The 235,177-nt window shown below is 50.5% G+C and overlaps 14 protein-coding genes and 1 pseudogene across 39 annotated transcripts; 8 read left to right on the top strand and 7 right to left on the bottom strand.

Annotated features, from left to right (window-relative positions):
- Positions 1–5,404: 5,404 nt before the first annotated feature.
- Positions 5,405–16,391, bottom strand: NYAP1 (neuronal tyrosine phosphorylated phosphoinositide-3-kinase adaptor 1). 2 transcript variants are annotated; one of them, XM_054560267.2, is made up of 7 exons: positions 16,250–16,391; positions 14,867–15,018; positions 13,062–13,423; positions 10,557–12,071; positions 9,490–9,705; positions 9,124–9,233; positions 5,405–6,572 (listed from the first exon to the last, which is right to left on the bottom strand). In XM_054560267.2, the coding sequence occupies exons 2-7, from the start codon at positions 14,932–14,934 to the stop codon at positions 6,315–6,317; spliced, it is 2,529 nt and encodes an 842-aa protein (XP_054416242.1). In that variant the 5' UTR covers positions 14,935–15,018; positions 16,250–16,391; the 3' UTR covers positions 5,405–6,314. The 2 variants fall into 2 exon arrangements, with proteins under 2 accessions (XP_054416242.1, XP_024105189.2); XM_024249421.3 differs by having other exon boundaries at positions 9,490–9,702; positions 16,250–16,388.
- Positions 16,392–20,613: 4,222 nt separating this feature from the next.
- On the top strand, positions 20,614–33,528 carry TSC22D4 (TSC22 domain family member 4). Its single transcript, XM_002817759.6, has 5 exons — positions 20,614–21,301; positions 21,746–22,776; positions 25,648–25,814; positions 32,458–32,506; positions 32,879–33,528. The coding sequence occupies exons 2-5, from the start codon at positions 22,015–22,017 to the stop codon at positions 33,086–33,088; spliced, it is 1,188 nt and encodes a 395-aa protein (XP_002817805.3). The 5' UTR covers positions 20,614–21,301; positions 21,746–22,014; the 3' UTR covers positions 33,089–33,528.
- Positions 33,529–35,803: 2,275 nt separating this feature from the next.
- On the top strand, positions 35,804–43,382 carry SPACDR (sperm acrosome developmental regulator). The gene is made up of 3 exons (XM_002817760.4): positions 35,804–36,085; positions 36,362–36,661; positions 43,017–43,382. The coding sequence occupies exons 1-3, from the start codon at positions 36,023–36,025 to the stop codon at positions 43,248–43,250; spliced, it is 597 nt and encodes a 198-aa protein (XP_002817806.2). The 5' UTR covers positions 35,804–36,022; the 3' UTR covers positions 43,251–43,382.
- Positions 43,383–63,568: 20,186 nt separating this feature from the next.
- PPP1R35 (protein phosphatase 1 regulatory subunit 35) lies at positions 63,569–64,810 on the top strand. Of its 2 annotated transcripts, XM_024249882.3 has the most exons (4): positions 63,581–63,950; positions 64,028–64,244; positions 64,325–64,461; positions 64,559–64,810. In XM_024249882.3, exons 1-4 carry the CDS (start codon positions 63,720–63,722, stop codon positions 64,730–64,732), a joined length of 759 nt encoding a protein of 252 aa, XP_024105650.1. In that variant the 5' UTR covers positions 63,581–63,719; the 3' UTR covers positions 64,733–64,810. The 2 variants fall into 2 exon arrangements, with proteins under 2 accessions (XP_024105651.1, XP_024105650.1); XM_024249883.3 differs by lacking the exon at positions 64,325–64,461 and having other exon boundaries at positions 63,569–63,950.
- A 1,160-nt stretch (positions 64,811–65,970) lies between these two features.
- MEPCE (methylphosphate capping enzyme) lies at positions 65,971–70,811 on the bottom strand. Its single transcript, XM_054560244.1, has 4 exons — positions 68,407–70,811; positions 66,960–67,178; positions 66,700–66,826; positions 65,971–66,587 (listed from the first exon to the last, which is right to left on the bottom strand). Exons 1-4 carry the CDS (start codon positions 70,072–70,074, stop codon positions 66,535–66,537), a joined length of 2,067 nt encoding a protein of 688 aa, XP_054416219.1. The 5' UTR covers positions 70,075–70,811; the 3' UTR covers positions 65,971–66,534.
- Positions 70,812–70,839: 28 nt separating this feature from the next.
- ZCWPW1 (zinc finger CW-type and PWWP domain containing 1) lies at positions 70,840–98,841 on the top strand. Of its 7 annotated transcripts, none has more exons than XM_054560251.1 (18): positions 70,840–72,125; positions 74,687–74,793; positions 79,152–79,208; positions 79,945–80,198; positions 80,645–80,723; positions 82,634–82,751; positions 83,369–83,520; positions 83,731–83,850; positions 90,201–90,317; positions 91,050–91,170; positions 92,405–92,480; positions 92,909–93,013; positions 94,609–94,689; positions 95,460–95,526; positions 95,919–96,010; positions 97,136–97,196; positions 97,692–97,826; positions 98,377–98,841. In XM_054560251.1, exons 3-18 carry the CDS (start codon positions 79,181–79,183, stop codon positions 98,697–98,699), a joined length of 1,929 nt encoding a protein of 642 aa, XP_054416226.1. In that variant the 5' UTR covers positions 70,840–72,125; positions 74,687–74,793; positions 79,152–79,180; the 3' UTR covers positions 98,700–98,841. The 7 variants fall into 7 exon arrangements, with proteins under 7 accessions (XP_054416226.1, XP_054416230.1, XP_054416222.1 ...); XM_054560247.2 differs by having other exon boundaries at positions 70,964–72,125; positions 83,728–83,850; positions 91,047–91,170; XM_054560250.2 differs by having other exon boundaries at positions 70,993–72,125; positions 83,728–83,850.
- On the bottom strand, positions 98,760–128,602 carry PILRA (paired immunoglobin like type 2 receptor alpha). 7 transcript variants are annotated; one of them, XM_054560265.2, is made up of 8 exons: positions 128,447–128,597; positions 127,330–127,468; positions 126,620–126,763; positions 109,946–110,164; positions 101,838–101,871; positions 100,392–100,441; positions 100,120–100,151; positions 98,760–98,960 (listed from the first exon to the last, which is right to left on the bottom strand). In XM_054560265.2, exons 1-8 carry the CDS (start codon positions 128,588–128,590, stop codon positions 98,832–98,834), a joined length of 891 nt encoding a protein of 296 aa, XP_054416240.1. In that variant the 5' UTR covers positions 128,591–128,597; the 3' UTR covers positions 98,760–98,831. The 7 variants fall into 7 exon arrangements, with proteins under 7 accessions (XP_054416240.1, XP_054416237.1, XP_054416238.1 ...); XM_054560262.2 differs by having other exon boundaries at positions 126,620–127,006; positions 128,447–128,590; XM_054560263.2 differs by having other exon boundaries at positions 126,620–127,006; positions 127,330–127,454; positions 128,447–128,563.
- A 4,729-nt stretch (positions 128,603–133,331) lies between these two features.
- On the bottom strand, positions 133,332–144,544 carry LOC100450352 (paired immunoglobulin-like type 2 receptor beta). Its single transcript, XM_054560242.2, has 6 exons — positions 144,243–144,544; positions 142,742–142,888; positions 142,021–142,410; positions 141,567–141,761; positions 133,942–133,975; positions 133,332–133,717 (listed from the first exon to the last, which is right to left on the bottom strand). The coding sequence occupies exons 1-6, from the start codon at positions 144,430–144,432 to the stop codon at positions 133,696–133,698; spliced, it is 978 nt and encodes a 325-aa protein (XP_054416217.2). The 5' UTR covers positions 144,433–144,544; the 3' UTR covers positions 133,332–133,695.
- A 4,905-nt stretch (positions 144,545–149,449) lies between these two features.
- PVRIG (PVR related immunoglobulin domain containing) lies at positions 149,450–157,439 on the bottom strand. The gene is given in 8 exon segments (XM_009242626.2): positions 149,450–150,188; positions 150,291–150,351; positions 150,438–150,564; positions 150,647–150,774; positions 150,776–150,827; positions 150,830–150,994; positions 151,080–151,256; positions 157,410–157,439. Coding segments are annotated over 7 exon segments (975 nt in total). The 5' UTR covers positions 151,198–151,256; positions 157,410–157,439; the 3' UTR covers positions 149,450–149,864.
- A 4,233-nt stretch (positions 157,440–161,672) lies between these two features.
- Positions 161,673–198,144, bottom strand: STAG3 (STAG3 cohesin complex component). Of its 6 annotated transcripts, none has more exons than XM_024249484.2 (34): positions 198,035–198,142; positions 195,358–195,537; positions 193,842–193,944; positions 193,192–193,308; positions 189,745–189,841; positions 187,467–187,543; positions 186,980–187,184; positions 186,400–186,551; positions 180,594–180,667; positions 178,675–178,798; positions 178,078–178,176; positions 177,788–177,867; positions 177,372–177,479; positions 176,996–177,110; positions 176,586–176,691; positions 176,309–176,412; positions 175,664–175,756; positions 175,450–175,539; positions 175,023–175,223; positions 174,832–174,902; positions 174,641–174,728; positions 174,128–174,208; positions 173,953–174,045; positions 173,654–173,822; positions 173,407–173,543; positions 171,913–172,014; positions 171,260–171,408; positions 170,915–171,043; positions 170,664–170,821; positions 164,863–165,037; positions 164,509–164,613; positions 164,184–164,265; positions 162,262–162,333; positions 161,673–162,058 (listed from the first exon to the last, which is right to left on the bottom strand). In XM_024249484.2, exons 2-34 carry the CDS (start codon positions 195,471–195,473, stop codon positions 162,050–162,052), a joined length of 3,681 nt encoding a protein of 1,226 aa, XP_024105252.2. In that variant the 5' UTR covers positions 195,474–195,537; positions 198,035–198,142; the 3' UTR covers positions 161,673–162,049. The 6 variants fall into 6 exon arrangements, with proteins under 6 accessions (XP_024105252.2, XP_024105253.2, XP_054416213.1 ...); XM_024249485.2 differs by having other exon boundaries at positions 164,509–164,610; XM_054560238.1 differs by having other exon boundaries at positions 197,979–198,088.
- On the top strand, positions 187,661–188,496 carry LOC100446701 (large ribosomal subunit protein eL29-like; annotated as a pseudogene).
- A 395-nt stretch (positions 198,145–198,539) lies between the features above and the next one.
- On the top strand, positions 198,540–206,048 carry GPC2 (glypican 2). The gene is made up of 10 exons (XM_024249483.3): positions 198,540–199,022; positions 199,692–199,850; positions 200,162–200,484; positions 201,252–201,332; positions 202,021–202,183; positions 203,377–203,507; positions 203,669–203,815; positions 203,917–204,056; positions 204,224–204,399; positions 205,172–206,048. The coding sequence occupies exons 1-10, from the start codon at positions 198,857–198,859 to the stop codon at positions 205,423–205,425; spliced, it is 1,740 nt and encodes a 579-aa protein (XP_024105251.2). The 5' UTR covers positions 198,540–198,856; the 3' UTR covers positions 205,426–206,048.
- Positions 206,049–206,359: 311 nt separating this feature from the next.
- GAL3ST4 (galactose-3-O-sulfotransferase 4) lies at positions 206,360–216,067 on the top strand. Of its 2 annotated transcripts, XM_002817748.6 has the most exons (4): positions 206,360–207,113; positions 208,349–208,661; positions 208,829–209,132; positions 214,355–216,067. In XM_002817748.6, exons 2-4 carry the CDS (start codon positions 208,537–208,539, stop codon positions 215,384–215,386), a joined length of 1,461 nt encoding a protein of 486 aa, XP_002817794.4. In that variant the 5' UTR covers positions 206,360–207,113; positions 208,349–208,536; the 3' UTR covers positions 215,387–216,067. The 2 variants fall into 2 exon arrangements, with proteins under 2 accessions (XP_002817794.4, XP_054416212.1); XM_054560237.2 differs by having other exon boundaries at positions 206,360–208,661.
- Positions 216,068–216,575: 508 nt separating this feature from the next.
- TRAPPC14 (trafficking protein particle complex subunit 14) lies at positions 216,576–220,882 on the top strand. Of its 2 annotated transcripts, none has more exons than XM_009242617.3 (11): positions 216,576–217,214; positions 217,365–217,460; positions 217,541–217,670; positions 217,844–217,930; positions 218,089–218,209; positions 218,311–218,458; positions 218,587–218,669; positions 218,754–218,917; positions 219,477–219,631; positions 219,847–220,040; positions 220,138–220,882. In XM_009242617.3, the coding sequence occupies exons 1-11, from the start codon at positions 216,801–216,803 to the stop codon at positions 220,289–220,291; spliced, it is 1,746 nt and encodes a 581-aa protein (XP_009240892.1). In that variant the 5' UTR covers positions 216,576–216,800; the 3' UTR covers positions 220,292–220,882. The 2 variants fall into 2 exon arrangements, with proteins under 2 accessions (XP_009240892.1, XP_054416211.1); XM_054560236.2 differs by having other exon boundaries at positions 216,579–216,765.
- Positions 220,883–221,094: 212 nt separating this feature from the next.
- Positions 221,095–234,810, bottom strand: LAMTOR4 (late endosomal/lysosomal adaptor, MAPK and MTOR activator 4). 5 transcript variants are annotated; one of them, XM_054559047.2, is made up of 7 exons: positions 234,665–234,810; positions 233,792–234,059; positions 226,617–226,727; positions 226,287–226,414; positions 225,679–225,759; positions 221,778–221,895; positions 221,096–221,429 (listed from the first exon to the last, which is right to left on the bottom strand). In XM_054559047.2, exons 4-7 carry the CDS (start codon positions 226,287–226,289, stop codon positions 221,332–221,334), a joined length of 300 nt encoding a protein of 99 aa, XP_054415022.1. In that variant the 5' UTR covers positions 226,290–226,414; positions 226,617–226,727; positions 233,792–234,059; positions 234,665–234,810; the 3' UTR covers positions 221,096–221,331.
- Between the last annotated feature and the right edge of the window lie 367 nt (positions 234,811–235,177).

The following is a 235,177-nucleotide window of genomic DNA, read 5'->3' as shown; positions in this document are numbered from 1 at the left end:
TCTACTAAAAATACAAAAAATTAGCTGGGCATGGTGGCACGTGCCTGTAGTCCCAGCTACTCGGGAGGCTGAGGCAGGAGAATTGCTGGAACCCAGGAGGCGGAGGTTGCAGTGATCTGAGATCACGCCACTGTACTCCAGCCTGGACAACAAAGTGAGACTCCATTTTTTTAAATTATCCTGGTGTGGTGGTGCATGCCTATGGTCCCACTCAGGAGGCTGAGATGGGAGGATCACTTGAGGCCAGGAGTTCGAGGCTGCAGTGAGCTATGGTCATGCCATTGCACTCCAGCGTGAGCAACAGAGTGAAACTCTGTCTGAAATAATAGTAATAAATAAAAATAAAATTTAGAAAGGAACAATTATTGAATAAGGAATCTTTTCCCAACCAATGTGCAATATCATCTTTATAAGTGCTAAATTCCCATGTGCATTTGGGGCTTTTTCTGGACACTTCATTCCGATGGATTATATGGATTATGCCAGTCCTGTGCCAGGACAAGTATGCTGTGATTTTTATTTCCTGTTTTAATATCTGATAGGGCAGGTCCCCCTATTACTCTTCTGTTTCAGAATGTTCTGGTTTTTCTCATTATCATTCTGCATAAACTTTCAAATTATTTTATCAAGTTTCGCAAATAAGCCTTTTGGGATTTAGAGACTGCATTGAATTTATGGATTTAGGGAAAACTGACATCTTCTATATCATCCAATCTTCTTATCTAAGAACAAGTTATTACTATTTGATTATTCAAGTCTTTTTTAATTAATTAAGTAATTTTTATTTTTATTTTTTTTTTGAGACAGAGTCTCACTCTGTCGCCCAGGCTGGAGTGCACTGGCGTGATCTCAGCTCACTGCAAGCTCTGCCTCCCGCGTTCAAGAGATTCTCCTGCCTCAGCCTCCCGGGTTCAAGAGATTCTCCTGCCTCAGCCTCCCGAGTAGCTGGGACTACAGGCGCCCGCCACCACGTCCGGCTAATTTTTTGTATTTTGTTTAGTAGAGACGGGGTTTCACTGTGTTAGCCAGGATGGTCTTGATCTCCTGACCTTGTGATCTGCCCGCCTCAGCCTCCCAAAGTACTGGGATTACAGGTGTGAGCCACCACGCCCGGCCCTTTTTTTTTTTTTTTTTTTTTAAGACAGGGTCTTGCTCTGTTGCCCAAGCTGGAGGGCAGTAGTGCAATCATAGCTCTCCACAGTGTTGACCTCCTTGGGCTTAAGTGATCCTTGCACCTCAGCCTCCTGAGTAGCTGGGCCTACAGGCACATGCCACTATGCCTAGCCTTTTTTTTTTTTTTCTTCTAACTTTTTGTAGAGACAAGGTCTTGCTATGTTGCCCAGGCTGATCTGGAACTCCTGGGCTCAAGTCATCCTCCTGCCTGGGCCTCCCAAAGTGCTGGGATTACAGGTGTGAGCCACTGTGCTTGACCCCACAAGCCTTCCTTCTCCCCCGCTCCACAACGATAGCTGTTTGTCCTGAAGGTTTTCCTTTTGTATTTTTGTATTTATTTTTACTTTTATTTTTTTGAGACGGAGTCTCACTCTGGCCCCCAGGCTGGAGTGCAGTAGCACGATCTTCGCACTGCAACCTCCGCCTCCTGGGTTCAAGTGATTCTCCTGCCTCAGACTTCCGAGTAGCTTGGACTACAGATACTCGCCACCATGCCTGGCTAATTTTTGTATTTTTAGTGGAGACGGAGTTTCACCATGTTGGCCAGGCTGCTCTCGAACTCCTGACCTCAGGTGATCCATGCGCTTCAGCCTCCCAAAGTGCTGGGATTACTGGCGTGAGCCACCGCGGCCAGCCAAGGTCTTCCCTTTTTAAGTGACTCAAAATACTTTAGTGTTATCAACTGATCCAATATAGGTTCTATAATTTCTTGTTAATGTTACTCCTATTTATTTTAAGGTTTTTATTGCTCTTATGAATGGGATATTTCCTTCCATTAATTTTCCTTTCCTTTTTTTTTTTAATTTTTTTGGAGACAGAGTTTTGCTCTGTTGCCCAGGCTGGAATGCAGCGACACGGTCTTGGCTCACTGCAACCTCCGTCTCCCAGATGCAAGTGATTCTCCTGCTTCAGCCTCCTCAATAGCTGGGACCTACAGGCACACGCTACCATGCCCGGCTAATTTTTTTCATTTTCAGTAGAGATAGGATTTTGCCATGTTGTCCAGGCTGGTCTCGAACTCCCGAGTTCAGGCAATCCACCCACCTCGGCTTCCCAAAGTGCTAGGATTACAAGCATGAGCCACTGCACCCAGTGCCTTCCATTAATTACCTTTATTTATTTATTTATTATTTATTATTTTTTTTTTTTGAGACAGAGTTTTGCTCTGTCACCCAGGCTGGAGTGCAGTGGTGCAGTCTCGGCTCACTGCAGCCTCTGCCTCCCGGGTTCAAGCAATTCTCCTGCCTTAGCCTTCTGAGTAGCTGGGATTACAGGTGCCTGCCACCACACCCGGCTAATTTTGTATTTTTAGTAGAGACAGGGTTTCACCATGCTGGCCAGGCTGGTCTCGAAATCCTGTTATCAAGTGATCCGCCCGCCTCGGCCTCCCAAAGTGCTGGGATTACAGGCATGAGCCACCTCACCCAGTCTAATTTTCTGGCTAGTTAAAAAGAGCTACTGCCTGTTTGTATCTTGGGTTTTGTTTTTTGTTTTGTTTTGTTTTTTTCAAGTTGGGGTCTCACTCTGTTGCCCAGGCTGGAATGCAGTGAAGGGATCATAGCTCACTGCAGCTTCCAATTCATGTGCTGAAGCGATCCACCCATCTCAGCCTCCTGAGTAGCTCCAGCTACAGGTGCTCACCACTACACCCAGCTAATTTTTATTAATTTTTTTTGTAGAGATGAAGTCTAGCTTTGTTGCCCAGGCTTGTCTCGAACTCCTGGCCTCAAGTGATCTTCTAACCTTGGCTTCCCTAAGTGCTGGGACTACAGGCATGAGCCACTGTGCCTGGCCTGTATTTCATCCCTAGCTCTTTTCTCTAGCCCTGCCCTCCTTGCAGAGGTCAGCTGTGTTGGGCTTGAGTGCCATTTCTATGTCAATTACTCCTAATGTCCATAGTCTTGTCCTGTCTCCTGAGCCATCATCATTTTACTTTTGTTTCCTAAATTTCAAATACTCACATACCACTGTCATAATTTTTCATATTCTGTACATTGCCTGTACTATTATTTATTGGCTTAACATTTTTTCTTTAAACCAGCTCATTAAAAATAACTGTAGACTTATCTTGTGTAATCACATTCATGAAATAACAAGTAGCCTTACGTATTGGTTATAACTTTTTTAATATAAATGAAAATCAATACAATTTAAGTTTTAAAAAAATGCTCTTCTTCATAAAGTGTAAAAACATCTCTTGTGGCATCTACCACATTTTTTTTTTTTTTTTGAGACGGGGTCTCACTCTGTTGCCCAGGCTAGAGTGCAGTGAAGCAATCATGGCTCACTGCAGCCTTGACCACCTGAGCTCAAGTGATCCTCCCACCTCAACCTCCTGAGTAACTGGGATTACAAACGTGTGCCACCAAGCCCAACTATTTTTTTATTATTGTTTGTAGAGACGGGGGGTTCTATGTTGCCCAGGCTGGTCTAGAACTCCTGGCCTCAAGTGATTCTCCTGCCTCGGGCCTCCCAAAGTGCTGGGATTACAGGTGTGAGCCACCACGCCTGGCTATTCACCACATTTTCCGAAACTTTGTTCTATTCAGTAACAAACCATTCAACCTAAATATTCATCATTGCTTCAAATTCAATGTTCTTCCTCCAAAGTCACTCTCAAGCCCACCTGTCTCATTCTGTCAGTTCCCCGATCACCAGACCTCCAAACTTGGACTTCTTGTATGACCAATTCTGCTCCTTCACTCCCATCCTCAGGAGGTTTCCTTTCAGTGGCCTCTTGCAACTGTCCCTAGCCCTCCATCCTCCCAGGCATCCTCCTTATCCTCCTCCCTGGCGACAGATCACCTCCCAGCAGGATTCCCCTGGCTTCCCTAGTGAGGACCTGAGTCTTGCCTTGCGGCCGGTCTTTCCGAACCAGCTTCACCATGGCTGGACCTCCTTTTTTTTTTGAGATGGAGTTTCGCTCTTGTTGCCCAGGCTGGAGTGCAATGGCGTGATCTCGGCTCACTGCTGCAACCTCTGCCTCCCGGGTTCTGGCGATTCTCCTGCCTCAGCCTCCCAAGTAGCTGGGATTACAGGCATGCGCCACCGTGCTCAGCTAATTTTTTTGTATTTTTTAGTAGAGACGGGATTTCTCCATGCTGGTCAGGCTGGTCTCGAACTCCCAACCTCAGGTGATCTGTCCCATGGCTGGACCTCTTAATGCCATCACCGTCATTTAAACATACTTCCTACCTCCCCCTGCCCCCATCTCCTACTGTTCCATAGACAATCAAAACCATGACTGTGACCTTGGGAGTTTGCCTCTTCCCCTCCCCAAACTTCACCTGTCCTTTTTTTTTTTTTTTTTTTTTTTTTTGAGACAGGATCTCGCTCTGTTGCCCAAGCTGGAGTGCAGTGGCATGATCTCTGCTCACTGCAGCCTCCGCCTCCGAGGTTCCAGCCATCCTCCCACCTCAGCCTCCTGAGTATCTGGGACTAAAGGCGCATGCCTCCACACCTGGCTAATTGTTGTATTTTTTGTAAAGACGGGGTTTCTCTATGTTGCCCAGACTAGCTTACCTGTCCTTTTAGGATAACTTTGCAGGAAGCCTTCTTAGATGATTCCAGCCCTGTAACCCCTCTTTTTTTTTTTTCATTGTTGTTGTTGTTGAGACAGCGTCTCGCTCCGTCGCCCAAGCTGGAGTGCAGTGGCATGATCTCAGCTCGCTGCAATCTCCACTTCCTGAGTTCAAGTGATTCTCCTGCCTCAGCCTCCCGAGTAGCTGGGATATAGCGCCACCACACCTGGCTAATTTTTGTATTTTTTTTTTAGTAGAGATGAGGTTTTACCATGTTGGTCAGGCTGGTCTTGAACTCCTAACCTCAGGTGATCCGCCCACCTTGACCTCCCAAAGTGCTGGAATTACAGGTGTGAGCCACCACGCTTGGCCCTGTCCCCCCCCCCTTACTCCTTCAACAGTTTATTGTCATCTCAGTAGATGTCATCTGAGTAGATCACAAGGTACTTGAAGGCAAGCTTCATGCCCAAATATTCCTTCTGCATCAGTGCAATGCCAAGAACACATTCTGTGCACAAAAAAAAATGCTAATGGAGTCATGGCCCGGTGCATTCCCAAAGACTTACCTGGAACTCCACCTCGCCCTGTGACTTGGCCACAGCTACTCACCCCTCCCCGCACAACCTTCAACTCCCACCAACCAGGGGCAAGATGGGAAAAGGAGCAAGTGTAAGAATAGCAGAGCACGCTGTGAAATAGAAGAAGCCAGCTTTAGGATCATGAGTCTTTTAATATATTATTCTGGAAAGAAAGGAATTAAAAAAAAGTTCCTGACATCTCTTCCGTTTTGTTTTTTAATTTAAATAAATACCCTGCCCACCCCCCGCACCCGCTAAAATTTCCCTCCTCCTCCCCCATCATCCCGCCCATCCCTGGCACTAGACCCTCACCCCAGAACTAAATAAGATGCCTGATTTAGAGCAGGCCACACTGACTACCAAATTCTGGCAAATTGCAAATACTGTAAATGGTCTTGGGCCCTCTGCTTCCCTGGGCCCCTTCTTCTCTCGGTCCACTCCCCATGCAGACCCCTCCTTGGCTGTGGGGTGGCATGGATGGCAGGGCCTTTAGGCATTGGCATTGGGGAGAGTGCAAACCTGGCCCTGATTCTCCACTCCCCGCTCAGGAGTGGGTCAGATGGGCCCAGAATCGCCCTCCAGACTGAAATAAATAACAAAATAAATACCCCCTCCCCAACTCCCGGCTCTCTAGAAAAGAGCTCCTCCATCTGGCACTCTAGTCCCTCTCTTTCAGCTCACCCACCCCCTTCTTCCTCCCATCCCTTCCTTCCTCCCTTCCCCATGCTGACCTCTGGCTTGCTTCAGGAAGAGGGGTGTACAGCGCCCAGCGGGAAGAACAGCCAGAGCGACTCTCGCCCCAACCTCAAGCAAACCCTCCTCCTCCTCCTCCAAGTTTCTCAGCAGCGCTGTTGGCATCCTAAGCCCAATGGGCCTGGCAGACTCTCCCCATCCTGGGGGGGTAGGGTGGAGGGCAGGGGTTCTCCCTGGCACTCTCCCACGTAGTCCTTCAATGTCTCTCAAGGCGAGGCTCCCGGGAGAGCCAGGCGTGCCCGCCCCCTCCCCAGTCCAGGCGCCCCGGTACCCCCCCCCCCCGCCCGCCTCAGATGGCGGTGTCCCAGAGGACCGTGTGCTGCCGGCGGCAGGGCGGGGTGCCGGACTTGCGGGGCTCGGGCCCCCGCCGCCAGCTGGGGAGGATGGGCATGCTCTCCTGCTTGCAGAGGCCTCGGTCCGGGCGGTGGCGCGCCTTGATCTCCTTGCACACGCAGCGCTTGCGCTCGATCACCTCCAGCAGCTTCCCGTCGCGCTCGCGGGCCGGCTGGGGCGGCAGGGGCAGAGGCAGCGGCAGCGCGGGGTGGGGCTGTGCCGCGGGCGGGGGAGAAAGGAAAACGCGGTAGGGTCGGGGACCTCAGCATGACCGGACGAGTCCGCACTGCCGAGACCCACGTCTTCCCCCAGAAGCAAGTCCTTGCTTGCCCCCCACGGCCTCTGCTGGCTCCCTCTGGCTGTGGGGCCCATGGGGGCCAAAATCCAACTCGCGCAGCTTTGGCCCAGCCACGCCCTAGTCTTCCTAAACAGATGCATTTTTTTAAGTTGGTCCCCCTAGAAGGGATCCCCCCTTTTTTTTCTTTCTTTCTTTTGTCTTTTTGAGACAGGGTCTGGCTCTGTCGCCCAGGCCAGAGTGCAGTGGTGCAATCATAGCTCACTGCAGCCTCGACCTCCTGGGCTCAAGCAATCCTCCAGTGTCAGCCTCCCTCCCAAGTAGCTGGGACTACAGGCATGTACCACTACACCAGCTAATTGTTAAAAAATTAAATTAAATTTTATTTTTGTATTGATGGGATCTTGCTTTGTTGCCAAGCCTGGTCTTGAACTCCTGGCCTCAAGGGATCCTCTCATCTTGGCCTCCGGAAGCACTGGGATCACAGGTATCAACTACCATGTCCAGCTGGGGCAAGGGTAGACAGGGTCCCTCCCTTCCTCCTTTCCTCCCTTCCTCCCTTCCTCCCTTCCTCCCTTCCTCCTTTTCTTTCTCTTCTTTCTTTCTTTTTTTCTCTCTTTCTCTCTTTCTTCCTTCTTTCTCTCACTCTCTCTCTTTTTCTTTCTTTTGACAGGTTCTCCCTCTGCCACCCAGGCTGGAGTGCAGTGGAACGACCATGGCTCACTGCAACCTCCACCTCCTAGGCTCAAGTGATTCTCCTGCCTCAGCCGTCAGAGTTGCTGGAACCACAGGCATGCACCACCATGTCTGGATAATTTTTAAATTTTTTGTAAAGACAGGGTCTCCCTATGTCGCCCAGGCTGGTACAGAATTCCTAGGCTCAACCACTTCTCTTGCCTCGGCCTCCCAAAGTACTAGGATTATAGGCATGAGCTACCATGCTTGACCTCTTTATTTTTATTTCTTTTCAGACACGGTCTTGCCCTTACACCCAGGATAGAGTGCTGTGGTGGGATCGTAGCTCATTGCAACCTCAGCCTCCTGGGTTCAAGCGATCCTCCCGTCTCTGCTTCCCACAGTTCTGGGATTACAGGCACAAGACATGGTGCCCAGTGGGGAGGTCTTTTTCCTAAATCGCGCAAAGGTGCGCTGTTGGCTAGTGGTGGCCCTGACTGATCTCCAAGCTGGGCCCTACCTTGCTGCCCATCTTAAGCAAACCCTCAAACCCTTCCCAGATCCTCTCCCAACCCCCTCACTCTCATTCCTGGGTTCCCGTTGTCTGTGCTGGCTCAGGCCCCAGCCTGCCTGGCCCTTTTTTTTTTTTTTGAGACAGAGTCTAACTCTGTCGCCCAGGCTGGAGTGCAGTGGCATGATCTCAGCTCGCTGCAGCCTCCGTCTCCCGGGTTCAAGCAATTCTCCTGCCTCAGCCTCCCGAGTAGCTGGGATTACGGGTGCCTGCCCCAACGTCCAGCTAATTTTTGTGGGGGTTTTTTTGTTTGTTTTTTGTTTTTTTGAGACAGAGTCTCTCTCTGTTGCCCAGGCCACTGGAGTGCAGTGGTGTGATCTTGGCTCACTGCAACCTCCGTCTCCCAGGTTCAAGCGATTCTTATGCCTCTGCCTCCTGAGTAGCTGGGACTACAGGCTCGCGCCACCACGCCCGGCTAATTTTTGTATTTTTAGTAGCGATGGGATTTCACTATGTTGGTCAGGCTGGTCTTGAACTCCTGACCTTGTGATCCACTCGCCTCAGCCTCCCAAACTGCTGGGATTACAGGCATGAGCTACCGCACCTGGCCCTAATTTTTGTATTTTTAGTAGAGACAGGGTTTCACCATGTTGGCCAGGCTGGTCTTGAACTCCTGACCTCAAGTGATCTGCCCGCCTCGGCCTCCCAAAGTGCTATGATTACAGGCGTAAGCCACCGCACCCTGCCTGGCCCCTTTCTTTCTTTCTTTCTTTTTTTTCTTCTAAGACAGGGTCTCACTCTGTGGCTCAGACTGGAATGCAGTAGCGTGATCATGGCTCAATGCAACCTCCACCTCCCAGGGTAAAGCCATCTTCCTACCTCAACCTCCAGAGTAGCTGGGAATTCAGGCTTGCGCCGGCACACCTGACTACATTTTGTATTTTTTATAGAGATGAGGTCTCGCTATGTGGCCCAGGCTGGTCTCTACCTCCTGGGCTCAAACAATCTACCTGCCTTGGCTTCTGAAAGCATTGGGATTACAGGTGTGAGCCACTGCAACTGGCCTTCTTTAAAAAAAAAGAAAAAATAGAGACAGGGTCTCACTATGTTGCTCAAGCTAATGAACTTCTGGCCTCAAGTGACCCTCCCACCTTGGCCTCCCAAAGTGCTGGGATTACAGGCATGAGCCACTGTGCCCAGCCCTGGCCCCTTTATTGCTTTTCTTTGCACATTCAAGCCTTCTCCACCTGCTCCTTCACAAATAAAAGAAAAACCAAGCCTCACCTGGCTCAGGGCATCCCTGGGCTGGCTGCAGGGCCGGGGTGTGTGGAGCGCGACCTGCCGGACTCCGGAGGTGGAGGCCGAGCGCCCCAGGCGGTAGCCTCCCGTGAAGTCTGAGGTGGAAGAAGGAGGAGTGAGGAGTGCAGGGGCCTCAGGTACCCCTCCTCTGGTTCCCAGTCCCCTGCCCTTGAATGGTCCAGGCTGCCCCTGCCTCATCAGAAGGGAAAAAGGGGTGGAGATGTGGTATGAAGATTTAGAGCCCTGGGCATGGACGTGAACAGGTGAGAGGAAGTCAGGACAGGTGTGGCTAGACCCCGGGAGATCCCCCAGCCAGCCCCGCTGTGCACAGGTGTGTGCAGGCTGCGTCACCTCCATTGCGGTGGCAGGCGGGGAAGGTCTGACAGGGAATGGGCAGCGCGGTGCGGCTCCCTCCTCGGTCTCCGTGGTGGATCCTGGCCAGCAGGCCCTCTGCCCCCTGGCTCCTCACTGGGATCCCCGATGTCACAGGGCCCCTGTCCTCATGCTCCACCTTGCCTGGACCCTCGGCACTGCCATTCCAGGCCCGGGCACCGTCCTCGACCTCTGCTGGGATGACAAGGAGAGCTGTGTGCCTGCACGTTGGAGGCGTCATTCTGTCCCTCCAGCCACACTTGCTGCAGTATGGGTGGACCAGGAGACACAACTGCCCCTTTTGCAAGTAACAGCTGGGATGGGGGTCCTTCACACTCCCCCAACATACATACATACACACACACACACCCCTTCCTTTCCACCCATTGGTACCATCTCCTGGGGCTGAGAATCATGTCTATGTGCTGCATCCAAACCCTTTTTCCCTGGTCAGAGGGGCCTCCCCAACCGCAGCTTTAGCTTCCAAGCCCCTCCATCTCCAGACAGGGCCAGAATGACCATCCCCCTGGGATCAAGACCTGTAGGGGGAGAATCCCAATTCCTGAGTCCAGAAGGGGGAGCGCTGGGGGGAAGGGCTGCCTGTGAACTAAGCTCATCTCTGAGAGGAGGCCTGGCAGAGCATTGCGTTGCCAGGCAACGGTAGGGGCCTCCCTCTCCTCTCCCTCCTGTCTGGATGGGTTGCCATGGTAACAGCTGGGAGGCAGCTGTGTTTAGTTCCTGGTGCGCACACTCACAAGCACACACCCCTGCAGCCCCAGGAAGGGAGGGGCAGGGAGCAGAGCAGGACAGGGCCAGATTTGACCCCCTTCTCCTCCCAGACCTTCCTGCCCCTCCAGCGCACACTGGGGGACCCCGGCCTTTCTGTCTATTGCCCACCCCCACCCCTCTGGTCTCCTAGAAAACATCCCAGACTCAAGGCTGCGACTTCCAAATAACCCCTCCAACACCTCCCCCAGACCATCGCAGGCATCCCCAGCTGCCCCCCACCCCCTGATGCCAGCCCCCACTCACCACCCCTCACTCACTGTCCAACTCCTTTGCTTTTCTCCCTCCATAGAGGACCTTCCTCTGCAGGGCCCAGCCTGCCCCAAATGTCGCGGCGCCCATCTCCTCCTCTTCCTCCTCTGGTGTCCCTGCGCTGGCGATGACGTGGGCACAGGAGATGCTGGCAAAAGCACCCCCATCGGTCCCTTGCTCCTGCAGCTGGATCTTGACCATGGGGGATGGGGCCCCCACACCACAGCCCTTATTCAGCACGCCCCCAGCCTTGAGGCTCTCATAGGCAGGGGGTCTCTTGAGCCCAGCTGCTGTGGCTGGGTAGGTCCACAGCGGGGTCAGGGGGCCTACAGTTGGGTCCGGAAGGCTGTGGGGGGAGGCCAGGCAGCCGCGGTGGTGGAGGACCCCAGCTGCTGCGCCCATGGCCCCACCGTGGGGGCTGGACTTCCCTGGCACAGGGGGCCTCGAGCTGGTACACAGCATCCCATGGAGGACTGAGATCTCCTTCTCCGTCTTTGGCTCCCCAGCACCCAGGGGTGGACCAGCTGGCAGGACAGAGTGTGTGGTCACCTTGACCGCCGAGTACACCATGGTGTAAGACACGGCCTTGTCCTTGGGGGGGCCGGGGAGCAAGGCGGCCGGGGCAGGGGGGGCTGCCGGCGCCCCCGCCGCCTTAGGGCAGATCATGCTGTGGGAGTTGGGGAGCTCCCGCTCCCCCCGGGGCTGGCCAGAGCCCTGGGGTGGCAACGGTGTCGAGTGGCTCCGGGCCCGGCCCGATGGTCCCAGCAGCAGCAGGTTGGCAGCAGGAGGTGGAAGCGGTGGGGGAGGCGTCTCCCGCTCCCGTGCAGGCACTTGGGGAGCTGGGGTGGAGCCGGCTGGCTCCTTGGAGTGGCAGAGGACAGGTAGCCTTGAGACCCCATCGCCAGGGGTTCGGGAAGCAGACTTGGCTTGGGGGAAAGCCAGGAGTGGAGGCCGGTGCTGAAGGAGGTTGGGGAAGGGAGGGGGGATTTCACAAGGAGTGGTCTTGGTGGGCGTCCCGTCCCTCCGGCTTGGGAGGGCTGAAGCTGGGCGGCGGTGGGCATGGGGCAGAAGGACGTGAGGCTGTTGTGGCGGGGATGTTGCCGTCAATGGTGGAGGGCCATTGGCCCGGCCTTCCCCAGCCTCTTCTGGCAGCGGGTACTTCATCTCCTCATAGATGGCCTCACTCTCTTCAGAGTCCGAGTCGGCGCCCGCTGGAGGGGTCGGGCCCCCACCCCCAAGAGGGGGCCCAGCCAGGCCTCCTCCACTTCGTCCTCCTCCCCTAAAGACGTCCCCCACCATCTCAATGTACACAGGCTCTTCCTGGGCACCCACATCAGAGTCCCCAGCTACTCGGGACCCCCTAGTGAGGCGCTGAAGAGGCAGGTTCCCCCCTCGAGGAGAGGGGCCTGGGGGGCAGGACTCATCGAAGGAGACAGAGAGCTGGGTGTTAGGGCTTCGCCTGGGCTTCTGCGGAGGAACCTTCCGGCTGGACTCTCGGCCCTCTGGGGTTGGCTTCTGTGAGCCTGGACAGGACAAGAAAGAGAAAAATAAACCAGGCTTTCAATGAGGGGAGCAAGTGGGAGGAGCCCATTCTGATCCCTTGACCCTTCTGCAAGGACATATCTGCCTCTTCCTTTTCCCCACATTCCTCAACTTACAGCCCCAGGAGGTTTCTTCATTTCTTTTTTATTTTTTAATAGAGATGGGTCTTGCCACGTTGCCCAGACTGGTCCCAAATTCCTGGGCTCAAGGGATCCTCCTGCCTCGGCCTCCTAAAGCACTAGGATTCCAGGCATGAGCCACCATGCCCAGCTGTAGGTTCCTTTTCTACTAGTCAGCCCTTGGTCTTTTTAAAACGTCAATTAATTGGCCAGGCACAGTGGCTCACACCTGTAATCCCAGCACTTTGGGAGGCCGAGGTGGGTGGATCACCTGAGGCCAGCAAGCCTGGCCTTGTCAGCCTGGACAACAAGACGAAACCCTGTCTCTACTAAAAATACAAAAAATTAGCCGGGCGTGGTGATGGACGCCTGTAATCCCAGCTACCTGGGAGGCTGAGGCAGGAGAACTGCTTGAACCTGGGAGGCGGAGGATGCAGTGAGCTGAGATCGTACCACCGCACTCCTGCCTGGGCAACAACAGAGCAAGACTCTATCTCAAAAAAAAAAAAAAAAAAAAAAAAAAAAGGGCTGAGATTACGGGCATGAGCCACGGTGCCTGTCCCACAGCCCTCAGTCTTTCTAATGTATTCTCCAGAATCCGCAGCTCCTACCTTCATTGTCCCTCTGAGGCCACCACCCCTTTCTCAAGAACTTTTCAGGGAGCGTCCCCTGCCCTTGAATAGTTCATCTCAGGCCCATCCAAAAGGACCCCCCCAATTCCTTTTGAGAATAGAATCTTCCACTTCCTTGGTTCTTCCCTGAATGAACCCTCCCAGCAAGCCTCCCCGGGCCTGGAATAGATCCTCCCAGCTCCCAGCTCCACCCCAGGGAGAGAGAGAGGGGGTATCTCACCTGCTTTCTTGCTGGGGGGCGTCTCTGCCCCCGACCCGGGCCCTACCATGCTGAGCTTGGTGCTAGGGTGTCTCCGGGGCTTGGCAGGGGGTCTTCGGGTGCTGCTGTCCTCTGTGAGGCCCCCACCGCCCCCGCCAGGGCCACCCCCGACACTGTCCATGCTGCCCACCGAGTGGCAGGAGAGGGAGCGTGGGGCCATGGCGCTGCGGCAGGGGTGCGGGGTGTGCTCCTGGGAGGCGGGCATCGTCATGAAACCCATCCTGAGGGAGCGCCGCAGCGAGGCGATGTCCCGCACGCGGACCCCAGGCCCCTGGCCGGCCGCGGGCCCAGCCGAGCCAGCGGGGGCCACCTCCTTACTGGAGCTGGGGAGAGAAGGCCACAATGGAGTGGAGGAAGGGCCTCGGACCTGGGCCTCCCCCTTCTCCACCCCAAGAGGTGTCAGCAACCCTGTGGCTTCCCAGGGAGGAGGACGGGAGCCTGGGTGGGGACAGGGTTGCCAGAAGGTCCAGGGCACCAATGAAGGGGCTTCAGGCAGAATCTTGGGCTTTAAAAATACAAGGCAGTTGGGGGCAGGGATGAGAAGAGGGGTGAGTATGCCTGCAGGGGGGCATCCCTGGGGCTGGCGGATCCCAGCCTGGGCACCTGTGTGGACAGCCTTGTGCAGAGGTAGAGATACAAACCCAGGTAACACAGACGGACACACCTGCCCCCCACAGCTCCCTGGCCCCTCTCACTCTCACAGTGTCCCACACTTGGCCTCTGGTTACTCCTCCTGCCCAGCCGCTGTGACCTCCGCCCCTACGGCACACCTCCTCTCCCAGATGCAGGATGTGCCCCTCCAGGACCAGAGCAGCCTCCCTCTCCTGGCCCATCCTTCTTCCTACCTCTTCCCTGATGCTGTTCTCTCTGTCAGCCTCCCTGGCTCACCCCTATTCCATTCCACTGCCCCTGAGCTTCTGTCTGAGTGGAGGGTGGTGGAGGGTTGGGGGGGCGGCTGGCAGGGAAGAGAGGAGAGCTGTGTGGGGTGGGCACTCATTAAGGCCCTGTCTACTAACCCTTCATTAGGAAGAGATCGCTGTAGCGATCACTCTGATTAATCTAATTAACAACAAGAATTAAACTCCACAGTTGCGAGGAAGGAAAAGGGAGGTGGCTGTGAGTCAGGCTCCAAGTGGCTGTGAAGTCAATGGGAGTGAAGAGGAGGAGAGAAGGATGGGAGAGGCCAGGCCCCAGGTCCCTGGAAGGGCAAGTGGGGAGGCAGACAGGGATTGCAGGGGTCTGGGGGTGGTCCCCTGCCCTGGCTCTTTGGCAAGGCCCAGCCTGCATGTCTGCCCACCACACACACAACCCCGTCACTTGACCACTCACCTCCCCCAGCAGGGAAAACTGGGAGGAGGCTAAGTGGATGTTCTCTGATGCCCCTGAAATGACCCCTTCCCTAGACCCTGGGAGGGAGGCGGGGCCTGCCCCTTCCAAGGTCAGGTGACAGAAGAGCCCGCAGCCAGCCCCAAATTTGCAGAAAGGAGAAGGGCTACAGGCCAGAGGTGAGTCAGGAAGGAGTGACTCGGGCCTCTGGGGATGGGGAACAACCAAAGGGGTGCTCCTAGACTGTAAACCCCCCCCCACAGAAGGGCAGGAGTTGGGCCAGGACAGTCTGTGTGCAATCCTGGCCGTTCCCGTACTGACTCTGAGATCAGAGAGCTCACTCATGACAAAGCTGCCAGGCCGCCGAGAAGGGCTGTGGCCCAGTGAGGGGGCAGGCAGAGGTGCGGAAGGGAAGGGAGCAGTCTGGGGCGCAGCCTTACCTCCTCTTGGCCTCCTCTTCCTTGTGCTGCCTCCACTCCAGCTTGGTTTTTCGGTAGAGGAGGTTCATCTCGTGGGGCAGGAGGTGGGGGCTGGGGGGCCCTGCTCAGCGCCACCAGGCCCGGGGGGCGGCCCTCCCTGGGTCCCGGATCCACTGGGGGGGCGGGGGTGAGAAGGGAAAAAAAAGAAAGGTGGGATGGGTGGGGGCCAGGGATGAATGAAAGAGAGAAAAAGGAGAAGAGACATGACTCGGGTCCTCAGAGAGGAAAACACAGACAGAAAACCCAACACAGCTTTGAGAACCCACAGACAGACAGACACAGACCCCGACAAAGGTGTTCAGAGCCCCAAATACACACTCTGGAGAGACCAGGTCAACACAGATTCCCTTATTGTGTGAAGACATCCCTATCCACCACCCATACAGGCCCCACAAACGGACTGCAACCCCTCAGCTACACAAGTACACATTCAGACACACAAACCACGGAGCCACCGACCCACATCTACAGAGGACCAGACACAGAGATTGGCATAGGTAAACAGAAACCTAGGGATAGACAGGCACACAGACATAAACACCCACAGACACACCCACAGACACACACACAGACCTCCAGACACACACAAATCTGCTACACGGAACCGGACACACCTACAGGCAGAGTTATGCCCAGGGCCTACTTGCGTACATTGCACCCCACTGGGAAAAGGGGAGATGGTCAGACTCTCCCCCCTATCTTGGGCTGTAGGGGGATCTCATGAGGGCAGGGTGGGGACGCTGAAGGAAGGATGGGAGACACCCTGGGTTGGGTATCTAAAATACCACCCATCCATCTATCTCCACTGCCTGCCTTCCCCCCCTTCCAGTCCTTCCCCGGGCCTGGGCCTTGGTCCACCCCGATTCCGGCTCCCTGGCCCTTTAGCAATGGTTTGGTCTCTGCCTCCCTCCCTCGCTGATGGCCCCAATCACCTTCTTCTTCCTCCGGGATTTGGGAGGCCCCTGGTTTTCCTCTTCCAGTCCCCGCCCCTCAATCCCACCCGGGGGGCTCCAGTCTGGCCCCATTGCTACCTTCTGGGCTGCGGCCTCCATACCTGCTCCGGTTTTCCTTCCCCCAAACCCACACTCTTCTTTTCGCCTTCAGCCTCACTTCTCCTCCCAGGCGCCCCTCCTTACAGCCGTCCTCCCCCTTCCCCTGTTCCAAACCTGGCCTGCTTCATCCCCCTTCTCCATCCAAGGGCCCCAGGTTCCTGGCACCCCTCCCCTTCCCCTTGTCCCGCTACCCTGGGCTTCTCCGCCTTTCGCTCCGCCAATCCTCCCTGTCCCTTTTCCCCCCACCCCAACCTTCCTGCACCAAGCCTCCCCAGTTTCTCCATCACCGTACCTGGCCTGCCGGGCGCCGGCCCCCCCATGCCGGGCTCCGCCCGGAGCAGGAGGAGGGAGGAGGAGAGACAGAGACAGACCGGGGGAAGCGAAGCTGGGCCCTGCCGCAGAGACAGCCCCGCCTCCGGGTCCGCCCCCAGACCCGCCCCCGGCCCCAAACCCACCCTTCCACACCCTCCAAGGACGGAACGGGAGCGGCCGTGGGGCGCTGGGCCGCGGGGCTGGGGCGCGGGGCGGGGGAGCCGCGGAGCCTGCGGGGACAGATTCGGAGGAAGGTCGTGGGGCGCTGGGGGCCTGGCGCCAGCCCGTCGCGGTCTTGGGGCGTCCGCTCCTCGCCGCCCCTCGCCCCCTGCCCGGCCGGGCGGTTTTGAGTTCGGTCTCCCCGGCCGCGGCGGAGCGGCGTGCAGCCGCGCCCCCCAGCGGCAGCCTGGGGCCCACGCCCCCGCCCCCGCCCCGTGCACCCAGTGCAACCCGTGCGCCCGGCGCGCCCCGGGCCCGCACCCAGCGTCGGTCCGGGGCAGAGGCTGCGGCTGCGGGGCCCGGGGTGCAGTGAGGCGCTGAGGCCGCCAGGGGGTGCCGCTTTCCGGGCGGAGGGGCTCGGAGGGTGGGGAACTGGACGGGCGGCGGCTCAGCCCAGCAGGGGGCGTGCTCCGGCGGCCGCGCCCCCTTTCCCCGCCGCCCCCAGGTGCCAGGAGAGCACCCGAGTTGGCTCGCGGGGGAATCGGTCGCCTCCCCCTGCAGCCTCCCGGGGGTGCCCGGATCTCGTTCCACCGTCTGGGCTCAAAGCTATCCGCCCCCGTGGCCCGAGTCCTCCTCTCGTGACCTTTGACTCCCCCGGCGCCGCTCGCAACGACCAGGGTCGACCTGAGTGTGGCCACCGCGGCCACCACTCTGGCACTGTCGGGGAGCCGCTGCGGGACGTGACCTCGACCTCCCCGCCCATCACTTTTCTCATCATCTCCCCTAGAAATAACTCCCTCTGAAATCCCTTGGGCGCACAGCTCTGTATCGGGGGTAAATCAGCTCGAGAAGACCTCAGTTGTACCTTCCACGGGCTGGAAAATGGGCACGGCAAAGATAGGCACGGCCTGATCCCTGGAGCCTGCGAATGCTACTTTCCGTGGCAGCGTCTTTGCAGACTTGCTGTGTGGCTTTAGGCAGATCGTGCAACCTCTCTGAGAGACGCTTTAGTCCGGGGATGTCCACTCTTTTGACTTCCCTGGGCCACATTGAAAGAAGAATTTGTCTTGGGCCACACATAAAATACTCTTAACACTGGCCGGGAGCGGTGGCTCACGCCTGTAATCCCAGCACTTTGTGAGGCCGAGGCTGGTGGATCCACCTGACATCAGAAGTTTGAGACCAGCCTGGCCAACGTGGCAAAACCCCGTGTCTACTAAAGATAGAAAAAATAAGCTGGGCATGGTGGCCTGCGCTTGTAATCCCGGCTACTCGGGAGGCTAAGGCAGGAGAATCGCTTGACCTGGAAGGCGGAGGTTGACGTGAGCCCAGATCGGGCCACGGCACTCCAGCCTGGGTGAGAGAGAGAGACTTTGTCTCAGAAAAAAAAAAAAAAAAAAAAAAAAAACTCCTAATGTTTTAAGAAAATTTACGAATTTGTCTTGGGCCACAAGCTGCCCGTGCAGTTGGACAAGCTGGCTTTACTCCATTCTTTGTTGGAAGGGTAGGGGTAGTAAAATAATACCAAAGTGCCTTGTAAATTGTAAAGGGTCCCACATATTAAAGGCTATTAAGAATGCTCCCAGAGGAGGGAAATATTAAAACACTTAAAACCCATTTCACATTTATACCTTTAGTATGATTAGTTTATACGTATAGGCCGGGAGCAGTGGCTCACAACTGTAATCCCAGCACTTTGGGAGTCTGAGGCATGCAGATCACTTGAGGTCAGGAGTTCGAGACCAGCCTGGCCAACATGATGAGACCCCCATCTCTACTAAAAATACAAAAATTAGCCAGGCGTCATGGCGGGTGCCTACAATCCTAGCTACTCAGGAGGCTGAGGCAGGAGAATCACAACCTGGGAGGCAGAGGTTGCAGTGAGCTGAAATCACGCCACTGCACTCCAGGTTGGGTGACAGAGCAAGACTTCATCTCAAATTAAGTTAAATTAAAATATAAAAATTTGTATGTATTTACTCAACAAACATTTCTACAGAGATCAACAATGTGTCAGGGCCTCTAGACTCAGATACCAGTGCCTGAGGCAGAGAAAGGGACTGCCCAAAGATAATTTTTGAATAGTTTGTAGCAAGTCAGCAAGAAGGAAGGAGGGCCTGGGGAAGGAGGGACCAAGGCTGTGTTCTGAATGTTGCTAGAGGAGAAAAGGTTCTGTAAGGGACAGAGGGATGCAGTCTGGAGGGGTAGGGAGCAGGTGGGAGGCTGCTTCCCAGACCTCACTACTTGGGAGGCCCACAGACCTGGGCTATGGCAGCCATTGTTACTATGGCTTAAGGGAGAGAAACAGAAGTGTGGATGCTTCTAACAAAGAGATAAAGAATAAATACATAAAGAGGGTAGGTATTGCATTGTTTTATTTTTACCTACCCCTAAAGAGGGGTTAGAAATTTCCCTGAGGCCAGGCACCATGGCTCACGCCTGTAATGTCAGCTCTTTGGGAGGCCCAGGTGGGAGAATCATTTGAGGCCAGGAATTCGAGACCAGCCTGGGCAACATAGTAATACCCTGTCTCTACGAAAACTAAAAAATTAGCCAGGTATGGTGGTATACACCTGTGGTCCCAGCTACTAGGGAGGCAGAAGCAGGAGGATCACTTGAGGCCGGGAGTTCAAGACCACCCTGGGCAACATTGCAAGACCCCCATCTCTACCAAAAAAAAATTTTTTTTTAAAGAAATTTAGCCAGGTGTAGTAGTGTGTGTCTGTGGTCCCAGCTACTTGGGAGGCTGAGGCAGGAGGATCAGTTGAAGCCAGGAGTTTGAGACCATACTGGGCAACATAGTGAGAGCCCCCATCTCTACAAAAATTTAAAAATTAGCTGGGTGTGGTGGTGTGCATCTAAAGTCCTAGCTACTTGGGAGGCTGAGGCAGGAGCATGGCTTGATCCCAGGAGTTCCAGGCTGTGGTGAGCTACGATCACACCACTGCACTCCATCCTGGGCAACAGAGAGAGGGGGAGAGAGAGAGAGAGAGAGGGAGACCCTGTCTCTAAAAAAAAAGGGGGGCGGCAGGTTGGGGGAAAGGGGAATAGTATAACATCCAGGATTTGATTTCAAATGGTCCAGCAAAATACAGCTGGCCTCCACACAACGTCATTTCATTGAATGTCATTTCATTATAACATTGATGATTTTTTAAAAATTGATTTTGGGCTGGGACCACCATCTGTGTGGAGTGTGCATGGTCTCCCCATGTCTGCGTGGCATGGTTGAAAATTTTCATAATAATCCACTTTTTTTTTTTTTTTGAGACATGGTCTCACTCTGTTGCCCAGGCTGGAGTGTAGTGGCACAATCTTGGCTCACTGCATCCTCAACCTCCTGGGCTCAAGAGATCCTCCTGCCTCACAGCCTCCTGAGTAGCTGGGACTACAGGTATACATCACCACACTCAGTTTTTTTTTTTTTAAGATGGAGTCTCACTCTGTGGCTAGGCTGGAGTGCAGTGGCGTGATTTTGACTCACTGCAACCTCCGCCTCCCAGGTTCAAGTGATTCTCCTGCCTCAGCCTCCTGAGTAGCTGGGACTACAGGGGCCCACCAGCACACCTGGCTAATTTTTGTATTTTAAGTAGAGACAGGGTTTCACCATGTTGGCCAGGATGGTCTCAATCTCTTGACCTTGTGATCCGCCTGCCTCGGCTTCCCAAAGTGCTAATTTTTAAAATTTTTTGTAGAGATGGGGATCTCGCTATATTGCCCAGGCTGGTCACAAACTCCTGGGCTCAAGCGATCCTCCCACCTTTGAGTAGCTGGAATTATAGGTGCACATCACCATGCCCAGCTATTTTTTTAATTTTTTGTAGAGATGGGGTCTTGCTATTATACTGTCCAAACTGGTCTCAAGCGATCCTCCTTCCTCGACCTCCCAAAGTGCGGGGATTACAGGCATGAGCCACCACCGGGGTCCGGCAATAATCCACTTTTAAAAATAAGGAATGGGGAGAATAGTGCAGTTGCTGTGAAAACCAAAGGAGAATGACAATAACAGCCACAGCCGCCCCACAGCAGGGACTGGGAACTTCTGGTTGGGCATCCAGCACACCTACCGGCCTGTGCCTTCCGTCTCTTCTGTGTGTCTCTAGGCCAATGGCAGCAACTGACTACAAGTAAGGGAATCCCTCGCCTCCCTGCAAGCTCCTCCCCTTTCTCCCCGAGCCCCGCCCTCTGCAGCCCCTCCTTGCAAGAATGGGGCTGGGGCCCGGCAGGTGTGGGGTTAAGGGAGTCTGTTTGGGGCCCCCAGGAGCAGCAGCCTGAGCAGTGGCTGCAGCAACTGCAACAGCAGCGGCTGTGGCAGGCCTGGCCCCGGGCCAGCTGGCGGGAAGCCCCAGGAGGGAGGGAGGGAGGAGGAAGGGGAGGAAGAGGGGAAGGAGGAGGAGGAGGAGGAGAGGAGCAGTCAGCAGGCCCGAGGAGGCAGGACTTCCTGGTGTGGGGGTTGTCAACAGCCCAGAAAGAGAAAGACGGAGAGGCAGAGACCCAGGGGAGCCGAGGAGCGGAGACACGGACCCAGCGGGGCCACGCGGGAGGAGACTCGGGACACCCATTCGCTGGCTGCCACCGGGAGCAGCGGGGGGCTCGGCCGCCCCCTCCCACATCAGTCTCCAGACCCTTGGGGCTTCAGAGGCCGCTCCTAGGCTCCTCGGAGGAGGCGCGGGTTCCTTCTTTTCCGGAGAGCAAACTTTCCTCGGAGATGCCTCGCAGGATAAGCTGCGGCCCCCGGAGAGGTCGGGGCAGCTTCTGATCGCCGCCTGCGTGCCCCGCCACTGCCCGTGGCCAGGAGGCCCCAGGGAACGGACAGCCCGACCTCTTAGGCGCCGGGACCCTCAGGCTCAGATCAGTGGCCGAGGCCCCAGAGGTAGGGTTCAGGGCTGGGTGGGGCGCTGGGGGGTAGCCGGACAGGGTATGCCCCAGAGATGTGGGAGCTGGGGTGATGGTGGGGGCTTGAGGGCCAGGAGAGGTCTCTCTGAGTGGCCGGGCCAGGCTGGGGAGCTGCTTCACCCTGGTTCTCCCAGGCCATGGAGTCCGAGCTGTTGGGACAATACGGGCCCCCTGAGTCAGAATCCCCGGTGAGAAATGCCCAACTCTGGGACTCATCTGCCTCTTTCTACTCTGAGCGCCTTCTTGGATCCAGTCCCCTCTGCCCTGGTCTCTGTCATCTCTTGCCTGTCTCTGGGTCTCTGACGGTTTCCCCTTCCCCCACTCTGCTCCTCGGAGAGGAAGCCCCGGAGGTGGCCTGCCCACTGGTTTCACACACACACAGAGACACACACACACTCTCTCTCTCTCCCTCTTTTTCCAGTTTGCAAACTCAGCTCTGGAGTTCAGCAGCAACAGCAGCAGGAAAAACCTGCCCCTGCTCCCCCCTCCCGCCACCTCCCCTCTCCTCTTCTCCCCTCACCCAGCAGGCACCCCCGGTTCCCGCCAGGACCTCCTGCCATGTCGGACCCAGACGTCCCCAGGGGCCCGGATGCCCCCGCCATGTGGCCCCCTTGTTCCAGGGGTGCCTGAGCCCCTTCAGGGAGCCCCAACCCACCCCCAACCTTGGCCCAGCCCTGAGCCCCAGGGACCATGAGCGGGGGCAAGAAGAAGAGTAGTTTCCAAATCACCAGCGTCACCACGGACTATGAGGGCCCCGGGAGCCCAGGGGCTTCGGATCCCCCTACCCCACAGCCCCCAACCGGGCCCCCGCCCCGCCTGCCCAATGGGGAGCCCAGCCCCGATCCAGGGGGCAAGGGCACCCCCCGGAATGGCTCCCCACCACCTGGGGCCCCTTCCTCCCGTTTCCGGGTGGTGAAGCTGCCCCATGGCCTGGGAGAGCCTTATCGCCGCGGTCGCTGGACGTGTGTGGATGTTTATGAGCGAGACCTGGAGCCCCACAGCTTCGGCCGACTCCTGGAGGGAATTCGAGGGGCCTCAGGGGGCGCCGGGGGCAGATCTTTGGATTCCAGGTTGGAGCTGGCCAGCCTTGGCCTGGGCGCCCCCACCCCACAGTCAGGCCTGTCTCAGGGCCCCACCTCCTGGCTCCGTCCACCCCCCACCTCTCCTGGACCTCAGGCCCGCTCCTTCACTGGGGGACTGGGCCAGCTGGTGGTGCCTGGCAAAGCCAAGGCAGAGACACCCCCACTGTCGGCCTCCCCACCCCAGCAGCGCCCCCCAGAGCCTGGGACCGGTGAGAGTGCGGGCACATCCCGGGCTGCCACGCCCCTGCCCTCTCTGAGGGTGGAAGCGGAGGCTGGGGGCTCAGGGGCCAGGACCCCTCCACTGTCGCGGAGGAAAGCTGTAGACATGCGGCTGCGGATGGATTTGGGTGCTCCAGAGGAGATGGGGCAGGTAAGACCTGGGTTCTAGGGCTCACCCATCAACCCTGGCCTAACCTCTATCTTGGGCCTCCCTCCTCCTCCTCCCCCCTCCTCCTCCCCCTCCGCCTCCTCCTCCCCCTCCTCCTCCTTCTCCTCCTTCTCCATCACTTGTTTATAAGATCAGACAGCCCTCTTCTCTGTGCCTGCCAGGTCACTCTGAAGCCCCTTCCTCCTTCGTTTTCTGTCTCAGCCTCCTTCCTGTTTTTCTGCACCCTCTCTCTTTCTGCCTGGCCTCTGATTCTCTGTCTTGGTCTTCATGTAGCCTGTAGCATATGTGGCTCCCTCACCAGGCCTTCTTCGGTCTTGGTCTCAGCCCCTCTGCCTCTAGGGGATGAGAGTGGAGGCCCCAGCTGGGTAGCTGGGTAGCTGGGTAGCTGGGTCCCTGGGGCAGAAGCTGCCAGGATTTGGGGAGGAAAGGTAAAAGGTAGGCCTTGTGCGCTACCAGTCTCTGCACTGCAGCCCCATCCTGAATGTGGGGGTCTTTCTTTTTCCCCAGCCACCCATCTCAGTCCTGCCTCCAGCTTTGCTGTAAGCCAAGTGTCACTGAGAAATTGGGTGGGGGGAACACCTCTCAGGGATCGGGAGGGGGCTTGCTGGTTGATCCATTTCACCCCGCAGTTGTCTGGCTCACCTCCGTCCATCTGAGCCTCTCTGTGATCGATAACTCGAGGGTGACCACGGTGGACTGGGAGAGAAGAGCCCCAGAAGGGAGTTCAGTCCCATACTCTTTCTCCTTCCTGTCTCCAAAAGAGGAACAAGTCCGGGCTGTGGGGGCAGGTTGCCTGGGTCCCCATGGTGGGGGTGAGCAGCCAGAGACAGAGGGTTGGATACTTCTGTCCTGTGGGAGAATATAACACCTCGGAGGTCTGGGGAAAGGCAGGGAGTGTGAGGATGCGAACTCTTTCCCCTTCCTGGCCTTGGGCACAAACCACAGTATAAAAATAACCTGGGACTGGATGTCTGGGTCCTGTCAGGACCGGTCAGGACTGGCTCCCCCCAACCCCCTCCTGGCCTCAAGCTCACGTCTCTCATGACGCCCCCTCCTACCCCCCCTCTCCCAACTCTTCTTGAACTCTTGCATTTAGCACCTACCCCAGGGGAGAAGATGCTGTTTCTCTTCCTGTCCTGTCCCCAGACTCTTCCAAAGCAAAGCCCCCTGGCCTCCAGCTTCCCTGCTCTCTGTCCTTAAGCCTGGCCTGAGCTTCTCTTGGGGCCACAGACCCTGCCTCTCTCCAGTGCCCCCTACTCCGCAGCCTTCCCCCACCTCCTGACGGTCTTCTGTTTGCACGCATCTGTTTTGTTATTTCCTTGCCCAAAAGTCTGTCTCCCTTCCACGTCCTCTCATGCCTCTTCTCCCTCTTAACAGAGGGGAGTGGTGGAGAAGGGCCAGGGGACACCACCTGGGCCCCCTTCCTCTGCTCTGTCCCTTAACCACTCTGGACTCTCTGTTCTTGGCTTTTCTGAGAAGCCGGGGCCTCCCAGGGCCTCACAGAGGCGTCTTGTCATGTTCCTGTCGCCCCCGCCCTTTTTGCTGCCGCCCCCAGCGCCTGTTGGGCTATGCAGGTCCACGCCCAGGCTCCGCCTCCCCCCAGCTCCACAACCAGCACCCCCTCAACCCCAGGGCAGAGCGCAGGAGCAGAATTCCACCTGAGTCCGAGAAGTTTGAGAGGGGAACCCAGAGTGGGGGGTGGGTGAGGGGATGGAGGAGCAGTTTCTGAGGATCCATTCATTCTACAAATAGCTACTGAGCAAACTGACCTTCTAGCAGGAGGGAGACACAATAAATACTTTAATTTCAGATAATGTTAGGTGCTATAAAAAAATGAAACAGTTCAGTGGACCAGTGAATGATGGGGAAATGCCTCTCTAAGAGGTGACATTGGAGTCATTTTAAGAAGGCAGCCTGGGTGCAGTGGCTTACACCTGTAATCCTAGCATTTTGGGAGGCCGAGGCAGGCAGATCACTTGAGGTCAGGAGTTCAAGACCAGCCTGGCCAACATGGTGAAACCCCGTCATCTCTACTAAAAATAAAAAAATTAGCCAGGTGTGATGGCAGCTGCCAGTAGTCCCGGCTACTCAGGAGGCTGAGGCAGGAGAATCAGTTTAACCTGGAAGGCAGAGGTTGCAGTGAGCCAAGATCACGTCACTGCACTCCAGCATGGGCGATGGAGCGAGACTCCGGTAAAGGCACAGGCTGGGAGCGGTGGCTCATTCTCCCAACACTTTGGGAGGCTGAGGCAGGAGGATCGCTTGAGCCCAGGAGTTTGAGACCAGCCAGGACAACATACTGAGACCCTGTGTTAACAAAAAATAAAAAATTAGCCAGTTATGGTGGTGCATGCCTGTAGTCCCAGCTACTCGGGTGGCTGAGGCTGGAGGATCGCTTAAGCCCAGGAATTCAAGGCTGCAGTGAGCCATGATTGTGCCCCTGCACTCCAGCCTGCTGACAGAGTGAGACTGTCAAAAAAATAAAAATAAAACATAAAAGAAGGCAGACACTGCGTAGCCTCTGATTAGGGGTCCCGGCCCAGTGGGAGCAGGGGCATTGGAGTCTATTCTAGGTTCCTCCGTCAGTCACCCCCTCCTCCCACTTGGGAGACTCTCTCTAATGTCCCATACACCACTCCTCCCATTCCTCAGGTTGACCCATTTCTTGCTTCTAGTACCTGCCTGATACCTTCTCCAGAGCTGGAAGAGGGAAGGACTGCGGGGACAGGACTCCTGGGTCCTTGAAAGAGAGTGGGGAGGTGGAGAGGGAGGAAGGCTAATAGGCAAGTTTTAAGGCGGCTGGTTCCTTTCTTTTCTCTTTTCATTTGATGGTTCCTACCTCTCCGCCTCCAGGTGCCCCCACTTGACTCTCGCCCCAGCTCCCCGGCCGTCTACTTCGCCCACGATGCCAGCCTGGTTCACAAATCTCCAGACCCCTTCGGAGCAGTAGCAGCTCAGAAATTCAGCCTGGCCCACTCCATGTTGGCCATCAGTGGTCACCTAGACAGCGACGATGATAGGTAGGTGGGCTTCGTGGGGTGGTGGGGCTTGGGGTTCAGGTTCCCTGCCCAGCACCTGGGGTAGCTGTAAGAAAGTGCCTGGTAGGCATCCTTCCCCCAGGTTGAACTTGGAGAGGACCTCTTAGACACAGAAACCTGGCGTGGGCATAGCCACTGCACACAGTTGATTTCGGACCCACTCCCTCTCTGTGGAGAAGGCTGGGTGGGACTCCCTGGCTCAGAACTGTCAGGTCACAGACTTTTTTAGAGTCTGAAGGGAGTCATTGTTGTCAGATTCCAGAGCTCTTGCAGATTTAGAGATCATCTGGCCAACCCCAGGAACCCACTGGCAAATGCGTGCTCTAGACAGAATAGCAAATCAGGCTGGGGTGCAGTGGCTCCCGCCTGTACTCATAGTGCTTTGAGGCCAGGAGTTCAAGACCAAGCCCTGGCAATGTAGTGAGACCTCATCTCTAAAAAGAAAAAGAAAGAAAAAAAAAGCATATATATATATATATATATATAAAAGAAGTAGGCTGGGCACGGTGGCTCATGCCTGTAATCCCAGCACTTTAGGAGGCTGAAGCGGGCAGATCACCTGAGGTCAGGAGTTCAAGGCCAGCCTTGCCAACACGGTGAAACCCTGTCTGTACTAAAAATACAAAAATTAGCCGGGCGTGGTGATACGTGCCTGTAATCCCAGCTACTCAGGAGGCTGAGGCAGGAGAATCGCTTGAACCCGGGAGGCAGAGGGTGCAGCGAGCCAAGATCGCACCACTGTACTCCAGCCTGGGTGACAGAGCGAGACTCCACCTCAACAACAACAACAACAAAAAAGAACTGAAAAAGAATGGAAATCAGTTTCCTCCCAGTTCCATCTCCCTCTTCCTCTCCTAACAAAGGACTGGGACTCCCTAACAGCACCTGTGGAGTGTGACATCCTGATAGCCCACAGGGTCTACTTTAGGATCCTAGGATTTCTAGAACCGAGAAAGCGAGTCCCTAAGATGGGCCAGCTAGGAACAGAGTCAGAGCTAGGAACGGCAAAGGGGCAGGGGTGGCACTGCAGAGAGCGACTTTCTGGGGTTCTCCCTTTAGGGGACAGTGCTCTGTTGGGTGGGTTTTCAGGGCCAGGTGTCACCGTTCCTAAGAAAGCCAGCAAGCTGAAAAGGGAGGCCCAGAATCGTGAGTCAGAGATAGCCAGGCTGCCTGCTTCTGGCCGGGGACTGATAGGAACCGAGCAGAAGGGCTGGGGAGTCACCGCTTTTCTTTTGGAGGGAGGAGTGGGACTTCCCGTGGGAGGTTTTCAAGGGGAGGGACTTCCTGCTTGGAAGGAAATTGGAGGTGGGGCTTCAAGAGTGGGTGAGTGGGTGCCTGAGGGACCTATTCCAGATGGGAGTCGCTCCTTCCTGTCCTCCCCAGATCAGGGACCGCTCGCTGGGATCAGGGACTCAAGCCCACCACTGACAGGGTCCTGCGGCCTCGGGGAGGATAGGGACCTGGCAAAGGGGGTGGCCAGGAGCTGGTGGGACACAGGGCAAGGGTGCCAGTGCTGGGCGGGGCTGGGCGGGGCTGGGCAGGACTGGGTGGCTTCTGCACGCCCCATTCCCACTCTCAGGAATGTGCGAGGTGTGAGGTCGGCCAGGGCTGGAGAGTCACCTGCCCCCATCACTGCTATTCTCAGCGTTTCCCGCCCTCTCCCTCTCCCACTTGGGAGGTTCCCTGGCAAGAGGACTCCCTGTCCCTCCCCCACCCCTGTTGAGTTCACAGCCCCGCCTCCTGCTGTCTCTGTCTTAGAGGATTCAACCTCCTGAGGCCTCCGTCTTTCCCCTGTTCCCTCCCTCCCTGCCTCCCTCCGTCCCACCCCCTCCCTGCACACCCCAATCTGACCGGTCCGGTTCCCAGCCACCACTTCACCCTGCTGTGCTCCAAGGCTCTTGGGGATCTGTCCCAGCCCAGCCCCTCAAGTCCCACCCTGCCAGACCAGCGGGTTTGGGTTGGGCCACCCCCTGCCCCCTAGGAATCAGACCTGTAGACCCCACCTCTCCTGTCTGGTGTGCACAGAGCTGGCAGGACAGGATGCCAGTGGCCTGGGACCTCCCTCTTAAGAGGGAAGGTGGGCTGAGATGTTCAGTGCCTGGATCACAGGGAGGGAGTTGGGGACGCCTGACCAGTCCCTGAATCTGGGGATGGGTGAACAGAGGGTGCAGGTGAATCTAGAATGCTCACGTGCCCCAGGGCTGGAAATCCTTGTCCCCTCCTGGCAGGCAGGAGGTAGTTAAGGTGTGAAGAAGTGGATGGAAGGAATGGGGGTGGGGGCAGTGACCGGCCTGGGTTATCCAGGCATTATACGGAATGGATCCCAGGGACTTGGGAAAGAAAAGGTACATTTATTTATCCAGTGCCTCCCTTGGGTCCTTTACTGCCTTATCCCTTCTAATCCTAAAAAGCAGTTCCGTTCTCCCACTTGCCAGATGAAGTATCTGAGACTCAGAGAAGGAGGTTTTTTTTTTTTTTTTTCTTTTTTGGCTGAAGTCTTGCTCTGTTTCCCAAGCTGGAATGCAGTGGCACGATCTTGGCTCACTGCAGCCTCCGCCTCCCGGGTTTAAGTGATTCTCCTGGCTCAGCCTCCTGAGTAGCTGGGACTACAAGTGCATGCCACCACGCCTGGCTAATTTTTGTATTTTTAGTAGAAACAGGGTTTCACCATGTTGGCCAGGCTGATCTCAAACTCCTGACCTCAGGTGATCCACCAACCTCGACCTCCCAAAGTGCTGGGATTACAAGCGTGAGCCACCTCGCCCGGCCAGGAGGGTTTTAGAAACTTGCCCAAGGGCCACTCAGCTAGTTTAAGTGGCTGGACTGCAGTTGGAGCCTGGGTCCAACTCCAAAGCCACACTTTCTCCACTGTCCTACTGGGATGCCTGTGTCCCAAGCAAAGAGGTGCCGGCAATGGTCTACGATGTCCTTTCTCTCTAGGACAGTCAGGGACAGCTCTCCCAAGCAGGGCGGGGAGCCAGCCCCCCTTCCCCCTCCCTGACCTCCCCAGCCCCGCCCCAAAGACACCACAGATCCGGGAGAGCGTAGAGACAGGGCAGCTGGATGACACTTTCTTGGCCCCAGGCCTAGGCCCTGGGGGATCCCCTGAACCCACTGGAGAGTGTGCAGGGCTGGCCCCTGTCCCCAAGATCCCAGGCTCCCCATTTCTCCCAGGTGTCCTGCTTTTTATCTCATCTTCATGTTGAGGCCGTTTTATTTGACCCTCAAAGAGGAAGACCAGTTTCTAGGGCTGTCCCCGCCCCAGGACCAAGAGTCCTGCAGGGCTAAGTCTGCCACTGTGCATGTCACACACTGCACAACTCCAGGGGGTGCCACTCATATTTGAAATCACAGTCAATGCTTGAAGTCACGACAGTTTTCTGGAAGATGGCATTAAGGATCTCGAAGAAGGGGGCATTTTCTAATCCATACAAACTTGCTTTTTGGCTTGTGGTGGAGGTCGATCCCATCTCAGCAGCCCCTACTTTCCTCCCCTGGACCCTGTCAAAGAATTCCAGCACAATGCCCACAACCCCTCGCTCTGGGGTCCTAAAGGGAAGGGCCTGCATTGCCAGAGCCCTGGTCCCTTGAAGTGTGTGTTAGAATGTTCCAATGGAGGTCGGGCACGGTGGCTCACACCTATAATCCCAGGACTTCGGGTGGCTGAGGTGGGTGGATCACGAGGTCAGGAGTTCGAGACCAGCCTGGCCAACATGGTGAAACCCCATCTCTACTAAAAATACAAAAATTAGCTGGGCATGGTGGCGCATGCCTGTAATCTCAGCTACTCTGGAGGCTGAGGCAGGAGAATCACTTGAACCTGGAGGTGGAGGTTCCAGTGAGCCAAAATCGCACCATTGCACTCCAGCCTGGGCAACAAGAGCAAAAACTCCTAGGTGCTAGACAAACAGAAGACAGTCACCTATCGGCTAACAAATGTTTATTGCTGTATTATTCCTTTATCTCTGGCAAGAACGAACACCTTGCTTGACATCTTTACCCCTGAGTCTCTGCCCAGCAGGGCCCATGTTCCTATCCCTGTGTATCCAACCCCTTTGGTCTCTGTGAGTCTGTTTAATGGGGTGGTGGTGGTATTGGGTTTTCTGTGGTGGCACCATCTCCACCCAGGTGTTGCTGATTGAAATAGCTCGAAAATTACTTTGATCCTCCTGCTGGCAGACCCACCCCCGCCCTTCAACTTCTCCTCTCCCACCACCCCAGGAATCCCAGATGCCCTTCCCCCACCCACTCCATCCTGCTCGCTCAGGCCTGGTCACCTCCTTAGTTGCTCCACCTGTCAGCGCCTTCTGCACCCAGAGCTGGGATGAGAAATGGAAAATTCCCAGCTCCCTTGTGCTCCCTTGCTGGCTGCAGGACCTTATCCAGGGGTCACCTTGAATTGAGTGCTGATACCCCTGCAGGGAAGCAAGTCTGAGCTGAGAGCCAGGAGGGAGGGCTTACAAGGGAGCCCAGGGATGTGGGCTGCAGCGCCTTGAGGCCCCTGCTCCGAGGGGGGCCCAGCTGGGGGCTGGAGGGCAGGACTGGGGATCCCGCCACAGCGCCAGAGTGCAGGGGTGCAAGAGTGGGTCAGGAGCCTCAGGGCAAGAGCCTGGGGCCTGAGGGGTGGGAGAGGGAGCCTTGGAGGATGAGGTCGGCACAAGGGCCTGCACAGGTCCTGGGCAGTGAGAGTGGGGCTTGAGGGAGAGCCAGGTTCTGGGACCAGGAGCCCAACCTCCTGGAGCCAGCCTGGAGCCCGGCCCTGGGGGCTGTTGAGCCTGGCCTGAGTCGCCCTCTGGTGGCCACTTCCCAGACTGCAGCCAGACCCTGTCACCCGGGACTCCCAGCTCTCTTCCAAGCCCTGTTGCTCCTCTTCCCAATGTCCCTTCTCCAAGCTCACTTCCCTTCCTCTCCTCAAACCCTCGCTTCCTCTGAGACCCCAGACCCAGGTCCCAGGCCCATAGGTGGTTTTTTTTTGGGTTTTTTTGTTTTTTTTTTTGAGACAGAGTTTTGCTCTTGTCCAGGCTGGAGTGTGCAGTGGTGCGATCTCAGCTCACTGCAACCTCCGCCTCCCAGGTTCAAGTGATTCTCCTGCCTCAACCTCCGGAGTAGCTAGGATTACAGGCACCCCCCACCACGCCCAGCTAATTTTTTGTACTTTTAGTAGAGCCAGAGTTTCACCATGTTGGCCAGGCTGGTCTCGAACTTCTGACTTCAGGTGACCCACTTGCCTCAGCCTCCCAAAGTGCTGGGACTACAGGCGTGAGCCACCACGCCTGGCTCTTTTCTGAGACAAGATCGCACTCTGTCGTCCAGGCTGGAGTGCAGTAGCACGATCTCGGCTCACTGCAACCTCCACCTCCCGGGTTCAAGCGATTCTCCTGCCTCAGCCTCCTGAGTAGCTGGGATTGCTGGCACCCTCCACCATGCCTGGCTAATTTTTGTATTTTCAGTAGAGATGGGGTTTCACCATGTTGGCCAGGCTGGTCTCGAACTCCTGACCTCAAGTGATACACCCACCTCGGCCTCCCAAAGTGCTGGGATTACAGGTGTGAGCCACCGTGCCTGGCCTTTATGCTGTATTTGTCTTCTAGGGCTTTGGGCTCAGTTTCTGTTGCCATGGTAACCTTTCCCATTTTTGGTCTTCTCTGGAAAGTCAGGGACCCTCTGGCCAGGTCCCAGGGGTCACCCATGATGTGAGCCTTGTGGGGATTTTTTGTGGGAGAGTGCTCATGATCTATGGAAGACCACGAGCACATCAGAACGCCCCCTATCCCAGCCACCTCCACCCTCCTTCCCAAGGCCTTGAGGGACGGAGGGGACAGGATGGGGTCGGAGGTGGCGAGGGGCCTCCGAGGGCCAGGCCCTTCCTCTCCCTTCACACCCTTCACTCCCCTCTCAGACCCAGGCTTCTGCCCCACGCCCCTCCCCTGGCCCAGCCACCAGCTGACTTCCTTGGCCGGCCCCCTCCCCTCCACTCTGGGATTGGTGCCAGGGTGAGAAGGGGACACTGGCACTGACCGTGTCTGGGAATTCCCGCCCACCAAGGAGCTGAAGGGAGGGGGGGGGTCCCCGTGTCCCCAAGGAGCCAATAGCAGCCAGGCCTTGCCCTTGGGGGGGGTGGTGTATATCTTTCAGGCCAGCACCCCCGAGGCACTGTCTCCTCTCTGCCCGCCTGGCACCAGCCAGACCCCGCTCTGCCCGGGGGGCTCTGAGCCCCCCAGGCATTCCCTTCACTGCATCCCTCTCCATTGGGGGGGCATCTAAGGACCCTTTCCCCTTGGGCATGGCCCAGCCAGGGGTCTCTGTCAAGTCCCTGGTGTCGTCTTATGAGACCCGAGTGGTGGGGACGGCTCCGGGGCCGCCCCGAAAAAGGGGCTGTGCCTCTTCCCCTTGCTCTCCCCGGGGTGCGTCCCCCATACGAGGGACATCTGGGCCCCCGCCCCACCGGGGCCTGGGAGGCCCTGGGCAGTGGCCCTCAACCCGAAGGGGGATGGACAAAACCCTCCTCTCCCTCATTCTCTACTGTCACAGGTACAGGGGGTTGTGGGCGGGAGGCTGTGGTCCAAGAAACCAGCACCTGGGAAGGCTCCTCCTCTCCTCCCCTCACCTTCCTGTGTCTCTGCAGTGGCTCCGGAAGCTTGGTTGGCATTGACAACAAAATCGAGCAAGCCATGGTAAGAGAAGCCATCTTGGTCCCAGGAGGTCCCGGCCCCCTTAAGCCATCCCTCCACCCCAGCCCTGTCCTCTTCCTTACCAGTGAACACCAACTCTAGCTCCTCCATCCCTCTCCCTGCTGGGCTGCTGGGCATCCTCTGCCACCACCTCCACCCTTGACTTTGCCCGGCCTGTAGTCTGGCTGCTGGTCCCCATCTCTGTCTTTGAGCCCTGACTCTGCCTCTGTCCCTCGTCCTTTTCCCCTGTCCCTTCCCTGCTTTGTCCCTCATCCTCTGGACACTGGGGACTCTCTCCCACCCCGGCCCTCAAGGCACTGGGCAGGCGATGAGGCACCCACCCCGTTGACGCTGTGCTTGTCCCGGGGCCCCCAGGACTTGGTGAAGTCCCACCTCATGTTTGCGGTCCGGGAGGAGGTGGAGGTGCTGAAAGAGCAGATCCGGGAACTGGCGGAGCGGAATGCTGTGCTGGAGCAAGAGAACGGGCTGCTGCGCGCCCTGGCCAGCCCGGAGCAGCTGGCTCAGCTGCCCTCCTCGGGGGTCCCACGGCTTGGGCCCCCCGCGCCCAATGGGCCCTCCGTCTGAGCCTCCCTTCCCTTACAATGTGCCTTTGGGGCTGCCCGGCCTTGCGTCAGCCGCCTGGCCCCTCTTCCTATGCAGCTTTAATGTCCCCGTGTCCCTGGGGTGGGAGTTCAAGGCTCAGTAACGGCCTGGTCCCCCGGCCCCTGCCCCATCTCCTCATCATCCCCAGCCTTGATGGAGGAGGGAGGGCTTCAGGATGGGGCGTCAGAGGGAGCCCCCCTCTGGGAGGGAACCAACCCCCACCCTCCCTCGTGGGACCCCCAGCAGTAGACAGCTTGGGGGAGTTGGAGGCTCCTTGGCAGACACCCCACCCCCACCTTGTTCCCTTGAGGTGCCTCCTCTCCTCTGCCCAGGGGAGGGAGTGTGGACAGTATCTGGAAGTTCTGGGATTCAGGTTGTTATTAAAATAATAATAATAATTAAAAACTCTGAAGAAACTTGAATTTGGAGGTTGACATCTCGTTCGTTGCCTGTGTTCAGACTCAGGGGTCGCGCCTGCCATTTGGGGCTCCCCTGAGATGTTTTGCAGACTGGGGAGGTTTAAAGCGTGGAAGACGGAGGAATTGAGACAGAGGCTGGAGAAGGGAGCCAGCGGTTCGGGTCCTGGGAAGGGGCAGGCGAGGATGGGGGGTGGGGGGGCGTCTGCCCACGTGCTGGGCCGGGGGACCGGGAAACAATGAGGTCTTTGGTGGTTGCCCAAGATCCACCCCCGGCTTCCCAGTGTGTCCCCTCTGCGGGCTGGATCTGGGTGGCTGCTTGGGGGCGGGGTAGGGGGCCCTGAATGGGCCCCTTGTCTCGGGGCTGGGTGTGGGCCAGGCTCCCCGGGCACACGGTGCCCTTGCCAGGCCTGGCCAGCCGCCGTGGCTCCCACCCCCGGCCGGCTGAGGACGGGCCCTGTGGGTGAGCTGGCCCCTCCCTGGCAGCCTGGGCTCCGGTCCCAGGCGGAAGAGTCAGCAGCGATGGAGAAGGACCCCATCTAGCGGGGAAGAGGCAAGAGCTGCAGCTGTAGCCCCAGGAGGCCCCTAGCCCCGGGAGCCCCTGGCCCCAGCAGCCTCCAAGGAGGCTGACCTGCCTTGGAGTGCTTGACTGTCTGCCTCCTTAGGTTTCCCTAGGTTTATAACCTTGGGCAACTTCTTTGGTTTTTCTCTTTTTTTTGTTTCTCCTTTCTTTTTTTGAGACAGGGTGTTGCTCTGATGCCCAGAGTGCAGCGGCACAATCACAACTCCCTGCAGCCTCCACGTCCCTGGCTCAAGGGATCCTCCCGCCTTGGCCTCCCTGAACTATAGGTGTGTGCCACCACGTTCAGCTAATTTTCTTTATTTTTGTAGAGATGGGGCCTTGCTATGTTGCACAGGCTGGAGTGCAGTGGTGTGATCATAGATCACTGCAGTCTTCAACTCCTGGGCTCAAGTGATCCTCCCACTTCAGCCTTTTAAGTAGCTGGGACTACAGGCATGTGGCACTATGCCCAGCTAGAGACAGAGTTTCGCTCTTGTCACCCAGGCTGGAGTGCAGTGGTGAGATCTCAGCTCACTGCAACCTCCACCTCCCAGCTTCAAGTGATTTCCATGCCCCAGCCTCCCAAGTAGCTGGAACTACATGTGTGCACCACCACACCCAGCTAATTTTTTTTTTTTCGTATTTTTAGTAGAGAAGGGGTTTCACCACGTTGGTCAAGGTGGTCTCAAACTCCTGAACTCAAGTAATCTGCCTGTCTCAGCCTCCCAAAGTGCTGAGATTACAGGCATGAGCCACCACGCCTGGCCTAAATTTTTTGGTAGAGACCATCTCGCTATATTGGCCAGGCTGATCTCAAACTGCTGGCTTCAAGTAATCATCCCACCTTGGTGTCCCAAAGTTTTGGGATTACAGGTGTGAGCTACCACACCTGGCCCCTTAAGTTTTTTCCTTCCTTCCTTCCTTCCTTCCTTCCCTCCTTCCCTCCTTCCCTCCTTCCTTCTTTTTTGTCTTTCTTTTTTGTTTTTTTCTTTCCTTCTTTTCTTTCTTTCATTCTTTTCTTTCTTTCTTCTTTCTTTCTCTCCTCTCTTTCTCTGTCTCTCTCTCTTCCTTCCTCCCTCCTTCTCTCCCTTCCTTCCTTCCTTTTTTTTTTTTTTTTTTTTTTTTTTGAGACAGGGTCTCATTCTGTTGCCCAGGCTGGAGTGCAGTGGCACAATCATGGCTCGCTGCAGCCTCCACCTCCTGGGCTCAAGCAGTCCTCCTGCCTCAGCCTCCTGAGTAGCTAGGACTGCAGGCACACACCACCACTCCTAACTGATTTTAAATTTTTTTTTGAAAATTTAAACATAGTGAGTTGGGGGGCGGTCTCACTATGTTGCCCAGGCTGGTCTTCAACTCCTGGCCTCAAGTGATCCTCCTGCCTCAGCCACCCAAAACACTGAGATTATAGGCATGAGTCAACATGCCCGGCCCTCTTCAGCTTTCCTGAATTTCAGATTCCTCTTTGGTGAAGTGGCACTAACAATAATACCTACCTTGAAGGGCTGCTGTGAAGGGACTGCATGATGTGATGCAGGGACAGTGCCTATTAGTTTGTTACATGTTAGTTTATTTTCCCTAGATCTGAGCGAAGAAGGGCCAGGGTGGAAGAGATGGACTCTGTGGGTCCGGGCAGGGCCTCGGGGGTTGGGGTCGGGGCCAGGCAGCCTCACAATGGTCTAGAACTCTCCCTCACTGTAGGTTCTCATCTACTTCGACTCCTCTCCCTGTCCCAGGGAGGGGAGAAAAGGTCTGGGATTTGTTGCCAGGAGGGGCTTCCCCCAGGATTTCCTACTTCTTTCTTTACTGCTGTGCTTGAAGCTCACGGGAGACCCCTCAAGAGGTCACTGGCCCACAGCCCACCCCGTCCCCCACCCGCCACCCCGCACCGTACCAAATGCTAGCTCTGCCCTTTCGTCTGTGTTTTTCCCATCAAGAGAGATGGTTGTGGTCATGAAGTTCTTCCGATGGGTTAGACGGGCTTGGCAAAGGATTATTTCCTGGGTGAGTTTCCGAGACCACTCTGTCCTCATGATGCACTGGGATGAGGGCATGGGTCACAGCAGCCCCTTACTGTGTGGGTTCCCCCCCTTCCTGGCCTGTGGCCAAACAAGATGGAGTGGGGAGGAAGGAAAGGACAGCTGGGGAGGGGCTGGAGGAGAAGGAAGAGAGGCCAGGAAACTCACTACTCCATCCCTTTTGTGCCTTCTTTTCTGTGGATGGTGTTGTCTCTGCCCTGCGCCTCTCTCCTGTCTCTCCTCCCTGTGTCTTGGTTCTCAGGTTTTCTTCTGGAGGCAGAAAATTAAACCAACCATCTCAGGACACCCTGACTCCAAGAAGACTCTCCAGGTGGCTGAGACTTTGAGGTTGGTCGAGCCCCCAAAAGAGGCTAAGCCCAAGTTGGGTGAGTCCCCTGAGCTGGCAGATCCCTGCTTGTTGGCCAAGACTACAGAGGAGACCGAGGTGGAGCTGGGCCAACAGGGCCGATCCCTGCTGCAGCTGCCGAGGACGGCCGTCAAGTCTGTCTCCACACTCATGGTCTCTGCCCTGCAGAGCGGCTGGCAGATGTGCAGCTGGAAGGTCAGCACCCCCTCCCTCTTTCCCCAGCCCCCACTGACTCACCCCTCCCTCCGATTACTTGTTCAACAATTGTTTCCTGGCCTGGTGCAGTGACTCACGCCTGTAATCCCAGCACTTTGGGAGGCTGAGATGGGAGGATCACTTGAGCTCAGGAATTCGAGACCAGCCTGGGCAACACAGCAAGACCCTGTCTCTTAAAATATCTTTTTCTTTTTTTCTTTTTTTTTTTTTTTTCCTGAGACAGAGTCTCCCTCTGTCGCCCAGGCTGGAGTGCAGTGGCGTGATCTCGGCTCACTGCAACCTCCACTTCCTGGGTTTAAGCGATTCTCCTGGCTCAGCCTCTCGAGTAGCTGGGACTACAGGCATGCACTCCCATACCTGGCTAATTTTTGCATTTTTAGTAGAGACAGGGTTTCACCACGAGGCCAAGCTGGTCTCGAACTCCTGGCCTCAAGTGACCCACCTGCCTCAGCCTCCCAAAGTGCTGGGATTACAGGCATGAGCCACCATGCCCGGCAAATGTTTTCTTTATTAGCCAGGCATGGTGGCTCATGCCTGTAGTCCCAGCACTTTGGGAGGCTGAGGCAGGAGGATCACTTGAGGCCAGGAGTTCAAGGCCAGCCTGGGCAACAAAGCGAGACCCCATTTCTATAAAAAAGTTAAAAATTAGCCAGGTTTAGTGGTGCCTGTAGTTCCAGCTACTTGGGAGGCTGAGGCAGGAGGATCACATGAGCCCAGGAGTTCAAGGCTGCAATGAGCTATGATTGTACCACTGCACTCCAGCCTGGGCAATAGAGCGAGACTCTGTCTCTTAAAAATATATACATGTATTTCCGGCCGGGCGCGGTGGTTTACGCCTTTAATCCCAGCACTTTGGGAGGCCGAGGCAGGTGGATCACGAGGTCAGGAGATCGAGACCATCCTGGCTAACATGGTGAAACCCTGTCTCTACTAAAAATACAAAAAAATTAGCCAGGCAAGGTGGCGGGCACCTGTAGTCCCAGCTACTCAGGAGGCTGAGGCAGGAGAATGGCGTGAACCTGGGAGGCAGAGCTTGCAGTGAACCGAGATCACGCCACTGCACTCCAGCCTGGGCAACAGAGCAAGACTCCATCTCAAAAAAATAAATAAATAAAAATAAAAAATATTTCCTATGTGTCCACCAAATGCCAGGTACTGAAGATACAACACTGAACAAGACTTGCAGACTTGCGGGGCTGCAGATGAGATAATAGGCATTGCTAGTTCAGTATCCACACACTGTTAAGTGTGACGTTGTCAAGAGGGCTGTAGGACCCCAGGAGAGAGGCATGTTATCCAGAACTAAGGAGTCAGGCGAGGCCTTCTTTTTTTTTTTTTTTTTGAGACGGAGTCTGTCGCCCAGGTTGGAGTGCAGTGGCAGGATCTCGGCTCACTGCAAGCTCTGCCTCCTGGGTTCACTCCATTTTCCTGCCTCAGCCTCCTGAGTAGCTGGGACTACAGGCACCTGCCACCATGCCCAGCTAAATTTTTTTTTGTATTTTTAGTAGAGGCGGGGTTTCACCGTGTTAACCAGGATGGTCTTGATCTGCTGACCTAGTGATCTGCCCGCCTCGGCCTCCCAAAGTGCTGGGATTATAGGTATGAGCCACCACGCCTGGCCAGGCAAGGCCTTCTTAACAGAAGTGAGGGTAAAGCTGAGGCCTGAAGGTGTTAGCTTGGCTTGAAAGGGTTGTTAGGGAAGGTGGAGGGAGTGGGAGGCGTGTCCAGGGAGTAAGAATGGCAAATGTGTGGCCAGGCACAGTGGATCATGCCTGTAATCCCAACACTTTGGGAGGCCAAGGCAGGAGGATCATTTGAGCTCAGGAGTTTGAGACCAGCCTGGGCAACATGGTGAAACCCTATCTCTACAAAAAATACAAAAATAAGCCAGGAATCGGTGGCTCACAGCTGTAGTCCCAGCTATTCGGGAGGCTGAAGTGGGAGGACTGCTGGAGTCTGGGAAGCAGAGGTTGCAGTGAGCCGAGATCATGCCACTGAGGCAGGTGGATCACCTGAAGTCAGGACCAGCCTGGCCGACATGGTGAAACCCTATCTCTACTAAAAATAAAAACAAAAATCAGCGGGGTGTGGTGGTGCACCCCTGTAATCCCAGATACTTGGGAGGCTGAGGCAGGAGAATCGCTTGATCCTGGGAAGCAGTGGTTGCAATGACCTGAGATTGTGCCACTGCACTCCAGCCTGGGCAATACAGTGAGAGTCTGTCTCAAACAAACAAAAAAGAATAGCAGATGTGTGCAGAGCTGGCCCAAGGTGTGTGGGTTGGAGTGGAATGATCCTGAAGCCTAAAGTCAGCTGGTAGAAGGCAGGGTTGCCAAGTTGTGAGCTTTGGATTGGACCCTTAGAGCAATGGGAGCCCTTGAAGACATTTGAGCAGAGGAGTAACATGATCAAATGTTGATTTTGAAAGCTCACCTGCACTCATATATGTGGGTAGGATTGTAAGCTTGTTCAGCCCAGCCTGGGCAACACAGGGAGACCCCATCTCTACAAAAGTAAAAAAATTAGCCAGGCATGATGCATGCCTGTAGTCCCAGCTACTTGGGAGGCTAAGGTGAGAGGACCGCTGGGAAGTCAGGGTCACAGTGAGCTATATTTGTGGCACTGCACTCCAACCTGGGTGACAGTGAGACACTCTCAAAAAAAAAAAAAAAAAAAGAGAAAAAAGATAGCACAGCAACTCTGGAAAACAGGATGGTCATTTCTCTCTCTCTCTTTTTTTTTTATGATGGAGTCTCACTCTGTCGCACAGGCTGGAGTGCAGTGGCATGATCTCATTCACTGCAACCTCTGCCTGCCAGGTTCAAGCAATTATCCTGCCTCAGCCTCCCGAGTAGCTGGGATTACAGGCACTCACCACCATGTCTGACTAACTTTTGTATTTTTAGTAGAGACAGAGTTTCACCATATTGGACCAGGCTAGTCTCGAACTCTTGACTTCAGGTGATCCTCCCGCCTCAGACTCCCAAAGTACTGGGATTACAGGCGTGAGCCACAGCGCCTGGCCAAGAGTGGTTATTTCTTATAAAACTAACCATGCAGTTATCATATGACCCAACAGTCGTACTCTTGGGCATTTATCCCAGATAAATAAAATTTTACGTTCACACAAAAATCTAAATGTGAGGCCAGGCGCAGTGGCTCACGCCTGTAATCCTAACATTTTGGGAGGCCGACGCAGGTGGATCACAAGGTAAGGAGATCAAGACCATCCTGGCTAACACAGTGAAACCCCGTCTGTACTAAAAGTACAAAAAATTAGTCGGGCATGGTGGCGGGCACCTGTAGTCCCAGGCTACTCGGGAGGCTGAGGCAGGAGAACGGCGTGAACCTGGGAGGCGGAGCTTGCAGTGAGCCGAGATAGCGCCACTGTACTCCAGCCTGGGTGACAGAGCGAGACTCCATCTAAAAAAAAAAAAATCTAAATGTGGATTTCATAGCAGCTTGATCTGTAATAGCCAAAATCAACCCATGTCCTTCAGTGGGTGAATGGTTAAACTGTGATACCTTCAAACCCCAGAATACTACTCAGCAATAAGAAGGGACAAACTGGCCAGGGGCAGCAACACACCTGTGATCCTAGCACTTTGAAACACCAGGCGGAAGCATCGCTTGAGCCCAGAGTTTCGAGGCCAGCCTAGACAACATAGTGAGACCCCATATCTGCAAACAAACAAAACAAACACACAAATAAATAAAATTCTAAAAAGATGGAAAGGACAGGGCCGGGCGTGGTGGCTCATGCCTGTAATCCCAGCACTTTGGGAGGCCGAGGCAGGCATATCACCTGAGATCAGGAGTTCAAGACCAGCCTGGCCAACGTGGTGAAACCCCGTATCTACTAAAAATACAAAAAAATTAGCTGGGCATGGTGGTGGGCTACTAGGGAGGCTGAGGCAGGAGAATCGCTTGAACCTGGGAGGCGGAGGTTGCAGTGAGCGGAGATCATGCCACTGCACTCCAGCCTGGGCAACAAAAGCGAAACTCTGCCTAAAAAAAAAAAAAAAAATAGGCTGGGCACGGTGGCTCACACCTGTAATCCCAGCACTTTGGGAGGCCAAGGCAGGCGGATCTCGAGGTCAGGAGATCAAGACCATCCTGACTAACAGGATGAAAGCCCGTCTCTACTAAAAAGAAAAAATACAAAAAAATTAGCCAGGCGTTGTGGCAGGCGCCTGTAGTCCCAGCTACTGGGGAGGCTGAGGCAGGAGAATGGCATGAACCCAGGAGGCGGAGCTTGCAGTGAGCTGAGATTGCACCACTGCACTCCAGCCTGGTTGACAGAGGGAGACTTCGTCTCAAAAAAAAAAAAAAAAAATGGTAAAAAGGACAAACTATTGATACACGCAGTAACATGGGTGTGAATCTCAAGGGAAATTTTTTGTTTTGTTTTGAGACGGAGTTTCACTCTTGTTGCCCAGGCTGGAATGCAGTGGTGCGACCTCGGCTCACTGCAACCTCCGCCTCCCAGCTTCAAGCTATTCTCCTGCCTCAGCCTCCTGATTAGATGGGACTACAGGTGCCCACCACCACGCCCAGCTAATTTTTTGTATTTTTAGTAGAGATGGGGTTTCACCATGTTAGCCAGGCTGATCTCAAACTCCTGACTTCAGGTGATCCACCTACCTTGGCCTCCCAAAGTGCTGGGATTATAGGCATGAGCCACTGGGCCCGGCCTCAAGGAAATTATACTGAGTGGAAACAACCAATCCTAAAAGGTTATATACTGAATGATTCCGTTTATATTATCTACCACTCTTGAAATAACAAAAGTCTAGAAATGGCGAACATATTAGTGGCTCAGTGGTTTCCAGGGGCCACAGAGATGGGGGAGAAGAGTGTAGTTATGAAAGGACAACATGAGGGACACTTGTGATGATGCAAATGTTCTGTATCTTTTTTTGTTTTGTTTTCGTTTTTTGCTTTCTCCTGTCTGATGGAAATGTTCTGTAGCTTTCTGTTTTGTTTTGTTTTTATGTTTTTGTTTTTTGTTTCTCCTGCCCGATGGAAATGTTCTGTACCTTAACTGTGGTAGTTGGATACATGAACCTGCACACTGGATAAAACTTGGTAAAATTATACACACACACACACACACACACACACGCACCAGTGAGTACAAGTACAACTGGGGAAATCTACATGAGATCAGTAGATTGGATCAATGTCAATATTCTGACTATGGTATAATAGTATAGATTTGCAAGATTTTCCTATGAGGGGAACTCAGTAAAGGGTGCACAGGATCTCTATGATTTCTTCCAATTGCAGGTCAGTCAGTCTACAATGATCTCAAAACAAAACAAAACAAAACAAAAAAACAGTTTAGGCCAAGCGTGGCGACTCACGCCTGTAATCTCAGTATTTTGGGAGGCTGAGGCAGGTGGATCACTTGAGCTCAGGAGTTCAAGACCAGCCTGGGCAAAACCCCATTTCTACAAAAAAAAAAAAAATATATATATATATATATATATATATATATATATAACTTTTATACATATATATAAAAGTTAGCCAGGCATGGTGGTGCACAACTGTAGTCCCAGCTACTCAGGAGGCTGAGGTGGGAGCATCACTTGAACTTGGGAGGTGGTGGTTGCAGTGAGCTGAGATTATGCCACTGCACTCCAGCCTGGGTGACAGAGTGAGACCTTGTCTCAAAAAAAAAAAAAAAAAAAAAGGCCAGGCATGGTGGCTCATGCCTGTAATCGCAGCACTTTGGGAGGCCGAGGCCAGCTGATCACTTGAGGTCAGGAGTTCGAGACCAGCCTGGCCAACATGGTGAAACCCTTTCTCTACTAAAACTACAAAAATTAGCTGGGAGTGATAGCAGGCACCTGTAATCCCAGCTACTCAGGACCCTGAGGCAGGAGAATCGCTTAAACCCAGGAGGTGGAGGATGCAGTGAGCTGAGATCATGCCACTGTTCTCCAGCCTGGGTGATAGAGCAAGACTCCATCTCAAAAAAAAAAAAAAAAGAAGAAGAATAGAAATGATGGGCCAGGTGTGATGCCTCACGCCTGTAATCCCCAACACTTTGGGAAGCCAAGGCAGGAAGATCGCTTGAGCCCGGAGTTCGAGACCAGCCTGGGCGACATAGCAAGACCTCGTCTCATTAAAAAAAAAAAAAAAAAGGATAGAGATGACAAACATTTAATGCAACCTGAGAAGACTTCCTGGAGGAGGTGATGTATGAGCTGGCCTGATGGGAGAGGTGGAATTAGGGAGCCCTTTGCTGTTCATCTATGAGTTGTTCTAGCGGCAGTTTCTCCCTAGACCCAGCTATTTACACGTGCACATCTTCTCTTTCTCTTAGTCATCAGTGAGTTCTGCCTCAGTCAGCTCCCAAGTGAGGACGCAGTCACCTTTGAAGACGCCGGAGGCTGAGATGCTGTGGGAGGTGTACCTGGTGCTGTGGGCCGTTCGGAAACACCTGCGCCAGCTGTACCGCAGGCAGGAGAGGCACAGACGGCACCACGTCCGATGCCATGCTGCCCCCCGACCCAACCCGGCTCAGTCCCTGAAACTGGATGCCCAAAGTCTCCTCTAGGGGGAACCCCAGACCCTTAGAGAGTCCCGACCTCACTCTTACCTAGGGTCCCATATCAGCCCCTTCATTCCATGTATTCCATTTGTAAAAAAAGTATCAAAATATTGGGAAATAAATATCAGATAGTTCTGAGTCAGTATGGAGTGTGTTTGTGGATGGCGGGAGGGGATGAGAGGAGTTTGGGTGGGTCAGGGAGAGACTCCTAAGGTGAGAGCCTAAATCCCAGTGGTGGTCACCTGTAGGTCTATTTGGGAGGAAGCATGGTCAGCACGTTTCTGCTCTGGGTCCCACCCCCTTCTTGGGGCCGAAATGCCTGTTTGTAACTCCACCCTTCCTTATAAGGATGGTAACAGCTGCCATTCACCAAGGACCCAGTCCCGACAGCTGCTGTCCTTAGCAATCCTACAAGAAAGGTATTTAGGGTGGATTACGGGGCTTGTCCAAGGCTCAGCGAAGGAGGCCTTGCTGGAAACTGCCAGCTCCCAGGGGTAGCCCACCACCCTGCCTCTCTGGCGCTGAAGGGCTTTGCCATGGGCTTGGCTGTGGAGAGTTGTGCGTCTGCAGACGCACATGGGGGCTGTGGGAGATGCATCCACCCGCTGTGAAGGAACTCCAGCCCCGCTGCCCGCTGCCTGCTGCCCGCGCCTCACCAAGAGCTGAAACTACACCTCCAGGGGGCTCTACAGGGACCATGCTCACGGCAGGGCCGGGTGAAGGCTGCAGCCTAGGAGCTGGCTGAGGATTTGGCCTGGCACCGTGGGAATAATGACCTAGAGGGAGACTGTGGCAATTTGGAGGGAGGTTAGAGGGCAAGGGAGACAACAAGAAGGGAGACCTGGCAGTTTCAGGTCCCCTCTCAGAGTAGCCAAGCCACATGAAGGTGCAGAGGTGGCTCTCCAGGAAAAAGCAGGGTTGTTTCACAAAAGCAACAGCAAGGCCGGGCGCGGTGACTCATGCCTATAATCCCAGCACTTTGGGAGACTGAGGCAGGAGGATCGCTTGAGCTCAGGAGTTTGAGACCAGCCTGGGCAACATAACAAGACCTTATCTCTTAAAACATCTTTTTCACATGGTGAAACCCTGTTTCTACTAAAAATACAAAAAAATAGCTTGGTGTGGTTGCATGTGCCTATAATCCCAGCTACTTGGGAGGCTGAGACAGGAGAATAATTTGAACCTGGGAGGCAGAGGTTGCAATGAGGTGAGATTGCACCACTGCACTCCAGCCTGGGCAACAGAGTGAGACTCCATCTCAGAAAAAAAAAAAAGAAGAAAGGTCATGTAGCTTTCATTCTGCACATGTTACATAGCAGGTGTTCAACACGAGTTAAATGACTTCACTGGGAATCAGTCCTGAGTGAAGCCTAAAGTCAAAGCCTACTTTCAGGTTTTCAGGCGGGGCCTCAAAACAGACTAATAAAGAGCAGCTCATGTCTGGAGCTTTCAATCACCAATTATTCATCACGTCTCTATTATCTGCCAGGAACCCTTCTGGGGGTGAATGGTGTTGGTGCGGGATCTGAGTCCCAGGAAGTCCTGAGATTTAATGGGTCCTGAGGTTTGGAGTAGTACCTAGCTGTCTAACATCCAGGATCAGCCGCTCCGAGTCTTTAGAGACGAGCTCCTCATCACTGGGGACCTGAGGTTTCAGTGAGAGGAGGGGAGGGGAGAGTAGGATGAAGCTGGGCCTCTGAGGGTCACTGGTAAAATAGCCTTGCAAGTAGCTACAGGCCCAGGAGCTCATCGAAGCTTGACGCTGTGGGCTTGTGGAAAGGAATATTGCTCTTGTTTGTCTTTGGCTTCTTCAGCTCTTGGGAGTGGAAGGGAAATTAAGGAAGGTGGGTTCATTCAGCAACCAAGGCACATCCCATCGCTCTCTCTTTCCCCAGATCTGGAGCCCTGTCTGGGCTTGGCTGAGCAGGCACAGGCAGACTTGTGGGAGAGGAAGGAAAGGGGTGGGCAGAAGGAAGCTGCCTCTTGATGACAGTTTTTTTGTGTGTTTTTTTGAGATGGAGTCTCACTCTATTGCCAAGGCTGGACTGCAGTGGTGTGATCTCGGCTCATTGCAACCTCCGCCCGTGGGGTCCAAGTGGTTCTCCTGCCTCAGCCTCTGGAGTAGCTGGGATTACAGGTGCTTGCCACCACACCCATGTAACCGTTTTTGTTTTTTGTTTTTTGTTTTTTTTGAGACAGAGTCTTGCTCTGTCACCCAGGCTGTAGTGCAGTGGCATGATCTCCGCTGACGGCAAGCTCCGCCTCCCAGGTTCACACCATTCTCCTGCCTCAGCCTCCTGAGTAGCTGGGATTACAGGTATATGCCACCACGCCCAGCTAAATTTTTTTTGTATTTTTAGTAGAGAACGGGGTTTCACCATGTTAGCCAGGATTGTCTTGATCTCCTGACCTCGTGATCCGCCTGCCTCAGTCTCCCAAAGTGCTGGGATTACAGGCATGAGCCACCGCGCCTGGCCACACTTGGCTAACTTTTGTATTTTTAGTAGAGACAGGGTCTCACCGTGTTGTCCAGGCTGGTCTTGCACTCCTGACCTCAGATGATGCACCTATCTCAGCTCCCCGAAGTGCTAGTATTACAGGCGTGAGCCACTGCACCCAGCCAGTGGTTTTTGTTTTTTAGAGACAGGGTCTGGCTCTGTTGCCCAGGCTGGAGGGCAGTGGCGCAATCATGGCTCACTGCAGCCTCCAACTACTGGACTCAAGCGATCATCCCACCACAGCCTCCCGAATAGCTGAAACTACAGGTGTATGCCACCATGCCCAGCTAATTCTTTTTTAATTTTTTGTGGAGATGGGTTCTAGCTATGTTGCCCAGTCTGGTCTCAAACTCCTGGCCTCAAGCAATCCTCCTGCCTCGGCCTCCCAAAGTGCTGGGATTATAGGTGGGAACCACTGCATCCGGCTAGGAATGTCATTTTGGAAGTGATAAAGAATACCATGTGCGGGAAGTAGTAGGAGGAGCACCTGACACGGAGTCAAGAGACGTTGGTCCTAGTCTCAATATTGCTACTACTTTGCTGTGCGACTCTTATTTTTATTTTTTATTTATTTTTGGGACAGAGTCTCGCTCAGTTGGCCAGACAGGAGGACAGTGGCACAATCATAGCTCACTGTAGCCTCCACCTCCTGGTCAATCCTCCGGCTTCTGCCTCCCAAAGGGCTGGGATTGCAGGCACTTGGTGACTTTTGAGAGTCACTTTCCTTCACTGAGCCTCAAGCTCCTTAAATAAAATGATGACTTGATGGCTGGGCACGGCGGCTTACACCTGTAATCCCAGCACTTTGGGAGGCTGAGGTGGGTGGATCACCTGACGTCAGGAGTTCGAGACCAGCCTGGCCAACATGACGAAACCCTCTATTAAAAATACAAAAATTGGCTTGGCGTGGTGGCTCACGCGTGTAATCCCAGCACTTTGGGAGGCCGAGGCTGGCGGATCATGAGGTCAGGAGATCGAGACCATACTGGCTAACACGGTGAAACCCCGTCTCTACTAAAAATATAAAAAAATTAGCTGGGTGTGGTGGTGGGCACCTGTAGTCCTAGCTACTTGGAAGGCTGAGGCAGGAGAATGGCATCAATCCGGGAGGCGGAGCTTGCAGTGAGCCGAGATTGTGCCACTGCACTCCGGTCTGGGCGACAGAGTGAGGCTCCATCTCAAAAAAAGAAAAAAAACATTAGCTGGGCATGGTGGTGCACACCTGTAATCCCAGCTACTCGGGAGGTTGAGACAGGAGAATTGCTTGAACCCGGGAGGCGGAGGTTGCAGTGAGCCGAGATCACGCCACTGAACTGCAGCCTGGGCGACAGAATCAGACTCTGTCTTCAAAAAATAAAAATAAAAATAACAAACTTCCTCAGGCTTCAGGGAGTATTGAGTTAACCTGCAGAAACAAGGTAAGTTCCTGGGAGGTAGGTGCTAACTAGCAGTTGCCGCAGACAGAACCAGCCCAGCCTTTGGGCTCACAAAGACCACATTCAAATTCTGCCTTTCCTGGCTGTGTCAACTTCAGCAAGTGAATTAACCTGTCTGAATCTCTGTCTCAAAAGCAAGGCTCTGTCTCAAGAAAAAAAAAAAAGGAAAATAAATGAAATAGTTACTAGAGTGTGGTCCTGGACCAGAGCATTGCATTCCCAAAGAGTAGTAGAAATTCAAACTCCAGGCCCTGCACTGCAGACCTACTGAATCAAAAACCCTGGGATGGGGGCCAGCAATCTGTTTGAACACGCCTGCTGAAGTTTGGGAATCACTGCTACATTGCATGGGAATGTAGATTGTTGGGATTCTGAAGCTTAGGACATATCACAATCTCCTGAGAGTTTGTTAAAAACACAGATTCCAGGCCGGGCATGGTGGCTCATACCTGTAATCCCAGCATTTTGGAAAGCTGAGGCAGGCAGATCACGAGGTCAGGAGATGGAGACCATTCTGGCTAACGCAGTGAAACCCCATCTCTACTAAAAATACGAAAAATTAGCCAGGTGTGGTGGCACTCACCTGTAGTCCCAGCTACTTGGGAGGCTGAGGCAGGAGAATCACTTGAACCCGGGAGGCAGAGGTTGTAGTGAGTGGAGATCGCACCACTGCACTCCAGCCTGGTGACAGGGTGAGACTCCGTCTCAAAAAAATAAAACAAAACAAAACAAAACAAAACAAAAATAAAACAAAAACAAAAAATAAAATAAGAAAAAAAAACACAGATTCCAGGCCATGCACGGTGGCTCACGCCTGTAATCTCAGCACTTTGGGAGGCCAAGGCGGGTGGATCACCTGAGGTCAGGAGTTCAAGACCAGCCTGGTCAACATGGTGAAACTCTGTCTCTACAAAAATACAAAAATTAGCTGGGCATGATGGCAGGTGCCTGTAGTCTCAGCTACCCGGGAGGCTGAGGCAGGAGAATCGCTTGAACCTGGGAGGCAGAGGTTGCAGTGAGCCAAGATCGAGCCACTGCACTCCAGCCTGGGCAGCAGAGCAAGACTCCGTCTGAAAAAAAAAAAAAAAAAAAAAAAAACAACCCACAGATTCCGACTGGGTGTGGTGGCTCATGCCTGTAATCCTAGCACTTTGGGCGTCCAAGGTGGCAGGATCCCTTGAGCCCAGGAGTTTGAGGCCAGCCTGGGCTACATAGCTAGACCCCATCTCTACAAAACAAACAAAAAAGAAAAGTAGCTGTTGGTGGTGGTGGTACGTGCCTGTGGTCCCAGCTGCTCGGGAGGCTGAGGTGGAGGATTGCTTGAGCCCGGGAGTTTGAGGCTGCAGTGAACCATGATGGTGCCACTGCACTTCAGCCTGGGCAACAGAGCGAGAGCCTGTCTCAAACCAGACAAGACAAAACAAAACAAAAACCAGATTTTTGGCCTCAAAGTCAGAAACAGAGGTAGGGGGCCTGGGAATCCTTTTTTTTTTTTTTTTTTTTTTTTTTTTGAGATGGAGTCTCACTCTGTTGCCCAAGCTGGAGTGCAGTGGCACAATCTCGGCTCACTGCAACTTCCGCCTCCCAGGTTCAAGCGATTCTCCTGCCTCAGCCTCCAGAGTAGCTGGGATTACAGGCATGCACCACCACGCCCGGCTAATTTTATATTTTTGGTAGAGAAGGGGTTTCACCATGTTGGCCAGGCTGGTCTCGAACTCTTGACCTCGGGTGATCTGACCGCTTCGGCCTCCCAAAGTGCTGGGATTACAGGCATGAGCCACCACGCCCGCTGGAATCGATATTTTAACCGGAGATGAGTTTTATTGGGGTGGGGGGGGTGCCCCGGAGGCCGCACTGCGGGGAGATCACAGAAGACACCTTGGGGTAGTGGAGACTCTGGCCTGGGGGACTGAGGACTCCCCTTGCGTGGAGGAGGGGAGATGCAGCTGGAGAGAGGACACCTGGACACCTGCCCAATCCAGTGACGTCAGCCTCGTCCGCTGACATAAGGGGGCGGGGCCTAGGGGGCGGAGTCTCTCCCGCCTCAGCCCTCGGTCTAGTCAGGTCACCTTCCCAGTCTGGTGGGTGCAGGTGGGGAGAAGCCTGGGTCTGGGGGAACCAAGCGCAGGTAAGACCTGTAGGGGGCCAGCTAGGGACGCCAGCGAGGGCCGGGTTGTCGGGCGTGGCGGCCGCGACGAAGCTGGGGGACTCGAACAGCCTGTCTCGTCTTGGTCCTGACCTCCAGGTGGCGCCGCCGTGCGCGGACCGGCGTTAAGGTCGCGTCGCCCTTGGCCTCTGGCTGGGGAAGCCCCTACGGCCTAATGGGGGTGGTGGAGGAACTGCTAGAGGGGCTCCAGGCCATAGCCGGGAACAGAGAGACCTCCCTATGTGAGCCCCCGGAGACCCTGACAGCGGGCTCTGCCGCTCGTCCCAGCACCCCTACGACATTAGCCGATGGGGGAGCCGACATTAGCGGATGGATTCTTAAACACTAAAGGGTCTCCAGAGCATAAAATGGGCACTGGTGACACTGCTTCCACGGGACGGTCAGTTTCTAGTGAAAACAACTTCTGCACTGCGCATGATGGCTCATGTCTGTAATCCTGACATTTCGGGAGGCCAAGGTAGGGAGAACTGCTTGAGCCCAGGAGTTCAAGACCAGCCTGGGCAATATAGTGAGACCCCATCTCTCGCTTTTTTTTTTTTTTTTTTTTTTTTGGAGACGGAGCCTTGCTCTGTCGCCCAGGATGGAAGGCGGTGGCGCGATCTCGGCTCACTGCAATCTCCACCTCCTAGGTTCAAGCGATTCTCGTGCCTCAGCCTCCCGAGTAGCCGAGATTACAGGCGTGTGCCACCACGCCCAGCTCATTTTTTTGTATTTTTAGTAGAGAGACAGGGTTTCACCATGTTGGCCAGGCTGGTCTGGAACTCCTGACCTTAAATAATCCACCTGCTTTGGCCTCCCAAAGTGCTGGGGTTACAGGCGTGAGCCACTGCGCCCAACCATGAGACCCTATCTCTAAAAAAAATTAATTTTAGGCTGGGTGCGGTAGCTCACGCCTGTAATCCCAGCACTTTGGGAGGCCGAGGAGGGTGGATCACCTGAGATCAGGAGTTCGTGACCAGCCTGGCCAACATGGTGAAACCCTGTCTCTACTAAAAATACAAAAATTAGCCAGGCATGGTGGTGGGCGCCTGTAATCGCAGCTACTAGGGAGGCTGAGGCAGGAGAATCGCTTGAACCCGGGAGGCAAAGGTTACAGTGAGCCGAGATTGCGCCACTGCACTCCAGCCTGGGCAACAGAAAGAGACTCCGTCTCAAAAAAAAAAAAAAAAGAAGAAGAATAAAAGAAAAGAAAAAATAAATAATAATTAAATTAACTGGCATAGTGCCATGCACCTATAAGTCCCAGCTACTTGGGAGGCTGAGGTGGAAGTATTGCTTGAGTCCAGGAGTTAGAGGCTGCAGTGAGCAGTGATTGCATCACTGCACTCCAGCCTGGTTAACAGAGCAAGACCTTGTCTCAAAACAAAACAAAATTCAGCAAAACAAATCCTGCCTCATCCAATTCTTGGCCAGAACACAGTGGTGTGGAAACCTTCCTTCCCCACCAAGTTCGCATCCTGCCCGGCCCCCCAGGTTCCACCTGCAGCCACTCTATCCCTCTAGCCCAGAACTAACCCAGCCTCCACCCCTTGTCATCCCTTTGTTTTCAGGATAACCTGAAATCCTAGCACTTTGGGAGTAATCCTGTAATCCTAGCACTTTGGGAGTCCAAGGTGGCAGGATCGCTTGAGCCCAGGAGTTTGAGGCCAGCCTGGGCTACATAGCCAGACCTCATCTCTACAAAACACTCCCCTTGTGCCCTGGCCTTTCCTCAGCCTGGGGGCCCGTAGAAAAAGTGTGGGGCATTTTGAGGTTTTTCTCAGGTTGAAGGACTGGCAAGGTGTGTCTGTGGTAGTAACTTGTGGGGAAGGGACTGGGCCCTGATTCTCAGGGCTCTGCTCTGAGCCTAGACTATATTTTATTTAATTTTAATATTTATTTATTTATTTGTTTGTTTTGTTTTGTTTTTAGTTTTTTGAGAAGGAGTTTCGCTCTTATTGCCCAGGCTGGAGTGCAGTGGCGTGATCTCGGCTCATTGCAACCTCTGCCTCCCAGGTTCAAGCGATTCTCCTGCCTCAGCCTCCCGAGTACCTGGGATTACAGGCATCTGCCACCACAGCCCGCTAATTTTTGTGTTTTTAGTGGAGACGGGGTTTCACCGTGTTGCCAAGGCTGGTCTCAAACTCCTGATCTCAGGTGATCCACCCACCTTAGCCTCCCAAAGTGCTGGGATTACAGGCATGAGCCACTGGGCCCGGCCTTATTTATTTTATTTATTTTCATTTATTTTTTTGAGACAGAGTCTCACTCTGTCGCCCAGGCTGGAGTGCAGTGGTGAAATCTTGACTCACTGCAACCTCCGCCTCCCAGGTTCAAGCGATTCTCCTGTCTCACCCTCCTGAGTAGCTGGGACTACAGGCGCACGCCACTACACCTGGCTAATTTTTGTATTTTTAGTAGAGATGGGATTTCACCATATTGGTTAGGCTGGTCTCGAACTCCTGACCTCAGGTGATCCACCAGCCTCTGCCTCCTAGAGTGCTGGGATTACAGGCGTGAGCCACCACGCCTGGCCATAATTTATTTTATTTTTGAGACAGCATCTTGCATGTCACCCAGGCTGGAGCGCAGTGGTGCAATCACGGCTCCCTGCAACTTCTGCTTCCTGGGCTCAAGCGATCCTCCCATCTCAGCCTCCCAGGTAGCTGGGACTACAGGCATGTGCCATCAAGCCTGGCTAATTTTCTGTATTTTTGGAAGAGATGGGGCTGGTCTCGAACTCCTGAGCTCAAGTGATCTGCCTGCCTCAGCCTCCCAAAGTGTTGGGATTAAAGGCGTGAGCCACCGCGCCTGGCCTTAAGCTTCTTTTCTTCTTCTTTTTTTTTTCCTTGAGACAGAATTTCACTCTTGTTGCCCAGGCTGGAGTGCAATGGTGCGTTCTCGGCTCACCACAACCTCCACCTCCCAGGTTCAAGTGATTCTCCTGCCTCAGCCTCTCTAGTAGCTGGGATTACAGGCATGCGTCACCACAATGGGCTAATTTTGTATTTTTAGTAGAGACGGGGTTTCTCCATGTTGGCCAGGCTGATCTTGAACTCCTGACCTCAGGTGATGTGCCCACCTTGGCCTTCCAAAGTGTTGGGATTACAGATGTGTAATCCTGTAATCCCAACCACGCCTGGCTCTTTTCTTCTTTTTTTGATACGGGGTCTCACTGTGTTGCCCAGGCTGGTCTTGAACTGCTGGCCTCAAGTGATCCTCCCAGGTCAGCCTCCCAAAGCACTGGGATAACAGGCATGAGCCACCGCACCGGCCTCAGCCAGTCTTCAGTCTCCTGAAGCTCAGTGTCAAAGGCCTCAGCTTTTTTTTTTTTTTTTTTTTTTTTTTGAGATGGAGTCTTACTCTGTTGCCAGGCTGGAGTACGGAGTGCAGTGGCACAATCTCGGATCACTGCAACCTCTGCCTCCTGGGTTCAAGCAATTCTCCTGCCTCAGCCTCCCAAGTAGCTGGGACTACAGGCGCCCACCACCACGCCCAGCTAATTTTTTTGTACTTTTAGTAGAGACGGGGTTTCACTGTGTTAGCCAGGATGGTCTCGATCTCCTGACCTCGTGATCCGCCCGCCTCAGCCTCCCAAAGTGCTGGGATTACAGGTGTGAGCCACCGCACCCGGCCCCAGCCTCAGCTTCTTTTTTTTTTTCTTCTTTTCTTTTTTTTTTTTTTTTTTTTGAGACGTAGTCTCGCTCTGTCACCCAGGCTGGGGTGCAGTGGTGCGATCTTGGCTCACTGGAAGCTCTGCCTCCCAGGTTCACGCCATTCTCCTGCCTCAGCCTCCTGGGTAGCTGGGACCACAGGTGCCTGTCACCACACCTAGCTAATTTTTTGGTATTTTGGTATTTTTTAGTAGAGATGGGGTTTCACCGTGTTAGCCAGGATGGTCTCGATCTCTTGACCTTGTGATCCGCCCGCCTCAGCCTCCCAAAGTGCTGGGATTATAGGCGTGAGCCACCATGCCAGGCCATCTGGGCCTCAGCTTCTTGAGCATGCATGCTTCCTGGCTGCCATGGCAACCCGACACTTGCGGATCATGATGGATGACCAACTGTGTGGCCACCCCCTGGACCTTATGAGGTCTGAGGCCACTGAATGGGCCTTGCTGGACATAGTCCCTCCACACCAGCTCCTTCACACAAGACCTCCCCTAACCATGGGTTCCCCATCTAGTTCCCCACACAGATGGACCCTGCTCCCATCCCAGGGCTTCTGACACTCCACCTGTCTCACACCACCTGACCTCTCTCCTCCTGCCTCTGCCCTTGTTTCCCTTGGCAACTCTCTGGGTCTGTAGAGGCTCTCTCAGGGGAAGATAGTCCTTCATGACCAAATCCTTGCCTCATGGGTCCCCAGACCCTCTGATTCCAGCCCCCCAGAGATGGGGATACTGCCAAGGTGAAGGTTTCGGGGGAGACCCTCAGGGAGGTTCAGCTGTGTTTGTTTCCTGTGACTGCTGAAATTGTACAGATTGCCACATACTACATCCTAGACCTCCTGAATTCTGATTTGGGGATCAGGAAGGAGGTTGCTGGGAAGCAGAGGTGAGTCATGACCCGGGCTGGGGCCCCATCTGTGAGGTTAAGTCTCTTTTTTAAAACTTAATTTAATTTATTTATTTTTGTAGAGACAGTCTCTCTATGTTGCCCAGGCTGGTTTCAAACTCCTGGCCTCAAGTGATCCTTCTTCCTTGGGCTCTCTAAGTGCTGGGATTACAGGTGTGGGGCTATGGTACCCATCGCCCTCTAGAGGAAGGCAGGCCCAGCCTGCAATACCAGCATTTTGGAAGGCCAGGTCAGAGGACTGCTTGAGCCCAGGAGTTTGAGACCAGCCCGGGTAACATGGCAAGACCCTGTCTCATAAAAAAAAAAAAAAAATTACCTGGGTGTGGTGGCATGTGCCTGTAGTCCCAAGCTACTCAGGAGGCTGAGGTGGGAGGATCACTTAATCCCCGGAGGTCAAGGCTGCAGTGAGCCATGATTGTGCCACTGCACTCCAGCCTGGGTGACAGAGCGAGACCCTGTCTCCAAGAAAAAAAAAAAAAAAAAAAAAAATCTAGAGGAAGGCAAAGGGTCTGGAGAGCAGCATGAGCAACACTCACCTGGTCAGTGAAGCTGAGCAAAACTTCCCTGCTCAGACCTGAACTGGCCTGAGACAGAGACAGAAAGGGGCAGGCAGGCTGGGCACGGTGGCTCACACCTGTAATCCCGGGATTTTGGGAGGCTGAGGCAGGCGGATCACCTGAGGTCAGGAGTTCGAGACCAGCCTAGCCAATTTGGTGAAACCTGTCTCTAATAAAAATACACAAATTAGCCAGGTGTGGTGGCGTACACCTATAGTCCCAGCTACTTGGGAGGCTGGGGCAGAAGAATCCCTTGAACTGGGAAGCAGAGGTTGCAGTGAGCTGAGATTGTGCCACTACACTCCAGCACTCTAGCCTGGGAGATGAGATTATGCCACTACACTCCAGCACTCTAGCCTGGGAGACACAGTGAGACTCTGTCTCAAAAAAAAAAAAAAAAAAAAAAAAAAGAAAGGGCAGTCTCAGACTCCCAGAGAGGAGAACAGCAAGTTTCTGTTCCACCTACTTCCTTCAAGGGCTTCCTCCAGGAAGCCTTCCCATCCTCCAGGCTGAGCTGACCCACCCTTCACAGAGCTGGAGCTGGTGTTTAATCTGCACAGGCTGCATGGAGTTTTGCATCCTCTTTCCTGGAGCCTGGCCTGGCCTGGATGTTAGAGCTCATGCTGCACCCTGGGAGGGTGAAAGCTGGTCCCACTCAGAGCTGTCCATGCCACTCCCAGGCCCCAGCAAATAGCAGGTATCAGTGAGCGGGTGAGAGGCATGTCTTCTGCCTCCTGGGACTCTGAGCTTCCTAGAACTGGGGCCACATTTCCTGACTTATCTGCTTTCTCCACTGAGCAGGGCTGGGGCTGGAGGGGGCACGTGTGGGGCCAGCCAGCAGGAGCCCGAGGCGAGAGGGTCTGAACCCCCTGCCTCGGAGCCTACCGGCAGAGAGACCACGGGCTTTTCATGTCCCAGCATCCCCGACATCCTGCTCATCTGCTGCAGAAACAATGAACACGGGAAAAGGGCAGGATGTCCCAGAGGTCGTCCAGAGGAGGAGAGGACAGGCTGAGAGTCAAAGGTGGGGAGGGAGGAAGGACAGAGGTCAATGGCACACGTGCCATGATCTCATCAGCTCCGAAAAACAATGACTCAACCTTCTGAGGGCCCCAACTGAGCTCTGGCAACCACATGAGGCCAGTCATTTCCTCAGTGTTCAGATGAGGAAGGGGGGGCTCTTAGAGGAAAGGGAATGATCCCCAAGTCACATGGTCAGTAGGCACTGGAGCTGGGACTGAAACCCAGGGAGACAGAGGAGAGACGGGCCAGGGCTGGGAGGAGGCAGAGAGGCAAGGGCTTCGGCCTCCCCATTTCCAAGCTTGGATTCCCAGGAGTCCATTCATATGTGAAAAAAATAGCTTTTTATTTATTTATTTGTTTAGAAACAGAGTCTCGCTTTTTGCCCAGGCTGGAGTGCCGTGGTGTGATCATAACTCACTGTAGCCTTGACCTGGGCTCAAGTGATCCTCCCACCTCAGCCTCCTGAATAGCTGGGACTGTAAGTGTGCACCATCACGCCCAGATAATTTTTTAAATTTTTGGTAGAGATGGGGTCTTTCTATGTTGCCCAGCCTGGTCTCCAACTCCTGGGCTCAAGTGATCCTCCCGCCTTGGCCTTCCAAAGTACTGAGATTACAAGCATGAGCCATTGTGCCTGGCTTATTTATTTATTTTTAGAGACAGGGTCTCACTCTGTCACCCAGACTGGAGTGAAGTGGTACAATCATAGCTCAGTGCAGCCTCAAATTCCTGGGCTCAAGGGATCCTCCTGCCTCAGCCAAAGAAGTAGCTGGAACTACAGGCATACACCACCATGTCTAGCTAACTTTAAATTTTTTTAGAAATGGGGTCTTGACCAGCCCAGGCTGGTCTTGAACTCCTGGGCTCAAGTGATCCTCCGGTCTCAGCCTCCTGAGTAACTGGGACTACAGGTGCACACCACCACACCTGGCTAATTTTTTTGTGTTTTTATTGTACAGACAGGGTTTCACCATCTTGCTCAGGCTGCTCTCGAATGCCTGTCCTCGTGTGATCCTCCTACCTGGGCCTCCCAAAGGGCTGAGATTACAGGTGTGAGCCACTGCACCTGGCCTGATAGCAGAACCTGCTTTTCTTCTACCAACCTCTCTTGGACTGTGGAAAAACCTCACACCAGCATCTCCCTGTCCAATCTAGAGGCTTCCATGGAATCACTCTCCACCCCAAGACCCCCCAACATCTCCTGTGTGTCCAACCTCATTGAGTAACAGACCATCTGCTGCTTCCCCCATCCCCATCCATCTCCCCAAGATCCCTGGGCATTGGTCCCCTGCTAAGGGGATCTTTCGGGACCTGCCTCCCAGAGTGAGGCTGGCGATTTCTGCATACATTTCCCCTATCTGTGGCTCCCTTTTCCTGGTTTATGGCCCCATCTTCCGTGCTTCCACACCCTTTCTTTCTACCTCCAGCTGTCCCTGGGCTCTTTGGGGCCCCAACCACTGGCATCAATCAGCCTTCTATGCCCAGTGTGGACATCAAGGACATCTCCCCAGCAAGCTCAGGCCCTCAGCCCAACATTCTCCTCCTTGCTGTGCTCAGCTCCATTGAATTCTCCATCCTCCACCCGACTCTGCAAATCTGTTTATCTTTGCTTTTCTGGTTTCTTTCATTTTCTCCTGCCTCACCCAGATTCCGGACAAATTCTTATTTATTTAATTATTTATTTATTTATTTATTTATTTGAGATACAGTTGCTGGCGGCTCACTGTAACCTCTGCCTCCCAGGTTCAAGCGATTCTCATGCCTCAGCCTCCCGAGTAGCTGGGATTTGCAAGCATGTGCCAGCACGCACAGCTAAAATCTTTTTTTTTTTTTTTTTGAAATGGAGTCTCGCTTTGTCGCCCAGGCTGGTGTGCAGTGGCACGATCTGGGCTCACTGCAACCTCCACCTCCTGGGTTCAAGCGATCCTCCCACCTCAGCTTCCCAAGTAGCTGGGATTACAGGCCTGGGCTACCACATACGGGTAATTTTTGTATTTTTAGTAGAGACGGGGTTTTAGCATGTTGGCCAGGCTGGTCTTGAACTCCTGACCTCAAGTGATCCACCTGCCTGGGCCTCCCAAAGTGCTGGGATTATAGGTGTGAGCCACAACACCTGGCTTGGATTATGGACAAATTCTCCTGAATGAGACTCTGTCCCCTGCCTCCAACTTTTCTGCATCCCAGTGGCTGGCATCATCCCATGTCCCAGAGACTTCACACACACCTAATGGGGCTCATCCCAACCCTCCTGTTCCTCAGCCTGATGCTAGGGAGGCCAGGCTCAGGGTCAGTGTGTTGGCCTGCAGCCTGATGTGTGCCCTCCTCCCTGGATCTCTTCCTTCTGGGTTGGGACGAAGGCGTGAAGGTGGTTTGGAATCATGAGTTCAGGCTGAGACACCTCAGAGCTACCTGACCTGCTGGGGGAGTTCACCCTGCCAGCCTCCGAGATGCAGTAGGATGAGAACACGCACTCTGGGGATAGGAGCCTGGATGTGTGTGCGTCTGGAGGGTTGGCCATTCCCATCTTCCAGCGTGTCTCGTGTGACAGGGACCAGTGTGGAAGTTTCTCTGGGTTGGCCCTTAGGCATAGGCCAGTTTGAGAACAGGAGACAGGAGGTGAGGGGTTGCCGTAGGTGGGTTTTGCAGAGGGTGGTATTAGAGCTTTGCTGTCTCTCTGATCTTTCTTGGCCCTATTTGGGGGTGACTTCCAGGATGACGCCCTTGCTCCTCCCCCGCCTCCAACCCTGGCAGGTCTTCCCATGTGTCCTCTGTAGCAGTCTCAGCCACACCGTGCAGTGGACCACTGCATTGGAGGCATCCTACCCCTTCTCAAGGACATGGTCCCTTGAAGGACCCTGGATGCTGACCTGTCTCCTGTCCCACCTAGCCCACCTATAGCACCTGGCTCAGCAGAAGCTCATGGATGACCTTGAATGACCCCTCCCAGCACTGAGACTAGCTTTCTTCAAACTAGCATCCAGGTCTAGGATTACCCCACTCAGCAGCCTCAGATAACTAAAGGAGCATCACTAACTGGTGAGGTCCAACCCAATCAAAAGTCTTTTTTTTTTTTTTTGAGACGGAGTCTCACTCCGTTGCCCAGGCTGGAGTGCAGTGGTGCGATCTAGGCTCACTGTAAGCTCCACCTCCCAGGTTCACGCCATTCTCCTGCCTCAGCCTCCCGAGTAGCTGGGACTACAGGCGCATGCCACCACGCCCGGCTAATTTTTTGTATTTTTAGTAGAGACGGAGTTTCACCGTGTTAGCCAGGATGGTCTCGATCTCCTGACCTCGTGATCCGCCTGCCTCGGCCTCCCAAAGTGCTGGGATTACAGGCGTGAGCCACCGCGCCTGGCCCCAAAAGTCTTATAATACATAATATTTAAGAGATGGGTGTTGCTCTGTCGCCGAGGCTGGAGTGCAGTGGCGTGATCATAGCTCACTGCAGCCTCGAAGTCCTAGGCTCAAGGGATCCTCCCACCTCAACCTCCCCAGTACTTGGGACTACAGGCATGCACCACCACGCCTGGCTAATTTTTAATTTTTTTATAGAGACTGGGTCTCACTATGTTGCCCAGGCTGGTCTTGAACTCCTGGCCTCAAAGGGATCCTCCTGCCTCTGCCTCCCAAAGTGCTGGAATTACAGGCATGAGTCACAGTGTCCCAGCCATTTTTTTTTTTTTTTTTTGGAGACAGAGTCTCACGCTGTTGCCCAGGCTGGAGTGGAGTGGCGCCATCTTGGGTCACTGCAACCTCTGCCTCTCAGGTTCAAGTGATTCTCGTGCCTCAGCCTCCCGAGTAGCTGGAATTACAGGCAGTTGCTGCCATGCCCAGGTAATTTTTTGTACTTTTAGTAGAGAAAGGGTTTCACTGTGTTGCCCAGGTTGGTCTCGAACTCCTGGCCTCAAGTGATCTGCCTGCCTTGGCCTCCCAAAGTGCTGGAATTACAGGCATGAACCATCATGCCCTGTCCTCCTCCCCACTTTTTTTTTTTTTTTTGAGACCGAGTCTCACTCTGTCACCCAGGCTGGAGTGCTGCAGCACAATCTCGGCTTACTGCAACCTCTGCCTCCCCGGTTCAAGCAATTCTTCTGCCTCAGCCTCCCGAGTAGCTGGGACTACAGATGCGTGCCACCACACCTGGCTAATTTTTTGTCCCCTTTTCTTTTGAAGAGGAAAAGCAATTCCTGGCCTCCCAGCCTGGGCCAGCCAAAATAGCTTAGGAAGAATGTGGGCAGGCCCAAGACCTCTCACCTCCACCTTCCAATCTTCACATTCGTACTGTTTTCTTTTTTAAAAATTATTATTATTATTATTATTTTTTGAGATGGAGTTTTGCTCTTGTTGCCCAGGCTGGAATGTAATGGCACGATCTCTGGCTCACCACAACCTCCGCCTCCCAGCTTCAAGCAATTCTGCCTCAGCCTCCTGAGCAGCTGGGATTACAAGCATGCACCACCACGCCCGGCTAATTTTGTATTTTTAGCAGAGACAGGGTTTCTCCATGTTGGTCAAGCTGATCTCGAACTCCCGACCTCAGGTGATCCGCCCGCCTCGGCCTCCCAAATAGCTGGGATTACAGGCGTGAGCCACCGCGCCAGGCCCTGTTTTCTTAAAATCATTGGTGAACATTCCACTTCTTGGAGACCCGCAATGTAAACTGGGCAAACAGAATGGCTTGTTTTCATCTGTGCTGGGGCCTGAAATGAGACAGTGACTAGATTTTAAGGCTGAGGAATTGCGTTTACTGGGTTCATGGACACGAACTCCTGTAGGGCCTCGATATTTATCAGCATGGCCAAGGCCTGGGGGACAGTTTCGAGTTTCAGCTCCAACACTTCCTGCATGCCGAAGCTGCGTCAGCCTCTTTTTTTAAATAAACAAAAAACGTTTAATCACAGAAATGTTCAAGAATATGCAACAGTAGAGAAAATATAGTAATAAAATCCTGCTTCAGCAGTCATCAACATTTGGCTAATGTTGTTTCACCCATGTACCCTCAAACACTGTTCCGAACCCCAACTTTTTTTTTTTCTTGTGACAGGGTCTCACTCTGTCATCCAGGCTGGAGTGCAGTGGCGAGATCCTGGCTCACTGCAACCGCCGCCTCCTGGTTTCAAGTGATTCTCATGCCTCAGCCTCCTGAGTAGCTGGGACTATGGGACTACAGGCACGTGCTACCATGCCTGGCTAATTTTTTGTACTTTTTAGTAGAGACGAGGTTTTGCCATGTTGCCCAGGCTGGTCTCGAACTCCTGAGCTCAGGCAACTTGCCCGCCTCAGCTTCCTAAAGTGCTGGGATTACAGGCTTGAGCAACTGTGCTCAGTCTTGATACTTTTCAATTTAAGGTAAAATACAGCATGATTTATTAGTGTTTTTTTTTTTTTTTTTTTTTTTGAGACAGAGAGTCTAGCTCTGTCACCCAGGCTGGAGTGCAGTGGCACAATCTTGGCTCACTGCAACCTCCACCTCCTGAGTTCAAGTGATTGTCCTGCCTCAGTCTCCCAAGTAGTTGGGACTACAGGCACCTGTCACCACACCCGGCTAATTTTTTTGTATTTGTATTTTATTTTACTATTATTTTTTGAGGCAGAGTCTCGCTCTGTTACAGAGGCTGGAGTCCAGTTGCACGATCTCAGCTCACTGCAACATACGCCTCCTGGGTTCAAGCGATTCTTGTGCCTCAACTTCCTAAGTAGCTGGGATTACAGGTGTGCACCACCACGCCTGGCTAATTTTTGTATTTTTAGTAGAGACGGGGTTTCACCATGTTGGCCAGGCTGGTCTTGAACTCCTGACCTCAAGTGATCCACCCACCCTGGCTTCCCAAAGTGCTGGGATTACAGGTGTAAGCCACCGTGCCTAGCCTGATTTTTTAAAACCTTTTAATATAATTATATAAAATGCATACATTTCCAAAGTCAAATATACAATACAAAGTATATTTGGAAGAATCTAGACTCTTTGTCTTTCATTCTATTCTCTCCCTCCTATGTCACCATGAAAAATTTTTAATTTATACTCCCAGTTTAAACATTTATATTTGTACCTCGCTATTGCTTTTCACAATTGTACAATGAGATAATAGACATACTTTCTTGTTCTTAACTTTAGCAGGAAAGCCTGTAGTGTTTAACCATTGAGATCTTCCTTTAAAATCCTTTTTGTAAAATTTGGGCTATGCTATCCATTCTATCTGATGTTCCACAGCACTTCCTGGAAAGATAAAATGAACAATGTGGAAACTCTCATAATGAAAAGTGGTACAAACATGCCTGTTAACTGAGCATCAAATCAATTCCAGGAAAGCCTCAAGATTCCTGAACCTTTTTGAAGCAGTTTGGAGAATTAAAAAAAAAAAAAAAAAAAAAAAAGAGTAAGAAAGGATTCCTGAACCCACTTCCACTTACATTCTACACAAAAATGAAAGGAGGCTTGCAGAATTGAGGGGACCTGCCCCAAGTAACCTAAGGAGCAGGTGGGAGCTCTCATTTCCTTTTCTTCAGTTCAGGGGTCTTCTGCTACGTGGAAAAGCTCAGGGCCCAGGATAAATCCACTAACATTAAAAATTTAAAAAACTGAACTCAAGGCTGGGTGCAGTGGCTACTGCCTTTAATCATAGCACTTTGGGAGGCCAAGGCAGGTGAACCACTTGAGGTCAGGAGTTCGAGGCCAACATGGTGAAACCCTGTCTCTACTAAAAATACCAAAAAAATTAGCCGGGCGTGGTGGTAGGCGCCTGTAATCCCACCTACTTGGGAGGCTAAGGTGGGAGAATTGCTTGAACACTGGAGGCAGAGGTTGCAGTGAGCTGAGATTGTGCCACAGCCTCCAGCCTGGGCAACAGAGCGAGACTCCGTCTCAAAAAACAAAACAAAACATTGAACCCACAATACAGAGTTTTTTGTTTGTTTCTGAGACAGGGTCTTGCTCTGTCGCCCAGGCTAGAGCGCAGTGGTATGATCAGAGCTCATTGCAGCCTGGAACTCCTGGACTCAAGTGATCCTCCCGCCTCAGCCTTCCCAGTAGCTGGGACTACAGGCGAGCACCACCACCACGCCTGGCTAAAATTAAATTTTTTTGGTAGAGATTGGGAATGGTGGTGTGGAGTCTCGGTATGTTGCCCATGCTTGTCTCCAGCTCAGGGTTTCAAGCCATCTTCCCGCCTTGGAGGCGGGCCTCCCAAAGAGTTGGAATTGCAGGTATGCGCTACCGCACCCGTTCCAGATATCTACTTTTTATACAAATTAATATTTCAGGGAACTCTCGAAGGTAAAAGTAGTCACAAAAAGCTGCAAAAGTTGCTGTGTCCCAGAAGGGAGTCCGGGATGGGGTCGGCGACCCTCGCCCGCACTCATACAGGGAAACTCCGGTCCGAGTTTGGAGGCAACGGAACACTGGAAATGCTGTGGAGGTCTGAGTGGGGAGGTCAGGGCACACTGGACCGTTACCTTAAAGCTGCCCCATTTATGGCCAGGTGCGGTGGCTCATGCCTGTAATCCCAGCACTTTGGGAGGCCGAGGTGGGCGGATCACGAGGTCAGGAGTTCGAGACCAGCCTGACCAACATGGTGAAACCCCGTCTCTACTAAAAATACAAAAATTAGCCGGGCGTGGTGGCGCGCGCCTGTAATCCCAGCTACTCAGGAGGATGAGGCAGGAGAGTCTCTTGAACCTAGGAGGCGGAGGTTGCAGTGAGCCGAAATCGCGCCCCTGCACTCCAGCCTGGGCTACAGAGAGAGGCTCAGTCTCAAAAAAAAAAAAATATTGCCCCATTTGGCGCCCCAGAATGAGGACTGACACACTGGGCACTGGGCATCGCAGCACTAGCAGGACTAAGATTCTTCTGGGCAACTCAGCCATAGCACAGTTTTCAAGAGGAGGAGTGGCCCTGATGAGGACCCGTAGGGCTTCAACCGACCCCACCTCAAAAACACTTCGGCTTGGGGGCGGTGCCAAGTCTGCGAGTGCTTCCAATACTTCGGCTTGGGGGCGGTGCGAAGGCTGTGAGTGCGGAAGCTCGCCGGGAACCTGGGGACTGGGCGAGGGAAATGACGCCTGGGAGCGTCAACAGGGTGGGTGGGGCTGCTGACTCCGCCCCCGAAGGAAAGGGTTAACGGTTTCCGGTAGCGGCGTCTAGGAGGGGCGGGGGAAAGGAGGAGGTGGCCAGGCTGTGTCCTCTGACCCTTGGACCGCCTGCGACCCCCGCATCCCCGCACCCTCAAGGCACTTCCAAAGATGATGGGTTGTGGGGAGTCAGAGCTGGAGTCGGCGGACGGGGAAGAAGCCGCGGCGGTCCCGGGGCCACCCCCGGAGCCCCAAGTCCCGGAACTCCGAGCCCCAGTGCCCGAGCCCGGCCTGGACTTGAGCCTGAGCCCGCGGCCCGACAGCCCTCAGCCGCGGCACGGCAGTCCCGGGCGGCGGAAGGGGCGGGCGGAGCGGCGGGGCGCGGCTCGGCAGCGGCGGCAGGTGAGCGGGGGAGGCTGGCCCCCGGCCCGCGACGGCCTTGCGCCCACCTGGTCACTGCCCTGCCCCTTTGCTCCCAGGTCCGCTTCCGCCTGACACCGCCCTCCCCGGTGCGGTCCGAGCCGCAGCCTGCGGTGCCGCAGGAGCTGGAGATGCCCGTGCTGCAGAGTAGCCTGGCCTTGGGCCTGGAGCTGCGGGCCGCAGCCGAGAGCCACTTTGATGCTGCGAAGGCCGTGGAGGAACAGCTGAGAAAGTCGTTCCAGATCCGCTGCGGCCTGGAGGAGAGCGTGTCCGAGGGTGAGGGGGGCGGGCGGGCGGCCGCGTGCGGGAGTCGGGGCGAGGGGCGCCGCTCACCTCCGCCCCCGCTGCGCTCTCAGGGCTGAACGTGCCGCGCTCCAAGCGGCTCTTCCGGGACCTGGTGAGCCTGCAGGTGCCGGAGGAACAGGTTCTGAACGCCGCGCTCAGGGAGAAATTGGCTCTCCTGCCGCCACAGGCTCGAGCCCCGCACCCAAAGGTGATGGGGTCTGGGCATGGGGCTTCCTCCATGTATCCCCTTACCCGGATCCTTCCTCCCAAAGTGTAACCTTGCTTTGGGCCCCACCTCCCAACAGGAGCCACCTGGGCCGGGGCCAGACATGACCATCTTGTGTGACCCAGAAACACTATTTTACGAATCTCCACACCTGACCCTGGACGGTCTGCCCCCTCTCCGACTTCAACTCCGGCCCCGCCCTTCAGAGGACACCTTCCTCATGCACCGGACACTGAGGCGATGGGAAGCGTAGACCCCAAAGATCCCTGGAGGGCTAGTTCGTATTTTTGTGTTAAACTATTTGTTAGAATAAAGTAATTTTGCTAATAAATGGGACTCTTCTTGGAGGCCTAAACTGGGGTTAAAAGCTCTCTAGGGGGTTATCCACTTAGCCTCAGGTTGGAAGCTGCCTGGAAGTCGAGTTTGGGGGCTTTTTTGGAACTTGGTAGAGTCATGGCAAGTGGAAAACACTGTCCACGTTAGAGGTTTACTTAGATACCCCTCCGTTCACAACCTTACCTGCCTCTCCCTGACTTCAGCCACAGCTACTGCCTGTTTTTGATCAGGCAGTGATTGTTCTCTGCATCACTTATTCTGATCTCTCAAAATGCAGAGCCCAGCTTATCACATTTCACGAAAACCTTCCATGATTACCTGTCTCAAGGAGCTTGCAAGCCAGCTGTCTACAGTGAGTTACTGAAATTATCTCCTTGCTTTTTACCTTTAAGAGCCTTGTCCATCCTGTTTACACCTGACCTGAATACTCAGTATGTTCGAAGTTCCAGTAACACCTAACAAGCCCCCGAAGAGCTTCATGTTAATTGCCTGTAAGTCTGATTCCACAGCACAAAAAAGGTGCTGGCCCGTCCCTGAGCATTTGATCCAAAGCACTTTTGCCTACCTCCACCGTCAACTCTTTCCAAGTTAGCCTTCTGGCCAGGTGCGGTGGCTCGCGCCTGTAATCCCAGCACTTTGGAAGGCCGAGGCGGGTGGATCACCTGAGGTCAGGAGTTCGAAACCAGCCTGGCCAACATGGTGAAACCCCCATGTCTACTAAAAATACAAAAAATTAGCTGGGCACGGTGGCGCGTGCCTGTAATCCCAGCTACTTGGGAGGGTGAGGCAGGAGAATCGCTTGAACCTGGGAGGCGGATGTTGTGGTAAGCCAAGATCACACCACTGCACTCCAGCCTGATGACAGAATGAATCTCCATCTCAGAAAAACAAAAACCAAAAAGTTAGCCTTCTAACCAAAGCCTCTACGGGATTTTTCCGGGGAGGGAAGGCAGACTCCAAGTTCCACACCAAAATTTGCATTACACACCTTTTCCTGACTAGGCTTCTGTATACTTGCGTGTGGACTTGACTAGTGTTCAACAATCAGCTCAACCACTGAAAAACTTGTCTTCCTTGAGACGGAAGAGAAACAGCACAGGTTCTGGTGGGAGGCACCACCCATCCCCCACCAGCTAGAAAATACCGACACAGGTGTGGGGGCCACTGCCCTAGACATCAAGTTTATTGTGCTGTTCTCACATTCAAAACCCAACCCCCTCTCCCACTGGGGGAGGGCAGAGGGAAGGATTTTCACAGTACCTGCGTGCCTCCCTGCCAGGCTTCCCCCTCTAACCCTCAGTCCATCTATCCATGGTCCACTGAAATGCAGCTAGGGACAAGAGCTAGGGACAACAGCCGAGGAGAAATGGGAATCTCTCTCCTTGGGAGAATAGGAGGAAAGGGCTAGAGAATTTGATATCCTCCCACCTCCCATGCCCTAAGAGAACAGAGGTCAGCAAACAGTCCATGCCATCCAGCCTGGGAGGCTGGGGGAGAGGAAGATGATGGTGACTCCAGCACAGCCAGCCTTGCTGTGCAGGTGCCAGAGGCGTAGGGAGGAGGCTGAGGCAGCGACGGAAGAAAAGCTTTCTTTGCAGATCCAAGAAAGGAAACTATTTTTGGAGTCAGAAAGGAAAGACCTTGGGACACTTTCCTCTTCCCCCAGGTCCTTATGAGCAGAGAGGACAGCCTCATCACACTTTCTGTTCAGGGGGCCACTTAGTGGCTGGGGGATCGAGCCTTGTGGAACAGGTACACAGGACGCTGGAAGCCTGAGGGGAGAGAGAATGATCAGAAGGGGTTGGCAGCACCTCAAGAATCCCCATGGGGGTCTGCACTCTTTCAGCCAGGACCAGCCTCCCTGACAAAATAAACCAGCCTTACCTTTAGAGGTGTTGTGGGGTGTGGCCACAAGCTCATAGCTGGAGAAGCCCACGTCTGGGGATGTCAGGTAGGAAGTGAACTGCTCTGGCTTCAGTTGGATTCGGTAGTAGTTCTTGTAGATTGTTTCCTAAGGAGAGAGGCAAGGGACCACTTCAGCATGCTGCCGCCTCCCCTGGCCAAGGGCGATGCCCTTGGCCCACCTCGGGGCCTTTTCTTGCCTCAACCAAAGGAATGACTATTCCCCCCAACACCCAACTCACCGTAAGAGTCTTTCTCTTGCCATATGATGACCAGGGTTGGGGCTCTAGGACCAGGATGCCCCCAGGGCGTAGGTGCCGGTAGATCCGGCGAAACATGCGCTTCAGGCCCTCGTCTCCCCAGTTCAGATGCACCCACTTGGTGAGGCTGAGGCAGAGCACCACATCATACTCAGGTGTTTGGGCCTCCACCAGGTCATCTCTATCCAGCACATAATTACCCTGAGGGCAAGAATCGGCAGTGAGGTCAACGGAGGGAATCAAAGAACCCCTGCTCCCAGGCAACCTGCTCTGAGGCCGATACAGTCCTGCGGCCTCACTTTAGCCCGTGGCCACGTTCTTCTCAGACTAACTCCCAAAAAGTGCCTGCCCTCTTTGAGTTTTGTTTTCTCCTCTACACCTTCCTGCCTCTGCTTCTTCCTACTGGTGGTAAGCCAAAAAAGGTCAAGGGAGCCTGAGTAATTTTAAATGGCGCAAATTATCCATGAAGTCTTCCAAAGCTAGGATCCCAGGACCGTATCCTGTGCTTATTCTCACCCACAGACATTAAGTGGAGTGACTGCAGGTGTTGCAAGGGTAACTAACCCAGGTTTCAAAGGCAGACCTGTGGTTCCTTCCCTGCAGTTGGGGCTGGCAAAGTTTCAGGCCTATTCTTTCCTTTCTCTGAGAGAAATGAAGAGCCACATCCTTTAGGAAGCCTTTTCTAGAAGATAAGCTCATCACAATCCTCTAAAAAGACCATTCTTCAGGCTTAACCCAACACAATGGCAACGATCCCAGCAGGCAGCCTAACTGGAGTGTTCTCTGGGGAGCTGTGTGCAGTCAGGGGACTCTGCAGGGCATGGGACTCTCTCCTCTCTGCAGAGGAGTTTCTGGTTCTTCCCTCTCCCACTATCTAGGGTCAATGTGGAGAGGATCTACAGCCAAGCCACTTGGGTTCCTGACACTCTTCAACAAACTGTCTAGGAAAACAAAAGCCGCTGATGGGAGCAACGTGGCTATGAAAGGGCAGAAATGCCAATAGAAGTCTGCCGCTACCCTAATCTCCTCCCTAGAAGACATTCCATGCCTGATTCCCATTCTCAGGCTCCTTCAGTAAATCTGAGGACCAAGTTCCACCTGGATCAAATTCCCTAGTGAGCAGCAGCCTTCAAAGGAAGGGAAGGTGGACCAGTGTGGATTATAGGCCAAGCCGGAAGCACAGCAAAAAAGAGTCCTCCTCTATCTTGGAGATCCTTGCAGTCATGCCAAAGGACTCCAGGGTCAATGCCCCAAGGTAGAGACCCCACCTTTCCAGGTTATAAGAGGGGAGAGAGGCCCAGCAGAGGCTCTCACTTGCCAACCCAGACCCCTCTTTTGAGGATCTGGGTCATAACCTTCCCTGCTACATTCCCATTTAATCTCATCTTCACACCTGGCCCCTATTCCAAGAGCCTCTGGACCCTCTTACCGTGACGAAGACAACATTGTTGGGGAAGACTGATGTGTCCGCTCCATCCAAGGGCACTTGGGGGGCAGCGATGGGACCCCGGCTGGCAGTCAGCGAGGCTGGGAAGCAGCTCCTCTTTCGAACGGTGGTGGTCCCTTCCTCACCCTCTGCCCCCGGGTCCCCTTCCAAAGTCTGGGGTGGGAGACGCAGCTCCTCGGAAAGGTAGTGTCGGATGTTTTGGCGGGCAGAATGGATGAGCCGGGAATCGATATCCAGGCCCACCATGCGGGACGGGCCCCACTTGCAGGCAATGCTCAGCGTCAGATGGCCCACATTGCAGCCCAGATCTAGGACGTCCCGGCCCCGAAACCACTCAGGCTTCAACACCCGAAGGCGCCCATCCTCACAGGAAGGATTGCGGTACCCATAGTATTTGCAATAATTCCCATACTGGAACTTGCGCTGTTGCTTTTTGAAGCCTGCTGCAGGCAGTGGATGGTGGTGGTGGTGGCGGCCTCCCCAGCTCCCTCGGCCCTTTTCCTTGGAACCCTGGCCTCCACCCCTAGCCCCTGCCTCCGACTTGCTGGAAGTCCTGCGACGTTTGCGATGTCGGGAGGAGGAAGATGGGGGTGCAGAGATAACTGAGGCAGCTGGAGGGGCTGATAGGGAGCCTGAGGGACCCTGCAGAGCAGATGGAAGGGGAGACACCACTTCATCCCTGCAGTTGATGGCTGTGTTGAGTTCATAGGGTTGGGGGGCATCCCGGTTCTGGCCCCTGTGCCGCGGCTGCTGTGAGGCGCCCTCCCCGTGGAGTGAGGGGGTGAGAGGGGCTGTGGCCGGTACGGGGTGGCTCTCACTCCCTCCGGCTGCCTGCTGCTGCTGGTGGTGCTGTCCCCGGTGTCTATGCCGCTTCCGACCAGTCTTGAGTGGCGAAGCAAGAACTACATGGCCCTCATCAGTGCAAGTATTGAGACTGAGCGGGTCAGTAATATCTTTGGGGATGAGAATCTCCACCGGATCGCGCCCTTTGGCCGGAAGGGGGGATGACTTAGGGGTCTCCGCGTTGAGGGCGCGGCTCACTTCCTCATCCAGGAGGCTATTCAGGTTCAGGGGATCAAAGATATTGCCCCCCAGCAGGAAGTTGGAGGGTAACACAGAGTCACAGTCCGAATTCACCCGCCTGCGCCTCTTGAAGGCCGGATGTTTGAAGCCTCCCCCACCTCCCCCTACATTACAGCTATTTCTCCTCTTGCCCCCGCCCCCCCCAGGTGGCCGGTGGGGCTGATAGCCATTGCGGGGTCGAGGAGGAGGAGGACCCAGCTCTGTCCCGCCCCCTCCCCGGCGCTCCTCCCCCACGTCCGGGGGAGCGGCTCGCCCCGGGGGATCCGACAGGCGGGCCTCCCCGTGCGACTGCGCCTGGGGGCCGCCCCCTCGGTGCTGCTGCGCCTGGGGACCACCGGGGGAGGTGGCCGCGGCCCCGGGGCTCTCCCGACCGACCCCAGCGGCCGGGGACCCCGCAGATGGCGCGCAAGGACCCGGACCACGCTCCGTCCCGCCGCGGAGCTCCCCAGAGGCGGCCTCTTGGTGCGGTGGCACCGTGGGGCCGCCCCCTCCGCCCGACTCATCTTTGAGCGGCGGCGGCGGGGCCGGCACCAGAAACGGCTCCTTCTCCGCCGCCATCTCGATCATTTCCTCCCCTTATTCCGTGCCAGTCGGGGTAACGAGGGGGATCAGGGGGCTTAACCCTCCCTGCCTGGACCCTGCTCCCTTCCCCCCCTTTCCCGAGTGCGCGCGCAGCTCTGCTCTTCTCGCCTAGTCTCGCGCCCAAGCGCCTCCCCGCGAAGTGCGCCCCACTCGCCCGCGAGACCAAAACAAGATGCCCGCGAGACCCGAACTACTAGAGGACTCAACCGCGCGTGCGCCGACCCCTTTCTCCTCCGCCACTACCACCCGGCCGCGAGCGCGCACGGCGAGCGCGCGTCCCCTTCGCCCCGGAACCACGCATGCGCACTCCGCCACCACCCTGGTTGCGCGCGCATCAGAGTACGAACCAACTTAACGGCTCTGGGAGTTTAAATATAACCCCCCCACAGCCCCCGCAAAAGCCCACCACCCCAAACTGACACCCTACTTCCCTGCGCAGCTATGTCCGGCCCTACTGATCTCCTTTGTCTCTGCCGCGCGATCCCACCCACCGTAGGCGGGGGACAGGAGCTGGTGTGAAAAGGTCTCCTTGACACCCGACCCTTGTTCCTGAGGAATGAGTCCCAGCGGTCTCCGCCCGGCTCTAAATCTAACAACCTCCCCACCCCGCCTCCTTCCTCCCCCTAGTGGGCAGCGCCTGCGCACACCCTTTTGGGCTTGCGCGGGTAGAGGCAGCACGTGCTGGAGGTGGCACCCCGCCCCCCGTCTTAGGGGTGGGGCCTGTGACGTCGCTTCCTTAAATTTGGTAAACGCAACGTGCGTCAGCGCGATCCGGAGGGGCGGGGCCTCCCGACGAAGGGCGGTGTCATGAATTATTCATGAGCTGTTGGTAGCACACCTCCCCCCTCTGCCCACCTTCTTAGAAGCGCTTGCGAGGGAGCGAAGGGGAGACCCTACAAAGCCAAGGAAGGGCAGGAGTGGAACTGGGCTCAGTAAAACGCGATAGGTCATTATAACTCACCCCCCTTGAAAATATTCTCTGCTGAATTAGGGAAAAAGAAAAAGCACTAAAACAGCCGATGTTGTCCAACTTCCTCTTCCCCCGAAACGGCTGAGTCGTTCTCTGGCTCCTCTACCTTCCCCCAATGGCAATCACCTGGAGACGCCGCACCACGCCTTCCTCTCCGCCTCCACACCCATGGCCCGAACCCCAACGCATCCGCCCACTCCCGACGCCTGCTCACTGGCCCGTCAGTTCGCGGGCCTCCCTGAACGCCCGCCGTGGCGCCGCGCCGACTTATATACCAACGAGTGTGGGCGGGGACGGGGGTTCGGTCCGCGCTGGGCCCCCCAGCTTCTGCCAATGAGAAAGAAGCGAGTCTACGCCGTTTTCCCGGGGAGATGCGCCGCCCGGTCTCCCTGCCAGCGGAGTGCTGGGCCGAGGACAGGGCGGCAGGGTTGACAGTGGGGGCCAGGAGAGTCTCAAATAAAATCCTAAGGTGAGGGCGTGAAGGAGACCAGCAGGAAGAGGAGAAATTAGAGAACGGAAAGAGGGAGAAAAAGGCAGTCTGAAACAGAGAAAAGTTAGTAAGACGTGCTTCAGGAACAATCAGGCGCCGCGGCCGCCGCCTAAAAATATGTGACACCAAGGAGGATTCTGGGATTTGTAGTTTTCCCGGGACGTTCGGGTAGAAGATGGCGGATTTACCTCAGCTGCGGAAACGCAGACGCTGTTTCCAGTTGCGCATGCGCTTCGGCCCCGCGAGCGCTCCTCCGGGGGGTGGAGCTAGTGCTCAGGGCGTCCTCGTGCCTTTTCTTGGTGGCGGGAAACCTGGGTTGAGGTGTGAGGGGCTTGCGGAGTCGCTGCGGCAGCTGGTTCCGCCCCTCGCCTTTAGGTCCTCCTTGCTCCTGAAGGTAGCCGGCTAGTTTCTGGTTGTAGGTGAAGGTGCTAGGCGCCGCCAGTCCTGGCACCCGTTGCCTGAGGAGAAACTTTCTCAGGGCGACAACCAGCTCTTGGCCCTTTTTCCTCAGAATCTGTCGCCCCCAAGAAACAGACAAAAAATAAACCGGTCTCCTGGCGGGCACCAACGATATGAGTGAGAATAAGGATCACGGGGCCTCGGCGGGAGTGGGGGTGGAGGGGAGATTCCCTCATGGTGGGAGGAAGGAAGGGAGGGGACGGGGAAGAGAGAGGGGAACCTGTGGCTCAGGGACACCGACTTGAACCGCTGTCCCTGAGAGAGAATAAGGGGTAAGGGAAGAGACGAAAAATGGGAGCGCCCCCCAAATGGGAAGAACTTCTCCCCAAAACTTCTTCCCTTTGGATTGCAAGGTGGATTTGGGATTGGGGCTTTTTTTTTTTTTTTTTTTTAAAGACAGTCTCGCTCTGTCGCCCAGGCTGGAGTGCAGTGGCACAGTCTCGGCTCACTGCAACCCCCACCTCCCAGGTTCAAGCGATTCTCCTGCCTCAGCCTCCCGAGGAGCTGGGACTACAGGCGCCCGCCACTATGCCCGGCTAATTTTGTATTTTTAGTAGAGACGGGGTTTCTCCATGTTGGCCATGCTGGTCTCAAACTCCTGACCTTAGGTGATCCTCCCACCTTAGCCTCCCAAAATGCTGGGATTACAGGCGCGCGCCACCGTGCCCGGCTGATTTTTTTGTATTTTTAGTAGAGACGGGGTTTCACCGAATTGGCCAGGCTGGTCCCAAACTCCTGACTTAAGGTGATCCACCCGCCTCTTCTTTCTTGTTAAAAGTTTTAAATCCGGCTTGCTGAGCTTGTGCACAAACACGAAGGAAGCAAGCAAGGGAGGGAAGGGGGAGGAAGGAAGGAGGGAGGGAAGGAGAAGAGAGGGGGGGGAGGGAGGAAAGGGGGGAGGGAGGAAGGGAGAAAGGGGAGGGAGAGGAAGGAAGAAGGAGGGGAAGCGGGGGAGGGGGGTAGAAAGGAGAGGGGGAGGAAAGGGAAGGAGGAGGGGGAGAAAGGAGAGGAGGAGGAAGAGAGGGAAGGAGGGAGGAGGAGGGAGGAAAGGAGGAGGAAGGGAGGGAGGAGGGAAGGAGCAAGGAGAGGAAGGAAGGAGGGGGAGGGAGGGATGGAGGGACAAAGGGAGACAGAAGGAGGTAAGAAGGAAGAGAGGGAGGTAAGAGGGAGGAAGGATTAAAGGAGGGAGAGAGGGAGGGAGGAAACTGCTATTAATTGAGGCATGAAAATAAGCAGGAGTCCACATACTGTTATTAATGCAAAAAGGAAGATCAGACTCTGGCTTAAGAAAGATTTGAAATATACTTTTTTTTTTTTTTTTTTGAGAAGGAGTCTCGCTCATTTTGCCCAGGCCGGAGTGCAATAGCACGATCTTGGCTCACTGCAACCTCCACCTCCTGGGTTCAAGTGATTCTCCTGCTTCAGCCTCCCAAGTAGCTGAGATTACAGGCGCCTGCCACCACGCCCGGCTAATTTTTGTATTTTAGTAGAGATGGGGCTTCACCATGTTGGTCAGGCTGGTCTTGAACTCATGACCTTAGGTGATCCACCTGCCTTGGCCTCCCAAAGTGCTGGAATTACAGGCGTGAGCCACTGCGCCCGGCTGAAATAAACTGTTTAAATACCGCTTTTTTGAGGCTCAGGGAGTCTGGGTTAGAGGACAATGCTAAAGGGTTTACTTCTCTTAGACCAAGGATTTGAGGAACAATATAAGGAAGGGAATGATTGGATGGTTAGAAAGAGGAAATTTGGGAACACATTCTGAATGGTGTGTGGGGAGAGAATTACTGTTTATTTAAAAAAATATTGGCAATACTGACAAGTTATTTCATTAGGTCAGTTCTCAAACTTTTTGGTCTGAGAACCCTTTTATACCCTTAAAATTTATGGAGGACTCCAAAGAGCTTTTATTTGGTTTGTATCTGTTGATACTAACATTTTAGAAATTAAAATTCAGAAACATTTAAAGTTTGATTAGAAATAACAATAATAAATATGTTAACCTAAACAGGTTTTTATGAAAAATAACATTCTCCTAAACAAAAGAAAATTTAGCATGAAGAATGGTGGTGTTTTACATTTTTGCAAATCTCTTTCATGTCTGGCTTAATAGAAAACAACTGGGTTCTCATCTGTTTCTGCATTCAGTCTGTTGGGATATCTTGTTTTTGTAAAAGTACATGAGAAAATCCAGCTTAATACAGATAGGTAGTTGGAAAAGGGAGAGGGCCCCCTAGGATTTTGGGACTACACCTAGAACTGCTGGGTTAGGTGATTTCATCTCAAAATTTATGTGATGATTTTTAATGTTCTAAGTGAAATAAAACTTTTTTGAGATCCTCATTCACTTTCCCTTGGTTCTCTTTATTATTTCTAAGTTCTTTTTCCCTCCTTATTTACCCTCATTTCATATGTTGAGTGATGGGAATATGGTTTCTGGAACTGTACTTGGTTCTTTTACATTCTTATTTAAAGCCTTTGCCCCTCTTATTAAAGCCTTCCCCCCAACCCCACACCCTGCCCCTCTTCATCTAAGGTAAGAAAAGAGAAATTAAAACCTCAAATTTTATTTCTGGGTCTACAGCCCCTAGTCATTTAGTAGCTGTACAGAAGAAAGTTAGTGGTATTTTATATATTTATTAACTGTCTATATTTTTTTCTATCTCTCTCTCAACCAGCTTTCAGTATTTGTTATTGTGGAAGAAGTTAATTCACCTGAAACAGAGGAGGGGCAACCTGAGTTATCAGAAAGTGACTTCCTGGCCTTCCCTTCTTTATTGATCAGGTTAGAGCTTTTGTTTGAAAGCAGTGTTCATCACATGCACAGACTATACATATTATGTGATACTATACATCACTGTTTATAGATTTATTACATCTTATTAACTCAACAACAGTGAACCACAATTCTATCTAGTTGGTTGGGGCTCCAGAAACATACTTTGGCCTAGGAAGATCTTTACAGGTTTAGATAAGGATTTGAACCTAAATACTGGAAATGTTTGCATTTTTAGGTTGGTCAAAATACTCTCTTTTAATTTTACTTAAAGAATTTAGGCCGGGCATGGTGCCTCATGCCTGTAATCCCAGCACTTTGGGAGGCTGAGGCAGGCGGATCACGAGGTCAGGAGATTGAGACTATCCTGGCCAACATGGTGAAACCCCGTCTGTACTAAAAATACGAAAATTAGCTGGGGGTGGTGGTGTGCTCCTGTAATCCCAGCTACTCGGGAGGCTGAGTAGAACCCGGGAGAATCGCTTGAACTCGGGAGGCAGAGGTTTCAGTGAGCCAAGATCGCGCCACTGCACTCCAGCCTGGCGACAGAGAAAGACTGTGTCTCAAAAAAAAATAATAATAATAATTTAAAATATTTTTTGAAGTGGTAACATTTATATGTTTTAAAATGCCAAAGATACATGAGGGAGTTCACCAAAAGCTTCCTTTCACTCTCATCTGCCCAGTTCTACTCCCCAGAGGCATTTTGATCCATTTTTTTCTCTTCCAGAGAAAATTTATGATTCACAAGCCTATTATACCAGACATATATTTTTAAAAACTAAATATTGTCATCTGAAACACACTAATTTTCACTCTGCTTTTCTCACTTAGCATAGCCCTTGTAATTTAGACAGCGACTTCCTATGATCTTTTTTGGAATTTTAAAGTCTAGGAAAAGATATACTTGTCATTTGTGGCCAAATTAATATTCTTTTTACAGCCTAATTTTACCCAGTCTTTTTTTTTTTTTTTTTTTTGAGACGGAGTTTTGCTCTTGTTGCCCAGGCTGGAGTGCAATGGTGCGATCTTGGCTCACTGCAACCTCCGCCTCCTGGGTGCAAGCGATTCTCCTGCCTCAGCCTCAGGAGTAGCTGGGATTACAGGCACCCGCCACCACATCCGACTAATTTTTTGTATTTTTAGTAGAGATGGGGTTTCGCCATGTTGACCAGGCTGGTCTCGAACTCCTGACCTCAGGTGGTCCACTCCCTTCAGCCTCCCAAAGTGCTGGGATTACAGGCGTGAGCCACCATGCCTGGCCAATTTTATCCGGTCATTACCTTCTATTTAGGATTATAATAAAGGAGATTAATTTGCTCGAGTGTTTCTCCCCAAAATTCCAACTTGCCTTTTTTTCTGGAGCAAATATGTTTTGGGATTGGTGATGATGAGTTAAAATGGAAACAGCAAGAAAATGTGCCTCTTAATATAAAGGAAACGTAGTTGCTTTAGAACAGCATATCTGAATTATTCACATTTATAGAAGTGAGAAAAGGAAGAGAAAAATGCTAAAGGGTATTCACATTTAGCCACGCTGTGGCCACACTGTCAAAACCTCAGTACCCTTTAAGTTTATCTTATGGTCTAGAGAGAGGAACCCTACACCTTGAACAAGTTTGGCCATTTAAGGTCTTAAAATTTTCTGATCCTTTAAAGGGAAGTATATATGAACCAAATGATCCATTTTACGCTGCTTTTGGATCTTTTTATAGTGGGGGATCGCAGATTTAGAACAATGAGTTTCAGTTGCAGGGCTTTCAAACTGCTCAAAACCAACAGCCAGAAACAAGATCACTGAGTAGAATAGATATGTTATTAGTAGAATTGAGAGGCAAAAGTTCTGGGTTCATCTAAGCTCAACGATATATTAACACTGAGTCTTTAGGCAAACCACTTAACCTCTGTTAGCATATTTTTTTCATCTGTAGAAAGGGGAGTTGGGGCTTTATTATCCCTAAAGGTCTTCCCAGAGCTATAATGCTTTTTATAATGGTTATAAAAGTAAGAATGGCATATATCCCCTAAGCCTAAAGAAAACTGGGTGAAGGGCTGTAAGAAATTAAGGTTAATAAAATAAAAGACAGTTTTCTTCAGAAAGCTGGGTGGACACAGAATACTATGCAGCCATATAAAAGAACAAGATCATGTCCTTTGCAGCAACATGGGTGGAGCTGGAGGCCGTTGTCCTAAGTGAATTAACGCAGGAACAGAAAACCAAGTACTGTATATTCTCACTTACGAAGTGGGAGCTCAACATTACATACACATGGACACAAAGAAGGGAACAATAGACACTGGGGCCTACTTGAGGGTGGAGAGTGGGAGGAGGGTGAGGACTGAAAAACTACCTATTGGGTACTATACTCACTACCTGTGAAACAAAATTATCTGTACACTAAATCCTATGACATGCAATTTACCCATGTAACAAACCTGCACATGTACCCCTTGAATGTAAAATAAAGGTTGGAAAGAAAAATAAAAATAAAGCTGTGTGGAAATAATATCAGTAGTGGGAAAGTATAAATTGGAAAATAAAAATATTGGAATGTCCGCAGATGAGTCTTGGCACACTGGTGGGTCACAAATAGCTTGTAGCTGTGTAGATACTAATTTCTTCTTCAGCCTTTGGTGTGACTCTTCAGTTGCCTATGGCTGTGAGCAGCCTGGTCCTTTTACCCCCAGAGTACCTGGAAATGTCATTTTCTATGTGTTCCAGTATACGCTATTAATGTGTGTTTTCTGTGTGTGCTGTGACAGCAAAATGGTGGTGAAGCACTGAATTAGACTGTTAGGATGTCGTGTAGCAGTTATTAGCACAAACTTTGAAATGAGACAGGTTCTAATCCTGATTTGACTACTTATCAATGACTTAATATCTTTAAATCCCTGTAAACCTGAATTTCCCCCAAGTGTAAAATGTTACCAATCTCATAGATCTGTTGTGAGAATTAAATGGAATGCTACATAAAAGGTAAAGAATATAGTCAGTGCTCAATAAGTGTTAGCCATTACCATTAGTCACAGTGTCAGTAGTAATCAAGAAACACATTGATGTCAGTCCGGGTGCAGTGGCTCACGCCTGTAATCCCAGCACTTTGGGAGGCTGAGGCGGGCAGATCACCTGAGGTGGGGAGTTCGAGACCAGCCTGACCAATATGGAGAAACTCCGTCTCTACTAAAAATAAAAAATTAGCCGGCGGTGGTGACGCATGCCTGTAATCCCAGCTACTCGGGAGGCTGAGGCAGGAGAATCGCTTGAACCCGGGAGGCGGAGGTTGCGGTGCACCGAGATCGCACCATTGCACTCCAGCCTGGGCAACAAAAGCAAAATTCCATCTCAAAAAAAAAAAAAAAAAAAAAAAACAACTCATTGATGTCGTGTAGAACATCTGTGAGTAGATTGCTGAAGATGAACTATGAATATCAAAGAAGGCACTAATTTAATTTCTCATTATTAGGTGCTAAGGTAGAATAAGGAAAAAGATACTAAATTCTCTGGGAACCTCTGCTGGTTATCAAATACTTCTGAGCTATGACTAGAGATTGGTAGAATCTAGTACATTTGAAAATTGACTGAGGATCTAAGAAAGGGAAAATAAACATAATGATGTTAAAAGTGGGGCTTCTCTATGCACAGAGACCTCTGAGGTCAGAGAATTACCAAATTATGTGTGTGTTCTAAGTGTTTAGGAGAGGCTTATGAAATGAGGCTATCCCTCTGAAGAAAACTCTTTATCTGCCAGGATTGTTCATACCCTACCATCACTGCTCTACTACTACCTATGCTTCTGGTACTACTACCATTTCTGCTGCCTGCCTTAGGTTGGACATGGTTCTAGGCACATAAAACACTAAGGATTGCTGCTAATATTTATTTGTTATTTAAATTTTTGAGTCAGGGTCTCACTCTGTCACCCAGGCTGGGGTGCAGGGGCACAATTTTGGCTCACTGCAGTCTCCGCCTCCTGGGCTCAAGTGATCCTCCCACCTCAGCCTCCAGAGTAGCTGGGACTACAGGCACGTGCCACCACGCTGGCTAATTTTTTTTATTTTTTGTAGAAACGGGGTTTTGCCGTGTTGCCCAGGCTGGTCTTGAACTCCTGGGCTGAAGTGATCTGCCTGCCATGACCTCCCAAAGTGCCAGGATTACAGGTGTGAGCCACCACACGCAGCCCTGATTGTTGCCAATCTTTAAAACAGTAACTCATTATTCCCTGGCGTGTAATTGGCACCATAGAGGAGGTCAAGAATGCAGAAACATAGTTCAGAGGTCTGATACAAAGAGTTTCTGAACCCAAGAAGACAGAAAGTTTAAAATCTTGTTTAATCAGTCATAGCAGTTAATTTCTTTTTTCTAACAGAGGCACACAAAGTGTAGTTTCTAAGCTGAATGATGACAACGTTGCAGAATAAAGAAGGTGAGTCAAGAGTGAGGGAGGTTCACTTTGTACATTTCTCTCATTTTTCTCCTTTTGGACGTCCTTTCTACCAAAGGATGGTTCAGGGTCCGTATATTCTGTGCCCACTCAGGTCAAATTACTGCTCTGCTAGATGCTTTGAGTGAAATAAATGTGACTTAAAAACAGTCCTGCTCGAGAAACATAAACTCAGGGAGAGAAAAGGCATTTAAATACCTATTATAAAGTTGAATGTGGTAAATGCCACCAGTTATGTGCAGAGTATTAAGGAAGCTCAGAAGAAAGATATACCTGGGAGGATCATTATAATTTTTATTGAGGAGGTGGCATAAGAGCTGTGAATAATTTATAGATTTTGACTAGTTTTTTAAAATTTGCTCTAATTTTCCATAACATTTTATCTAAAGTAAAAATGAGCAGATTATACAGTTTCATGTTTGGATAATTCAGCTTCCTGCATGCTTATATTTATCACCTTTGACTTAATGGTTCCCAAACCTGCCAGTATATCAGAATCAACTAGCCTTGTAAAATTACAGATTGCTAGGCCTCTCACTTCAAACTACCTCATCAGCATCTCAGGGCTGGGGAGTGGAGTAGGCTGAGAGACCAAGGAATCTGAATTTGTTAAAAGCTCTCTCCATATCATTCTGTTATGGCTAGTCAAAGGGTAATGTTTGGCAATCTCTGTTAGACTGTATGTTTCATAAATTCCACTTGATCACATTTCTTTCAGAATGTGGAAAGGGACCAAAGAGAATCTTTGCCCCACCTGCACAAAAATCTTACAGCCTGTTACCTTGTAGCCCTAACTCCCCCAAGGAGGAGACCCTGGGGATCAGTTTCCCAGAGACAGAGGCCAGGATAAGCCTGCCAAAGGCCAGTTTAAAGAAGAAAGAGGAAAAAGCAACCATGAAGAATGTTCCAAGCAGGGAACAGGAGAAAAAAAGAAAGGCACAAATCAACAAGCAAGCAGAGAAGAAAGAAAAGGTACCAGTCATACTGGTGGGCTCTGGTAGGACATTTCCTCATACCTTACCCCTGGCTCAGGCTAGGCAGAGTCTTTTCACATTGGGGAAATTCACTCTAGAGTTTCAGGTTTGTATTCCTTTTTGGGGGCTTCCTTTTTTTTTTTTTTTTTTTTCTCAAAGAGGTCAAAAATGTTTTGATGAAAGAATTGAGCAGGAAATAATGGGATGAGGTGGGTTAGAGGTGGGGGTAGAAGTGGACAGAGACATTATACACTTTTCTCTTTCCTTTGACTCCTTTATTTCCAGGAGATCTGGGATAGAGTTCATGGCCTCCTTAGGTACGCTGACTGCATGCCTTCCGTCTTATAAACTTACTGCCTCATCTGAAGGAGGCTTCCCTGACTGTTCAGAGGGGAAAACTATGGAAAGATAAGTGGTTTTCCTCCCCTACCCTTGTCTCTGCAGGAAAAATCAAGTCTTACCAATGCAGAATTTGAGGAGATTGTCCAGATTGTTCTGCAGAAGTCCCTTCAGGAGTGCTTGGGTATGGCATGTAGTAAGAGAAAAAGGGTTTCAGTTAGGCAGTGACTGTTACCTGAGACGGAGAGTTAAGTCTGACAGCTTCTCTCTTTCTCTCCCATCTTCTAAGTAAGGTAATATTAGATGAGACTTCAACATATTTTAAAAATACTTCATCATCTGTCAACAGGACTATAGCTAAACCACCTTAGATAAAGGGTACATATTTTTAGAAAAAGTAGATTACATTGACTTCAGAATTTATATATAGTCTTACCTAAATTTTCAAGCCATTATGGGATTTTTGTTGTTATTTATTTACTTATTTTTTATTATTTTTTTGAGATGGAATCTTGTTCTGTCACCCAGGCTGGAGGGCAGCGATGTGATCTCAGCTCACTGCAGCCTCTGCCTCCCAGGTTCAAGTGATTCCTCTGCCTCAGCCTCCCGAGTAGCTGGGATTACAGGCACCCACCACCATGCCTGGCTAATTTTTGTATTTTTAGTAGAGGCAAGGTTTCACCAGGCTGGCCAGGCTGGTCTTGAACTCCTGACCTCAAGTGATCCGCCTACCTCAGCCTCTCAGTGCTGGGATTACATGTGTAAGCCACTGCACCCAGCCTGTTGTTTTAATTTTTACTTTCTGTAGAGATGAGGTCTTGCTATGTTGCCCAGGCTGGTCTTGAACTCATGGCTGCAAGCGATTCTCCCATTTCAGCCTCCCAAAGTGTTGGGATTATAGACGTGAGCTACAGTGCCTGGCCCTAAATTTTTAAAATGCAGTTAAAATTTGTTTCTATGTATTTACAAACAACTTCAAATAAGATAAAATTGTTTTCCCTAGATTTGAAAAACTTAGGGTACATACCCTTGCAAATTTCAGTTTCTAATACCAATTTTGCATGGGGTTGGAGATGTAGTTTTTGGAATAAAGAATGCAGTGAGGGAGGCCAGGTGCAGTGGCTCATGCCTGTAATCCCAGCACTTTGGGAGGCCAAGGCCAGTGGATCACTTGAGGTCAGGAGTTCGAGACCAGCCTGCCCAACGTGGTGAAACCCTATCTCTACTAAAAATATAAAAATTAGCCAGGCATGGTGGTGTGCACCTCTAGTCCCAGCTATTCAGGAGTCTGAGGCACGAGAATCGCTTGAACCTGGGAGGCAGAAGTTGCAGTGAGCCGAGATTGCGCCACTTCACACCAGCCTGGGTGACAGAGCAAGACTGTGTCTCAAAAAACCCAAAAACCAAAAAACAAAAAACCTCTATGAAGGCTTCTCCATAAGTTCATGAGGCTGAAGAGAACAGTCTGACATTTCAGCCATTCTTAGGTATACTTCTATTCCTTGACGTTTGAGCAACAAATGATATAAAATACAGTACGTATAATTTTTTTTTTTTTTTTAGACAGAGTCTCACTCTGTTGCCCAGGCTGGAGTGCAGTGGTGTAATCTTGGCTCACTGCAACTTCCGCCTCCCAGGTTCAAGAAATTCTCCTGCCTCAGCCTCCCGAGAAGCTGGGACTACAGGTGCACGCCACCGTGCCCAGCAAATTTTTTGTATTTTAGTAGAGACAGGGTTTCACCATGTTGCCCAGGCTGGTCTTGAACTCCTGAGCTTTGGCATTCCACCCACCTCGGCCTCCCAAAGTGTTAGGATTACAGGCGTGAGCCACCGTGCCTGGCCTATAATTTTTTTATGTACACAAAATTATCATTACCTGGCCATCCTGGAATGAGGCAGATCAATCTGGAAAGGCTTGCGGAAAGATACATATTTGTAGTTTTTCCTGAAAATTTAAATATGTAAAGTTCTGTGATACGACAGGTAGGCTCTTTCAGTCTACAGGGAGAAGACACTTTAGAGAAAATGTTAGGGAATAATAGAGTGGCTTTTTCGTTTTTTTGCTTCTCTGCTTATAGTATTTTGTTTTGGGAGGGATGGGATCTGGCCTTGATTTTGCAGAGACTTCTTGTGCCCAGCGCATAGTATCTACCCAATCAGACAAGGAGCCAGGAATTACTGCTTCTGCTACTGATACTGATAATGCTAATGGGTAAGTTTATTTTGGTGAGGGAAGTTGAACACAGAATGGACTACACATTCATGGTCAGTCAGTCTATCTGTCTGTCTATCCGGTCATTTATCATATTTCTTTTTTTTTTTTTTTTTTTTTTTTTTTTGAGACGGAGTCTCTCTCTGTCGCCCAGGCTGGAGTACAGTTGCGCGATCTTAGCTCACTGCAACCTTTGCCTCCTGGGTTCAAGCGATTCTCCTGCCTCAGCCTCCCGAGTAGCTGGGATTACAGCCGCCCACCACCACACCCGGCTAATTTTTATACTTTTTAGTAGAGACGGGGTTTCACCATATCAGCCAGGTTGGTCTCGAACTCCTGACCTTGTGATCCACCCACCTTGGACTCCCAGAGTGCTGGGATTACAGGCGTGAGCCACCAGGCCCAGCCCATTTATCATATTTCTATAGATTTCTCTCAGCTCAGGAAAGATACCTGTTTGAGTTGGGAAAAATAGGCAAGTAGATGGATGAAATGGCCTCAGGAGGTCTTAGAGAGCTTAGGATTCATCTGTCTTCCTTTTACTTGGGTTTTTTCAAAAGAAGAGTTCTGCAATTTCTCTATTTTTACCTTTCATTAAAATAAAACCTCATTTTCAGAGAGGAGGTACCACATACTCAAGAGATTTCAATGTCTTGGGAAGGTGAAGCTGCCCCTGAGATAAGGACATCTAAGCTAGGCCAGCCAGATCCTGCACCCTCTAAGAAGAAATCCAATAGACTCACCTTAAGCAAAAGAAAGAATGAAGCTCGTAAGTACAGTCAGATATACTTTGAAGCCTGGCTCAAGTACTTGCTCCGGGAAATTAGGGAATGGGACCATGGGCAGGCTGAGAATTTTCAGCCCAAGACTTGAGACTATTAGGCTGTGATTCTTCTTCCTTCTTTCACTGACCTTTACTATCTACAAAGATTGTCTTCTTCATTTCCCCACCCCACGTTTTCTTTTTTCTTCCCAGAAGATGAGAAGGTGGAGAAAACTCAAGGTGGACATGAGCACAGACAGGAAGACCAACTAAAGAAAACAGTTCAGGATCATTCTCAGATCAGGGACCAGCAAAAAGGAGAGATAAGTGGGTTTGGTGAGTTCAGCTGGTTTGGCAAACCTACTTGGCCTGAAAATTTGAGATAGAGCAGAGAGGCAGGGTTAGGATGTTAGAGGAAACTCTGCAAAGAATATAGTTAATCTCTCACAGCTGCTTGTTGCAGAATATGCTGCTGAGAGAATGATTTCATTCATTCAGTCATTTATTCACATAATCCATAGTTGTTGGGTGCCTACTATGTACAAAGCATTTTAGATGTTTCCCAGGAAGAAAATGAAGATGTGGTAAGAAAAGTAATAGAAAAATCAGGAGTGGTATTATAGATCCCAGGGGAGGGGAGAATTTAAAGAAAGAGGGATGCTCAGCCATGTCAAATGCCATCATAAAGAAGTCAAAGAGGATAAACATAGGGTCAAGGACATCACAATTAGGAGGCCGTTAGGGGTTTGGTTATAGCTACTGAAAGGGTTGGTAAGCGGGAATGGCAGCTTATAGCTGGTTGAAGAGTAGACACTTTTTCAATTAGTTTAGATATGGAAAGTAAGAGGGAGAAAATGGTAGATAAAAAGGAATGGAGGCTGGGCATGGTGGCTCATGCTTGTAATCCCAGCTCTGTGGGATGCCGAGGTGGGTGGATCACAAGGTCAGGAGTTCAAGACCAGCCTGACCAATATGGTGAAACCCCATCTCTACTAAAAATACAAAAATTAGCCGGGCATGGTGGCGTGCGCCTGTAGTCTCAGCTACTTGGAGGCTGAGGCAGGAGAATCGCTTGAACCCGGGAGACGGAGGTTGCAGTGAGCCAAGATTGTGCCACTGCCCTCCAGCCTGGGCAACAAAGTGAGACTCTGTCTCAAAAAAAAAAAAAGGAATGGGTACAGAGTTGAGGGAGGGGTTTTTTGTTTTGTTTTGTTTTGAGGTGGAGTCTTGCTCTGTTGCCAGGCTGGAGTGTGGTGGCGCGATGTCCACTCACTGCAACCTTCGTCTCCTGGGTTCAAGCGATTCTCCTGCCTCAACCTCCCGAGTAGCTCGGACTACAGGCATGCGCCACCACGCCCAGCTAATTTTTGTATTTTTAGTAGAGACGGGGTTTCACCATGTTGGCCAGGATAGTCTCGATCTCTTGACCTTGTGATCTGCCCGCCTCGGCCTCCCAAAGTGTTGGGATTACAGGTGTAAGCCACCGTGCCCGGCCTGATAATGGTAAATTTTATGACAAGAAATAAAATAGATCATACAATATACTAGTGTGTTCAAAAATTCAAAAATACCAAGGCAGGAGGATCACTTGAGACCAGGAGTTTGAGACCAGCTTGGGCAACACAGTGAGACCCTCATCTCTACAAGAAAAAAAAAATTAGCTGGATGTGGTGGTAGTGCCTGTAGTCCTAGCTGTTCAAGAGGCTGAGGTGGGCGGATCTCTTGATCCCAAGAATTGGAGGCTGCAGTGAGCGATGATTGTGCCACTGCCCTCCAGCCTTGGTGACAGAGCAAGACTGTGTCTCTAAAAAACTAAATAAATAGACAACAATCTAAACAGGCTTGTACCAAACAAAAACAAAAACCCCAAAACAAAACATAATACAAAAAGACAGAACAAGTTCCAAGTTTAAGGAACAGTGGAATAAAAAGTTAACGTAGTGTCTAATCTGTATGTGTACATATATGTGGTTTTGGTTGTGGAAGCATAATATGATTTGCACATACTTGGAAGAAAACTCCAAGACTATGCAGGCACCAAACAAGGTAGTTCAGGTCAATAAACCATTCCTCTTGTTATAATGACATAGTAATATAAGGCACTGAGGTATAAGTCTAATTTGAACAACCAGGTGGTCTGGAGTTCAGACTACCCGAAGGGAGTTTCTAGGTAGAGTCAAAAAGGAAACTAAAAGGTTTTTTCTTTTGGTTTTATGTGACTATATAAACTCAGATGTGCTTATTGAGAACTTTTGGGATACTGCAGACCCCACTGACCTGATCTCTGGTTAGCTCAAATAAATTGGTGTCATTAGATTTGTGTTGCTCTGTCTCCTGTACTCAGAATTACTGCAAGGGGCCTGGCACAGTGGCTCACGCCTGTAATCTTAGCACTTTGGGAGGCTGAGGCAGGAAGCTTGCTTGAGTCCAGAATTCAAGACTAGCCTGGGTAACATAGTGAGACCCCCGTCTCTATAAAAAAGAAAAAAGTGAATTTATATTAAAAAAGAAATGGAAAAAAAAGAATTACTGCATGGACTAGATCTTAGGCTGGCAGATAAGGGTTCACCCTCTAGGTGATTGTGAGTTGAATTGTGATTGTAGTGGATTTATCAGCCTCCTGCTATAAATAAACCATTCTTCCCGTTTCTTACAGTTGCCAAGGAGAGGTGAGTGCTCCTGAAGTAGGAAGGAGTATTTAATGAATACAATTTGCATTAAGTACAGAGAAGGAAAAGAGCAGTGTGTCATGAGAGGAAGTAAGATTGGGCTGGTCAGGGAGTGCATTTCTAAGGAAACAGTATTTCAGCTGAAACCTGAAGGCAGAGTAGAAGTTATCCAAGTGAAGAAAGAGTTTTAGGTAGGGTAAAGTGTGGTATGTTCCAGATACTAAAAGAAAGCCAGTGTGATTGCGGAGCTCAGAGAGCAAGGGGAGGCAAGTTGGGAACATGGCTCTGGATGACTGGAAAGAGGGAGGCAGTGGCTAGGTCAAAGACCATGTACAGAGTGAACATTTTATCCTAAGTGCAGGGGGAATCCACTGGTGAGTTTTAACCAGGGAAGTGACATCTTCAAATTAGTGTTTTAAAAGGATCCTTTGGTGATTAATTGGAGATGGAGTATGGGGAGAAGACAAGAATAGACCAGTTAAGAAGTTGGTATTAGGATTAGGTATTAGGCTTCGATTAAGATGATGGCCGAGCACAGTGGTTTACACCTGTAATCCCAGCACTTTGGGAGGCAGAGGCAGGAAGATCACTTGAGCCCAGGAGTTTGAGGTTGCAGTGAGCTATGTTCATACCACATCACTCCAGCCTGGGTAACAGAGCAAGACCCTGTCTCAAAAATATATATATTTAAAAAATAAGGCCGGGTGCGGTGGCTCACGCCTGTAATGTAATTCCAGCACTTTAGGAGGCCGGGGCGGGTGGATCACGAGGTCAGGAGATCGAGACCATCCTGGCTAACATGGTGAAACCCCATCTCTACTAAAAATACAAAAAATTAGCTGGGTGTGGTAGCGGGTGCCTGTAGTCCCAGCTATTCGGGAGGCTGAGGCAGGAGAATGGCATGAACCCAGGAGGTGGAGCTTTCAGTGAGCGGAGATCGTGCCACTGCACTCCAGCCTGGGCGACAGAGCGAGACTCCGTCTCAAAAAAAAAAGATAAAAAATAAAATGGATTAGGATGATGAAAGTAGAGAAAGAGAAAAGTGGATGGTTTTAAGGTATGTTTTGGAGGTAAAATTGTTAGAAGTTGGTAATGAATTAGATATTGGAAGGTTGAAGCAGGAGAAGGTATGTCAAGGATGATTGGTTTCTGGCTTGAACAGTTATGTGAAGGGAGATGGGAAAGAGCGGAGGAAGAAAAAATTTGTAGGATAAGATCAAGCATTGAGGTTTGGGTACATTTAGGTTTGAGATCCTTGTGAGACATCCAAATAGAGATGTCAAAGAGCAAGGTGGCTTAGGAATCTCGAGCTCAGAACAGAGGCTGTAAGTAGACAACTGTGTTCTGTCACGTATGAAAATGGATTTCAAAGCCATGGGAATGGGTGAGCTTGCCTCAGGAGAAAGTGTATCATGGGGAGAAAAGGCCCATGATTGGGCTTTGGGACCCCTGACATTCAGAGATTGAAGAACGAAGAGAACCCAGCAAAGGAGACTGAGGGAGAAGCTGCCAGTCAAATCAGGGGGAGGGGGACAGGAGAATGAGACATCACAGAACCCAGGAAACTAGTGTTTCAAGAATGAGTGGTCAAGTGAAATCCTCTTAACATGTGTCTGTGACATCAGTCTTCATTACCATAGAGCCACATCCGGGCATCAAACACAGTTTTCCAGAGCACATTATCTTCTCCTTTAGGTTACTTGAAACTTTTAAAAAAGTACAGTGTTCTTGTCAAAAATATTATTCCAAGCCATAAATTTCCAGTTCCATATCATTATAGTGATTTTTTCCTACTCATTTTCTTATGAGTACTCATTGCTTTCACAGCTAACAATTTGTATTATTATTTATCTGTATTAATTTATATGACTCCTGGCCTCTCCTCCTACTCTTTTTTTCTAATCTTGCTAGCTCACCTCTGTAAACATCTAAAACTACTATTGGCAACTGTCATTTCAGACTAACATATTAGTCCCAACCAGTACTTTGTTCTTCAAGATAAGGTAATTGAGGCTGGGCATGGTGGCTCACCCCTGTAATCCCAGCACTTGGGCAGGCTGAGGAGGGTGAATCACTTGAGCCCAGGAGTTCAAGACCAGCCTGGGCAACGTGGCGAAACCCTGCCTCTTCCAATAAATACGAAAAATTTTCTGGGTGTGGTGGTGCATGCCTGTAGTCTCAGCTACTTGGGAGGCTGAAGTGGGAGGATCACTTGAACCTGGGAAGTGGAGGCTGCAGAGACCCGAGATTGTGCCACTGCACTTCAGCCTGGGCAACAGAGTGAGACTGTGTTTCAAAAAAAAAAAAAAAAGTAATTGCAAAAGTGATCTCTTATATGTGATATTTTGAAAGGACCCAAATGCAAGTCACCTTCTTTTCTGAAGGATGATTCTGGAGGGATGGGATTAGGAGCCATCCCTTATGATCAGGTATTTAAGGTAAAATTTGGCAGTGGGAGAGAGTGAACTTACTAGAGAAATATGTTGGTTGATAATCTTAAATAGTGCATATATAGCGATACCTATGTGTCTGTTATGTGATTTTTCTCTGTCAACTCAATTGCTTGAGTGTAGGCTCAGAAAAGGTGGAGAGGGTTCATTCCGGTTGGTGTTTTGCCATCTGGGTGGGAAGAAGGACAGTGGTAAAGGGAGCTGAAGGTGTCTACAAGAGAATCCAAGTAAATGTCAAGTAATCAAACCAGAGCAGAACAGAGTGAAGAATGGAAGTTGCTTCCAGTTGGAGAGGATGGTAGTGGGCAGTGGGTTGGAGAGGTAGATAAAATGAAAGTTTGCTATAGGAGTCTTTGAGCAAGTGAGGTAGAAGATGGGGTATTTTTGTAGAGAGGATGTTTGGATAAGTGGCTCAGAGGGTGTGCAGTTCCTGCAGATGACTGGGTGGGGCATGCAGGAGTGGGAGTGGGTTCCAGAGGTGACATGAAGAAAAAAGTCAAGGGACTGAAATAATGGGGTGCTGTATGAGGAGTTCCTGTGGATGTAGAGGTATTGGAATGAAGGCAGGAGGTGGAGAGAAGATTGAATCAGATACCAGCATCTCTACAAGGGAGATGAGAGGTGAGGATAGTCCCATGGCATAGACCTCAAGGGAGGAAGGGTTTTTATAAGAGTTGGGGAGTAGTAGCAATGGGGTAATGATAATGCCAGCCTGACTTTCTGTCCCGGGAGACATGGGGAGTGTGAGAGGAACTGACTCCACTTACAGGGTTGCAGGTGGGGGTGGTTTAGGTGGGGCAGTGTCATTAGCGGGTCTCCAGGCTTCAAAAAGGAGATAGAAGTTCAGATTTGAGGTTGAGGATATGTGGACTTTTGTTGCTCGAGTCAGTGGAGTTTCCAAGACCACAATGGAAGAGTTTTGGTGGGAGAGAGGAGAGGCTGAGGGACATGGGTCAGCTTAGGAGAGGTGGGGGTCTGGAAGGTAATGGATAAAAGGAAGGCTTGGCCTTAGTTGATGGAGAAGTGATAGGCTTAGACCTGTGTCTTTTGGAGAAGAGTGAACTCAGACGCTGTTGGTCCTAAAGTTTGCAACTTGGTGATTTGGTGACAGGTAAATCAGTTGAGATTTGGATAAGAACTCTGGATGTTGTGCACAAAAGAGATGCAGGTTAGCCCTTCAAAAGAACTCTTCAGTAGTGTCATGCCAGCAGAGAACAAGGCACTATCTGGAAAGATGCCAGGCAGCCTTTTAATTTAAGAACTGTCAATACAAGAAACATTCCTTTCAGCCTTGGGGCAGGGAGACATGGTAGTACAGGAAAAAGATCAAGGCATGAGACTTGAGTTCTAAGTTCAGCTCTATCACCAAGTTAGCTAATCCTCAGCAAACCAGTTACCTCTTTGAGCCTTGGTTTCCCACTTATAAGTCAGGGATCGGGCTGGTTGATCTCTAATGTCTCTCTGGCTATGTCATTCTGGGAGTTGGGAGGGTTATCCTGATTTTAGTTGGATTAAAGAAGGAAGAGCATATTTTTAAGTCTCTTATTTCATTTTTTTCCTCTCACAGGTCAATGTCTGGTCTGGGTCCAGTGTTCCTTGCCAAACTGTGGGAAATGGAGGCGGCTGTGTGGGAACATTGACCCCTCAGTTCTCCCAGATAATTGGTCCTGTGATCAGAACACAGGTAGAAAAGACTGGAAATGTTTTCATTCACATTTTATTGTTCCTCCCTTTTTTCTCTGCACTTATCCTTTAGATTAAATACTACATAAATATACTTAGCACTCAGTGGATCCTTGTAGTGCTTGGGAGAGAGGAATGATCTGCCTCTCATATGGAGATGAATCTGGCAGAAAAGGCTGGAGGAAGATGCCCTGCAAAGTGATCTTGTTGGGGAGGGGCCTGGAATCTAAATACATGAGCATTGGTCTGCCCCTGTTAATCCTGATTAAAATATTGGTATTGGGTTGGTGGATAGGGAGGGATATAGGATATATGGGGGAAAACAGACGAGAGAGATCTGGTGCGCTTAGAATTCTAGGATGTTTGAAACTAGTTGGAAGAGATGATGATGATCTTGTCCAGCCCAATTATTTTATAGATGAGAAAACAGAGTCTCAGAGAAATTATTCTCATGGTGCTCCATAGACAGGAGCACAGTCAGACACGCGGGCGTGCAAGCAGGAGTGTGGAATCTCTTTCTAGAGTATGAGGAGGCAGCATTCCTACTTCCGCTGGTTCCAGCTGCATTTCCTCCATGGGTCTTTATTCTTCCTCTGTGCTGATCGCCCAGGTGCCCCTTTGGTCCCACCTGCTGCATATACCAATTTCCTTCTTGTCCTCTCCCCAGCCCTCATCCAGCTCTTTCTCTTTATGAGTCTTTTCCTGTCCCTTCATTCCTTCTCTCTTTCAGCAGATGTGCAGTATAATCGCTGTGATATTCCTGAGGAGACCTGGACAGGGCTTGAGAGTGATGTGGCCTATGCCTCCTACATCCCAGGATCCATCATCTGGGCCAAGCAATACGGTTACCCCTGGTAGGGCATTATGACACAGTCAGAGCATCCTTCACAAACTTGGGAGAGGTAGATTCAAGCAGGGGTGGAAACAAATGGAAAACATCTGTAATTGAAATGGTTCTGGCCTTAGAAAGAGCATGGGGTGAGAGAAAAGATAAAGTACCAAGCCTGGAGGCTTTGAAAGAGTGTATTTTCTGGAGGTTTTAGCATGGAGGTGATAGCTCCCTGGAAAAAAGGGTCTGATAGTGCTACCCCAACTGGTAGAAAGAAGAGGATGGATCTGAGGCATTTAAAAATATTGAGATTGGCCAGGCGCAGTGGCTCACACCTGTAATCCCAGCACTTTGGGAGGCCAAGGCGGGCAGATCACCTGAGACCACAAGTTTGAGACCAGCCTGGCCAACATGGTGAAATCCCATCCCTACTAAAAATAGAAAAATTAGCCAGACGTGGTGGCGCATGCCTGTAGTCCCAGCTACTCAGGACGCTAAGGCAGCAGAATCGCTTGAACCCAGGAGGCAGAGGTTGCAGTGAGCCAAGATTGCACCACTGCACTCCAGTCTGGGCGACAGAGTGAGTCCCCATCTCAAAAACAAAAATACTGAGATTGAGAGAGACAAAGTAAAGGGAACAAGGAAAAGTGGGATAGTTTCTTCTTTGGAGATGTCCCTAGTCGAAGATTTTGTTCTTAGGATTGTGGATGGCTCAGAAGGGTAAGATACCTTCACTAGGTATATTCTGAGCTCCTGTGTGCATCGATGGAAGTCACTTTCTCATCTGAGTCATTCAGTAGTGACCACTAGAGGGGGCTGATGGGAGGGGAATCTATTTTTTGGATCCTTTTTTTTGCAAAGCGTACTGCTGGCTGAGCGCAGTGACTCACGCTTGTAATCTCAGCACTTTGGGAGGTTGAGGTGGGAGGATTGCTTGAACTCAGGAGTTTGAGAACAGTCCTGGCTATATAGTGAGACCCCATCTCTGCAAAAAATACAATAAACAGCTGGCTGTGGTGGCATGTGCCTATAGTCCCAGCTACTCAGGAGGCTGAGGTGGGAGGATCACTTGCACCTGGGAGATCGAAGCTGCAGTGAGCCATGGTTGTAACACTGCACTCCAGCCTGGTTGACAGAGTGAGACCTTGTCTCAGAAAAAAAATCATACTGCTCTTTTCTGTGCATGTACATTGATGAGGTTGTGTTCTGTTCATCTAACCCCTTCTCTTCTGTCCCCTACACCCAACTATCTTCTCCAGGTGGCCAGGCATGATAGAATCTGATCCTGACTTAGGGGAATATTTTCTTTTTACTTCCCATCTTGATTCCCTGCCGGTGAGTTTCCTGGTTCAGGGTAAGAAGGAGCTCAGGCCAAAGTAATGAACAAATCCATCCTCACAGATGTACAGATAAGAGATATGGACATAGCCAGCAGACACAAGTGAAAACAGACACTTAACTAGGATGACAAACACAGAGATAAGTGCTCACACATATAATAGAAACAAACTTGTATCTAATTAAATATTTATCCACTGTCAGGGCATTAGTGGTTTTGATAAATACGCTTCGGCTAGGATTCCTGAGGTTAGAATGGAAGAACAATTGGAACGAGGGTAGGGTAGATGAGTCAGGCTTTGAGGGGGCATGTGAGGCCCAGCACCTCCTTCTGGGTGAATTCCCATTCTCCCCATCTGTTCTGGCTAGAGGAGAAAAGCAGGGAGCAGGACAGGAGTCCATAACAGGATCATCTTTTATTTCAGTCTAAGTACCACGTGACGTTCTTTGGAGAAACAGTTTCTCGTGCATGGATCCCAGTCAACATGCTAAAGAACTTCCAGGAGCTGTCCCTGGAGCTATCAGTCATGGTGAGCACATCTTGGGGTTCTGTTGTAATACAGAGAAAACAAAATCTTCCTTTTATTAAACCTCATTTTCTCCCAGGGTAAGCCATGTCGGGAGAAAGTTCTGTGTCTGACCAGGTGTGCCAAGGGTGAGGTAATTCATGAAGGACTCTTCTTGCTCCCAGGACTGCAGCAGGGCAATTATTTTTTTCAGTCCCCTTCCCTGCCTACAGATTGGGGGCCATTCTGAAGATGAGGTTTTTTCTACAGTTTAGCCAAAGCAGGTGTGGCAGAAATGAGGGCACAGATTAACTCAGGATTTCTCAGTCTCAGCACTATTGGCATTTCGGGCGAGATAATTTTTGGTTGTGGAGGGCTGTCCTGTGCATCGTGGGATGTTTAGCAACATTCCTAGGCTCCAGCGGCATCTAACCAGCAGCAGCCCCCACTTCCACCCTGCCCGTGGTTGTGACAACCAAAAAATTATCTCCAGCCATTGCCAGGTGCCTTCTGGGGGGCACAGTCTACCCGGTTGAGAACTATTGGATTAGCACCATCATATTTCCTCCCTGTAGTCACTTTGGGTTTGACCAGCCTTCCAATTGAGCAGAGGCTCAGTGGCTCAGGGGCCTTAGAAAATCAAGCAATGAGTATTAAATCAAACAGCTGGATCTAAAGAAACTTGTCAGAAGCTTCAAAGTGAAATCACCTGGGCTCCTATAAGCCTCTTTTCAAATTTCCATGGGATTCACTTTGGAGAGGACACCAAAATGTTGGTTGAAAATATTGCTAGGGCCAGGTGTGCTGGCTCACACCTGTAATCCCAGCACTTTGGGAGGCCGAGGTGGGCAGATTGCCTGAGCTCAGGAGTTTGAGACCACCTGGCAACATGGTGAAACCCCGTCTCTACTAAAATACAAAAAATTTTTTGGGCATGGTGGTATGTGCCTGTAGTCCCAGCAGGAGGCTGAGGCACAAGAATTGCTTGAACCAGGGAGGTGGAGTATGCAGTGAACTGAGATTGCACCACTGCACTCCAGCCTGGGTGACAGTGAGACTCTGTCTCCAAACATATACATATATATAGTTAGGAATTGGTGAGACGTCTATTAGACGGAAGGGGGGTGTTATGTCCGATCCCTAAATATTAAGAATAGGAGTATCGTATCAACACTAGGAACTGGAAATAAATGTTGTAGTCGAAGAGAATGTCAGATGGGTAGCAGTATGCTGGGGTCACTTCTCTAATATTTATTAGTGACTCTAATCTTTTTTTTTTTTCTTTTTGAGACGGAGTCTCGCTCTGTCCCCCAGGCTGGAGTTCAGTGGCGTGATCTCGGATCACTGCAACCTCTGCCTCCCGGGTTCAAGCAGTTCTCTGGCTCACTGTCCCGAGGAGCTGGGGTTACAGGCGCCCGCCACCATGTCCAACTAATTTTTGTATTTTTAGTAGAGATGGGGTTTCACCATCTTGGCCAGGCTGGTGTTGAACTCCTGACCTCGTGATCTACCTGACTCGGTGTCCCAAAGTGCTGGATTACAGGTGTGAGCCACTGCACCTGGCCATGACTCTAATCTTTAAGTCAATATTTATCATTGGCTCTAATCTTCCATTTCAGAAAAAGTGCAGAAATGACTGCAGCCAGAAACTGGGGGTGGCCCTGATGATGGCTCAAGAGGCAGAACAGATCAGCATTCAGGTGGGAGGATGTTCAGACCACACCCATTCCTTTCCCTACTCTTGGACAAGGGGGATTCTTTCTCAGTCCAGACAAAGATGGTTTGTGCTAGGGGCCATCCTACCTCTATATTTCACATCAGGTTTCAGATATAAGTGCCCTAACCTCTCTTTTCTGTGTAGTCAGATTTTATGCTCAAATTCTGTTGGTGGGGGTGGGATGGAGAGTAAAAAACAGTGAAAATTTCCCCTCCAAATTTCCCTTATTTGTTGAATTAGAAACAAACTGGAAATAGAGATTATAATTAGTTAATCTCCATAAAAAGTCAGATAAGCCTAATGTGTAATTTCAAGTGAAAATAGTATGGAAAATGAGGGCTGGGCAGGGGGTTCACGCCTGTAATCCTAGCACTTTGGGAGGCCAAGGCGGGTGTATCCATTGAGTCCAGGAGTTCAAGACCAGCCTAGCAACACAGCAAAACCCCATCTCTACAAAAAATACAAAATTAGCCAGGCATAGTGGTGCATGCCTGCAGTCCCACATACTTGGGAGGCTAAGGCAGGAGGATCGTTTGAGCCAGGGATGGGGAGGTTGCAGTGAGTAAAGACTGTACCACTGCACTCCAGCCTGGGTGACAGAGCAAGACCCTGTCTCAAAAATAATAATAATGATAATAATTTTGGTATGGAAAATGAATTAGAATTCCATCATAACTAAATTCCAGAAGACAGAAGGCAAAAGCTGCCCCTGAGAGGGTAGTGGATGATGCTTTTGTTTCTTGGTTCCCTTAGGAACGGGTTAACTTGTTTGGTTTCTGGAGCCGATTCAACGGATCTAACAGTAATGGGGAAAGAAAAGGTAGGATAAATGGAGGTTGAGGACTGGAGAAGGATGGGAGGGATTCTTTCATGAGGGCAGCAACCCATGTTTTTCTTTATTTTATATTCTCTATCATCAGGCTAATTCTGGATTCTTTAATAGGAGGCTTTTGTGAATGTCATTGACCCAGTATCTAGGATGGATGGGCAGATGAGTGGAGAGAAGAATGGGAGAAACAGGATGAGGAGGGAGGGTGTACTGAATAGTGATGGACTTTGAAAAGGGTGGAAATCTGGGATCACATTTTACAGAGAAAATACCACTTGTACACGAAAGGCACAGTTAGAAGACAGATTCTCTGTGATCAGCTTTATTAACTCACTATTTTATGGTATGAATGATTTAGCCTTTCCTTCCTTTTCCTGTTCTAGACTTACAGCTCTCTGGTTTGAACAGCCCAGGATCCTGCTTGGAGAAAAAGGAGAAGGAGGAGGAGTTGGAAAAGGAGGAAGGAGAGAAAACAGTAAGATTAGCTTTAATTTCAGTTTTTATTTTTATAGAGATGGAGTTTCATCAGGTTGCCCAGGCTAGTCTCAAACTCCTGGACTTAGGCAATCCTCCCACCTCAGCCTTCCAAAGTGCTGGGATTACGGGCATGAGCCACCACACCTGGCCAACATTAGCTTTAAAAATTGTTTAGATGGCTGGGCGCGGTGGCTCACGCCTGTAATCCCAGCACTTGGGGAGGCCGAGGGAAGCAGATCACGAGGTCAGGAGATCAAGACCATCCTGGCTAACACAGTGAAACCCCCATCTCTACTAAAAATACAAAAAATTAGCCGGGCATGGTGGTGGGTGCCTATAGTCCCAGCTACTCGGGAGGCTGAGGCAGGAGAATCGCTTGAACCCGGGAGGCAGAACTTGCAGTGAGCCGAGATCGTGCCACTGCACTCCAGCCTAGGCGACAGAGCGAGACTCCCTCTCAAAAAAAAAAATAAATACATAAAATGGTTTAGACGAGGATCTTGGGGTTTCCTTTTAGGAGCTTCCTGTAAGGATCTTGTTAGAATGGACTTACATTTACTAAGGAGTTATCCTGCCCCTGCCTTGAGGGAGCCCCGATTGTCGGATATTTGGGGGTTTCTAGGTCTCTTCTTTCCTCTTTATTCTCTAATTTCCCACATCTCTAGGAACTTCTTTCTTGAGTATGATTTCAGTTCCCACTGTATTTATTTGACTCTTCGGGGAGCAATTCAGAGAATACCAGTTGTTTCTTTCCACTCCTTTCTCCCCTACGTGGACATGGAGGATTTTCATTCACTTGTTTTCTTAGCATCTCTTTTCCAGGTATAGGAAATATATATTTTTACTTTTTCTTCTAATTTTTAATTTAGCAATTTTTATCATACTCGTGGCCTAGCTTTATTTCCTTCTTTTATGCCTAAAGCCTTGCATTGATGAATACCAACAGACTGGGAAAGTGACCACACATTTTTCTCTGTGTTGCCATAAATTTAAACAATATCAGGCTCACAGAAGCTACTTTGATTCCCCAAAGCCCACCTGTCATTCTGTAGCATCCTTCTCTATTAAAAACAGTTAGGGGCCTTAATTTATCATTTTTTTAAACTTTCTCTCCCATCCTCAGGACCCAATTTTGCCCATTCGTAAGCGAGTCAAAATACAGACCCAAAAAACCAAGCCAAGAGGTAAGCAGGCCAGCTGGAAATGGGGCACAACCCACAGTTAAGGCAGGGAAGTGGTAGAGAGGGAGTCTGCAGGTAGCTGGACCTCACTGCCCATCTCAGTGCCAGCACCTGAGAAAACAGGCAACACTCACCCATAGTGTCAGTGGGGAACTGGAACCCCTTTGCTTCTCTGTACTGAATTATAAAATCTGAGGTGAAAGATGGAAGGTTTTAATTTCTTAGCCAAGAAGGATGGCTTCCTGGAGAAGTTAGACTCTGAGGAGAACTGTAAAGAGAAGAAGATCCAGGGGATAAAAGAAAAAAAGAAAGAATTGGGGGGAAAAGATGTTAAAAAAGAGCCAGAGGCCACCAGGAGAACTCACTAGACTGAGACTGAGCAGAAGATGTGGGACAGGGCAGAGACTCAATGTGCAGTGTCCATCTGCCCTTGCTGAGCTGTCATTTAGAGAGAAATAAACACATTTCCCTCACGGCTGGGGCTTGGGGGTGATGCAGGCACAGCAGATGGCCGAGGCAGGACACTGCAGAGGAAGATAATGAAGAGATCTCTGGGCAGGAAATCCACAGCTCCTCCTGCACCGAGAATGGGAAGGAAAGAAGGTCAAGGGAATTCAGATTCTGACCAGCCAGGTAAGGCTCAAGGCCTGGGAAAAACTAAGGGGAATGAGGTGCCTGTTGGCATCTCCTCTCCCTGAATCATTTCTTAACCATTTTGCAGCTTTTCATTACTTTACAGAATGAATGAAAATTAGAATGAAAGAGCGTCTCAGACTGCACCCAGCACACACTATAGAAACAGAATGATTCCTGATTTGATTTGGCCTGGGGCAGGAGAATGGTAGAAGAGAAGTAACACTTAATCAGCATTGCCAAGGGCTGGCTAAAGAGATACTTCCATGCTGCTCCTTTAAATTTTTTTCAATAGCTCTCTCACTGGATATTCCCATTTTAGATATTAGAAAACTGAGGCTCAAAGGATTTAAAAAGTGCTCAAGGCTGCTGACTAGCATAGGGCAGACGGCTTGACTCTCTTTCTGATCCCAAAGTCCATATTCTTTGTATTGAGAAAGGTCATCTTTTCCAGAGATTTCTTGGACATAGAGATTTAGGAGTTTGACTTATAAAAGGTAAGGACAGGCTGACCTAATAGGACTCTTGGCTTTGTCACCTTCTCATTTAGGCCCTAAGAAAAAATTTAAAGCTCCCCAGAGCAAGGCCTTGGCAGCCAGCTTTTCAGAGGGAAAAGAAGTTAGAACAGTGCCAAAGAACCTGGGCCTATCAGCATGTAAGGGGGCCTGCCCCTCATCTGCGAAAGAAGAGCCCAGACCCCAGGAACCCCTGACCCAGGAGGCTGGAAGTGTCCCCCTTGAGGATGAAGCCTCCAGTGACCTGGACCTGGAGCAACTCGTGGAAGATGTTGGGAGAGAGCTGGGGCAGAATGGGGAGCTGCAGCACAGCAACAGTGATGGCGAGGACTTCCCCGTGGCGCTGTTTGGGAAGTAGCTGGTGCCCTTGTGCTCCCTCCTTTTCTCCCTTCTCTGGGGCGCAGGAGGGAGAAGTTGCTAAGTGCTGGGGCTGTTTATTGGCTATGAGGTTCAAGTGTGTGTGGTGCAGTTTCTGTGTTAATAAAGCAGGTTACCGTTGACTGGCTTGGCTGGTCTCTAACTGCCCCCTGTTGGCTGCTCTCCCTCCTCGCTGCTCTCCCTCCTCCGTGTCACTGTGGCGCTTCACTGCTTCTGGCGGGAGCCTGCACAATGCAGGCATCTGGGGAAGACAGTGAGACCTGAGTCCTGAGAAGACATCGAGAAGGGCAGATCTGGGTTCAAATCTGGGCTCAGCTCCTCACTAGCTACCTCCGTGGCCTGGGGAAAAGCATGCTCACCATCCTGGTTCTGCTCTTCATCTTCCAGCGAGTGCATCCTCTACCTTAAGGGTTGTGAATGATGTCAAATGAGGTGATGCTCTCATTGTCACCACAGGGAAGACTGTGATCGGATTTGAGGACAGGCTTTGGGTTTGGGCTCGCTACCAAGGTTTGGGGGCTTATGTTCCCTGGCCCAAGGAAGTCACTAAAAAAAGTACTAAAGGAAGGGTCTTGGGTGTGAGTTCTCTGTTAGAGTTCATTTTCAGTGGAAGAGACAGGAGTTGAAGGTGATGTCAGTTTTCTCCTTACATTCAGGTAAGTTTTGGGGGTACTTTTAGTTTTATGGGCCAGGGCTGGGAAGGTAAAGAGGGAGTTGGAGTAGATGGCTCTCTTTCTATCAGTTCTCTGGCTGGCCCCTGAATCATCTGTGTGGCCTTGGTTATTGTTGGAAGCTGTGGCCCTTTCTATTGGAAGCATAGTGTACTCTAAGAAGGTCATTGTGCAGTCTTATTTTTACTTGTTTCTCTCTGTACTTGAATGGATGCAGATTTTAAAAAATAGTTTTGAAGACAATCTTTTTAAATTTGTTACTTTATTGTTAATATATATTTTTAACTAGAGATGGCATCTCGCTCCATTATCAAAGCTGGCCCTGAACTCCTGGGCTCACTTGATTCTGCCTCAGGCTTCAGAGTAGCTGGGATTACAGGTGTGCGCCACTGTACCTGGCCTCACCATTCAGTCTTGAGAGGGCTGTCCATTGGTTAGGCCTTTAAGACAGAGTACAGGGTCTCGTTCTGGGGGCTCTTGAGGGGACGGTGGCTGGGAGGTGCTCTGGGTGAGGTGGAGCTGGAGAGGGCAAGGGAGGCATAGACGATGCCGTCGTCCTGGGCGAGAACCCAGAGAGAAAGGATTAGACAGTGGAGACGGAGCTGTCCCCATCTTAGCGGCAAGCCTACAGTTTGACTCTCCTGCCCACACCACACTCCCCCTCTCCCTTCCACCCCACCTTCTCCAGGCTTCTCTTTAATTCCTTCAGGCCCTGGTCTGATTGCTTACCTTGGGATTTAGCTTGGGATCTGTATTTTGTCCTAGGAATAAAAAGCAAGGTGTGCCAAGGTCAGGTGGTGTGACAGCTAGGGGAGAGAGATGGGCAGGGGGCTCTAGGAGTGAGGTTATCTGCTAGGTCAGGGCCAGGGTCACGCGAGGGCAAGGGGCAAGGAATGGAAAGAAGAAAATACTGAGAGGGGCACGGACCCAAGTAGGGGGTATTTGGGGAAACAGGAAGGGCCAGGGATAGAAACTGGGGAAGGATGGTGGTAAGAACTCACCTTCATTCCTGATATTCTCATATGGCTCCTCTGTGTTTTGGAAGGATTCCCTGTATGGGAATAAGAGGACAGGAAATATGTTAGAGGCTGGGCATTTTAAGACATGGGCTGGGTGGTGGCACCTATAATCCCAGCACTTTGGGAGACTGAGGCAGGTGGCCATTGCTTGAGCCCAGGAGTACAAGACCAGCCTGGGCAACATAGCAAGACCCCATCTCTACAATAAATACAAAAACTAGCCAGATGTAGTGGTGTGCGCCTGTGGTCACAGCTACTCAGGAGGCTGAGGTGGGAGGATCGCTTGAGCCCAGGAGTTCAAGGCTATGAGCTATGATTGTGCCACTGCACTCCAGCCTGGGTGACAGAGCGATACCCTCTCTCAAAAAAAAAAAAAAAAAAAATTGAAAAAAGAGTTATGACACGTGTTAGGGGCTGGTTCTCTTTGGGGAGTGCTCTGCAACCTGTCCACCCTGCTCAGGATGGGTGTGATGGTTTTAGACTCAGAGGAGGCTGCTTGGAAGAGGAATTAGGGGCAATCTGTGTGTGGCCCAGCAGAGGTCCCTCGGTGCTCGATGAGTTGGGTTCTTCTAGAGAAGCTGCTCATATGAGAGAGGAACACGGAGAATAAAAATAGGAAAGGTCAATCCTTGCTTTCTCTCTGCTGGCGTTGCCTTGGCTAAAACTGGGAGAAGCAAACCAATTGCGTGAATTTCAGGTCTTCTGATCAGGGGCTCAGGCTGGGTGAATGGATGGAGAAGGGTAGGGGACAGGAGAAGGGCAGGGGACAGGAGAAGGGCAGCTGGCAAAAGCCAGCGCAGGAGAAAGGGCAGGGGTGAGCCTTTCTTCCAGCAGGAGACCTACAGCCACGGAAAGGAGGGGCCGGAGGAAAGGAAAGAGAGGTGGGAGGGTGGAGAGGAAGAGCCCAGAAAAAGGAAAAGTGAGGCCCTAGCCTGGAGAGGGGAGCGAGGCAGAGGCTAGTGAGTCCCTCCTGAGCAAACACAGGCGGGGAGAGGAGCTGGAGGTAGAGGAAGCCTGGAGTTCCCTGCACATGCAGCAGGGGAACAGGACAGGTTGAACAGAGAGCAGGCAATATGGAAAAGCTGGAAGATCCAGGCTGAGAGGAAGCAGGTGAAGAGCAGGAAAAGCTTAGTAACACCAGGAAAGGCAGGCAGAGGGCACAGATGGGCACTCCAGAAAAGAGATTCTTGAATGTTTGTGCTGGAACCTGGAGTCCACTAGTCTAGTATTTAGGGGACAGAAAGCCCAAGGTCAAGAGCCTGGCCCCTAGAGGACAAAGGAGAACGAGGATGGGTAAGTTGGGGATGCAACAATGGCCGTGGCAGGCTGGGTTTGTGGGGTTCTTAGCAGCACATTCCCTGTTTCCCAAACCAGCCCACTGCCTGCACATGCACCCCCCAACCCACCCTGGGGAGGCCCAGCACTCACCTGGCTGGGGTTGTGGCTTTAGTCCGCTGCTGACCTGTAGGGGGACCAACAGTGAGTCAGGGTGGCACCTGGGTGATGGCAGTCTCCATCCCACCTTCTCTGCTGCGCCCTAGGCTGAGGCCCTCCTTAGAGGGACCAGAGCAGCAGAGCTGCCCCACCCAAACCCATCAGGAAGGGCCTGGGACTCAGCCGGCACCCTGAGGTCCCCACCTGTCCTCCCTGTTGTCCTCCACGTCACCTCCTGAGACCCCCTCACCCTGACCCCCGCCCTTGGTTTCTTTCTCTCTAGAGCTCTCTGCTCAACCCCAACCTGGCTCCCTCTACCACTGAGCCCTCACCCAGTCACTTCTCCCCTCCCCTTTCCTTGACATTGGCACCCCGCCCCCACTCCCTCCAGGTCCTCAGGGAGACTGCGCCTGTGCTTTCCTTCTGGGTGGCGGCTGTGTCTGCCCTCCAGCCTTGGGAGCCTCGTGCTTGGGACTCATGTTTGTGGCTGTTCAAATTCTGTTGCCACCACTAGACTTCCCCTCCCCTCTGGCTGGTCCCACCCTGAATCCTCTGCTGCCTCTCCCACTGTGCCCTGCCCCTCCCATCCCCGTGGCATCCTTGCAGTGTTTCCCAGGCACTGGGCTCCTGGTCCACAGACATCCCCTCCACCATCCAGCCTCCTCCCGGGAGGGCTCTGCGTCCACAGAGACACCCTCTGAACCCAGGCCTCGAGGTACCCCTCAACTCCGGGGACCTCCCCTTCCACTTCTACAGGACTTTTTTTTTTTTTTTTATGTTGAGACTGGGAACTCTGAAATATTAATTGCTAGTATCATTTCCATGCTGCAACTTTCTTTCCAGCACTCTTCTGTCCCTCTGTTTTTTCCCTCTCTTTAGGTTATGTTTTATTTTACTTATGGTAAAAAAAAAAAAAAAACAACCACTAGAATTCACTTTTAACCATGTGTACAGTTCATTAGTGTTAAGTATATTCACACTGTTGTGAAACATCTCCAGGACCTTTTCATCTTGCAAAACTGAAACGATTTTAAAGAACCCCCACTCCCTCCTCCCTGCAGCTTCTGACAGCCACCATTCTACTTTCTGTTCCTATTAATTTAATATCTCTAGGCACCACAAAAAGTGGAATCATACAATATTTGTCATTTTGTGACTGCCTTATTTCACCTAGCATGATGTCTTCCAGTTTCGTTTATACTGTAGTATATGTCAGAATTGCTTTCTTTCTCTTTTTCCTTTTTTTTTTTTGAGACAGAGTTTCGTTCTTGTCACCCAGGCTGGAGTGCAGTGGTGTGATCTAGGCTCACTGTAACCTCTGCCTCTCGGGTTCAAGTGATTCTCCTGCCTCAGGCTCCCAAGTAGCTGAGATTACAGACGCCCGCCACCAGGCCTGGCTAATTTTGTGTTTTTAGTAGAGACAGGGTTTCACCATGTTGGTCATGCTGGTCTCGAACTCCTGACCTCAGGTGATCCACCCACCTCGGCCTCCCAAAGTGCTGGGATTACAGGTGTGAGCCACTGCGCCTGGCCCAGAATTTCTTTTAAAGACTGAATAATATTCCATTATATGTATAAACCACATTTTGTTCATCCATTCATTCGTCGACGGACATCTGGGTTGCTTCCACCTCTTGGCCGTTGAAAATAGTGTTGCTATCAACATGGGTGTATAAATATCTCTTCAAGACCTTTCTTTTCAGTTCTTTTGGGTATGTATCCAAAAGTGGGATTGCTGGATCATATGGTAGCTTTATTTATTTATTTATTTATTTATTTATTTTGAGATGAAGTCTCACTCTGTCACCCAGGCTGGAGTGCAGTGGCACAATCTCAGCTCACTGCAACCTCTGCCTCCCAGGTTCAAGCGATTCTCCTGTGTCAGCCTCCTGAGTAGCTGGGATTACAGGCGCCCGCCACCACACCCAGCTAATTTTGTATTTTTAGTAGAGATGGTGTTTCACCATGTTGGCCAGGCTGGTCTCAAACTCCTGGCCTCAGGTGATCCGCCGTCTCAGCCTCCCAAAGCACTGGAATTTGAGGTGTAAGCCACCACTCCTGGCCTTTATTTTTAAATTTTTGAGGAAAGGCCGTGCTTTTTTTCTGTATCATTTGCACTATTTTATACCCCCCATCAACAGTGCACAAGGGCCCCAATTTCTTCACATTCTTCCCAACACTTGTCATTTACACACTTATTTATTTTTAATAGTAGCTATCCTGGCCGGGCGTGGTGGCTCACGCCTGTAATCCCAGCACTTTGGGAGGCCAAGGCGGGCGGATCACGAGGTGACGAGATCGAGACCACCCTGGCTAACACAGTGAAACCCCATCTCTATACAAAAAATTAGCCGGGCATGGTGGCGGGCACCTGTAATCCCAGCTACGGGAGGCTGAGACAGGAGAATAGCGTGAACCTGGTAGGCGGAGCTTGCGGTGAGCCAAGATAGCGCCACTGCACTCCAGCCTGGGCGACAGAGCCAGACTCCGTCTCAAAAAAAAAAAAAAAAAAAAAAAATAGTAGCTATCCTTCTGGGTATAAGGAGATAGCTCTCTCTGATGATTAGTTGGCCATTTTCATCTGCTTGTTGGCGATTTGTATACTGTCTTAGTCTATTTTGTGCTGCTAATGTATATAAGAATATCTGAGCCTGTATAATTTATAAAAAACAAATTTGTTTCTTCTGTTGGACAAGAGGTTGCTGAAAAGTAAAACAAAGCAAAACAAAAATTATTTCTCACAGTTCTGGAGGCTGGGAAGTCCAAGATCAAGTTGCCAGCATCTTGCTTTTTGCTGTGTCTTCCAGAGGGGAGGATTACTGTGTCCTCACATAGCAGAAGATCAGAAGACAGTGAACCCACTCCTGAAATCCCTTTTTATAATGGCATTAATCCGTTTGTCTGGCAGAGCCGTCATGACCTAAGCACCTCCTAAAACACACTACCTCCCAGTTGTCACACTGGGGACTAAGTTTCCAATACATGATTTGAGGAGACACATTCAGACCATAGCATATATCATCTCTGGAGAAATGTCTGTTAAAATCCACTGCCCACTTTTAAATTGGGTTGTTTTTTTGTTGTTGAATTGTAGGAGTTTTTATATATTTCAGATATTCACTGCTTATCAGATATATAATTTACAAATATTTTCCCCATTCTGTAGGTTGCCTTTTGATTCTTTTGATTGTGTCCTTTAATGAAAAAACATGTTTAAGTTTAATGTCATCCTATTTGTCTATTTTTTCTTTTGTGGCTTGTGCTTTTGGTATCACAGGCAAGAAATTATTGCCAAACCCAATGTCATGAGGCTTTTTCCCTATGGTTTGGGGTCTTACATTTAGGTCTTTAATCCATTTGGAGTTAAATTTTGTATATGGTATAAGATAAGGATCCAACTTCATTCTTTGGTATGGATATTCAGTTTTCCCAATGCCATTTGTTGAAGAGATTGTCCTTTGCCCATTAAGTGCTCTTGGCACCCTTGTCAAGTCTTTTGACCATATGCTCAAGGGTTTATTTCTAGACTCTGTATTCTATTCCATTGGTATATTAATCTTTTTTTTTTTTTTCCAATTCAGCTCCTTCTTCTTTTTTTTGTTTTTTGAGATAGAGTCTCACTCTGTCACCCAGGCTGGAGTGCAGTAGCACAATCTCGGCTCACTGCAACCTCCGCCTCCCAGGTTCAAGTGATTCTTGTGTCTGGCCCATGGTGTATAATTCTTTTGCCGTGCTGTTGAATTTGGTTTGCTAGTATTTTGTTGAAAATTTTTACATCAATATTCATCAGGGTTATTGGTCTGTAGTTTTTTTGTTTTGTTTTGTTTTGTTTCTTGTAGTGTCTTTGTCTGGCTTTGGTATCATGGTAATGCTGACCTCACAGAATAAGCTTGGAAGCATTCCAGCTGTCTTTTGTCATTATTCCACTGTACCTGTTCTTAGACTTCATTGAACTCTTATGCCGTGATAATCTACTTTTCTACAGATTATTCAGACTTCCTGCTGACCCCTCCGCTCTTCATTCCTGCCTTCTCACTAGCTCCTTGACCCGTGTGATCTCCTGTCTTTCTGCCACACTTAGCTGGCAAATCTCTAATCCTGGGGGTGTCTTATGGCAGAAATGCTATTTGATTACCCAATATCTATTCAATTATTCTTAGTTACAGAAAATTGATTGTATTTGGAGTGGGAGGGTTCCCCCTACAGATAGCTGTGGGATATGTGACCAAATTCTAGCCAATAAGATATAAACTGGGTCGGAGGGTGGGGATCGGCTGTGTGGAGTGGGCCGGGGGCTCTCACACGTGAAGAAGTTGTTGTTAGGTCTTTCGGGAAGACTCTTTAAAAGGGAACAGACAGTTGAGGCATAGTATTTTTTTTTTTCCTTTCTTGCTTCCTCCCATTTTTTGCCAGGAACCCAGAAATAGTGGCTGGAATCCTTGCAGCCATCTTGGGCTATGAGGCAACCTTTGGGGCAGAAGCCAGCATCAGGGCTGGTGAATCAGAAAGGTAGGAACCTGAGTGTCCAAGAACAGTGATGTGCTGTCTGCTTCCAGATCTGTTCACAAGAGGAAAAAAATAACCCAACTCTGTCTTGTTTAAGCTACTTTTACTTCTGGTCCCTGGTGGTAGCAACTGACAATGATTCCTGACTAACAGAAATCACTAAGGTCTCAAAATCTGAATGGTTGACTACTGCTGGGGAAAAATGCAGCCATGCACAACACTGCTATCATAGATTTACAGTTTCTTATCTGAGCTGAATCCTCAAACTCCACTTCCCATTTCCTCAGTGACTATGTCAAACTTTCTCTTCAATTCCCTGACCCTCTTACTCATTCTCAGGAGAAAAGTGCTGTGGTTTTTGTTCTGCAGAATTAAAAAAAAATAATCATAAGTGGTTGATTTTAATTTTTTGTTGTTGTTTGAGACAGAGTCTCGCTCTGTCACCCAGGCTGGAGTGCAGTGGTGTGATCTCAGCTCACTGCAGCGTCCACTTCCTAGGTTCAAGCGATTCTCATGCCTCAGCCTCCCAAGTAGCTGGGATTACAGGGGCACATCACCATGCACAGCTAATTTTTGTATTTCTAGTAGAGACGGGGTTTCACCATGTTGACCAGGCTGGTCTTGAACTCCTGACCTCAAGTGATTCGCCCGCCTTGGCCTCCCAAAGTGGTAGGATTACAGGCATGAGCCACTGCGCCTGGCCAGATTTTAATATTTTAATCCATGGCTTTTGGGCTTGGTCATACTGAGGAAGACTGTCTCTACTCCTTGGTTATGAAATAATCTCACATTTTCTTCTGGTACTAGGGTTATTTTTTTTCTCATTTAAATCTTTGATCCCTGTGGAATTTATTTTGGTACAAATTATGAGGTAAGGAGATAATGTTATTTTTTCTCAGATGGCTACTGAATAGTTCCAGCACCATTCATTGAATTACTCATCTTTCCCCATTGATTAGAAACCTTTTAACCAACTATATTGGTTAAACCTTTTAACCCACATATATTTGGGTCTCTTTTCATTCTGTTATACCTAGGTTTTCCTCTTTTCTTCCATTGCTTTATCTGTGTATTAATATGCCAATATTGTACCTTTTTTTCTTTTAAATGTATTCATACGATGGTGCTCCCATGAGAGCCAGTGTTCCCTGGTTTAATGCCCACTGTTTAGTCGTTCTAACTGCTGATGCTCCTGTGGCACACCCTCTGCTAGATCTATTCTAAACACAGTACATTTAATCATCAGGACAACCCCACGTAGGTAGTATCTTCACTCCCTTTGCCCATGAGGAAGGTGAGGTGCACAGCCTTTGTACCAGCAAGCCTGTTTCCCTGGCGAGGGTGTGAGGCCAGGATCTGACTGCAGGCAGCCCCAACCCCATGCTCCTCCCATCTGTGCTTTCATAGCTGATAGGGCAAATCTCCTTGCACTCTGTCACCCAGGCTGGAGTGCAGTGGTACGATCTCAGTTCATTGCAACCTCTGCCTCCCGAGCTCAAGCAATTCTCCCACCTCAGCCTCTCCAGTAGTTGGAACTACAGGTGCATACCACCACACTTGGCTAAGTTTTGTATTTTTAGTAGAGACAGGGTTTCACCACATTGGCCAGGTTGGTCTCACACTCCTGGGCTCAACTGATCCACCCAGCTTGGCCTCCCAAAGTGCTGGGATTACAGGCGTGAGCGGGAGCCATCACGCCTAGCCCATTGCAAACATTCTTGATGGTAACTTCAGATCAGGTTTGGAGGATGTTGGGGTGGAACTCATTAATGCCTCAGGCCTTGTCCTCTCTTTTGAACTGTAAATGTGTACTCTGAGTTTCGAATGGACAACTCTGCTGAGATGCCACACATGGATCTTCAGTGTAACAGATCCCAAATTAAACGAGGCATCGTTCCCCTCCAAGCGTGATCTCCTCTCTTCCCCATTGTACTTGGTGATTTCATTACAGCCTCATCCACTCAAGTGGAAACAGGGGCTTATTCCTGCTCCCTCGCCCCTACATCAATCTAACAATCAACTTATTTATTTATTGAGATAAGGTTTTGCTCTGTCAGCCAGGCTGGAGTGCAGTGGCACAATCACGGCTCACTGCAGCCTCAACTTCCCAGGCTCAAGCAGTCTTCTCACTTCAGCCTCTGGAGTAGCTGGGACCACAGGCGCACGCCACCACACCCAGCTAATTTTTGTATTTTCTGTAGATACGGGGTTTTGCAAAGTTGCCCAGGCTGGTCTTGAACTCCTTGGCTCTCCTGCCTTGGCCTCCCAAAGTGTTGAGATTACAGGAATGAGCCACCCTGCCCGGCCAACCAAGTGTCATTTATAAAAAAAATTTTTCAAATTATTTTTATATTTAGTTGGAGATAAGTTTGCTCCGTCTCCCAGGCTGGAGTGCAGTGGTGAAATCACAGCTCATTGTAACCTTAAACTCCTGGGCTCAAGCAGTCCTCACATCTCAGCCTCCCAGTAGCTGGTACCACAGGCACAGGCTACCATGCCCAGCTAATAATAATAATAATAATAATTATTATTATTATTATTTTGTAGAGACAGGGTCTCCCTGTGTTGCCCAGGTTGGTATCAAACTCCTGGGCTCAAGAAAGCCTCTTGCCTCAGCCTCCCAAAGTGCTGGGATTACAGGCGTGAGCCACTGCACCGCACCTCACCTCTTTGGTTTTATTACTTAATCTTTTCCATGATCTGGCCCTTTCCCTTTTTCCACCTCACCCCTGCACTGCACTGACCCAGCCTGGCCCACCTCTGGCCACTCCTCCACAGACTGAGGTCTCTCACGGGAGCTGAGGTCACCCTTTACTGCTTCATGCTGCCTCTGGGATCAGAGGCTCTGGGTGTGATTTCCAAGGTCCTCTCCTCTCCTCTCCTGCCTCCTCCACCAGCACTGAGCTTCCTGCAGCTCCCGGAATGGTTTCCTCCACCCACAAGGAAAGTGAATGACCTCTACACCACCCTCACCACTTGCCGCGCTAATTCTTTTTCTTCTTTGAGACTTTTGCATATATCACCTCCTCTGGGAAGTCCTCTCTGATTACCTCTCCTTCTTCCCATCCTTATTAAGTGCTACCATAGTTCTTTCTCAATGAAGCAATTAGTCCTTGAGGCAACTGAAAACCCCATACCCCTAGTTCCCTGAGAGCAGAGTCTATGGTTTATGCTTTATTCTACTTTGCTTCTCCAGTTTCAAGCCAGGTCGTGGCAGGTGGGCAGTCGGCCAGTGCCTGCTGAGCTCAGCTTACTTCTGGTCCCTTCTGCTCTCTCTCTCCTTTTCCCAGGGCGGACCCTCCCCTCTCCTCCCCAGGAACCTTCAGGGGAGGTAGATGAGTGATGACTGAGAGAGAAGAACTAGGGGGGGATCGGCTGTGTGAAAAGGGCTGTGGGCTCTCACATGTGACCCTGCCCCGCCCCACTGCAGGAGCCTCACAAATGCAGTCACCTCAGCACAGGCCACGAAGTCAGCCTTGGTGGGCTTGAGGGGAGCCAGCAGGGTCTGCATATTTCAGGAGCCCCATAGCTGCAGGTGGGCTTTGAGAAACCGCCAGACGGGAGGCTTGGGGAGAGGGCGGGTCCTGGGCACTTACCTTTCCTTCTCCTCCACCTGAGGAGGCAGATCAGTCCCAAAATCATGATTCCGAGCACAGCGACAGCCACTGCCACCCCCACAGCAGTCTCCAGACTTATGTGCCAAGAGTCTGAGCGTCGTTTGCCCTGTGTGACCCTGAGGCCGGCTGTGGTGGTTGTGATACTGAGCCTCCAGGTGGTAGTCAAGCTGCTGGGCCTCTGGGTGGTGGTCGTGACAGCTGGGGAGAGATGAGGAATAAGCAGAACCCCCCCTGGGGGCACAGGGTGTCTGGGTTAAAGGCGTGGTGTGCTGCTTTCTAGGTTGGGGGACATTAGTGGTGAGGGAGCTCCTCTTTGAAGCCCACACAGGGAGCGGGGAACAGGGTGAAATGTTAACAGCTTTCAATGCAGACGACTCAGTTCATTTTATATTATTTTTCCTTTCTTTTTTTTCCTTTCCTTTCCTTTCCTTTCCCTTCCTTCCTCCCTCCCGCCTTCCTTCTTTCCTTCCTTCCTTCCATTTCTTCCTTCCTTTAATTTTATTTCTTCCTCCTCAAATTCAACTTAACAGGCAACTCAGTTTAAATCCGATTCTATACCAGTTATCAGCAGGGTGACCGCAGAACCCCATCTCCTCACTCACAAATAGGGATAACTAAATCACAGGATCAAAAACAGTCTATTGTTGCAAATACAGGTAACATAAAATATGTCATTTTAACCATTTCTACATGTACCGTTCAGTGGTATCAAGCATATTCACAGTGCTGTGCAACCATCACACCATCCAATTCCAGAACTCTTGCATCTTCCTCAATGGAAACTTTTTTTTTTAAGTTAAAAATTTGACATTCTGATTGTGAAAAACTCTAATATTACTTTTAATTTATAATAGGAGTTACTTCCCAAAAATGTTAATCACAGCTGAATTGAAAGAGTCTTTGGGAAATGTGGCAATGTTGTTTATATAAGTATACCACATTATAAGTCTACTGGAGATCCAAAGGGATTTGCGTGTGTGGAATTTGAAACAAAAGAACAAGCAGCAAAAGCAATTGAGGTAGGTCCAGATCCTGAAGTCAGAACAGGGAAGAGGAAGAGAAGCAGCTCTGAAGATGCAGAATCCCTAGCTCCCCGATCAAAAGTAAAGGAAATTATTCAGAAAGACATCATTAAGGAAGCTTCAGAAGTTTCCAAGGAAAATAGAGGTAAAACTACAAGGTTTTAATTAGATTAAATTAAGCTTCTGTTTCACTCATTTCACAGCCCCACGTCTTAACGGAGTGCTTTTTTATTTATTTCAAGATATAGAAATCTCTACTGAAGAGGAAAAGGATACTGGAGATCTAAAAGATAGCTTTCTCTTGAAAACAAAAAGGAAACATAAGAAAAAACATAAAGAGAGACATAAAATGGGAGAAGTTATACCATTAAGAGTACTATCAAAGTAAGTCTGTGGTTTAAATTCTGTCATTGGCTTAACGATCCACCTCAATGGAAACATTTTACGTGTTACACAACTCCTCATTCCTGTGTCCCCACCCTTCTACCCCTCTACTTTCTGTCTCCATGAGTTTGACTACTCTAAGTACTTCATATTAGCTGAATCATACAGTGTGTTTTTACAGGATTGTCTTTTTTTTTTTTTTTTTTTTTTTTTGAGACGGAGGCTCGCTCTGTCACCCAGGCTGGATGGACTGCAGTGGTGCAGCCTCGGTTCACTGCAACCTCCGCCTCCCAGGTTCAAGTGATTCTCCTACCTCAGCCTCCCGAGTAGCTAGGATCACAGGCACATGCCACCACGCCCAGCTAATTTTTGTATTTTTTTTCTTTTTTTAGTAGAAACGGGGTTTCACCATGTTGGCCAGGCTAGTCTCCAACTCCTGACTTCAGGTGATCTGCCCGCCTCAGCTTCCTAAAGTGTTGGGATTATAGGTGTGAGCCACTGTGCCAAGCCAGGATTGTCTTAATAAGTGAGAACACACATCTGTAAAAAACCTACTGTATATTGAAAATATGTTTTTAAGGTCACATTAATATATATTGACCTTCACGTCCTACAAACAAGTTACACCTTCTTTATAGATGTTTCATGCACCCTTAAAAAATTGACATAGTACTCAGCCACAGGACAAAAAAATCAGGCTCCTTAATGTCTTCAAGTTAGTATGAACTAAAATCTTCATCCACGCTTAAGAGAAAGTAATAAAAGTGTAAATGCAATGTCTTGATTGGGAATTTAAAAATGTTTTAATTACTTAAAGGAAAACATGTATAACAACATACTGTTTAGAAAATAAAAACTAGAGTAATACATATTTTAAAAAAGAACCCTGGAGTATGACTAAAGCAACACTCTAAGCTAAATTCATAGTATGAAATGCTTTTATTACTTAAAATGGGAAGAAATTTTTAAAACAAATAAAATATTCAATTTCCAAAGAAAAAAACCCCAAACAGAGAGGAGCCAGCTGTAAGGAAACTCAGAGGAAGAAAGTAATGAAAAGTTACGTAGGAATAAATTTATTAGGGAACAGATAGCCACAGGCAAAATAAATGCAGAAACTGGTTATTTAAAGGAGCAACAAGAAGATAGACAAGACTAGCAAACCTAATGACAACAAAAGCCAGCTGCAATCATGAGTGGGTATATGCTCAATTATAGGTTGTTAAATGTTAAAATATCTGTGAAATGGGTGTCTTTTGGGTTTTTTGGACACAGGGTCTTGCTCTGTTGCCCAAGCTGGAGTGCGCAATCATACCTCACTGCAGCCTCCACCTCCTGGGCTCAAGTGATCCTCCCACCTCAACCTCCTGATTAGCTGAGACTACAAGCATGAACCTCTGAGCCAGGCCTGGGTGATATTTTTAAAAATTGATTTAAGAACTAGTATACCTTGGGGCCAGGCACAGTGGCTCATGCCTGTAATCCCAGCACTTTGAGAAGCTGAGGTGGGCAGATCACCTGAGGTCAGGAGTTTGAGACCAGCCTGGCCAACATGGTGAAAGCCGATCTCTACTAAAAATACAAAAATTAGCTGGGTGTGGTGGCGTGTGCCTGTAATCCCAGCTACTTGGGAGGCTGAGGCAGGATAATCACTTGAACCTGGGAGGCGGAGGTTGCAGTGAGCCAAGATCACGCTACTGTACCCCAGCCGGGGTGACAGAGCAAGATTCTGTCTCAAACAAAGTAGTAGTATACCTTAACTCATTTATGCCTAGTGTTCCGTTATCGCAACGCTAAGTTTGTGGGAGTTATTTATATCCTACTGCTCAAGGTCATCGCCAAGTTCTGATCTTTCCCACAAAAAATTTGCAGCCTGTGGCATAAATGAGTTAACTGATCATTAGACAAAGAAGAAATGAGAATGCTATGAAAGAACTACCTTTCATAAGGTCTCCATGCTCAGGAAGTTTTATAAAGAAGTTCTTGTAAAAATTTAAGGAACATAGAATTCTCACATAGAAGTTTCCAGATCATAAAGATGGAAAACTATGCAATTTGAATCCGTTTCATAAAATGATTCCATAATCCTAATACTAATATCCATTCAAAAGTTTTTTGTTTTTTTTTTTTTAAAGCTGGGCACTATGGCTCATGCCTATAATCTCAGCACTTTGGGAGGCCAAGGTGGGCAGATCACTTGAGCCCAGCAGTTTTGAGACCAGCCTGGGCAGCACAGTGAGACCCCCGCTCCCCCGGGTCCCTATGATAAATACAAAAATTAGCTGGGTGTGGTGGCGCATACTTATAGTCCCAGCTACTCAGGATCCTGAGGAGGGAGGATCGCTTGAGCCCAGGAGGTTGAGGCTGCAGTGATCTATGATTGTGCCACTGCACTCCAGTCTGGGCAAGAGAGAGAGACCCTGTCTCAAAACCAAAATTTTTCCGGTTTTTTTTTTTTTTTTTGACATAGTGTCACTCTGTCAACAACAACAAAGTGCAGTGGTACAATCTCGGCTCACTGCAACCTCCAACTCCCGGCTTCAAGGGATTCTCGTGTCTCAGCCTCCCAAGTAGTTGGGATTGCAGGTGCATGCCACCACACCCGGCTAATTTCTGGGACAGAGATTAAATAAATTATGATACATCACTACCACGGGATGCACGCGGCCATTTAAAAAGGCATTGCTGATTCAGAGCACAATGACTAGGAGTTAGCCCTGCTCTGCAAGGAGCAGCTAAAAAGTTTTTTTAAATGGCCAGGCGCAGTGGCTTGTGCCTGTAATCCCAGCACTTTGGGAGGCCAAGGCAGGTGGATCATCTGAGGTCAGGAATCAGACCAGCCTGGCCAGCTCGGTGAAACCCCGTCTCTACTAAAAATACAAAAATTAGGTGGGCATGGTAACACGTGCCTGTAATCCCAGCTACTGGGGAGGCTGAGGCAGGAGAATCACTTTAACCCAGGAGGCAGAGATTGCAGTGAGCTGAGATCGTGCCACCTCATTCAGCCTTGGTGACAAGAGCGAAACTCTGTCTCAAAAAAAAAAAAAAAAATTAAAAAGGCATAGGCCGGGTGTGGTGGCTGACGCCTGTAATCCCAGCACTGTGGGAGGCTGAGGTTGGTGGGTCACTTAAGGTCAGGAGTCTGAGACCAGCCTGACCAACATGGTGAAACCCTATCTCTACTAAAAATACAAAATTAGCCAGGTGTGGTGGCACACGGCTATAATCCCAGCTGCTTGGGAGGCTGAGGCAGGAGAATCGCTTGAACCCGGGAGGCAGAGGTTGCAGTGAGCCAAGATCATGCTATTGCACTCCAGCCTGGGCAACAAGAGCAAAACTCCATCTCAAAATAAATAAAAATAAAAAATAAAAAGACATAGATGTATATATTCTGGAATGAAAGAGATTCAAGTTACTTTAAGTAAAAATAGCAATTTCTAGAGCAGCAAAGTATGTGGTTTAATTGTATTTATGTTATATGTCTGTATCTGTAAGAGAACACTTCCACACAAAGTGGTAGGGACTGGGGAGATTAGGTGAATGTTACATTTTATTTGACTTCCTTCTGTATTTTTTAAATTATGTGTAAGTATTACCAGTACTTTTATTAGTTTTTAAATTAACACTTTTTCCAAGTACAATCAAGTACAAGATACAATCGCATCAAGTACAAGATACAATCAAGTACAAGATACAATCGGCACATAATTCAGACCCAACAAATTTCACACAACTTAGAAAAAAACAGCAGCCTCCTGCACCTGCCTCCTCACTCCCTTCCAACTCCCCAGAGGCAACTATTTTCAGCAACTTTGGTGCTGAAAATATTTATTTTCAGCAACTTTGGTGCTGAAAATATTTATTTTCAGCAACTTTGGTGCTGAAAATATTTATTTTGGTGTTAACCTATTTCTAAACAGCATGAGAATATTGCTGTTGCTTGATTTGCTTGTTTTAGGTGGTATCTACTCACTTCCTACTATTGACATGGAGAATTTAGATCTTACACCCCCATTTTCTTTATCTGACTCAGCTTTTCAGCATTTGATACTCCTCACTCCCCCTTTTGTGAAGTGAGTTATTCACTTGGCTTCTGGGACACCACTTCCCTTGGTTCTCCTGCCTCACTCTTACTTAGCTCCTTCTGAGACGTCTCTGTTGATTTCTCTTCATCTGCCCAAACCTAATGTCAGGGCCCAGTCCTAAAACTTCCTCTCTAGCCACACTCACTTCCCAGATGATCTCATTCACTGTGTGACATTAAATATCAGTGGTATCCTGATTGGTCTTCCTCTGTCGCCCAGGCTGGAGTGCAAAAGTACAACCATGGCTCACTGCAGCCTCCAACTCCTGGGCCCAAGCGATCTTCCCACCTCACCCTCCTGAGTAGCTGGGACTACAGGCGCACATCACCATGCCCAGATAATTTAAAAATTTTAACAAAAAACCAAACACCGCATATTCTCACTCATAGGTGGGAACTGAACAATGAGAACACATGGTCACAGGAAGGGGAACATCACACTTCGGGGACTGCTGTGGGGTGGGGGGAGGGGAGAGGGATAGCATTGGGAGATATACCTAATGCTAGATGACAAGTTGGTGGGTGCAGCGCACCAGCATGGCACATGTATACATATGTAACTTACCTGCACGTTGTGCACATGTACCATAGAGCCTAAAGTATAATAATAATAATAATAATAATAATAAAAAGAAAAAAAAATAAAAGAAATATTTATAAAAATAAAAATAAAATAAAATAAAATAAAGTAAAAATTTTTTTATGGATAGCCTGAGCAATATGGTGAAACCCCATCTCTACTAAAAATGAAAAAAAAATTAGCCGGGTGTGGTAGCGCTCCCTTGCAGTCCTAGCTACTCAGGAGGCTGAGGCAGAAGAATCACTTGAACTTGGAGGCAGGGGTTGCAGTGAGCCAAGATCATGCCACTGCACTCCAGCCTGGGTGACAGAGTGAGACTCCGTCTCAAAAAAAAAAAAAAATTTTTTTTTTTTTTTTTTTTTTGGTAGAGACGGGGTTCCATTATGTTGCCCAGGCTGGGTTCCAAGTTGATATATCCAACCAATTTTCCCCCTGCACTCGACTCAGAGATCTTACTACCTGTTCACACCTCCATTTGTATGTCTAAGTAACGACTCAAACGTAAAGTGTCCAAAACAGAGTTCTTGATTTCCTCCCAAACCCGTTCTTCCCTGTTTCCCCCACTCAGTAAATGGCAATTCTGTCCTTCAAGATGCTCAGGCCAAGGACCTTAGAGTCATCCTTCCTTCCCTCCCTCTCATACCCCACATCCAATCCATCCGCAAATCCTGTCTGCCCTGTCTTCAAAATATAACCAGTTATCAGCCAACTCTCACCTCGTGCACTGCCATCTTGCTAAGCCAAGCTGCGTCATCTCTCCCCGGTCTCCCTGCTTCTGACTTCGCTCACCTATAATTTTTTCCTCCATACCACAGCGAGACGGATGCTTTTAAGCTGTGAGTTGGGGCCGGGCATGGAGGCTTACACCTGTAATCCCAACATTTTGGGAGGCCAAGGCAGGCGGATCACCTTAAGTCAACAGTTCGAGACCAGCCTGGCCAACATGGTGAAACCCTGTCTCTACTAAAAATATAAAAATTAGCCGGGTGTGGTGGCAGGCACTTGTAATCCCAGCTACTCGGGAGGCTGATGCAGGAGAATCCCTTGAACACGGGAGACAGAGGTTCAGTGACCAAAGACCATGCTACTGCACTCCAGCCTGGGCGACAGAGCAAGACTCCATCACAAAAAAAGTAATTAAAAAAAAAAGCGCGAGTCAGATTTCAGCACTCCTGCAGGAAACGCTCCTTCGCTCCCATGGCACTCAGAGCAAAAGTGAGTTGTTTCCTTGGCTTTCAAAGCCACACAGTATCTTCCCCACCTCCTTCCACCCTCTGCCTCTTCCCTTTGTCTTCAGCCACACTTGTCCCATGTGAGTGGAACATTCTTCTCCCAACCTCCCCATTATGTTCTACCAATCAGTGTCTAGCCTGGGTCTTCCTGGGGCTTCTCCAGGTCTGCTCCCCAGTTCTTCTATCCCTGCATTGTGCCTTTGGAGCTGGCCTTGGAGGACCCCATCTGTGGGCTCTGGTGCCCTGTAACTTCTGACTCCAGAGACCACAGTTCCTCTCTACACATTCCAGTCTTCTCTGGGCTCCCTCCCCTTGCTCTTCAGAGGCCTGCTGCTGGTCCCACGGTATCTCCCCGTCCCTGACTGGTTTCCCCAACTGTGCCTCACTCAAAGGTCTCCCCAGTTACCCTACACCAGGCTCTGCTTCATCTCACAGCAGCCTTCCCTGTTCAATGTGACTACAAGGCCACCCTTATCAATCTCTGTCCCACTCCCTCCACTTCAGTTCTCCTCTTTTTTCACCATCACCTGACACAAACAGAACTAATCCATTTGTGTACGGAATTGGGTTCTTGGTCTCACTGACTTCAAGAATGAAACCGTGGACGCTCACGGTTTGAGTATTACAGTTCTTAAAGACGGCGTGTCCAGAAGTTTGTTCCTTCTGATGTTTGGATATGTTCAGAGTTTTCTTCCTTTTGGTGGGTTCACGGTCTCATGGGCTTCAGGAGTGAAGCTGCAGACCTTCGCGGTGTTATAACTCATAAAGGTCAGTGTGGACCCAAAGCACGAGCAGCAGCAAGATTCAGTGCAAAAAGCAAAAGAAAAAAACCTTCCACACTGTAGAAAGAAACCTGAGCAGGTTGCTCCTTGTCGCTGGGCAGCCTGCTTTTATTCCCTTATCTGGCCCCACCCACATCCTGCTGATTGGTCCATTTTACAGAGAGCTGATTGGTCTGTTTTACAGAGAGCTGATTGGTCCGTTTTGACAGGGTGCTGATTGGTGCGTTTACAATCCCTGAGCTAGACACAAAAGTTCTCCAAGTCCCCACTAGATTAGCTAGACACAGAGCGCTGATTGGTGCATTCACAAACCTTGGGCTAGATACAGAGTGCTGATTGGTGTATTTACAATCCCTTAGCTGGACATAAAGGTTCTCCAAGTCCTCACTAGATTAGCTAGATACAGAGTGCCAATTGGTGCATATGCAAACCCTGAGCTAGATACAGGGTGCTGATTGGTGCATTCACAAACCTTGAGCTAGATACAGAGTGCTGATTGGTGTATTTACAATCCCTTAGCTAGACATAAAGGTTTCTCCAAGTCCCCACTAGACTCAGGAGCCCAGCTGGCTTCACCCGTTGGATCCCCAACCAGGCTGCAGGTGGAGCTGCCTGCCAGTCCCGCACCTTGCTCCCGCACTCCTAAGCCCTTGGGTGGTGATGGGACCGGCGCCGTGGAGCAGGGGGTGGCGCTCCTCGGGGAGGCTCGGGCTGCGCTGGAGCCTACGGGGTGGGGTGGGGTGAGGTGGGGTGGGGTGAGGTGGGGTGGGGTGGGGTGTGGGCTGAGGCATGGCGGGCTGCAGGTCCCAAACCCTGCCCCGCGGGGAGGCAGCTAAGGCCTGGCGAGAAATCGAGCACAGTGCTGGTCGGCTGACACTACTGGGGGAGCAGGCGCACCCTCCGCAGCTGCTGGCCTAGGTGCTAAGTCCCTCACTGCCCAGGGCCGGCGGGCCAGCTGGCCACTCTGAGTGCGGGGCCGCCAAGCCCACGCCCATCCGGAACTCTAGCTGACCCGCAAGCGCCGCGTGCAGCCCCGGTTCCCGCCCACTCCTCTCCCTGCACACGTCCCTGCAAGCTGAGGGAGCCGGCTCGGGCCTCGGCCATCCCAGGAAGGGGCTCCCACTGTACAGCGGTGGGATGAAGGGCTCCTCAAGCGCGGCCAGAGTGGGCACCAAGGCCGAGGAGGTGCCGAGAGCAAGCGAGGGCTGCGAGGGCTGCCAGCATGCTGTCACCTCTCACATTTACATATTTATTCCCACACTCAAAAGTAAATTTCATCCTTGGGTGCATTTTTGGTGATTTTGGTAGTGGTGGTGGGTTTTTTTAATTTTTTTTTTTTTTTTTTTTTTTGAGTCAGGATCTCACTCTGTCACCCAGGCTGGAGTGCCACCGGTGGTGGGACCACAGCTACTGCAGCCTTGACCTCCCAGCCCCAAGTGATCCTCCTGCCTCATCCTCCTGAGTAGCTGGAACTACAGACATGTGCCACTATACCCAGCTAGTTTTTTTTTGTTTGTTTGTGAGACGGGAGTCTCACTCTGTCGCCCAGACTGGAGTGCAGTGGCGCTATCTCGGCTCACTGCAAGCTCCGCCTCCCATTCTCCTGCCTCGCCTCCTGAGTAGCCATTCTCCTGCCTCAGTCTCCCGAGTACCTGGGACTACAGGCGCCCGCCACCACGCCCAGCTAATTTTTTGTATTTTTAGTAGGGACGGGGCTTCACCTTGTTAGCCAGGATGGTCTCAATCTCCTGACCTCCTGATCCACCCGCCTCTGCCTCCCAAAGTGCTGGGATTGCAGGCGTGAGCCACCGTGTTTTTTTTTTTTTTGGAGATGGAGTCTCACTCTGTCACTCAGGCTGGAGTGCAGTAGTGTGATCTCAGCTCACTGCCACCTCCGCCTCCCGGGTTCAAGTGATTCTTAGGCCTCAGCCTCCCGAGTAGCTGGGATTACAGGTACACACCAGCACACCCGGCTAATTTTTTTGTATTTTTAGTAGAGACAGGGAGGGTTTCGCTGTGTTGGCCAGGCTGGTCTCGACTTCTGACTGCAAGTGATTCGCCGGCCTCGGCCTAACAAAGTGCTGGGATTACAGGCGTGAGCTATCACGACAGGCCACACCCAGCCAATTTTTAAATTTTATTTTTTTATAGAGACAGAGTCTTGCTATGTTGCCAGATTCTTGCTGTGTTGCCCAGGCTGGTCTTGAACTCCTGGCCTCAAATAATCCTCCTGTCTTGGACTCCCTAAGTGCTGGAATTACAGGCATGAGCCACCACGCCCAGCCCTTTAATGGAATTTTTTATTTTTGCTATTGTATCTTAAATTTCCCAGAGCTTTCTTTGTGGTTGGCACGTTCGTTTGTAAAGCACCCTGTCTTATCACATGCACAGGTCTCTTAGCTTTCTGAGTAGAAGGAAATGCTGAGTATTTTAAAGTTTTATTCTCCCTGAACTGTTTTGGTTTCTTCCAGGTTCCTCTTTCTGTTTTTCCTGTTTGTTTTGTTCTTTGCGTTTCATGGGAGAAGTTTGTTTCATTTAATCATATAGGGACTCTGCCTTAGGCTTGCCAAACACAGATGAGGCCAAGATATAGTCCCCAGTGCTGGGGGATTCGGTATGAGGACCAGACCCCAGTCGCCTTGCCAGTTATCCCTGGGGTGCTCCCCCAGAGGCCCTCTGGTTCATCTATTCTGGAAAGCAAACCTGTCGTCTTTGGGCTAGGGTAGGGGAATGGGGAATGGAGGTTTCCCTGCTTCTGAAGTAGATTTTCAATGTCCTCTAGTTTTCAGACCCATCTTCACTCCTACTTTCAGGGGTACTCGGGGCCAGCATTACTGAACCTTTACAGAGTTTTGTGGTACAAATTGCCATTCATCTGGGTTTCCCAACGCTGGCTTAGGGTTTAGCTCATCTGGGCTCCTAAACCAATTCCATTAGTCTGTTTCCAGCTTCTCAAATTTTGCTTTTGTACATCCAGTTCATATATTTCTTGTTCTTGAGGATTTCTTTCTTAAAAAATTCCCTTTGCTATCATTTTAGTAGACTCTGGGAGGGGGTGGTGGTAAACATGCATATAACCCACCATCTTGGCCAGATTTTATGCATTAATTTTTTTTTTTTTGGAGACAGAGTCTCCCTCTGTTGCCCAGGCTGGAGTGCAGTGGTGCAATCTCGGTTCACTGCAAACTCCGTCTCCCAGGTTCAAGCGATTCTTCTGCCTCAGCCTCCTGAGTAGCTGGGACTACAGGCGCGTGCTACCACGCCCAGCTAATTTTTTTGTATTTTTAGTAGAGACAGGGTTTCACCATATTGACCAGGCTGGTCTCGAACTCCTGACCTCAAGATCCACCCTCCTCGGCCTCCCAAAGTGCTGGGATTACAGAGGTGAGGCACCAAACCTGGCCTTTTTTTTTTTTTTTGAGACACAGTCTTGCTCTGTCACCCAGGCTGCAGTGCAATGGCATGATCTGGCTCACTGCAACTGCCACCTCCTGGGTTCAAGGGATTCTCCCGCCTCAGCCTCCTGAGTGGCTGGGATTACAGGTACACACCACCATGCACAGACAAGGTTTCACCATGTTGGCCAAGCTGGTCACGAACTCCAGGCCTCAGGTGATCAGCCCACCTCAGCCTCCAAAAGTGCTGGGATTACAGGCAGGAACCACTGTACCCGGCCTATGCATTACTTTTTTTTTTTTTTTTTTGAGACAGAGTCTCGCTCTGTTGCCCAGGCTGGAGTGCAGTGGCACGATTTCTGCTCACTGCAAGCTCCACCTCCTGAGTTGACACCATCCTCCTGCCTCAGCCTCCCGAGTAGCTGGGACTACAGGTGCTCGCCACCACACCCAGCTAATTTTTTTGTACTTTCAGCAGAGATGGGGTTTCACCGTGTTAGCCACGATGGTCTCGATCTCCTGACCTCGTGATCCACCCACCTTGGCCTCCCAAAGTGCTGGGTTTACAGGTGTGAGCCACCGCGCCTGGCCGCCTATGCATTACTTTTACAATGACAATTATTAAGGATTCAAAAAGTAATCTTGCATATTACTAACAAAAGGAAATATACAGGGTAAAAAAATCTTTTTTTTTTTTTTTTTTTTCCTGAGACAGGATCTGGCTCTGTCACCCAGGCTGGAGTGCAGTTGCATGATCTCAGCTCACTACAGACAGTTAAACAATCTTATGAGACATTTATATGATGTTTGGCAGAACACTACCAAGGTTTACTGAGGGATATAAAATAGGACCTTGTTCCTGATGGCAAGATTGTGTATTAGCCTGATTTCAGTTTCTGTCAATTGGGTAACAGGTTTAATGCAACTGACTTAAAAGAGTGTTGTTTTTTGTTTTTGTTTTCGTTTTTCCTAAATTAGATAAACTTATTCTAACATTGGGGAAGGAACAGGCAGGCAACAACAGAAAAATATTTTTTGTTTTGCTTTGTTTTTTAAGACAGGGTCTTGCTCTGTCACTCAGGCTGGAGTGCAGTTGCAAAATTACAGCTCATTGCAGCCCCAACCTCCTGGCCTCAAGCGATTCTCTTGTCTCAGCCTCCTGAGTAGCTGGGACCATAGGTGTGCACTACCACAACTGGCTAATTTTTTTTTTTTTTTTTTTAGAGATGGGGTCTCACCATGTTGCCCATGTTAAGTCTCAAACTCTTGGGCTCAAGTCATCCTCGTGCCTCAGCCTCCCAAAGTGCTGGGATTACAGGCATGAAGCCACTGCACCCAGCCTAAAAAAGTTTTTGAGGAAGGAGTAATATGTTTGAGATGGAAATAGTCTTAGGCATTGAAATGTGATAAAGTTACAATCACTAAACCTGTGTGCTGATGTAAGAAAAGACAGATCAGTGAAGCAGAATTGACTGACCAGAAATGGATGCTCTTCTACAAAAATAATTTTAAAACCGGGCCTAATGTATCAATAGAGAAGCAGATAAAAACGCAATAAATGGGGTTGGGACAACTGATTATATTACTTCATATAAAGATCAATTTAGTTGTTTATGCCGTATACCAAAATAAATTATCACTACATACAAATTTTTTTTTTAAATTAAGAAGCCTTGCTCTGTCGCTCAGGCTGGAGTGCAGTGGTGCGATCTTGGCTCACTGAAGCCTCCTCCAACTCCTGGGTTCAAGCAATTCTCCTGTCTCGGCCTCCTGAGTAGCCGGGACTGCAGGCATGTGCCACCACACCAGGCTAATTTTTGTATTTTTAGTAGAGACGGGGTTTCACCATGTTGGCCAGCTAGTTTCGAACTCCTGACCTCAGGTGATCCACCCACCTCGGCCTCCCAAATTGCTGGGATTACAGGCATGAGCCACTGTGTCTGGCCAATATTTTCAACCTATAGTGGAAATTGGGATTTTTGTGCTTAGAAATAAAACAGAAAAGGCCGGCATGGTGGTTCAAGCCTGTAATCCCAGCACTTTGGGAGGCCGAGGCGGGCAGATCACGACGTCAGAAGATTGAGACCATCCTGGCTAACACGGTGAAACCCCGTCTCTACTAAAAATACAAAAAAATTAGTCGGGCATGGTGGCGGGCACCTGTAGTCTCAGCTACTCGGGAGGCTGAGGCAGGAGAATGGCGTGAACCTGGGAGGCGGAGCTTGCAGTGAGCCGAGATCACGCCACTGCACTCCAGCCTGGGAGACACAGTGAGACTCCATCTCAAAAAAAAAAAAAAAAGAAATAGAAAAGTGACAAAGAAGAACACAATTAGGTTTGGTTACAAAAGTAAAATTATGTAAAAAACATTAATAAGCCAACAACAAACTTAGTTATATCTGCTACAAATACCCCTTTAGTTTGTTGTATCTTAGCATGATGGTACTTCAGTTGGATTAAAAAATTTTTTTTTGCCAGACACAGTGGCGCATGCCTGTATCCCAGCACTTTGGGAGGCCAAGGTAGGTGGATCACTTGAGCTCAGGAGTTTGAGACCAGCCTGGGCAACATAGCAAAATCCCATGACTACAAAAAAAATACAAATATTAGCCAAGTGTGGTAGTGCATGCCTGTAGTCCCAGCTATTTGGGAGGCTGAGGCAAGAGAATCACTTGAGCCTGGGAGGTCGACACTGCAGTAAGCCATGACCACACTCCAGCCTGGGTGACAGAGCGAGACTCTTGTCTCAAAAAAAAAAAAAAAAAAAAAGGCAGGGCAAGGTGGCTCACGCCTGTAATCCCAGCACTTTGGGAGGCCAAGGCGGACAGATCATCCGAGGTCAGGAGTTCGACAGCAGCCTGGCTAACATGGTGAAACCCTGTCTCTACAAAAATAAAAAATTAGCCTGGCATGATGGTGGGTGCCTGTAATTCTAGCTACTCAGAGGCTGAGCGGGAGAATCGCTTGAACCTGGGAGGTGGAGGTTGGAGTGAGCCAAGATCGTGCCATTGCACTCCAGCCTGGGTGACAGAGAGAGACTTTGTCTCAAAAAAAAAAAAAAAAAACTTTTTTCTCTTTTTATTGCTTTCCTGAATTTTGTGTTTTTTATAATAAGCATGAATATTCAATTAATTGAATTAATTGAAAATACAATTTATTAGTGAAAAAAACTACAAATCTGACCTATGCCGAGAGGTGAGAAAAGCAAGCAGGAATTAAGGAAAGAGGAAGAGAAGGCCGGAGAAAAACCACAAATCTGACCTATGCCGAGAGGTGAGAAAAGCAAGCAGGAATTAAGGAAAGAGGAAGAGAAGGCCGGAGAAAAACCCAAATCTCTCGAAAAAGGCCATTTAAGGAAACATGTAGGAAATCAAAGTTCAAGGCTGTCTTGCTTCATTTGGATTATGGAGCCGCTCTCCATCTGCTCCAAAACCAACGCAGTGGTTAAGATGATGCAGTGGTTTACCAGGGCGCAGGCAGCGAGAGTGTCCATCCCTGCAGGTCCCTGCAGGGAAGAGTAATTTATCCCTGGCGTTGTTTAGGATTGCCAGTGCAAGTGATTAGAAAAAACAAACCCACCTGGCCAAAGATTAGTTTCCTAAAACATTTTCCACAGACAATGCACCCCGTTCCTGCCTGGGCCTGGGAGAAACTCCCCTCGCCCCACTGATCTGGAGACAGATAAACGTAGGCTCAAATTTCCCCGACGCCCTTTCTGAATAAAACAGAAGATCTATTAGTGCAACACATCCCATCACTAGGTTCAAAAGTAGGTCAAAGCGAACACTATGGTCAACTCAATAGACGAGGCCCTGTAGCTAGAGGTTAGGTGAGAAAGCTCTGCAGCTCACCATCCCTTTCATTGTGTGTGTGTGTTTGTTTGTTTGTTTGAGACAGAGTCTCACTTTGTCACCCAGGCTGGAGTGCAGTGGCTCAATCTCAGCTCACCTCAACCTCCGCCTCCCGGGTTCAAGTGATTCTCCTGCCTCAGCCTCCCGAGTAGCTAGGATTACAAGCATGCACCACCACGCCTGGCTAATTTTTGTATGTTTAGTAGAGACGGGGTTTCACCATGTTGGCCAGGCTAGTCTCGAACTCCTGACCTCAGGTGATCCACCCACCTCGGCCTCCCAAATTGTTGATTACAGGCATCAGCCACCATGCCAGTCCCTCACCATCCCTTCCAAATCCCATCTGCACCACTAGTGCAGCTATATAGGCTCTGTTAGCCTCAGTTTCCCTGTCTGTAAATTGAAGAGAATAGCAGTTCCTCTTGCTATTGTGGAGTCTTGGTGAGGGTTCACTAGGGCAATGCACACGAAGCGATTTGCCAGGGCCATGCCATGGTGCCTCAGTGAATGGGGGCTGCTGCTCTTGCTTCTGCAGACGCGTCCCTTAGTGTTGGGAAGGACAGAGTAGCAAGACCAGAGTGGAGGACAGGGAGAGCACGTCTGGAAGAACCCAGGGGCTTGTCAGGGAGAGTGGGGGCTGCAGGGGCCAGGGAGAAGTAAGGAGGGTAAAGGATGGATGCAGGAAGAGAGGGATATGACACGTGAGGGAAGAGGCGAGGCAGGTCAGGGAGGAGCTGAAGGACACTTCTGGGAAGCAGAGGGGGAGAAGGAAGTTGGCAGATGGGAACCCAGGTGATAGGGCTTGACCCAGGGACTGCAGGGCTCCCAGGGCCAGCCACTGGGCACCTGCTGGGGGTTCCTGAATGAGCTCGTGACTGTGAGAGATGGAAGGTATGGGGCCCACCCTGAGGCACTAACGGGGACTCCACACAGAGACACATGACAAAGAATGGGTGAGCCACATCCTGGAGAGATCAAATCTGCCTGGAGGTCATGGGGAGAGGCCAGGCTGGAGCCTCATTTTGGAGAAAAAATGAAGGATAATTAGAGGGTCCGGCAGATGCTGAGGCCTGAGGAGTGGGGGCGGGGCTGGATCTGGAGGGGACAGTGAGGGGGATGGTCGGGGAAAGCAGATCAGATGTGGAGACAAGGGGGAGAGAAAAGGGGAGAGGTGGCAAAGGCCTGAGGAAGTGTTAGGGGCCAAAGAGAGAACTTAGGGGTCATCAGAAGAAGTGGGGTCTGAGGTGCTGGGGACGACGTCACCAGAGATCATAAAAGCCTCACTGCGGTGGGCAAAGTGGGTGCCAGGGCAGCTGGACTCACCCTGGGTGATGGAGAGTTTGGTCCCTTCGATGGACTGCCACTGCTCCTTCCCTGATCGTGTGTCCAGCTCGACTCGGCAGAAATACACAGACTGGTCCTCCTTCCGCAGGTTCGAGATCCTGAGGAAGCCGCTCTTCTGACCCTCTGTCCAGTTCAGAAAGAGCCGGTTTGCATAATCCTTGTGAATGGAAGGCGGCCTTGTGCGGTAGAAGAACTGCCCATGGAAGTGGCCCCGTCTCCAGGATATTCTCACATCGGGAGCTGTGGCTAACTCCCAGGGGTAATAGAAGGAGAAGGGGATTTCCACAGAACCACCCATGGAGGCTGAGAGGTGTTTTGGTTGAGTGACCCCATAAAGGTAGCTTGGACCAGATCCTGCAGAGCCACCTAGAGGAGGGAGGGAGTGAGTGGAGGAGAGACCTTGAAACCACCTCAGGACACTAAGAGGGTGACCTCAGACCCTCCCGCACCTTCACCCACAGGCAGTCGTGTGACAGGTGGCTGGACTGACCTCTGGCCTGGGTCTCCCACTCTTCAGGCATGGGGGAGAAAGGAAGGGGAGAGGGTGGGGGCACCCGCCCCTGTGGGACCCGCCCTTGATTCCTGGTGGTGGGAGCCTGGCCCCTGCCCCAGATGTCCCACCTTTGTCTTGGGTTGGCCCCTCCTGTGGTTTGGGCAAAGCCCACATCTGGGCGGTCCTGGGTACTCACCAGGCTGCAGAAATGCTGGTGGCAGCAGCAGGGGCAGTAGGGGCAGCAGCAGGGGCCGACTCATGGCCTTGTTCTTCTCCAGGGGACGGGGAGACCAGCAGAGCCGTCCAGGCAGGAGAGGGGCCCTGTGGAGGGGCCGCTTGGGGGTTGAGGTGAGTGAGGAGAGCCGGGCTCAGGCTCTGAAGAGGGCTGTGGGGGCCGGGAGCCTTCCCCAAACCCGTGTACCTCCGGGGTGGACCAGCACTTCCTTTATCCATCTGGCTTCTTTTCCCTTATTGCAAAAGGGCCTCCCTTGTGGTCAGTGCCAAGTCAGCCCTGCCCAAAGGCCGCAGTCCCCGTCCTCCTGCCGAGGGGCTGGGCCTGACCTTAAGGGGCTGGGCCTGACCTTGGCTGGCTGAGCCCCTCCCACCTGGATCCCTGCAGACCCCACCTCGCTCAGCCTCACTTCTCATCCTTCTCTCTGCCCAGGGCCAGCGCAGGCTCTTTCAGGGAGAGGAAAGGTAGGCCTGAATCTCTGCCCTTCTGCGCCCCAGATTCAGTCCTCAGAGAGGAGGAGGAGGAAGCCGGTGGAGGTCACAGGTGCTCAGCCCCCAGCCCAAGCAGCAGAGCCCCCAGCTTGTCCTCTGTCCCTCTCCCTGCCTGGCAGGGGTTCCCATGCAGTCCCCAGGCACCACCAAGACCCAGCTGGCCTCTTCCTGCCCCAGGCCCTCTTTCTTGGTGCAGGGACCACGACCTTGCTCAAGGGGTGAGGGGGCTAATGGTCCCCTGCACAGAGACTGGTCCTTCTGGAGGCCACCCCTTGACCCCCCAGACGTGAGACTGGATCTGCAGGCTCCCCTCTGACCTCCCGCCCTACACAGGAGGGGACAGGGCTCCGAGAAGCCCTGCCCCAGGCCACGTGACTTGCAGTGGTGGGTCCAGGATTGGAGCCCCCTCAACCCAGATGTCTGGGCCTGGCTGAAGGGTGGAATCTCTGGGCCTCAACTTCTGAGTGCAGGACAGGAGGCTGTCCCTTCATACAGCCCCTCAGGTCATTCCCTCCACACACCTGAACCCTTGGCTGATCCAGAACCTTCCTTGGACACAGAAGAAAGTGAAGGCTCAGAGCAACACCTACCCCGCACACAGTCCTGGGCCCGTCTCTAACAGGGGGATCTGCCGGCCTTTGCCTGGGGGTGGTCACTGGAGCAGGGAGCTTTGTTGGTCCACAGGGCTCCCTCCGTAGGAGGCTCTGCCCACCCTTTCCAGGGTGAGGTGGCATCAGTTGAGGGGCCGTGGGGGAAGACAGGATTTCATCAGAGGAAGTGGCATCAGCCTTCTTGAGACAGAAGCAGGCAGGGACGGGCCTCCCTTCTCTTCTTAGTCTCTTCCCTGGTCCCAGTAGGCTCCTCTGTGCTTCCCAGGGCCAGCCAGGCCAGCCTGCCCTCCCTCCCTTCACAGGCCTGAGGAAACAAGTTCCCCATGCTCAGGAAACCCCTCCGTCTGAGCCAGGCCCTAAACACCTCATTCTCTGCTTTGCAACATTCTGAGGTGACACATCTCCATTCAACCCACAGGGAAACTGGGGGACGGGGGCTTTGGGCTGAACTGGTCCCAGCTGGAAAGATGGGCTGAAGAGAGGACAAGGGACGACCTGGCTGTCTGGGCACGGCCTCGAGAGGGTGGCCTGCCCTGCCTGAGGACCTGGCTGAAATGTCACCTGCTTACCAGGCTGTCCAATGTGGGGGCCACATAGAACTTATAGCCAACAGCCTCTGGGTAGCTCTGGAGGGCACATGCTGCCCAGTGCTGCCACGTGCGGTCTCCTTAGATGCAAGGTGCACGTTTATGTCACTTTCAGGCCCTGGATCCAGCTGAACCCCCATGGGAGATTCCTTCTGTGTCAGGATTTCTGCTCTGGGATGGTGTGAGGTCTCCAGGATTTGTTCATCCTCCTCCCCCAACAGCAGTGACAGAACCTGGGACTGAGCCTGGGGCTGTGGCTCTCTCACAGACAGGGCTTCTGGGAGGAGGAGGAAGGCCTGGAGGAGGGCATGATTCCAACGTGGACAGAGCCTAAATGCAGCCCCTTAGTGCAGGTGCTCATGGGAGAGGCGTGGGAAGTCGTGTGTGGGGAGCAGGGGCAGGGAGGGGGTAAGTACCCTGCACCGCATTATGAGAACCACTGCTTGGATGTCCCCACATTCCCCCAACAAGTATCCTCCTGTCCTCACTGGCCACATCCATCCCTGCCCCAGCCCCTCACCCCTCCTTGGCACCCACCCTGTTCCTGCTTTCCTCTGATCCCAGTCGACATCCCATAGGCTTTGTGGAGTTCACAAGCCAACTGTAACATTCTTACAGTAATGCAAAGGACCTAGAATAGCCAAAAGGCCTTTACAAATGAAGAATGAAGGTGGAAGATTTATAATACCTGACTTCAAGACTTGCTGTAAAGCTTCTGTAATCAGGCTGTACTGTCCTCAAGGTACTAGAGTGTCCACAGACTGGAGTGTAGGGATGCGATCACCATCACTCCTGGGCTGAAGCGATTTGCTGACCTCAGCCTCCCGAGTAGTGAAGACCACAGGCACACACCACCACACACGGCTAAATTTTTTTTTTTTTTTTTTGAGAGATGGGGTCTCACTATGTTGTCTAGGCTGGTCTCAAGTTCCTAGGCTTAAGCAATCCTCCTGCCTCGGCCTCCCTTAGTACTGGGATGACAGGTGTGAGCCACCTCACCAAGCCCCACTGGATTGCTGATATTCTGGCATCTTGGACCTCCAAGACCAGAGAGAGGGGCTGCCCCTGCCAGAGCCAGCCAGTTGTTAGAGCTAGCAAATGACCCCTCTGAGAGTGTCCCTTTTTTTTTTCCCGAAACGGAGTCTCACTCTGTTGCCAGGCTGGAGTGCAGTGGCACGGTCTCGGCTCACTGCAGCCTCCACCCCGGGTTCAAGCAATTCTCCTGCCTCAGCCTCCCAAGTTGCTGGGATTACAAGTGCGCGCCACCATGCCCAACTAATTTTTGTATTTTTAATAGAGACAGGGTTTCACCACATTGGCCAAGATGGTCTCCATCTCCTGACCTTGTGATCTGCCCACCTCAGCCTCCCAAAGTGCTGAGATTACAGGCTTGAGCCACGGCTCCTGGCTGAGTGTGCCTTTCATATGCAAACCAGCTAATCCAGGGCCCCAATACTGAACCAGCTCTTCTAGCTGCCTCTCACCCTTCAGGAGGCAATATTTCTCTGCCTTCATCATCCTGGGCCAGGCACCAAATAACAAATGACAGCCCCTAATCCCCAGAGCCTGCTAACGTTATTCTAACTAGCCAATCCTAAACCTGCATACCCTTCCTTGCCTTTTCCAGGGAAAGCATAACAAAGAGTCTCACCCCCGTTTTCCCCTGGCTTCCTCTACTCCCTGAGGGACCCTGGTGCTTTCCCAAGTGGCCCTGCATGACTGTCTCTCTCGTTTCTGGGGATCTGTGAGGATACACTGCTTCCCTTATGACCCTCATTTCCATGGCCATACCTGATGGAAAGAAATGGCAGGTGCATTTTGTTTTATTATTATTATTATTATTATTTTGAGACGGAGTCTCACTCTGTCGCCCAGGCTGCAGTGCAGTGGCGCCATCTAGGCTCACTGGTTCCCTCTGCCTCCCAGGTTCAAGCGATTCTCCTGCCTCAGCCTCCTGAGTAGCTGGGACTACAGGTGCCCACCACTATGCCCATCTAATTTTTGTAGTTTTAGCAGAGATTGGGTTTCGCCATGTTGGCCAGGCTGGTCTTGCACACCTTACCTCAGGTGATCCACCTCCCTAGGCCTCCCAAAGTTGCTGAGATTACAGGCGTGAACCACCGCGCCCTGCCAGCAGGTGCATTTTATTTATTTTTATTTTTTGAGACGGAGTCTCGCTCTGTCACCCAGGCTGGAGTGCAATGGTACAATCTCGGCTCACTGCAGCTTCCACTTCCTGAGTTCAAGTGATTCTCCTGCCTCAGCCTCCTGAGTAGCTGGGATTACAGGCACCTGCCACCATGCCCGGCTACTTTTTGTATTTTTAGTACAGATGGGGCTTTGCTATGTTGTTCAGGCTGGTCTTGACCTCCTGACCTTGTGATCTGCCTGCCTCGGCCTCCCAAAGTGCTGGGATTACAGGCGTGAGACACTGCACCTGGCCCAGCAGGTGCATTTTAAAAGAGCTTTTAACTTTCTGGACAATCCCAGGAGGTAGGCAGCATCTCTGTATGGTCCTCAATTTATAGAGAAAGAAACGGAGGCCGTGAGGGTGGTTCTGAGCCTAGCCTGAGGTCACATGGCCCATGAACGTCCACTGTGGCATCAGGTCTGAGCTTGGGGCCCGTGCGGCCAACCACTTCCCCATTCAGTGACATCAGCCGGCAGTCCTCTGGGCCTCTGTGACAACCACGCTTCCCTTTTCTGTGTGTCTTCCTTCTGCACAGGGAGGTGCTTGAGGGCTGGGGCACTGGCTGGTGTAGCTTTGGATCCTTGTCACCCAGTGCAGTGTGCCTGTCACCCAGGGCAGTTAGTGCTGACCAAATGTGTATGGAGAGGGTGGAGGCATCTTCAAGGAGTGGGGATCAGGCGACGATCATTTTCAGTAGAGAGGGGGTTTCACCATATTGGCCAGGTTTTTTGTTTTGTTTTGTCTTTTTTTTTTTGAGACAGGGTCTCTCTCTGTCACCCAGGCTGGAGTACAGTGGTGCAATCACAACTCACTGCAGCCTCAGTTGCCACCTGAGGGCTCAATTGATTCTCCCACCTCAGCCTCAAAATGTGCTGGGATTACAGACATGAGCCACTGTGTCTGGCCCAATCACGCCTTTATAATGAAGCCCATAAAAACCCAAAAGGGATGCAGAGAGCTTCTGGATAACTGAACTCATGGAGCTTCCTAGAGGGTGCAGTGCCTGGAGAAGACACGGAAGCTTTGCACCCCTTCCCCCAGGCCTCCCTCTGTGTATCTCTTATATCTGGCTGTTCATCACTATCCTTTGTAATATCCTATATCTTTATTTTGAGACAAGGTCTTGCTATGTTGCCCAGGTTGGTCTCAAACTCCTGTGCTGAAGTGAACCTCCCCCCTCAACCTCCCGAAGCACAGAGATTACAGGCATGAGCCATGGCGCCAGGCCCTATAATATCCTCTATAAGGGGACACATGTGAGTAAAGGGCTTCCCTGAGTTCTAGGTGCCATTTTAGAAAATTAATTGAACCCAAGGAGGGGATCATGGGAACCCCAATTTTTATAGCCCTGTGTCGGAAGCACAGGCACCACGTGAGCTTGCGACTGGCATCTGATGCGGGGGCAGCCTTGTGGAACTGAGCCCTCAACCCATGTGATCATAGGAAGCAGCCAATTTGCTGTACTAGCTGTGGCCAACACACCGTCTCTGACAGTGTTCCTGCCCCTGCCCATTCCTTAATGATTCCCTTTCAGCCAGGCACGGTGGCTCACACCTGTAATTGCAGCTATTTGGGAGACTGAGGCTGGAGGATTGCTTGAGCCCAGGAGTTTGAGACCAGCCTGGACAACTTGGCGAAACTCCAGTACCACTAAAAAATACAAACATTAGCTGAGTGTGGGGGTGCATGCCTGTAATCCCAACTACTTGGGAGGCTGAGGCACGAGAATGGCTTGAACCCAGGAGGCAGAGATTGCAGTGAGCAGAGATTGCGCCACTGCACTCCAGCCTGGGTGATGACAGAGTGAGGCTCTGTCTCAAAAAAAAAAAAAAAAAAGATTTCCCTTCTTAAACTTGCTTCCAACTGCTTTAAATCTGTGAGTGCCATCTGTTTCTAGCGGGGATGCTCCCTGCATCATGACTGGACGAAGGTACTGCAGAGCAGGAAGGGGCACTTGGCAGCCATGTGGGAGATGCACAGGGAAGTGGCAGCAGCGTTTCACGCTATTTATTCCCCAAAACCTTCTGCCATAGGAGAAGACAGCCACCATGCAGATTGGAAAATCTGGACGAGGAGAAAAGGGGTATACGGTAAGCAAAATAAATTGTATTTTTCCATCCTTGGGGAGGATAAAGGAACTCTTAGCACTGCTATAATGAACAGCCCCCAAATGCCAGTGGTTTAATTCAGTGGAGTTCAGACCTCATTCCTGTATCATTGCAGTGTGGATGCTCCTGGATGAAGGCTCTTGTAGGTAATTCTCCTCCAGTCGGTGATTCAGGGACCGAGCCTCCTTCTGCCTTGCGGTTTTGCCTTTTTAAAGGTCCTCAGGGTGCTCTCCATGTATCTTGCCAGTGGGGAACCAGTGTGGAGGACTCACAAGCGGGTCTCACATCACGTTCTCCAGGGCTAATACACATCCCTTCTCTCCACACTCTGTTGGTCAGAAGTCACTGCTTGGCGCCCTGCCATCTGCAGGAGGGGAAGTGTTTTTAGATGCAGGGCCAGGATTATTACAGGGAGGCAGGCAAGGCAGTTGCTTCAGAGATCAGATTTAAGTGGGTGGTGGCAAAAACTCAGGAGAATTTGTGGCAGGCTGGGCTTGTGGGGTTCTTAGCAGCACAGTCCCTGATTTCCAAACCCGTCACCTGCCCGCACCTGTACTCCCCATCCCCTTGGGGAGACCGAGCACTCACCTGGCTGGGGTTGTGGCTTTAGTCCGCTGCTGACCTGTAGGGGGACCAACAGTGAGTCAGGGTGGCATCCAGGTGATGGCAGTCTCCATCCCACCTTCTCTGCTGCGCCCTAGGCTGAGGCCCTCCTTAGAGGGACCAGAGCAGCAGAGCAGCTCTGCTCAAACCCGTCAGGAAGGGCCTGGGACTCAGCTGGCACCCTGAGGCTCCCCCCTCCGACCTGTTCTCCCTGTTGTCCACCACGTCACCTCCTGAAACCGCCCCCCCATCCCCCACAACCTTGATACCCTCCATTGGCTTCCTTCGCTCTTGAGCTCTCTGCTCAGCCCCTACCTGGCTCCCTCTACCGCTGAGCCCTCGCCCACCCATCTCTTCCTTCCCTTCCCTTCCCTTGACATAGGCACCCCCGCCTCTCCCTCCAGGTCCTCAGGGAGACCGCGCCTGTGGTTTCCTTCCGGGTGGCAGCTGTGTCTGCCCTCCAGCCTTGGGAGCCTTGTGCTTGGGACTCATGTTTGTGGCTGTTCAAATTCTGTTGCCACCACTAGACTTCCCCTCCCCTCTGGCTAGTCCCACCCTGAATCCTCTGCTGCCTCTCCCACTGTGCCCTGCCCCTCCCATCCTCGTGGCATCCCTGCAGTGTTTCCCAAGCACTGGGCTCCTGGTCCACAGACATCCCCTCCACCATCCAGCCTCCTCCCGGGAGGTCTCTGCGTCCACAGAGACACCCTCTGAACCCAGGCCTCACAGCACCCCTCAACTCCAGGGGCCTCCTTCCACTTCTACAGGTTTTTTGTTTTTTAATGTTAGGACTGGGAACTCTGAAATATTAACTGCTAGTATCATTTTCATGTTGCAACTTTCACTCCTTCCAGCGTAACACCTAAGGCGGGTGCGGTGGCTCACGAGGTGATAATCCCAGGATTGGGAGGCCAAGGTGGGCAGATCACCTGAGGTCAGGAGTTTGAGATCAGCCTGGACAACATGGTGAAAACCCGTCTCTACCAAAATTACAAAAATTAGCTGGGCGTGGTGGCATGTGCCTGTACTCCCAGCTACTCAGGAGGCTGATGCAGAAGAATTGCTTGACCCTGGGAGGTGGAGGTTGTAGTGAGCCAAGATCGCACCATTGCACTCCAGCCTGGGTGACAAAGCGAGACTCTGTCTAAAAAAAAAAAAACTACCTAGAATTTACCATCCTAACCATTGCTTAGTGTACAGTTTGGCAGTGTGAAGTGTATTCACATGGTTGTGAAACAGATCTCCAAAACATTTTCATCTTGTGAAACTGAAACTCAAAAGTTCTCTTTCTTTTTTTTGAGACAGAGTCTTGCTCTGTCACCCAGGCTGCTATGCAGTGACGTGATCTCAGCTCACTGCAACCTCCATCTCCTGGGTTCCAGTGATTCTCCTGCCTTAGGTTCCTGAGCAGATGGGATTACAGGTGCCCCCACCACACCCAGCTTATTTTTTGTATTTTTAGTAGAGACAGGGTTTCGCCATGTTGGCCAGACTGGGCTCGAACTCGAGGCCTCAAGTGATCCACCTACCTCAGCCTTCCAAGGCATGTTCCTCACAGGTGTGAGCCACCACACTGGGCCAGTAAAACTGAAATTCTATGTTCTTTAAATATTAACTCTCCATTCCCATCTCCTCCGTGCCCCTGACAACCACCTTTCTGCTTCCTGTTTCTAGGAATCTGGCTACTCCAGATACCATATAAGTGGAATCAGACAGTATTTATCTTTTTGTGACTAGCTTATTTCACTTAGCATAATGTCCTCAAGGCTCATTTATACTAGAGCATGTGTAAGAATTTCCTTCCCTTTAAAGGTTGAGGCCAAGCATAGTGGCTCACGCCTACAATTCTAGCACTTTGGGAGGCCGAGGCGGGTGGATCCCCTGAGGTCAGGAGTTCGAGACCAGCCTGGCCAACATGGTGAAACCTCGTCTCTACTAAAAATGCAAGAAGTAGCTGGGTGTTGTGGCACACACCTGTGATCCCAGCTACTTGGGAGGCTGAGCCAAGAGAATCGCTTGAACCCAGGAGGTGGAGGTTGCAGTGAACTGAGATTGCACTGCTGCACTCCAGCCTGGGTGACAAAGCAGGACTTTGTCTCAAAATAAATAACTAAATAAAAAAGATTCAATAATTTTGTTCAGAACTTTTTTTTTTTAATAGACAGGATCTTATACTGTCACCCAGGAAGGAGTGCAGTGGCACAATCATAGTTCACTACACCCTCAACCTCCTGGGCTCAGGTCATTCTCCCAACCTCAGCTTCCCGAGTAGCTTGGACTACAGACACCATATTTTGTTTGATGGACATTTCAGTTGATTCTACGTTTGGGGTATTTTGAGTAATGCTACTACAAACATCGGTGTGCAAACACCTCTTCCTGACCCTGCTTTCAATTCGTTGGATATATGCCCAGAGGTGAGATTGTTGGATCATATGGTAGTTCTACTTTTAATATTGTGGAGGCTAAGGCAACTCCATCTTGGAAGCTAATCTGCCATGGTGGCTTCTGATTAACCCCAGTTCTGGGAAGGCCTCTAAGATTTCCAGTTGATCTATCGTTCCTTGTGTAACAGCAGGTACGTATCATAAATCCTGCCCTGGAGTCAAACAGCCTTGATGTGATCATACTTCAACTGTGGAATACAAACCATCCTTCCCCTGTGGAATAAAAGCCACGGGTCTGGGGATAATGGTGCAAGGACCCACCATCTTGTCTCATCACCCTATGTTTTCTCCTGTATTTTCTTCTAGACACTGGACAGTTTTGGGTCTTACGTTGAAGTGTTTAATCCATTTTGAATTAATTTTTTGGCAGAGATGCACCTTTATGTTTTGCATGTGAGTACCCAGCTTTCTCAAGAGCTTTCTCAACAATAGTTTGTTGAAGAAACTATTCTTCGTTGAGTGGTCATCTTGGCACCCTTGTTGAGGATCATTTGACTATCTATGTGAGGGTTTATTTGTGGGCTCTGTATTCTATTCCACTGGTCTATTTATGTCTTTTTTTTTTTTTTTTTTTTTTTTGAGACAGAGTTTCACTCTTGTTGCCCAGGCTGGAATGCAATGGCATGATCTTGGCTGACTGCAACCTCTGCCTCCCGGGTTCGAGTGATTCTCCTGCCTCAGCCTCCCGATTAGCTGGGATTACAGGCATGCACCACCACGCCCAGCTAATTTTGTATTTTTAGTAGAGATGGGGTTTCTCCATGTTGGTCAGGCCGGGCTTGAACTCCCAATCTCAGGTGATCCGCCCAGCTCAGCCTCCCAAAGTGCTGGGATTACAGGCATCAGCCACTGCACCTGGCCTATTTATGTCTTTATTTCAGTACCACACCATTTTGATTACCATAGTTTTTAATATATTTGGAAATCAGGGAATGCGTGTCCTCTAACTCTGTTCACCTTTCAAAAGATTATTTTGCTTTGTGGTAGTGCTTTCAGATTCCATTTGAATTTCAGGATGAATTTTTTCTTTGAGCAAAAAAAATGCCATTGGGGTTTTCATAGGATTTGCATTGTATCTGGAGTTTGTTGTTGGTGGCATGGACACCTTGACAATATTAATCCTTCCACTCCACGAACAAGAATGTCATCCACTTATTTGTGTCTTCTTTCATTTGTTCAGCAATGTTTTGTAGTTTCAGTGTACAAGTCTTTCACCTCCCTGGTTAGGTTTATTCCTAAAGATCTTACTTTATTTTTTGACATTATTGTAAATGGAATTATTTTCTTAATTTTCTTTTCAGATTGTTTATATTTAGTGCACAGAAATGCAATCCATTTTTGCTTGCATGTTAAATTGGTTTCCTGGAACTTTGCTGAATTCATTCATTCAACAAGTATTTTTGTGCAATACTTAGGATTTTCTACATATGAGATTTTGTCACCTGCAAACAGAGATGGTTTTGCTAGTTCCATTTCAAATTAGATGCTTTTTTATCCCTTGCCTAATTGCCTAATTGCTCTGGCTAGGACTTCAAATCTTTTTTTTTTCTTTTTTTTTTTTTTTTTTTTTTTTTTTAAGTAGAGATGGGGTTTTGCCATGTTGGCCAGGGTGGTCTCAAAACTCATAGCCTCATGTCATCCACCTGCCTCGACTTCCAAAAGTGCTGGGATTACAGGTGTGAGCCACCATGCCCGGCCTGACTTCAAATCCTATGTTGAACAGAAGTAGTGAGATCGGGCATCCTTCTCTTGTTCCTGATCTTGGAGGCAAAGATTTCAGTCTTTCACCTAAAATGACTGACTTTCAGCCATGGGCCTTGCATGACTGGCCTTTATTTTGCTGCAGTACATTCCTTGTCTTCCTGGTTTTGGAGTGTGTTACCAGGAAAGGGTGTTCAGGCTGGGCACCGTGGCGCAGCCTGCAATCCCAGCACTTTGGGAGGCCAAGGTGGGCGGATCACTTGAGGTCGGGAGTTCGAGACCAGCCTGGCCAATATAGTAAAACCACGTTTCTTCCAAAAATACAAAAATTAGCTTGGCGTAGTGGTGCACACCTGTAATCCTAGCTCCTCGAAAGGATGAGGCGGAAGAATCGCTTGAACCTGGGAGGCAGAAGTTGCAGTGAGCCAAGATGGCACCACTGCACTCCAGGCTGGGTAACAGAGCAAGGTTCCATCTCAAAAAAAAAAAAAAGGAAAGGGTGTTCAATCTTGTCCAATGTTTTTTCTGTATCAGTTGAGATGATCATACGGGTTTTGTCCTTCATTCTGTTAATGGGGTGCACTACATTAATTTTCCTGTTTTGGGTGATACGTGCATTCCAGGACTATCTCCAACTTGGTCATGGCATACAGTCCTTTTAACATGCTGTGAAAGTTGGTTTGCTAGAATTTTGTTGAAGATTTTCCCATCAATATTTACCAGGCTTTTCATCTGTATTTTGTGTATTGTTTTTCTTGCAGGGTCTTTATCTGGCTTTCAGGTCATGGTGTTGCTGACCTCACAGAATGAACCTGGAAGTGTTCGCTCTGTCTTTGGTCATTATCTCACCCTACCTCTTGTTGAACCTCACTGACTTTTGATCCTTTGTAATCTACTATTTTGCAGATTCTCCAAGCTTCCTGCTGACCCCCTTGCTCTCCATTCCTGCTGTCTCACTAGTTCCTTGACCTTCTGTGATCTCCTGATCTGATTTTCTGCTGGAATCACAGGTGTGAGCCACCGTACCCGGCAAAAATTTTTTTATATAGTTAAATTTATCAATATTTTAATATATGGCTCCTGGGTTTGGTGGTCATACTGACTGTCTCCACTCTATGGTTATAAAATAATCTCACGTGCTTCCATGAGGAAGTTGAGGCACACAACCTTTGTACCCGCGAGCCTGTTTCCCTGGCGAGGGTGTGAGGCCAGGATCTGACTGCAGGCAGCCCCGACTCCATGCTCCTCCCCTCTGTGCTTTCATAGCTGATAGGGCGAATCTCCTTTCACTGAAGACTTTCTTTTTTACTTTTTATAGATGGAGTCTCACTCTGTCACCCAGGCTAGAGTGCAGTGTCACCATCTCGGCTCACTGCAGCTTCCGCCTCCTGGGTTCAAGCAATTCTCCTGCCTCAGCTTCCTGAGTAGCTTGGACTACAGGTGTCGGCCACCATGCCCGGCTAATTTTTTGTGTTTTTAATTGAGATGGGGTTTCACCATTTTGGCCAGGCTGGTCTTGAACGCCTGACCTCAGGTGATCCACCCGCCTTGGCCTCCCAAGGTGCTGGGATTATAGGCATTAGCCACCATGCCTGGCCTGAAGACTTTCTTGATGGTAACTTACTGTCAGGTTTGGAGAATAAAATTGAGGTAGAACTCATTGCTGCCTGGAGCCTTGTCCTCTCTTTTGAACTGGAAATGTGTACATCCAAGTTTCCAATGGACAACTCTGCTGAGATGCCACACATGGATCTCCCGTATAACAGATTCCAAACTGGCCGGGTGCGGTGGCTCAAGCCTGTAATCCCAGGACTCTGGAAGGCCGAGGCAGGCGGATCACGAGGTCAGGAGATCGAGACCATCCTGGCTAACACAGTGAAACCCCGTCTCTACTAAAAATACAAAAAATTAGCCAGGTGTGGTGGTGGGCGCCTGTAGTCCTAGCTACTCAGGAGGCTGAGGTGGGAGAATGGCTTGAACCCAGGAGGGGGAGCTTGCAGTGAGCCGAGATTGTGCCACTGCACTCCAGCCTGGGCGACAGAACAAAACTCTGTCTCAAAAACAAAACAAAAAAACAGATTCCAAACTAAATGAGGCATCGTTCCCCTCCAAATATAGTCTCCTCCTCTATTGTCTACTGTAGTTGGTGGTTTCATCATAGCCCCATGCACCCAGGTGGAAACGGGTGCTTCTTCCTGCTCCCTTGCCCCTACATCAATCTAACAATCTCATTGGTTTTTATTACTTAATCTTTTCTAGGATCTGGCCCTTTCCCTCTCTCCACCTCACTCCTGCACTGCACTGACCCAGCCTGGCCCACCTCTGGCCACTCCTCCACAGACTGAGGTCTCTCATGGGGAACTGAGGTCACCCTTTGCTGCCTCACGCTGCCTCTGGGATCAGAGGCTCTTGGATGTGATTTCCAAGGTCATCTCCTCTCCTCTCCTGCCTCCTCCACCAGCACCAAGCTTCCTACAGCTCCTGGAATGGTTTCCTTCACCCACAAGGAAAGTGAGTGACCTCTACACAACCCTCACCTCTTACCAGGCTAATTCTTTTCTTTTGTGAGACATCTGCAGATGCCACCTCCTCTGGGAAGTCCTCCTGATTACCTCTCTCTCCTCCCACCCTTGTTTAGCGATACCATAGTTCTTTCTCAATGAAGCAGTTAGTCCTTGAGGCAACTGACAACTCCACACCCCCAGTTCCCTGAGAGCAGAGCCTATGCTTTATCTACTTTGCTTCTCCAGTTTCAAGCCAGGCCGTGGCAGGTGGGCAGTCAGCCAGTGCCTGCTGAGCTCAGCCCAATTCTGGTCCCTTCTCCTCTCTCTGTCCTTTTCCCAGGGCAGACCCTCCCCTCCCCAGGAACCTTCAGGGGAGTGTGGATGATTGATGACTGAGAGAGAAGAAGTTGGGGGGATCCAGCTGTGTGGAGAGGGCTGGGGGCTCTCTCTTTTTTTTTTTTTTTTTTTTTTTGAGACACAGTCTTGTTCTGTCACCAGTCTGGAGTGCAGTGGCGCGATCTTGACTCACTGCAACCTCTGCCTCCCAGGTTCAAGCGATTCTCCTGCCTCAGCCTCCTGAGTAGCTGGGACTACAAGCGTGTGCTACCATGCCCAGCTAATTTTTGTATTTTTAGTAGAGATGGGGTGTCACCATGTTGGCCAGGATGGTCTTGATCTCTTGGCCTTGTGATCCACTTGCCTTGGCCTCCCAAAGTGCCGGGATTACAGGCATGAGCCACCGCGCCCAGGCTGGGGGTTCTCACACGTGACCTTGCACCACCCCACTGCAGGAGGCCCCTGAGATGCGGACGCCCCAGCACAGGCCACAGAGTCGGCCTTGGTGGGCTTAAGGGGAGCCAGCAGGGTCTGCATATTTCTGAAGTCCCTTAGCTGCAGGTGGGCTCTGAGAAACCCCCAGCTGGGAAGCTTGAGAAGACAGTGTGCTCTGGGCACTTACCTTTCCTTCTCCTCCATCTGAGGAGGCACAGCAGTCCCAAAATGACAGTTTTGAGCACAGCGACAGCCAATGCCACCCTGATGGCAGTGTCCAGACTTAGGTGCCATGATTCTGAGTGCCCTTTGCCTTCTGTGACCCTGAGGCCGGCTGTGGTGGTTGTGCTGCTGGGCCTCCAGGTGGTGGTGGTTGTGACAGCTGGGAAGAGATGAGGAATGAGCAGACCCTCTTCTGGGGGTGTGGGGCGTCTGGGTGAAAGGCATGGTGTGCTGCTTTCTAGATTAGGGGACATTCAGGATGAGCAAGCTGCTCTCAGAAGCCCACACAGGGAAGGGGTAGCAAGGTGAAATGCTAACAGCTCTCAATCCAGACCACTGGGTTTAAATGTGAAGACATCAGTGGTCACCAAAACCCTCACTGCAGTGGGCAAGGCAGGTGACAGGGCAGCTGGACTCACCCTGGGTGATGGTGAGTTTGGTCCCCTCGATGGACTGCCACTGCTGCCTCCCTGATCCCGGTGTGTCCAGCTCGACTCGGCAGAAATACACAGACTGGTCCTCCTTCTGCAGGTTCGAGATCCTGAGGAAGCCGCTCTTCTGACCCTCTGTCCAGTTCAGAAAGAGCCGGTTCGCGTAATCCTTGTGAATGGAAGGCGGCCTTGTGCGGTAGAAGAACTGCCCGTGGAAATGGCCCCGTCTCCAGGATATTTTCATGTTGGAAGCTGTGGCTAACTCTGAGGGGTGATAGAAGGAGAAGGGGATTTCCACGTAGCCACCCATGGGGGCTGAGAGGTGTTTTGGTTGAGTGACCCCATAGGGAAGGCTTGGACCAGATCCTGCAGAGCCACCTAGAGGAGGGAGGGAGGGAGGGAAGGAGTGGGGGAGAGACCTTGAAGCCACCGCAAGATTCAAAGAGGGTGACCCCAGACCCTCCCGCACCTTCACCCACAGGCAGTCGTGTGACAGGTGGCTGGACTGACCTCTGGCCTGGGTCTCTCACTCTTCAGGCATGGAGGAGGGTGGAGGGGGAGGAGATGGGGGCACCCACCCCTATGGGACCTGCCCTTGTTTGCTAGAGGTGGGAGCCTGGCCCCTACCCCAGATGTTCTGCCTTTGTCTTGGGTTGACCCCTCCTGTGGTTTGGGCAGAGACCATACCTGGGCGGTCCTGGGTACTCACCAGGCTGCAGAAATGCTAGCGGCAGCAGCAGGAGCAGCAGGGGCAGCAGCAGGGGCTGACCCATGGCCTTGTTCTTCTCCAGGGGACGGGGAGACCAGCAGAGCCATCCAGGCAGGAGAGGGGCCCTGTGGAGGGGCTGCCTGAGGGCTGAGGTGAGTGGGGAGAGCCAGGGTCAGGCTCCCCAGAGGGCTGTGGGGGCCGGGGGCCTTCCCCAAATGAGTGTACCTCCAGGGTGACCAGCACTTCCTTTATCCATCTGGCTTCTTATTGCAAAAGGGACTTAGATGTCTTTTTATCCCTTGCTTAATTGCTCCGGCTAGGACTTCAAATCCTTTTTTTTTTTTTTTTTTTTTTTAGTAGAGATGGGGTTTGCCATGTTGGCCAGGGTGGTCTCAAACTCATAGCCTCAAGTAATCTGCCTGCCTCGGCCTCCAAAATTGCGAGGATTACAGGCGTGAGCCACTGTGCCCGGCCTGACTTCAAATCCTATGTTGAATAGAAGTAGTGAGATCGGGCATCCTTCTCTTGTTCCTGATCTTGGAGACAAAGATTTCAGTCTTTCACCTAAAATGACTGAAAGACTTTCAGCCGTGGGCCTTGCATGACTGGCCTTTATTTTGTTGCAGTACATTCCTTCTCTTCCTGGTTTGTGGAGTGTTTTACCAGGAAAGGGTGTTCAGGCTGGGCATGGTGGCTCAAGTCACACAAGTGTCAAGTCACACAAAAGTGTCAAATCAGCCCTGCCCAAGGGCCCCAGTGCCCGTCTTCCTGCTGAGGGGCCGGGTCTGACCTTGAGGGGCTGGGCCCCTCCCACCTGGATCCCTGCAGACCCCACTGCACTCAGCCTCACTTCTCATCCCTTTCTCTGCCCAAGGCCAGCGCAGGCTCTTTCAGGGAGAGGAAAGGCGGGCCTGAGTCTGTGCTCTGCTGCGCCCCAGATTCAGTCCTCAGAGAGGAGAAGGAGGAAGCCAGTGGAGGTCACAGGCGCTTAGCCCCCAGCCCAAGCACCAGAGCCCCCAGCTTGTCCTCTGTCCCTCTCCCTGCCTGGCAGGGGCCCCCATGCAGTCCCCAGGCACCACCAAGACCCAGCTGGCCTCTTCCCACCCCAGGCCCGCTCCCTTGGTGCAGGGACCACAATCTTGCTCAAGGGGTGAGGGGGCTCACGGTCCCCTACACAGAGACTGGTCCCTCTCGAGGCCACCCCTTGACCCCCAGACATGAGACTGGATCTGAAGGGTCCCCTCTGACCTCCCCGCCCTACACAGGAGGGGACAGAGCTCGGAGAAGCCCTGTCCCAAGCCACATGACTTGCAGTGGCAGTTCCAGGACTGGAGCCCCCTCTACCTGGATCTCTGGGCCTCAACTTCTGAGTGCAGGAACTCAGGGATAGGGGAGACCCAGGAGGTTGTTCCCTCATACAGCCCCTCAGGTCATTCCCTCCACATACCTGAGTCTCTGGCTGAACCAGAAGGTTCCTTGGTGCCAGGGCAGCTGGACTCACCCTGGGTGATGGTGAGGTGGGTCCCCTTGATGGACTGCCACGACAGCCTCCCTGATCTGTGTGTCCAGCTGGACTTGGCAGAAGTACACAGACTGGTCCTCCTTCCACAGGTTCGAGATCCTGAGGAAGCCTCCCCGAGGAAGTGAAGGCTCAGAGCAAGTGGGCACCCCGCACAAAGTCCTGGGCCCATCTCTAACAGGGGATCTGCTGGCCTTTGCCCGGGGGTGGTCACTGGAGCTTTGGTGACCCACAGGGCTCCCTCCGTAGGAGGCTCTGCCCACCCTCTCCAGGGTAAGATGGCATCATCTGAGGGGTTGTGGGGACATGAAGGCAGGATTTCACCAGAGGAAGTGATATCAATCTTCTTGAGACAGAAGCAGATAGGGACGGGCCTCCCTTCTCTTCTCAGTCTCTTCCCTGGTTCCAGTAGGCTCCTCTGTGCTTCCCAGGGCCAGTCAGGCTGGCCCACCCTCCCTCCCTTCACAGGCCTGAGGAAACAGGCTCCCCATGCTCAGGAAACCCCTCCATCTGAGCCAGGCCCTACACACCTCATTCTGCTTGTTCAACCCACAGGGAAACTGAGGCACAGGGGCTTTGGACTAAACTGGTCCCACCTGCAAAGGTGGGCTGAAGAGAGGACAAGGGACCCCCTGGCTGTTTGGGCAAGGCCTCAAGAGGGTGGCCCACCCTGCCTGAGGACTGTATTTTTTTTGTTTGTTTTTTTGAGATGGATTCTCGCTGTGTTGCCCAGGCTGGAGTGCAATGGTGTGATCTTGGCTCACGGTAACCTCTGCTTCCTGGGTTCAAGTAATTCTCCTGCCTCAGCCTTCCAAGTAGCTGGGAATTACAGGCGCGCGCCACCACGCCCAGCTAATTTTTGTATTTTTAGTAGAGACGGGGTTTCACCATGTTGGCCAGGCTGGTCTCAAACTCCTGGCCTCAAGTATCTGCCCACCTCAGCCTCCCAAAGTGCTGGGATTACAGGCGTGGGATACAACACCCAGCCACTGAGGACTGACTCTTCGTTCCATTCCTGCCTTGCCCGTGGGCCGTGGGACCCAGCTAGAAGGTCACCTGCTTACCAGGCTGCCCGAGGAGGGGGCCACATAGAACTTTTAGCCAACAGCCTCTGGGTAGCTCTGGAGGGTACATACTCCCCAGGGGCCTCAGGCCCGGTACCGCCACGTGCGTTCTCCTTAGATTCAAGGTGCATGTTTATGTCACTTTCCGGGCCCTGGACCCAGCTGAACCCCCATGGGAGATTCCTTTTGTGTCAGGATTTCTGCTCTGGAATGGTATGAGGCCTCCCGGGTGGTTCATCCTCCCTCCCCAAACAGCAGTGATAGGGCCTGGGGCTAAGCCTGGGGCTCTGGCTCTCTTTCAGAGGGGGATTTTGGGAGGCGCCAGCCCTGGAGGAGGGCATGATTCCAACATGGGCAGCGCCTAAATCCAGCCCGTTAGCCCAGCAGGTGGCCATGGGAGAGGCACGGGATGCAGTGTTCAGGAGCAGAGGCAGGGAGGGGGCCAGGACCCTGCACATTTTGAGAATGGCTGCTTGTATGTCCCCACCTTCCCCCAACAACTATCCTCCTTTCCTCACCAGCCACGTCTATCCCTGCCCCGGCCCCTTGCCCCTCCTTGGCACCCACCCTGTTCCTGCTATCCCCCTGAGACCAGGCATGAGGCACAGATGTCTGCTCTCACTGCCTCCCTTCACGGTACTGGAGTCCTAGCCAGCGTGCTATGCCTGAAGGGAAATACAAGTGCTCTGTGTCTTCTTCAATTCTGTATTGATCTATTTGGCCTCCACCCATCACAGGGCCCATATTATCTATATTTCCTGCATTCTTGGCCTTTTTTTAGTAGGGGACATGGTCTCGCTCTGCCTGTAGGTGGGACTATAGGCACGCACCACAGTTCTCTAATTTTCTTCTTTTTTGCAGAGACGTGGTGTCACTATGTTACCCAGGCTGGCCTCAATCTCCCAGGCTCAAGGCATCCTCCCAGTGTGCTGGAATTACACATATGAGCCACAGAGCTGAGCCCCTTGTACATTGCCAATGCTCTGGCATCTGGTGCCTCACTGACTAGGGAGAGACCCCCTCCCAGGCGTACCCGACTGTAAAATTTTTACATCAACTTATTAAATCAGCTGGTCAATTTTGCCTAGAGCCATGCTGAAATTTTGATTAAGAAGCTCTTATTCAGGCGGGGCACAGTGGCTCAAGTCTGTAATCTCAGCACTTTGGGAGGCCAAGGTGGGCGGATCACCTGAGGTCAGGAGTTCGAGACTAGCCCAGCCAACATGGTGAAACCCCCATCTCTACTTAAAAAAAAAAAAAAAAATACAAAAATTAGTGGACACGACGGTGCACATCCGTAGTCCCAGCTACTCGGGAGGCTGACGCAGGAGAATCACTAGAACCCGGGAGGTGGAGGTTGCAGTAAGCCAAGATTGTGCCAATGCACCCCAGCCTGGGTGACAGAGCAAGAGTCCGTCTCAAAAAAAAAAAAAAAATCAATTTGGGGATATTGACCTGTTAACAGTGAGCCTTAGCCAGGCACAGTGGCTCATATCTGTCATCCCAGCACTTTGGGAGGCCAAGACAGGCAGATCACTTGAGCCCAAAGTTTGAGACCAGCCTGGGCAACATAAAGAAACCTCATCTCTACCAAAAAAAAAAAAAAATTACAAAAATTAGCCAGGTAGGGTGGCACGTGCCTGTGGTCCCAGCTACTTGAGAGCCTGAGGTGGGAGGACCGTTTGAGCCCAGGAGGTTGAGAGTGCAGTGAGCTGATATCCCACCACTGCACAGCCCGGATGACAGAGTGAGACCTTGTCCCAAAACACCACCACCAGGCCAGGCACAGTAGCTCATGCCTGTAATCCCAGCACTTTGGGAGGCTGAGGCGGGCAGATCACGAGGTCAGGAGATAGAGACCATCCTGGCCAACATGGTGAAACCCTGTCTCTACTAGAAATACAAAAAATAGCTGGGCATGGTGGTGGGCGCCTGTAGTCCCAGCTACTCGGGAGGCTGAGGCAGGAGAATCGCTTGAAACCGGAAGGCAGAGGTTGCAGTGAGCTGAGATCGCGCCACCGCACTCCAGTCTGGTGACAGAACAAGACTCATCTCAAAAAAAAAAAAAAAAAAAAAAAACCCCACCACCAAAAAAACAGTAAGCCTTGTGATATATGAATGTGGTGTATCTTGCCCTTGATTTAGGCCCTGACACTCAGGCCCTTCAGGCATGATCTGGCCTGGCCCCCAAGCAGTGTCAGCCACAGCACCTGGTGTAGATGTGAGGCTGCTCACGGAGCACCCTCATCAGCCAGCTGTGCCTCCACCCACCAGGTTCACGCTTGTCCAGGCCTGCCTCCTGCTCTCCTTCCCCAAGAACTCCTCTTCCTCCCAGCCCTGTGCCCCTTGGGCAGGTTACGGCACTGCTTTGCACCTCAGGCTCCATATCTGTCAAATGGACTTCCTGAAAATACCCACCTCATGACTTGTAAGATAAGACCATCCAGGAAGAGTTGCTCAGGCCTTGGGAGCCTCCTGGTTTACAATCTTCACATCCCCGCAGGCCTCCTCACCCTTCTCATGTACCCGATGCGCAACGTGAGCCACATGGGCGCCACACGGCCAGGGAGGGACCCCCAGGATTCAAACCCAGGTCCACTCAAAGCTAAAACCTTACTTTGGGCCATGGGTGCTGGGGGCTTGTCATGGACGCCTGGGGCCACTGGAGGGGAAGCAGGTGCTGCTGCTGGGCTGATTCAGCTCTTCCTTTGGAGCACATCAGCATCCTCAGGCCTCAATTTCCATGCACACTGAGCCAACAGCACCCTGGTCTCTGGGTCTGAGGCCTAACCATGCCCCACAGCACAGTGCACCATGCACTCTCAGGGCGTCCTTTGTCACTGCCGCTGGCTCTGACACTTGAGGCTGGGCAGCACGGAGCAGGCCGGATGTGAGGAGACTTTCTGGGTCCCAAGGTGTTTGGCTCCGAGTCCCGCAGGGACCAGGCTGGGCTGCAGCCTCCTAAGCTTATGGAAGCCAGGATCAGGCCAGGGGACTCTTCCTCCACTGTGTGATGGGCAAGTGGCCCTGGCGGGGGGTCCCGCAGAGCTCCCCCTTTGTCTGCTTCTTAGAGAAACCGAACTTTCTGGAGATCCCCTTCAGGCATCCCCTGAGACCTTACAAGCCTCACTGTTCACACCCCTGTCCCGGGTCCAAGGTCCTCCTTCCCTCCCTGTCATCTTCCTCCCGGCGCTGCCTTCCTGACCCTCCTTGGGGACCTCTGCAGCACCCCTTCCCCTCTTCCTTGAGCCCCCAGCCCTGGAGGAATTGCTGAGCTGCCTAGGCCAGTGCTGAGGGCTTCTGGGAGGAGCATGACGACCACCAGCTGAGGAAGACAGGCCCGACGACCTGCAACCACCCTCTTCCCAGCATAGTGCAGAGCTGGGGGCTGGATGGGGCTGAATCCTGGCAAGGCCACATCTGGGCCTGCCTGGGGCAGTGCACTGGGCTGCAGAGGGTAGTGCAGGTGGACGCAGCCTTTGGGCAGGCCGTCCCTGAGCCGGATGTAGGGTGTGGTTCCTGATTGGCAGCTGGCACTTCCTGGGATGTCCCCCATGCAGTCCCAGGGAGGGGCTGAGGGACAGGTGCCCTTCCTCCCCGGGAGTACTCACCCCAGCTGGGGGAGCAGTCTCAGCCTGGCTCCAGAACAACACTGCCTGCCACATTCCTGGGAAGTCTCGAAGCCCAGACCCTCTCACTCACACAGTCTCGTGCGGCAAAGGCCCCATCAGGCCCAGGCTGTGAGGCCCACAAGCAGAAGGGCCGGCTCTGGATGGAACATTTTGTGGGGAGGCCCCCGTGTCTGTGAAGGCCTCTGCCTGCCCCGAGAGGAGGTGGGAGAAGTGACTGAGGGAAGATTTCAGGCGAGTCTTCCTACTTTCCAGCCCTTCCTGATGCCAGCTGTGGAAGGAGGGCATCAGGACCCTAGCCCAGGCCACAGCAGGGAGCCCGGCAGAGGGACGCCAGGTCAAATCACAGGGACTTTTCTCAGGCTGAAGCCCCAGGAACCCTTGCTGCTGTCCTAGGACATGGTGGGATTGGAGCAGGGACCATCCCGCTGGGATCCCCCAATCCTATCTAGGCAGCCACAGGTGTCCCTCAGGAAGCTCCCCCAACCCCCCGCCACCCCAAGAGGCCAGGACAGATCTCTAAGATTGGGACACTGCCCTCTCCCTGGGCCAAACCCAGCCCAGCAAGGAGGCCCCAACCCACTCTGGTTCTCACCTGGCTTCTGCCTCCCAGGGGTGGAGACTTCCTCCCCATTCTCTTCACCCCCAAAGAAGCACAGCCAAGGCCCATGTCAGAGGAACTGTGTTGCTGACATAGTCACAGCAGGAAACGACTGGAATGGGGTACTGTCACTCACACACTCACACCTGTGCCCACACACACCCACACATGCACACACACAGACCACATCCGCAGCAGGTGGGCCTGGCCAGGCACCTGTGGGACACTTATTGGAGGCCCAAGAATAACGTAAAGGGGTGGCACCCAGGAGGCCTGGGAAGGGGAAAGCCCAGTGGCCTCATGGTCTCTCTCATCGAACTCCTAAGCGTCCTTCCATGGCCCTGGGCCCCCGGGGGTCAGGGAAAAGAGTGAGGCTGGGACCAGTGCGGGGAGGCCTCTCCCCAGCCTGAGCGTAGAGTCCATTCTCAACAGAGACAAAGCTGCCACATGCAGGGATGGGTGTGGAGGCCCAGGCGGCAGGGCCCTGGGGCCGGTGTGCGGCGTGGGTGGGGAGTGACGCCCACCAGGACGGCCCCCCGTGGGGGTGAGCTGTGTCCAAAGTAGCTGGGCAGCAGCTGGTGTTGATAGTGGCATAAGGGACGTGGAGAGCAGCCTGGGAGGCCTGGCTGGGTGCCTGCGCGGGGAAAGGAGGATCAAGTGAGTCTGCACAGCTTGGGCCCAGCCCTGGCCCCCCGTATCCCTGCCACCTCGTCCCCAAAGCAGCCCCCCTCCTCACCCATGCTCGTGCTCTCAGTGCCTGGGAGCTGGTGTGGGATGGCTGGAGCCTAGGGGCAGGGCTGGGAGAGAGCAAGGATGGTCAGAGCTCTGCAGGGCATGTGGCCAGCCCAGTGTCAGGGGGACGTGGACAGGACCCAGGTCTCACCGGTGCTTCTGTCGGTGCAGCAGATGAAGGAGGTAGCCACAGCCAAAGAGAAGGACTCCTGAGACCCCCAAGATCCCGGCCAAGTCTGCCCGCAGAATGGGGGCAGGAGTCGGCGGGGCAGAGAGCCCTGGGCACAGAGGCAAGAATCAGATGGGTGGCCAGTTCCCAAGCCCCTCCCTGCCCTCCTGGATCCCTCGCCCCAGCCCCACCTGGGTCTGAGCTGGGCGGAAGGCTCCCACAGGCCTCCCAGGAGCCCTCAGGGAAGGATGCAAACTTGCAGCAGAAGGTGGTGTTGGTGCAGGGGCTATTGGCCCCAGAGACTTCCAGGGCGAGAGACGCTGCTCCGGGTTTCCCAGCGGGCCTGGCGAGCAGGGGCCCATTGCCGGATGCAAGTTCTCGGTGCAACACAGCCAGCGTGGTCCCCCCAGCACCATCGGGGCCCCCCCAGCTCACAGTCACCAGGGAGATGGAGCCAGACCCCAGGAACCCACAACGGACAGTGAAGGACGAGAGCTCAGTGGCCTCCATCCGAACTGGCACCCACACCTCTGGGGTCCCTGTGGAACAGCAGTAAGGTAGGTGGGCTGTTGTCCTACATCACCCTCCCTGCAGCCCCTGCCCCTCTCTGGTGCTGGCACTCACCCGCAGTGACACACAGGGTCAGCAGCACCCAGGGCAGGGCCAGGGTCCGGCGCCCCACGGCCCCCTTCAGTCCGGGTTCTGGGGGCTGCAGGGCCAGCACCTGTGCCTCTGTTCTCATCACAGGAAGTCTTCATGTTGTCAGCAGCCAAACAGCCACTTCCTTCTCTCCTCTCACACCTTCCCCAGAGGTGGTGAACACAAGGTGGCTGATTCCCTTCTTAAAGTGACAGTGAGGGCCCGCTCAGTCCCCAAGGCTGTGCTTCTGGGTAACAAGGCAGGGCGACACAGGTGGGTGAGAACCCAGCCCTGGCTAGGCCTGGGGAGGCCAGGGGAGGGGCAGAGAAGCTGCCAGGGGCTAGAAGGACTCCGCTTCCCTGGACAGCAAGCGGTGCCGGGCTTCCCTAGGAAAGGGCTCTGTCCCACCCCTCACCCAGCTAAGGAATCTGGGAGGAGAAAGCCCCTGGGAGTGGGAAGCCAGCAGGGAGGACCTGAGAGCCAGCCCAGCATGCATGACCCGCCACCAATCTGATGTGGGTCCCACGCTTAAACCTGCAACCCAGGCCTCCCCCACAACCCCCAGCCTGGCTCGCCCACTGCCCACTCATACCTCCTGATCTACCCTGAACGCACCCCATACTGGGCTCTGCCCCAGGCGCTGTCTCCCTTGTCATAGGTGATGGCAACTGGCTTCTGGCTGCTCGGGCCCAAAGCACAACCACCAGTGCCTCTTCCCTTTCACCTCCAATGCACCAGGAAATCCTGTTGGCTTCCTACCCTGACCAAAGGACCACTTCTTCCCAACATCCCCCCACAACCCCCAGCCCCTGCTACCTTCTGACTCCAGACCTAATATTCTCCTGCCTGGAAGAGCAGGAACAATGGAGAATTGGCCTGGCTAGTTTCAGTTCTCACCGCAGTGGCCAGAGTGACCCTTTCGAACCCAAGTCAGGCAGGCCACTGCCCTTCTTGACTCTCACAGCCCATGACACCCAGAGCCGATGCCTCAAGGGCCATCCATGTCCTGCCATCCCCACTTCCCCTGCCCTCCTACCTCAAGTGCATACTTCTGAGTTGAATTAAAAGCAGCAAGATTTGGAGGTGACCGGGAGGAAACGGGCTGGCCCTTGCTGTGAGGTGTGCACAGACAGGGAATGAGAGGCCAGCACTTTAGGATGAGTCCAGGAGTTCAAGACCAGCCTGGGCAACATGGTGAGACCCTATCTCTACCAAAAAAAAAAAAGAAAGAAAGAAAGAAAAATTAGCCAGGAGTGGTGGCAGGCACCTGTAGTTTCAACTATTTGGGAGGCTGAGGTTGAAGGATCGCTTAAGCCCAGGAGGCAGAAGTTGCAGTGAACCGTGATTACACCACTGCACTCCAGTCTGGGTGACAGAGTGAGACCCTGTCTTGATAAATAAATGTTGCTCTGAATTGCTTCACTGCTTATGTCACTTCGAGGATGCAAACCTACCAGAATGCTGCTAGGCAGCAACAGGTGACCCTTTCCAGGGATCAGTTTGCTTTGTGTGCTGTGAGCCAGAATCCAGGGTCCAGTGAGAGCCCAGGGTGCTGTCTTAAGGCTGATCTCATCCACGGTGTGGTAAGGACTGAAGAGACAGCCCTGTCCCAAGTCACCTCTCTGGGTCCTGGTTTGCCCCTGTGTCAAAGACTCATCATGTCTGCTTAATCCTGTGGTGCTGGCTGGATGTGGTGGCTCATGACTATAATCCCAGCACTTTGGGAGGCTGAGGTGGGTGGATCACTTGAGCCTAGGAGTTTGAGACCAGCCTGGGCAACATAGTGAGACCCTGCCTTTACAAAAAATAAACATTAGCTGGGTGTGGTGGCTTTCGCCTGTAGTCCCAGTTACTCAGGAGGCTGAGGCGGAAGGATCACTTGAGCCTGGGAGGTGGAGGCTGCAGTGAGCCAAGATCACGCCATTACACTCCAGCCTGGGTAAGAGTGAGACCCTATCTCAAAAAAAAAAAAAAAAAATTAAAAATTAAAAAAATACAAAATAAAAATCCTGTGGTGTTTGACACAAAACAATTTGGTCTCCGGGGCAAACTCTGTCCCCTCATTCACACCCTGCAGCCCATAGTGGCCTTCATGGTGCCTATGCCTGCAGCCAGTCACCCATGGCTCCCAACACTCTCTTCACCCTTTGCCCTTCGCCCAGGCTACCTGTACTGATCTCCACACCTGCCTCAGACCTGCTTTTACTGCTTTCTCCACTACCGTCCCCCAGGCAGGGTGTAAGACTGGTGCAGAGGGGACCTACCTCAGGTGGCCTGGCCAGCGTAGCTGCAAAGCACCTAGAGCACATGAGGCTGCTGCACATCTACCTCCCTAGTCCGGAAGACCCTTGCCTCCCACTGAAAGAAACCAAAATATTTAACCTCAGAATAGGTGTCTTTGCCATATTTTGGGACGGTTGCCCAGAGGGCCTGTAGGCAGCTGTGGGCCTGCAACATGGTCTTCAGTCAGGGAAATCCGCCTCTGCAGAGGAGACAGTGGAGTAGACAGTGGATGCACACAGCCTTTCTCTGCAGTCCCCGTGTCTGGATCTAGGAAAGACAAACTGAGAGGCGGACCCCTTTAAGGGTCTGAAGGACTTGCTTACCACAGGCTCCGCAGAGCACCAGCTGTGAGGTGTCACCTGCAGAACAAGACCTTTGCTAGCCAAATCTCTCCTCTCTCCTTCCCCTAATCTGTCTTGCTGCACTCCAGGCCTCCCATTATTTCTGTAATTTGAAGACGGTTATAAAAGTGTCAACCATCTGGCCATTTCTTTTTTTATATATTTTGTATGACTTGTGGACATGTGTGCACGTAGTAACATTTTTAAGTCGGTTTTTTTCCTGTTAATGTTTTATGTTTGCTTCATAGACTCAGATTATCAAACCTTCAGGGAAAAAATTTAAACTTCCCTACACCACCTGCTGAAATCCCACTTTGTAAGAAGGAGATCAAATCCCACCACCTCCAGGAAGCTGCCCCAGAGTACTGCGCCCTTCCTTCTTGGATAATCATCCAAGTGGCCTCCCAGCTGGATTCTCTGCAGTCCTGGGGGCATTTTCACAGGTGGACACTGAGCCCTGGAGGAAGTGTGTCTTTTATTCACCCCAATATGGGGAGCCCAGAACTTACTGAGGGATTTAAAAGCTATGGTACAAAGTTGACTACCCACCATTTTCAATTTTTTTTTTCAATTTTTTAAGTCACATTATCCCCTAAATTCTCATTGTGTAAGATTCAAACAACATAGAACACAAAGTTCTCCTTTGGCCAGCTCCTTCCGTTCCCCTCCCTGTTTGAATTTTCATGAGGCTTGATCTTTAACATTATCATTTCTGGTTTTTGTGTATTGCTTAGAAAGGCTAAGATTATGAAAATATTTTTATGGCTTTGTTTTTATGCATAACTCTATAAAAAGTTTCTTCCTAGTCCATGAAGAACTTTAGAGGTGGTGTTAAAAAGGCTGTGTAGGCCGGGCATGGTGGCTCATGCCTGTAATCCCAACACTTTGGGAGGCTGAGGCAGGCGGATCACGAGGTCAGGAGATCGAGACTGTCCTGGCTAACACGATGAAACCCTGTCTCTACTAAAAATACGAAAAAAATTAGCTGGGCGTGGTGGCGGGCGCCTGTAGTCCCAGCTACTCAGGAGGCTGAGGCAGGAGAATGGCGTGAACCCGGAAGGCGGAGCTTGCAGTGAGCAGAGATAGCACCACTGCACTCCAGCCTGGGCGACAGAGCGAGACTCTGTCTCAAAAAAAGAAAAAAAAAAAAAAAAAAAAAAAAAGGCTGTGTAGCCGGGTGCAGTGGCTCATGCCTGTAATCCCAGCACTTTGGGAGGCCGAGGCAGGTGGATCACTTGAGGTCAGGAGCTCAAGACCAACCTGACCAACATGGAGAAATCCCGTCTCTACTAAAAATACAAAATAGCTGGGTGTGGTGGCGCATGCCTGTAATGCCAGCTAATCGGGAGGCTGAGGCAGGAGAATCACTTAAACCCAGGGGCGGAGGTTGTGGTGAGCCGAGATCCCACCATTGCACTCCAGCCTGGGCAGCAAGAGCAAAACTCCGTCTCAAAAAAAGAGCTGTGTAACGTCTCAGGTGGAGGGCCAGGAGTCCCCAGACCATTTGCTGCTGCGCTCCTTCCCTACTGTTTCAAAATGCTACCTTGATCATAAATTCTTACACATAGGTCTACATGTGGATTCTCTTTCACAGTCTATCCATTGGGTTGCTTATTCTAGTTTCAATATCACAAGGTCCTAACTGGAATGCTTTCATGTTCTGATATATGTGAGGGCCCTTACTCTCAGAACTTCTTGAGTATTCCTTAACATTCTCCAGAATTGTGAACAGCAGAGGCACAAATAATTCCTAAGCTTGGCAATCTAAGTCCTGCATCCCACTTTCAGCCAGGAGGTACAGGCAAGATGGGACAGGTTTCACAATGGCCACCTCCTGCCCAACATTCCTTGGTGAAATCCCTGCAGCCCCAGCCCAAGTCCTGCTGAAGTAAAACAGCCCAGTGGTCAGTCTGTAGAATCAGGCCCTCATGGGTTTGAAATAGGGCCACAATTTCATAGCTCTGCAAGCTTAACAGAGCAATTTCCCAAAGCAGCAGAATCCCAACAGGGACTGCTCCACAGAGTAAATGAGAGGATCAAGTCAGTAAGTGCAGGGGCAGCACTCTACTCAGCCCTGGCTCGTGCCCCAGTACAGGCTGTGACCATCCTGTGATATAAAACATTCCTTGAGTTTGGTTTCTTCTCACCAGGAATCAGGATTGCTTTCTTTGTGGCTTGTGTGAAAGATGCGATGACACAAGTTCATCTCTATTACACCTTCCCAGGCAGATTAACTGTATGTCAATGTCCCCTCTTCAGTGGCAGCTGTCTCAGTCCTAGCACTGCTTCCACTGGAAGAGTCTGAGCTCCTCATCCTAGCCTTGGCTCTGGGCAGCAAACAGCTCAACCCTGAGCAGCCCATTGTTCTGTAGGCCCATGGGGCCCACTGCAGACAGGAACCCAGGCAGCTGATTCAGATGGCCTCAATTCCTGGGGCCAAAACACAGGGTCCTGGAGGGCCTAGTCTCACCACAGAGAAAGGGAAATGACTATAAAAATCCAAAATATTTTTGACAGAGGACTAGAGGTCTCCTCCCTCCCCTAAATGCTTTGTTACTTGACACAACCTTAGGGAAAAGGAAGGAAGCCAAGAAGACTCAGGAGTTAAATTTTCTCAGCAGCTGGGCAGAAAAAGAGCTTGAAATTATACAGGAAAAATAAAGTTGTTTCTGCTCTTCTGAGTTTGTAGCGTAAGACTTGTCACTGCTGCATTTATTTTTACATGCATGTTTTAAATGTTGTGAAAAGGGCTGCTTTTGTTCCTCTGTAATTTTAATTATAGTTTATCCTTTATCACAGTAATACAGCTAATGCGAGATAGCGTTTTCAGTGGATACTATGTGCTAAACCTATTCTCAGTGATGCACGTGCATCAGCTCCATACTTAGCAATCGCTTTATGTGGGAAATAACTTGCCCGGGGTGGAAAGGCTACTTACACAATGAAGCCAAAATTTAAACCCTGACAAAAATTTTCACTTCAGAATCCATAATATTCAGCATTATGCGGAGCTGCCTTCTCCCACACCTTGGTTAAAAAATTAAATTGAATTACAAGATTGTGTCAGCAAATGGCAGTCCTCTGCCCTGGCAGTGCAAGAGCCAGGAGTTGAACCCATGTCTCTCACCAGGTTAAGCTGCCTCGCTAAGTTCGGATGTGACCTCAGAAACAGAGGCTACTCCAGCAATACAAGATGCTTTATTTTCCGGCTTCTACCTATGCCGCCCAATCCCTTCACTGGGCCTAACTTAGTGAATCAAATTAAGTATGTTTCCCTCCAAGTTTCCCCAGGATTCTGGGCTCCTTTGCACACTACAGGTCTTCTCTAAACGCCCCAGGTTTACCTATCCTTTGGTGAATTTTCAACTCTTCTCATTTCTCTGCCGTTCTGACCAAAAATCTTCAGTGCCTGTTTTTCTCTGCCATCCAAATCCCACACACATCTAGGGGTGAATCGGTGAATCTGCACTGATGAGTGACTCGTCTTGTGAATCCTTTCTAGGATCTCAGTATTTCATCCTATCCCGAGGGAAGGATCTAAAGAGCTCAAGGAAGACCTCGCGATGTCAATGTGTGTGAAGAAACCTTTCACCCCTTCACTACCATACCCCATCATCCAAGCACACATTCTACTTTCATACCATAAACCCCGGTCAGTGTCACCTGGAGTTTTAAGGATGGGGTGACTTACCTAGTAACTGAAGACTCTCAGTAATCTGAAAAAAGAAGAATCCCTTCACTTTATAACTCAGGAGATAACACCAACAAGTCACTTCCGGCAGAGCTCATGGCCACAGTGCAAGTTAAAAAAGGTAAAGCCTCATTGAAAATAATCTTAAAACAATTATTCAATATTAACAGACAACGCCGCAAGAGACCGAGGGCACAAGCTGTTCCAGTATAATAAAGAAAATACATAGAATAAGAATAGTTATACTAGAAACAGATTATAGATATAATTATATATTAATATTACTAATCATTAGTTTATAGCATTACTCTTTATTCCAATATTATAATAACCTTTGTTCTACAATTATAACCTAGGAAAAACCAGGCCATACAGAGATAGGAGCTGAAGGGACACGGTGAGAAGTGACCAGAAGACAAGTGTGTGAGCCCTCTGTCACGCCTGGACAGGGCCACTAGAGGGCTCCCTGGTCTAGTGGTAATGCCAGTGCCTGGGAAGGCACCCGTTACTTAGCTGACCTTGGTCTAGCAGCGCCAGTGCCTGGGAAGGCACATGTTACTTAGCCGACCCAGAAAGGGAGTCTCCCTTTCCCAGGGGGAGTTAGAGAAGACCCTGCTCCACCACCTCTTGTGGAAGGCCTGACATCAGTCAGGCCCGCCCACAGCCATCCAGAGGCCTGTCTCCCTGTGATGCTGTGCTTCAGCAGTCACACTCCTGTTTCACTTTCATGTTCCACTCTGTACACCTGGCTCCACCTTCTAGATAGCAGTAGCAGAATTAGTGAAAGTATTAAAGTCTTTGATCTTTCTGAGAAGAGCATAGAAGAAATAATGACGTAAGCTGTCCTCTCTCTCTCTGCCTCGGCTACCTAAAAGGGAAAGGCCCCCTGTCTGGTGAACACATGACTCATGTGACCTTATCAATCAATGGAGATGACTCACACTCCTTACCCTGCCCCTTTTGCCTTGTACACAATAAATAGCAGCGTGGTCAGGCATTCAGGGCCACTGCCGGTCTCCACGTCTAGGTGGTAGTGGTCCCCCGGGCCCAGCTGTCTTTTCTTCTATCGCTTTGTCTTGTGTCTTCATTTCTACGATCTCTCATCTCTGCACAGGAGGAGAAAAACCCATAGACCTAGTAGGGCTGGACATCTACAGTGCTAGCCCCTGAAAAGCACTGCTCTGCATCACTTACCAGGCTGGGCAGAGGCCTCCGTGCCTGCTACCTAAGCTGGCCTCAGCTCATCCAGCCTGGTCTGGGCCTGGCCAGTGGGAGGTGCTGCTGAGAAGCCAGAGCCCTGAGCTGTCCTAGACGGCCGACAGGGGGCTCACTGGCACAAACCCTTCACAGCTGAGCCTGTCAGGGTGAGGGCGTGCACAAAAAATATCCACAGATGTTGTGCAGCAGAAATAAAGAAAAATTCTAACCTTTTAAGACAAAAATACAGTATAGCTTCTTGGCCTTTTGGCCAAGATCAAGTGTAGATAAAAACATTGTAAGTCATGATTCCCCTGGAATACGATCAGTATCCTGAGGGAAGAGAGGCAAACCCCCAGCCCATCACCACACACTGCAGCTCACACACTTCAGGTTTTGTGCTCCCAGACAATGCCTATCCTCACAACAGCACTGTTGTCTGCACCGGGAAATCATCCTCTGACCTATTCACAAGTCTTCTAGATGAAGATTTTCAGCGGGTTTGGATCTATTTAAAAAGCGGTAACTGCAAAGAGGCACCTAATCCACTTGGATATGCCTATTTTTGAGAGGTACTCCTGGCAGTTATGAAGGTCATTAAAATTAAATATCAGAATAAACTGAACTTTTTTTTTTTTTTTTTTTTTGAAATGGAGTCTTGCTGGGTCGCCAGGCTGGAGTGCAGTGGCGCAATCTCAGTTCACTGCAACCTCCATCTCCCGGGTTCAAGCAATTCTCCTGTCTCAGCCTCCCAAGTAGCTGGGACTACAGGCACACGCCACCAAACCAGCTAATTTTGTTGTATTTTTAGTAGAGACGGGGTTTCACCATGTTGGCCAGGATGGTCTCAATCTCTTGACCTCGTGATCTGCCCGCCTTGGCCTCCCAAAGTGCTGGGATTACAGGTGTGAGCCACCGCACCCAGCCCTAAACTGAACTTTCAACTGAACTTCAGAAAATGTTGAACCATGATTTTGAAAAATGTTTCTCACTTTGCTCTCACTAAGCCCTTTTTTAAGAGCAAAAAGGCATTTTGCAGTTAACCAACGAAATATTTTAAAACACTTATTTCATCAACTCATCTGTTACATTTTAAATGTGTATAATATAGAATTAGTATGTTTATATAACTTACAATTTTAAAAAAAACTGATATAAATGTCCAAAAGTCGGGAGTCTTATGACTCTTAAGGCCCTGTTCCAGTTGCTATGGCTACATAACAAACCCCTCCAGACTGAGTGGTTTACATCTTATTACGCTCATGGGCTCCACGGTCAGGAATTTGGAAAGTGCACAGAAGAGATGGGCTGTCTCTGCTCCCTGATGCCTGGACCTCAGCTGGGAAAATTGAAAAACAGGGAAGGTTGGAATCATCTGACTCCCGTCCGGACTGAGTCTCGCAGACAACATGGATGTTGGCTGGGACCTCGGTGAGGACTGCTGGCAGGAACACCTCCACACGGCCTTTTCCTTCGGCTGCTGGCCTTGCTCACAGAATGGAGACTGGGTTCCACGTGTGAACCCAGGTACAGGAAGAGACAGGAAATGGAAACTGCCAGTTTCCTTAAAATCTGGGCCCACTAACTAGCATGGCATCATTTCTATCATCTTCTATTAGTCAAGCATCACAGAGCCCATATTCAAGAGGAGACAACCTAGACCCAGCCTCTCAAATAAACAGTGTCAAAGGCTTTAGGGAGCATGGTGTCAAGCTCCCAGATTCTAAGGCTGTGACTCAACTCAGTGCACTGGGCTGCCTGGCTGTACACAGGTGTCCATATTGATGCAAAACCCCCAAGCTGCTCTTATCCTCTTGTGAAGCACCCTTAGCTTCGTTGGTATTTAACTCAGGAATCTTTCCCCTCCTGGATTTTTAGAGACCTCCACATCTCCTCCTCAGTTCTCCCACTCTGTTCCCTCATCCCACAAAACAGGCTCCTTTCCCCAGAGCTATTCTACCTGAATACAGGCGAAAGAAAGATCGCTCAATGAGTTAGCCCTCCCCTACACCCCAGCTCTGACTCCCCCAGGGCTACCTTTCCAAAAGGAGACTCACAACCCAATTTCTTCTAGCTTTCATCTGGGAGGGGCAGGTGGGGGCAGGGAGGGAGAATGAAAGGGATGAGGCGGTCTTGGCTGAGTGACCTGATCGCAAGTCACGGCTCTTTCTGCACAGATCACTAGCTGGATGGCTGTGTCTGGCCTAGGAGACCACAGTGAGAACCTGTCACTAAAGCAGGTGCCCATGATGGGAAAAACTGGAAATTATATCTAAAGAGAGAGGCTGAAGTATTCCTTAAACCACAGAAGAAAACAGTGAAAGTACAAAATGACAATAGCTGTCTTCAAATACTGCTTGTCAGAGGGACAAGAGAGAACAGAGGTGCTGTGCTGCTCCACAAGGCAAAACAAGAGCAAACAAGTCTGTCTGAGTTTCAAGAGGCTGGCCCTGAGGCTGCACTGCGGCAGTCTAGGTGAGAGATGATGGTGACAATGTGTGGAGGACGTAAGCCAGAGAATTTTCTTCACCAAGTCTTGACAGAACTTGGTGAAGAACTAACTGGAGAAGGCAAGAGTGAAGGTGACATCTGTCACTTGGATTTTAGGGTTGGACATTTAGAGTAACTCCTTAGTTTGCTTTTAACTCTCAGATACTGTGATTTGATCAAATTCCAAATTATGACAGGTATCTTTGGGATGAGAGGATAAAATTTCCTTTGGAAAGAACCCCTGGGTGAAGGCTGCCAGGACACATTGCCTGGCCTGGCTCACGTGGGTGAGACAGGTAGTTTCACAAGGTCCTCCTCCACTCTGCCACCTGTCAGCACAACTTTCACTACTGCAGAGGCTGAGGCCACTAGATAAACTACTCACAGGCAGTCAATCTCTCCCTATCTCTACTGCCTCACCCCGCCTCTCAGTTACTAAGCAATACTTCCTGGAGAGCCTGTAGACAAAGCACCTCCGGGGTGTGGGGACACCTATACGCTGGGCCATGGGACAAGGCGGACCAAGAACCTGACTTCCATCAGTTTAACGATCTCAAGCCACACCTTGGGAACGTGTGGATTCAAACATGTTTATTGAGCGAATCATTAGGACACAAAATAGGCTGAGAAAGATGTTCCAAAAATCCAGGAAACTACAGGCTGTTTCCATTAAACACAGAGAAGTGCTGCCCCTCTCCACTCCAAACAGAACAGGAAAAAGGCAGGGGGACTGGGCCACAGTGCATTAGGGAGGACGGGGTCTCTCGGCTTCTCTACCCCAACATCACCGGAGGGAAAGGTTAGGTTAGAAAAACAATGCCCAACTCTTTCCCCTCAGAGCCCAGGGCTGAAGCCTGGGGGAATGCTTCATTGTGCTCCTTTTCTCTTTGCCTTTTCCAAATGGTCACATTCTTGAGGTAGGGAGTGGAGCTGGGGAGGGGCCCAGAGTCCTGTCAGAAATCCTATAATGAGAAAGATGAAAGGAATACACAGGACACAGCAACAGGCCAATGAGCAGACCGTCCTCCCCTGGGTTACCCTCAAAGCCCCAGAGATAGCTCAGAGGGCCACCCCCAGGCTATGGCCTGTCAATTTGATGAATGCATGGGTTGCCTGCCAGCATTTCCCAAGGACACATAACACTTCCTGCTCTGGGGACACTCACCTCAATATCCAGCTCTGTAGAATCTAAGAGGTCCAGCCCGCGCTCACTGGGGGAAGAGTAGCTACTTGCTTGCTAGAGAGAATGAGGTTAAAAGTCAAAAAGGCCTTTCCACACTCCTATCACTTCGCAAATAAAAAAATCAGTTCCTTTCCCAGCCTCATAAGAACAAATATGGGCACAGCAGGCCCCTATGGCACCTCCTGGGAGGGAAGTTAGTGTGGGCATGAGGATCAGGCCTGACTGCAGAGCGCTTCTTGGCCTGCTGACTGAGCCCCTTAAATGCCTTTGGTTTGGAAACCAGAAAATGGATTTTTTCTGAGATGTTAGGAAATAATATTTTAACAGAGGCCTTGCTCTCTAGTCTGGTTTGAAGGTATCATTGTTTGGTTTCTCCTTCTGAGCACAAGACTCCCCTGTTCTGTTCTATTCTGTTCTTTTTCCCTCCCTGCAGAGAAGAGAACAGAAGAATAACAGCAGAAGATATACAGCCTGTAATGAACTTAATATCTGTGTCCCCCCAAAACCCACATATTGAAATCCTTCCCCCAGTGTGATGCTGTTTGGAAGTGGGGCCTTTGGGAGGTGATTGGGTCATAGGGGTGCAGCCCTCATAGATGGATGAATGCCGTTCTAAGCCCAGGCCAGAGGGCTAGCTTGCTGTTTCTCCTCCAGGTGAGGATACAACTAGAAGCCAGCAGTCTGCAGGCTGGAAGAAGGCCCTCACCAGAACCCAACCCTTGGACTTCAGCCTCCAGAACGGTGAGAAATGAATTTCTGCTGTTTGCAAGACACCAGACTATGGAATTCCGTTACAGTAGCCTGAACTCAGACATAGCCCTTTTCCATTTATAAGGTGGTTTTACCTTATATTTTATGTTAAAGGTCCATTTTATTTATTTTTGAATTGTTGATTTTTTTTTTTTAAGAGACAGGTGTTTACTATGTTACCCAGGCTGGACTCCAACTCCTGGACTATTGATCCTCCTGTCTCCACCTCCTGAGTTGCTGGAACTACAGGCTAACAGCTCTGTTTTAAAGATGAGAAAATGGGCCGCACTCAGTGGCTCACACCTGTAATCCCAGCACTTAGGGACACTGAGGCAGGTGGATCCACCTGAGGTCAGGTGTTCGAGACTAGCCTGGCCAACATGGCAAAACCCCGTCTCTACTAAAAATACAAAAAAAATTAGCCAGGCGTGATGGCGCGTGCCTGTAATCCCAGCTACTTGGGAGTCTGAGGCAGGAGAATTGCTTGAGCCCAGGAGGCAGAGGTTGCCGTGAGCCGAGACTGTGCCACTGCACTCCAGCCCAGGCGACAGAGACAGACTCTACCTCAAAAAATAAAAATAATTAAAAAATAAAGATGAGAAAATGGAGGCTGAGGAGGGGTAAAGTGCTAACTTGACATGGAGTTGAGGACTAGCACTCATGTCACCTCACTCCAAATGCCAGGCTTTTCCCACTACACCGGCAGCAGTTCCTCCTGGGGCAACAGGCTAGGTTAGAAGGGGAGTGGGGGAAGGGACAGGGAGGGGAAGCCCTCTAGTAGGGAGAGTGAGGACAGGGGGTCATGTGTTGGGAGGAGAGAAACTGAAGGGGCTGCCACTTGGACTGAATGACCTCCCACCACCAGCATTAGGACTCCTTCCAATTCCTAGGGGGTTCAGAGGCAACAATATTTACTTAGGGATTGGGAGCGAGAGTGCTATTCCAACCTTCTTTGGTATTTGTAATTTCTTTTCCTTATTAATAAGAGTCCAAGCAAAGTCCAAACCAACGTATAACCTGTCCTCCTTTACTCTAGATTCATTCAGCTTTTAGAGACTAGGCATCACCGAGTGGAGAGAGGGGAAACACCCTGGCTTCTCTTTAGCACATCAGCCCCTAGTTCTTGAGAGAGAAGGGCAGGGTGGTCTACTCACCATGTCTGTATCCTGCCGTTCTTCAATTGACTCATCCTGAATTTCTAACTCTTCTTCCTCATCCTCTTCCATAAGGCTGAGTCTGATGTAGGGGCAAAGAGATGGGCTTTTCAAACTGTTCTTTGAGGACCCCTGAGAGTTTCTCAGACAGCCGGGGTGGGGGAAGTGGGGAGCAGTAAGTACAGCATAGTAGGTTTCCAGATAGAGCTCTGTGGCTAAAACAAGTCCAGAAAGTACCCACGGAGAGGCAATGGGTGAGACAGGAATCCCCTCACAGTGGGCGACAGATCTGAAGTGAAGACAGGAGATGATGAGAAAAGCTCACCGCATCAGCTGGTTGCCCAGACCAGGACCTGAAGGGTTGCGTGGAGTCTGGAAATACTGTGGACCCGAGAATCTTGACCTCTGGGTGCCTGCGAGGGGCTGACTGCTGGGAATGAGGCAGGATCAATGATGGGATAAAAATCAAGGGTAAGAAGAGGATGTAAGGCAGCTGGTGTTAATGGGGAGAAAAGCTCACAGAGATGCATTTTAAAGCTAAACAATGGAGAAGGGTTAGAGAAGAACCCAACAATGTGGGAGTCCTACAGCAGGGAACCACGAAACAGAAACAGCAAGATGGAGGCAGCCAGACACCAAACTGGGAACTCAGACACCCAGATTCCCTCCATGGCCTCACCCCTGGGCAAAATCCAACTCTGAGCCATCTTCTTCCTCCATCTCTTTCAACCCCCACAAGGGCTGCCTGCTCTTCACGGCTGTGGAGGTGAGGGTGGGCGTGGGCAGGATGCTGTTCAGCTGCAGACTTTCTTCCTGGGACGAGGAGACGTCCTCTCTGTTAGGCTTGGCAGGCCCTGCCAAGCAGACGCACACATTAACCACAGCCCTGGGCCTGCGACAGGCATGCTCTCTTTCCAAGACCTGCCCAGGATTTAGTAAGGGAAAGTCAAGCAAGAAGAGAATGGAAAACCTATACAGCTTCATTCTGTTGCCCTCAAATGGGCATAGCCCTATGTACTAAATACATAGCCCTGTGTACCAAAAAGTAAGGCTTAGAGAATTGTAGCTAGCCCTTGTCCAAGAAGAACTTGCTACACAGCCTAGAAAACAAGATGGAAAGATATATATACATTTCACAGATAAACTGTAACAGGTGAACAGGTGAACACAAATATGAGGGAGGATTGGAGTCTCTAAGGTTGAGAGGTCTGAGTTAGCCAATGAAGACATGTGAGATCCTATCCAAGATTTCTGTGGTCAGAAAAAGCTTAAAATGGCAATAGAGTTTTGGTACCAGAGGCTAGAGTGGACAAATGAGGGCCAGGGAGGAACTGGAAAATGGGAGACAGGATTTTCTAAAAGCTAGAAAAAAATGAAGTGATTGCAATGCCAGTATAACTGATATGATATGAAGGGGGACTTATCTCCTGCAGAGATCAGAGAAGGTAGAGGAGGAGAAAGAATCCAAAGATTCTCACTGCCTGAGAAAACCCAGGCAATACTATTTTACTATTTTAAAGCATCAGTCAAATTGACATTAACATCTGTTAACTGTAAACAGTCACGCTCCCATTACCCTCCCTCCCTCTCCACTGAAAACAATAATCCCAAAGTGAGCTGCTATGGGTTTAAGCAGAGGGCTACAGAAAACAGGGAAGAGCCATACCCCTGGGCTTGGATTCCCAGACAGGAAACCTTGGGGCCCCAGGTGTGTCCTCCTGATCTCCCTGAGCTATTAAAGGTGTGATGCCCGAGGGCTGGGCCCTTGAGTCTCTCCTCTTCTCCATCTTCACTGGCTTCCCCAGCCACTCAGGTTCATGTCCTTAAATATCACCTATACTCTGCCATATCCCAAATGGATCTCAAGCCTTCAGCTCTCCCCTGAACTCCATCTTAACAGCCCCCACGGTTTGTTCAACATCTCCACCTGTAATCCCGTGGCCAACACCAATGCCCCACAGTTATCTTCACTCTCTGCCTTCCCCATCTCAGATACTGTCAACTCCATCCTTCTGTCAGGCCAAAATCCTTGGAGCCATCCTCAACTGCTCTTTTTGTCTTACATCCCACATCCAGTTTGTCAGAAAAGCCTATTAGAGATACCTTGAAAATGCACCCAGAATCTGGCCGTCTCTCGGCACCTCCACCATTGCCCCTGGCCTAAGAAGCTCTCTTATCTCGAATCTTGGGCTGGATTCCTACAACAGCCACAACGTCCCTGCTGGTCTCCCAGCTTCTAGCCTTCCCCCATCTCCTGTCGTTTTCAACACAGCAGCCAGAAGGATCCTTTAAAAACAGAGGTTGATCCTGTCATTCCTCTGCTCAAAATCCTCCAATGGTTTCCTACTGCACTCAGAGTAAAAGCCAGTCTCTGCCTTAGATGCTCTGGGATCCTGCACCCTCTTTGGTCTCATGTCCTACAATCTGCATTCTGGCCATAATGGTCTTCTCTGCTGTTCCTTGAACATTCCAGGAACATTCCCCCCATCCCATCGTGGCCTCAGGACTGGCTGCTTCCTTTGGTATGCTATTCTGATACACACTAAGCACCCTCCCTCACGTGTTAAAAAAATTCACTGGGAGGCCAATAGGCTGAAATGGCTCCTGCACTTTGGGTTCCTAAGTCAGCAAACTGAAACTCAACTCAGAGTGAAAGTGTTGTGTGTAACCTAGGAGCAGGAAACTTAAGCTTAACCAGTCAGAAAGTACCGACTAACCTCTAACAAGAGATTTATGGTCAGTTAACCTCTGAATATGAACTTTCCACTCTAACCAATCAAATATTTTCTTTGTCTTGCTCCCACAGACACCTTACAAGTGTCTCCTATGGTTTCCTCAGTGGTGGCGCCCTGAATTGCTGGCAGTCTGCCACTGCCTGATTGATAAATTGCTGAATGCTCGAATAAACCTGTTAAAATTTTAATGTGCCTAAGTGTATCTTTTAACTTATTTTTTAGGCTTTTTGCCCAACATTTGTGTTCTTGAGTCTTCCCTTGATCAGTCTTTGTAAGACTGCAATCCCCACCGCGCCAGCATTCCTCACAATCCTCCCTGCTTTTTTGCCATAGTATTTACTACTATCTGACACTCTCTAAAGAAAGAGATTTTTAGCTTTTTTGTGCACTGCTGTATTCCCAGCACACGGTGCTCAGTATCTATTACATGAATAAAAACAATCTCTTCAGTTTTATCTTGCCTTCACAAACCCTACACTTTAGGCAGAGCGATCTATGTACCTCCATGCTTCGTCCAGCACACAGCCTCCTATGCTTTGCTTGTGCTATTCTGCCAGCCCATGATGCTCCTCCTTCCTCTGTTCAGCTTATACAAATCTTACTTATTTTTTAAGCTCCAGCAATTCCATCTTCTTGGTAAAGCTCTCATCATTCTCTGAATTCTACAGCATTCAGTTGTACAAGCCCTCAGGCAGTTATTGGCAATTGTTCATAATTCGGGTTTTCCATAATTAAAATTTCCCCCTTTCCTATTAGATAATAAGCTGCTGGAGGATTCTTCATGGCCCCTAAAACACTGAACATACTATCTTGCATATAGTAGGTCCTTAACAAATATATATTAGTTAATTGATTAAAGCAGAGTTTCCTGGTGGTATAAGATATAATTTTAGGTGGTACACAGAAGACAACAAAAGGAAATCACACCCCATCTCACACTATATACAAAAATTAACTCAAACTGGATCACAAATCTAAATTAAGAGCTAAAACTATAACTCTTTTCTTTTTTTTCTGAGATAGTATCTCACTCTTTCACCCAGGCTGGAGTGCAGTGGCACAATCTTGGCTCACTGCAAGCTCCGCCTCCCGGGTTCACGCCATTCTCCTGCCTCAGCCTCCCGAGTAGCTGGGACTACACACGCCCACCACCACACCCGGCTAATTTTTTGTATTTTTAGTAGAGACGGGGTTTCACCGTGTTAGCCAGGATGGTCTCAATCTCCTGACCTCGTGATCCGCCTGCCTCAGCCTCCCAAAGTGCTGGGATTACAGGCGTGAACCACTGTGCCCAGCTAAAACTATAACTCTTAGAAGAAAACACAGGCGTAAATCTTTGTGACCTTGAATTAGCCAGCAATTTCTCAAGATATGGCACCAAAAGCACAAGCAACAAAAGAAAAAAGTTAGATTTCACCAAATTCAAGAACTTTTGTGTTTCAAAGGACACCACCAATAACACGAAAAGACAACCCAAAAAATGGGAGAAAATGTTTGCATATCATAAGGAATCTCGTGTCTAGAATATATAAAGAATACTTACAACCAAACAATAAAAAGACAACCCTATTTTAAAATAGCTGAAGGATCAGAACAGACATTTCTCCAAAGAAGATAAACAAATTGTCAATAAGCACATGAAAAGATGCTCAGTACCATTAGTCATTAGGGAAATGCAAATTTAAACCACAATGAGATACCACACCTCACAGCTACTAGGAGATGGATAAAATAAAAAAAGGCATTAATAAGTACTGGTGACAACATGGAGAAACCAGGGCCCCCATACATTGCTGGTAGGATTGTAAAATGGTATAGGTACTTTGGAAAACAGTGTGGTAGTTCCTCAAAAACTTAAACATAGAATTGCCATACGACCCAGCAATTCCACTCCCAGGTATATCTCAAGACAACTGAAAAGATGCATCCACCCAAAAATTTGTACATGCATGTTTAGCAGCATTATGCATACAACAGCCCAAATGTCAATCAACTGACAAGTGGATAAGTAGAACGTGGCATATCCACACAATGGCATATTGTTTTGGCCATAAAAAGGTATGAGATACTGATATATGTCGAAGTATGGATGAACGTTGAAAACACTGTGCTAAGTGAAAGAAGCTGGACATAAAAGGCCACATATTATATGATTCCATTTATATGAAAGGTCCGGAATAGGCAAATCAAGAGATAGGAATTATATTAGTGATACTACCTAAGGCTGGGAAGATAGGCAGAGACTGTGAATGGGTATGTGGTTTCTTTTGGAAAGATGAAAATGTTCTAAAATTAGATAGTTGTGATGGTTGTACAATTCAGTGAATATGCTAAGTATACACTTTAAAAGGGTGATTTTTGGCTGGGCGCAGTGGCTCACCAGCACTTTGGGAGCACTTTGGGAGGCTGAGGTGGGCAGATCACAAGGTCAGGAGTTTGAGACCAGCCTGGCCAACATGGTGAAACCCTGTTGCTACTAGAAATACAAAAATTGGCTAGGCGTGGTGGTGGACGCCTGTAATCCCAGCTACTCAGGAGGCTGAGGGAGGAGAACCGCTTGAACCTGGGAGGCGGAGGTTGCAGTGAGTCGAGATCACGCCACTGGACTCCAGCCTGGGTGACAGAGCGACACTCCATCTCAAAAAAAAAAAAGGGGTGATTTTTATGATATCTAAGTTGTATCTCAATAAAGCTGTCACATAAAGTCCCATTTAAAAATGTACACTAGAAAACATACTTGCATATGAAATAATGATTGCTATAATGTTGCTTAATATGAAGCTGTTTTTAAAAAAGCAAAGAAAAAACCTTAGGCAGCCAGGCACAGTGGCTCACGCCTGTAATCCCAGCACTTTGGGAGGCTGAGACAGGCAGATCACGAGGTCAGGAGATCAAGACCATCCTGGCTAACACACTGAAAACCCATCTCTACTAAAAATTCAAAAAATATCAGCTGGGTGTGATGGCGGGCGCCTGTAGTCCCAGCTACTCGGGAGGCTGAGGCAGGAGAATGACATGAACCTGGGAGGCAGAGCTTGCAGTGAGCCGAGATCGCACCACTGCACTCCAGCCTGGGCAACAGAGCAAGACTCCGTCTCAAAAAATAAACAAAAACAAAAACAAAACCTTAGGCAACTTATAAGACAACAGGTGATCTGAAGGTAAAAAACAATGAAGATTGTGTAAAAGTATCTAAAATTTCGAAAATAATGGAATACAAGATGTTGAGGAGGGTACTCTGAATGTATAGATTTCTTAGTTCAATATTTGGTTTTATCATCAGTTTCTATTTCTTTTTTTGAGACAGAGTCTCGCTCTGTCGCCCAGGCTGGGGTGCAGTGGTGCAATCTCAGCTGACGGCAACCTCCGCCTCCCAGGTTCAAGCGATTCTCCTGCCTCAGCCTCCTGAGTAGTTGGGATTACATGTGCGCGCCACCATGCCCGGCTAATTTTTGTATTTTTAGTAGAGACGGGGTTTCACCATCTTGGCCAGGCTGGTCTCGAACGCCTGACCTTGTGATCCGCCTGCCTCGGCCTCCCAAAGTGCTGGGATTGCAGGCATGAGCCACTGCGCCTGGCCCTCTATTTGATTTTTAATACAAGTTTTCAGTTGACTAGATAAACCCTGAAAGAAATTAATACCCTGAATGACAGTAGATGCTCAATGAAATATTTGACAAAATAAGTTTGCAGGCAGCCAAAGACCACCCGCTGGGCACCCCCATACCCACACACAGCACCCTACCTTCAACACGCCTCCTCTTGGAGCTGGGGAGGACCTGAGGGCTGGTCTCTGCTGTGTTCTCCACAGGGTTGAGGGAGTGGCAGTAGGTGGTGACTGGGCCCCAGGGACGGCCAGGTGCCTGGGAGACATGCTGCAGGCACTTTTCTAGATAGGACAGTCTAAGAAAGAGGTGGAACCAAAAGTCTGAAGGGGCTACTGGGCCCTCAGCAGTCCCTTCCCTAATCCACATCTCTATCCTCCCACCAACTTACAAAAGCTGCTTGTCCTGATGGAAGAGTCGGGGGGAAAACTCTGAAAGGAGCTCCAGGAATGCCAGATTTGGAGGCTGATTGGAGGAGTCAGCTGGAGGAAGCTCAGACAAGGAGAACTTGATGCCTTCCCTTGGTTGGGCAGAATTCTTTTAGTAAGAAAGTCTCTTCCCACTTCCCTCCCAGGGCTGAGCTATCCTGTCCAAATGCACCCTCCCCTTGTCCCCAGCTTGTCTCCAAAGGCATACCCACCACTAACCTGACTGCTATGCCTTGACACACATACCCTCCCTCCAAGACCTCGTTCCCAGCCCTCCCTAGACACAACCTCCAACCAATACTTCCTACTTGTGTAGCATGACCACAAGGTCACGGTTCTGCAGCTGCTGGGGTCCAAAACTCAAGGCGAACCTCCGGGCCAGGTCCCTCATCTCGATGAAGGCAGGAAGCTCATTCAGGCCCTGGGGCCCATGCTCCTGTAGCAGTTCTGTGTACAGCTGTGTCCAGGAGACATGGTGCATGTGGGAAAGGGAGGAACATGGCGGAAACAGAGAAGTCCAGCATTCTCTTCTCTACTCAGAAATTCCAAAGGCCTTGGGACACCATCTACTACTTTTACTCTTTCTTTCCTTCTAGGGAACTCCCCTGATACTAACCCCTGCAGCAAACAAAGCCCATCACCTCTACTCTGTAACATTAAATAAAAACGTCTATAGTAACTGAAGGAGGCTGAGAGAGAACAGACTGAAAAATAATTAGGAACTCCCTATCACTTCCTTGTTGATGTTCCAATGTCCTGATAAGTTACTTTTGATGGGGTTGCCCAGTCAGTTAAAAAAAAATACTTCCCAAGGGTCTACTAAGAATGAAGGAACCTATCATGTAACGAGTCAAAACAAGAAAAGTTACTGCTCTGAAGGATCTTACATTCTGAGTGGCTGAGGGTAGACAGAGACTTGGGGACAACAGGGAGAGCATGTCCTCAAGGCAGAAGGGCGCACCTGCTTGAGGCTCAGCAGCAGGATTCGGGAACAATGACTTCGGTCAATCTGCCTTGCTCTAGTTAATGTTTCCTTGATAATGTCACCATAGTCATTGTAGAACTGAGGGGAAAGAGTGGGGAAGGTAATGTCTGACTGGCAGAAAAGACCATTTGGTTTCTTCCTTCACATCCCTAATCATGTCTCCCTCCCAAACTGCCTTAGGTAGGAAACATGAACTGAAGCATAAAATAATTCAGACTAGACTTCATCTCTAATCAACAGGTGCAAAGCCCAAAATAAATCAAGAGTTTTGGTAAACAAACAATGAGGCTGGGTGCGGTGGCTCACACCTGTAATCCCAGCACTTTGGAAGGCCGAGGCGGGCGGATCACGAGGTCAGGAGATCGAGACCATCCTGGCTAATACAGTGAAACCCCATCTCTACTAAAAATACAAAAAATTAGCTGGGCGTGGTGGTGGGCGCCTGTAGTCCCAGCTACTCGGGAGGCTGAGGCAGGAGAATGGCGTGAACCCGGGAGGCGGAGTTTGCAGTGAGCCGAGATCACGCCACTGCACTCCAGCCTGGGTGACAGAGAGAGATTCTGTCTCAAAAAAAACAAAACAAACAAAAAACAAATAATGAAACAGGCCAGGCGCGGTGGCTCACGTCTATAATCCCAGCAGTTTGGGAGGCCAAGTTGGGCGGATCACAAGGTCAGGAGATCGAGACCATCCTGGCAATGGTGAAACCCTGTCTTTACTAAAACTATAAAAATTAGCTGGGCGTGGCAGCGCGTGCCTGTAATCCCAGCTACTTGGGAGGCTGAGGCAGGAGAACTGCTTGAACCCCGGGAGGCTGAGGTTGCAGTGAGCCGAGATAGTGCCATTGCACTCCAGCCTGGCGGCAGAGCTAGACTCCGTCTCAGAAAAAAAAAAGAAACACTGCCCCAAGCTCAATTCTTAGAGAAGAGAAGTAAGCCTGACAGTGCCCTCTCACACAGCACTGACACCCTCACTATTTGTCTCTCCCCAACTACAACGGAAGCTCCACCAAATAGGAACTTGTGTGTTTTGTTCACTGCTGTGGCCTTAGCTCCTGGAATGGTGCTTGGCACACAGCAGGTGCTCAATAAGCATAAATCAATACTGATGGGTTGAGGAAACTGGAGCACTTATCTAGGTATCCTGTGAGGACTGATCCCTCTCTTATTCTTTTTTCCTTCTTATGTTACCCCATTCCATAGACTGGGGTCAGAGAAAAATATTTCTGGACAGGAAGAATAAGGTATTTCCCCTCCAGTGAATTTCTTCACAGCTTTTTCTCCATAATTATTTACTATTAAATCTCTTTTCTTTGTTCCCTTATTCTGAACTCCCAGTGCCTTTCCCTCCTACTTCTCCTTTAAGCTTGATACCATTGGATATCCCCCACCTGTAGTGCTATTATGTTTGAAGTCATGGCTGTGCTCAACTTGCTCCCTTCTCTTTTATTTCTGTAGGGCCTTGCTGTACCTTGTTGTAGTGTTTGAAAACATCTGAGGCTGCGTCCATCTCCAGCACCCCATAAAGCAACAGTTTGCAGAACCCGGCCAGGAGGCGGCGCCGCTGGTGTAGCCGCTCTATCTGTAAATGATCCTCCTGGGAATCACCTGGCTCACATGGAAGGCAGAAGGGAATTACAGACTTAGGCTTGCCCTGTATTTCTGAGCCACACCCAAGCCCCAGCCCTTACTGAGCCCCAGGTATAGAGTCACTGCACCACTGCCCAGGTCTCCCGGCTGGATGAAGACATGGTCCATAAGGAAGCTGGCTAGCTCAGACTGGAGAGTAGCTTCAGGAAAAAAGACAAGTGGCCTAAGGAAATCACGGCCCCCAACAATCATCTGAGGGCTAAAGATGAGAAGTAGATCACTTAATAAGACAAAAGCCTGTAGGGGGAAAAGAAAGGATGTTTAAAAGGACAGAATGTTTCCCAAGGTAGAAATGACACTGTCAATTTCTCCTTAGAATAGGGGCAGGGATACTCGCCTTGTTGCTCCCACTTGAGTCAGTACTCACCTGCTCCTGGACCCCAGTATCCACATCTGAGAGGCAACTCTGGCAGAGTTCACAGAAGGCCACCATTCTGTCCCTCAAACTCGACAGCTGCTTCTGTGGGCACAGTGGCTTGAAGGGGAAGAATGAAGACACAGACTCCTCTCTTCCCATTATCCCATCTAAGACCCACACTCACCTGGGAAGCATCTGATTTAGAAATGTGGGTTAGTGTCCAGAGAATGGAAAAATAGACAAGAGTCAAGGCTGGCAGGATAACCTGTAACAACAAAGGGTTTGAAAAATAAGGTTTGGGTCAGGAGAGGGAGAGATAGATAGGCAGAAACACACCAGTGAAGAGGAGAGAAAATGAGTAAGGGGAGAGCTAATTCCTTTTCCAGTGGAAAATGAGCGATATTCTGGACACTCTTCAGAGGCTTCTACATGAAGTAGAAATGTCACCACTCCCTAATTTACTCTACGTCTCCTAGAATCCCTCAATATTATCCTTGGCTTCCAGGGAATCCAAGAAGACACTGGAAGTAGAGTCCACCTTCTAAGAGAGGAATGTAAGAGGTGACCCCCACCCACCTGATCTTCCTCGCTTTGTCCACTCCACGCACTGAGACTTGACACACCTAGTGGCCACCTGGAACGTAGGTCCTTAAAATCTAGCCCCCCACCCCAACCCATCTCTAGCCTGTCCACTCACCTGGTGAGGTACCTCTCCTGTGTCCACAGCCTTCTGCAGGAGTTGGCAACATGGCTCATAGAGCTCCCAGCGAGTCAGGTCATGAGCGCTTTGGGGGAGAAAGGGGAATGTTATACTGGAAAAGAACAGAGGGAACCAACTCCACAGACACCAGTAAAAACGGGATGGGGAAGAGGAGGAAAGCCACTCACTTGTAGAAGGCAGAGAGGCGTTTCAGAGTGGCTGCCAGATTATATACCTCATCCTCATCTAGGAAGGATGACTGAGAAGGAAAGAAGATCCACAATAGCATTTCCCCCAGAACTCATCAGTCCACATCCCCCGTCTTGCAGCCCCTCCCACCCTTGTTTGGGGTGTCCCATTGTCCAGCCCCAGCTCCTACCTGTAACAGCTCTTCAAGCTCCTGCTGGAAGCGGTCAGTCAGCAAATCTACTAGCTGGCTGCGGGCAAAGTCTGCCCGGCTGAAGAAAGTGAATTCGGGATTACAGAGCAGGTAGAGGGCATGCGCCCCAGCCTCAAGCACTGCCGGCTCTGCATGCTTCACCACCACCTCCTGGAGTTGCTGCAGGAACAGCTCCAGGTGCTGAGAAGAAAAGGCAGAAGATGGTGTGCTGTGGGGATGGGAGGAGGACACTCTTCTGGAGGGAAGTGGAACGGGGTTAAAAGCATTAAACTTCAAGGATAAGATGCCTAAGAAAAGGCTTGCTGATTTTTCTGGAACCCAAGTTCTTGGAAAAAGAAGATACTGGCAATAGAACCCTTTGGCCTTGGCAGGCAAGCAGCAAGGTATAGGAAATCTATCTCCCTACCTTCTCCAAGCGCCCAGTGCAGTAGATGTGGAGGTCAAAGCAGCTGAGAAGCTGGAGCAGGGGAGTGACCTTCTCTGCATCAGCTGAGAACTGTGATGATTGACAGGGAGGCCTCCTTACAAGCTGACACATTGCTAATTCCTACTCCCACCCCCATAGAGGCCATTTCCTTTCACTTCTCTTGGTGTGATGCTGAGTGGAGGGGCAGTGGTACCTTGGCCAGGAGCTGGGGCAGCAGAGGGATGAGGTGCTCAGTCAACTTCACCCTGTCATCGGCTTGGGTCTTGCGCTCCTTAGAGGTTAAGCCCTGGAATGAGAGTCACTTGGGGGTGGGGGAGGTGTAGAGAAACACTGGTGCAGGGGGTGTGTGCAGTCCTCCTCCCCATGACCTTATCTGCCTGGAAGGAAAAGAGAACTCGGTAGCTCCCACGAGATTTCTTTTTTCTGGAAATGAAACTCCTTTTTTTTTTGAGACAGAGTCTCGCTCTGTCGCCCAGGCTGGAGTGCAGTGGCGTGATCTTGGCTCACTGCAAGCTCCGCCTCCCAGGTTCACACCATTCTCCTGCCTCAGCCTCCCGAGTAGCTGGGACTACAGGTGCCCGCTACCACGCCCAGATAATTTTTTTTTTTTTTGTATTTTTAGTAGAGACAGGGTTTCACTGTGTCAGCCAGGATGGTCTCAATCTCCTGACCTAGTGATCTGCCTAGGCGTAAGCCACCGCGCCTGGCCCTTTTTTCTGGAAATGAAATTCTTTAAAGGGTAGAAGGAGCACCCTAACCCCAGCCTGGGGGATAAGGATGCACAATGCCTGTCAGGATTGAGTATTGCTGACCTACCCACTCTACCCTCATGCCATACCTTCCTCCCAGTGACCCGGCCCACAGGCGGGTGCCCCTCTGAAGCTTGCCGGGCACTGGACACAAGGATTTCTATCAGTGTGCTCTCCTGCACATCACCCAGGTCTGGAGTGCCAGGAGGATCAAAAACATAGAATCAAAGATTAGCCACCTTCCAACTCCAAGTTCCCCCTACCCGATGCCACCGTTGCTGCCTTGTACAAATGAAGCCAGCAATCCCTCCCAGTTTCACCCTAGGAGGTGGAAGGTCCCTGTCCCTGGCTCCGTGTGGCACGTACTCTGGTCCTTCTCCAGCAGCAGGCTTGTCAGACTCTCCCAGTCCTTCAGCTGAGCTCCTGCACAGTCCCAAAGACTGTCTACTAAGTAAGCAGCGTGGTCATGGAGCTAGGGAAGAAGGTGCATGGGGAAGTTAGTGATGGCATGTTAAAAATACCCTAGGAAGTGGTTACTGATTAAATATCGCTCTCCTTCCTACAGTGTCCACTCCCATCCTTCTCCATTTGTCTTTTTTTTTTTTCGATAGAGACAGGGTCTCACTGTGTTGCCCAGGCTGGCCTCAAACTCCTGGGCTCAAAGGATCCTCCCACCTCAGCCTCCCAAAGTGCTGGGTTTACAGGCGTGAGCCACCAACCCCAGCCCACTTATAGGTCCTATGCACAACTGCCAGACTTCTCTCTGTGTATGTCACCTCGCTCTCCACAAAGAAGGACAGCAGAAGCTGGAAGAAAGTCCTCTGGGCGCCTGGGCTCTGGCGTCGCTCTCTTCCACCCATCATTCTTATCTCACACTCAGGGTAGAAGAGTCTGGTGGAATGGACACAAGGAAAGGGCTCAGCACAAGAGGAAACAAGGAAGTGTAACGACCACAGAGGGAGGAGATGGCCCAAGGAAATGATAAAGGAAAAGGAGGTGCAGAGCTAAGGAAAGCCCCAACGAGCTGCGAGAAGAAAGGAGACACCAGAGAGACTTCCACAGAGATGGGGAGGCCTTAGGTAGGGCAGCAGCAGATGCGGGAGAGAAACCGAGAGCGTGGTGTTAAAGAAACATAAAAGGAGCCCCACTCACTTCCAGTACAGAAATTCGCCTGCAGCAGAGGCCAGGCCTCGATTAGAGGCATACACAACAGGGTAGACGCTCTCACAGTCCGCGTCCGTCAGCACCCCTTCCATGTTCCTGCCCACAGAAAAGCAGAAAGAGTGTGTGAATAGGGACATTGTCTTCTGGCACAACCAAGGCTAGAAACAAAAAGAGGCAAAAGCAACAAGGCCATAACTCACAAAGAACTTCTAAATGAAGAGTGGAAGACAAAGGAGTATGGGGAGTTAGAGAAGACAGAAATATTACCCCCTCGACATACTGCAACTCAGGAATGACCTCAGTCAACCTGCACAGATGGAAGAGTCTGCTATGACAGGTGGAGGGAGATGACCCTGGAAGGGCAAAGGTCTGAGACACTGGCCTCCCCTCTTCCCAGGACTCACTTAAGGATAAGTATCAGTAATCTGACAGCCTCCACTGCCACATCATACTCTCTGTCCATGACCATGGAAACCATCCGGTCCTGCGGAAAGGAGAAAGTCACTCAATATCTCATTACACCCATTCTAAACATTCTGTTCTCTTAGAATCAGAGACTCCTAAAGAGAGTGCCTACGTAGAGGCAGATGCTGGGATAGCCAAGATATCTTAGAGCATGAGGGGTAGAAAGATACAAGGTGGGGAAATGGGAACCACGACAAAGAGCCAAGCCATGGAGCGCCACCCATTTTACCTTGAAGCGGCTGGTGAAGAGCTCCAGGCGTGCGGTCAGGTCCCGGTTACCGTACAGCCCTTTCAGGGCCTTCACGCACTTCAGGCGGACTTCTCGGTGCTGGTGAGGAGGGAAAACCAGGAGAATGGAAATAAGACTAACCACAGTCTACTCGCCCCTACTGAGCCTCCAGACTCCCCTCTCCGATCCCTCATGCTAGCTTGGGTGTCCCCGATACTGAGGACTCTTGAGATGTCAGAAACAATGAACAGCTGTCTTCTTACTTAAAAAACAAAAGGATCACAGCAGTACTCATGATGAGAAGGATCCTTTGGCTGCCCCTTAGCACCTGCATTACCATCCATCAATAACTCTCTTCCATGGGAAAGTCTCTCTCCCCATACCTCATGTTTTGAGTCGTTTCATCTCCTGGATATGTCTCTCTCTACCTTATCCTACCCTCCCCAGTGCTAGGGGAGTTTCAAGGTTCAGCGCCTTGATGGGTTAATCATTGATCACTAGGTAAAATATCTCAGTGGCAGGCCCAGGAAAAGGTGAAATGTCCTAGGACAGGAAAAAGATGAAGGAAATGGAAATGGAAACTGACTTGAATCCCACCTTATCATGCAGAGTCCAACCAATATATTTTAAATAGCTGTCGGTGAGGAAAGAAGTGCTGTAGCTTTGCATCCAACACCCAATTTCCTCAATGCAGATAGCACGGATCTCAGGAAGGACATCCCTAGACACAGACAGATAAGTTGACTCTTACAGCCACCCTCTCTCCAAACTCACTTTCCATCCTACCAGATAACTCCCTCTCATGGAATAATTTATTTTCTTGAAATGCCATGTACCCCATGCCTTTCATTTCTTCCTCCCGATGTAAACACTATATATATAGTAAAATACATGTAAATATTTTTTCTTTTTTTTTAAGGGATGGGGTCTCTTGCTATGTTGCCCAAGCTGGCCTTGAACTCCTGGGTTCAAGTCATCTTCCCACTTTGGCCTCTCAAGTAGCTAGGACTACAAAAATGTGCTGTACCCAGTTAGTAAATATTTTCTCTCTGTTACCAAACCATAAAATAGTTAAACACCAGCCTTGTACAGCCTAATTCTCCACTCCACCTGTTGCCCAGGCTGGAGTGCAGCAGCACAATCTCAGCTCACTGCAACCTCTACCTCTTGGGTTCAAGTGATTCTCCTGCCTCAGCCTCCCGAGTAGCTGGGATTACAGGTGCACCACCATGCCCAGCTACCTTTTTGTATTTTTAGTAGAGACGGGGTTTCGCCATGTTGGCCAGGCTGGTCTCAAACTCCTGACCTCAAGTGATCTGCCCGTCTTGGCCTCCCAAAGTGCTGGGGTTACAGGTGTGAGCCACTGCACCCGGCCTCCATACCTCTTTTAAAAATCAATTTTCAAAGTTCATTCAGGCTGGGCATGGTGGCCAAAAATTAGCCAGGCATGGTGGTGGGCACCTGTAGTCCTAGCTACTTGGGAGGCTGAGGCAGGAGAATCGCCTAAACCCGGGGGGTGGGGCTTGCCGTGAGCCGAGATCGCACCGCTGCACTCCAGCCTGGGCGACACAGTGAGACTCCGTCCCTGCCAAACAAACAAAAAAAAAAAGTTAATTCAACTGTTGGCTAAAGTGTGTGAGTGTGTTTTAATTCCACATTAAGAAAAGGTTACATCAGCTGAAAGGTTCTGGAAAGGCAGGAGTGAAACCTAGGTAAGAGTGAGAAACATCTATAGATAATATTTTTTTTCTTTTTTTTTTTTTTTTTTTTGAGATGGAGTTTTACTCTTGTTGCCTAGGCTGGAGTGCAATGGCGTCATCTCAGCTCACTGCAACCTCCACCTCCCGGGTTCCAGTGATTCTCCTGCCTCAGCCTCCCGAGTAGCTGGGATTACAGGGATGCGCCACCACATCCGGCTAATTTTGTATTTTCAGTAGAGATAGGGTTTCTCCATGTTGGTCAGGCTGGTTGTGAACTCCTGACCTCAGGTGATCTGCCTGCCTTGGCCTCCCAAAGTACTGGGATTACAGGTGTGAGCCACCACGCCCGGCCTACAGATACTCTTTTTTAACTTAATTTGATCAGGTCTTTAAACAGTATAAAATTCCCCTGTCCTTTGCACAGTGAGACAGCAGGCTGGGCCAGGAGAAGGCTCACCAGGCTGCAGCATCCCTCAGAAAAGCCCCGCCTTTCTGTTCTCTGCTCTTATCCTCAAGTCTCCAGCCCCAGAAAGATGAGGAGTTGGGGCAGATCTGGGGCAAAGCCGGAGCAGGAAAATACTCAGCAATGCTTTATTCTCTTATTTTCTCCCAGAAGCACTTACAAGATCCTTTGTAGGTAGTGATAAACTAAACCTCACCAATTTGAAACATTTGTTGTTAATAATTTTTGCTCCAGCCGCATTAATTCTGGGACTAACCCAATAACTAAGGGTTGGAGGGGGGAAACCTTGTTCACTTCCTCAGATTCCATAACCAAAGGCCAGGTGCTTCAATGAGAGAAGCCCATTAGCTTACCTGTACCGATGAACAAAGACACCCCTGAAGAGGGCATTCATCATCCCCTCAATCTCCTCTTGATGCTCTTGGAGCTGGAGGACAGGACAGGGAGAAATGGGTTAATCTTTCTTGTACCCTAACAAGAATAAGGCCCTGAAGATACAGAAAAAGTACAGCTTCCACCTACTTCCTGTTTATTACAGGACAGTGTGAACCCCCGTAATCCTATGCTCTCTTTTAAACCTTCTAATTCTGGAAGAAGCTGTATAGTCAACTAATGCCTCAGAGGTTTGTGTTTAGTAATAATAATATTCCCTCTGCATGTGGTTATTTGGACTATTCAGAAGCCCTAGCTGGTATTATACAGGCGTATCTCGCTTTATTGCACTTTGCTTTATTGCTTTGCAGACACTGTTTTTTTTTTTTTTTTTTTTAAACAAACTAAAGGTGTGTGACAACCCAGCATTGAGCATACCTATCAGTGCCATTTTTCTAATAGCATATCCTCACTTTGTGTCCCTATGGCACATTTTGGTAATTCTCACAATATTTCAAACTTTTTCACTATGGTATCTGTTATGGTTATCTGTGATCAGTAATCTTTAATGTTACATATTTTTTTACAAGACAGGGTCTCACTCTGGCACCCAGGCTGGAGTACAGTGGTGTGACCATGGCTCATGGCAGCCTCCACCTCCTGGACTCGAGCAATCCTCCTGCCTCAGCCTCCCGAGTAGCCGGGAGTACAGATGCATGCCGCCACACCCAGCTAGTTAAAAAATTTTTTTTTTTTTTGTAGAGACTATGTTTGCCCAGGCTGGTCTTGAACTCCTGGGTTCAAGCGATCCTTCCACCTCAGCCTCCCAAAGTGCTGGGATTACAGGCATGGGCCATCACACCCAGCCTGATGTTACTACTGTAACTGTTTTGGGGTACCACAAACCGTGCCCATATAAGATGGCAAACTTAACAAATGTCTGTGTTCTGACTACTCTACCAACAAGAGTTTCCCTGTCTCTCTCTCTCTCTCCTTAGGCCTCCCGATTCATTCCTTGAGACACAAAAATATTGTAATTAGGTCAATTAATAACCCTCTTAAGTGTGCAAATGAAAGGAAGAGTCACATGTTTCTTACTTTAAATCAAAAGCTAGAAATGATTAAGCTTAGAGGCCAGGCGCGGTGGCTCACACCTATAATCCCAGCACTTTGGGTGGCCAAGGTGGGCAAATCACTTGAGGTCAGTTCGAGACCAGCCTAACCAACACGGCAAAACCCCGTCTCTACTAAAAATAGAAAATTAGTCGGGGGCGGTGGCGGGCACCTATAACCCCAGCTACTCAGGAGGCTGAGACAGGAGAATCACTTGAACCCGGGAGGCGGAGGTTGCAGTGAGCCAAGATCACGCCATCGCACTCTAGCCTGGGCAACAAAGTGAGACTCTGTCTCAAAAAGAAAAAAAAAAAAAGAAAGAAATGATTAAGCTTACTCGAAAGCCAAGACAGGCCAATCGACAGCTAGGCCTCTTGTGCCAAACAGCCAAGTTGTGAATGCAAAAGAAAAATTCTTGAAAGAAATTAAAAACGCTACTCCAGTGAACACACAAAGGGTAAGAAAGTTAAACAGTCTTATTGCTGATACAGAGACAGTTTTAGTAGTCGGAACAGAAAATCAAACCAGCCACAACATTCCCTTTGGCCAAAGCCTAATCCAGATCAATGTCCTAGCTGTTTTCCATTCTATGAAGGCTGAGCAAAGTAAGGAAGCAACAGAAGAAAAGTTTGAAGCTAGAAGTTAGTTCGTGAGGTTTAAGGAAAGAAGCCCTCTCCATAACATAAAAGTACAAGGTGAAGCAGCAAATACTGATAGAGAAGCAACAAGTTATCAAGAAAATCTAGCTAAGATCACTGATGAAGGTGGCTACACTAAACAATGAATTTTCAATGTGGACTAAACTGCCTTATATTGGAAAATGCCATCTAGGACTTTCACAGCTATTGAGGAGAAGTCAATGCCTGGCTTCAAAGCTTCAAAGGACAGCTTGACTCCTTGTTAGGGGCTAATGCAGTTGGTGACTTTAAGTTGAAGCCAATACTCATTTACCATTTTAAAAATCCTAAGGCCCTTAAGAATTATGCTAAATCTACTCTTCCTATGCTCTATAAATGAAACAAAGCCTAACTGATATCACATCTGTTCACAGCATGGTTTCCTGAATATTTTAAGCACATGGGTGAGACCTACTGCTCAGAAAAAAAAATTCCTTTCAAAATATTACTGCTCAATGACAATGCACCTGGTCACCCAAGAGCTCTGGTGAAGATGTACAAGGAGATCCATGTTGCTTTTTTCATGCCCACTAACACAACATCGATTTTGCAGCCCATGGAACAAGGAGTAATTTCAACTTCAAGTCTTATTATTTCAGAAATACATTTCATAAGGCTATAGCTGCCACAGTGATTCCTTTGATGATTTGGGCAAAGTCCATTTAAAACCTCCTGGGGTTAGGCATGGTGGCTCATGCCTACAATCCCAACTTTTTGGGAGGCTGAGGTGGGAGGACTGATTAAGCCCAGGAGTTCAAGACTAGCCTGGGCAACATGGTGAGACCCTGTCTCTACAGAAACAAAACAAAAACTAGCCAGGTGTGGTATGCAATCTGTAGTACCAGATACTTGGAAGGATAAGGCAGGAACATCACTTGAGCACAGGAGGTTGAGGCTGCAGTGAGCCATGACTGCACCAGTACATTCCGGTCTAGGCAACAGTGCAAGACCCTGTCTTCAAAACAAAAAACAAAACCAGAAAAACCCAACCCCCCGTCCGGGAAGGATTCACCATTTTATTTTATTTTATTTATTTTTGAGACGGAGTCTTGCTCCATAGCACAGGCTAGAATGCAGTGGCGCGATCTTGGCTCACTGCAACCTCTGCCTCCTGGGTTCAAGCAATTCTCCTGCTTCAGCCTCCCGAGTAGCTAAGATTACAAGCAGCACCACCACACCTAGCTAATTTTTGTATTTTTAGTAGAGATGGGTTTTTGCCATGTTGGCCAGGCTGTTTTCAAACTCCTGACCTCACATGATCCACCTGCCTCAGCCTCCCAAAGTGCTGGGATTACAGGAGTGAGCCACTGTGCCTGGCCAGGATTCACCATTTTAAATGCCATAAAGAACATTTGTGGTTCATGGGAGGAGGTCAAAATATCAATATTAACAAGAGTTAAGTTGATTCTAACCCTCATGGATGACTTTGAGAGGTTTAAGACTTCAGTAGGGGAAGTAACTACAGATGCAGTGGAAATAGCAAGAGAACTAGAAGTAGAGACTGAAGATGTGGCTGAATTGCTGCAATTTCATGACCTTGAACAGATAAGGAATTGCTTCTTATGGATGAACAAGGAAAGTGGTTTCCTGAAATGGAATCTATTCCTGCTGAAGAGGTTGTGAATATTGTTGAAATGACAACAAATGATTCAGACTATTACCTAAACTTAGCTGATAAAGCAGCACCAGGGCTTGAGAGAATTGACTCTTTGTTTTGAAAGAATTTCTACTGTGGGTAAAATGTCATCAAACAGCATTTCATGTTACAGAGAAATCTTTTGTAAAAGGAAGAGTCAGTAGATGCAGCAAACTTCACTGTTGTCTTATTTCAAGAAATTGCTACAGCCACCCTAACCTTCAGCAACCACTACCCTGATCAGTCGCCATCAACATGGAAGCAAGACCCTCCACCAACAAAAAGATTTAACTCGCTAAAGGTTCAGATTGTCATTAGCACTTTTTAGCAATAAAATATTTTTAAATTAAGGTACATACACTGCTTTTTAGACAATAGTCTTGCACACTTAACAGACTACAGTGTAAACATAACTTTCATATGCACTGAGAAATAAAAATTTTGATTTTTTGATTGTGTGACTCACTGTACTTCAATATTCACTTTATTGTGGTGGTCTGGAATTGAACCTACAATATCTTTGAGGTATGATGCCCGTATATGTTTCTAACAATTTGGAAAACAAATTTTTAGTAAGTTGCAGTTTGTTTAATAGAAGTGGAACTAGCAAAAATGAGAAGAAAGGAATTAGATCAGTGGTTCTCAACTGAGGCTAATTTTGTTCCCCAGGGGAGATTTAGCAGTGTCTAAAGATTTTTTTGGCTGCCACAACTTGGTGGGGGAGCAGGGTACTACTGGTATCTATCTAGTAGATAAAGGCCAGAGATGCTGCTAAACATCTCACCACGGCAGGACAGCCCCCCAACATCCATAGTGCCATTGTTGAAAAATCCTGGATCACATGAACAATAGATACCAAAGAAACAGAATTATAAGGAGAAAGGGAACATTCTTTAAGACAACAGACCCCACCTCTTCAATTATGTAAGAACAACATATCATTTTCGACAGGACATACTTAAGTCTTTAGGGCTGAAGTAGCTATATGTCCATATTTTACACTAAAATAGCAAAAATAGGTGAAGCAAATATGTAAAATACTTGGGAAAGGGAGACTGAGAAAAGGCTACTGGCTTTAGGAATTAGGAAGTCATTGGTTTAGAAAGCACAGTTTCAAAGAAAAATGGGGAAATAAGCTAGGTAGCAAAAAGGATTCAGTTAGTTGGACATTAAGGAAGTAAGGAAATACTACCCTAAAAGAAAGGATGGAAAAAAGAGTAACTCACAGAGGAGCAGAGTGAAATAAAGATTCAAGAGCCTATATACATTTATAAGTGGAGAGAAGAAAATAGTGGGGAGGAAGAAATTTAGGATAAAATGGGGGAATTATAATGATAATTGATTAAGCAAGAGCCCAGAGAAGCCAAAAAAGAAAAAGAAAAGAAAGATTCGCACTAGTGTACATAATTTAAAATCCGGGATAGATTAATACTCATAAGCTTTTAAGATCAACCTGACAATGAAAAATAACAAAAGAGAATGAGAGAAGTGGAAAGTTTCCTTCTCTAGTGATTTAGAATGAAAGAGATCTTTTGTGAGGGCTAGAGAAACAGCCAAATGATATGGTCAGACATGGTGAGTCCTGCCAACCTCATAGGAGGGGTCTTAGACGCTAACAGAGAGTGAGGAAAAAACATCAGTAGTGTTACTCTTATGACAGACCCAGCTGATTAAAGATTTCACCAGTGTAAAAGATTTTGCTATGCTTATGCCCCTCAGTGGTCATCTTTAAGCTTAAAAGGAAACAAAACAAGTATCTACTGTCAGCCAAGTGAGGCAATTTACTCATCTCATTTATTCTTCACAAAAAGGTGAGATTATTCCTTTTTTTAAAGAAAAGAAAACTGAAGAGAGGTTACATAAGGCTATGGAGCTAGTGACTAAATGGAACAGAATTTAAAGCCAGGAGTTCACTGGGAGGCCTGTTTTCTTTCCATTCCTTGAAAATTTGGCCTGCCTTGTCAATGGTTGGCTTTTAGTACTCCTGCAGTCACTTGCACACTGCACACTTGACAAGTAGGTCAAAACTTAATTCCCTGCATGACAGGCAGGTACAGCACTTAAACACTCCTAACAATGAGTGCTGACCAAAAAAAAAAAAAAAAAAAAAAAAAAAAAAAAAAAAAAACTGAGCAAAAGTGGAATTAGAGAGAACTCTAAATTACACATTATTTGTTGAGCCCACAACCCAGAAACAAGATGAGCATGCAATGACCCCTTACAGGATGGGTCTATGAAACTATTGCCAGACTCCATTATTCATGATCTTGAAAGACTGCCTAGGGCCTAATAAGGGGGTCTGTGGCAGAAGTGGGTTCAAGTTGGGAAAAAGGGAAGGAAGAAGCAGGGAACACTCCTCACCTCTTTGCGTTTCTCCAACAGGCTCTCCAGCCGCTCAGGTGCCCTCTGCCCTGGCCCCTTGTTTCTTTCAGCCTCATACTGACGCTGATTGTTATCTTGGTGCAGACTCAATTGGAGGGCAACTTTTACCAGGGAAGTCATCAGTTTCATAGCTTTGAGTAAGGAAAAAGAGATGAAGAAATCATTATTTAGGTCAGAGGAGAGAGGATGAGTAGAAGGAAAAAATAGAAGGAAAGAAGGGCAATGAAAATGAGAAGCCAGAGCAGGGTGACCCTAAAATCCTAAGACTCCCTCTCCTGGAGTGGACTGTTTCCCTCTAACTCTTGTGGTCTTCTTTTAACCATCAGCATACTCCTAGTGGTGAGCTCTGACAAAAATATTAAGCCTGGAAATTGTTGCTGTGATCTACCTCTTCTCAAAACTCCACTAGTGAGAAGCTGGATTGAAGTTTAGGATAAAAGAGGCATGGCTTTGAAGTGAAGAGCCAAGATGCAGGTAGGAAAGAAGACCCTGAATCAGAGAACAGAGGAAAGTCCTACAAACCCCCAGGAGAATGTCCAGAGTGAAAATGAATGCTCACCAGCCAGGGTGCTAGTGTGACGGAAGGCGCGGACTTGTGAGTCTGAGAGGCCAGTGAGCAGGGAGATGAGGTTGTCCATAGGGAAGCCATCATAGAGGAGGCTGTACTGGCACTGACAGACCAATGTCCTCACAAATTCACAGAAGCTGCCCTGGAACTTCTTCCAGGATGGACCTGGAGCTGTCAGAGGATAGTCCCCCGAGTCCTACAAAAGGATGTATGAAAAGGATGGGAAAGTTATTACCAGGTCCATGAAGTCATAGGGGCTTGGATGTCAAAACCCAACAGTCTAGTAAAAATATCTGTTATATCTCATTTCCTGGTATTCTCCCCAATTTGAGAGGCATATTCAGATCTCTTTTACCCCCAAGAGACTGAATTCCTCCTTCTAAAAGCTACCCTATTTCACAGAATCAAAAAGAAGGGGATAATAGGCATTGTGTTTTGAAATAAGAGGGGTAAGAGGATCCTGGTCGTCTTCTTCCACCTCATTAAACTGCTCTGTTAGGTGCTGGATGATCTCTGAGTTGGACATCTTCTTGAACATCTCAGGGGTCACAGTGCCTAAAGAATGAAGGATACGAGGTGCTTACAAGGAAAATAACAGGATGCTGTGATCATTTACAGATATAACTGAAGATGAGCAAAGAGACATTCTGCAAAGAGCTTAGGTGGGGAATCAGAAGACCCCCTGGTCAACAGTCTGCCAACATCCAACCATGTATCTGCTATAAGGCAATCTCTCTAAAAACCCAAAGGAAGGGGCCCACAGGTTATGGTGTAGACATGGCCAAATCCAAGAACCACACCTCACACAACCAGGCTGAAATCTGCACAGAAATGGCATCAAGAAACCCCAATCACAAAGATACAAATATCTTAAGCGGATAGACCCCAAGTTCCTGAGGAATATGTGCTTTGCCAAGAAGCATAATAAGAACGGCCTGAAGAAGATGCAGGCCGGCCGGGCGCAGTCGGTCATGCCTGTAATCCCAGCACTCTGGAAGGCCAAGGCGGGCGAATCACAAGGTCAGCAATTCGAGACCAGCCTGGCCAACATGGTGAAACCCTGTCTCTACTAAAAATGCAAAAAATGAACTGGGCATAGTTGCGGGTGCCTGTAATCCCAGCTACTCGGGAGGCTGAGGCAGGAGAACTGCTTGAATCCGGGAGGCGGAGGTTGCAGTGAGCTGAGATCGCACTACTGCACTCCAGCCTGGGCAACAAGTGAGACTCTGTCTCAAAAATAAAAAAGATGATGCAGGGTAACAATGCCAGGGCCATGAGTGCACATGCTGAGGCTATCAAGTCCCTCGTAAAGCCCAAGGAGGTTAAGCCGACTTGCCTACACTGCCCACCCCAAGCTTGAGAAGCATGCTTGCGCCCACAATGCCAAGGGGCTCAGGCTGTGCCAGCCAAAGGCCAAGGATCAAATGAAGGGCCAGGCTGCACCTCCACCTTCAGTTCCAGCTCAGGCTCCCAAAAGTACCCAGGCCTGTACAAAGGCTTCAGAGTAGAGATCTCTGTCTGCCAGCATGAGGACAGAAGGACTGGTGTCCCCTTGCACTATTTGTACAAATAAACCTGAGGCAGGATTTGTTTAAAAAAAAAAAAAAAAAAAGGAATCAAGCAGTGAAAAACTGTGCCAAAAAACAACAACAACGACAAAAAAAAAACAAAAAACAACAGGCCAGGCGCGATGGCTTACGCCTGTAATACCAACACTTTGGGAGGTCGAGGCAGGGGGATCGCCTGAGGTCAGGAGTTCAAGATCAGCCCGGTGAAACCCCATCTCTACTAAAATTACAAAAATTAGCCGCATATGGTGGCACACGCCTGTAATCCCAGCCACTTTGGAGGCTGAGACACGAGAATTGCTTAAACCGAGGATGTAGAGGTTGCAGTGAGCCGAGATTGTGCCATGCACTCTAGCCTGGGCAATAGAGTGAGACTCTGTCTCAAAAAACAAAACAAAACAAAACAAAAAAACAAAAAACAAAAACAAAAAAACAAAGAGAGCAATAAAACTAAGCCAGATGCTGATTTCTTATATAATACAACCTGACTGAGACCATCTGTCCCAATAAACTAAGCCATGGCAATAAGAGTTCTGGGGGTACCACAGCTACAGAGGAGAAATATTGGCAAAGTAGCTGGGAAACAAAGAGTAAGATTATTGCATCTAGAAAGACTAAAGGGTGTCTTCAAATTTGTGCCATAACATAAGCATGATTACTTCTTTTTCCCTAAAGTGTCTTGCCTCTAAACCAACATGGTTCCCTACTGGATCACTTCCCGTATTTATCAATAAAAAATTTAGTTAAAGAAGTGAAACTTTTCTCTCTTTTTTTTTGAAGACAGTCTGGCTCTGTCGCCCAGGCTGGAATGCAGTGGCGCTATCCTGGCTCACTATAACCTCCACCTCCTGGGTTCAAGCAATTCTACAGGCATGAGCCACCATACCCAGATAATTTTTTGTATTTTAGTAGGGGTTTCACCATGTTTCCCAGGCTGGTTTTAAACTCCTGACCTGAAGTGATCCACCCGCCTCAGCTTCCCAAAGTGCTGGGATTACAGGTGTGAGTCACAGTGCCCAGCCTAAATAAGTAAAATTTTTCTAATGCTTTACCATCTTCATTTAGGAAATGTTTAATCCTACCATCTTCATTTAGGAAATGTTTAATCCTACTTATCTAAATGGAGAAAGAATTTCATAACATAGCAACAAAAGGCTGGGAATTAGAAAGGGGGAGCAGTTTCCTCACCTTTACATCCGCAAGATTGGATGAAAAAGTTAACAAGCTCCAGAAATCCTGTATCCTGGTCTTGCTTGTAGCTATCCAGCCACTCATCTACCAAAGACTAGGGAAAAAAAATGTAGATGACTTCTATTTCTGGCAACATGACAGAACAGAAATCCTATATGATCTTCCCAGTTGAACCATCTAAACTTCTGTAAAACATTTAAAACATCTTTCACAATGTACTGGTGAACTAGAATGAAAGGTAAAATTTCATATAGGCCAAAAATGAGGTGTAAGTAGCAACCCTGGGAGGTAAACAAACTGACTTTTGCCCTAAAGGTTTCATTAATCCCTGAGGACCCTGACTTTGTATCCAGATGGCTGCATGGAGTGCAGAGCACAGGAGGTAGAGCCTAAGCTTTTTCTAAGATGAGTAGTCCAACAGGAGGCACCTAAATAAAGCTGGGTCCTGCAAAGAGTCAGATCCTCAAGGAAGTGAGATTGAACACTAAACCTACCGGGCAAATAGGGACAGCAAGAAAACTAGCTTGTTATGACCTGAGGGTGCAGTGGAGGGAAAAAAATAATTCTTCCTTGAGAATTCATAACCATAGTGAGCCCTCAGATCTGGATTTGCAATCAAGATTCACACCACATACATGATAGAATAATCAGAATAATCTTTTTTTCTTTTCCTTTTTTTTTTTTTTTTTTTTTGAGATGGAGTCTCACTCTGTAGCCCAAGCTGGAGTGCAATGGTGTGATCTTGGCTCACTACAACCTCCACCTCCCACGTTCAAGCAATTCTCCTGCTTCAGCCTCACAAGTAGCTGGGATTACAGGTGTGCGCCACCACGCCTGGCTAATGGCTAATTTTTGTATTTTTAGTAGAGACAGGGTTTCACCATATTGGCCAGGCTGGTCTTGAACTCCTGACCTCAAGTGAGATCCACCTTAGCCTCCCAAAGTGCTGGGATTACAGGCATGAGCCACCATACCCAGCCCAGAACAATCATTCAGATAATTAAAAGTGATTCAGGCTGGGAGCAGTAACCCAAGTAAAGTGAAACTCATGTTGCCCAGGCTGGTCTACCAAAAACAGAATAATTAGTCAGGCATGGCGGCACACGCCTGTAGTCCCAGCTATGAGAGAGGCTGAGGTGGGAAGATCACCACCTCGCCACTGAGGGAGGTCAAACCAGCAGGGAGCCGTGATAGCACCACTGCACTCCAGCCTAGAAAGAATGAGACCCTGTCTCAAAAAAAAAAAAAAAAGTGATTCTGGAGTGTCCCCAGACAACTGTCAAAGCAAAAGCAGGTTCCTCTCTTAAAAACTCAGCTTGGGCCTAGGCTCCAAAGAATTCCAACACATAAGAACTCCAGGGAAAATGACTGGCTCACAATAAAACCTAGTAAAACATATAAAGAAACAAGGCACTGACAGAATTATATTCACAAAGACTTTAGATAATAATCTATCATAGATTATAAAATCACTATGTTTAATAAAATTTTAAAAATAAAAGAGGGGGAGGATGGGCTAAAAAAAAAAGAAATAAAAGGCCAGGCATGGTGGCTCACACCTGTAATCCCAGCACTTTGGAAGGCCGAGGCGGGCAGATCACGAGGTCAAAAGATCGAGACCATCCCGGCCAACATGGTGAAACCCCGTCTCTGCTAAAAATACAAAAATTAGTTGGGTGTGGTGGCATGCATCTGTAATCCCAGCTACTCAGGAGGCTGGCAGGAGAATCGTGTGAACCCGGGAGGCGGAGGTTGCAGTGAGCCAAGATCGTGTCACTGCACTCCAGCCTGGCGACAGAACAAGACTCCGTCTCAAAAAAAAAAAACCTAACACGCTGTACAACTGCATATAAGGTGGAAAAGACATCTGGAATTAAAATGTGCTCAGGTCCTTGCAGAAGATAAGAAATCCAAAGGAAAGCAAGCAAAGGGGGAAAAAGAAACAGAAAAGATAAAATGAATGTACCAACTCAATACTAGGCCATAAGGCTAAGTCTCCATAATTTCTTTCTTTTTTTTTTTGAGACAGTCTCACTCTGTCATACAGGCTGGAGTGCCGTGGCACAATCTCAGCTCACTGCAACCTCCGCCTTCCGGGTTCAAGCAATTCTCATGCCTCAGCCTCCAAAGTGGCTGGGATTACAGACAAACGCCACCACACACAGCTAATTTTTGTATTTTTAGTAGAGACGGGGTTTCACCACGTTCGCCAGGCTGGTCTCAAACTCCTGGCCTCGAGTGATCTGCCCACCTCAGCCTCCTCAAGTGCTGAGATCACAGGTGTGAGCCACTGTGCCCGGCCCCTACATAAATTTCAAACACCACATTCCCTGACTACAACACAATGAAGTTAGAAATCAAATAACGAAAATATAACTAGCAAAATTCTGCATGTTTGAAAATTTTAAATATTTTCCCAGAAACTATAAAATTACACATTAATGTGGATAAATCTCGAACAATGTTAACTGAAATAATTAAATCACAGAAGCCTGAATAATGGATTCATTTACACAATTAAAGAACACATTCATAGCGGTAACACTATAATGAAAGATGAGAAAGACTAACACAAAATTCACTCTAGTGTTTACCTATGGGTAATAAGGGGACTGTGAGATGGGGTAGAAAGAAGGTACACAAAGGATCTCTATAGCACTATTAATGTTTCATTTCTTGAGCTGGGGCTGGAGATCTGAGTCATCATTTCATTTTTATTTTTTAAACTACATATAAGCTTTGTACACTTTTGGGTATTAGAACTTCAATAAAATTATAAAAAAAAAACAGAGGTAAAAATTATTAAGTATAATTGTCAAGATGGAGCTAAAAAATAACATGGGTGAACAAGGTGCCACTCACATCCAAGCTTCCTTCCTGTGTCATGCAATGCCTCTCCTCACCTGCTCCATCAATCAATAAAGGCATAATCACTCCTATGATACCTTTAAGAAAAGAACACGCTCTCTCAAAGCCAGGCGCCGTGACTCACGCCTATAATCCCAGCACTTTGGGAGGCCAAGGTGGGCGGATCACCTGAGGTCAGGAGTTAGAGACCAGCCTGGCCAACATAGCTAAACCCCATCTCTACTAAAAATACAAAAATTAGCTGGGCGTGGTGGCGCACGCCTGTAATCCCAGCTACTTGGGAGGCTGAGGCACAAGAATCGCTTGAACCCAGGAGGCAGAGGCTGCAGTGAGCCGAGACTGTGCCACTGCACTCCAGCCTGGGCGACAGAAAGAAACTCTGTCTCAAAAAAAAAAGAACATGCTCTCTCATTCAAGGTTACCCTTCTGTCACTCCAAGGATTCACCCCATAATCTTATTTTTCTTGATATGTTACACTCACTAAAATGTTCACATCAAATCAAGTTTGTAGACACTTGTCCTTACCACCTTACAAAAAGTGAGATGGTATCAACAGAGGTAAGACACTGCTTTACCTGCATGTCACTTTTGGCGGCTTTCACAGCATTGAAAAGATCATTGGCTGGTGGCTCTGACTTTTTCCGGCTATGACGATGTACCACTCGGTACCCTTTCTTTGGATGTTTTGCCACCTAATATGTATAAAAAGATCAGAAATATGAAAAAAAACAAAAAAGGTAACAGTGACATTAACACTTGGTTTCATCATTATCACACAAGTAGGCTTAAGCTGCCAATTCTACAGCAGAGTCTGAGTTAGACTCAGTCCTGAAATAATTGATTTTTATACTGTTATGAAGTTTATTAACTTTTTTCCCTTAAAAAAAAAAAAAGTCCTTGAGTCCCCTTCCTGTATCTCTATATCCTAACGTCCTTTTCTCTTCTTTTCTCTTCAAAATTTCTCTTCTTCCTATTTCCGTCCCTTAATACTTTGTAAATCTTGTCCTTTTATGAACTGTATCACCTGAACCTCTTTTAGGTTTTCTTTTTTTTTTTTTTGAGACGGAGTCTCGCTCTGTCGCCCAGGCTGGAGTGCAGTGGCGCAGTCTCGGCCCACTGCAAGCTCTGCCCCTGGGGTTCACGCCATTCTCCTGCCTCAGCCTCCCGAGTAGCTGGGCTGCTTCCCCCACAAGATTCAAAAACGAAAGAAAACTGGCTGACTCACCGGCGTTGTTTTCGGTGGTCGTTTTGCTGCTCTCTTCTTCACATTGCGATTCAAGCTGTCTTCAAAGTCACTGCCTTCATCAGCTAACAAAGAGTCACCATTCCTGTGAGAAAGTATGGTTCTCTTTAAATATAACCACCCTATTCCCTCCATATAAAAGGCAAATGAATTATGGTTTCTCTGTCTCTCACCGCACCCCATCTCCATGAGAAAAACATATTCAGATTTTAAGAAAAAATGAGCTTATTGTTAGTAGGAAGTTGGCACAGTCTTTTTTTTTTTTTTTTGAGACGGAGTTTCACTCTTGTCACCCAGGCTAAAGTGCAATGGCATGATCTCAGCTCACTGCAACCTCCGCCTCCAGGTTCAAGTGCGATTCTCCTACCTCAGCCTCCCGAGTAGCTGGGATTACAAGTGTTTCACTGTGTTGGCCAGGCTGGTCTCAAACTCCTGACCTCAGGTGATCCACCCGCCTCGGCCTCCCAAAGTGTTGGGATTATAGGCATGAGCCACCACACCCGGCCGGGACAAAGCCTTAAAGGAAAACTTTCACGTGAAAGCAATGGAGACTAAGAATGAGGAAACGAGGCAGGGGAAGGACAACCCTTCCTAGTGTTCTCTCCGAATAAGAGAATCAAATGATACTCACTTAGCAGGTAGAGAGATCACTGCTCTTTGTAGAGAAAAATAATCATGGCTCAGGAAGTCATCTATCATTCATCCATAAACGGGAGAGTAATACGTACCTAGAGTTAAATTTCACCCCTTTGAAACATAAACCACATGTCTTATCAATTCAAGTTTATAACTTTGATATAATCTGGTCCCCCACAGTAGCACTGACAGAAACAGAAATGATTCAGAGAAAGCCAATTAAAACAGCCAGGGGATAAAGCAGATCTGTATGAAATTCGCTTTTTTCCTTCTGGAAAGATAAAAAACCAAGATATATTACTGTAACCTACACAGAATAAACTCATATATGGTAATAAATAAGGATACACAGACCTATTTACAAAATCCCCAAGTAGAAGAAATAGGGGACACCAGCTAAAAAGTATATACAATTTGCCAGGCAACAAATAAAGAACTCTTTACTCCCCCATCTGCCAGCTCTCAGCCCCCACCAGGGTTGGTACATGCTGAACACAGAAATGTGTTTAAGAGAGGTTTAGACAAGATGGATGATGGATTAAAAACAGGATGTGCTTGAACCCGGGAGGCGGAGGTTGCAGTGAGCTGAGATCTCGCCACTGCACTCCAGCCTGGGCAACAGGGCGAGACTCCGTCTCAAAAAAAAAAAAAACAGGATGTCCTACTATTTTGATGTCTACAACATCTAGGACCGCCAAAAAAAACACCTGGAGCTGGAGGGAGGGTGTCACTGTGCTGAACGAGTATAGCATTTCTGGTGTTTTCACACAGTCTCATGCATATTATCATCAATGTGGGAAAACAAGAGGGGGAAGGCTGCCACGGACACAGGAAGTGGCCACATAATGCAACATCTACTTACCCCTCTGAGGTATGGTTTGAGTCCCTGTCATCAAAGGGTAGACCGGCAGAGGAACTAGAAGATGCAGACAAGGCCCTCTTGGTATCTCCCACAGCTCTTTGCAATGGGGAAGACATGCTTGGAGAGGAGGAGCTATGGGGCCAGGAAGATGAGGACCGCAGGGTAGGTATGGCGATCCAGCTGGGGAAGAAAGAGAAGAAAGGGCTCCTACCACAGCACTTCTCCATCCCCAGCTCTGACCAGTCCCTTTCTTTCCAAGGGAATGGTTCTAGAACTCTGGGGTCAGGTGAGGGTGACCAAAAACTAAGACAAAGGCTGGGCACTGTGGCTCATGCCTATAATCCCAGCACTTTGGGAGGCCAAGGCAGGAGGACGGCTTGAGCCCAGGAGTTCAAGACCAGCCTGGGCAATACAGCAAGACCCTATTTCTAAAAATAATAATAATAATAATAATTAGCCAGGTGTGGTAGAGCATGCCTGTATTCAGCTATTCAGGAGGCTGAGGTGGGAGGACTGCTTGAGTCCAGGAGTTCAAGGCTGCAGTGAGCTATGATCGCACCACTGTACTCCATCCAGCCTGGGTGACAGAAGAAGACCCTGTCCCCCCCCCAAAAAAAAGTGATAATAAATAAGACAAATGGCTGGGCGCCTGTAATCCCAGCACTTTAGGAGGCCGAGGCAGGCAGATCACCTGAGGTCAGGGGTTCGAGACCAGCCTGACCAACATGGAGAAACCCCGTTTCTACTAAAAATACAAAATTATCCGGGTGTGGTGGCATATGCCTGCAATCCCAGCTACTTGGGAGGCTAAGGCAGGAGAATCACTTGAATCTGGAAGGCGGAGGTTGAGGTGAGCCGAGATCGTGCCACTGCACTCCAGCCTGGGCAATAAAAGTGAAACTCCATCTCAAAATAAATAAATAAATAAGACAAAGAGCTGACCTAAGACATCAAGGGATTAAGGACAACAACACCCCAGAAACTGGCCAGCAGGTTTGGAGTTGCTCTCCAAAAGCTGAGGAAGTCACACACCAGGGTAGCTTCAGACACATCTCTCTCTAGAGGCTGTGGAAGTGCAAACTGCCTACTGCAAGGAAATTTAACTCATAGGTTTTTTTCTTTAAAAAAAAAAAATGCACACTGGGTGCGGCAGATCACACTTGTAATCCCAGAACTTTAGGCAGCTGAGGCGGGAGGACTGCTTGAGCCCAGTAGTTCAACACCAACCTGGGCAACATAGCAAGACCCTATCTCTACAAAAAATAAGCAAAAACTAGCTAGGTGTTGTTGCGCACACCTGTGGTCCCAGCTACTCAGGAGGCTGAGGCAGGAGGACTGCTTGAGCCCAGCAGTTTGAGACCAGCCTTGGCAACATGAGACACATCCAAAAAAAAAAAAAAAAATCCAAGCAAGGCACACACCAGGGCAGCTTCAGACACAGCCCTCTCTAGAGGCTTCAGAAGTGTAAACTGCCTGCTGCAAGGGAATTTAACTTATAGGTTTAAAAAAAAAAAAAAAAGGCAACGTGCCCAGGGTGGCTCAAACCTGGAATCCCAGCACTTTGAGAAGCTGAAGCAGGAGAACTGCCTGACCCCACGAGTTCAAAATCAGCCTGGGCAACATAGCAAGATCCTGTCTCTACGAAAAAACCAAAACAAAACAAAAAAAAACTAGCCAGGCGTGGTGGTGCACCTGTAGTCCCGGCTACTCGGCAGAACGAAGCAGGACGATCGCCTGAGCCCAGGAGGTCGAGGCTGCAGCGAGCTATGACTGCACCACTGCACTCCAGCCTGGGCAACAGAGTGAGGCTGCCTCAAAAAAAAAAAAAGTAATGACAAATAAATAAAATAAGGCAAAGAGTGGACCTAAAGCACCAAGGGATTAAAGACACCAAGGCCCCAGAAACTGGGCAGTGGGTTTGGAATTGCTCTCCAAAAGCCGAGGCGTGGTGCACAGTGCTCCCGCCTATAATCCCAGTACTTTGGGAGGGCGAAGTGGGAGCATCGCTTGGGTCCAGGAGTTCAAGACCAGCCTGGGCCACGTAGCAAGGCCCTGTCTCTAAAAAAAACAAATTAAATGAAAAAAAAAAAAAAAAAGCCAAGCAAGGCACACAGCAGGGCAGCTTCAGACGCACCCCTCTCTGGAGGCTTCGGAAGTATAAACTGACCTCTGCAAGGGAACTTACAGGTTTTTAAAAATGAAATTAAAAAAAATAAAGAAAGAAAAAAATAAGAAAAAAAATACAAGAAGACCCCAGTCTTTCGTTTCTAGAGGACTAGCACCTGATTCCACCTGGAATGGAACGGGAGGCTCTTAAGGATTTGGGGGTGGAGGCGCCATGAGAATAGGGCTATGGAAACGCAAAAGGAGTAAAGGCAGGTACTTATTTCCTATTTTTCCAGAAGGTAAAAATATCTACGACTGCCCCTGGGGTAAGCAGCTTCAGGATAAAGAGCCTTCCAAGCGCTTAAGAGAGTGGACTCTCAGTCTATGGAGGCCTGGGGAGAGGATTCTCGGGCTCTGTGGCGGAGGCCATTGGGGGCACGGCCTGGGAAGGCTCCTAGTGTCAGGGCCGGGAGGGTTGCGAGAGGGCGTATTCGCCGGTCAAGGAGAAACCTCACTGTCAGAGCCTGGAAGAGTGACTTCTGGCCGAGCAGGGTTCAGGGAAGGTCCCCACCTCAGGTCCCTCGGGTGGCTCTGGCCACCCCACCTTCCACACAGGCGCCCGCCGCTGCCCTTCCGGGGGCGAAAGATTCCAGAAAAGCGCGGGAAAGCACAAGACACGCTGTGCGCAAGCGCAATCCCAACGGCTCGCCCAGGGCCAGTAGCTATCGCGAGGCTTGGAAGTGTGCGAGCTGATGCGCGCCACGTTTGAGTCGCGCCACGTTTGAGTCACGCCGCTCCACAGCCTCGTGTGGCCTCAAGCTCTCAGGCGTGCTGCCCTATCACGTGGGCTTGGGCACGCGGTCGGCCCGCTTTAGCCCCGCCCCCACCCAGGCCCCACCCCCGCTGCCCTCAATCTCCTACTCCATTGGGCGGGTTTTGGACCAGACTGGTAGTAACCCCTTTAATCTGGCTTCTCAATTGCCATAGGCTGGGTTCCACCCAGGCCCCGCCTTTTGAGCCGGATCGCCACGCCCCCGAGCGAGGCCACGCCCCTATTTCACCAACCTCCTCAGTGCCGGCCGGGTCCCGCCCCCCTGCCGAGCTTCCGCGCTACATTGGCTTAATTTCTTCCTTGCCCCCGCCCCTGAAGCCAGTTCCGAGCTATTATTGGCGGGGCCCCGCCTCGGGCCCCGCCCCCTGTCCGGCTCCCCGCTCCCATTGTCTCGACAGATGCCGCCTGGTCCAGCTATCGTGCTCGGTATTCAGTTTTCCGGGGTACCGCTCTTTCTCTGGCCCGCGGAGCGGTCCCGCGGCCGAGTACCGGATTCTCGAGTTTGGGAGGCTCTTCTTTCCTCCTTAGGACCCACTTTGCCGTCCTGGGGTGGCTGCAGCTATGTCCGCGCTGCGACCTCTCCTGCTTCTGCTGCTGCCTCTGTGTCCCGGTCCTGGTCCCGGACCCGGGAGCGAGGCAAAGGTCACCCGGAGTTGTGCAGAGACCCGGCAGGTGCTGGGGGCCCGGGGATATAGCTTAAACCTAATCCCTCCCGCCCTGATCTCAGGTGAGGAGAAAGAGGAAGACTAGAGAATTGGGGGTGGGGGGCGGGGGCGGGGCCTCCTCATCTCACAATAACTCTCTTCCCTTTCAGAGTGACCGTTATACTAATCTTTTCATCCCACAGTAATGTCTGTTCTCCTCCTGTAACTTCCTTACCGGGATCACAATAACCCTCCTATGCACAGAATAGCGCTCCTACTCCATCCCCACCCCAGGAATCCCCTCCTCCTAATTAACACCCCCCTATGTGTTTCTTTCTTCACAGCCATGTTCTCCTCGCTGTTTCTATTAGCCCCTTCTATGAGAATACTTTATTGCTCACCAAGTAACCCCACCCTTCCAAGCCCCATTCTTCATCCCCTGGAAGCTGTTCTCCAAGTCCCTCAAGGTCTGGGGTGTGGACGTTGGGGAGGGTCACCTGAGGACACTCTGACCACTGACTTGGCCCTCAGGGCAGCTGTTAAATAGATGATCCCGTGGCTAATGGGAGTGAACTTGGGATGGATGAGGAGACAATAAGGTGGGGGATAGGGTCAGGTGGGGAAGAGAGTACAGACAATAGAAAAGAGACCAGGCAGGTATAAGAGAAGGCATAGTCCCCAGAGATAGGTGGGAAATGGAAGGGATTTTAGGATATCACTTCCCACCATTCCTTCACGTCTCCTCTGTCCAGGTGAGCACCTCCGGGTCTGTCCCCAGGAGTACACCTGCTGTTCCAGTGAGACAGAGCAGAGGCTGATCAGGGAGGCTGAGGCCACCTTCCAAGGCCTGGTGGAGGACAGCGGCTCCTTTCTGGTTCACACACTGGCTGCCAGGCACAGAAAATTTGATGGTGAGGACCTGGGGTCCCCAAACTCAGCTTCATAGCTCCTGTCGATGCTTAGGACCCCAGCAAGGCTCCTGTCCCCACTCCTTACTCCATCGGTGAAGATTCCATCCCCTCCCAGCCCGCCCACCCCCAGACTCTGTCTCCAGGGCCCTGCCCTCCCTCATTCCCTGTCTGCCCCATCTCTGAGAGTTACTCAGTTTCTGATTCACTTGTCTTTTCTCTTCTCTCCCATCCCCTCCTACCTCTGCCTGTTCACTTTTCTCCCCATTCTCTGGCCTCACCCGCCTTCCACCTGTTCCCTGCATTTGCTGCAGAGTTTTTTCTGGAGATGCTCTCAGTAGCCCAGCACTCTCTGACCCAGCTCTTCTCCCACTCCTACGGCCGCCTGTATGCCCAGCACGCCCTCATATTCAATGGCCTGTTCTCTCGGCTGCGAGACTTCTATGGGGAATCTGGTGAGGGGTTGGATGACACCCTGGCGGATTTCTGGGCACAGCTCCTGGAGAGAGTGTTCCCGCTGCTGCACCCACAGTACAGCTTCCCCCCTGACTACCTGCTCTGCCTCTCACGCTTGGCCTCATCTACCGATGGCTCTCTGCAGCCCTTCGGGGACTCACCCCGCCGCCTCCGCCTGCAGGTGAGGGATCCTGAGGCCCGAGCTTCAGCCACTTCTGACCTAGTGACCCCTGAACTGTGCACCACTCACCTCCAAACTGGTGTGCTCCAGTCACCTCTGACCTGGTGATCCCTATCCTGAGCTTTACTCACCACTGCCCGACCCAGTGCCCCTTGGTCTTCTTGAAGCGGATGCCCCCGCCCCTGCCACCTCCCACTCTGTGCTCTAGTTTCACACAAACACTCACCTGCCCTTAACCTCCAGCCACCTTTGTGCCAACCCTTCCCTAATCCTAACACTTTGACTTCCTCTGGTTCAACTAACAGGAATTACGCATTCAATACACAAAAGGCATTTTCTTTTATAGTATCACATTTAGTTGTCATCATACCCCTGTGAGGTAGACAGTCATGCCCTTATTTTACAGATGAGAAAACTGAGGCTCCCAGAGGTTAAGCTTTTCAGCCAGTAAGTGGCAGAGCCATGGCTCACACCCAGGTCTTCTGGCTTCAAGTTCAGTGTTAGTTCCGATACACAATTTCTTTCTCTCTAAGCCCTGCACAACATAATCCCTCCATCTCTTCCCAAGCCTTCCTTTGTTTTTCTTTAAGACTATAATTCCTGTGGGGGCTCTTGAACCTGCCTCTCTGTGCCACCCAACACTCGACCCACTTTGAGACAACCCCACAAACCCAACCCTCACTGCTCTTGATGCAGTCTCTTGGCTCCAGTCTTGACTGACCCATAATAACTTTGTGGGTTTTCTCACCTTCTTTGCCTTCTCCCAGATAACCCGGACCCTGGTGGCTGCCCGAGCCTTTGTGCAGGGCCTGGAGACTGGAAGAAGTGTGGTCAGCGAAGCACTTAAGGTTAGAGGGGGCCTGAGTATGGGCAGGGCCCAGGGAGGGAGAGGTGGAAGTGAGAGAGACCCCACAAGGAAGAAACAGCCACCAGCCAGCAGGACAGGCCTGGGGCTCTGTCTGCCTCCAGGCCCTGGTGTCCCAGGATGAATTAGGAAGGAGGGGGCTAGAGTGAAACCTCCACTGGTCCACGATCCATGATCTCTGACCCCCTTCTCCCCTCTGTGGACCCATACCCTCCTCAGTCCCCAAGGGCCTGCTCATCTCCATAGCAGTTGGAGATGGGATACTGCCCCCGCCCAACCCCTCAGGATCCCTCAATGACTCCACTTCCCTGCTGCTGAAGGCCAGATGCCTGGCTTGGCCTCTCTCACTGCCCATCCTCTACCTGACCTCCCAGCCTCACCTTCTGACTCCTGACTGCCTCCTCCCTCCCCAGCTGTGATGGGCTCACTCTTGGCCTTTGAATCTTCCCTCCACCCCTAACTGCCTCTCTAGTTCCACCCCTCCCACGAATCAGAGTCAGCAACCCGGAACCTCCCTCCTCAGATCTGTGACAATCTCACCTGCTGCCACGTGGGGTCACCAACCCTAGGTGTGGGGTGAGGTATGTGATTTCTGTCTGTGCCCAGCACCAAGCCGGGCTGAGAGCAGCCACAACGTTTGTAGAGGACACTGCCCCACTCTCTGCCCCCAGGTGCCGGTGTCTGAAAGCTGCAGCCAGGCTCTGATGCGTCTCATCGGCTGTCCCCTGTGCCGGGGGGTCCCCTCACTTATGCCCTGCCAGGGCTTCTGCCTCAACGTGGTTCGTGGCTGTCTCAGCAGCAGGGGACTGGAGCCTGACTGGGGCAACTATCTGGGTGAGGGGATTCAAGAAAGCCTGAGCCAGGCATGGTGGCTCACACCTGTAATCACAGCACTTTGAGAGGCTGAGGCAGGAGGATCACTTGAGGCCAGGAGTTGGAGCCCAGCTGGGGCAACATAGCTAGACGTCATCTCAAGAAAGAAAGAGAGAAAGAGAGAGAGAAAGAAAGAGAGAAAGAGAGAGAGAAAGAAAGAGAGAGACAGAAAAAGAAAGAAAGAAAGAAGGAAAGAAAGAAAGAGAAAGAAAGAAGGAAGGAAGGAAATAAATAAATAAATAAATAAATAAATCAGCCAGGCGTGGTAGCAGCCGCGCCTGTAGTCCCAGTTACTCCTGAGGCTGAGGCAGGAGGATCACTTGAGGCCAGGAGTTGGAGGCCCGCCTGGGCAATGTAGCTAGACCCCATCTCTACCAAAAAAAAAAAAAAGAAAGAAAGAAATTATCAGGCATGGTGGCACACGTGCCTGTTGTCCCAGTTACTCCAGAGGCTGAGGTAGGAGGCTCCCTTGGTCCCAGGAGTTAGAGGCTGCAGTAAGCTATGATGGTGCCACTATACTCCAGACTGAGTGAGAGAGTAAGACCCTGTCTTTAAAAAAATCCTAAAATTGGCCAGGCACGGTGGCTCATGCTTGTAATCCTAGCACTTTGGGAGGCCGAGGCAGGCGGATCACAAGGACAAGTTCAGGAGTTCAAGACCAGCTTGGCCAATATGGTGAAACCCCGTCTCTACCAAAAAAAAAATATATATATATATATATATATATGTATATAAATTAGCCGGCATGGTGGCGGGCACCTGTAGTCCCAGCTACTCCGGAGGCTGAGGCAGAAGAATAGCTTGAACCCAGGAGGCAGAGGTTGCAGTGACCCGAGATCGCGCCACTGCACTCCATCCAGCCTGGGCGACAGAGTGAGACTCCGTCTCAAAACAAAACAAAAAAAATCCTAAAATCCTAAAATTTAAATTTAAATTTTAAAAAAGTCTGGGATGGAGGAGGGTCCTGAGTAAGGCTGGGGGTGAAATGGAGAGGGGCTCTAAAGCCAAACTGGGGGGAAACATGAGAGGGAGCTCATGTGAGTTTCCCCCAAACACTTTGCTACTTCTCTGAGGCCCAAGTGAGGATTTTCGGGAACATGCTAATTCAGTATCACCACTCATCCCATCCTTTCTCTTTCTCTCCCTCCCTTAAGATGGTCTCCTGATCCTGGCTGATAAGCTCCAGGGCCCCTTTTCCTTTGAGCTGGCGGCTGAGTCCATTGGGGTGAAGATCTCGGAGGGTTTGATGTACCTGCAGGAAAACAGTGCGAAGGTGTCCGCCCAGGTACAGGGGAGAGAAGGGTGGAGGTGAGGCCCGGGGCGGGGACGGTGTGGGTGTCAGAGAGACAGTATAGGGGATCTGGGAAGAGACTCTGGGGTCAGAGTGGGGACGCAGTGTGGTTTCCCCCCAGGGTGACTGTGTGAGGTCTCTTCCCCGTGCCGCAGGTGTTTCAGGAGTGCGGCCCCCCCCACCCGGTGCCTGCCCGCAACCGTCGAGCCCCGCCGCCCCGGGAAGAGGCGGGCCGGCTGTGGTCGATGGTGACCGAGGAGGAGCGGCCCACGACGGCCGCGGGCACCAACCTGCACCGGCTGGTGCGTGAGATGACCAAGAGTTGGGGGCGGGGGGGGGCCGGGGCCGGGAATGGGTGTGGGGGTTGCGCTCCAGCTCGCCCCGCCCCCTCTCGCCCGCCCAGGTGTGGGAGCTCCGCGAGCGTCTGGCCCGGATGCGGGGCTTCTGGGCCCGGCTGTCCCTGACGGTGTGCGGAGACTCTCGCATGGCAGCGGACGCCTCGCTGGAGGCGGCGCCCTGCTGGACCGGAGCCGGGCGGGGCCGGTGAGCCTCGGGGGCGTCCGGGGGGGCAGAAGGGGGCGGGGCCGCGGCCGGGAGGGGCGGGGCCGCGGCCGGGAGGGGCGGGGCCGCGGCCGGGAGGGGCGGGGCCGCGGCCGGGAGGGGCGGGGCCGCGCGCGCTAGCTGGAGCCTCGGGGTTGCTCTGCTCCCAGGTACTTGCCGCCAGTGGTCGGGGGCTCCCTGGCCGAGCAGGTCAACAACCCCGAGCTCAAGGTGGACGCCTCGGGCCCCGATGTCCCGACACGGCGGCGTCGGCTACAGCTCCGGGCGGCCACGGCCAGAATGAAAGCGGCCGCACTGGGACACGACCTGGACGGGCAGGACATGGGTGAGACCCCGGCATCCCTGAGCCTGAGCCCCGCCCACTGCCCTTAAGCCTCTCCCCTCTCCTGGTAGTTCCCGCCCGCGCCTCTGCTCTTAGCGTTCATTCATTCATTCACTAATTCATTCAACGAGCATTTATTGAGCGTTGACCTCAAAGACTGGGGGTAACAGATCAATGAGGGGGTCTGTATCCTTTTGGGCCAGTAGGGGAGACACGAAAACATTCTTATAGAACAGTGGGAAGCCCCTTATAATGGGCAAAGGGCAGTGTGAAAATGGGGGAGGGGGCAACTTGGGGGAGGCTGGGAAGCCAGGGTGGTGGGTGACATTGAGCTGGCTCCGCAGGGTGGAGTTTGCCAAACAGAGAAGCAAGGCACAGACACTCATTGTTTTCTTCTCTCCTTCTATCTGTCTGTCTCTGTCTCTCTTTGTCACTCTTCCCCCACCCCTCTTCCTGGCTTCTCTCTGCTTCTGTGTACTTCTGATTTTTCTGTTTTTTCCTGTTATGCTCTCTCCCCATCTGCCTGTCTTTTTTTCTCTCTGTCTTACTGTCTCCCATCATGATCTCTCCCCGCCTATGTCTGCTGTTGAATCTCTCCGTCCTTCTCTCCCTGCCTTCCTGTCACTCATGGTCTTTCTCCCTTCCCCAACCCGGCATCCACCTGTGTCTCCCTCCCCTGCCTCTCTCTTTCTGTTTTTATCTCAATTTCTTTTCCTCCCTCTGTCTCCCTCTGCTTCTCCCTCCCATCCTGCTCTGTCCCTCTTCTTCCCTACAGATGAGGACGCCAGCGGCTCTGGAGGGGGACAGCAGTATGCAGATGACTGGATGGCTGGGGCTGTGGCTCCCCCAGCCCGGCCGCCTCGGCCTCCATACCCTCCTAGAAGGGACGGTTCTGGGGGCAAAGGAGGAGGTGGCAGTGCCCGCTACAACCAGGGCCGGAGCAGGAGTGGGGGGGCATCTATTGGTTTTCACACCCAAACCATCCTCATTCTCTCCCTCGCAGCCCTGGCCCTGCTTGGACCTCGATAACGGGGGAGGGGTGCCCTAGCATCAGAAGGGTTCATGGCCCTTTCCCCTCCTCCCCCCTCAGCTGGGCCTGGGGAGGAGTCGAAGGGGGCTGCAGAGAGGGTAGAGAAGGGACTTTGCAGGTGAATGGCTGGGGCCCCAAATCCAGGAGATTTTCATCAGAGGTGGGTGGGTGTTCACAATATTTATTTTTTCATTTGGTAATGGAAGGGGGGCCTGGGGGTATTTATTTAGGAGGGAGTGTGGTTTCCTTAGAGGGTATAGTCTCCAGCCCTCTAAGGCTGGGGCTGGTGATCAGCCTCAACAGAGAAAATGAGGAGTTTAGAGTTGCAGCTGGGGAAGGGGTTTGAAGGAAGTTGGAAGTGGGGAGGGCTGGGGGTATCTGGTCTCAGAAATGGACCAGCTGGATGCAGGGCAGGGGACTGGGGGTGCTTGAGTAGGATGTGAGACTTCGTGGGCCTGGGTTCTGTTGAGTTTTTTCAGTATCAATTTCTTAAACCAAATTTTAAAAAAAACATGGTGGGGGGTGCTCATCTCATGACCTCTGCCACCCACATCCTTCACAAACTCCATGTTTCAGTGTTTGAGTCTATGTTTATTCTGCAAATAAATGGTAATGTACTGGACCCCATGTGTGGCTTCTGTGCTGTCACCATCAGTGCCTGAGCCCTGGCTCCTAGCAGAGGTCTCAGAGCCTCTGTGACTGGCTCATTTTCTGCTGGCTTTTCACCTGCCTTGGCACCTGTCCCCAGGAGGCAGGCCTAGACAATAACCCCTGATCTCCAAATTGCCCACCCTCTGGGCCTCTGAGCATCTTCGTTTGTATAACAGGGAGAATTGTGGGGACCAAATAGAATCTGTGTGAAAAACCACCCTGTCACCTGCAAAATGCTCTTTGAACATGAGGCTTTTTTTTTTTTTTTTTTTTTTTTTTTTTCAGATAGAGTCTCGCTCTTGTCTCGAGGGTGGAGTGCAATGGCGCAATCTCAGTTCACTGCAACCTCTGCCTCCCCAGTTCAAACAATTCTCCTGCCTCAGCCTCCTGAGTAGCTGCGATTACAGGCGCCTGCCACCACACTCAGCTAATTTTTGTATTTTTAGTAGAGACAGGGTTTCACCATGTTGGCCAGGCTGATCGCGAACTCCTGACCTCAAGCGATCCACCAGCCTCAGCCTCCCAAAGTGCTGGGATTACAGGCGTGAGCCACCGCGCCCAGCCACGAGGCATTATTAAGGTGACCACACCACTGCCCCCTGCCTTCAGGATGGGAGGCCTTGTTCTCTGAGCGTCAGTCTCTGGCTACCTTGCCACGTCCTTGACAATGTCTGCTTTCAAATATCACTTTCTCCTTCCTTCCTTCTTTCCGCCGCCTGAATGAATCTTTTGTTCTGTGGCAAGCCGAGAGAAAATGGAAAGATTGATTCCCAAGTGTGAAAGGGGGGTGGAAGTGGTGTCTTCCAAGAGGAGTCTGGGTGCCCTGCCGGAGAGGGGAAGATGCAGCGGGGGAGAGACCTAGAACCGCGATCAAAGCTGCAGCAGCTGCTGGGGCTGGCGGGACAAAGGGAGGAGGGAGGAGCCTGGGCGCTGAGAAAGTTCTTGGGGAAAGTTGAGCTGAGCCAAGAGTCGGGCGGTGGCTGGGATGGGCGGGAGGGCCCGGCCCGATTTCCCTTGCTGCTCCCCTTGTGGCCTGGTGAGTGGGAAGTGAAACCAAGGATAGGACCAGTGGAGGGACCCTCTAATTTATGGGAGGAGACATGAGGGGTTCATGGAACCCCAGCGGGAGCAACTGACTGGGCAGTCACCAAAGCTGGAGGGGACAGAGGGCTGGGATCTCCAATCATGGGAAGGGAGAGATGGATGGAAGGAAATGAAGAACTCTGGACAGGGGAGACGCGACTAGACCCCAGGGGCTGTGATGGGGAGGGAATTGGGGAGTGATGGCAGAGAAGGCAGGTCTCCGGGAGTAAAAGTGTGGCTTCTCTCTGCTTGGGGTTACCCCTGGCTCATCAGAGCAGGGAGCTGTCGGGGCTTGTTGGAGGGGCCGTGGTCCCTGATCGCGAGTTGTAATCTGAAGGGGCGGGGTTGGACTCCCGGTTGATTAGGAAGCTCGGGCTTCAGAAGGAACTCTGCAGTTAGTGTTTGCGCCTTTCTCCGTATCTTTGTGTCATAGTCTCTCTGTCCCTCTCTCTCTCTCTCTCTCTCTCTTTCTCTCTCTCTCTCTCTCTGTCTCCCTCTCCAGCCCCACCCTTTCAGTCTCCTCCGGGTGCACTGATAAGGTTGGAAAGTGGAATGGTAAGTCCAGGGATCTGGGCTTCATAAGTAGCCACACGTCTCCCCCAGCCCCTGTCACACATGGGGGTCTGCCCCGTGCTGAGACAGAGAAAAAAGAGGTGCGGGAATTTATAACCCAATGGCTCTTACCCATTGCAGTGCCACTCCTGGAAGTCCAACCTCCCTTCCTCCTGCCTGGGTTCATCCACCTGTGTCCTGTCTGATCCTCATTCCCACTGTATGGCTTCCCTTCCTGGTCCCAGGATAGGGCTCTTCATCCCCATCTGTGACAGCCAGAGGGGCTCAGGAGGAAACCAGGTTCCCGACCATGGTCTGACCTGACTGTGTTAATGAGCTGATTGATCTGATCTCTCTCTTGCTGGCTGTTTCATTCATGAGCTGGGGCTTTTTCTCTCCTTCCCTTCTAAGTCCCCGAGGCTCAGGGACAACTGTAGGTGGGGCGCTGGGGGAACTGGAGATAAGAAAGTGATAGAGCAGAGAGAGTAGCTGTGGGGCCACCTAGGAGAGTCTGGGTGTAGACAACATCCCCAGCCACTCCCCTTCCCTGAACCAGGTCTCAGCTGCAGCAGGAGAGAAGGCTGCCTCTGCCTCTCTCCTTAGACATCCCTTCTTCCCCCCTCATTTCCCTTCTAGACGCTGACAGAGGCAAAAATCTGCTAACTCAGGGGGCAGACTCAACCAAGACTGCCAGCAGGCCTGGGGAATGACCCCCCGATCTCCAACCAGCGCCTTCCGCAGCTGCACGGCTGTCTCCAGCTGTCTCTGCCCCTGTTCCTGGACCTGGCTCCATCCCTCTGTCACCTCACCCTTCCCTGTGCCACATGGGCCCTCTCTCTCCTGCCAGGACGCTGCGGCTCTGGGGACCTCGGAGCCTGGGGGTGGCTCTGGGAGTCTTCATGACCATTGGCTTTGCACTCCAGCTCTTGGGAGGGCCCTTCCAGAGGAGGTGAGTTCCCACTTTGCCCCAACTCCTTCTAGATGCCCCGCACTTGCTCTTCCCCATCCCACCTGGGGCTGGTGAGACTCCTGGGGACTCAGAAGCCTCCATGCCCTCTGTCCCTTCTACCCATTTGCTGCTGAGGAACAGGACACTCCCCCTCCGTCTCTTCCCAGGCTACCCGGGCTACAGCTCCGACAGCCCTCAGCCCCATCCCTACGACCAGCCCTTCCGTTCTGCCCACCCCGGCAGCGACTGGTGTTCCTGAAGACGCATAAATCTGGGAGCAGCTCTGTGCTGAGCCTGCTTCACCGCTACGGGGACCGGCACGGGCTGCGCTTCGCCCTCCCTGCCCGCTACCAGTTTGGCTACCCAAAGCTCTTCCAGGCCTCTAGGGTAAAAGGCTACCGCCCCCAGGGTGGAGGCACCCAGCTCCCCTTCCACATCCTCTGTCACCACATGAGGTTCAACCTGAAAGAGGTAAGGAGTGTCGGAGGGGTGGGAGGGACCAGAAACAGATGGGCTCAGGCTGACACCACCAAGGGAGGGGGCCCAGACCTGGGGGCTCCCCAGGCATCATCTCATCCTAAAGTTGGACATCGGGGTCACAAAGGTGGGGCTCCCTGCCATCCTCTCTACAGGTGCCCCTTCCCCAGTAGTTTCTGGGAGCCCAAGTCCTCCTCTCTCCTTTCTCTCTCTGGCGCTTACTCCAGTCTCTCTCTTTCACCAATGTATTTCCCTGGCATCAGTGCCTTCCCAACTCTGAGCCCCCAACTCTCCCTCCAGGTGCCCGGTGCCCCTTACCCTTCTTTTTTTAAATTATTTTTTGGAAGACAGGGTCTTACTCTGTCACCCAGGCTGGAGTGCAGTGGCACAATCATAGCTCACTGCAGCCTTGACTTCCCAGGCTCAAGTGATCCTCCCACCTCAGCCTCCTGAGTAGCTATGGCTAAGGCATGTGCCACTACACGTGGCTACTTTTTAATTTTTTGTAGAGACGGGGTCTTGCTGTGTTGCCCAGGCTGATCTCAAACCCCTGGGCTTAAATAAATAAGTAAATACTCCTGGGCTCAAGTGATCTGCTCACCTTGACCTCCCAAAGGGTTGGGATTACAGGAGTGAGCTTGCCCAGCCTGTGTGTGTGTGTGTGTGTGTGTGTGTGTGTGTGTGTGTGTGTGTGTGTGTGTGAGACAGGGTCTCACTCTGTCATCCAGGCTGGAACGCAGTGGTGCAATTATAGTTCACTGTAAACTCAAACTCCTGGGCTCAAGCGATCCTCTCACCTCAGCCTCCCAACTAGCTGGGACTACAGGTGCACACCACCACACCTGGCTTTTTTTTTATTTTTTAATTTTTTGTAGAGATGGAGTCTCACTATGTTGCCCAGGCTGGCCTCAAACGATCCTCCCACCTCAGCCTTGCAAGTACCTAGGACAACACACCCCTTCCCTTTCTTAGCCTCCCTTCCACTGTCACACCAGGGCCCCACCTCCCCCACTGAGTTCTGACTTGTCTTCTTCAACCCCCTCACATTTTGAGGATCAGCTGTATGTTTAGCCTGGGGCTAAGCCCAGCACTTTGGGAGACCAAGGTGGGCAGATCACCTGAGGTCAGAAGTTCGAGACCAGCCTGGCCAACATGGTGAAACCCTGTCTCTACTAAAAATACAAAAATTAGCCAGGCGTGGTGGCACACGCCTGTAATCCCAGCTACTCGGGAGGCTGAAGCAGGAGAATTGCTTGAACCCAGGAGGCAGAGGTTGCAGTGAGCCGAGATCATGCCACTGCACTCCAGCCTGGGCAACAGAGCGAGACTCCATTTCACAAAAGAAAAAAAATGGCCGGGCACGGTGGCTTACGCCTGTAATCCCAGCACTTTGGGAGGCCAAGGTGGGCGGATCACAAGGTCAGGAGATCGAGACCATCCTGGCTAACACAGTGAAACCCTGTTTCTACTAAAAATACAAAAAATTAGCCGGGTGTGGTGGCAGGTGCCTGTAGTCCCAGCTACTCAGGAGGCTAAGGCAGGAAAATGGCATGAACCTGGGAGGCGGAGCTTGCAGTGAGCTGAGATCGTGCCACTGCACTCCAGCCTGGGTGACAGAGTGAGACTCTGTCTCAAAAAAAAAAAAAAAAAAAAAAACAGGAAAGAAAGATAAATAAATAAAATTGAAAATTAAAGTGGCAGAGCTGGAAGTTGAGCCCAGGTCCCTGCACTCCAAAGTTGAGGCTTCTTCCGAGGCTTGTGCATGTGTTTGTATCTGGAATGGTGAGAAGAGTATTCACTAAAGAGGTGACGCTTTCGGGAGAGGGGGGTTTATTTTACTTTATTATTTAATTTTTATTTATTTATTTATTTTGAGACAGAGTCTTGCTCTTTCCCCTGGGCTGGAGTGCAGTGGCACGATCTCAGCTCACTGCAACCTCTGCCTCCCAAGTAGCTGGGAATACAGGCACCTGCCACCAGGCCTAGCTAATTTTTGTACTTTTAGTAGAGACAGGGTTTCGCCATGTTAACCAGGCTGGTCTCAAACTCTTGACCTCAAGTGATCCGCCCACCTCAGCCTCCCAAAGTGCTGGGATTCCAGGTGTGAGCCACTGTGCCCAGCTGAGAGCGGGGGGTTTTAAAGGAAAAGGTGGATGTGGCTTGTGGTAAGGACAGCATGAGGCATTCTTAGAGGGAGCAAAACACCAGCAAGGACATGGTGGGGTGCACGTGTGTGTGTGCATGTAAGAGGGAGAACATCTGTACTGGGGGTGGAAGTTCCGCAGGGGCTGCAAAGTCACCCTTGTCGAAGCTGGAGCTGGAGAAACCAGCTGAGGACATGGGCGTGCTCTGATGGGCAGCGAAAGGCCACTGTCAGGAGTGAGGCAATGACAGTGACCTTTGAGGTAGGTTTCTCCAGAGGCTAGGATGATGGCCTTCACTGACGCCACCATTCACTGAATACCTACCATGTTCCAGACACTTGCACATTCTTCCAGGTAAGTGTTACCCAGTTACTCAGATTTCTAGATGGAGGAATGATGGCTCTGAGACCTTCAATAACCTGCCCAAAGTCACAGAATTAGTAAATGGCAGAGTGGAATTTTATTCCGGGTCCAGATGCCAAAGACTGTTTTCTTCACTTTCCCCTCTGCCTTCAAAGAGACCTGCAGGGCCAGGCATGGTGGCTCATGCCTGTGATCCGAGTGCCTTTGGATGCTGAGGTGGGAGGATTACTTGAGCCCAGGAGTTCAAGGCCAATCTGGGCAACATAGCAAGACCCCGTCCCTACAAAAAAATTAAAAATTAACAGGGCATGTTGGTGTGTGCCTGTAGTCCCAGCTACTCAGGAGGCTGAAATTGGGGAATCCCTTGAGCCCGAGTTTTCAAGGCTGCAGTGAGCTATGATATGCTGCCTAGGTGACAGAGCAAGGAGACACTGTCTCTTAAAAAATAGTAAGAAGAAAATAAACACTGAAAAGCTAAGATACTCATTTCCTGTCCTCCCCCTCAAAAAAAAAAAAAAAAAAAAAAAAAGAGAGTTCACAGGCTGCTATTCAGGTGTGCCATATTTGCAAAGCCGATTGAGGAACACCATGACAGACAGAAGTCAGATTCAATGATGGAAGTCATTTTTGGAGGCAGAAACCCTTCAAGGAGACCAGGAGCTAGGTTCTGACCGCATCAGCCTGCAGGGCTGCGTTAGGGTGTGGTGCAGCCTGATCTCCACCTTCATTCTTGCAGAGCGGTGTAGTCACATGTCCCAGCCCTCAGGGCAGCATCCTACCAGGCAGCCGTGGCTTCCCAGTGCCCCGGCCCAGGGTGTCTTTTGTCCTCTGGGATGCCCAGGAGCCCCTGAAGTTCTTTACCCCTCAGCCATTCTGGGCCTGGCCTGCCCACCTGCTGCCTATGCCCGAGATAGCATTATAGTTGCTCCTTTGCTGCCAGTGATGCCCCCTCCCAGGCACTCAACAGGTTTTTGCTGGAGAAATGAGTACAAAGGTTGGTTCCTAGAGGTTTTACTGACCAAGGCAGACAGAAATGCCCAAGGAAATTAATGTTCTCCAGGAGTTTCCTATCCTCCAGGTTTCCGTCCCTCCCTTCTTTCTTTTTTTTCCCTTCCTTTTCCTCCCCTCCCCTCCCCTTTAAAATTAGTGTCCGGCTAATTTTTAAGTTTCTGGGATACATGTGCAGAATATGCAGGTTTGTTACACAGGTATACATGTGCCACGGTGGTTTGCTGCACCTATCAACCTGTCATCTAGGTTTTAAGCCTTGCATGCATTAGGCATTCATCCTAATGCTGTCTCTCTTCCTTTGCCCCAACCCCCTGACAAGCCTCTCCCTTCCCCCCCTCCCCCTCCCCTTCCCCCCTCCCCTCCCCTCCTCTTCCCTTCCCTCCTTCCCCTTCTCGCTCTGGCTGCTTTTTTTTTTTTTTTTTTTTGAGACAGAGTCTCACTTTGTCGCCCAGGCTGGAGTGCAGTGCCGCGATCTCGGCTCACTGCAACCTCTACCACCCAGCTTCAAGCGATTCTCTTGCCTCAGCCTCCCGAGTAGCTGGGATTACAGGCACCTGCCACCGCGCCCGGCTAATTTTTATAGTTTTAGTAGAGACGGGGTTTCACCATCTTGGCCAGGCTGGTCTTGAACTCCTGACCTTGTGATCCACCCACCTCAGCCTCCCAAAGTGCTGGGATTACAGGTGTGAGTCACTGCACCCGGCCCCTTTCTTTCAAGGCAGGGTCTTGCTGTGTTGCTCAGGCTTGTCTTGAACTCCTGGGCTCAAGCAATCCTACCACCTCAGCCTCTTGAGTAGCTGGGACTACAGATGTGCACCAGGATACCCTGCTAATTTATTTTTATTTTTATTTTAAGTTCTGGGATACATGTGCAGAACATGCAGGTTTGTTACATAGGTACACATGCGCCCTGGTGGTTTGCTGCACTGATCAACACATCATCTAGGTTTTAAGCCCTGCATGCATTAGGTATTCGTCCTAATGCTCTCCCTCCCCTTGCTCCCCACCCCGACAGGCCCCAGTGTGTGATGTTCCCCTCCCTGTGTCCATGTGTTCTCACTGTTCAACTCCCACTTACTTATGAGTGAGAACACGTGGTGTTTGGTTTTCTGTTCCCGTGTTAGTTTGCTGGAGTAGGTTAGTTTGCTGAGCATGATGATGGCGTCCAGCTTCATCCACGCACCTGCAAAGGACATTATCTCATTCTTTTCTATGGCTGCACAGTATTCCATGGTGTATATGTGCCACATTTTCTTTATCCAGTCTATCATTGATTGCCCTGCTAATTTTTTTAGTTTTATTTTTGTAGAGACAGGGTCTCGCTCTGTTGCCCAGGCTGGTCTTGGCAACATAGCAATGCTTAAGCCATCCTACTGCCTCAGCCTCCCAAGTAGCTGGGACTACAGGCACACAAAACATGCCTGGCTCCATGCTCCAGGTTTCTTCGTATGTTTTATCTCATGTATCTTTCATAATCACTTGGGAAAGTATGATTATCCCCATTTGCAGATAAGCAAATTGAGTTTCAGAGATGTTAAGTAACTTACCACACAGCAGGTGATGGAAGCTGGGGATTCCTAGCAGAGCTGGGAGAAGGAGGTTTGAGGAGACTGGGTCAGTGGACACATGGCTTGTGCATACTTATGCATACCTTCTCCCCAGCCCAGTTCTCTCTCTTCTGTCTTCCCTCCTCTGCAGGTACTTCAGGTCATGCCTTCTGACAGCTTCTTTTTTTCCATTGTCCGAGACCCAGCGGCTCTGGCTCGCTCTGCCTTCTCCTACTATAAATCCACCTCATCAGCCTTCCGCAAGTCACCATCCTTGGCTGCCTTCCTGGCCAATCCTCGAGCCTTCTACAGGCCTGGGGCCCGTGGGGACCACTACGCTCGCAACTTACTATGGTTTGACTTTGGCCTGCCCTTTCCCCCCGAGAAGAGGGCCAAGAGAGGGAATATTCATCCCCCCAGAGACCCCAACCCCCCACAGCTGCGGGTCTTGCCTTCTGGTGCTGGCCCTCGAGCCCAAACCCTCAATCTCAATGCCCTCATCCATCCTGTTTCCACTGTTACTGATCATCGCAGCCAGATATCAAGCCCTGCCTCTTTCGATTTGGGGTCTTCATCCTTCATCCAGTGGAGTCTGGCCTGGCTGGACTCTGTCTTTGACCTGGTCATGGTGGCTGAGTACTTCGATGAGTCATTGGTTCTGCTGGCAGATGCCCTGTGCTGGGGTCTAGATGACGTGGTGGGCTTCATGCACAATGCCCAGGCTGGACGTAAGCAGGGCCTCAGCACTGTCAGCAACAGTGGACTGACTGCGGAGGACCGGCAGCTGACTGCACGGGCCCGAGCCTGGAACAACCTGGACTGGGCTCTCTATGACCACTTCAACCGCAGTCTCTGGGCACGGATAGAGAAATACGGCCAGCGCCGGCTGCAGACAGCTGTGGCCAAGCTCCGGGCTCGCCGAGAGGCCCTAGCGAAACATTGTCTGGTAGGGGGTGAGGCTTCTGACCCCAAATACATCACTGATCGCCGGTTCCGCCCCTTCCAGTTTGGGTCAGCTAAGGTTTTGGGCTATATACTTCGGAGTGGATTGAGCCCCCAAGACCAAGAGGAGTGTGAGCGCCTAGCTACCCCTGAGCTCCAGTACAAGGACAAGCTGGATGCCAAGCAGTTCCCCACTACCATCTCACTGCCCCTCAAGACTTCAAGGCCACTCTCCCCATAAACATCAGACTACAGATTTAGGTGGAAGAGCTTCCATGTTTGAAGGGCACATGTGATGAGTGGGGGGCAGCAAGATGCCATTTCTACATCTCCCAGAAGGGATGAGTCTTTGTCCTGATACAAGCCCCCTCTTCGCTGGGCTCCCAGCAGTGCTTCCCTCCTCCACCCTCCACTCATTTTGTTCTTTCCCCCCAACTTTTTTTTTTTTTTTGAAACTGAGTCTCGCTCTGTCCCCAAGGCTGGAGTGCAGTGGCATGATCTCGGCTCACTGCAACCTTTGCCTCCCAGGTTCAAGCGATTCTCCTGCCTCAGCCTCCTAGGATTACAGATGCATGCCACCATACCCGGCTAATTTTTATATTTTTAGTAGAGATAGGGATTCAACACGTTGGTCAGGCTGGTCTTGAACTCCTCACCTCAGGTAATCCACATGCCTCTGCCTCCCAAAGTGCTGCCATTACAGGCGTGAGCCATTAGGCCTGACCTTCCCTTCCCCTTTCCTGCCCCAAGGCAGATCCACATCACCAAAGCTCCCTAGAGAGGCAAAAGATGGAGTGAGCCACAGAAAGTTTGGGGCGTGGTGAGTTGGAATGATACGTCCATTTCTCTACGAAATATTTGCTACTAGACTGTTCATTTCTCTCTGAAATGTTTGTTGAATGAATAAATAATTTGAAACTTCTACTTGATTTATGGAGGGTGGAAAGGGGAAGAGGGATGGAGAATCTTCCTGGGAGAAGTGGGGTTGGAAGGGGTTTTTTTTTCGAGACAAGATCTCACTCTGTCACCTAGGCTGCAGTCCAGTGTCCCAATCATAGCTCACTTCAGCTTCAAACTCCTGGGCTCAAAGGATCCTCCTGCCTTCTAAGTAGCTGGGAATACAGGCGCGCGCCACCGCACCCGGATAATTTTTAAATTTTTTGCAGAGAGGAGGTCTTGCTATGTTGGCCAGGGTGGTCTTGAACTCCTGGCCTCAAGCGATCCTGCCGCCTCGGCCTCCCACAGTGCTGGGATTACTGGCGTGAGCCAAGCCGCCTGGCCGACGGGGTCTTCCATTTCTTTTCCAAGAAGCCTGGCCGCAGCCCCTGCCTGCATTCTCGCAGCCTCGGAGCAGCGGGACCCCGCCCCCTCCTCCACGGTCCGGGCACCCGCAGATTCCGGGGCCTCGGCGGCCACGCCCCCTCCCTTCCGCTTCCGGTTTCTCTCCAGTCATTCAGCTCAGTACCCCGGTTCCGGCGCCGCCGGGTCTCGGTTCCGGGTTCGTTGCCCCGGTCCCGGGACCGGGCCGGTCTCTCCGGCCGCCCCAGCCGGGCGCAGCAGCCGGAGGTGTCGGGAACCTCTGGACTCACCCTAGCGGGCCCCGCCGGCGGTCGGCCTCCGGTCCGGGCTCCCAGTCGCGCCGTTCTCGCCACCCCATGGAGTCCCAGTGCGACTACTCGATGTACTTCCCGGCCGTGCCGCTGCCGCCGCGCGCGGAGCTGGCAGGGGATCCGGGCCGGTACCGGGCGCTGCCCCGGCGCAACCATCTGTACTTGGGGGAGACTGTCCGCTTTCTGCTGGTGTTGCGCTGCCGGGGCGGTGCGGGGTCCGGCGCCGGGGGCGGCCCGGGCTTGGGCTCCAGAGGAGCCTGGGCAGAACTGGCAACGGCCCTGGCCGCTCTGGCCTCGGTCAGCGCCGGAGGCGGGATGCCGGGGGGCGGCGGCGGCGCCGGCGACCAGGATTCGGAGCCCCCAGGGGGAGGGGATCCTGGGGGTGGGGGTTTGTTCCGAGGCTGCAGCCCCCTTCTCACCCACGGCCCGGGCCCTGCTACCTCAGGGGGAGCGACCACGGTGAGGAGCTTTGGGGGACCCGGCACAGGACGGAGGGGCGGTTTGCTGGGGGCCTGAGGCAGGAGGCAGATGACCTGCCGATCTTAAAGGGAAAGGCTGCAGGCTGCCTCTGACTTGCTCCTGACCTCTTCACCCCTTTCCCAACCCCAGCTGCCTGTGGAGGAACCGATTGTGTCCACAGATGAGGTCATCTTCCCACTCACCGTTTCACTGGATAGACTGCCCCCAGGGACACCTAAGGCCAAGGTAAGATGAGCAAGAGTGGAGCTGCTGTCCTAATTCAGACACCTTTTCCGGGCTCAGCCATCTGTCTTTCCTCTTGACAGATTGTAGTGACTGTGTGGAAGCGGGAGGTTGAGGCACCAGAGGTCAGAGATCAAGGCTACCTGCGATTGCTGCAGACCCGATCTCCTGGGGAGACTTTCCGGGGCGAGCAGAGCGCTTTCAAGGCCCAAGGTGGGCAGGACAGCGCAGAGGCAAAGAGCTAGAGTCTGGGAATTGGGGGACAGAGGGGAGGGGTCACACTGGAAAGTGGCTAATGGGCTCTGAGAAGAGGAAGGTGAGAATTCTGGGCTGGAGGTGAGGTCAGCCCCCAGACCACCACTTCTTGCCCCCACCCCCTCCCGCAGTGAGCACGCTGCTGACTCTGCTGCCCCCTCCGGTTCTGAGATGCCGGCAGTTCACTGTGGCTGGAAAACACTTGACCGTGCTCAAGGGTAAGCAGGTCTGCCGGCTCCAGCCTCGGGGAGCAGCAAGGGAACTGATTGGATGCAGTTCCTCTGGGCAGGCTGGTGGGGTAGGTCCGGTTTTTTCTGGGTAAAGGTGGGGCCTGAGGGGTCCAGCTATTCTGAGCCAAGCTGGTCCTCTCCCACAGTGCTGAACAGCTCCTCTCAGGAGGAAATCTCCATCTGGGATATCCGAATCCTCCCCAACTTCAATGCCAGTTATCTACCTGTCATGCCGGATGGCTCTGTGCTGCTGGTGGACAATGTCTGGTGAGGTCCTGGGAGGGGCAAGGCTGTGAAGTGGTGGGGATGGCTTCAGGGGCTGAGCTCTGGCATGGGGAGACCATGCCTTGTCCTCTTTTCTGAGCTAGTCACCAGTCTGGGGAAGTCTCCATGGGCTCCTTCTGCCGCCTACCCGGGACCTCTGGCTGCTTCCCCTGCCCGCTGAATGCCCTGGAGGAACACAACTTCCTGTTTCAGCTGAGAGGGGGTGAGCAGCCCCCTCCAGGGGCCAAGGAGGTGAGCATAAGGGGCTGGTGTGTTCGAAGAAAAGTGATAAGGCAGTGGGAGGGAAAGACCAGGCAGCTGACTCAAGATGGGAGGGGCACTCTTAATACCTGCGCCAACCCCCTTTGTCCCTCCTGCAGGGCCTGGAAGTTCCCCTGATTGCTGTGGTTCAGTGGTCCACCCCAAAGCTGCCCTTCACTCAGAGCATCTACACCCACTACCGGTGAGTGTGGATCCCGGAGGAACCGTGGCATTCACCTTTGTGGCCTGACACACACAGCCAGCATCCCTCTCTCACCACTCCTAGCCTGCCCAGTGTCCGCCTGGACCGCCCGTGTTTCGTGATGACCGCTTCTTGTGAGTCCCCTGTTCGCACCTATGAGCGTTTCACTGTCACCTACACGCTGCTTAACAATCTCCAAGACTTCCTTGCTGTGAGGCTCGTGTGGACCCCGGAGCATGCGCAGGCTGGTAGGTCAGCTGCCAGGTGGGGATCTGGTCCCCAGGGAGGGGAAGGGAAAGGAAAAAGTCAGGGAGGAGGACAGTGAAAACGGCCAAATTTGGTGCCAGCCCCATCACAGGAGGCCACTTGTGGCAGGTGGCTTCCACCCTGTACCTGGGTGGTCTCCCCAGTGTCCTAGATGGAGAGTTTAGAGAGGCAGTGGGGCAGAGTGACTTTCAGGGCATAGACACTGGAGCTGCACTCGCTGGTGTGAACTCTACTTCTCTCCTTTACTAGCTGTGTGACCTTGAGTAAGTTACTTAACCTCTCTGGGCCTCAGAGTCCTCACCTCTAAAATAGAGCAACTCATATGTGATGGGGCTGTCATGCAGATACTGAGTTAATATAAGTGACGTGCCTTGCACACAGTAAGTATTAGTCGTTGTTATCTACAACATGCACAAAAGATAACGTTTGCTCAGTTTACTCCACAGAGTGGCTTTGAGAATCAGATGAGACTGTGCTGGCGAAGGCCCTGTGGGAATGAGGAACGCTGTAGTGTTTGCTGGTCCCTGTTTCTGCCCCCAGGAAAGCAGCTGTGTGAGGAGGAGCGCCGGGCCATGCAGGCTGCCCTGGACTCCATCGTCTGCCACACGCCCCTCAACAACCTTGGCTTTTCCCGGAAGGGCAGCGCGCTCACCTTCAGTGTGGGCTTCCAAGCTCTGAGGACGGGGCTCTTCGAGGTGGGCTGGGGAGGGTCTGGGCTGAGTGCTGAGTGATACAGAATGCTGGGGTGGATGGAGGAAAGACCCTTAGATTTTGGGGATGAAATAAAAAGCTGGGCAGAGGGAAGGTGGGATTTACATTTGACATCAGTCTGTCACGTGGGGAAAACCATGTGGAAGGAGGCCTGGGCCCTGGAAGCCGAGCTGGCATGCTGACCTGCGTCTCCCCCCAGCTAAGCCAGCACATGAAACTGAAGCTGCAGTTCACCGCCAGCGTGTCCCACCCTCCACCCGAGGCCCGGCCCCTCTCCCGCAAGAGCAGCCCTAGCAGCCCTGCTGTCCGGGACTTGGTGGAGAGGCATCAGGCTAGCCTGGGCCGCTCCCAGTCCTTCTCCCACCAGCAGCCTTCCCGAAGCCACCTCATGAGGTACAGAACCAGGGGGTGTGGCATGGGACCCGGTAGAGGATGGGAGCAGGGAGGGTGCCGGGTCTGACCAGCGCCCACAGCCTCTGCCTTCCCCCAGGTCAGGCAGTGTGATGGAGCGCAGGGCCATCACGCCCCCCGTGGCCTCTCCTGTTGGCCGCCCCCTCTACCTGCCCCCGGACAAGGCTGTATTGTCTCTGGACAAGATTGCCAAACGCGAGTGCAAGGTCCTGGTGGTGGAACCCGTCAAGTAGCACCGTGCCAGCTCTGTTCCCTCTTACACTCCAGAGACCCAACGCCCCCAGAGGGGATCCCTGCTCCCGGGCTGTGCCTCCCCTGGGATGCCTCCCAGACGGGGGTGAAGAGGCCTGGCAGAGCTGCCTGTCTGTGTCTGCTGATGAGGGATGGGGGAAGAAGCTGTGAAGTGGGCGGGCATGGCTGGGACTAAGCCACCAGTATTCCCCGAGTTCCTGTTGGGGGGGCTGGCCCCACCCCTAGGCCAGGGCAAGGGTTCCCAGAGCTCCCTTGCCCCCCGCCTTTTACCCTGGTTCTGAGTTTACAAAGTCTCTTCCTCATTCCCGCTGAGTTCTTTCCCACCTCTGACATTCCCTCCCTCCCTCCCGCAGGGCTGAGATTAGAGGGTGGTGATGGCTAAGGGCCCCTGACAGTGACCTTCTGTCTCAGGGGTTGGGGACAGGGCCAGGTAGCCTCCTCCCCCTTATGTTTACGTTTGCAGCCTGAAGCACTTTAATTTTTTTTTTTTTTTGGTCTGTTCCTGTAACTTATTTTCCAACTATTGCTTCCAACTGAAATAAGACTATTAAATGCCTGTTCAGGAGGGAGAAGGATGACTAGTTTGTGTACTGATGGGAAGAGCAGAGGTCGCCAGGGCTCAGCGTGACTCCCTTCCCCTCCAGCCTTTTCTGCTTCCCAGTTTATAGCACAGAGGCGGCCCTGCCACACCCAACTTGGGCTAAGGTACATGACTTTCTCCCCAGAAGGTGGAAGACAGACATGGGGTGTAACTATTCCGACACTAAACACACATGTCCCTGGGCTGGATAACATCAGACTCGTGTTTATTAGGGAGGGAGGGAGCACAAAGGGAGGTCTCCTTGCCCTTGTTCTTAACACAGCTCAAAGTCCCCAAGCCTCGGCCCATCCAGGTAAGGGTGGGAGGTGGGCGAGCAGAAGGCCCTAGTTATAGCAGCAAGCCAAGACCGACGTGTGTGCCTGCCTCATCACAGAGGCCCAGGACCCAATCCGCTTCTGCGACCCTCGCCCTCCGGCAGGCTCAGACATCAATGGGCTCCCGACCTCGGTTCTGCCTCTTCACCACAAACACCCTCTGTCCTGACACCGTCACCAGCAGTGTGTGTTCTCCAAAGACCACTGGAGGAGAGACACACCTTCCCCCGCCCCAGGAGAGGGAAGGGAGCACAGAGTTAGTGGGTGCAACAGACTCCATGGGGCCGGGCCACACGCACATTGGCTGGGATCAAAGCCAAAGAAGTTCTATAGTTCCAGGCTCAGAGATTTGAAGATGAGTGGCCTCTGCTAGATCTCCTTTCTCTTGCCTTCTCATTCACAATTCTGATACAGGGGAGTCCCAAAGGGAGGAAAGTGGCCAGACCAGAGACCCCAGGAGATGGCAGGAAGCTGGAAGAAGAGAAGCCGAGAAGCCCCTGGAAGCAGCCCCCCCTCCCAGTACCACCACCAAGGGCAGGGGCAGGGGCTCACCAGACAGGCGCTTGAAGGGCACATTCATGCCGCGGTGCAGCCGGAAACCGCAGGCTGTGCTGACCAGCTCAGAGATGGCACTGGCTGCCTGCTCGTCATTCTCCAGGTCCCCAGATGACTGCACGCAGACGGAGGAGGGAGAGGGGCGGGCATTACGGCACAGGCTCGGGAAGCAATTCCAGGCACAGTCCCCTTGGCTCTCACACTTAGACCGTCTCCCCCTTGGCTTGCCAGTACCCTCAGCTTTGGAAAAAAAACAACCTGAAATCTCCCCCTATAATGTCACCCTCCGGATGCCATCCTGTTTCCCATAATACTGGACTTCCCTGGATGAGCAGCAACTTATCCATCTTTTTTTTTGAGACGGAATCTCGTTCTGTCACCCAGGCTGTAGTGCAGTGGTGCAATCTCGGCCTCTCGGGTTCAAGTGATTCTCCTGCCTCAGCCTCCCAAATAGCTGAGATTACAGGCATGTACCAGCACCACCACATCTGGCTAATTTTTTATATTTTTAGTAGAGATGGGGTTTTACCATATTAATCAGCTGGTCTCAAACTCTTGACCTCAAATGATCTGCCCGCCTCAGCCTCCCAAAATGCTGGGATTACAGACATGAGCCACCGTGCCTGGCCATCCATCTCTTTATTGACCATGCTTTTCTAACCCCATGAAACTGGATTTCTCCTGTGTCCCTGCCTATTTGATAAAACCACATTCTCCAAAATGAATGCCTGCCCACCACTTACCTGTTAATGGCTTCATCTTTCTAAGTCTTCACACTTGCTGCCCTGTTTGCAGAATCTCAAACATAAACATTCCCTTTGTCCTTGAATCCCTCCCTCTGTTGACCCCTAGAGTAAGTGATGGGACAGTGGCTTGGGCTTCCTCTTTTCTGGTGACTGTCTCAACTTCCTCTTCCCTCTTCCTTGATCTGGGCCTCCACTAGATTTAGTTCCTTTTGCTGAACTAGCAATATATATTACCTGCTATTTTATATCAAACTCAATGTCTAAAGTTGGGCCATCAAATTTCACCTTATCCTTACCCACTTCCTTCCCAATCCACTTCCTTTTTTGATTTCCTGTTTGTTTGTTTTTTGAGACAGAGTCTCACTCTATCACCCAGGCTGGAGTGCAGTGGTGCAATCTTGGCTCGCTGCAACCTCTGCCTCCTGGGTTCAAGCAATTCTCCTGCCTCAACCTCCCAAGAAGCTGGGATTACATGCATGTGCCTCCATGCCAGGCTAATTTTTTGTAGAGATGGGGTTTCACCATGTTGGCTAGGCTGCTCTTGAACTCCCGACCTCAAGTGATCCACCCACCTCAGCTTCCCAAAGTGCTGGGATTATAGGCGTGAGCCACCATGCAGGGACATGTTTCTTAAGGCATCATCACTCTTCCAGGCTTTAGAGTTCTGGCTAGAGAAATATTTCCTCTATTACCTATTTCTAGTCATTAGCAAGATATACTGATTCCTCCTCTAAAATATCTTCTCCCGGTCAAGCACAGTAGCTCATGCCTGTAATCTCAGCACTTTGGGAGGCCAAGGCAGGAGGAATGCTGGAGGCCAGGAGTTCGAGACCAGCCTAGGCAACATAGCAAGACCCCTGTCTCTACAAATTTCTTTTTTTTTTAATGGCTGGGCGTGGTGGTGCTTGCCTGTAGTTCTAGTTATTTGGGATGCTGAGGCGGGAGGATCGCTTCGGCCCAGGATTTCAAGGCTACAATGAGATGTGATCTCACCACTGCACCCCAGCCTGAGTGACAGCGAGACTCTGTCTTAAAAAAAAAAAAAGAGCAGGGCGCTGTGGCTCACGCCTGTAATCCCAGCACTTTGGGAGGCCGAGGTAGGCGGATCATGAGGTCAGGAGATCCAGACCATCCTGGCTAACACGGTGAAACCCCATCTCTACTAAAAATACAAAAAAGTAGCTGGGCATGGTGGCGGGCGCCTGTAGTCCCAGCTACTATGGAGGCTGAGGCAGGAGAATGGTGTGAACCCAGGAGGCAGAGCTTGCAGTGAGTGGAGATTGCGCCACTGCACTCCAGCCTGGGCGACAGAGTGCGACTCTGTCTCAAAAAAAAAAAAAAAAAAAAAACAAAAAACAGGCTGGGTGCAGCGGCTCATGCCTGTAATCCCAGCACTTTGGGTGGGTGGCTGAGGTGGGCAGATCACAAGGTCAGGAGTTCGAGACCAGCCTGGCCAACATGGTGAAACCCTCTCTCTACTAAAAATACAAAAATTGGCTGGGCATGGTGGTGCACGCCTGTAATCCTAGCTAATCAGGAGTCTGAGGCAGGAAAATTGCTTGAACCTGGAAGGCAGAGGTTGCAGTGAGCTGAGATCATGCCACTGCACTCCAGCCTGGGCCACAGGGCAAGACTCTGTCTCAAAAAACAAAAACAAAAAAAAACAAAAACAAAACTCTTCTCTCCTTGCTCCTCCTTCTTACCGCCACTTGCCCAGTCTCATCTCTTTTTTTTTCCTTTTTTTTTAAGACGGAGTCTTGCTCTGCCGCCCAGGCTGGAGTACAGTGGTGTGATCTCGGCCAACTGCAACCTCCACCTTCCAGGTTCACACCATTCTCCCGCCTCAGCCTCCCGAGTAGCTGGGACTACAGGCGCCCACCACCACACCTGGCTAATTTTGTTTTTGTATTTTTAGTACAGACGGGGTTTCACCGTGTTGGCCAGGATGGTCTCGATCTCCTGACCTCGTGATCCACCCGCCTTGGCCTCCCAAAGTGCTGGGATTACAGGCATGAACCACCACGCCCGGCCCAGTCTCATCTCTTAATGACGTCTCCTTCTGCCCATCTTCACATCACTAACAACAATATTGCTCAGCCACCTCACTGGGTCTTGTTTCTGTTTAAAAAACCTTTCAAACTGTATTACCTTCAAGAATAAGTTCAAGTGTGTTAACCTGGCCTTGAAGATCCTTCACAATTACATCCGCCCTGACCATATCCTTCTCTTCCCTCAAACCTTCCCAAATCTCTTCAGCATAAACTTACCATCAGTTCAGATAGGTTAGTGCCACACACCTGCAAATATGTCCTCCCCCACTGTAAATACTCTCCTTTAAGGTGGGCTGAATTCCTACCTCCCGGAAAGTTAGTTACCTTGTCATAACATGTTGAATTTTTAATATCCTGGATTCCTTCAATAGTCTTTACCACCTGTATTGTTTTCAACCCTTAACCTTAAGCTTTGTCTCTAGCTAAGTCAAAACATCTGGAGACTTAACACTATACAGTACTATGGAACAAAATACAAATGCCTCTTTAAGAAATACCAAATAAAGGCCAGACATGGTGGCTCACGCCTGTAATCTAGAGACCTAACACTATACAGTACTTTGGAACAAAATACAAATGCCTCTTTAAGAAATACCAAATAAAGGCAAGGCATGTTGGCTCACGCCTGTAATCCCAGCACTTTGGGAGGCTGAGACAGGTGGATCACCTGACGTCAGGAGTTTGAGACCAGCCTGGCTAACACGGTGAAACCCCGTTTCTACTAAAAATACAAAAAATTAGCCGAGCATGGTGGCACGTGCCTGTAATCCCAGCTACTCGGGAGGCTGAGGCAGGAGAATCGCTTGAACCCCGGAGGCGGAGGTTGCAGTGAGCCGAGATCGCACCACTGCACTCCAGCTTGGGCAACAAGAACAAAACTCAGTCTCAAAAACTGTAAATAAATAAATCGCAACCGTTAGGAGACTAAGATTCCACAGACTGATTACTGAAAGTAATTGCAAAAACTGCAAAATACTTTTGTACCAACCTAATAGATGCCAGGCAGGAAACCAGATAAAAGCCGAGAAAAGAAGGGCCAATATTAGAAGGGGTTACCGGGCTGTGTGCACCAAGGGACCCCCTCCCTTTCCCAGAACGCACCGCCAGCACTGCACCTTCACTCAGTACCAGGTAGCCGAGCTGGTCTGGGATTCGCTCCAAACCCTGGGTCAGTGCAGAAGTCTAGTGGGTAAAGATGCAAGTAGTGAGAAGCATGCTAGAGGGATGGATGGCCCGATACCCTTCACCTGCAAACCCAAGTTTCTTGGTTGACGATGGCCCCAGCTTTTCTCATTCCCCAGCCAGGTCCCTTTCCGGCCCCCACCCCTCTACATGGTCGTCAATACTGATCTTCCCGAGCCTCCATCTGCCCCCCCTCTCGGTCCCCGGGCTCCCCTGGCCTTCCACATCCCACCTTTGCTACCCCAAGGGGCCTTCGCTGCCCCACTGGCCCCTGCCGCCAGACCCTCTCTTCACCTCCCCTCGTCTCCGCCCCTGACCTGCAGACTACCCGCAGCCCCAGAACACCCCTCCCACAGACCCTTCCCCAGCATTCCCGTCGCCATCCCTCCCATCTCCATCCTCTCTTCCTCCCCAAGCAGATAGGAGGTGAGGGTGGAGCGCAGGCCCACGAGGGGGAAACCACACAGATTGGGGAGCAGAGACTCGGAACCCTCGGCGGGTCCTCTCGCGCATGCGTCCTCACTCACCATCGCAGTCTTAGGTGCTGGGGGAGCTCCCTACCAGATAGGTAGCTTCCGGCTTCAGGCCCCGGTCACGTGCTTGCACCCGGCGCGCTCCTCCTTCTGCTTGCGTCACTGGCCTTTAGCCCCCGCCTCTAGCATGAGGATTGGACAGTAGCCACGTCGTCAGACCCAACCAGCCAGTGCGAAGCGCCGTTTCCCGGAGGCGCACGTTGATTGGTGATATTTCCTCTTTAACACCCATCTCCCCGCCCCTCAGTGCCTGAGCGACAGGAAGAAGGGGGAGCGTCCGCGGAGAGGAGGATCTGGGAGGGACTGGAGTAGGACGAGGTTTACCGTGTGGTCTTGGGCGCGCTGTCTGGAGCCAGAGTTCCGCCTGACCCAGGATGCCCGCCGGTGTGAACCCCCAAATGAATCCCTTACCAGGTTTAAGACTGGACCCAAAAACTAGAGAATAAAAGGAAATAACGTGCAATGCATGTGAAAAAGCTATTCAAGGCTGGGCGCCGTGGCTCACGCCTGTAATCTCAGCGCTTTGCGAGGCCGAGGAGGACGGATCATTTCAGGCCAAGAGTTCGAGACCAGCCTGAGCAACATAGCGAGACCCTCCCCAGCCCCCCGCTTCCAACCACCTCTACAAAAAAATAAGAAAATAACCCGGGCGTGGTGCCTCACGCCAGTAATAACAGCTACTAGGGAGGCTGATGGAGGAGAATCTCTTGAGCTCAGCAGTTGGAGAGTGCAGTGAGCTATTATGGTGCCACTGCACTCCAGCCTGGGTGCCCTTCCTCTAAAAAAAAAAAAAAAAAGAAAAGAAAAGAAAAAAAAGGTACTCAAATGCTACTTTTTTTTTTTTTTGAGTCAGAGTCTCACTCGGTCGCCCAGGTTGGAGTGCAATGGCGCGATCTCTGGCTCAATACAACCTCTGCCTCCCGTGTTCAAGCAATTCTCCTGCCTCAGCCTCCCGAGTAGCTGGGATTACAGGCGCCCGCCACAACGCCCGGCTATTTTTGTGTTTTTAGTAGAGATAGGGTTTCACCATATTGGCCAGGCTGGTCTCAAACTCCTGACCTCGTGATCCGCCCACCTCGGCCTCTCAAAGTGCTGGGATTACAGGCTTGAGCCACTGCGCCCGGCCCTCAAATGCTACTTTTATGCCTACTCAAGACAGCTCTTTGTTGAAGACAAGAATTTGTTCCCGAAGTGGTTTTTTGTCCCCAGATTCAGTCCAGGACAATGTGATGGTGAATAGAATCCCCAGCTAGCCAATGCAGCTGCAATACTGAATATTCTCTGCAGGAGAAAATTAGAAACAGTACCTTGGAATGATACACACACACACACACACACACACACACACACACACACACATACATACATATATCACACAATATATGTAAACATTGGAAATTTTTGTTTTAAATAATTTCTAGACCTGTTGCCATTTTAATGTGGTGGAGGCAGTGTTAGTGAAATAGTTATATGAAGAATGATTCTAGAAGCCTGGGCAACATGGCAAGACCCCATCTCTAAAAATTTAAAAATTAACCAGGCATGATACTGCACATGTAGTCCCAGCTACCCGGGAGGCTGAGGTGGGAGAATCGCTTGAGCCCAGGAGGTTGAGGCTGCAGTGAGCCATGATCATGCTACTGCACTCAAGACTGGGTAAAAGAACAAGATTGTCTCAAAAACAAACAAAAAAATCTGAATATAATAACAATTGTTGAAGTCTGGGTGTCTTTTAAGACTTGTTAGAAACAGCAATTTCAACGCTGGGCGTGGTAGCTCACACCTGTAATCCGAGCACTTTGGGAGACCAAGGCGGGTGGATCACCTGAGGTCAGGAGTTCCAGACCTGCCTGGCCAACATGGTGAAACCTCATCACTACTAAAAATCCAAAAAAAACCAAAAAAAACTAGGCAGGTGTGGTGGTACATGCCTGTAATCCCAGCTACTGGGAGGCTGAGGCAGGAGAATCCTTGAATCCAGGAGGTTGCAATGAGCTGAGATTGTGCCATTGCACTCCAACCTGGGCAACAAGAATGAAACTCCATCTCAAAAGAAAAAAAAAAAGATTTTGATGTAATAAATTATGGTGGCAGTATTCTTGATATTTAACCATCTTTGTGTTTCCAGAATAAAATCTACTGGAACAAATTATACTACCCATTTGTTTTACTGCTTTATTTAGAATTTTTAAAATCTATTATGATAAATGAGATTGGGCTGTAGTTTCTTTTTGGTATATTCTTCATCTGCTTTTGGTAGAAAGAGCAGGTTGCCAGATAAAATGAATCAGAGAGTTTCCGATCTTTTTTATCTATGGTCTGCAAATCAAACTGGTTGGACCAACTCACACTCCTCTAGCAATGTGTCAGAGTTCCCAGTTATCTCCAGCTCCATTAACACATGGTGTTGCCACACTTTTTTTTTTTTTTTTTGAGACAGAGTCTCGTTCTGTTGCCCAGGCGGGAGTGCTGTGGCGCCATCTCGGCTCACTGCAACCTCCACCTCCCGGGTTCACATCATTCTCCTGCCTCAACCTCCCTAGTAGTTGGGACTACAGCCATCCCCCACCACGCCCGGCTAATTTTTTAGCTCAGGAGTTTGAGACCAGCCAGGCCAACGTGGCCTGTTGCAGGAAGTCAGGGACCCTGAACGGAGGGACTGGCTGAAGCCATGCCAGAAGAACATGGATTGTGAAGATTTCATGGACATTTATTAGTTCCCCAAATTAATACTTTTATAATTTCTGACACCTGTCTTTACTGCAATCTCTGAACATAAATTGTGAAGATTTCATGGACACTTATCACTTCCCCAATCAATACCCTTGTGATTTCCTATGCCTGTCTTTAATCTCTTAATCCCGTCATCTTGGTAATCTGAGGAGGATGTATGTTGCCTCAGGACCCTGTGATGATTGTGTTAACACAAATTGTTTGTAGAGGATGTGTGTTTGAACAATATGAAATCTGGGCACCTTGAGAAAAGAACAGGATAACAGCAATGTTCAGGGAACAAGAGAGATAACCTTAAACTCTGACTGCCGGTGAGCCAGGTGGAACAGTGCCATATTTCTCTTCTTTCAAAAGCAAATGGGAGAAATATCGCTGAATTCTTTTTCTCAGCAAGGAGCATCCCTGAGAAAGAGAATGTGTCCCTGAGGGTAGGCCTCTGAAATGGCCACTTTGGGGAGTGGCCATCTTTCATGGTCGAAGCTGTAGGGATAAAATAATCCCCAGTCTCCCGTAGCGCTCCCAGGCTTATTAGGACGAGGAAATTCCCGCCTCATAAATTTTGGTCAGATTGGTTTTCTGCTCTCAAACCTGTCTCCTGATAAAATGTTATCAATGACAATGCGTGCCTGAAACTTCATTAGCAATTTTAATTTGCCCCGTCCTGTGGTCCTGTGATCTGGCCCTGCCTCCATTTACTTTGTGATATTTTATTACCTTGTGAAGCATGTGCTCTCTGTGACCCACACCCTATTCGTACACTCCCTCCCCTTTTGAAATCACTAATAAAAACTTGCTGGTTTTGCGGCTTAGGGGGCATCACGGAACCTGCCGACATGTGCTGTCTCCCCTGGACACCCAGCTTTAAAATTTCTCTCTTTTGTACTCTGTCCCTTTATTTCTCAGACCAGTCGACTCTTAGGGAATATAGAAAAGAACCTACGTGAAATATTGGGGGTGAATTTCACCCAATATCTGGCTGAATTTCCCGATAGCGGCCAAATCCTGTCTCTACTAAAAATTCAAAAATTCGCCGTGCATGGTGGCAGGCACCTGTAATCCCAGCTGCTCAGGAGGCCGAGGCCGGATAATCACTTGAATCTGGGAGACGGAGGTTGCAGTGAGCCAAGATCGCACCACTGCACTCCAGCCCAGACGACAGAGCGAGACTCAGTCTCAAAAAAAAAAAAAAAGGAAAAAGTAATAATAAAACCACAGAATGAAGTTAAAGATAAGTTTAGGCTGGGCGCAGTGGTTTACACCTGTAATCTCAGCACTTTGGGAGGCTGAGGCAGGCGGATCATGAGGTCAGGCGTTGAAGACCAGCCTGGCCAACACATTGAAACCCTGTCTCTACTAAAAATACAAAAGTTAGCCAGGCGTGGTGGCGTGTGCCTGTAATCCCAGCTACTCGGGAGGCTGAGGCAGGAGAATCACTTGAATCCGGGAGGCGGAGTTTGCAGTGAATGGAGATCATGCCACTGCACTCCAGCCTGGACAACAGAATGTGACTCCTTCTCAAAGAATAAATAAATAAATAAATAAATAAATAAATAAATAAATAAATAAAAAGATAACTTTATTGGTGACTAGGGTTATGTCAAAAGAACTCAAAAGCCAACTTGAAGAGGCTTCCACTGGACAAAAAAAAAAAAGAATATTTTGAAATCAATCAGGACAATAACTGCAGTGAATTGAAACATAACAAACATGCCTAAATCCAGAAACTTATTTTTAAATTTTTGTTTGTTATTGTTTGTTATAGAGATGAGGTCTCGCTATGTTGCCCAGGCTGGTCTTGAACTCCTGGTCTCAAGTGATCTGTCTGCCTCAGCCTTGCACAGTGCTGGAATTTCAGGTGTGAGCTGCACTGCCCAGCCACTGAGATCTTAAAATTGGACTTTCATTTCCTTGAACATAGTAAGTGTTACAATCTGTGTCTGATAATTCCAACATCTGGAGTCCTTGTGTGTGTGTGTGTGTGTGTGTCTACGTTTCTGTAGTCTGTTGTTTCTATTGTTCTGGCTTCCCTGCTTTATTACCTGCCTTGTGATATTTGATTGTTTTCTGGACATTTTATTTGAAAAAATACTTTTATGTATACCATAAGACCTAAGGCACTATTATCTTACTCTGAACAGTTTCCACTATTAGATATCTAAGGTACTTAACAGTTCAGACACATGGTTTGAAGTTCTGTGGCCACACAGAAAAATTCCTGGGAGTACAGTCCACCCCAACAAACACAGTAAAATTCTTCAGTTTTCAACCCAGTACAGGGACTGTTACATAGCGTCTTCCATTTGGTGAACGTTAAGCTCCAACTCCCATTGTGCTAATGCATGAAAGCCACCAAAAATACATCTCTGCCTTTCAGTGAATGCCCATGGATTAGAGTCTCAACAAACAGCAGAAGATGCTTCTCTAAAGTTTACCTTCCCAGTTGCTGAAGGACTTTCACCCATGTTCACTCTATCTCTCTTGTTTTTTGGACACAGGGTCTCACCTTGTTACCCAGGCTGGAGTGCAGTGTCGCAATCTCAGCTCAGTGCAGCCTTGACCTCCCGGGTTCAAGCGATCCTCCTGCCTCAGCCCCCCAAGTAGCTGGGACTACAGGTGCATGCCACCACACCTGGCTGTTTTGTCTTTTTTTTTAAAGAGATGGGGTCTCACTATGTTGCCCAGGCTGGTGTGAAACTCCTGGGCTCATGTGATCTTCCCACCTTGGCCTCCCACCTGCTGGGATTAAAGGCATCAGCCACTGCACCCGGCCCACTCTACTCTTGAGAATGGCAAAAGCCAAGCTTTATGTCTCTGCTGTCTTTATTCACAAATATCCCTGGTTTAGAATCAACCCTAAGCCATCTATTTGAGCTCCAGTCCTTTTCCCTGTTCTCTCCTGATAATTCTTCAGTGTCATACAAGGTCTTTGATGCTTTTTAAATATTTTTATTTTATTTTATTTTTTGAGACAGAGTTTCGCTCTGTCACCCAGGCTGGAGTGCAGTGGCACAATCTCGGCTCACTGCAACCTCCACCTCCTGGGTCAAACGATTCTCCTAACTCAGCTTCCCAAGTAGCTGGGATTGCAGGTGTGCACCAGCATGCATGGCTAATTTTTGTATTTTTAGTACAGATGGGGTTTTGCCATGTTGGCCAGGCTGGTCTCGAACTCCTGACCTCAGGTGATCCACCCGCCTTGGCCTCCCAAAGTACTGGGATTACAGGTGTGAGCCACTGTGCCCAGCCATAAATATTTTTATTTTAAATCTTTTTTAAGTTGTCTTTATTGGGGGTAGTCAGGCCAAAAGCCACAGTTAATTTGCAGATTGTTCTTTTTTTTCCCCGCTTAGTAAACAGCATAGACCAACCACACCTTCCTTTATTGGGAAAGCTTATCTCATCTTGGCTTTCATAATATCATTTCCTTCAATGCACACGTGAGCAACTTGAAAATGAGGTCCACACGGGATCCATTTTGCTGGTGAGGGTGGTATTAGAAGCACCTGGCCCTCAATAGTGGTGGTAGTTTGCGAGGCTAGACTCCTGGCACAGAAAGGCATGCATCCTTGGTGCAGTGTGAATGACAGCAGGAGTCTCTCCTACCCCACTGAGTAGGGCTGCAGCAGGGGGGGTCTGAGCATGATTTTAGGACATAGTTCTTGGAAGATCAGCATTCAAGTTTTCATCTCCAGTCTCCTAATACTTATGTGGGCTGCCCAGGATCCTTTTATTAATTCCCTTTATCTGTAATCAGCCAGAATTAGCTTCAGTTTCTTGAGAGGAAAAGCAATGACTAATCAGAGTGTGTGATTGTGCTGCCCCAGTAACTGGCAGCTTCAGTTTCATATGGTGACTGTCATGATTAGAAGTGAGCTATGGGCCGGGCGTGGTGGCTCACATCTGTAATCTCACCACTTTGGGAGGCCAAGGTGGGTGTATCATCTGAAGTCCGGGAGTTTGAGACCAGCCTGACCAACATGGAGAAACCCCATCTCTACTAAAAATACAAAATTAGCCGGGCATGGTGGCGCATGCCTGTAATCCCAGCTACTCGGGAGGCTGAGGCAGGAAGGAGAATCACTTGAACCCAGGAGGTGGAGGTTGCGGTGAGCCGAGACTGCGCCATCGTATTCCAGCCTGGGCAACAAGAGTGAAACTCCATCTCAAACACAAACAAACAAAAAAGTGAGCCTGTGAGGGCTGGGCGAAGTGGCTTATGCCTATAATCCCAGCACTCTGGGAGGCCAAGGCAGGCAGATCACCTGAGGTCAGGAGTTTGAGACCAGCCTGGCCAACATAGAGAAACCCTGTCTCTCCTAAAAATACAAAAATTAGTTGGGTGTGGTGGCACATGCCTATAATCGCAGCTACTCGGGAGGCTGAGGCAGGAGAATTGTTTGAACCCGGGAGGCGGAGGTTGCAGCGAGTTGAGATCACGCCATTGCACTCCAGAACAAGGCTCTATCTCAAAAAAAAAAAAAAAAAAAAAAAGTGAGCTATGATGTTCTTTGCAGACTGGAACCATGGAGGGTGTCAAAAAGAAGAAGGTTCCTGCTGTGCCAGAAACCCTTAAGAAAAAGCGAAGGAATTTTGCAGAGCTGAAGATCAAACACCTGAGAAATAAGTTTGCCCAAAGGTGCTTCGAGAGGCCAGGAGGAAGCTTAGGTAGGAAAAAAGTGAAGCACTATCACAAGGACTATAGGCGAATGGACAGAACTGAAATTCAAATGGCTAAGATGACCAGAAAGCTAGCAACTTCTATGTACCTGCAGAACCCAAATTGGCGTTGGTTATCAGGATCAGCAGTATCAATGGTGTGAGCCCAAAGGTCCGAAAGGTGTTGCAGCTTCTTCATCTTCCTCAAATCTTCAATGGAACCTTTGTGAAGCTCTACAAGGCTTCAATTAATATGCTGATGCCAGGCATGGTGCTTCACGCCTGTAATCCCAGCACTTTGGGAAGCCGAGGCAGGACGATCATTTGAGGTCAGGAGTTCGAGACCAGCCTGGTCAACATGGTGAAACATCGTCTCTACTAAAAATAATTTAAAAAACAAAAAAATTAGCTGCACATGGTGGTGTGTGCCTGTAGCCTCAGCTACTCGGGAGGCTGAGGCAGGAGGATCGCTTGAGCTCGGGAGGCAGAGGTTGCAGTGAGCCGAGATCGCGCGACTGCACTCCAGCCTAGGTGACAGAGCAAGACTCCATCTCAAACAAACAGACAAACAAAAAACATGCTGAGGATTGTGGAACCATATATTGCATGGGGATACCCAAATGTGAAGTCAGTAATTGAACTAATCTGCAAGTGTGGTTATGGAAAAATCAATAAGAAGTGAATTGCTTTGACAGATAACACTTGATTGCTTGATCTCTTGGTAAATATGGCATCACCCACATGGAGGATCTGATTCATAAGATCTATATATACTGTTGGAAAATGCTTCAAAGAAGCAAATAACTTCCCATGCTCCTTTCAATTATCCTCTCCACGAGGTAGAATGAAGAAAAAGACCACCCATTTTGTAGAAGGTGGAGATACTGGCAACAGAGAGGACCAGATCAACAGGCTTATTAGAAGAATGAACTAAGGTGTCTACCATGATTATTGTTCTAATGTGTTCAGTTAATAAACAGTACCTGCTCTCAAATTGAAGAAAAAAAAAAAAAGTCCAGGTGCGGTGGCTCACGCCTGTAATCCCAGCACTTTGGGAGGCCGAGGCGGGCGGATCACGAGGTCAGAAGCTTGAGACCATCCTGGCTAACACAGTGAAACCCTGTCTCTGCTAAAAATACAAAAAAAAAAAAAAAAAAATTAGCTGGGCGTGGTGGCGGGTGCCTGTAGTCCCAGCTACTTGAGAGGCTGAGGCAGGAGAATGGTGTGAACCCGGGAGGCGGAGCTTGCAGTGAGCCGAGATTGCGCCACTGCACTCCAGCCTGGGCGACAGAGCGAGACTCCGTCTTAAAAAAAAAAAAAGAAGTGAGCTATGAGAATACACAGGAAAGGTATGTGATTTAGCCTTTGGGGTCGTGGGAAGAATTCCACAAAAAGGAGATACCTTGGCCAGGCGCGGTGGCTCACGCCTGTAATCCCAGCACTTTGGGAGGCCGAGGCAGGTGGATCACCTGAGGTCAGGAGTTGAAGAGCAGCCT

The sequence above is a fragment of the Pongo abelii genome, chromosome 6 (assembly GCF_028885655.2).
Source record: "Pongo abelii isolate AG06213 chromosome 6, NHGRI_mPonAbe1-v2.0_pri, whole genome shotgun sequence".
Lineage (NCBI taxonomy): Eukaryota > Metazoa > Chordata > Mammalia > Primates > Hominidae > Pongo > Pongo abelii.
Note: the sequence above shows the minus strand (reverse complement) of the source record. Positions and strands in the feature narration are given on the sequence as shown.

Excerpts from the sequence above, each read along its gene's own strand:
- NYAP1 (XM_054560267.2), bottom strand. The coding sequence starts at position 14,934 with ATGAACCTCCTCTACCGAAAAACCAAGCTGGAGTGGAGGCAGCACAAG. Across the intron at positions 9,706-10,556 it reads AAAAGCAAAGGAGTTGGACA|CAGAGGTCGAGGACGGTGCC; the intron begins GTGAGTGAGGGG and ends TTGTCATCCCAG. Across the intron at positions 6,573-9,123 it reads CCAGGGATGCCCTGAGCCAG|CCCCACCCCGCGCTGCCGCT; the intron begins GTGAGGCTTGGT and ends CCCGCGGCACAG.
- TSC22D4 (XM_002817759.6), top strand. The coding sequence starts at position 22,015 with ATGAGCGGGGGCAAGAAGAAGAGTAGTTTCCAAATCACCAGCGTCACC. Across the intron at positions 22,777-25,647 it reads CTCCAGAGGAGATGGGGCAG|GTGCCCCCACTTGACTCTCG; the intron begins GTAAGACCTGGG and ends CTCCGCCTCCAG. Across the intron at positions 25,815-32,457 it reads CTAGACAGCGACGATGATAG|TGGCTCCGGAAGCTTGGTTG; the intron begins GTAGGTGGGCTT and ends GTGTCTCTGCAG.
- SPACDR (XM_002817760.4), top strand. The coding sequence starts at position 36,023 with ATGGTTGTGGTCATGAAGTTCTTCCGATGGGTTAGACGGGCTTGGCAA. Across the intron at positions 36,086-36,361 it reads GGCAAAGGATTATTTCCTGG|GTTTTCTTCTGGAGGCAGAA; the intron begins GTGAGTTTCCGA and ends CTTGGTTCTCAG. Across the intron at positions 36,662-43,016 it reads GGCAGATGTGCAGCTGGAAG|TCATCAGTGAGTTCTGCCTC; the intron begins GTCAGCACCCCC and ends TCTTTCTCTTAG.
- PPP1R35 (XM_024249882.3), top strand. The coding sequence starts at position 63,720 with ATGATGGGTTGTGGGGAGTCAGAGCTGGAGTCGGCGGACGGGGAAGAA. Across the intron at positions 63,951-64,027 it reads CGGCTCGGCAGCGGCGGCAG|GTCCGCTTCCGCCTGACACC; the intron begins GTGAGCGGGGGA and ends CTTTGCTCCCAG. Across the intron at positions 64,462-64,558 it reads CTCGAGCCCCGCACCCAAAG|GAGCCACCTGGGCCGGGGCC; the intron begins GTGATGGGGTCT and ends ACCTCCCAACAG.
- MEPCE (XM_054560244.1), bottom strand. The coding sequence starts at position 70,074 with ATGATCGAGATGGCGGCGGAGAAGGAGCCGTTTCTGGTGCCGGCCCCG. Across the intron at positions 67,179-68,406 it reads ACAATGTTGTCTTCGTCACG|GGTAATTATGTGCTGGATAG; the intron begins GTAAGAGGGTCC and ends TCTTGCCCTCAG. Across the intron at positions 66,588-66,699 it reads ACCCCACAACACCTCTAAAG|GCTTCCAGCGTCCTGTGTAC; the intron begins GTAAGGCTGGTT and ends CTCTCCCCTCAG.
- ZCWPW1 (XM_063725653.1), top strand. The coding sequence starts at position 71,725 with ATGGCGGATTTACCTCAGCTGCGGAAACGCAGACGCTGTTTCCAGTTG. Across the intron at positions 74,794-80,014 it reads TTCCCTTCTTTATTGATCAG|CCCTAACTCCCCCAAGGAGG; the intron begins GTTAGAGCTTTT and ends GTTACCTTGTAG. Across the intron at positions 97,197-97,691 it reads CCAAAAAACCAAGCCAAGAG|GCACAGCAGATGGCCGAGGC; the intron begins GTAAGCAGGCCA and ends GGGGTGATGCAG.
- PILRA (XM_054560262.2), bottom strand. The coding sequence starts at position 128,590 with ATGCCACCTCACCCTGGAAAGGGTGGGCAGAGCCTCCTACGGAGGGAG. Across the intron at positions 127,469-128,446 it reads GGCCCAGGACTGTGTGCGGG|CGGCCCCTCCACAGGGCCCC; the intron begins GTAGGTGTTGCT and ends TCAACCCCCAAG. Across the intron at positions 127,007-127,329 it reads ACCAGCATTTCTGCAGCCTG|GTGGCTCTGCAGGATCTGGT; the intron begins GTGAGTACCCAG and ends TCCCTCCTCTAG.
- LOC100450352 (XM_054560242.2), bottom strand. The coding sequence starts at position 144,432 with ATGGGCCCAGGACTTTGTGCGGGGTGCCCACTTGCTCTGAGCCTTCAC. Across the intron at positions 142,889-144,242 it reads CCACCTCACCATCACCCAGG|CCCTCAGGCAGCCCCTCCAC; the intron begins GTGAGTCCAGCT and ends CACTCACCTCAG. Across the intron at positions 141,762-142,020 it reads CAAACTCACCATCACCCAGG|CTGTCACAACCACCACCACC; the intron begins GTGAGTCCAGCT and ends ATCTCTTCCCAG.
- STAG3 (XM_024249484.2), bottom strand. The coding sequence starts at position 195,473 with ATGTCTTCCCCATTGCAAAGAGCTGTGGGAGATACCAAGAGGGCCTTG. Across the intron at positions 187,185-187,466 it reads TAACAGAGCAGTTTAATGAG|GACTCGGGGGACTATCCTCT; the intron begins GTGGAAGAAGAC and ends ATCCTTTTGTAG. Across the intron at positions 177,480-177,787 it reads TTACTGATACTTATCCTTAA|GAACATGGAAGGGGTGCTGA; the intron begins GTGAGTCCTGGG and ends TTCTGTGGGCAG.
- GPC2 (XM_024249483.3), top strand. The coding sequence starts at position 198,857 with ATGTCCGCGCTGCGACCTCTCCTGCTTCTGCTGCTGCCTCTGTGTCCC. Across the intron at positions 199,851-200,161 it reads CAGGCACAGAAAATTTGATG|AGTTTTTTCTGGAGATGCTC; the intron begins GTGAGGACCTGG and ends CATTTGCTGCAG. Across the intron at positions 203,816-203,916 it reads GCACCAACCTGCACCGGCTG|GTGTGGGAGCTCCGCGAGCG; the intron begins GTGCGTGAGATG and ends TCGCCCGCCCAG.
- GAL3ST4 (XM_002817748.6), top strand. The coding sequence starts at position 208,537 with ATGGGCCCTCTCTCTCCTGCCAGGACGCTGCGGCTCTGGGGACCTCGG. Across the intron at positions 208,662-208,828 it reads GGAGGGCCCTTCCAGAGGAG|GCTACCCGGGCTACAGCTCC; the intron begins GTGAGTTCCCAC and ends GTCTCTTCCCAG. Across the intron at positions 209,133-214,354 it reads TGAGGTTCAACCTGAAAGAG|GTACTTCAGGTCATGCCTTC; the intron begins GTAAGGAGTGTC and ends CCTCCTCTGCAG.
- TRAPPC14 (XM_009242617.3), top strand. The coding sequence starts at position 216,801 with ATGGAGTCCCAGTGCGACTACTCGATGTACTTCCCGGCCGTGCCGCTG. Across the intron at positions 217,461-217,540 it reads CAGGGACACCTAAGGCCAAG|ATTGTAGTGACTGTGTGGAA; the intron begins GTAAGATGAGCA and ends TCCTCTTGACAG. Across the intron at positions 217,931-218,088 it reads ACACTTGACCGTGCTCAAGG|TGCTGAACAGCTCCTCTCAG; the intron begins GTAAGCAGGTCT and ends CCTCTCCCACAG.
- LAMTOR4 (XM_054559046.2), bottom strand. The coding sequence starts at position 226,272 with ATGCGCGAGAGGACCCGCCGAGGGTTCCGAGTCTCTGCTCCCCAATCT. Across the intron at positions 225,760-226,224 it reads GAGTCTCTGCTCCCCAATCT|ACTTCTGCACTGACCCAGGG; the intron begins GTGTGGTTTCCC and ends TTTACCCACTAG. Across the intron at positions 221,896-225,678 it reads GTGAAGGTGCAGTGCTGGCG|TCATCTGGGGACCTGGAGAA; the intron begins GTGCGTTCTGGG and ends GTCTGCGTGCAG.